The sequence below is a fragment of the Channa argus genome, chromosome 13 (genome assembly GCF_033026475.1).
Source record: "Channa argus isolate prfri chromosome 13, Channa argus male v1.0, whole genome shotgun sequence".
NCBI lineage: Eukaryota > Metazoa > Chordata > Actinopteri > Anabantiformes > Channidae > Channa > Channa argus.
This window is the reverse complement of record NC_090209.1, coordinates 4,291,846-4,580,203: the sequence shown is the minus strand read 5'-3', so window position 1 is coordinate 4,580,203 and position 288,358 is coordinate 4,291,846. Positions and strand designations below refer to the sequence as shown.

The following is a 288,358-nucleotide window of genomic DNA, read 5'->3' as shown; positions in this document are numbered from 1 at the left end:
CCAGATTAGATCAAACTCCAGGTTGGCTATTTCGATTCTAAAAGCAGCTGTACGGCACTTTGTTACCATGACAACATTCAGTCTGGTCTGCTGTCTGCGGGCATAAAAATAGACAGGGGTCTGTGGCTCAGTTCTGAGATGACAGTGGGCAGCAGACAATCCAGAGAGGGCGTGATTAGAGCACGGTCATTAGGCTGCTGGAGTATCTGGCACTGACTCTTAATCAGACTGTGATGATACTGCTATAACCTTTGAATGTGAAGTTTTCTGAGAGCCTGGTTTCATTCACACTTAAATTTTCTTTGATAATGGCTGAAACAGGGGCAGTAGGGCGACACAGGCGCATAAGAAAAAGGTACAAAGTAACTACAAGGAAACACAAATCACAGATTCATTTTGAAATTGTTTAAAGGAAATATTATATATTATATATTAAATACTAATAAATGCAAAAAATACCATTAATTGTATTTAATTATTTGCAAGAATGTTTTCGGTGTCTCAATTTAACATTTATAAATATTGTAGACATACTTAATAAAAAGTTTATAACAAACTATAAAAACAATTATAAATTAAAATACAGTCCGTTTGTTAGTAACTATAATTCTTTATTGAGGCATATTTTATATTACAATTGTCATTCATTCAAAATGTCTGTATATATCTGCTTAAAACTGAAGTAATACAATTATTGCTGCACATCCTCTTTCTTCATCTGTTGAGCCTTTCTCCAATTAATTAGATAATTCAATCATTTTATATGTGAACCGAACATTCATCCATGTATATTGATAAAAGTAGTGCACAGTTTGAAGAAAAAGGCAAACAAGAAACAAAAGAAAAAAAAAAACAGATTTCTTTGCAGCTGGCATGGCACATTAAACATATCAAAATGACAAATGTGCATCGTATATCATTTCATAATAGCTAAAATAAAAAGAAAAATTGCACGTACAAATTTAAGAGAGTTTGTATTTTTCTTTGATTCCCTTAAAATAGAGAGCTGCTATTAAATCCTCCTGCGAGACTCGTCCATTTCAATCAGACAAATTTAATTATTGCTGCTTTGTTGTGGAGCATTTGTATTTATTGTAATTCCCATGTGGTGACAACTTGAAGGTCAGAGTGTGCTGGAAATACTGTATCGGAGAAATGAGAGCGAGGGCTGGACGGAGCACAGTGGACTGATGTCAAGTCACAAACTGGCGCTGTCTTACTAAATTGCATAATGCAAAAAAAAGATGTATTAATTGTGCATGTCATATATTTAGAGCTACACCTATAGAGCTATGAAAAGTCGCATCTCTATGGAAGTTTTCACCTTTTATATTTTACATTGATACATAGTCTGCCTGTATAACACTGCATCCGAAGCTCTACAGTGTTGTTTCATGTTCACCTGCTCTCATACCTATGATGGCGGCAGCAGTGCTCATATGACCCACATGGAAGAAAACTACACAAGCAAATTCAAGCTGAGTCTTCTGATCATCAGCATCAGCTGTTAGTAATTGGTTGTTCTTACCTAAGTGGCAGCTGACAGCCAGTGTTGTTTCAACTGAACGAGTCTCCCTTCAAACGAGCATTTAGTTTTGTTTTTGTTCTGTTTGTGCTTTAATCCCTGCTTGCACAATCTAAGACAGTGTGTAGAACAACAAACAGACATGCACAGAGTGAGTGGAGCACATTCATTTTTATTTTTTTTTAGGACAGTGAGGGGGTAAGAGGCTCGAGGCTCCTCCCTGAGAGTTTGTGAAAACATTCCAGCAAAGTGAACGTGCTCAAAGAATTGGAAACTCTCCGAGCGGCCTCTGACTCTCTCTATCCTTCTCACCTCTTTTCATGGTTACAGTGTATACGTGTGTCTGAAGGTTGTGTGACGCTCTGAGGGCAGTTCTGCAGAGGAACACATCAAGGAGGAAAACCTGAACAATCCTCTAAAAGCCAGACAGACAAAGAAACTCAACTGTGCCAATTGATCATCTCACAATGAAAGCAGTATTGGTCCTACTTGTTTCCACAGCCTGGACTTTTACCGGAGCCCAGTATTACTACCAGGGGCTGATGGATTATCTGGAGAACAGATTGTTGGCTATAGAGGTAAGAAACGGTGCCTTTATAAGTGACTGGTAGTGTACATCTCTCTGAAGTAAGAGTGAAAAATGAAAGTAAACTGGCTCTTTAGTTTTTGGATTCCTGACACCTACTCCACGTCCTCTTGTTTGTGTAGAACTTCTTAACTAACGCAGTCCAATTATTGCAATCTCTGCCCAGCTCATCACCTTCGCAAAGAGCTCTGGGGGAATATCAGTTGATGCATGCAGAGCTCCTCTCATGCAGCACGAGGCGTTTGCCTGACAACATTACAATTTCCTCAGCACTTAGGACAATGACACACCGGTAATGAGTACAAGCTCAACCCTGGCAACCCATGGCATCAAACATCCCAACAACCAAAGAGCAAGATGTGTTCTGCAAAAGTAAATTAAAGCAGCATTTCAACAAAGTGCCTCGGGGAAGGAATGGAATTACACAGAGTGCAGTATTGGTTTTTAAGGGTTATAATGCCGTTTATGTGCAAAACAAAGTTTGTGTAAAGTACGACCTTTGTTGGCTTATGGTAAGTTTGGATTGCAAGAGAGATGATTACATGTCTGGTCACCTTACGAGGTAATTTAATTTACCTTTAATAATTCTATTAATTTGTACCTTTGGAGGGTTTTTTTCACCAACTGTGTGGCTGCACTGCAAAAATGACAACCCTGAAACTGTTATCCACACGAAATGAGTCATGTCCTGCTGACTTCAACTCCTCAGGGCATCCCCTCCTTCTCTGTTTCAATATGCCGCCTCTACCTCTGCATTGATATGAACATGGCAATTCATCAGCAAGTTTTGACTGAACTTTCATTTCCATTCGACCACAGGCCCAAAGCAAGCAAAAGGGAGAAAATGAAACTCAGGCAGCCGAGCAGTACGTTATTACATCTTGCGTTGAATAATTCACCTGTCACTCTAACTGTGTCAGTCACTCAGTGCTATATTCTATTTGCTGATGTTGATAACACTTTGATTCAAGCAGGCACATTTTACTATGTGAAGCATTTTTTTCTATGAGCCAGTAAGTTAAGATGAGGCGCAAACAGTTAAGGTTAAATCAACATATTAACATCCTCGTGATGAAAGTTATTTTGATGTTTAGCACATAAAAAGGTAATTCTGGCAAAATGTCTACAAGAATAACAATCCTTATTCTCTTTATCCTTCTCTCCTTAACTATACTCGTGATGTTCACAAACTGTACCAAGTAAGCCCTGGTTATGTATTTGTAGCAGTTAATTACAGAATGTGCCGTCACCATAATTAGAACACACCTTGAGGTTGGCCTTTGCAGAAGAAGTGTCTCCTAACCCATTTCTCTGCTTGTCTCACAGTGCTAGATGGCTAAGTTTTATGAAATCATCCCTGTGCCATAAATGTCAAAAACGTGTCGGGATAATATAGTGTTAAACTGATGGATCAATGACTGCCATACAGACAGAGAGCCACAGTACTTATGTGGCTCAGATGCTGAACAAAGTAAACATATTATTTTCCGTGAATATGCTTCTGTTGAAACTAGAAAATACACAATCGTGCAGAGCATTATAATGCGTGTTTTGCTTCGTCCATGTTTCGTAGGACCGAATGCAGTTTTGGCACGAACAGTCCCATCGGTACTACTCAGAGATGCAGGATTTCAAAAAGGTAACTGCTAAGGTCATGGGTGAGCTGAGGAATGAGCACAGCATGCTGTTCAAAGACTTGGAAGGAACTGCAGCCCGAGTGGACCGGACGGAGCGGGAGATGGACTACGTGGAAGCCCAGACGTCGCCTCGGGCTTGTGCAAAAAAGGCAGACAAGGTAGTGGAGCAGGGGCCCGGGGGGCTGGAGGAGAGCAGAGGAGAGGCAGAGGAGGAAGACTGGGAGGAGCTGCACTCTAGAGTCTCTGGTGAGCTGCAAGTGAAGCACATCAGCCCAGCTCTTTCTGCAGGATGAGTTCAGTTTCATCTTTCATTTTCATTCATGACAGAGCCTTGGAACAGTCACAACCTACAAAAGATAAAGAGTGTATGTACTATAGCTACATTTAGTGTGACACATCCCACCAGGCTGCAAACAAGCCCCTTTTTCCAAGTCTTAGGAAAGTCACGCTACTGGAAAATGGAAAACAAGTACAGTGCTGTTACAAGTCATTTAACGAAGTGCTTTGAGTCAGTGAGCAGTCATGTTTTCCAGGAGAAATGCAGCGTGATGCAACTCATTTATTTCAGCAGGGTTACTCCCTTGTGTTTGTGCTGCTTGAGCACAGCATTTGTCTTTATAAGCTTTAGATCCTGAGGCATGCTGCTACAAACTATACAGACCTATAAGTGCTGCCTGCCGATTCATTTATTCAGCTACTGAAGGGATTTACAACCATGTTAAAGCATGATGTGGAATCAGGGTTTAATCCACAAAACACAACAGACTTTAATTTGGCAGATTTCACTGGTTGTGGCATATTAAACAAAAGATCTATGCACCAATGGGTTCGAAAAGGTAAATCTCTGATGATTTATCGTTAGATTGCATTGGTAGCATTTCTATTATCTCTTTTTACAAAACAAATAAAGGAAATATTGATTTCTTTATTATTCACACAGACTAAATAAGACAATCAATAGCACATTAATTCAAGAAGCAACAAGAGCCGTAGAAATAGAAATTGCCGTATGTAGTGAAAGGAGATTTCACACAGTCCGGCTTTTAAACACACAGTGGATGATAGCACCAAGCAGACTACAAGCTTTTTCTATTAGTTTATGTGTGTAACATCCTCTGTGCAATCTGGAGCTGTTTCTCTGAAGAGAGGAGGGACAGGAAACTGCCCTGAGGTCAGTGGTGCTACTCTGCAAGCTCATGTTCGCAGGAATGAGCCCTGCACACAGTGATCCATTGTGAACGTGGGTGAAGTGACCCAAACCAACTTTACTTCATTGTATGGAGCCATTTCAGATTTGTGAGCACAATATTGCTCCAGGGGGAAATTTTTAGTGAAAGCACGGTATTAGTCTTCTCTTACATAAAGCACCTTAATGCTGTTTGTGCGCTACACTCATACTTCCTCTCATTACCAAGCTGTGTGTCCAATTTCCCCCCCGACTGGTTTGAATTTGCCTTAATTTGGAGAGGCAGATATTGACTGCTGGAGGCTGCTTGTTGTTTTCTAAACGTTAGGTTGCAAATACATATTTCAGCGGAGCGATGGCACATGCTAATGGAACTAATTGTGACAATTACTATAATTACATTAATGTCACATCTATTAAAGATTTCAGGGGCAAATGGATGCGGTCTTAAGCTGAATTCGATTACCGAACATATGCTTTACCCTTTTCCTTTTGTTTCCATTTAGAAACTCTAAAATACTTGGCACATGCGATCTACAAGTTCCGGGTGAAAAATTAATGCAATTCTGAAATTGGAAATAAATGCTGTGCATGAGCTCATCGAAACGATGCCATGGCAAATGCATGCTGCAATCAGAGCTAAGGGAGGTCCAACAGAGCATTAGAACGTGTGACTTTACGATCTTTACTCAGTGGGTTAAATGGGTTTGAACAACTTTTAAATGCACAACGTGAGTTTGTCATTATTAGTATGTGGACTTTCCTCATTAACACTCAGGAGTCTGCAGTTGTGTTTGAAAGCAACTGGTTTTACCATAATGTACAAAATAAACATTGAACCCGATCATTTAATTTTGTTCACGCCGGCGTGATCATACCCTCCTAAGGGTTAAGAGTCCAAATAAATAATGGAGTTGTACATGAATTCAAAATTTAAATAATGGATAAAACTGCGCACTTCTGCATGACCAACTACTGAGCTCACTACTTAATATAGAGAGTACTTACACCAACGAGCGTTATTTTACAGGAAAAAACATTAAAACAGTATTTGAATATCCAGCGCCTTCGGGAACATTGTGATGCCATCCTTTGTGAATTCTGCACAGCCTTGCAATTTTAAACATTATACAAAGCTGTCACAGAATCGGGCATTTTTAGGCTGCAACGATCTGCAAGAAGCATGTTCCTCATATTTTCCCCTCCCTGCTTGCAACAGGGCACTTAGTACAGTCCGGGCCCAGTAGAAAGTATTAAACGTTGCTGAGGGCCTCAATCCAATCTTTTGTTGGATGGTCAACACCCCCGGTTCCAGTAGAACGGTAACACAAGAAGAGAAATGTAATTAATACAGCTTAAATTGAACTAGCGTTGAAATGAAACATTGAAATGTAATATGCTGCTTCCTTTTAATAATGAAAATGTAAAGTATTTAATACTATTTACAAAATATACAATTTATATACAAAACCACGGCACAAAACCTAACAATTCAAAAATGCTAAATAAGGTTTGGAAGCCAAGAACAGCAAACAGGTGCTGCTGCCAGAAAAAGCCCCCCGCTGGCTGTTGGGAACCATACTTTTAAAACTCCAGGAAGTGTAGGATGGACCAATCAGCTTCCGGTACTGCCCCCCCAATCCGGCCAATCAGGCAGGGCACCTATAAGAACAACAAAATAAAAACAACGCATACGGCCAGGGCCGTAACACTTATTAATAGAAAGAAACTAAGCTTATAGTCAAATTAAAAGGTAAGTGAAAACCTTTCCAAGCAAATTTAGGGTGTGGCCGAGGCTGTGGTCCTCACAATGATCCTTCTAAAACCAGCTGAAGATGGAGCTAATGGTGCATTGCAATACAACTTTTGGGACTCAAGCTACTGTACCTGTAGCATAATACTTGAAATCAAATCATCCAGGGTTTCACATACTGACACTGTGTCATTGCCCATCGTGGATCCTTTTTTACATCAGTATAAGATGCCCTGGGTCTGACCTTCTCTGATTGGTAAGATGGATGAGCCTCAGTCAAAAACCTTTAGAAGGAAATATCTCAGTACTGTATCTAGTCTATTTTAAAAGTTAAATACTGTATTTTTAATGAATTACCCAGCTACTATCAATGATAATTAACTGTAAAGTTTTGAAATTGTAAAAGAAGCTGCCCATGGTTGCAGAAATAAGAGTTATGTTATGGATGCACACGTAAAAACGTTCTCCTTTTTTCCCCCCCGTCTGTCACTGTAGACTGTGTGGAAATTATATCTGGCATCAGATCAGTGAAGATCCTGAAAAGAGTGGGCAGTCCCAAAGGCATGTGGACCAGAGACCCAAGGTCATCCAAGGTTTACGTGTTCAATGGGACAAAAGGGGACAGCGTCCACCAGTTCGACTCCGTGCGCGACCTCTCTCGCTCTCCTGGACTCGCCCACAGCAGACGGATCAGTCTGCCCGATGAGTGGAGCGGTCCAGGCAGTGCTGTTTATAACGGCTACTTGTACTACATAAAGCAAGAGGCTGGGGTGGAGGTGCAAGTGGTCAAATATGATCTGCTGAGTGGCTCAGTGACAGACACCGCCATGTTCCCTGTGGACAGCCAGGCCGCTGTTTACAACCTCAACCCAGAGACTGTTGCAGACCTTGCTGCAGATGATGAGGGCCTCTGGCTCCTCTATGCCCCTGGTGACAGTGAACCAAACATTAACCTCGCAAAGATGGACCCTGCCACACTTGATATAGAACAAATCTGGGACACCAGATGCCCAAGGGAGAATGCAGAGGCGGCTTTCGTGGTCTGCGGGGCTGTCTACGTTGTTTACAACACCCGTTTGGCCAGCCGCTCCCGGGTTCAGTGTGTGTTTGACGTCAACGACATGGTGATCAGCGAGGAGGCTCCTCTGCTGTATTTCCCCAGGAGGTATGGAGCTCACACCAGTCTGAAATACAACCCCGAGGAGAAACAGCTCTATGGATGGGACGATGGCTATCAAATCATTTACAGACTGACCATGAAGAGGAAACTCCTGGTTTGACAGCAGCGGTCCAACTGTAAATTGCTGTAAGCAGGTAGGAAATAGCCAGGTTTGTTCCTGTGTTGCAAGTATTTGTGCTAAGCTAAGTCCAAAGCCAAAAAGGCACATTTCCAAAAGTGTCAAAATGTTTGCATGAAATGCAACAATGTGGACATATAACCCATTGTTTTTATTAGCCCCTTTAAAAGGCTTTGTTCCATTTTTCGCTTTTAGTCTTCAAAAAAAAAAAGCACAGATTCCTGCACATATAACGTGTAATGAACAACTTCAAGTCAGGACTATAATTCTGCCAAGGTATTCGGTTAAGAATGAGGCGGATGCCAAAGTCTTTTTCTAGCTTTGAATTGTGATAGTGTTTATGACATTATTATTTATTAGGCCTCTGGGTTGGTATTAATCATTAATCACTTGTTGCATTTAATATGTTTGTAATGAGTTTATTTGGGACTTACTTACTACCAAACTATAGCTTGTTTTTATAAATCATCCAGGGGCTTGATAATCCATCAAAAAAACCACAGTGTTATTTTTTGGACACTTTTGGAAAATTATAAAAGCAATAACTTGATGCTTTATGTAGTGCACAGGAGCTGTGCTATGACTTTGTGCCCGACAACAGTTAAAGTGAAATACATTTATTTATTAGGTTTGACAAAAACCAGCACACTATGCTGGTTTTTCTGCAAAGTGCAAAATGAACCCAGTTGCACTTATGTGATTATAATATACATACAAATATATGATTAAACTGTATGCGCATGTACAAAAGGAAACTTGTGCTTCCCAGCAGCAGGCTCTGGGAGGACGAGTCCTGGTAATAAATGGATGTAATGGCACTTCTCCTAAGTGCACACATTTGTAGAACAAAGACCCATGAGCCATCTTTATTAATAATTGGGTGTGTGTTGCTGTTGTTGCTGCTGCTGACTGTGGTGGGAGCACTGGGGTGTTACGTCTGACTGTGTGACAACTGCCCATTTTTCATGGCTCAGCCCCATTTGCACAATTCTGCTTAGGGTCACAGGATGTTCCCCCTCCAACAGGTGAAACATGGATGTGTGCGGGCAGTGGGATGTACAATGTGGACGCCAAAAGCTACAAGCCTTTCACTCTTTAACACAACACAACACATGAGGTCATTGAGGTTAGCAAGGACATTTCAGATCAGGTTTTTATTGATGTTGATGTGGCAGCACTTTGTTCATAATACAGTCTTGTTTACTGCATTAGCAACTAACAGTGTTTTTTCCAGTCATTACCTTTCCTCCTACGGTAGACAGACATAAACACAACATTATCTCACACCCTGCTTGTTCATGGTGGTCAGGTTAAGGCAGTTACCAGTGACATCACAAAAAAAATCTTTGAATTATAGTTATGTATGTGTATACAAAATGAATATACAAAAAAACGCAGCTTATTACAGGCTGTCTTAGTCTTAAGTCTGAATACTATGTTGTGTGTGTGTTTGTGTGTGTGTGTGTCCGCTTCTCAATTGATTTGACCATTCAGAATCAATCTCCTTTCCTTTTGTGGCCTTTCCTGCTTGTTAAGCCACTGGCTGCAGCTGAAATCATACAGTGCGTTTGCCATATACCAAACACAGCCGAGTCCATTTTGCAGAAGTCTCTTTAATGAATTAAGGGAAAATCATGTCACAGAACCGACAACACATCACACCCAATTGTAGAGAAAAATAAAACGACAACGATTTCTTTTCTGCTGCCGATTTTCAGACTTTCGGAAAAAAAATCATGACAAGTTGTGGCAGAAATACTGTGTGCTATTTCAGTTTACTATATTATACACTGGGTCACTCATATCTTGAGTCTAGATAATGATCTACCACCTAAAATAACTCATAATAGACTTTTACAACTGTTGATGTCAATCACCAGGAAAGTTTCTCAAACATTTCCAAATATTACAAATACAAAATGTTTAATAAAAAAATTGGAAATTCAGAACTGTCATAGTAGCTGCAAGGGAGATTGAACAAGAACGATTTCATATCAAGAAACATTACAATATTAGGCAAAGCTAGAAGGTCTTTGAACAGTCCATAAACCGAGGCAATTGATTTAACAGGTTTCTTCTACTATGAAAACACCACATTGTCAGAGAAATATATATGACCATAGTAAAGCACTTTCTTAGAAAATAAAATAGAAGAAGCTATGTTAATATTCACCCACTTTTGTTTGAACCTTTACATTGAACTAAGATAAATTTATGAAGACCAGAGAGGAAGTTCACCACCATCAAAACAACTGAGTGAACGAGAGCAAATGTCAAACTGTCACATGTGTGGAGGGGTGTTGATGCCATAATGGATTAAACAACGATGCACTGACTCACACTCGCTGTAACAAGTGCCAATTAGAGAAATGCCTCCGCTCTGTAGATGCTGACCTGTCCACCCATCAGCTGCCCCCACGCTGTCGTCTCAGGCTCCCACTCAGCCTCGCTCTGGGTGGCTACAGTGTAAGGAAATGGCTAAAACAGATGCTGTGGGGTCTGTTGGATGCATCTGCTCGTCCTGATGTCTGAGCCCTCACAGACTCTTGGATTTATAGCCTCTTCATAGTACAGTCATCTCCAACAGAGGACAGTCTAAGGTGTAGTATGACATCATACATATATGTCCTCTGTTGCTAATTGAGGCACCAGCAGTCTAGAGCAATCTAGGCCATGGCGAAGAACGTTTTTACATATCAGGTCGAAGTTGCCAGGGGCTGCCGCTGAAATCATACTGAGCTGAATGTTACTGAAAAGAAATTATCTGTACAACTACCACCCAATCGAATGTGTAAATATTTTTGATTTGTTTTTCTGCCTAATATTACATTAACTCTCTAACTTAACATTTTCATGCCTGAATGTAATGATTGTATCTGTGTTTTGGGTTTAAGTTTAATAGAAAACCCCGATTTCTTTGCTTCATTCTGCATTATAGAGACGGGCTTCCCATTATGATCAAGTGTCACGATAAAATATATATTTAAATTGTAGGTTATTCGCAATAAAGTAGCATTGTTTCAGCATTGTAATAAAACAAACAAATTTGGTGGAAAAAAAAGATTAAATAGCACAAACTGTTTTTATGCTTGGATGAGGTGGAAAAAACAGACTTAGTGAATAAATAATGATGCACACTCCCCTCCAGAAGTATTGAAATAAAAAAAATCAATCGCTGAACGCTGTCAACATTTGGGTTTAAGATCAAAAGATGGATATTAAATGAGAGAATTGCAGCTTTCATTTGATGGTATTCACACCTAGAAATGTTAAACAACAGAGCAAATACTTGTTTTAGATGACGAAACTTTCAAATCAGCTGAAGTATTGGAAAAGAAAGTTGTAATAAATCTAAGTATGTGTTGCACACTCATCGACTGCAGTAACGACATCAAGTGTGTGACTCACTGGCATCACCAAATTATTTTTGGGTATTGTCCCTTCAGTCTCCTGTTCAGCAGGTAAAATACATATTCATTTGTAATAAGGTCAGGCGATGGACTCGGTTGGAATAAAATGTTCTGCTTTTGCCTCTGATACAGTCGTTATTATTATTATCTCGCAGCACAATGAAGCTCCTCCAATTACATTTAATGCAATTATCTGTAAATGTTTCTGTACATGTCTGAAATGATTCTGCTGCTATCATCATAATCATTAGTAAAGATTAGTGAGACTGCTCCAGAAGCAGCCATGCAGGACATTTCCCTTTGTTCTGTTTTGTGTGTATGGTGCTCAGTGCACCAGTGATTTCTGTCTTCTTCCAAGCTGTTACATTGGCTCTGACTAATGTTTTTTATTTTGTTTCATTTCATTATTCTTTATGATTGCATTGTTATGCAGTAGCTTAGAATCATTAACCACAACAATGGTAGTGCAATGCCTTTTTTTCTGATCCAAAATAGTTTGCTTTTCTCTCACAGCATGCTGGTCTTCATCTTCACGATAACTGTCTTAAGAAGTAAAACCCCAAAATAAACCCAGAGTGGTCATTTGCAATTAAATGATCCACCACACGGGACACACATGGTTAACAACAAACACCAATCAGTCACATGTTCCAGTACTTTTGCTCCCTCAAAATGTGGGTCATCGGATACAAAAGGGGTCATGTTCATGTTGTTGATTGCAGTGCTGGATGACATACTCAAAAAAGTACAGTAAAGTAACAGTACAAATAAACAAACAATAATGTACTCTAGTAGAAGTAGAAGTACCCACTGAAATTTCTACTTAAGTTAAGGTAAGTAAGTATCAGATTTATATAGTATTAAAAGTAAAAGTACTTAACTATTTTTTTCTCTTTGTCTTTTTCTGTGGACCAATGTTGCTTCATGTTTGAGTGGACTTTAACTAGTTAAAGGTAATTAGCGATGGCTTGAACCTGCTTAACTATATGATCCCAGGGTAAACTACCCAGGTCAAGTGAGATTGAAAAGTACATAAGAGTAAAATTACGACTGAGTACTGCTATGATGGCAAATAAGTCTGTGAAATAAGACCATGGAAGGAGAAACTGACACTATGCCTGTTTCTCTAGTGATTCATTTTCAAAAAAGGTCAAAAGTCAAAGTACCTATGAATAAGTAAAGTACAGATACATGAAAAATGCACCTAAGAACAGTAAAAAAGTAGTTTCCACCACTGGTTGAATGAATTAAGGTGTGAATAGCATCAGCTGGAAGCTAGAATTATAAACCTAAAAAAAAAAAAAAAAAGTGAGGGGACTTTGCTCAATTAAAACATGGAAATACATAACATGTCAACATTTCCATCAAAATATTATTTTGTTTCCTTTGCGGGTTGACTGGCGCACTTTTAGCTACGTCTCTACTGTAATGGCTTCATGGCACCTGACTGAATAAATAGCACCGCTGACTATTGTTTCAATGTACTTAACTCTTTCATTTTATCACACTTTATATAAATGCAGCCCTATTTTAATAGTCTTTTACCTATTTTCCAGAAATTGCATTTAAAAATGTGTGCTAACTTTAGATGGAAACTTAAGTGATGCTAGTATTATTAAAACACACACACTTTACAGTTAGTTCATACATTTAAGGAAAAAGTACTTCGTTTCTGTCCTAAAACATCAACAGACAGCAGGAATTAAAAGAATACAACATTCAACTATGAAAATTTTAAAAGATAACGTTAGTATGAAGGAAGTTCCTGCTCTTTATCTGCTTCACAGAACCTCCCTTGTTGTAGATGTTACAGTGTATTAGAAATGTCATCATGTCCATCCTGCAGTTTACCATCAAAATCTACCAGACAGTGGATCAGGAAAGGAGACTCTACACATGTTAGGGATTTTCTTCCTCTGAAAAACTACAAGTGCAACAGTGTGATGCTTTTTATATCCAAAGTCCTCAGTCTGCCAGTTCTACTGTACAAGAAGATACAACGGTGATCCAACAGTGAAACTCTGCACACATGTCCAGCTTATCCCCCTAAACACCGCACAGAGCCTAACAATGTCGTGTCCATGCATTGCTTTTGCATTTTCTGCATTTTATGGCACAAAAATGAATCCTTATGAGCTCCCAGTCTTTTGGTTTGCACTTGTGTGCTAGTGCATTTCAAACTTCACAAAATCTTCACAGCCGAATGAAACGTCAACTACTGTATAAGAGAGAGAGCATAAGCTGAGAAAATAGGTCGACAGAAAGTTGTTTTATGTTCATCACGAAGCTTAATGGAATGGAACCTTTACAGAAAATGGAATCCTTTATAGAATATTTTGATTAAAAGCTATTATAATGTATTACTGCTTATCACATAAACATCTATAGAGATTTATATGGAATTTTGTGTATCTTTTATCTATGTACATTGTGTTATGTGTAAAGAGAGCAAATAATATAAGAGGACAATTGGAAGGAATTATACAGATGCAAAAAAGACCTGATATAACAGCAGCGCTGCAGCCATTTTCTTAATCACATCAAATTCATAGCCATCTTCAGAAATACTCCGTTTACCACGTGTTGCATCTGGCTGACAAATTTAAATACACTTTATCCCTGTACAATAATGTGATTAATGACAGGATAGACATCAAAAAAGTTGTTTTAAACAAGTAATGTGTTCACCTTTTTCTCAAGAGTTTTTATCAATCTTCACCACCAACAAAGCTACATATATTTTAAGTGTTTGTATTGTTATTTTTTTTCTTTCAACCATAATCATGTCGTTTGTCGTTTTCTGTTTGGAAAAAGTAACAGCTGTACATGAAACTACACACATCCACTAAAAGCCGTTGAGAAAACCGAACAAGACCCATGGAGTGTTTGTCTGAAGGAAAACACGAGTGTTTGTGTGAGTTTTCATTTGGAAGAAAGAGTGAGATTGTTCAAAAGCAAACAGCAAACAGAGACGGAGGTAAGGGTGTGTAAAGTGCGCTCGCAGTCACTCTGTTTACACAAAAAAAGCATCCAGAGCCCCCTCCTCAAAATCCCTTTTTTTTGTCTTTAAGGTTGTTGTTTTTTTTTTTTTGGGGTTGTAAAATCTACACTACATTTGTGCCAGTGACGGGTAAATTAACCTTCTACTTGTTGTGTGGGAAAGACTGTTCTGGAATTGACATCAGAAATATTACTGTGGCCAATTTGTTTTTCTGCGAATACCAATAATCCCGTTGCTGCATCGTCTCCGTCATTATGTAAAAGTGGTTGTCATGGCTGCTTGTGAAAACACACTAAAGTAGCAAATTGCCAAGTTGAAAAAGCTTTAGTTTGAGCCTGATCCAGCCTTTCCTCAATAAGCTGGAGATCATATAATTGCCTATGTTATTGATGAAAGGAGACATATATTGAACTCAGCTGGAGCTTAGAAATTCATTTTGGTTGTCTTTTTCATAAACAATAAAGCCTGATGGAGTGGTTCTTACATCTAATTGTGAAATGCTACAGTTCAGTATTGTTTTATGCTAATGCAGCTCTGTAAAATTCAAAGCGAGAGAAGCTGCAAGGTTTCAAAGGAGCTTCCTGTTTGATATGCTCCCTTTTTCAACCCTCATCCATGTCCTTAAGTTCCCTCTGTGAAAAGTCCACTGCTTTCTGGCAGCATTATGGAGCTTAGCCAGTCTCTGCAGGGGCAGGGCTGAATCTTCAGGGTTTGAAAAGCCTCCTGCGAGGACATGGAGAGCTGTCCAACCTTAGTCTCGTCATTATTAAATGTCTGCAGACTGGATGCTCAGCCAGTCTCTTCAGAGGACAATCAGGGCAGCTCTGGGCCGTCTTAATGCTCACGTTTCAAATCAGCCACCCTAAAGCTTTAACCTGCAAATGTGCACATCACATAACAAACGGACTGACAGTGGTCCTAGATCAGTTCTTACTCTGGGACTAGACTTGAGGAAAGGTGGGACACAGAGAAAGAAAGAGAGAGCGACAGTGGGGGTTGTGTTTCTCCTCGATCAGACAGACAGGAAGTGGATCAACCGGAGGGAGGAAGCCCCCCTTCTGGGCTGCTGGGTCACAGGTGGCTCTGCTCAGGGACTAGCAGGATGCCTGGGTGAGGGGCAGGAGCCTTGGCTGTCAAAGCTGGCTGTCCTGGCTTTCCACTACAGGATACACAGACACAAGGCAATCATTCATATGTTGCTTAATTTATTTAGTTATTTAAGTGCACTGTCACGCTCAGGTCACTTTTTCGGAGGATCACTATTCCAGCATTCCGGGAACGACTGCATTTAGCAAACGGAACACGAATCCAGTTGGTAATGCCAGACTCACGTACGGTCATTTTAAAACCACCATGATCTGTCCAAGTAGAAACTATATCATCAGTTAAAGTTTTGGAGCTACAGTTCCTCTAATGCAATTTTAAAATGTGTGTGTCACGTTTGTGTGCTCAGATTTGACTGAGTTATGACTCAGAGAAAGAATTTTGTACTGATGCAGTTTGACAGGATTGGAAAAGCCAGCCAGACTGAAAAGCAGACCGCTCCACAATAAGTAACTTTTCAGGGATTTATCAAAACAGCTGCGGGCGACCTTTAGCCTCACATGAACCTCAAGCGGTATTTTTGCTGCCAGGTGTCTCTCTCCACTTCTTCCCTTGCAGCTCTCCTCACCTTTCGAAAGCCCAGAGCAATGTTCCCTAAGTGGGCAGAGAATCAGCAGCGAAGCCCCCAAACGCTCATCCTAAAAGTCAAGCATGTTTCGATAAATCCCCAACAACGAGACTCCCTCCCCAAACTCACCTCCTTCTCAGACTTCTTGGATTCCAGCAGGGGGTGCCAGTGTGCAATTGGCTTGCGTGGATAAGCCAACATTTCATTCCAGTGGTCCCTGCCAAGTCCCTCGGCATTGCATCCAACTCGCATCACACCAATGATCTCATTATGACCTACCCTGTGGAGACACACACACACATAATGTATAAGTGCATCTGACTTAACCTGACAAGACAACTCATACATCAAACTGCTGTTTATAATTGCAAGAAGGGCATTCTGTACTCAAAGGAGGCCCAAATGTGAATGTGGGTGTCCTGTAAACTGATAGTGTGACTCGGCAGCTGATTGCCTCTGTGACACTAGCATTGACTCATCTCAGCATTTTTATTTTTTTTTACATAATCCCTAGATTATTAGAACGTGTAATTGAACCCTTGTATAATAGATGATTATTATAAAAACACAAAGGTGCTAGTTTCCCTATTTCGTGCATGATCTGCTTCTTTTATACTATGAACCCTAACAGACCACATCCATTTTGTTCAGTTTTTCTGTTTCTGTTTCGGCTACTAAACTTGTGCTGTAACAAAGTCCTGTAGTTTTATATACTGCACGAATATCATTCCGCAGAGTGAAGCTCAAACATTATTTATTGTCCTAATCTGGTGGTTTGTAGCATTTTCGGACTGATGCTAACCAGGTTGACGACGCTTATGTTGGGTTTAAGCAACGCAGTAAACAACACACTGCAATAAAATGTCCACTAGTAACGATACACAACTAAATCAGCCGAAAGCTGCACAGGTAAGGTTCAGTCAAAAACTTAAATGAGACTTATAGAGTTAACGATTTGCAGTAGAATAAAGATAAAAGCTAAGTGGATTATTTAGGAGGCTGGAACTAGGTGATATTTTGCATTTGGTTCACTGATTTGTCTTAAATAATTAGTAAAATCAATGCAGGCTCATTTTTATTCTTGTTTTTACTTTTATGATAAACTACCCGATTAATTGTTTTAGCTGTACTTTGTACATACAAATCGTAGTCCATGACAGAGATGTGCAGGCTGACATTGTCCATACTGTCTGGTGGGATGTCGAAGATGATGGCCTCGTTGTAGGTGGGATTCAGGGTGTTCTTTTTTATGCTCGTCTTCTTCTTTTTCAAGCGTCTTCCGTCACAAATGAGCGACACTTTTACATAGGGATCTAATTAGTGAGAGGAAAAGAGCAAGATCAACGACAGGAACGTCACTTTATATTTCAATGGCTTTGTTTTGTTTCATTTGCGCCTCTGTGTGTGTGTGTGTGTGTGGTTTCTGCCTAAGCAACCCTGTATAACCTGGCATCAGCGGTGTGCATAAAAAAATGAGTCAACGCCTTGTGTACACAAGGAGAATGGGGTGAAAATAGATGGGTTAAAGAGCACGACTGAGAAAGCTTCCTGACAAATGCTGATTTCAATCTTCATCCATCGCTTTCGTATGATCCATTATGCCACATTTTACTCCAATGCAAGCTCGGCTAAATCCATAAACAACAAACAAGAGTGCTCTCTACGCAATCCAATATGCTTGAAGGCACAATTTGATAGCGATGGCTTTATGATGTACAGATTGAAATAATGGCAGGCTAAACGTCTAAAACTTAGAGGATTTTGATGACTCGCATTAAAATCACGAAATGTCACTAAACATGGGAGGAATAAAGCCGCATTAACTCTGAATTAGACCTAAACTCTGGCATTTAATGCACAATAAATGTCACATTTTAGAAGTCATGTCAATATTTTTAGGGAACATGGAAAGTGAAACAAGAGACTATTAAAATAAATATGTCGCCTGCAACTATTTGCTGACAATGTCTTAATATTGCGAGTGTTGAATATTAACAACTGCTGAAATAAATAAGACTCAACAACAGAGCCGCGTCTGCATTGTTTGTTCATTTTATCTTACGTGGTTACTATTAGATCCTCAACACAGAATTTGTTCATTTTCAGTTATTGCAGCTGTGAGTCAAGTGCACAAACTTATACACATTCACACAAACACACATACACACACCTGAGTATCCAGTGATGTCCATGGCCTTGAGGTTCCTGCACTTGATGACAGTTAATGTGAGTCTTCCTGCAGTGGGCAGGTAACATAGTGAGAACATGATCTCACCAAGATCAACACTTTCCTGCAGAAAACACACAGACACACACACACACACGTAAGTTTCACATTGACACTGAGAAAAGATGCCTTCAGGCTGTATTTATTTATAGTCCTTACAAGTTAAATACTATCTTTAGCTCTCGTGAGGTTACCGGCTCCTTTGCCCCTTCCTGACTCCTAACCTGAAATTACAACGTGGTAAAATCAGCGGTTCTCTCTTGTTGCTGCTGAACTAATAGAGCCAGTTTTGGCATCCTGACACTAGCAAATGAGTTAATTAGAGCATAGATCAACCAGACCCAAGAGGCATTTTGCCAAAACATTGAAACCTTCCATGTGCGCGTTTGGCTTAAAACAGAAGTGCATCAGGATCCCTAACAGCCCCCTTTTAGATATGGAGCAGCAGTGTGTAAGAACAAACCTCTAGAATTCTAAGAATGACTTCCCATCACATACGACTCTGTAGGTAGGAAGAAGGAAAAATGACCAACATAGACGTGTTGTCATGGAGCAACATGCAGTGGCTAACTATGTACATTTAGTGCGTAAACCTGCATGGGCATAAGGACTGACAGGCTTTGTCCATTTACAAAAAAGCAAAAGATTGAAGGGGATTTAGTGAAGATGAAAAAAGTGTTGCCGTACAGTCACTAGCTCAATTCCTAAAGGGAGGCACTACATAAAAATGTTAGGGGTTGATTAAAAACGGAAACTGCCTTTTTGAAGTCGCGTCACGCGACTGTTGCAGCAACAACAAAACAACGTACGCTGTCTCACACTGGATTTGAATGCAACTCTCCATGTGGGACTACTGTGTTTTAAAACCCATCCGCAAGTCCACCCTCCTTCCTGATGAAGTTCGGAGACTCTAAATACTATGGGATGTCTGAACGTTTACTACAGCCTACAGCCAGTAATAGGTTTCTCTTTCTCCGCCTCACTTTTGGCGGCTTTTCCAAACAAGGTGCTTTATCGTATTTTACAGGAGGATAGTCTTAAAATTTTGGTGGATTTAGATCATTTAACTTACTATTAACGTGCCAACCCATAAACAAGTGCGGTGACCTGTGACACACTGTAAAACTTGCATCAATACTGTGTACAGACACAGTATTCAATGAATTTTTTTTAAAGTTGTAAGAAACAATTGCAAGGAAAAAGAAATGTTAAAGTAAAACTAACTGTAGAGAGCTGCGATATTCAATTCTATTATTCCTCAACTTTCTGCTTTGGTCCAATTGGGAAACTATCTTCCAAACGAATTAAATCATTTGCCAAACATCTAATTTTATTATTCTCATTGCACTTTTCATTACGTTACCAAAAAGCACAATTTTCAGTTATGTTTCCTAATTATCATTCGGAGTCAAGACATTAAACAAATGAAAAACACAGAGGACGTCACATTACTGATACTTCTGAGCAACATGGTTATAAGTCTGTTTTTATAGCTTGTATTGTAAATAATATAATAATATAACCACAATCTCTCATGGAACTATCGGAGGTAAAAAACATCTACCCACTCAAATATTAGTTTCATAGAGGCAGTCCTGTATGACCCCCCCCCCCCCCCCCCGTGCTAATGGTCTCAAGTCGAGTGACAGTCTTGTTATTTGTCCCATGTGAGTTCTTAGCCCCATCCAAGAATCAGCATTAATGTCACAGAGACCCCTGATCACAGTGAATGAGCTTGGTGAGAGCTGCAATGACTGGCAAATCCCGACACGTCTGCACTCTGTGGACTTAATGTCTCCTCACACGTACTGTACGGCTGTGATTTGGCTTTCTCTGCTGCGGAAATGAGGGATTTCATCGGAAGGGTGTGAAGTTTCAGCCGTAATGTGAGAGGACAGCAGATATGTCAAGTGTTGTAAAAGCATGAAGTGAAACTTTGATTGTCCATGTAGAAACACAGGCTTTTTTTGTGGCCAGTCAGAATCATCTGTGCTCTTTTAATTAGCCAGCAGCGTAGGCAGTGCGGCTCAGGGGACGGCAGCGGTGGTCAGTTAGTCAGTCCACCACAGTCCACCACCTCTCAAAGTTTCATTGTTATGAAACTTTGTGCAGACATCCATCATTGTGCAAGTCCTTGAATCTTACTGACCTTAGTGATCCCTCTGACTTTTCCTGTCGTGTCACCCCATTTTGACCTTAAGTGAAATATCTCATGAGCTAATGGATGCATTGCCACAAAATGTGATTCATCGATTCATCAGCTCCAGTGGACGAATCATTCGCTAAAAAAAACATCCTGACTGGTCATTTAGCACACGGCAGGTCAACATGTGCAACCTCTCCATAACCTAAAGCACACCTACCACTTTCAGCTGCAGCTGCAGGCACCAAAATTCAATTAAATAAATGAAAACTCTAAGATCAGATGACGAAAATGCCTGCTTTAAATATTATACAATTATTAGTATCTCCGTTTTAACTTCCCCGTGGCATAATTATTACTATTATTATCAATTATTAGAATGAACCAATTGTTGGCTTAATTTGGAGGATTTGTTGCTTTCAGTACTTGTTGTCCAATATTTTAATTGATGTGCTAATATTAGCAAAACTCTTTGTGTACTTTGTTTTTCCAATATACAAATATTAGCATAGTAACTAGAAGAAAAAGAAAAGGGGGAAAATGTTGGCATTGTCACTGTCTGCATTTCAACACTTTATACTTATTTATTTCACACTCTGGATGCCTCATCACAAAGAGCGATTACCTTTTGGTCCCTAGTCACTTCCACCTTTGACAAATAGTGGCCTCCATCCATACAACTGATTAGCATGTAAAAACCCTCCTCATACTCTGTTTAGATCATGAGAAATAGTCTGAAATCAATAAGAGAACTGGTCTCCTCCAGACTCTTTATCTTAGTAATGCTTGCAGGTTGGTGTTATTGATGAACACCCCTCCTTGATCTATGGACTGGGGAAAGCTGCTGGCTCTTTTCTTTCTTTGTTTTCTCTGTCTGTTCAATACTGTCGTCTTTTTCACTCATTAAGTTCCTTTTCAAAGCTGTGTCTTTCTCACCCAAGACTTTCATTGCATACTTCAATGCTTCACGTTCGTTTGCTTTTACCGATATCCCGCCATCTGCGCGTTCGTTATGTTGCCAATCTCAAATTTAACGCGAGTGAGGGATTTTGTCATGAAATCATTTGGTGGTTCAATAAAGTTTGTGTGCCAAGGAGAGGACCCCCTTTCCTTTTCGCCCTTCGAGCAATAACACAGAGATTATTGAGCAATTCTTGAAGAAGCTCAAGTTCAACAACTGGAGGGGGAAAGTGTCGGCTGTAAGGGCACAGAGCGGGTGAAAAAGTGATGAAGGCTCTGAGGTGCTGAACATGGTGTCAGAGACAAGGAACACTTCTTTGAAAATGGCCCCTGGACGTTAACACGTAATAAAAATATAAAAAAAAATTACTGTAATTGCATGTGGAAGCTGTGAGACAGATATATTCCTTTAGGATTGAGTTGAGTGACAATATTTTATGTAGAATTAAAAAGTGAGCAGTTTCCCATTACACCTGCTGTTTGATGTATTTCTAGAGCTTTCTGTCACATTACAGGGCCGCACCCGGGATTTAATTCCCTCAGTGGACTCACTTTAGCCTTAGAAAATCCTTACCAGGCAACAAGTCCTCTAATTGCTTTTTTACTGATTAGATTTTAATTCGTCAGTTCAATGATATTTATATTTTTGTCAATAATCATTATTATGTTTTGTTTGGTGAAACATTTTCTATGGCCGCACACACCCTTTTATTCATAATTGTAATTTATCTCACACTGTAAATGGTGCAGTGATCCATTTCATGAATTAGTTGCTGCAGGCCGATGCGAGGGAGAATCCATTCGCACTGCAAGGATCAGACGGCGATCAGAGCTTTAACATTAATGATTAATGTATTTTATGTTACTGCTGTGCTTTAGCTCCAGTATTCAGTTTTTGCTTGTTGATGAAACCATCACACTAGTATAGGTTGAGTATAGACAGGCGATTATGGCTCAATTCATTTGATTTGTTGCCTGTTAATATAAACGTCTGTGATCATTTTCCCTGACTGTCAGTGCTTTAAGTCGCCAAGCCAGTTCATCTTTGGTGCTCATCCATAGGAGCACTGGAGTGTTAACTTTGTTAAGCTACAGTTTCTCTGTGTGAGAGTCTAAATCGGTTTGACTCTGCTGAGAACTGTCAAGCCAGCAACCAGAGCTTTAAAATGTGTTTCCTTTTGGAGCAATGACAAACAACAAGAAGTCGAACGTTGGTATCACCGGCAAAATGTGTCGCTGGAATTCATGTGAGAAGGGTCTTGTCTGCTCATTGGTTAAACTGATTTGTGGGGGACACATGTAAGTAAACACATGAAGTAGGAGTGTTCTGTATTATTAAATATTCCTAGGAATGAAAAATTGCCATGCAACATGGAACAATTGCACAATTAGTATTTATTATTAACCAAGGCAAACACAGATTCTGGGTGTTAAACCAAGACCCCATCCAGTAAAGGGTCTTGTAAAAGCTGTTGTTTTGGTTCACAAGTGTGATTGCTGTGTTCAGACCTGACCAAACCACTTGGACCAAGGGGGAATATGAACCACAGTTCAAATTAATGAACGTAAGGTAGTTGTTAAAATGCCAGTTTCCACTAAAGTACCAACGACTCAACTTGCGTTGCCACATGTCAGTGAACGTCCCACTTGAACGTCCCACCGTGTTTGGACAAAGCACCAAATACATACAGTACAAGTCATGTGATATACGTGTAAACTTCTCTAAAAGAAACACAAAAAGCGATTCTTACACTGGTCGCATATTGGATCTCCCTCCATATGTTTGTCTCCCTGGAGAGATCTGATGTCTCACACAAGTTGTCCAGCACCACCTCACCGATCATATCATGCCGTGAAAAGCGGTCAAAGTCGAAGACGCTCATATGGAGCTTCCTGGCAGCCAGCTCGTTGTAAGGCACGGGAAACTGGAAGCTCTCATCGAACGTAGGGTTGAGTGTTTTCCGGTGGACACGAGTCTGGAACTTCTTGCGGTCGGGCAGTAGGTAGATTTTCACGTAAGGGTCAGATGTGCCACACAAGTCTTTGGCAGGCAAGTCTACTGCCTTGAGGATGTTGACTAGAAGGGCCTCGTTTTCATAGTCGTACTTGAGAGAGAAGTTAATCTTGCCACAGTTTTTGCTGCTCCCAATCTTGGAAGAATCCTCGGATTCCAAGGCCTTCTGTTGGTACAGCTCTGGCTGGATGCGACCAATGCTGGTGGGTTTTTCGTCTTTGTCCACCATATAGTCATTTCCCAGGTCGAGACTGCCTACCTGCATCTGCCTGGGCAAGTGTCTCTTAAATGAATTGTGCCTTCAGAGAGAGAGAAAAAGACAAGAAGAAAGAGAACGAGAAAGCATGAAGGGAAGACTTGTGGTTTGTGTTGAGGAGCTATAGCAAAGACAAGCAGGGGAAATGGAAAGCTTCCATTGATAGACCAGGGAAACACACAAGTGCTGAGGCACTTCCTGTAAGACGAAAACAGAATATGTTATTACTTATGTCTTATTAAACACTTTTTAACATGTTTGGCATTTTCTTGCTTTGCACTGTGATCCTCTAGCACCCTCTGAGGAACAGGGAAAGACAACACAGGTACAGGTACGGTGCAGGTGACACGGAAGGATAGAAGCCATGTCAAGATAAAGCTGCAGTAGATTTAAGACACGACAATAAAAGCACAGTGTTATTTTTGGGGCTGACTGATGCTTTGCCGTGTTAGGACCCTAAAAAGGAAAGTTTTCATTAGCGGACAAATTACTGTATTTTAAATCTACAATCAGCAGCATAATCATTAGCATGCAGCTCTGCTAGTGTTGCTACAGCAAATGTTGTTTTTCTCCAATATGTTTCATTACTTCTCACAAAGAAGCCATCACATATAATTAGCTTTACCATAATGACCCGCAAAGAGATGCCTCAGAGGCAGAGTGCACCATGATCTACTGTCCAGTATTTATTATAATTAACTTTGTGTATAGCAAACTGCCTGGATAGAAAATATCAACCTTCATTAGTGAAATGTTAAAGGTATTTGGGGACTGTTACAGTTTTCCCTTCATCTCATGTTGAATTCGTGTTGGGGATGTGTGTAGCATGTGACTGTGTCTCAAATGTGTATGTGTTCATGCATGCAAATCTACACTTCAATGACCAGATCACACACACATGTGTATGTGACTAACCTAGTGGAGGAAGCCGGCTCAGTGGTTTGTCGCTGCATGCGCTGTGTGCGGCGCAGGAAGTGCTCCCTCATGGACAGTTGAACATCGGTGGGGATGTCGGGAGATGTATGGCTTATCTTCACTGCTGCTTCCAGAAAACCCATCGAGCCCATGGGATCCTTCACCTTCTCCGTTGCCATAGTAACCAACGGCTGCTGGGGACTGGGCAGCAGGGGAGGCGGCTGGAGCGGGCAGTGCTCTGGGCCACGGGGCGGGGTGAGGGTTGGACTGGGGAAATGGGCCTTAGTCCGCCAAGGCAGCCAACACAGCTTCCAGGAGATGAATGTAAGAAGGCCTAGCAGAGCCAGGCCACAGACCACGAACACACTGAGCAGGAGGCCAAAAGTAGCGTCTGGTGGTGAACCACGGGTACCAGAAACAGGATAACACAATATGGACAAACAGATGGTGATTACAAGGGTGAGAGAGGAGAGAGAGGCAGACAATGTATTAGGACATGATTCTTTTAAACGGTCTGGTGCTTTATCTCTGGTTTTTATGTAAGACTAATGACACCATGGAGGGACCTTCATTTGTCTTTAGTTCAACGTAGCAGAGAAAAGCATCTAAGTGTGTGTATTTACTCATGTAGTCTAGCAAAACAATAAAATCTATTTTATCTTTTTCCCTCTTTGGGAGAAGACCCAAGGCATCAGTAATCTTCTTTGGGGATTTTCACTGTGAAACAGATAAAAGGAGCCGGGTGCAGCATATTTTGAATATGCTTCCCGGGGAACAAGCAGCATACAAAGACCTGGCGATGCACCAAGAATGCTGACAAGCACTTTGCAAGGATTCACGGGCACAGAGGGGGAAAAAAAGAGCAAATGCAGAAAACATACAGTGGATCTCTGGCTTTTGCCTTTGGGACACTTGCCAACGTCACTCCATTCTTGATTTGTAGTAATTACATTTTAACAGTTGATACTTTTCACACTTTCACACAAAATTCAATTCAATTCTCAATTTGCTGGAGTGTCCTTTTTCACGGAGACCCAACAGACTTATCTACAGTAAGTCATGTTGAGAAGTGTCTCTGTGGGCTCTCAGAAGATTCCCTGAACTCTCCCATCAACACACAACGCTCCAGAAATATCAAGATGCTGTTTCACACACTGAACAGTGAATTAGCTCTTTCTTTATATTTACTGGCATCATCCTCTTCTCACTGAAGTGAAATCTGATCATCCAAAGGCCTTGAACCCTACAGATGATGTTTCTTTTATTCAGACAACTTGTGGTCTTTGAATGCAATGAAGTAGCATTGAAATCGCTTACAGCAGTAGAAACCATTATGTCTGCAGGCAAATAAAATTCAAACACTAGAAAGAATTTTTTGAATATTTTGTACTAGTGCACAGTAGCAATGTGTAGTGAAGTACTACAGTTTTTCAGTTTCATACTATACAGTACTTCTACTCAAAGGAGATTTCTGGATGTACTGAGAGAGGACACTGGGTAGTTGGTGTGCGAGAACAGGATGCAGAGGACAGGGTCAGATGGAGGCACATGATTTACTGTGGAGACCCCTGAAAGAGAAGAGCCGAAGGGAAAAGAAGAAGAAGACAGTACTTCTACTCAACTACATTGCTGATTGAAATATTTTTCCTGTTTTACTCGACTAGACTTTGACTTTGGCAGCTCAGGCAAGTAAATTCCCTCAGTGGTTTTCAAATTCAAAATGACTCACTTATGTGAAAGTGTGAGTGTATGACTAACTTTAATGTAAAAAATATCCCTAAATGATGAGAAGGTTATAAAAAAAACCTTTTTCCACCTTATTTTGCACCAGTTTAGAGCTTTCATGTTTGAAATTCAAACTAAATGGAGTGTCCACTAAGGCGTATTTATAGCTTAGCCAGGATTTCAAGTCTGGAGGATTTATGCCTGAGGGGGATTTCTCAGCTGTCCACGGCCCCGGCCTCTCCATGTCATCGGAAATTTCACACAGCTCACCACAAAGCTTCATCTCGACTGGACTGTCGCTTGCAGAGTCTTCATCCACCGTCATGGCAAATAGGAGCTGACCCTGTGCGGTGCACTGAAATATGCCATGCGAACACCCGGTGTTGACAATCTCTTGCTACTAAATGCATTGACAGGTCCGAAATTTGATTTTGAGTATGTGACTCCAGCTTGTGTTACTTCTTCCAGCAGCAGCATCATTCAAAATAAAGCGTACCACAAGTCAAGCCTCGTTTATATCAATAGGATGATGGATTTATAGATTTATCATTCCAGGCATTAGTTATTTAAAGGACACTGAAATCATGCACCTTTGAAGAACAATATAATGCTTCTGGAAGTTATGCTGTAAAAACCTGCTGTATTTGTTTACAGTTTTGCAAACTGACATGTTGAAGTAGCTATTAGGAGTCTTGGGCTATGGATCAACACAAGTCAATTACTGAACTAAATGATACAGACAGAAACTTAAAAAGATTCTTGGGTTCCAAAGTAATAAAAAGAAAATTTTCAGACCTTTATTTATAATGTTTTTTCAGAACAAGGATAACATCAGAAAGTTTAAGCCACAGCGGATTTAAAAATATGTGCAATTTTTGCAGCTATTGTCATTGATTTTAACGACTTATACTTTATTGATGCAAATGGGGCAGTTGTTGTCATACAGGTGCACACATGTCAGAGGTTCAGTGTCTCATCCTGCAACGCTATGGTTCGTGGACAGTTGCTCTACTGATGGAGTCACAACCACCTCTCTAATGAGAACAGATAATCGGCCTTTCAAATAGCTTGATAATGTCCAAACCGGGTTTTAACGAACCTTGATAGCTTTTTTGGAGCTTCGGCAGCTCATTTACCTTGTTGGTAAATCTGCCAGACCACCAACCCAAGCTGCAGTAACTAATTTCAAGTTTATTTGGAAACATCTGCATGCACCTCACAGTGTAAAACACTTACATAGTCTTAGTCATACTTTGTATACTTTGTATGACTAAGACTATGAGTAATAAAGATATATTTGCTTTACGATTATGTGCTCTGTGGGAGCAGATGGATCAGAATCGTGCACCTGTCGTCAGTGCAGTTCAGTATAGATAAGCTTAATGAGCGAAAGTGCTGCGGTGCCTCCAGTACAATAAGTAATTTCTACCCCAAGTGCTGAAGCTAAACTGCTGCTAATTCCCTTTAAGTCTCTGGCTTCCAGGGATGAGAACATGACAAACAACATATGCAGTGGGCTAATGATGTGGTGGTTTGGAGACAGAAACAGAAGCAAGGCATGGGTGTAGGAGAAGTGGAGTGATAGCAAAAGCCATTGTTCTTCGTCTCCAGACAGATGGGTAATGGAGCAGAGCTGTGTGAACATATTCCTCCCTCACAACCTCCCCTGACAGCGTGAGACTTAGATTGACCTCGGGGCTTTGCATACCCTACTATTAACGATCGCACCCCCAGCACAGGGGAGTGGACTATCACTATGCTGCAGAAAATCTAAATAGAACTTTCAGGGGGTTTCTAGCAGAAAAAAATCCTTTCGTAGTCGATACTTGAGAGGGTGTATCCATCTCAAAGTAATTCACTACCCGGTGTGTTTTAGCGATGGTCCAGAGGACAACTGCGGTGTGATTTGAGTAAAAAAAAATTCCAATTTTCAGGTACTGACCTCCAAGCATGGAGAATGGCGTGACAGCTCTAGGGCTCTAAAAATGTTGTGGCACGCTTACCCTTTTCCACAAGCTGAGCTGCTCTGAGGTCTGCAGCGCGCAAGCGGTGGCCGCTCTCCCCCCGCTGCCACTTTGCATGTTTCAGCGAGCTTCGCTGTTTAAAGATCAGCAGCAAGCTGCTGTTTCATGCGGTGTCCCATCCAAACAGGGCTGGACTTAGATATTATCGGATGTTTCCGAGCGCGCGCCAATTTAATTGAGGTTTTGTTTTGAAGTGGAGCGAGGGAAGAGGGAAGCGAAACCTGGGGACCCGGCCTTTTTTAGGCCCAGTGCTTTCAAATCTAACCTGGTTTCCATAGTAACCAGGTCATTAGAGAGAATATGCACTCGCTCTGTTTGCTGTTATGAACCGACTCATCTTCAGCAGGAAACGTCCACTCCACTGAAGGTGATACACACAGGTCATAGTGACATTAAAAGGCTGTTTGTGTGAGTATGTTTACACAAGCTGCATGCAGTAGTTTGGGTGGCTTTGGTTTTATTTCAGCTTTTCTCTGAAGAATTGTAAAACATAATAAACAACCTCAAAAGCCTCTTCTTACTCATCGGTCAGCAGCTAACAGGGCTTATTAACCCCTTATTAATTTTAGCTTTGAATTCATCCTGACTTTATTTAGAAGGGAGCTGGATTTTCCCTTGATCCCTCTTTTGGTTAATGTGAACCACTTGAACAAAAGAACAAAATTGTTACAAATGGTATCGAGCTAGTTTTAACCTTATTAGAGCTACCTCATTATGTTCCATACGGTAAATAGTGTTTATATGAATTACATTAAATAATATTTTTTAAATTTCTTTATGCGGTAATTTAACACATTATGTTTTGTGTATTTTGGATTTTTGAGTCTACTGCCTGTTACACTGCATGCATGTTGGTCAGACTCCGATGCTGAAGAGAAATGCCAGTGTGTGTGTGTTTGTGTGTAGGTGTGAGTGTGTTTGTGTGTTTGAAGCAGGTAAAGTTGGAGTTTGTCCATAAAACACTATCTTTGAGGAAGCTAAGTGGCTTGTAGCTGAATAAAGGAGGATGCTCAGCAATTGGAAATGGCCCGAAAGGTTATATCCAATTTGTACTAAGTCAATTCAGTTAATTCACGATGAAGAAGAGTCTTATTAGCTTTGTAGGAGCTAATGCAGTTTGTACAGTAAATGAAGATGGTTTAGCGTCATACTTTTTTGAATAGGACACGTGAACTGTTTGGTTGCTGCTGTGAGACAATGGGAATAGGCCATGTGGCTATTTGATCTTAATTTATCAGCACGCTCTGCAAATAACGTAAAAAGTAACCTAGAAAGTAATTAGTTCCATCCTCAGGAGGGGATGTTGTAACTTTTTCATCTTGTGCCTTCAGGGTTCGCCACAGCGGAGCGTGTCACACATGTTTATTTGGCTTGTGTTTTTACGCCGGATGCTATTCCTGCCGCAGCCCTTCCATTTTTGTCCGGGCTCAGGACTTGCACCAAGGTTGTCTTTGAGGGCTGGGTGGGGCCGTACCGTCTGTATCCCAACCCAATGCTCTACCACTGAGCCACCAGGCCCCTGTTTTTAATAAACAGTAATATCTGATATTAATTTTAAACCTAACACTGGTAAAGTTTAAATTGGAAAAAAAAAAGTCAAAAAACTCCGCTGCATTGAGATGGAAATGCTAGAACCTAGTGTTTGCTCAAGTATTTTAATAATTCTACGCAGGGCCTGAAAAACATCAAATTCAACATCCACGCCATTTTTGTACAGTCCTTAACTACAATCAGTAATCATCAATGTTGGGTGTAATAGTTACAAAGTACATGACATGTGTCTGTACTGCAGTAATGCAGCTCATTACAGTGAAGCCCTGTAATGAGCAGCCCTGGCTCAGGAAGTATTGTGCTTGCAAACCTTAGTGCTTTGGGTGCTAATAAGGCAGAAAGGTACAATATAAAGTTTGACCATTTGCCGCTGAGAAGCCTTGAGGACACTGTTGACTAAAGAGTGGCGCGCTCACCCCATCATGATGAAGAGCAACGGCAGTGCTTAAAATACACGCACTCCTCCTTCAGCAGCAGTGAGGATAAATGACTTGATTTTAGATGTGGTGAATACAGCTTCAGTCTCAGTGAATAATTGGAGTCTAGGTGAGAGATGTAGCTCCTGAACCACTAGCCTACAATAAAGACTGTATCCTATGGCGTCAGAGGCTCTCTAGCCTGGGCAGCCTTGTGCTGATTCTGCGGAGGAACAGGTTGTCCGATCACTGATTGGAGATGACGATCAGTCCTGATGAGGTATAACCTCTGCTTCAACACATCAGATAATTTAGTGTTATGCTCATTTAAGGCAGTTCATCTGCCAAGAAAACCTGCATCTTCCTTTAAGCCAGTCATCATCGAATGGTGTCATCAACGTAGTTTCTTTGAGGCAATTCATATTTGTAACTTACCACGATAGGATGTCTTTGAAACAGATTTATATATTTATACATTATTTATTTAAGAGCATGTGTACATTACTGTTTTTAAGTAATGACCTTAACACTGGTGATCTTTTAGGTCTGAGGATGGTGGTGAGTGGTTGTGCCGCCCGTCCCCCGTAGACTACAATTATTCATCGTCTGCCTGTCACACATGGGCATGACATTTCATATTCCTGCTGGGAAAAGAGGAAAGCTGCAAAACCATGTGAATGCGGATGAGGCAAAACTTTTAAAAGTAAAATGTCTGTCTTTGAGATTTCAGTTTTATTCCAAATGACAAATTGTCTTCAGTGTTTCTGACACATCTATATTTTCCGAGACGTTTTTGCACCATGCACACTTCAACCTCACACACATGGTGCAGTGATGGTTCCATATAAATTGCAGTAGGTAATTTCAGCCCGGATATTAAGTGTAACCGGATCCTGTGACGTTGTCTTGATATTAATAGTTGTAATTTCCACAGAAAATTAAAGTGGTTTTGGGAAAAGTAAACTTTTACACAACAGGCAATGACATTTGGTAAAATTGGAAAAGTGCATTAAAGTTCTGACTGATTCCAGCAGAAACAGGCATTTGGAGTCTACTACAGCTCCTCAATTTGTATTTAAATGTTTCCCAAAAACATTTGTTTCAAAGCCGACAGTGGTTTCCCCTTTCTTCTTCGCCTAAGGGGGGGAAATAACACACTCTAATCTTGATGTGGGTGCCTCAGCCATTTTTGGATTTCTGTATCCTATGGTGTCTTTTTCAGAGCGACCAGAAAATCCCATAATCCTCCAGATCCCCAAAGCCTGAAGCCCCACAACATGCAAAGAGGACATTATACCCCAGCAGAGCAGCCAGAGGTGTAGAGAGGAAGCTGAGGCTGTGAAGAAAAATGATGCTTTCACACTTTAGCAAGATGGGAAATAGTGTTTATAAGAAAGCTCTCTAAATTACCTTCAACATGATTTTTTTCCTATTAACTATCCTTAATTAAAACACAAACAGACTTATTACTTGCTGCCTGCATTTACATTCACTTGTTTTTCAGCACTACTGCATTGAAAAGAGTAAACTTCCACTCAGAGTACCCAGCTGCAGTGGCAATAAAGATAAAAGGGGACAGAAGCTTTAAAGACACAATAGATAACTTTCTCCCATTATTTGAACTTAGCAGCCTTAAGCAAAAAAAGCTGAATATTGCATACTACGTCAAACGAAGCAGCACAGATAAAGGATTTGGGGGACGCACCTGCTCTGCAATATCCACTTAAATGTATTTGCCCTTGTTTGTATGCTCAATCATTCTGTCTAGTTGACAGTTTCCACCTGCAAGGCCAAGTGGAAATATGTTCAAATATTTTAGAGCTGTCTGTTAGAGGAGGCTGGTAGTTTTTTTGTTTTTTGTTTTTATCTCAGTTTGTCGAAATAGGGAACAGAGATGTCATGTGTAGGAAACTGAACTCAGCTGAAACTCAGTGACAGCTGAAGGAGGCAGAGGAGCTGGATGTGGATAGATTTTGCTGCTTTGCTAGTCGTCGTGTTTTCAAAACTATTTTTAATGTCTCTCGCTGTGGGTAAACATTTCAGTTGGGGCTGTAACTGTAGAAGTGATAATAAGGCCGTATAGCACTTTACCTTTAACGCCACTTTTTTCATGCAGCTTTTGTTATGATGTAATGTTGTTGTGCCACCTGTGCAGAGCTCGACAGTGCGAGTGACCCCGAGCAGAAATGCTGACCGCCTCTCAGTCCGCACTTGAAGCACTTGAAAAGCACACTGGGTGAGATTAGGGAATGTGAAGTTGTAGCTGTGGTGTTTCTGATGCAGTCTCTCTGTCTAACAGTGGGTGGGGCAGCTCCTGTACATGCGAATAGCACTTGTCAAACAGTGACAGATGAGAAATGGTAACGTCAGGCGTGCTCAAGGTGATCATGTATATTTGTTTTTTGTATTTTTTTATTTTGTGTAGTTAAAAGGGACATAATGTGAATTTTCACGTAACCTAACCAAGTGGTTTTTGTGTCTCAGTATAACTAAATTAATCAGCTAAATCATTGAAACTTAAATTAGGTCTGCTTCCATAACAATGATGGTCTGGCACATCAGTCAACATAGGAGCACTTTCCTATGGATCATGTGAGAGACTAGGGCCAAATTACTTACAGTATATGGTAGTTTAGGTTGGAGTACTTGGTGTCTAATAAATACTCGGGAAAAGTGCTTTTAAAATTCCACATGACCCAGGAAGTTTATCTTTCCTGGACATTTGCATTTTGCTAAAACTGACATTTCTAAATTGCAAAAGCAAATTATAGGCAACTTAGATGCAAATGATGCACTATAATGACAACTTGTTAATATTTACTAAAAAACAACAAGTTACAAATACATTAATATTGATCATACCAGTAAAAAAAAAAAACTATTGTCCATAAAAATATCGATCTGCCGGTGACTGCAGTGGTGTTAAACTACTTATTTTTTGTGTAGACCTCACAGCGCTTGGTTAAAACTAGGAAATAATGTGGTGTGGTTTAAAAAAAAATACAAGAACTTGATTGACTTTGTAACAGGGTTGCACATTTCCAACTATTAGTTTTGCAGATCCTGCAGTTTATGACACAGTGCAGCCAAGCATTATCTTATTAATGTTAATTTATCCCAAACTTTCTGTTGGTTGACAACATTATTGACATTGCTGGATTTTGAAGCATTTTTTTGTTGTTGTTGTTGTTGTATTTCTTAAGTGAGGACCTTTTAATCTCAAATATAACTCATAAAGACATATTCAACACTAATCATATTACATTTTTTAACTGGAGACATTGCAGAGTTAATCTTCATAACCCAAAAGGCTCATACTCTATGTAGTCATGTGTTCCTCAGTCTCACTACAGAAAGACTTGCGTTTGCTAATGGACTTCAGAGGGGTGGTCCAATGTGCCAGCCCTGACACTCAATAATCCACCCAAGAGAGACTCTCAGAAAGCTGTTATCTCCTCCATAAGTGTGAAGTTAATCAAAGTGCGGTCTCCCTTCTCCACGGCTCCTAATCCTCCAAACGCTTCAGAAAACTGTTGTCATCTATCTAGGGAAGTTCAAATATTAAACTCACTACAAAATTCAATCCCTTTTGATTTGAACTAATTTTTCATTCCAATGTTTTACAGTGCAGTGTCAAGTGTCATGTGATAGCTGTGTTTTGTGGCCGAGCCGGGGGGGGGGGGGACCCTCCCATGGGGCTCTGATTGTCGAGCTCAGTCCACTGTTAGCATCTGGACCTATCACACAATTAACCTGTTTGTTGACCACGAGCCCCTATCTCTGTCGCACAGCTTCCTGCCTGCCAGGTTCCTTTTACTCATGGGGGCTGTTTACTAATGTTGAAATAGGCTGCAGGGCTTCACAGGAAAGAAAAACGGAAGGAAGGGAAGAACCCAAGTAGTAGATATCTACCAAATTTACATTTGTTGTGAGAGACGGGCACTGGAAAATCAATCTATTACTCATTAACACTTTTGGCTTTTCTACACCAAGCAACAGATAAATATTGACTCACTACAAAGTTACTTAGCATCTGAGAAATGAAAATGTGTAAAACAAGAAGTTCAATACGTGAAGAATTGAAAACGTTGGAATGAAGAATGGATGTAGCTGTCAAATAAACTCAATGAAAGTGAGAGAAGTAAATTAATATAACATTTGATGAAAGGAAACCTTATATTACTGGTTACTAAAAACTAAAACACATTTTTCAAGCAACTGATTTTAGCTTGTCAAATGGGAAAATATGTATAATTTGGAAAATAAATATCAACACTACCTGAAGCTTTATAAAATTGGGATGTGCATATTTTTACATTATGGCAAGCAGATGAATAACCAATAAAATTCTCTTAAAATAATTTGTTTTGCATATCAGTACTAAAAGGTTCAAAATAAACCCAGTGTGGAAGTATGACTAATCGAAAAAAGACAAAATAATAATAATAAGAAAGATAAAAAATGTATATTTCCATTTACATAGAAGGAAAAAAAACTCATCTACAGAAATGTAGATGAAGTCTAAATTGAATAAAGTACTGACACAGTATTTCAGGCCGTGCCAAACGAGATGTCTGGAGATTTGTCTTGTTTACTCAAATGAAAATGCATCAGCTCCTGTATGTGACTGGTGGGAAATCATCTTCTGTACCCTCAGGAAGTTAAGGAAAAAGAAAACTTAAAGAAACTGGAATATTCATAAACTGTATTTATAAACGCAGTGGGAAGACTTTCAGTCCACAGAGCCTTGTGCTCAGTCATCCTTGGTAAACTGTCATCTATGGGTGGATCTGATCCAGTTTATTTGGGCCCGGAACTGATCCTTTACAATCTTCTTTTCCCGGTTTCTGCCAGTAACTAATATGATCCAATGCTCACTGTGTATTTAGCTGTTATACAGTAAATGTTGATTTTTGACCGTTTCAACTGACATATTGAAATATCAGCTGTATTACTTACTCAGGCACACCTTATTTGTCAGGAGCTACTTGATCCAAAGACTGATATGATGCGAGTGAAAGAATAACTGGGAGAATGTGACGTCTCTAATGGACATGGTTTTTAGCAGACCACTGGTTTCTACTGCACGTATGAGTGTATCAGTATTAAATATGGCACTAGAAGTGAAAGTGTCAGAAGTCAAATTGTTATTCTAAGCAAAGAGCAGCCTGTCCACTGTGAAATTATGACTAGATTGAAGTTTTGTAATTGGGCAGTGCACGGTGCTCTAACACACTCTGTGAAAAATGGATGAGTTTTATCTAAAGCGCATCAAGCGGAGCAGAAACGTGACCACACCATCAGAAGACCAATGCATCAAGCTGAGACAAAAGCAACTTCCCCACAGATACAGAAGCTGGGGAAGTTAAGAATGCAAGACTCCAGTCAGCAAAAGTACTGACAAAAGAAAGCTGTGAAGCAGTGGTCTCAGAGGACAGGTAGACAATTCAAAGGGGGAATAGGCCCAAATACTGAGGGTGGGTATTACGAGAAACCCAGTCCCATGAAACTTTAGTTAAAAGTGAAAAAGGAACCAGTGGTCAGAAATTAGCTATGAAATTAGAAATGAACTACAGGGTTCATTGAAGTCTGTGACAGATATAGAAATGCTACTAGTTTTATGTTTTAAAATAAAGCAAGGATCTATTCTGTGTACATAATCATCCGTCCACAAGTCATCTAAATTCCACTGTCTGTGTATCCCGGCCCACTGCAACATTTTATTACAACCTATCGACCTTAGTAGGGTTTTTTTTTTGTGACTCTGTCCTTGAAGTGAGCTGACCTATGTTTAGTATTGACAGCGTCTTTGCACACTGGTTTCTCTCTTGGTTTATTTAACAATGAAGCCAATTGAGGTGCAGATCTGCACTCGCACTGCATCTTCTGTCCTGACTGTCTCTGTACACTACAGTGTACACATTCAAATTTTATTTGACCATAATTATGAGCTAAACTATGCCTAAAATGAATCGTTTTTCATTTCTTGCATAAACATGACCTGACCTTACCTCACTGTTTTACTTAGCATTGGGCCAAATCTATCATCGCCCACAGCCTTGTCTCTCAGACTCACCTTCATTCCGTAGCTAATGAGTTTTACCATACAGAGAGTGATATATATATTAAATATGAGAGATCAAATAAAGAACAAGTCAGAAAATCTATGACATTACAAGTGTGAACAACCTTTTTTTTTATTTGACCCATGCTTCCTGTATGTCATATTGATGATTTAGTTTCCAGAGGCATTAAAATAAAACTGGCCCTGTAGAAATAGCAAATACTCATTTAAGTTTTAGAAATTTTCATCAGCAGGGATTTAAAATGGATGTGCTATTCTGTACATCCATTACAGTCAGAAGTTATAAGTGCCTGGAATTTTGTGATGAAAGCTTTTGCTTCAGTCAAAATGCTCCATTGCCCTGAAATATTGCATTGTTAATCTTGACAAATAAATATTACGAGCAGCTACCCTGTCATCTGTTTGGAGAGGAAGTGAATGATGTGGAGGAAATGGGAAGATGCTACACTATAGCCTCTTAATGCCTCTGATTAGGTTTAGAAAAATATGTGGGAGAAACATAATTGAAATGGTAATATGTTTTCGCACATTCAACGGAGCCTGTTAAAAATGTTTCTTGTTTACCAGAGGATGTGAGGGCGATGGAAATTTAATAGGGTTAAAAAGACAGAGCGCAGCAATAAATATGTGTACATGTATTATATTAATATCTAGTGTTGTTGTAGAAACATTTTTAAACTGTAACTTGACATTTGTGGAAATGCATTTAGGTGCATCATTTAGATTAGGTGGAACTAGTTATTGTTTAAGAACTAAATTCAGCCCAAACTTTGAAGACATTAGCTTAGCTTAGCATCAAATCTACAAAACGGGAAAAGGCCAGTGCGGCTTGGTCCAAACAACACATCCAAAGGTCACAAAGTCTGGCAGTTGGTTTGCCAGACTATGTCAAGCTGACAAAATGTATTTGGATGAATGTGTCTGAAAAGCAAAATATTAAAACAACAATTTTCAGTTTTACTAAATGTACCAGGTAGTGGTAGATTTCTTTTTTTGTTCAGCTTATCCTGTAAACTTGAGGTTGCCAAAGCAGATTATTGGTCCGCACGTTGATTTAGAATAGGTTTTTACAGCAGATGTCCTTTCTGACACAAGCCATCCCAATTTTACAGGCTTAGCACTGATATACACTGTACTATACTAACTGGGTCAATGCCAACCCCAAGATTATATCTATTGTTTATTTTTTTCAACTAATTTAACAGGAAGATTCCACCGAAGTTGGCAAACTCTATTTATATTGTTTTTTCTTTGATCTTAACAGCTTATGAACACATTTATCATATTTCTTTACGATCACAGCTTTAGGGACTGAACAGTTTGGGTGGGGCTGGTTCAGAGTGGGGAGGAGCAGCTGCACCAACCTATTTCTTGGCTAAGACAGTTGTTTCGGCTGGTTTTCTATTGTCCAGTATATAGTCTGTTCAACCTATGACTGTTAAATCTGCAACATGAATCAAAGGCTTTAGTAAGATTTAAAGGAGCTGGTGACTTACTGCATCAGCTTTTTCTTCGTTTCCCTCTTTACTAAGCCAATTTAACTATCTGACAACTGTCATATTTCCCAATTTTCATATTTTTTGCTTCCATCCCAAGTTTACTTTTCAAGGACACATGAAATATTCTTAGCAATGCCCCTCATAGGAGAAAATGCCAACACATCAGATTTCTCTAGGGGCAGTACCTTTGACCTGACCTTTGGCCTTATGGTGTTGAATAATGGCAGCCAAAAACAGGTCAGCATGAGGAAATGATGCATCCATCACTGCGAGTCTGTGGAATCAAGTGAGGCCTGACATTTGGGACCCGTGCGCTCAGAAGCCAGTTGATTCGTGATGTATTATAGCTTAGCTGATAACAAGAAAAATGGCAAGCACAAAGCCTTTTATCAGGATGGGAGCTTCATCGGGTTAAAAGGAACTCCAGCATTGCTCAGCAAGCCAGTTTACCTACAAGAGTATAGGAGCTAAATCCACTCATTTCTCATCTGCTTATCTATGTTGATCCAGGCCATTTTGATAAATGACTATTTATTGTACAATGCTTATAAGCCCAGAAGCTCTTTACATTGTATATGTATGAAGTAATTGTTACAGTGAAACGGCTTCAAAGCTAATTTACATTTACAAAGAAGGAGCAAATTAATCACTGATTGATACAATGTTTCCTGTGGAGCCACTTTATTTAGTGTAGCTCCACTACACATGCGCATGTGAAATGAAAAAGTAAAAATAAAAAATTCGGTTTGCAAATAGTTTGAAACCCTTTGTTGATTTTAAATAGTACAAAGGCAACGTCGGAAGTGAATATGAGAAAAAGTGATAGATTTTTGCAAACTATACAGTATGATCATTTTGAATTTGATGCCAGCAAAAGACACCGTTTCTCTCAAAGTAAGGATATAACAAGGGCAGAAAGATCAATAACTTATGAATAATCTATTATAATATGATAAATAGTTGAGGAATTTCATCATCTGCACTACCTTTATTTAACAATTTAGAAAACCCAGAGAATGTTATGTAGTCAAGGGACAAGCACCATAACCTCAGAAAGCAACAAATCCACAACTATTCCACACTGGAACACTTCTGAAGACCATCATCCGTGAACACAGTTCATCTCTGCATTTATAAGTTAAAACTCCACCAAGCAAAGAAACAGCCATATATAAACAAGATCTAGAAAACGCTGCCGTCTACTCTCTGAGTCTGCGCATGTTTGAAATGGACCGAGGTGAAGTGGAAGACTGTCCTGTGGTCTGACATGTCGAAATGTGAAATTCTTTTAGGAAATCATGGAAATCGAGGCTAAAGAGGAGAGGGACCATCTGACTGGTTAATCAGGACACAGTTTAAAAGCCAACTCCTGTGATGTGTGAGGGCACATTATTGCACACACCATGACTAATGAGGTTCTACTTTACCACTCAGCAAATGTCAGCTAATTCAATCCTTACATTTTTCTGTAAAGGTAACTGTACTTACAGTAACTTTATCTAATAGTGAATTATCAGCTATAATTGTTTCATCTTGATTTTGCCGTTGTCTCCCTGGTTTCAGGTCCTGCACCTCCTCCATTGCATACCCTGCCTGTCCTTTGTTCCACTCTGGCTCCATTGCCCCGATCACTCCCTGCTCACCTGTTCCTGATCTTCATCAGCCCAGTAGCTATACCCCCTCCATCCTTGATTGTCTGCATTCTCCGCACCCATCTCTTTGCTACCATGTGAGCTGGAATCTTTAAGATCCCTGCGTCTGGCCTATTGACTTGGTGACTGTCTTTTGTTTTTTTTGACTCTGCTTTTCTTGTTAGTTTTCTTGCTAACAGTAGTTTTTGGGAGAAGGCTGTGTTTTCCATTTGTTGTGCACCTCTTTGTTATTTTACTACTAACAATGAAAACCTGGCCAACATCTGTGATGTTTGAACCATCTTTCATTGCTTGTTAATAAATCTGCGCTGACCGCACAGTACCTGTATTTTGGTCTGCGTTTGAGTCCATCTGCCCCATCATTATGATTTTAACATAGATTATGTACAGCAAAATCCAAAGAATGACAGGTTAAAGGGAAATAATAAAGCCCAAATTAAAACCAGAAAAGCAAGACAATGCTAAGTTGATAACCCAAGTAAAAGCGTTATTACATTTTTCATCACAGATCTGTGACCTATTCCAAAAAATAAGTCCTAACCTGACTTCTATGAGGACTTCTGTTTTTGACAGCTGTGCCACAACATGACAAGTGCGAAAAAGAGACTAGCTCCTGTTTTTACAGGTCACCGGATACAGTGTAACACCACCAGCAGGCAGTATCTGTGCACTCGAGCTTAAGTTTTTAAAAATGCCACAAGTTCCTGCTTTACCATGCTGGACAGTGTATAAGAGACTTGTTTGTCATGGGTGCTCTCCTGCTGAGGCCGACTGCCATGTTCATTCTATCATGGTAATAACTGAGTCGCTGAGTTTGCACGTTGGCATGCAACATCATCATCAGCCAACATTTTGTCTCGGTGTCAGAAAGTGGCAACACAGATTTAAGAGTGATCGTGAATGAAAGATTCAATAAGGGATTCATTCAAATCCATGTTTATTAAAATGGATCCGACCCTCCGCACGCCAAACATCCATTTGCATTTCACTAGCAGTTCTTCCCTGCAGAGCTATTTCTCACAGTGGTAACATTTGGTCAACTCATGAAGACAAGTTTTTCCTCTCAGGCTCTTTATTTAACATGAGCTTTAGGTGCATCCACCGAAACAAGTGCGATCATTGTCATATCCTCTTGTTTACAAGAGCAATATTGTTTCCCCTCACACACAGTCAGGGTATTGATCCAGGCTACAGAGCTGTCAAAATATTGCCCCAAATTTATATTGTATTGAAACAAATTGCACCTACTGGGGCCCGTCAGAGAGCTCAGCAGTATCTCAGCCTACATTCCCAGTTGTGTGCTTTCCTGGCTTTATTACACCACGGTGCACTATTGTTCACACACTAAGCCACCATGCAGGGACATTTTACAGTCCACCCTTGATGAGTGTCATTTTAACAAGAAGTCATAAAATGTGTCACGGGAGAAAGGAGAGGAAGGACAAAACGCCAAGGAACCCTGAATCCGCTCACAGAGAAAAACCGACGGCCCCTGCGGCTACCCTGATCACACACAATCATGTCAGCGCTGCTCACTACACATTACTCACATGCATGCATGCACTCAGTCACAAGTGCTTTGTAGCCATGTACATCTGCACACGCGTCCACCACACGCACACGCGCGCAGCCTGCCCGGAAGGGCCACTGGGGCCCAGTCATGGCAGGAGCCAACAGAAAACTGATAAGCTTGGTTGGATTTGTTTAATTCAGCCTTTCTCCCAAAGCTACAGCTGCTGGTGGGGGAGAAGAAACATAACTGCACTGTTGGAACAGGTGACGGGAGGCAGGGGATCCAAACGAACCACAGAGATAAAGCTACGCAGGATTAACGCTCGGCTCCACATAACAGGTTGTACATTTTTGTAAGCGATATTTCCGAAGGGTACTTTCTGATAAATTCGAGATGGGAATCTTTGCTTCTATTACCTTGGAAGTACTTTAAACTTTGAGCGACAACGTGCCACACCGGGATCCGAATAAAACAATTTCCCCGCACTCAAGACTAACACGAGGCGCAGGGTGCCCTGCTGTATCTCCACCACTATTAGAACCAACAGATCTGGCGTTTAATCAACATGTCATGATGCACGTTGATCGAACCAAGCAGGAGGGAGGAGGGAGGGAAGGGGGCTTGGGGTGGGGGAGCAAAAGTGACATAAGCATGTGCAAACAGAAACAGACAGAGGCAAAAGTAGAAAACGTGCACTTCCACACAAAGCAAGCGACCTGACTCAAAATTTTACGCTATGCAGCTGAGTAAGTCCCTCCACCTCTTCTGCACAGGTGGAGATTTGACCATAGAGCATTATTTCAGTTGTTCAATAATTGATAAAAGCTGTAGAAAGAACAAGTCAATAGCTCATCAATTTCAGCAGCAATATCATGGGCAGAGGTGTGTAAGACGGAAAGTGCAGCCGCACACATCCACTCTAATCAAATATTAATATGGTGCTTCATAAAAGATAGAGAAGAGTATGATATAGCCCGGCTGCCAAAAAAAAAAAGAGAAGTACTTTATAGCAGCATGTATTATTCAAAAGTAAATACACACGGCGAAAAGCTTGCAAACGTAGAGGTTACAGCAGTATTTATGACTGATTAACAAATAGAGAGACAACGCTGCTCTGCATCTGCCTCTGCGAGCAGCGGAAAGCACCGTGCGTCTCTCACATCCCACAACAAACGGACAACCTGCAACCTGTTTCACGGCACCTCAGCTGCACTGAAACTAAGCCAGGGAAATCAATCGCCCAAAACACAGCACAAAGAGGAAGAAAAACAAGAAGCTCAAAGCATCAGATTGGAACCACTGATTCAATCTGCTGTGACAGCTATGTACTCACCGGTGACAGCGTCTCTCACTTTTCCTCTCTTGATCCCTCACTCTCTCTCTCTCTCTCTCCCTCCACTCAATCTCTCTCTGTCTCTCTCTCTGTTGGTGTCTCTTTTTTATTATCCCCTATCACCCTGTCCTCCCGATCCTCTCCCTTGCTTGCTCCTGAACAGACTGATCCTCCACTGCACTCAGGAACCCTGTTTCTATGGCAGTGTGAGCAAGCAAGCAAGTCAGCAGGATACTGTAGTGCAAATGTCTAGGGGCAGATCCCTCACTCAGCCCAGCGAACAGTCAGACAAGCTCAATAGCTTCTCACTTCAATCTTGTGCTAAAACACCCGCAAGCCACTTCAACTTCTGCTGTGAAAAGCCCTGTTGAGACTTTACAATGCAGTGAATGTGAAAAGCAAAAAGAGAAAGCCAGTAGGGAAATATTTGCCCTGCTCCCTGAAAATACAAGCAATGCAGCAAAAGAGAGGAAACACGGATAAGTTTTAGAGCATGAATATTGATAAGGGTGTCCTCATAAATATCAAAGCCTTTCTTTGAATAGATGTCCAGGTCACACATTTGTAACATACACAAGAGTTGTTTTATTTCTACCGAGCATTAAAGCAGGCACATGCATAATGTGGGATCAAAGAGGAGTCTTTTTGATCTGTTTGATGAGTAACACATGCGTTTGCTTTGTTCAGTGTTCAGCGCTGTGATGAACGCGTGTACATTTACGCACGGCTTCGAGAGGCACACGCCATTGATTTAATAAGCACGGGAGAAGCTGCACCTCAGTCTGCAGCTCTGACAGTGGCCATGCGACATATTGCAGCACAATCGCTACAATCTTCAACAGAAAGAGAGAGAGAGCGAGTGAGCGGGTGAGGGGGAAGAGTGGAGGGAAAAAGAAAGTCCCCCCCACCCACACCCACCTATTTGGTGTAGCATCAGTTCCTCAACAGCCTGTGGACCGCAGAGGATGCTTCTCTGACCAGGGGCTGCAACTGCGGTAACACCCCTGTAATCAATTAGATATGCAACATTAACTGCATTTGAAGAGCTGCACACATGTGTGAAGTGTTGCAGTTGGCGAGCTCTCAAAACTCCTGATCCTAGAAAGTTTGCTCTGGATAAGATGAACTGCATTTCTTGTTTAATGCATTATGCATCACGCCGAAAACTCTGGCACGATAAGTGCAAAATATTGGTTCGACCTTGATTCATAATTTATCTGTTATCTAAGAATTCAGGACAGGCCCAAGGTTTTGGTGCCATGCTACCAATAAGAAGAACAGCATCAGACAGGCTTACATTGAGGAGACAAAGCCCTGTGGCGCTGTGGTAATTATGTAGCAATGGAGGACGTCAGATGATGGTGTTATACCGTGGAACAACAATGTGGACAGAGGTGAACAAATGGGTCAATGACCAATATTATTAGTGTCAATAAATACAATTTGTTGACAAGTTATTTTTATTACAAGAGACAAAAATAAAGGAAATGTTTTGAATTTTTTTTTTTTTTTTTTTGAAGCAAACTTAAAATGACCTGCATGAATCTGTGGAATCACAAACTGTGGCCTAAAACTGTTCCCTCTGCTAAAACCAAAGCTCTAAATAACTACACTTGTTTTAGCCTTACCTGGCTTTACCTGGCTGACAGCATTTGTTGATAAAAAGGATAAATCAAAAGCCAAAAAAAAAAAAAAAGGCAAGGCTCTTTGAATCTGAGAAAAGAGGGAAAACAATCAAAGGCACTGTACAAACCTTGGGTGGTGTAACCACTGAGACTGAGATTAACTTCGGCTAAAGTGATGCCAAGGACAATATTTGGAGGAAAAACTGATTTTCTGCTGGCTGCAGCCCTTCTGTTATGAGTTTGCATGTTCTGCCCGTGTGACCTCCCACAGTCCAAAGAACTTCAAGTTAGATTAATTGGTGACTGTAATTTACCTGTAGGTGTGAATGGGAGGGTCAAAGGTTGTTTGTCTGTCTTTGTCTCTCTTTGTTGGCCCTGACATAGACTGGAGACCTGTCAGGATAAGTGGTTACAGATAATGGAAACATTTTGTCTACAAAATTCAAAGAGAAATGTCTCAAAACTAATTGTGAGGAGCTTAATGATGCAGCAAGACAATGATACAAATCGTGCTGCCAACTCAACAAAGCAGGAGAAAAAGGTGGAAGGCTGAGTTAATGGGCAGACTTTAACCAAACACGCTTGGACATGGTACTGATCACCTAATGTGAGTATTGCCTGAAATGTCACTGACAGAAATTAAATTAGTTTATCAAACTAAAGTTCCCAAAATAAGCTTTGCTATGGTAGAACATTGTTACTTTCCAAATCTAAGCCAATTATGGAATTATTTTTAAACACAATCATTTCAGAACCTTAAAGCTGCGACCACTGATGTTTTCGGCCACATGATGGCAGCAAAAACGACTTGTAAGCACAACACTGACCTACGGTTACTTTTTACAATGACGCAACATACATGTTAGCCAACATTTGCTTTGCTTGTTTCATTTTGAGTCAGGTTCATGAACATAATCTATTTGTTTTAGTCCTGCTTTTGGTCCAAACCAACACACCAGTACCTGCTAAATGTTACTCTGTGTTCGCCAGCTAGTCTATACCTGTGTCTGACTCCTTATGTGGTGCTGAGCATGTGGAGCAAGAAAACAACTGCTCGCTGCAGCAGAAAATGACATAACAACGAGATGAACTGAAAGAGTAAATGAATGCACCAAGAAAGTAAACCATGAGGTAAAACTTGCTCCACAGCTCAAGCGGAGTCGCCATTTCAGGTGGCAATTCTCTGTAGGTTCATCACCTTTAGACATTGTCACATTGTTTTCATGCTGAGTATGTCTGGATTAACTTACACCAACCGCTTCAACAACTACAGTATCATCATTTGATTTCTTTAACAATTACAATCAAATCAGGCTTGTGCAGATGAAAAATGAAATCAGAGAAACAGATGCATCCATAGTCCAGTGGTTCTGTAGTTGACCCCCATCTCTCAGAGTATCTTGTGATGTAGATGCTGTAAACAGCACACACCACAGCCTCCTTCAAACATTGTCTACGCGTGACAGATTGGTTTATAGGAAGCGAACAGCATGACAGTTGGTTGACGGCAGCCAGACGGGGATTTGATGGGGCATTAATGGGTACAAGCGAAGGGACAGTGCCTCAGCTAAAGGTAGATCGGTGTTGGCCGAGCTGAGCACAATGTGTGAGCTGGGACTGCCACATTCAAAGAAGTGCTGTCGCAGACAGATTCTTCCTTCTTTGGACACACATAATGGGTGAGAGTAATGTAATTAAGTCACCTTTTTATTCAGACATGACATCTCTGACGCAAGTGGACTACTTTTCCTCCGACTCTGAATTTGATAGTTGTGAATACAAATACACAATAAAAGTATCACTTGGATAATAATTACAGGCCACATTAAATCACATTGATTTGAGTAATTACAGTGGAGCAGTGCATGGTGCAAACATTAACCTCAGACTTCCCAGAGCAGTATTGATTTGTATTTTTGGATACGTTGGGAGCAGCAGAAACACCGACTACACTTTACAATATGATTTTTTTTAGAGGCTTGAGAGCAGTGAAAGTGCAGTAAACTAGTAAAGCTGCAGGCCATAAAAACCCAAACAATGAGTTAAAAGAAGCTGAAACTCTCTGCGCTGAGAAGTGCAGTAATTAACCGTCATGCTATAGAAAGCCACTAAAGATGATGACCTTTTTACCAGTGGTTAAATTAATAAGGTTTATGTTTTGGACATGGAAACTGCGTTGTTTCGTACCTTAGCATCGGAGGCTAACAGAATGTATTTACCACAGACTGTATATTGTACTGTTTGCTGAGATAAAACTGCGTTGAATGGTGCACTCAGTGCTGGAGCTCCACTGCTAAAAGCTACTGACTCTGGGTCAGTAATATTCATAGTTAAAGAGCTGTTTCCACATGTACTGAACACCTCTAACTTGTGAGCTCACAGTGCTCACGGTTAAATACAAGGGACTGCACCAGCACAAAACTGATTTAGGGCAAACATGGGATGAGAGAGGAAGCTCCCCATCCAGCTCGAAGTAATGAGGGTCATGGCCTGACTCCCGGGGTCTAAAGCAAAGCACATAATGTCCTTCTGGCTCTGAATCCATATGGTCCAAGTTAAGCTCTCGGCATGGTCTGTGCAGTGACTCATAAGGGTGTGTGTGCGCTGTCTATGACAATAAACACACATACAGCCCAAACGAATGTCTGTCATGCTCCCGTCCATGCAGGAGTTGTTATTGGTCTCAGACACAGTAGAGGACGCTATGGACAGATCTGGAGTAAGCACACAGGCAGGGAGACTGCTGGTGAAGAGGCAAGCAGGAAAACCGGATTTAAGCCGAATGCGATGGTTCTTTGTGAAAGCTTTTACAGTGACTCAGCGTCAGCGCTGGATGTTCTTTTTCATTCTTCATTCTTCGTGTTAATCATCCACAACAAGGTGTTTATGCATTAATTTTTAGTAATGTAATGTTTGAAGAGTCCAGTGCAAGAAGGACATAAAAACAGCCTTCATGGTTTTTCATCACTCCTGTTGATACTGCCTCAACAGCACTTCTAGAATTCTGCATTATGGACATTTAGTGCGGGCACTGACACAGCAGGCATTTGTTTGGGACTTCACCGGGAAAAAGTAGGTGAGGTGAACCAATTAACACACAAAACTGCATGCAGAGCAAGCTGCATGCAGCAAATTGTCCTACTGGGTGACGATGGCACTAAAGGCTGTCGCATTCTTTATCTCAGCTGGTTTAGCAGAGAAAAAGGGGGCCGTGGTCCCACTTTACATGCTCCGGCTACAAAACAGATCCCAGTATGATGAATAGATCATAAAGCGAAGTCACAACAGGATAAAGTACCTGAAGAACAGCAGCAATCGAAAACATAGCGGAGAGTTTGTCATGACACCCAGGTGGTTTGTAAGTCAGCCAACAAAAACACTCAGATACGAGATGGACGTCATTTAAATGAGGAACCAAATGAAAAGTGCAAGAACCAGAATGTACCTGAGGATAGAGAAATTAGTACTTTTGATACTTTTAAGTACATTCGTTTGATACTTACTTGAAAACTGTGTTTTCTTGCAGTTTTTACATGTAAATAATCTACACAAGTAACATATCTGAATACTTAGGTAACTGTGTGAATAATCACCACCTGCCCAGGCGACTTTTTGAAGCGTGTGACCTGTGATTCCCTGATGATACAGTCAAAATAGGGCATTATGTCCGAAATCAGAGCTATTGCTGTTAAAATCTCATTACCTGTGCATGTGTGAGTCCCTCTGATCTACTATTAATATTTTAATGTCTATTAATAGCCAACATTGCCTCCAGCAACTAAAAAGGAAGGAAAAGCATTTTGCTACCGAGAGCTTCGACCACTTTTTAAAACCTTTTTTTTTTTTACTTTGCACTAATTGCAAATGAGAAGTTCACTTTACAAACAGCTTCCTGACCTGTCTCTGATCTTTACTCCCATGATGTTTCACAGGATGTTCCCAGTATTTCCTTTGATACGGTTTCTGGGTAATACTCTCCTCAAACCTACAAAAGCCTACACTCGCTGACCTTTATCAACAGATTACACTTGTTGCTGAAGTTACAGGAAACCAAAAACTCTTTCAATCTGACTTAAATTAATGAGAATCACAGACAAAATATGATGAGCTGATTTCCATAGAATTAAATGGATTGAATTCACTGTCATGGAACACAGAAACCATGTTCAGGCTCTTTTTCCGGGGATTTTACTCATAACTATTCCACGCCTCTTGCACACGGACACACAGAAGGCTGAGTATTCTCTTGAGGGCGGCTCTTGTGGCTCATCGACTCTTTATCATTCTCTTCATCATGAAAATGTCAGAGTGTCATGGCACAGTGTGCTCTGCTTTTTAAGGGAAGGACAAAAGAGTGATTTCATGGGTCCTTTCTCGCCTATTTAAGCTGTAATCCTAATCTAACTCATGTTGCTCTTTTACAACAAAATTATTAAAAATTAAATAATGATATTACATAAAATTCAATATTTTTCAGCACCTCATGTGTGATTATAGTATAGGGGCTCGCGTTTGTTATAAAAGCAGAGCCCGGAATCCAGAGAGACCTAGTGGGAAGTATATATGGTAGGAAGAATTAAATGTGCTTAATTTAGAAAGTATTATCAATACAGTTACTGTACAATCCTATTTGGACTAGTAGGGATTATGAACATGAATTCGCATCCAAGGCTTTGACGCACAATTTGAGGCTCTTATGGCGTCAAACTGGGACACTTCCTTTGGTGTATCGTATCGGTCACTGGTACCCTTTGGCGTTACGATTGGACGCTTCAGGAGCACCACTATTTGACACCCTGGGAACAATGGCGTCTGGTATTGATGCTGTAGGTGCACTTTGGCGTTGGTGTTGGACGCTCCTCGAGCATCACTTTGTGACACCACAGCAAGGACCTGTGACATCGACACATAGCTTTACTATAGTAACCACATGCACCACATTGTGTTACGATCATCACTAATGTGCACGACATCTCGTGCTACAGTAGGACCCCATTTTCCTGTTGAATAGTCCTGTGTCCCGTTTGTGTACCATCCCCCGTCAGCCTCTCTATGAGACTTTTTCACTTCGTATTCCACATCGTTGCTTCAAGCATAAAATATTGAAGCTTGTTGGTTTCCATTTAACTACACTGACAGCTCTGAGCGTCAATCGCTGACGCGAGCGGGTAACCAAAGCGTCACCGTCTAACGCAGAAGTGATCGGACAGAGCGTTGCTTTTTGATGCCTCGGAAATGAGAACGGCTGGGATTATATGTAGGGTTTACTGCTTTGGTTCACGACATACTGTATCTGAGTAAACATTTCAGGCTTTTAAAAAGGGCTCACAGGGTTTATTGCTGCCCGGAAATGTGGAGAGACCAACGGATACCTAAGTAAAGCAAAATCTGTAGCACATCCAGGGTCAGTCTGGTTGGGCACTGAATGAAACACATCTTTTCTAATAATCTACACATCAGGGCCGTTTCTCCTTTTAGGGGTTTAACAACACCTTGGATCCGCTAATGGCAGAGGAACAACCAGAAAATGTAAGTGGAGTTCAAAGTGAACTGAGCTCAGGCTGGAGGACCTCATTCCTCAGGGACTGGTGCTTCAAAAATAAAAATTCTCTCAGGTGTTTGCCTGAGGAGATTTTAATACAGCTGCCAGAAATCCTTCCATGCAATCAGGAGGACTCACCTGGAAATGTGAGTTAACCCAGAAAGGCTGCTTAAAGGTTAGAGGAGAGGCTCCAGTAAGACACAGGCATTATAAGAGCTTTCTTAGGGGTTGGAGTTTTCTCTTCTTTAAAGAAGAAAGAGACTGAGTTAATGGCTCAGTAGCTGTTAATTAATTACGTCTTGTTTAAAATGCAAGAATAGAGGCTGATTAGTAGGTTTCTTCCGCGCTAAACCTTAAGCACAGGAACGTTTTATTGAGACACAGTGAGAAACATCAGTTCTTCATTAAGGCAGCCAGAGACCGGATATTACAGGACTTCTCCTTCCAGTCAGGGGAGAGTGTTTCCATTTCCCCTCTCAGGCTGAGCTGCTCTGCTCTGAATGCTCTGAAACACGGACACAGTCTCTCTTCAGCCTTGGCCAAATGGCACCGAGCTGTGGCTTCAGAGACACCTTGCTATTGAACGTGTTCTCCTTGGACAGCAGAGTATAGGGTGTTGAAGACAAACCCCATGTAGAATCTGTTAATAAACAGACCATGAAGGGTAATTTTAGACTAGACTTGGCCCTGCAGTGCATTGACATGGAGGAAAAAGTGTGGTGGTGCATTCGTGGCTGTAAAGCAGTCAACCGAAACATTTTCTACTTACTATTGATCATATGAATATATGTAAGCAGTCACTCACACTGACAAACCCACGGAGAATTATGGCTTATTGGCTCTGCTTAACTCCGCGAAGAATTTTTTTTGCATTTTTAAGGTCATCGTTTTAGTGTTACAGCCCACATTTTTAATATTTTAGTTCACTCCTCCTGTTCAACATTCAGCCAGACACATTTAGTGGCTAATGGATGATTTGTAACCTTCTGTGTCCTGTGTCTGCTAGACTTGTAAATGATGCCGGGAAGTGAAGCAATTTTGGTGAAATGGCCAAATCACCAAGATCTATCCCAGAATGCATGTTTTGTAAAGACAATCACGGCTGAATAAACTAAACCAACCCAGTGGAAAGACTTCAGTGTTTTTCCCACACATACAATATACTTGAGCAGGCTGCACAAGTATATCTGGCCACCAATATTTCTATCTGCCCCAAGACAATGATACCATCCAGGATGAAATAACTAGATTTCCCCTTACTCGACTGCTCCTGTGGACTACTTGTTTGCAGCTTAAATGTCAAAGAGCAGCACAGATCACTGGTCAGTGAGTCATCGATATGTTAAGTTTACTTGTTTCCGATGTGATCACGCCATTGAATTGCCTTTCTCAGTTGTCAGCACCTTATCGTCCAGTGGTTACCTGCTCCGCATGTACTTGGGCTCACTAGGTCCTTATCATTCATTGTTATGCGTTTGTTTTCTTATAAACAATACATGGTTTCGGTTGCATTTCAGTACAAGACAAGATGGATAAGGTTAGGGAAAGGTTGTGGTGTGGAGGTAAAACACATGAGATCCAAACATGGCACGAAATGTTGTCTTGTTGCCTTGACCTTAAACTTTAAAACTGAGAACACTGTAAAAGTAGAATTCATGGCAGAGCTGCTGCCTTGTAGAGGTTGTATCTAGTAAAGTGGCCAGTGACTGTATATTTTTTTTTATAATATCAATTATTCAAGCCTGTGTTGTTGCCATCAAATTCAAAATTATTCAAATTCAATTAGTCAGTTGCAACATTTGATATATGCAATCACAACTGTTTTTTTTTTGTTGTTGTTGTTGTTTTGCAGCTAATTGTGTTCTTATTTACATTTTTTTTATTTTAAATCGGGTGCATTAAGAAAAGGCGTCGCAAAAGAAATAACACAAACAAATGATTGAACACACGACAAAAAGCTGCAACACAACGGAAATGCCTCTGGGAGCAACAACAAACACATTTAAAAATTAGAATTGTCACCCAGAACGGTTGTAGCCAACGGCCAAAGCAACGTTTGCAGGGGAAACTAAAAAGCGAGGGACATTTAGATTTGTAAGTGTATTTTCGGATGCTCCCAGAACTATGTCTGTTGTGATGTAGCATTTTGCAGCACGTTTCTCAATTTGGTTGTGTTGTAGCTTTTTGCAGTGCGTTTCTTAATGCTGCATCTGTGTTGTCAAACTGATGAAGCTGTTTTTTTTTTTATTTGCCTGTGTTTTCTCTAATTTGCAGTGCCGTGAGCTCTCATCTACAGTATAAGCCACAAAAGAAAGGTAGATGTGACCCTGATGAACATAACATTGTACATGTAGCAGCAGAAGCAGTGGACTGCTGAGATTCTCAGTAACAATTCCTCAGGTGTGTGTGGCACTTCTGCAGCAGTGATGTGATTATATAGTGATATGAAATGAGTCCAGCAGTGCGACTGGAGGTTTCTCCCTGATACTTCAAACCTTGACTGTTTTAAAATATCTATGTTTTGCCACAGCCCAATGCTGATAAACCCTCTCATGCATGTGACATTTACATTTTGTGTCAGAGGTTGAATTTGACAACGATGCACCGTTTATCACTTACTAATGCATCTCCCCTCTGCTTCAATCCAAACCTGGCTCATCAAATTCATTGTAGACTGTGTTTGGTCAGTAACATTCAGTGATGACAGGTGATTTGTTGCGGCACTGATGGCTCAGACCACTGCTTCACTGTCATGTCACGCTTTGCATTCCCAGCATGCCCGACTCTGGTCTTAATTACACGCTTGGCTGGGAATTAGCTTGTCAAAGTGTGGGGGTGGGGGTGGGGGGGGGAGTCTATTATCTACGAAGGGATGAATTACCATCTCTAAAACTTATTTACATTGAGAGATTTCCATAAGTGACCCCCAGGTCATTACTTGTAGCTTGTAAATTAGGGTGGCTCATATCTGCCCTTCTCCCAACACACATCACCTGATGTACTGCTAATGCCACACAGAGTGGAAGACACGGAAGCACTGATATACCAGCACGTAGGACAGAAATTCTCTTGTAAGTGAAAATTATTAATATAGTTATAATCTAAGTCATAAAAATATCTGATCTTTTGATCATTTCTTGAATATATAGTAGGAGGAAATACACATTCTTGCATAAAGGATGTTTAAAAACTAGTTCAAGTTCTCAGACTTTTATTTAATAATTTTGGAGCTGAAAAACAGTTTTTACGGTTTTATGGTATTTTCCTGAGGGAACTACTATATTTAACCTATTCAATTTTCATTTATTATTAAAAAGATTATTTATTCTACACTGTATATGGGGGATTGTATCTTTTCCTCCTGACATTTAGTATTTTGTTCATATTCGCACTTTATGTCCGGTGGTGGGACAAATAATCATAACCTTAAGAAAGAGGGTGGAAGACCTAAATTCAAAATCTCCAAAACCTCATTTCCTCAAAAGGTGAGATGTTTCATAACATGTAAATTAAAAAAAAAAAAAAAAAGCAAAGATATGCAAATACTTTTTCGTGAAACGTTCAAAGACAACATATCAAATGTTGAAACTAAGCAACAGGTCACTATCAGCATTGGGTATAAAAACACATTTCACATTTAAGAAGGGATCAGTGAAAGTCTGTGTGGGCAAATAATTATACAGAGTAGCAATAACAATTTAAGAATGATGCAAAATTGTAAATAATGTTGGGATTTCACCATCTGTCTTTTTTTAACATCATTATAAGATGCAGAGAATCCAGAGAAATGTGTATGCAAGTGACGAAGCCAAAAAAGCGTGAGGACTTTATAGTGATGCCCCCACGGTCAGTGAACACAGGAGCAACATATGCACCAGGCTATCTAGTAAACATAATTATTCCAAGCAAGAGTCATGATTGATCAGACATATTAAATATAATTCATATAAGCAAAGAACAGCCGTACTAACTGGCTGAAACTTCTGACATGCATGAGCTAAACTGCCTCATAAAGACAACATATCTTTGAACGCTGCGTCCAGTCCTCATTAACATCCAGAAAGTTAAAGAGGTCAGTCCAATCTGAAAGCAGTGGGAATCAATGTAGAGAACATGAAGGAATTAGGGCATTTACAGTATGTTTGTGTCACGCAGTAATTGAAGGTTAAGGTTTGTCTCCTCATCAGAGCAAGAATTTCTGGCACAACTTCGCCTACTGCCAAAGCCGCATGCAGAAGAGAAAGGAATGTGAAAAGGTCACAATTCCAGCAACACTTGCAGTACATAAAGTACAGTTTTACTGCAAGTGTTGCAGGATTTTTCACTTTCACAGTCTCCTCATCGACAAATCTGCTGTTTTCTTTTGCTGATATCTTCTCTTCGTTTGAGTTTTAGTTGATGTTTGTGTACTGTGTACTGTATACTGTGTACTGTGTACTGTGTACTTACGCCATTTCTTTATTACGTCTTAGTCTATTGCACTTTTGCTGCATTTTTCTTTGTTTAATACATCAGGATAAAATAAAAACCTGCTGATTAATGCTTTTTAGTTTATTTCTGGCTTATGGAGGTTCATATTTCTGTACATCTGGCAGAAAATGTTAAAAGATGTAATACACAACCTGTGTATTGTGAATTTATTAGAATTTATTCCACTTGTACTATTTGCATTTCCTGGCATTGCTCATCACATTGTTTTCCGTGCAAAAACTTGAACCTCTGCCTCGGAATTAATGATTTCCAAGTACTTTTGTAGTAGAACACAATCTCTACTTGGATATCTATTCCTGCATCTACAGATAAATGAAATATGCAAATTTAATGCATGCGTCAGTTGATGAATAATGGAACAAGGGCCCCAGAGTTTATGTGGATGAGGTGATTATATCTATCTCTCTGGCTTTATGTCAAAAATGCAGAACAGTATATAGTTTTATAGTTTTTGTATTTACTATTAAGTCCTCTGATCTCCTGTGCCACAGTCAGTAAATGCTCCACTGATGTAATATGAGCGATAAAACTGCAACCTGCAACATAGACGCCGTTTTAACATCTCCAGCATTTCACAGTGAAACCACGTTGCGTTTTTCCACCGGTGGAAAAGCTGTAAGGTCATTCCATCAATTCTTGTCAGCTCAGGTAACGTCATTTCAGACCAGACAGTGCCTGTTTTGCAGAGGGCGCTAATATAATCACAGGATGAAATGTCACAACAAACCTCAAATTGCACCTCTATTTTCTCCATTGTGTGCAAAGAAGGAGAGAATAAATTGTAATTCTGTCCTTACTTTTAATGAAACATGATCACACTGATGTTCAAAAGCTTTGCGTTCTGCAACCTACTTACACACAAATACATATATTTACACACATATTGACAGGCTCACACATTTACATCGGTCCACACACACACACACACACACACACACATAGACATGTTTTTCTAAGCCTTCGAGTCTTTTGTCATGAGGTTGTTATTCAATTTGTCCTTCCCCGATCTCCCTGATTGTACTTCTTGTGGGTCCTGTTCCCTCGGGGGATTGTTAATGGCAGTATAAGTGGAAACACAAAATATAGGAAGCAGCAGAGATTCCAGGAAATGGGAATGATACAGTCCAAACTGATGGAGAGCCTTAGGCACCACATGTTCTAGGTGCTCTCTGACTAACAAAGGATTAATGGGCAGACACAAGAAAGTACTGTCAACAACCTTAAAAATAGACTAATTAATCTACTGATATATAAACGTCTTTTTGGCTAAACCTCAAAATAAATATGAGGAAGAACAACACTGTCATATTACATGGCAGCAGAATCCATGCCGTTGCATATATATTACACCCTTGGTTTGTCCTTTAAGAAAAGGTCTTTTTATTTCATTTAATCTGTCGTGCATGCAATGTCTCTATCTAATTAGTGAATAAAGTTTTAATATAGGAGACCTCCTCCTTATAATCTTGTTGTGCTCTGTGGGCGGTTACAGTTTTAGTTGAAGGAAAACATCCTGCAGGCATCCTGGAAATAAAGAATACACTAGACGACCACATGGGAGTCCAGCTGATCCGCACAAACCTTTGCTGCACACACCCAGCTATCTCTGCAAAGCGCATTCATCGGGCTAATCACACAGTGATAAATGAAGGTCAAAAATCTTTGAAGGCTAGAATTTAGAGTCGTGTTAATAGATTTTTTTTCACCAACTTGTGAATGTAACACAGACATATTACCAGTGTTAGCAAATGGTTGCATAACTACACATTGAGTAACCACAGTCCAAAATCAGCATTGTTCTCGAATCACCAAGTGCAACAGTTCTTATTTTAAGGTGATTACACGCTAGTAAAAGTATTATTATGAACATTATATTGTGTGTATGCTAATAGAGCCCTGTAAATCTTATACACTACCTCTTTTAAAATCCATTAAATAACCATGTTGTTGGAGACCATAAATGAGATTATTGTAAAACTGTTCTTCTACCGCCAGACACATTCATTGACCTCACTGACCTCCAATCTTGATCTTTCGGAAATGCAATAGTGACAAAGAACCTATGTTACCTGATGGAAAAGCTAATACATTTGATTATGACCGTTGACTCTGCACTTTGCAAGCAGCATTGTGTGCAAAGTGCAGTGGGGTACAAGTACAATGTTCTCCTCTAAACCTCACAGAGCAACAGAGTAAATGAATTTAGTTTTATTAAATTAAATATCTTTGGCACAGATGCATTACAGCATTTAAACATTTAGTCAGTCACAGTAGTTCTGTCCTTTGATCTTTGCAGGAACAATATCATATTTTTTGTGCTTACTATTTGGTGATATTGGGAACTGCACATGAATTTGTGTGATGTGAAGTTTACAGATGACATGTTTGATTCTGGACCCTCAGCTCTATGATTGTGACATGAGTGTTGGTCCCAGAGTCTCAGAGCTTTCACCATGACAAACAGCTCAACAGCCATTAGGACAAAACTGCTACACAAACCAAACGAGCCAGTGAAACTGTGAGACAGAGGGTGGGCTCCTGAAGAAAGACGGAGAACAAGAAGGTTGTTGATGGTTGTTGTCAGCGATGTGATGAAGTCAGATGGTTCCTTTCTTTGGTTCTTTTGCTGCGTGGTGAAGGGACCACCAGACGCCATTTGTTGGCAGACCACAGTGGGGGGGGGAGGGATTTTAAACCTGGATGAGAGAGTGATCGCTCAGTGGGTGAGAGTCAGAGCTTTGAACCTGATGTGGGCAGCTACAGGAAGCCAGGGCATGCGATGAGTGGAGTCACGTGTGTCCTTTTTGGCTGATCACACATGAGCCGTGCTGTTGCATTATGGATCATCTGGAGGGGTCTGACTGTGCCGTAGGTCGACTGCTGCAGGGTATTGCAGCAGTCGAGCTAAGAGATGACCAGTCCTTGAACAATGAGTTGGGTTTACAGCCCTCAGTTATTGGCATTCATAGTTTTAGTTGTAGTCTTTTAAAACAATTTGAAAGTCTCAGGTTTGCTACAGCTGCTATGTAATAAATGTGTGTTGGTTGTTTTTTCTGTATAAAGGACTCATCCAGTCCTATTTTGCAATTGGACAGTCTCACTTATTTACATATTAGTAGTTATCAAGCAACATTCATTCAATCATTTGGAATGATAGTTGTCACATAATAAGTAAAACTGTTAGGTGATATGGTTACACCTTTGTAACCAGCTGCCTGCTGCCTAAAATGATGCCATACGAAGGAAGCAAAGCAAACAAAAATCAGCTGAGAGGGGCTTATATGCTAATTTAGCAAATTATTACAAGATTAGGCTACTTGAAGATGCTTTTAGCAAATTTTTTCACAAAGCAACTAGCAATGTTTTAGGCAGCTTTTAACCTTTACCTTTTGATGCAGATTAAACTAATCGTGGCAGCTTCCAATTAAAAATTTTCATCAAATTCATAAGCCACGTAGGATTTATTATTGTTATGTTTAAAAAGTTATAAACTCTTATGCGTATTGTAACGTTATGCACTATAGAGCAACAACTTTTGAAGCAGGCTTCAGCTACTTTCTGTTGAAAATATTTAGTAGACTGTTACAGTTTCAGGTGATCACTCTCTTTAGATTCATCGCTATTAGCAGCTCGTATCACAATGTAACAGCATTTTCCAAATGCCTGAAAAGAGTTTTTTGGTTTCAAAAAATTCTTTTATCCTTAAATTATTTTGTCTCCATGATATGAACAAAGCAGGAAGTGGCATTTACTCTGTGTATATACATGTAGTATTGTTACTATGAATAATCATGATAGTCGTTTTTTTTATGTTGTCTGAATTAAAATGATGTATCACACAAATAAACCACTTAGACTAAATTACCTGTCCTGCAGGCAACTTTTGCATCACTCTTTTTATCCTCGTTTTGTGCCTTTACCTGTCCCAGGTGTATGTGCTCCTTCTTGTTTTTGCTTCATTAAAGACAAGGATTCATGCTTCTGTCCTTTTTCGTCCAATAAATTATCAGTATCCGTTTCTTCACATTTCTTCAAACTCACTTTTTCTTGAGTATAGCATCACCGAATTCAAGCTACTGCTTCAGTGTAAAAACATCTTTAGTTTGTCCATGCAGGGCTACTGTATAAACGTGGCCTCCATTATAGGGAACACGCTCCCTATGTAACTAAAGGCTCATTCTAATATTTTTAGGTGGTTCCACACCGATGAAAACATAACTATGGATACATAGGATACCCTCTAAAGCTCACACACTGCACCTTTAAATTCTCCCCATTGTGAAAAGGTTGACAGACAAAGCAAAACTGAATGATCAATTAGCTCTCATCTGTTTATCTGTAGCAATTTGTAGCATAAAGCTGTGCTTTAATGGGGAGATGGCAATAAATGAAGAAATTTCTCTTCCTCTGTGGTGTCTATCCTCCTCCTCTGAGGCTCTCATCGCTTTGCTCACTTGAGCCCTGATTCTTTAATCAATACTCCCAATATTATCCTTCAATGGCTCAGCAGAGGACTTGTCTGCTGCACTGGCCTGGGTAACACACAGCAGGTTTCCACATTACTCAGCCTTCTAACACTGTCGCATTTCGTAGAGAAAAGCAAACACTTTAAAATTCTCACGCAAAGTACAAGACAGCATAGTGTCGTTGGCGCTGCTAAGTCCACGAAAATGTATATGTATTTTCCATTCATGGAGATGGATTCACATTTACAATAGTGCCCCAGCTGCTCAGCTGACAAGCTGATAACATATCTAGAAATTAGCACCTGCGGGGAAATCCCAGTTGTCACTGAGCTTCAAAATGAAAATAAAAGAGGAAGAAACACCAGAGAAGACTTTAGAGAAAGAGACACTGGGAGTCCCATTCATAATGCTGTTCACAGATTGTCGACACAAAAGCTGTTTGCTATTCAGAGTCACTATTGTCTTTAGCACATTTTACTTAATTTGAATAAAAAAATGTGTTTGCTGGGCCTTAGTGAACCAGCTTATGATGTGTCATCAGCTTTGTCTCACATCAAAATGTACCATCCTTCTTTTCTATTCGCCTGCATCCACTTCATGTGACTAGTTTCTGGCATTGTTTAGGTGGAAAACACAATATTTAACATAATTTCAGCATGAAAAATTAACATATTGCCATAAGACAAGACCATTTCTGGTGAGAAATTTGCACTTTATTTCTTTAGTGTTCCTTCAGGTAATGTGTAAAATGGTTGGTTTATTAATTATTACACATTTTGTCCAGAAAAGTCTATCTATGGTTGTCCACATTGATGTCCTCAATACTCCTTCACAGAGACAGAAAAATTACAATCTCCTAATCATCGTAACTATGCAGCGTGTTAACACGTTTACTAAATGGAGCATCCATCAGTTTCAGGGAACAAATTGCTGTAAAGTGAAGTTGCTGGCGTTACCACGGTAGCAAGCAGGGGTCAACCCATGCCTCTGTGTCATACAACGATCTCTGCCTTCAACATTCTTCTACATAATGATCCAAAGTCTCCTCCATAATTTGTGCGGGCATCAGCTTACTTCTATCACTTCACGTTAATGAGAAATCGGTTGTTTTCCCAGTAATGATGGCGGCTGGCAGCGCCATGAGCTGCAGGGTGCTGCTATGGGTGCATTCAGTTTTTCCATTGAGCTGTTCAATGGGGCTGTGCTACATTGCATCTGAAATTGCGGCCGATGTCAGTCACCAACTAGGACCTCTGTTAATAAAACCTTATAGCCTGTGACTGTAAAAATGGAAAGTTGCTCATTTATTGTTTGGGTTTCTAATTTATAGGTGGTTGGGGATATTTAGTGAGAAATCATAGGATAATTTATAGCCCAAAGTTCCAAAACAGTCCTAATTGTACCCGGTCCAGGCCATATTAGAAGGATTAATGTGTAAATCTACAAAATGCAATATGCAATAGTGCAATTATTCAGCATGTGACAAAGTACTGCCCGGCTGAGTTCAGTTTATTTGCCCGTCAACGATGTCATATGATGATGTAATACATTTCCCATGGGTCTATTATTAATCCTATGATTAATAATACATAATAGTACATATACTGCTCATATTTACTTTCTTGATAGCTGCTCACTGATGATTCCATTTTCTTGATGACTTCTTTATGTATATTTAACTAGTCAGGTATGACACACTAAGGTGTTTAACTGTGAAGTCAACAATTCGGCATTAGCACAGCAGAACGGGGTGATGCCATATCTAAAGTAGGTAAAGTGTTTTATGCCTACAGCCTTCTGACAAAATGTTTATTATAACTAATTAACTAAACATCCTATACAATGAACAAGGATCATTTAAATACATTGCATATTTGTTGGTATAAATACTGTATCATCAAATCACACTTCGATTTTTTATTTAAATATACTTTTTAAATATACTTTTTCTAAAGTATATGGCGTTTTCCACCGAGCCAGAAAATTCCGTCCGTTTTCTTGTTTGTCCTTATTTTTTTTTAACCATTTTAAGTTGAGCCCCATCAAAACACCCTAATAATACATCATCTCACTTCGCCATGTATGTATAGGAGCTAAAGCTAAAGCTATATGAAAGCACACCTTTGCTCAGCGAATACTATTTTACCATTTTATTCTAATTATTACAGCAATTACGGCACGAGCTTTTGAGAACTGGCATTTGGTTTTTGTATGACAGCCGAGACAGATATTCTTTCTGCATGTTATCTCTCACAACAGGAACAGGCAGCAGCGTCTCCTGTGTTCCTTTGTGGTCCACAGTGAAATGTTGTATCAATAAAATACCAAGACAGTAGACAGTGGGTATGAATTATTGAAAGGCACAGTGGTTCGGATGGGGTTCTAATCTCTACAGTGCAGTTAATTTGATGTTCTTGTTTTTCTGTTTTGGATTCAGCCTGCAATGCACCAGCTGTCCCTGCAAATACCATGAACAAGGAAGAGCAGACCAGTGGGGAACGAAATGAATGATCCACTGATGTTAATGTCATCTGCCAGCCAAGGTCTTGGTTAATAAACTTCAAGATGAGATGGGCGTGCAAGAAATAATGTGATCAAAAATAAACCTTTTGAACTGAAGCCCACACACCTGATAAGCTGCAGCTGATAATGAAAGGGGGAATTTGTAATGAGGGTGAGTGTTTGTGTGTCAGGAAGAGAGGGGTGGGAGGTGGCTTGTAAGTGTGTGCCGCCATTCAGGGGATACAGGGGCTTAAAGGATATGTTTTGTAACCTGTATCAATGCCCTAGAGTGGATATCAATACCTAAGGCAGGCAATATGTTGGCTCAGCAGTGTGTGAGCTCTCATTTATTTCCCTGTAAAAGTCAGGAGCTGAAGGTTGGTCCAGCACGGTGACATATTCAGCCTTGATTGCTAAACAGCTCGCACATGCAAGATTCGACAAATTGTTCAATAAAGACAACAGGTTATTATGTCCCAGTTGCATCAGGACCGGGGAAATTGAAATCCCAGGCTTTCTAATTAGTCGTTCTTATTTTATCATAATCGATTTGAAACTGTGTGAGGGAATACTCAGCCAACAGCAGAGGGTTTGGGGGCGAAATTTGCTCTGGTAGAATGACTCAGGCTGCTGTGAGCCTGATAGCTGCGGATAAATGCAAGCAGCTGTATGTTCACAAACCTAACGTGCTTCTTGTCACAGAGCGGAAACCGGGGGGGAATCGAAATCCTGAGAAGAAACAGAAACAGTAAACCTGAACGTTGTATGTATGTAGATTTAAGAATGCACAAAGTGTCGGGTGTGTTTGGAAACTGATTGTATCAGCAAAAAGATCCCGATTTCCCAACATTTACGAGAGAATGTCAAATATTTTAGCAGTACAAATTGAAAGAAAATGCAAATCTGTGGTGTTTGAAGCAAAGTGTGGAACAAGCAATTTCAATTTTTGGAGTGTGTGTGAAATTTGAATCCTCCCTTCTTGTGTACGGAGATGTAAACTATAATGATATTTCAGCTATCATGCACATTTTTTGGTTAAGCCTTTGAGCCTCAGGGTGGGCAGTTTGCTGACATCTGAGAGCCATCGTTGCTAGGAGACATGCTTTCAACTTCAGTGGAGCTCAACTGACTACAGCTTGTCATACTCTCCAGCTTCTCAACATACATTTTCATTGGTTATCGACCGTTAGCTACCGTATTTCAGTCAGATGCTTCCGTACTACTTCTCTATACTTTCAATCGTTTGGAAGGACCCATCAGACTAGACAATGCAAATCTGTAACGGTGTGCTCAGACAGAAAATCAAGAGACTCACACACAGTTTGGCAGTAACAAATTACTTGGATAATAAAGGATTTGATGTATTTTACTTGCACCGCAGAAAGTAAACTTAGTTTATTTTATTATTATTATTTTTTTATCCTTTCGTCTTATCCCGTGAGTTCAGGGTCACCACAGCGGATCATAGTCCGCATGTTGATTGGGCACAGTTTTTACGCCGGACGCCCTTCCTGACGCAACCCTCCCCAGTTTCTACCGGGCTTGGACCGGGCACTGCACAGCTGGAGATGGGAAGGGGCTGCTGGGGGTTCGGTGTCTGCCCTAGAGATCCCTGAACCACGGACCACAGGGTTCCGTGGATGACTGCCTAACCAACTGAGCTACACCCTCCCACGCAGACAATAATCTTAGTAACATGCGATAAAATGACTACAAATCAATCTACTCTCCTCCACCCAGCCCTCGCTCTGCTACACTCTGCTACACTCCTACATATGTTAATGCATCAAAAATTACTAACAAAGCCGAAATAATTGGGTCTTCTCTGATTGGTTCGAGGGGTGAACCCTGTTCTTTAAAACTTTTACAAGCGAACATTTCCCAGTGCTGTTCTGTGGGTTTGAGTTATTGAAGCTTCCATGCAGCTTAAAGCTACTGTACCATATGCGTCTTTTGCTAATATTTTAGGAGAGATGTGCTCCATAACTTATCTTAATATGATGAGTTGCTGTAGGTGGCCCCTGTCTCCTCATGGTGGACAATCGCTTAATTCCCAATCACTTCTTATGATAGTTACAAGCATGAGATTCCAAACCAATCCACTCTCCTTGCTCTGCTACACTCTTCAAACATCTGCCGTGCTCTGCCACACTCTGCGCCGCATTAGTCGTTATCAAATTACAATAAAAACCTCCCAGCTGGAAAACCTCCCAGTGGAGCAGGAACTGCTGCCACTGCTGCTTAGTGAATCTGTTCTAAGACACCACCTCTTCACACTAGGACACGTATACATTTTGGAACATATATCTACTTAAAGAACAATAGAAAAAGGTTACATAATGTAGCTCCACTCTATTTTTTAGAGCTTATTTCTAGTAAATATATATATATATATATATATATTCACAATAAATAACAGTAATTATGTTTTCACATAACTCCTGAACATTAGCAGAACTACTGAATTCAGTCAGCCAGCAACTCGGCTTCACATTCCTCCCAGGCTCATCCCCTTATTCCTCTCATTTCTGCACATTTATGATGTAGATTCATGAAGCCCTGGAATAGCAACGCAATTTTTCACTCAAGTAGCATTTTTAACGTGTGCAGATGTGTCTTTGCATCACTTTATGCCACCACGGGCAACTCTGCTCCCAGCAGTGTTTTTCCATTGCCTTTGGATGCATTTGTCATGCTTTTGTTTTCTGTCTGAACACAGTTGCTCTCGCTTGCTACCATAAGCAATGGTTCCCACGACATGTCACTTTTCATTCATGTTATGTGAACACCTGCTGATTCATCTGCAACTCCTGCACAAACTGTCAAAACTCATATGAAAAAGTCTTTTAAGCTCAGCAGTCTATACATAATCCTGTAAGTCAAGGTGGCTCGTTTTCTGCACAGATACTGGAATTGCAGTGATGTTATAAACTGTTTTTAAGTTTCGCTCAGTTATTGGTCTCAGATTATAATGCGGATAAATGATTTAAACTAGAGAAGAAAATGCCGTTTTAAATATATTGTGCTGACAGTGCAGAAAAGCTAATATAAGTAAACCCCATTTCCAGAGAAATTCAGATGTTGTGTTAATTGAAAATTAAAAAAAAAAAAGCAATGATTTGAAACCTATTTTTTACATTCATCACTATGTGTAACTGCTTTTCCTCTGCAGGGTCGTGGGGGGCCGGAGCCTATTACAGGTGTCATTGGGTGACACGTGGGGTCCACCCTGATTAGGTCTCCAGTCTGTCTCAGGGCCAACACAGAGAGACATACACAGACGGACAACCATTCACACTCACATTCACTCCCACGGTGACATTTATGTCTTTGGACTGTGGGAGGAAACGTACGCAAGCAAATGGAGAAAACAAAACTGCAAAACTGCACACAGAAAGACTGCAGCTAGCAGGAGGATTTGGAACCGGCACCTTCTAGCTATGAGTTAACAGCACTAACCACTCCACCACCGTGCTGCCCTAATTTTAATTGTAAATAACTCAAATATAACATATCAAATATTGAAACTGAAAAATGTGATTTGTTTTTCCTTTTTAAACGTTTTTTCTATAAAAATTTCATTTAAAATTTCATCCTGGGGGATTTTGTCAATGTAAACAAGATCGAGAAACACTGCTGGGTCCAATCTCATTTAAAATGGACTGAGAAGAAGTTGAAAACTGTCCTATGGAGTGAGTCACAATATGAAACTCTTTTTTGGAAGTCATGCTGCATCCTGGATGCTAACAACAAGAGGGACCATGTGACTTGTTTGAAAGCCAGAATCTGTGATGGTGTGGGGAGGCATTAATGCAGTATGAGTAACCTATTTGTCCAGATGACATCTTTTTCAGAAAAGACCTTATTATACACCACATTCTGGACCTGTGCATGCTAAACTGGCCTGCCTGCAGTCCAGACCTGTAACCAGCTAACATTATTAACTGTTCAGCAGCTATGTTCAGCAAGACTCTAAAACTAATTGCTTTTAACACTAAGGCCGTTGGTATCTGCGTGATGCTACATAAACATAAGCCCCTTTCCTGAATTTAATAAGCAAATATTTGTCCAAAACAATGACATTTCTCAGTTTCAACATGTGATATGTTGTCATTGTAATATTTACAATCCGAAATAGGTTTCAAATCACTTGCAAATATTTGCACATTGTCTTATTTACATTGTACAAACCGTCCCAACTTTTCTGAAATTGTTCTTTGTATGTTCATCATTTCATACACCATTCTCCCATCTGCATTTATGAATATTTCTGATGGCTATAGGATGCTTATTCCCAGTTCTCTTCGTACGTTTGTTCTATATGAAGTACGTAACAATATTAATCAAATTGTATCACAAATGTATTTTTAGACATTATTATGCTAAGAATATAGTATGTTTGCTGTTATAAGAAATATGCTGACGTGTCCTTTACTTTAAACCTTTACTTTCAACTCCGCCCTCTATAAAAGGTCCTGCTCTCTGTGAGTACTATACATTAACCCAAAGAAAATACATACGTGGAGACATTTCCCATAACCCCCAACCTACACATCCTCCAACAAAATGAGAAACAGCTTGTGTTTAGTTTCCATGTGGCAGAAATAATTTGCATCAATGGCAACATAACATGCAATGGCATTTAATGTCCCCACAGCTCAGTAGTGAATGCCAGTGGCACTGTGATGTACGTTCAATTCCTCCACTGAGGATGATGTGAGGTGACAGTGGATTCGGTCAGGATTGGTGTGACGCGTAGTCTGAGAACAGAGACCCATCCTTCCAAAAGCAGCCACAAATGATATTTCTTTTTCTTTTCTGCTCACCTGCTGACAAAGTTAAAGCCTCGTTTTTTCTGTTTAACACCAACTCAGTGCTCAAACAACGAAGTCTTTGGATTAGCAGGTAATTATAGATTACATCTATTTTACATCAAGTCCCATAATTGGTGTGAAATATCTCATATTTTTTTTCTGTTTGGCTAAAGTTAAATTCCGCCTTTCTTATTTTTCACAGTAATAACTGATTATGGAGAGGGATTAAAAAGGGTTTGTCTTTGTACACAGGAACATTCTGCTGGTTTAATTCTCAGGGAAGCTTTAAATCCACAATTCTTCACACACCCTCTGGTCACATCTTGCATTGTGTCCAGTGCATTGCAACACTCAAACAATCGTAGTTTTCCTCTCACGAGCAACCCGTCCTGACAAATAGAATTCATCCAACTTAAACCATAACTTCTGCCTGTGCTCTGTTGTAGAGTTGGTCCATTAACAATGCACGTGAAGAGTGGGATGATTTCTTCGAACAAGGTAAAGCACACTACAAGTGCCAGAGCAACAGCTGCACAAGGATGCAACAGATGTGTAAATCACCCCTCACGAATAAGTCGAAAGTGCATTTTAGGATGTTCGCAACTTTGCAAATTACGTTAAACACGTCACTCCTTTTGCACTAGTTGTTGTTCATGTGTTGACAATAATAGCTCACATTCTTTTTAGATGTATAAAAAGGTTCTCGTGGTGTTTCTCATGTCCTTTTTTTTGTGCCTGAGCATCACAGCATCAGCTGACATTAGTCAGCCTCAAGGCTCATCTGTTAACTGTGTAGAAGCTCTGCTCTCATGAGCACACTGGAAAACCCATGTGAGTTTGTTTTACACACCTTTTTTGCTTCTGGTTTCCCTCAGGTCAAAAAAACACATTAAGAACGTATCAACAGCTTAAAACCGCCAGTCACAGCTCTGCATGAGCAAGCATCTGTGTCTGTACATGTGGTAAACAAAGAGACTAAAGCAAAGCTGCAAAAAAGAGCTGATTGTAGCCACCTGCGATGCACACTAAGTAAAGCATTGGTGTTTCTTTACGTTTTCTTTCAAATTAGCTTTCTTCTGAAGAGAAAAACTGAGAAGCACACCAGCAATGCTACTGGCTTACATCCAGTATAAATCAGGAGTTAATTATAGTCCTTACCCAGTTCTTTGTGGTCAGAGTTCGAGCTAGACAACAGGAAGAGGAAATCCTGACAGGTATCCTGATCCAAGAGCGTGCTGTTGTGGAGGCAGAGGTCAACAATTAGGGTCACAGCTTTCTGGCAGAACATGTCATACTCCTTTCGGTCAGAACTCATGCTCCCAGCTGCATCTTCAGCCGTGTGTGCTCATCCGAGGGGCTAACACACCCACACACAGCACAAGACAAATGCAACTTGTCTCCGTCCTCGGCAGATTTTTCTCCTTCTTCCAGAGTCTCTCAAGTCTGTTTACACACAAACAGACCTGAGTGAGTGTGTGTGTGTGTCTGTGTGTGTGTGTGTGTGTGTGTGTGATTCACTCTGTGTGAACACATAATGGGTGTTTGTAAGTAGTACCAACACCTTAAAGTGGGTGAACATGCTACATGTTTGTTATGCCATATAAGAGTTTACATATATGTGTGTGTGTGTGTGTGTGTGTGTGTGTGTGTGTGTGTGTGTGTGTGTGTGTGTGTGTGTTTTCTAGACCTAATGTCCCCATGTGTTTTAATGGCAGGATTATTGCATCACATCAATTTTAAAGAAGCAAGTGAAATGCAGCACAACAATCAAGGGATACACTCAATATGCCAACCAGTGCTGCAGCCTAATGACCCCCATCCTCCCTCTTCACCTCCACTGTTTCTTTCTCCCTCCATCTCCACCATCAGCACCAGCCACCACTAAAAAGCTGCCATATTGGCCACTGAGCTTGTTTTTCTCAGGTCGACTGACATGACTGATCCCTGCAGGTCAAGAGTCTCCCGTGATTAATTTCCCCTGAGCTGAGCCACCCGTTAGTGCCAGGTCTCACTGCACCCACCCGTTGAATCCCCTATCGCTCTGATCATGATCCCTGAGTGTTTACAACCTGTAATAATGAGGGTCATAATATGTGTGTATGCAAAGAGATAGAGAGGACAGTTTAGGGAGAAAGAGTACACAGAGTATACTGTGTACACAGTGAAAAACACGCACTTGCCAGGTTACTACGTATGAAAATAACACAGTCTAATTAAGTAAAAGGTCCTTCCTTCATGAAGGTGGTTGTAGTTTTTGTTGACACTATTGATTTAAATGTTGACCTAAATATCGAAAAATATATTAACTCGAATGCACTTAGGTGCTTTTGAGTCGTATCGGTTTACAATGACACGTGTTTCTATTATTTTGTCCAGAACATGTATAGCAGAGAGGTTGGTAACATGGTAACATGACAGAAACATTTTGTAACCTTTGAGTTCGAAATTCTCTTTGACATAATTGTGTATGTACAATTAATACATTGTACATATGTCAATGTTGTGGCTGTATTAAGTACGTCTGTGCAATTTATTACAACCCAATACAGCGGTTCTGCCAGGTGGTAGAGTCATAGTAGCACATAAGTGGTTCTAATAATGGTTAATAGAATTAATAAGAGTTAATAACAAAAGGTTTGTTGAATATGTGGGTATTTTTTGCTACTTGCTTCTAAACATGTAAACTAAGTTGTTCATCATTCTCCTGACTGGTTTGTGTCAATTTCCTGCCTTAAGTTGTGGATTGTGGCCGACTGTGACAGTGATAGTTAAGCTTCTCTGAGCACCAGAAGAGAAGGCAAACAGCGGACAACAAACAATGAATGACGAACCTCAAGACAAAGAAAGGAGACAGCCGTAGAGAACTGTCTTTTTTAATTATTATTTGTTGTTATTGTTTCAAAATTAATAAAAACTTCTGTTTTTCAGTTTAAATCTGTTTGTGATGAGTCTTTTGCTGAACTGTCACCAAAATGTCTTCTAATTAAGAACATATCACATTCAGCGATCAATACACTGCCTTTGATTATTAAAACAACATGATGCTGACTTCATTTTTTAAGCTTCACATCTCAAACATGTTCATTGAAGTTATGTTAATGCGGTGCAGTTAAAGAAAACCAACGACTACGTCCTGTAATACCTCAAATAAAAACTGAACTATTGATTTTGTGTATGACTACATTAGCCGCTGGATGTGTCCATTTTATGTATGATTCCCCAGCTGTGTAGAACTGTTTGTAGATGTAAACAAGTGTGAACTGGGATGAGAAATTACCTAATTTCCTTAATGTATCTGCTGGGACACGGTAGCTAATGAAGCTTGATAAAAGCAACTACATCTCTGATAGCTGATCCCTGGGCTGTTTCTCCATTAACCTTTGAGCATTCAATTCAAATGAATTCCTCATATCTTGCATCGTACTATTCAAATGCGTTTATTTAATGCTGGTTTAAAAAAAACTTTTTTGCTACATTATATTGACTATGTGAATTTGCTTGACCTTATCCTTTATTATTTTCCTACCAACTTAACTATTGATCAAAGTAATTTAATTTCAGGTTGTGACGCATCAGAAAAAGAAGGATTTTATGCCTATCCAATTAGAGAATTATATTGAGGTTAACCAGATCTTGGTTGACTCCCTTCCTTGATTGAGTTAAATCAGGGCGTAAAGACAGTACTGCGCTGTCTGTGTTGGTGAGCTATTATTTTGAAGCAGCTTAACTTGGAATTGGAAATGTGCTTCCTGTTACATTTCTTGAACAATCGTGATCACAGGCGAATAAACTGCTTGTTGTTTCAAATCTTCGAAAGAGTTCATTGTGTTCCCTGTATCTGCTGCAGCTGACGCCCGTTGATTTTTTTGCTCCACAGACTTATTAACGCACACTGGTTCTACTGCTACGTGCATTCACAAACTTATAGATGTCAAAGCAAAACGACGTCATCATTTCCTCCAGTGCTGCACACAACTACCAATTTACCAGCTTTAATGGCAGAAGAAAATAGACCTGGGGTGATGCAGTTCTTCCCTGTGCCATTACATTATTTAGAAGCTCTTGTCCGAGGATGCCCAGAACATCAGATAATGTTGCTGTGCCGCATTTAATGGCTCCTTGTTAACTTATATTGCATCATTTTGAGACAGCTGGGAAATAACCTGCCACTGAAAAAATAAGAACAGTGCCTTCCCCACTGCCCATATTATTAATATTCCTATTGGGGTAAACTTCACATCAATGCATTAAGTGCATAAAAGTACAGCGTAAACAATATCGTAGATGGATAATCCTCAGCAGAATAATATACAGAGATTATATTAAGTGAGACAGAGGCGGCTAATGCTATCAGCAGCACAATCAAATCGCAGAACACAAATTATCATCCCATTTTTCATTCAGGGCACAGCTAATAGTTAATGTGTTGAGATGACCACTCTCTGGAAGTTAAATGGACTAAAACATTGATTAAACGGCTCGGATTTAACTGTGCAGTACATTTTATGCTCTCTGGTTAATAATTCATGAAGGACTTTCGGAAAGAATACAAAATAATGTCTCCTATATAAAAGCGTTTCCATCCCTAAATAATTTAGATATTTCGCAAGCCACAAACTCGCCTTAAAGAAGACTAATAGAAGCTTTCTGTGAGCTAATGGTGGATTAATGCGCTGATCAAAACAAATGCTGAGAGAGCTGTGAATTCAGAATCTAAGCAAAGCTCATTTTATTTACATGGCACATTTCATTCCAGGGAAGATTCCGTATGCGTCACATTTAAAATAAACACAACATGAATATTCTGCAGTCCTTGAAAATCTTACGTGTACCTTAAGATTTTTCTCCATGCCTGCATATGTATATGACGTAAACGGTCACCAGATTGTCACGCCAGTCCCAAAACTAAATAAAGTAATCCCAAATAGAGCATGTTAATAGATTGATAGGACACCTTCACTGATTTTGAATGCACTTCTTCTGGATCTAGTTTGGGTAGCACATGTAAATGAATGCCATTAATCTTCCCTCTGTCGTCCCTATAAGAAAATCTCTCTCTTCTTCTATCAGAAAAATGCCTCCAGATGGCAGAACTTGGAGGAACCTTCCGTTCAGATTATGTCATCTTTTTTCTTAGACTATGGAGGTTGGAATTGTGGTCTACCTGCTTTTCCAGAGCATCATCAGCAGGATTTTTCAGCTAGAAGCAGATAAACATTTTAAAATAAAATGTAAATGTATCATTACTTTTTACTTTAATGCTGTGTTATTCTATGTTTTATATGTTTTTAGGCTTTACATGTTTATTATGTTTCATTCTAGGTCTTAATCCGCTTGTGTAGCACTGTGAGATTTGTTAGCAAATGTAAAGTGCTTTATAAATAAAATGAATTATTATTATTATTATTAAAGAAGGCAGGTTTAGTTTAAAAGCATTAATGTACATTTACACGCTAAACTAAAGCTATAGAAAGCAAGTTGAAAATTGTTGAAGTCGCCCATTAAAGTCACAACGTTGACTCACGTGCTTTAACCATATTTTTTTGTAGAGCAACTTGTGTGATTAGTTTTACTCCCCTGCTGCATGATCCCCTTCTGTTGAGCTTCAGTTCACAGATGGATTTCTTGACATCTCATACAACTCAGATATAGCTTCATCACTGATGGCAAGTCATCCTAGTCCGGAGGCATATATCATATCATCATACTGCCACCACGTTTTACAGATGGGATGTGGTCCTGATGCTGGAATACAGTGTCCGGCTGTCACCACTTGTTATTCAAGCCAAACATTTCTATTTCGGTCTTATCTGTTCACAGCATTTGTCCAAACACTCCTGCTTTAACCGAGTGGCTTTGAGCAAACTGTAGATTGAGAATAGTGGCTTCCTCCTTACAATTTATACACACCATTGTTATACATTCTTGGACGGTGGACTCATGAACACTATTAGCAACTATAGACCTTTGTCTATACACAAATATTTAATATTACATCGTTTTCTACAATAGATAAATGAACAAGCATAATTTGTAATAAGTAGGTCAGATACAGTATATATGGGGGGAGGCTGTTAGAAGATTTACAAAAGGATTACAAGAACTGACATTTAGCATTATATTAAAGTTATGAAACTTTTGCCAATGCAGAAATCTGTAGACAAGTGTGATGTGATCAATAGCAGCATGATCTTATAATTTCACATATTTAAAACATTTCTTTCTGCTGTCACTAGGGATTTTGCCTACCAGCTCCAAATAAATGAGGAAGGCTGTGATGGCAATATCGATAATTTTGTTGCAGGTGTGGGCACAGTTTTCCCAGCAAATGAGCGAAATGTGACACATGAGGTCTTTGGTTTGATATGCAAATCAACTTCATCCGTGGCAAATCTTTCTAAGGCAACAGCCCTGGTGGGTGTGAAGGTTGAACTTGATCGATTGCGCCAAACGCACGACAAAGGGTCGGCTCACTCAAAGCTCCGCTAAACCTAATCAGCACCTTCAAACTTTTCCTGAGCAGGTTTAGGGTTTAAATGCTGTAGTGGACCCTCTGTCCACTCAGCACGGGAACCTCTGTCTGACCGTTCACAGCCCCGTACGCAACAAGCTTTGGTGCATTGTGTGTTCTACAACCTGTTGATCGTAACCTGAAATTAATGTTTCACATGCTGACTTCTGTCCACCACAAATTTGAAACCATCAGGTGGTATCAGCGTTGTCGATTAAAACACAGTGGTTGTGCTTTGCTGAGTGTTTGTTTCATTGTCACAACGTGTTAATCAAAGATTCCCTTCTCAGCTTTGTGTGGTAAAGGAAAAAATATTTCTATTTTTATTCGTGGCTAAGCTCATTAGTAACAGTCTTAAATTGTGTAAGCAGGATTTGATGGATGATGCCCCATAGCTACGGTACCACAGATGAAGTGATGATCTGAGAACAAATAGATCTGCCAGTAAATATTACACACAAGAGTCGTAGGATTCACAATGAAAAACACACATGCTATTTCAGTCAGAAGCCCTCAAAAGAGCTTAAAATTCTTAAGGAGGCAACAATAGTTTTTAGCCGGGCTGTAAAGCGCAGTGATAAACAAGAATGACATTCCCCCTAGCATGGATATGGATCAGCATAATCATTCTGTATTGAGGTGAAGTGTACACAGAGAGGTATTGCATCCAAACATGTTCTGAATGTCACAGAGATGAGGTGTTTAATTGAGTTCCTGTCAGCACGGCCGATAAGAGTGATAGAGTCCAGAAAAGTCAATACTCCTGAGTTGCTGTAATGCATAGCAAACCTAATGCAACTTTTTCCTGTGCAGTATTTCCAGAATTGCTTTAGTGGTCAACAAAAGTCCAAAATTAGAAGCTGACACTTAATTAAGATAATTAAAGGGTGACTTTACCTATTTTGCACTGGTTTCTGTGGCTTTAGTTTATTGTGTAAATGTACATTAATTCTTCTTAACTTCCCTCTCACTTCCCTGGGTTGACAGCGCTGAAGTTGATTGAATTCCTCTGCTGATGAAGACAAAGGAAAAGTTCAACATTTTATTTGTGGTTTTAGAGAAAAGATATATGCCGCTCTCAAGTCAAGGTGTTCAAGACGGTGGTGAGACCAGCGATGTTGTTCGGCTTAGAGACAGTGGCACTGAAGAAAAGACAGGAGGCAGAGCTGGAGGTAGCAGAGCTTAAGATGTTGAGGTTCTGTTTGGGAGGGACGAGGATGGACAGGATCAGGAATGAGGACATCAGAGGGACAGCTCATGTTGGATGTGTTAGAGATAAAGTCAGAGAGGCCAGATTGAGGTGGTTTGGACATGTTCAGAGGAGAAACTGTGAATATGTCGGTAGAAGGATGCTGAGGTTGGAGCTGCCAGGCAGGAGGTCTAGAGTAAGAGCAAAGAGGAGATTTATGGATGTAGTGAGAGAGGACATGAAGTTAGTTGGTGTGAGAGAAGAGGATGCAGAGGATAGAGTTAGATGGAGACACATGATTCGCTGTGGAGACCCCTGAAAGGGAGCAGCCGAAAGGAAAAGAAGAAGATATATGGATTAAGCTAGAGCTCAGCTCAGCCTAAAACTGAGACTAGAAGTCGGAATAACAGACAGCCTCAACAATAACTTAAACCCACAGTTCTAAAGTTCATCGTTCCAAACTCAAACATACAGTAAATCAGTCCCTCCAGAAACAGTATCGTGAATTCAACCGATTCTCTGTGAATTCTGCACATCATGAAATCATTTTGCACTGTGCATTCTGTTTTCATGCCTTCATGCTGAAAACAAAAATAATTTCACCCACACAGCAGAACTAAAGTTCTTTCACTTGCTAGTGATGACTCATGGATGAATTGATTACGATGGGGTCTGGACAGACATGCATGTAAACCGCCACCTGGCAGAAGCATTCAGCCGCAAGGTGGTAATTCTAACTCCTTTATTGATCCCTGTGGGGAGATCGATGACACACTGATGAAGATTTACAGTTGGGTGCAAAACTTCAAGAGCCTTTCACATTTTAAAATGGCAAGAGTAAAACAAAAATTGTTTTTTTTTTAACATAATATTTTGTGCATATTGACCTAGTCCAAATATTATTTCATCAGAAATTATTCTGATTAGTTACATTTTTTTAATAATTTTTCAAGGTGGTTGCAGACCTTTGTAATGATGTAATTTTCATTATTTGACTTTCTTTTGATATATTCGTTTACCACTTTGTTGCTAAATCTGTATTGTTATTATGTCAGGGTTGGGATTAAGTTTGCATCCCCTTACATTGAACTGACAGCTTCTGCACCACGCTTTCAACGTGTCTGGATGGACCCTGCCCTCTGTCTTCCAGGCCTGTCCATGCATCAGATCCTTATCAGTGGCTCACTGATATGATCTGTGAACAGTGCAACCACACTCAGGGGAGACCTGGAGTCCACATTCAGAGCTGGAAGAGGGCCATTGTAAGAAGTGTCAGGAGAGGGGGGTTTTAGTACCAGTACAATTGGTGGAGGCATCAGGAGGGGGGGCGGCGGTGGTCGCTGATAGGTGTCAGGGGACTCAGGATTGATATTGCTCCACAGAACGAGTTTAACTCATTGACACTAGCTACAAAACCCTCAACTCCTCTGACAACTGCTCTGGAACATGTGATGGTCCTCATATCACTCCAGACCCCTCTGTTGTTCTGGAGTTTTCACTCCAGCTTTCTCCTTAAGCAGCCTTTAGCCTCACAGATCTTCACTTTCAAGTCCTGAGTACCCCTCAGCTTCTCGTTATTGCCCCCTCTAAAGGCCCTCTTCTTCTGATTTAGAACGTCTGCTCTCTTTAGTTAGCACTGTACGGTTCGTCCTGGGACAATGCTGACTACACAGAAATTGATGTAGTCTGTTATGCACACTGTTAGTCCATCAACCTCTGGGTTCATTCAAGTCGGTTGCCTTAAAACAACCCTGCAGTTGACCCTGCACATAACTGCCCCCTGACCATCTCCTCACTGTCCTGGTGACCACAGGTGGCCTTTTAACCAGAGGCACATAGCAGGGGCTGAGAAACACCCAGTTGTGATCAGATCTTTGGCACTTTGGGAGTGTTTTGTCCATGGAGACAAGAGTAAAGTCACCCGAGATTATAATGATGGACTCTGGAATCTGGGTGTCTTGTCTGCAGACTAGCTTTTGTAGTGGTGGAGTTAGCAGCCATCAGTAACCTCTAACAAAACAAAACCCCTACCCAAAAAATACAGTCCTGTCTTTAAAGTAAAGGCTGGGCAAGCTGCTCACACTAAATAACAGCTGCCCTGAAGTGTTCATGTTGTGAGCTTCCTTTATATAGTGGTCAGGTGTGTCATCTGCAGGCTGTGATTGGTAGGTGGATCCCATGCCAGTCCAATCAGGGAAAAGGGGAGGAACACAGGCTCTGGAAGCCAGACCAATTAAGAGTAAGGAGGATGGACCGAGGAGGGGGTGTGTGATCAGGTAGGAAAGCCATACCAATCAGGAACAGGGTAGGAGTGGCAGCAATGTAGGCACACAAACCAAGAAAAACACTGAAATACAGCTTCACACACACCCAAAATACATAATGGAGGAGAGGAAAAAAAGGCCAGAGGCCATAACACGGGGTGAGACCAACAGCTAATAGTTCAATGTCCGAACTACTACAACTCCTCGATTGTAATGTGACCAGAATTGCACCATCTGTTGTTAAAAAAAACAGCAAGCCCCTCTCCTTTGCGCTCACCACTCATCGTGCAGTCTCTGTCAGCCCGAACAGCCTGAAATCCCAGCTACCAGCATGCACAATCAAATCCTCCCAGATGATCCAAAACGCAGCACCATGGAGTCTCATCTGTGAACATCACCTTACTCTTCAATCATTGCAGTGGCTTCCAGTAGTTGCCTGCATCTGTTTCCAAGCTCTGACTCTCACCTGCAGAGTGGTCCACTCACCTTCACTTTCACACCTAAACGCCGCCGGAATCAAGGTCTACAATCTCCGTCAGCCACTGTGCTCCTCCAGTTCACAGCATCTGGTGGTCCCGTTACCACAAAGCAAAATGTCCCAATCAAAACCTTTCAGCTCCGTGTTCCCACGATGGAACAATACACCAAGCTCACTCCCAGTTTTCTCTTCCACAATTTCACATGCACATAAACTAAAATTAAAAAAAAAAAAATCTACCTATCTGTCTTAACTTTACTATCAGTGTCTTGCACAAGTTAACTTTGACATGAACAGGAGGAGCTGGTGTTTGGACTGTCCACCATGCAATTAGTGGAAAATCTTGTTACACAATTGGAAGAAGAAATATTAACATTTGACACAACAGTTGCTTTTACGACACCATATTATAATAAATACACGAATATTGACCAGTAACCAGTGACCCCTGACACTGCTGTCTTTTCACAATAAAAGCAAGCAAACACACACACTCCAAGGTGGAGTACACTAAATGCAGCAGCTCTGTGTCCAGTGGATTACTTGCAGCAGGGGGCTGCCCTTCAGATCTGAGAGCAAATGAAGGCGGAGAGGATCAATGCTGTCTTTGATCTATTCTTTAGGTTTTACAGAGGGGCGGACATAGAAGAGAGATTTTGCTTTTGGAGTTGCGACCTAAAAGCCAGTAAGGTGTTGAAGTAGCGTTTATGTTACGTTTTATGCTGCATGTGCTTTTTATGTTTTAATGTATTATGTAAAGCAGTTTGAATTGAATTTTAAATTGAACGTAATTTGCAAAAGAACCTCTCCACGTCTTTAACGCTTTTGGGAAAGTTCTGTCTTGTCTAACAAATTTATTTTTGACAATTTTGACAAGGACAATTTTAAGGGCTTCTAGTTACATGAATATAATTTTAGACACTTTAGTGTAAATCCTAAATCCTTTAGTGTTTATTTTTCTCATTTTCTATTTCCATCAATAACTTGTGTATCAGAAAAACATAGTTTATGCTGGGCCTCGCCAGTGGAGCGGTTACGAACTAGTACATTTAAGAACAAAGTCCACTTTATCCCGTCTTGGACTTAGTTAATAGCCACCATTTTCCCACTGCCAGTGCTGTGGTCGTGTTCCCACACAAAACTGGACCTGCAATGCAAATGTTTCTCTATGAACCACTTTGTTGTGCTGTACTTTGGAGAGCGGTTTAAATGGAAATGCTGATCCATCATATGCCTCCTTTGGACCGACTGCCTCCATGGAATTCTATACACACATTTATGAATGTGGTCTCCAGAGGATCTGATGCGGTAAAACTGAAGCCAGTTCCATCAGCTTGCATTTTAATTATTGGTTAGTGTTAACTACTGTAGCACATGTAATGCATAATACACAATCTACTAAGACTTTAAACATGGCAAAACATTAGACGTCTCAAGCATCGGCATCCTAACACTGACATGGTAAGCATCTTTTGCATATTTGAGCATTTTTTTAAGGCTTCCACAGCTTTTACTTATGTCCTGGGAAGGGAGAGACTCCTGAATATTTCATCGGGAATCAATCCTGAAAGGTCTGGTCAACTGCTTTCCCATCAGGTGGTGAGTTGGATCAAGTGGAAAAACTGCCAGGCAGATACTGTGCAAAAGCTCGTGAGTGCCTGGCCGAGCATTAATGGAATGGTTTAAACTTTGATATTGATGTATAACTGAGTGACAGGATGAATGAATGAATGAATAAATGGATGTGGTCTGTTGCTAAACCATTTTGATATGGACTTAAAGATCTCAACAACCATCCGAGGGACTGGTATAAATACTGATGGTTGCCGGAGAAGGAGTCTTACTTATATTGGTGATATTTTTATTTTCTTAGTGAAATTTTCTGACGCCTATTGGATAAATGACCATGAAATTATTTTGAACCATTATTTTTACATTCATGGTGCCCAGAGGATGACTCGTTTTGGCTTTGATGATCTCCTGATTTTATATTTATCTCCACCAGTTGGTCAGACCTCTATGTACTAACAAAGCATTTCATACATATATTTTAAAATAATGATGATGTAGAGTTTTTGCAGTTGTATTTGAGAACTATACAGTGAACAGCAATTTCCATCCAAAAACTAAATACTACAATATTGTCCTACACTTCATATGTAAAGCAATGTTCTATTTTGTAAACCTTTACGCTGTTTTACCATGAAACATTTCTAGTTTACCTGTAGGAGGTGCGAGGACATAAGCTTTAACACATGTAGTATTAATACAAGCATCAACATTTAAACATGTGGAAAACATTTTAATTCTAAGTGACTTACAATTACAATTGAGGCCCCGCTCACACACCAAAGGTGGAAGGAGGCAGCTGCCTTGACTAAGCAACTTGGGGTCCGGAGTTTTGTTTAATATGTGGACAAGAGGAGCTGAGTCTGCAATTAGTTTACCAATTTGGATGGTTTTTAAAATGTATGAATGTGTATTACTATGGTAATTATTCTATATTGTACCACAATACTAAATTATTCTATAGTCAATTACTAAAGTACAGTGGATCTCAAAATCGGTAGACCACTCCCTTCTCCACCCATTTCATCATCTCGAGAGCCCTCCTTCTGTCAGTTATGTGTAATGACCCAGCGCTTAGATAAGTCACAGTGTAAAATGTACTTCACAATGTACTGAGACAGAGCTGTAAGTCGCACACTGTAATCTAAGCCGTTACCAATATAGCTTCACTTGCACCTTCATCCTTAGCAAATGCCAACAAAGGTTGTTTCAGGGGCAGAGGAAGGACATAGTCAGTTACCTTGGTTAACTACACAAAGTTGATGTATCTATAGGTGCTTTGACTCTTGGCTACAAGTGTTCGCAGCAGACATAGCATCTTTTTGTTTCATTGCTCACTGCATCCTCACACTGGTGTGGAAGTGTCATTGCTTCATTTGTTGCTACTGTAACTGATTGTATTTAGATTTGCTTCACTCAAAGAGCTGAAATTAACTTTATCATGATTTAAAAAGAAGTGCATACTGCTGATGCACTGTTAGACTCCATAGCCTATCTAGAGGCTTCGTGAAGGCTCCACATAAGTTAAAGTGCAGTTTTACTCAGTCTTTCTTATATTAGTTAATAACAGTCAGCAAAGCCAGCAAAGTAATTTACTGAAGCATTTAATATACTATTTACATGATTATTTTGGGGAGGCCTTTCAATTAATAATGAAGAAAACAAACTTTTCTAAAGCACTATTTCAATATGAAGCAACTGTGTAAAAAAATTTCTTTTTTTTTTAAGCATTTCACACCAAAAATGCCAAAAATGGCTACATCTGCTGCCACTGTATTTCTTGAAAATGGGGGAAAGAAAATGAAAAAACTGTTCAGCAGAATGCAATAAAGTCTGGTCACTTATAAATAGACTGTGCAACTCTGAATGAGCAGAATGAGAAGCAGATCTGATGTTCAAAATCAGTTTTTTCGGGTGGTCACATGATTTTTCTCGCCACAATTTGTCTGCTTCCAAATCTTTATACCGTGCTGAGTAGTCTGCTTGAGCTTAACAGCACTACTTCTCTCAATAGCGCCACCTATCAGCTCACATATCTAAAGTACAAAACAACTGGGATGATTGAGTCGCTGGTCTTACTGGGACTGTCAATGTTTATGAGCCCTAAAAGACCCACCCCAATGATCTACAGCTCTGGGCTACCTATTTAGGGTCTGACCATACGCTTTAAGGGTCTAACAGACAGGCCTGTATCGAGCAGGTGCAGGAACACACACACTAGAGATGAGGAGCTAAATGAGCTTGTGCTCATTCCATAGGATCTAGTCACCACGGTAACTGAACCCAAGGGTGCAGGCAGGCATAACCCATTAAAAGGAAGAGGTTAGATTAGCGAGCGGAAAACATCCGAATTTAATTAGCAGTGTGCCAGCAACATCAGGTCCAACTGTGACATTCTGAAGGCATCCCAGAAAATAATAACGGTAAATTCGTGAACAGTAAATGGCTCATTTAGTTTAAAAATAAACACTTTTGTTGATATTCTTTTTATGAATCAGACGCCTGATTCTCTCAACTGTAACTGACTTACTGTAATGGGACTGTTCAACTTGTAAATGAGTGGATCAGATAGCTTGCGAATTCTTTCAAGCTTTACTAAGGCGCTGCATAAAACAATTTAGAGATTTGACAAACCTCTGAGCAGTAAAGAGACAAGACACCTGTAAAATGTGGGTAAAGCAAATCAGTGTGTCCGTGTTTACGTGGAAAGCACTCGAGCACCCAATGTTCGTACCGTCCCTTCTACCTGATATATTCTCCCTAACCTCAGCCTCCCCAAGCATGAAATCATTCAGGCAGAATGATGGGGTGGCTGGCTGTGGAGCGGTAGCTTGAGATACATTCCTGTGCAGATAAACACAGCCTTGACTGTTGTCTCAGCAATTCAGAACATTTTCCATTTCAATTTCAGTGTCCAAGGCAGAAAGTAGAGCAAACGGGTTCAGCAACTCATCTAACTTCCTTGGATGTACAGTATAACTTGTCGATCGAAAAGAGACATTCGAGAAAAGGTTTTTTTTTTCATCTTGCTCACAATCCATTTGCAATTATATGTTTTGTATTTGTGTTTTTTTTTTTTTTTTTATTAATACTTATTCCCTCTAACAGAATTCAGAGGTTTTGAGTCTTTTCCCTAAAACATCATCAGTCCTAAACCAAGTCTACATGTCAGCACCTGATGATACTCTGGGCAGAATCAGTGTTAATAAAAAAAAAAAACTAGGGCACAAAAATATGTTGATGACCAGTTTTTTTAGTAGTCATGCTTCAACGGGCAGCTGTAGCCCAGTAAGGCAGTCATCCACAGACCACGGAGTCTTTGATTCATGGTCCCTGCTGGCTATGTGTTGAAGTGTCCTTGGTCAAGATACTAAAACCCGAGTTGCTCCCGGTGGGTCAGGTGAGTTAGTGTGTGAGTGTATGTGTGAATGGGTGAATGAGTGTCCACACTTCTACAAAGTCTTAGTCACAAACCTGTAGCATCTGTGGATTCACATAAGCACAGGATTAAAATTAGACAACAAAAAAGTAGCAATGGTCTGTATAGATTTTTAGGACAGAAATTACCCTTTTACATTTTGAATGTGTGGTTAAACTATCAATATAATACCAACTTGCATTTGCACGAATGCTGCGAGAGCTGTGAGGACCCACCAGCCATCTAACTTTGAAGGCTCGTGCTTTGGCTCCCAACATGATCCGCCACTCGATAGCCACTAGTGTCCCAGGGGAAATCGTTTTCTAAAACTAACAAGCAATTTGTTAATTCAGTGCTGGCTCTGACATCCTCATGGTGTTTGATATCAAATATAATTGCTTCCAGAGATGCACAGGTTTGTCCCAATAAATGTGAATTAACAGAAGTTGTCCCGTCTTTATTGATCTTTTTAAGATTATTGTATAATAGTTCTATGGTTCTTTAAACGTAGAGACACACATTAGGTACGACTTTTATTAAGGAGAGCACCACCATGACTCGTGTGATGTTATATTTGCCTCTTATTCCATTCTGATTTTACACAACGGTCAATAAATTAATTGTGAAACTTAAGCGTGTATGTATATTCAAATATGTACAACATACAGGTCATATCTGTCATTCTAACAGAATGGATGTTTTGTCGCCAGGGTTTGAAGTGGATTCAGGACGGCACAAGGTCAATGTGTTGTTTTTCAGTGGAACAGAAACGACGCCCACTGGGCACGAACCCGCATTGTGTCAGGCGTGTTTTCGTGTGCACCTACAGGCAAATGTGTTTAAAATATCTTTATGCGCTGAGACTGGGTGTTAGGACTCCGTCTTTACACAGCACAAACTTAAGTGTTTTCTCTCCCAACTGTCAGCACCTTTCGAGCCAGACTGGCTCTGACCTGGTCCAACTAGTTGTCATAACCATTGACATTCATAATCGTCTCTGTCTTCGAATGTGTGCCTGTCTTGAAGGGTTCGCTGTAAGTCTCATCTTAAGTTTTGAGCGGCTCCTGAGGTAAAACAAACAAAAAAAAAAACAATGTCTTTCCTTTTTTACACTTTGCTTTAAAAGATTATTTTTAAGAGTGTTGGCCAAATCTGTTCAAGCAGCAATCCAGCAGGTCCCCCCCCCCCTTAACAAGCAGTTCTCTTTGTTTCCCTAATAATCAGTTGAGGTCGTCTTCTGCCCACCAACCCTCAGTAATCTCTTTCCATAATAACACAGCTGCCTCAGAAATGTGGCAGGAGGCAGGAGCTGACAATGTCAGCTCCTCTGGCGTGGTATAGCTGTTCTTTGGAACAGGCTGCAACAAACATAAGGCTCTCCGGCCCTCCCAGGGTTTAAGTGTCTTATTATTTCCCACAGACAGCCACAAAATGAACAGTTTTGTCAGCAGGGACGCTGCTGCGTTGCTGTCACTTCCGCTGTACACACACAGCGAGGGAGGCAGCAGCATCAGAAATGAGGCAAACTGGAGAAAAGTGCTTTTGTTTTTTGTTTTTTTTGTCATTAGCTGCTCATTTAGCTGGCATTTTATGTATATGTACAAATTATTTAGGAGCGTGCTGGTCCCATGCTCGGGATGAATTAAATAAGGTTCAGGATTGGAAAACACAAACACAGAGCCAAATATAGAATTATCCAATTATTGCGTTCAGTCGCCTTCCTAGTCGGGGAGTGTTAGCACATTTGTTCCTGTTCCTGTTGTGACACATTTTTGTGGTTAAGGGCAACGAGTCCCAGAGACCACATTAACTGCATGCAGTGAGTTCGCAGTTCCAATGAGTAGTCGGGATAAAGGTTTTATTCCACTGTATTCATTTAAGGAAGATTTGCACTCCTGCTTTTTTTTGGGGGGGGGGGGGGGGGGGGGGGGGGGGGGGGGTTTGGCTAGGCCCACTCAAAGAGCACGACATCTTTGAGAGCAGTGAATTGACTGATTACAGTGAGCATACTCCATCACTACAATGCTTAAAAATCGGCTTTTCCACACAAGAGAGCAGTTCACATCCTCCACTTTTTTTTTTTTTTTTGTCGCTGTGTCGCTCTGCGCCTGCCAACCCTGGGCCATGTAGCACTCGTGCATAGCTTCAACGACAGCGTGATTAATTGTATGGTGTTTGGGAGCAAACTGAACTAAAAGATAGATACAGTATGTTGAGAGTCCTCAGCGGTGGGGGGGGAGAGGTAACACTTAATTCCAAATGTGAAGCAGAATATAATGATAAATGAAGCCACAGGAACATTTTGCTGATGTCTTTGGAAAAGACTGTCTAGGAATCACCAAACAATATATTTCCCAGCACAATAAATGAGTCCTAATCTTCCGTTTAGGCGCTTTGATAGCCACTGTAATGACAGCACAAACCATCGCCATCAAATTCAATTTTAAAAAAACCGAGGAGGGACATCAGACAATTTTACTGCAAATGCCTAGAGAATAGTGAGGACTTTGCAAAAACTCCAAGTCTATTTCTTTTAGTGAGCACTCAGCAAATGCAAATGCACTGGCAGAAGTAACATCCACAAGTAGCACTCCATTAATCAGTGACTTATGATTGGATTAGACCGAAGATTATCATGTAGGCTGTGAGCACCATGCGAGCAGATCACCATGCCTTCAGAAATTATTAATCACAATAAGCCAGCACTGAAATTTTTTTCATCCCACTGTGAATACATTAGCTGCAAAACTACGAAAAACTCTCTTATATACACGGTGACTTTAATATGCAACTGCAAGCACAGCACAGCAAGGACTGATGACTGGGAGCTAAAATGTGTGTGGGTTTATCAGCTTCTTAGCCATACAGAGCAATTTATAAGCAAACACAAAAGCCTTTTCAGTCATCTGCATTTCAGTGCTGTCAGTTTTATGATCCTGCTTTGCTTTCTTTCTTTTTTTTTTTTTCCCGGAACAAAATTGCAGCCAGATTAATGCAATCTGATTGTCATGATCGTCATCTTGGACTTTGGTCTCCTCCGCCCACACGCACCAATTCCACTTCATTTTAATATACCCCATTTGTTTTCAAGTGTTTCCTTTAAAACAGAGTCATGAGGTGTGGTTGAAAGCTAAAAGGGTCCCCAGCAAAACACAGGGACACCTCGGAAACACTGCTTATTGGACTGGCTGTGGACTACAGTGTCTAATTCTGATTTTATTGTTTTGGAAATATACATAAAATATGAAACAGCATTAAACAATGTTAACTGTGTGGTTAACATAATTGTTATGGGCCAGGTAACAGAGAAATCCATTTAATCATAAACCTGGGTTTGGAGTCGATCTCTACATAACCTTAACACTTCGCCCACTTCTCCCCTTGCTGCTAAAGTGAATCGAGACCAATACACTTATCATGACTTTTTGATTTCCCAGTTTGAAATTTTCACTGGAATGCACCTCTGAAGCTGGATCTCTGACTCAGAAAGTTGGATAAACCTGAGCAACTCTGACCTCGATCCACTATGGCTGAACGGGGCCACACCGAGTGGGGCGAGATTTAATCCATGCCGACCCGATGCCCTACTCATGGAGCCACCAGGGTTTCACGTCAAAGTAACTCACTAGTTCTCATATCTATGTATTTTCCCTGCTGAGTGAAATCACTTTGTTTGTCTCTTACTATAGTTACTTAACTTGCTCGGCAGCTAGTTACTTTGCTTGGGATTTCTTCATCGCTCACCTGACTTGCCTTACCACTCCGTACTAAAATAAACAGCTCCCTGCGGTTTGCATCCGGGTCCAAAAGTCTAAAATGGAGACAGCACAGATGAATGAGCGCAGATGTGATGTTATCATTTTCCAGTTTGGTTGTAATCTCAGCAGGGCATGTCAACAGTGGTTTGATGAAAGGCCTTAAGAACGCAGATGCGTGGCCTCGATGTGTGGTTTGGCAGTAGTTGTGGAGTACTTGTGCGTCACGGAAATTACAGTGACAAGCGAACGATGGTGTTAGCGTTAAGGCACAACGCCGTGATTCCTGATTGAAAGGTGCTTATTAGGCTCTTGCATCACGGAACAGTAGACAAATTGTGGCTCATGTGGATCCCCTCTGAGAACCAGAGAGCCCAATACACCATGTCTCTTTTGCTACCTGATAGATATTATAGCAGCTACGAGACGCTGAGAGGTAAACACAAGCTCTGCTAAGGAATCTGTCAAATACACAGTAAATTGAGTTGTATATATTGTACTGTTAAGTTATGAAGCACTTATGAGAAGAACTGTTGTGATTTTGCCCTAAGAAAGACCAAGAGAAGTAATGTTGCTCTGTATCCATGGGATTCAATCTAATTACCATAGACAAATAAATTGGTGGTGTCCCAATCGAGCAACCTCTGAAACTACAACTGCCTGCTGAATACAAATACTCATTATCGTATACTGTAGCTGCCCTCCAGTGTATTCTCCACAAGCTTTAGATTTTATAAATAACACCACACGCACAAATGATAAAACAATTTTAATTTACCCATTGAACGATGAATAGTGACCAAGCCACAGCAGCACCCTGCCTCCCAACGTGGTACAGTTAAGGTACCGAGTACAAGAAAGATGAGTTGTTTAATATTTCATGCTGCTACCCAATGTTTTGCTTTCCCCTGACACCCAGATTCCCAAATAATGCACCTATTTATTCAACAAGCCCAGCGTGAATTATTATCTAGTGCTTCAAAGCCGTCACCAGGTAGGGAAGCAGCACTGTGTAACAGTGAATTTGGATTTCAATCTGCCCAAGCACATTGTGACCTCATATATTGTAACAACGGGAGAGGGTGGTTATACAGCTGTGTCCAGGTATGTGATGCCAAACGGACTGTGTGTTTCTAACTTACCCACCTCTCTTTGCTTCCCACGTTTTATGTCACTTGACTTGTCTAGAGTCGCCCTTTTGTTTCTATCGATCAAACTTCTTTCACTTTCTGTCTCCAGGGGGATGTATTGATATTCAGAGCTGCAGTCTGTCATATCAATAATTTACACAGTGACTGTGCTGTGCCCTTAAATATACTACACAAACAAAAAGCAAAAGTGAGCATGCTGACACCTAAAACCGACAGGGTCCCTTCCCCATCTGCCTCTTTTAGTTCTTTTTTTGTCCTTTTTCTGCTGAGTAGCAGAAGGGTCCCCACCTTTTTTTTGTTGTTGTTGTTGTTGTTGAGGCTGTCTGTAGTAATTGTACATTTGTTTTGGGAAGTGTTGCCCATTTTGGGAAGTTCGGTGCCTGTTTTTCTTCATTTAATATCTACTTTTGAATATTTCGTGTCTGTTTGTCTTTTTGTGAATGTTTGTAGTTGATTTGCACCTGATTTTGGTGTTTTTAGAGTTTTCTGTCGTTTTTTTTGTTTTACCGCTTTTGGACAGTTTGGACATTGTTTTTGGTGTTCGTTTTGTGTCCTCTAACTGAGCTCTTTTAATCCAGAAATATGGACAGTAACTCGGGCCACTGGGTTTGTAAATCACCCAGGCTCTTGGAACAATTGATTGTGTCCAGCATAGAGAATATCACAGAATCTAGAAATGAGAAAAAAACTAATTACCATAAAATCAGTCTCTTTGCAATTAAATAATCTTCATTAACCAATTAAAGTCAGCATAGCTCAATTTAATCAATCTTACAATCACTCACAAAGAGGTTTTCTTCTACCTGTCATTTATAGTTTTTTAATATAAGTTCTTTAGATTATTCCTGAGGTAAGACATATATGTCATGCTTGAAGGATCAGAATTGATAGTGTAGAAGCTGTAATATATTTGTAGTAGACAGGACAGGTGAGGTGGGACACCCACAATATACTTAAATCAGTTTACCGGTACTGATGTTGACTGTAGTAATTTCTCATACCTCGCTTTTGTGATAGACACTATGTTCTTCTTATTACACTCTGCAGACCACTAAGGAAAGTTACCATCATTCTCTCCTGAATTCTCTGACCTCCTCTCAGCCTGCCATTGTAATTTTAATAACATAAAAAATATCATTTTGAGGATAATATTATCCATATTAACAATAAAGCAAAATGGATTACATTTATAAATCTAGTTGACAATCAGGAGCTGACTCAGCATGTTTGGGCCACACATCACATGCTAATATATTAGAATTGGTTGTATCAAGAGAATCTGACACTAAAAAATTACTCCCCATTGTGGATTTTGGATCCATCCCAGCGATAACCACAAACTTCAGAGAACCTACTGTGAAGAAAAGGTTTTAAAACTCTCAACTCAGCTGAAGCTGAGTTGTCTGAACTTGCAATTTCATTAAATTAAATGTTTGATACTTTTGACCTAAGACTGATGGACATTTTTGGGATAATTTTAAGGTCAAAAGGAGATTCATGGCAAAACATCAACATTATTGAACTCATCTGTTAGCACAGCTTAGAGCAGCTAAAAGAAAATTAAAGTAGCATTTGTAAAGACAGCCTCACTGCCTGCTGTATATCAAGTGCTGCTCGAAGAATCTCTTTCTCCAGAATGATTGCAGAAAACTTTAAAGACTTCAGGATATTTTTAGTATTGACAATCTATTAAATCCTGCAACAGATTTTCACTGCAAGTGTTTGGAAGGGTTAGCAAGTGAAAGCACCTTCTTTCTAAAAAGTACACATGAAAGCATGAATGAGGTTTGCAAAACTGCATCCTGAGTTTAATTCTTAGTCTTAATGGTCTCTTTTGGTCTTGGTGTTTGAAGCTGTCTCATCAGCATCTGCTTAAGAACATTTTCCACATGTGGGTGTGGAAAAAATGAAAGCAACCAATCATATTCAAGTACATACAATCAACCAGTCACGAACTCTTATAAGTGTGTAAGTTGGCCATTCACTTTCTCAAACTAATGAAGAGCTGTGTCTGCTGATTGAGTCTATATTTGGTAAAGCGGTAAGAGAAGTGCATACAGGGTCCTGGTCCTAGTTAACCTCAGAGTACTGGTACATGTGGTGCCCTCCAAAAACATCTTACAAAGCACCAACCACTCTAAAGACAAGTAGCAAATTGCGGGGGAAAAAACTACAAAATCTGACTAAAAATAAATAAAAATACAAAAATTAAAATAGGAACACTATAAAACGCAACACAATCAATGCAACTGCAAGGGGGCACAACTCAGTGTCTTCTTGTGCCAGTCCCAAGTCTGGATAAATGCACAGGGTTTGTGTCAGGAAGGGCATCCGACGTAAAACACATGCCAAATTAAAAAATGCAAATCCAAGTGTAGCCCGACAACACAGGATGGTGGTGTGTAAAATGACTCTGGTGGTGAGGAAGATGAAGAGGACAAAGGCAGAGCAGAGGACAAAGCGGTGGAAGTTGAAAAAGGAAGAATGTTGTGTAGTTTTCAGGGAGGAGCTGAGACAGACTCTGGATGGTTTGGAGGTGCTTCCAGATGACTGGACCACTACAGCTAATGTATTCAGGGAGACAGGTAGGAGGGTACTTGGTGTGTCATCTGGAAAGACGATAGTGGACAAGGAGACTTGGTGGTGGAATGAGGAGTATCTCTGTGGCAACTACAGAGGAATAAAGCTGATGAGCCAAACAATGAAGTTGTGGGAAAGAGTAGTGGAAGCTCGGCTAAGGGCAGAGGTGAACATTTGTGAACAGCAATATGGTTTCATGCCTAGAAATAGTTCAACAGATGCAGTTTTTGCTTTGAGGATGCTGATGGAGAAGTACAGAGAGGGTCATAGGGAGTTGCATTGTGTCTTTGTAGATTTAGAGAAAGGGTATGACAGGGTGCAGAGAGAGGAGCTGTGGTATTGTATGAGGAAGTCTGGAGTGGCAATGTGGAGAGCAATGGTGAGTGTGGAAAAGAGGTGAAGAGGCGAGTGCACGCAGGTTGGAACCGGTGGAGAAAAGTGTCATGTGTGTTGTGTGATAAAAGAGTAACAGCGAGAATGAAAGGAAAGATGTTCAAGACGGTGGTGAGACCAGAGATGTTGTTCGGCTTATAGAGACAGTGGCACTGAAGAAAAGACGGAGGCAGAGCTGGAGGTAGCAGAGCTTAAGATGTTGAGGTTCTCTTTGGGAGGGACGAGGATGGACAGGATCAGGAATGAGGACATCTGAGGGACAGTTCATGTTAGATGTGTTGGAGATAAAGTCAGAGGCCAGATTGAGGTGGTTTGGACATGTTCAGAGGAGAAACTGTGAATATATCGGTAGAAGGATGCTGAGGTTGGAGATGCCAGGCAGGAGGTCTAGAGGAAGAACAAAGAGGAGATTTATGGATGTAGTGAGAGAGGATATGAAGTTAGTTGGTGTGAGTGAAGAGGATGCAGAGGACAGAGTTAGGTGGAGGCACATGATTCGCTGTGGTGACTCCTGAAAGGGAACAGCCCAAAGGAAAAGGAGAAGATAAAACACAATACAAACAAAAAGAGTATTTACATTCTCATAAAATCCATCAGTCATATCTGGCTTGTTGTTAACAGGCCATTAACAAACTCATAACAGTTAAATTTTGTGTTTTGCAGAGGGAGACTTTTCCTTACGTTCAGACATTCATTACAATACCAAGATCATCTGAGGGAGGTGGATATATTTATTTTTAAAAATTCCTTCAGTTTGCCCACAGCTGATCATTGGTTTGCATGTTGATATATATAAAACAAATTTTCTCAATTGCTAAGATGAGTTTAATGAAACTGGGATGCACTTGATCCTCATCATCACCTTCTTCCACTTCAGAAATCTTCTCTTCCAAAGTTCAGGTCAAAGATCAGTCAGAGCCTTATCCATCTTTATCCAGCTATAAAAATGCATAAAACATTTCAGCGTGATGTTGATGAGAACCTGAAGCCTAATTGACAGGAGCAAATGGACTAAATGTTAAATTCAGCGGATTTCGTGTTTTTGAATATTTTTGCCCCTTCTGATTTTTCTGCAATTTCACTTATGTCTGGAAAAAGAATGGAATCTGACACACTGCAGTAAAAACAAAAGTGAAGAAGGAATAAAATACAATTACTGTGTCACATCGAGTCTATAATTGGTCTAGTCTTTATGATCCCTGTAGCTTTTCCATGGCAAAGACATTTGAATGCAGGAAAACCTGCATGGAGAAATAAAAACTTTCTTAGGAAATCTCTTTTTTACAGTGTTTCAACGGGCCATCTCAAAAAGAGTAGAGTGTAGCAGGGGTTGTTATCTCCAATGAAATCACTATGGCATATTGGGATATTAATAGATATATTTTGAATTTTGTTGTCTACAAGTTCTGTTGTTTGAAGGAAAAATGAGCTTTTAATATTTTGTTGGTGTAAGAGCATTTTTATTTTGGCCAGTGAGCTCTTCTATCAGCCTGTGGGTTAAACGAATGTGAAAATGGGTCTTGAGAGTGGACACAAATGAGAAAAACCGTAACACTCTAACCTAAAAACTATGGCATGTCTCCATCTAGTGACCGGCCATGTTTATACCTTCAGTTTTCTTTCTAACCTCCTTTGTGTTTATCGCTCCTTTGGGTGTTCGTGGGGCACAGTAGCATAGATCTCACAAAGTTGTAGTTAAATCTTGGGCTGACAGTACATTTACTTGTCCGTGAATAGCCAATAAGATGTAGTCAGTAATGAGAATGACGGCTCTGGGCTGTAGGAAGAACCAAACACACTTATCTTTGCTTTTTTAACCTTAAAGCTGCAGTGATAAACACTGTAATAATACCTGTACACTTGATGTGTGTGTATGAAAAAATTCCTTTGCAGTGACGAAGCCACAGATAACTGGCTCTTATGGCGCCTTTCAGCTCAGTGTTCTAACACTACCACAAATGTGTTTATTGTTGTTCTAGTAAGTTCCAGAAAACCCCGCTGTGTGTTACCTGCATGCCCAATGAAAACAGGTGAAGCACTTCACACCCGACTCATTACCACTCGTGTGGAGATTGTTTTGCAAATAACGCTCAAGTATATAAAATGTCAGCATTAGACCCTCTGTCAGTACCTAATGTTTGTAATGTTACTGTGACCCCAGTGAAACATCGGTCAGTTCCCACGTTACAATGCCTGAGGGACACAATGAGGCCAGAGAAAGTTCACCAGCAGGTTCACTCCAATTTTACATTCACGGCAACCATCTCTTTTTTTGCTCCCCTCATTATCCCCTTCTGAGGGTTAAGCAGCAAAGGTAGATGAAAGCACATGTGTCGTTCATGGACTGAATTTTAATCCGTTTACTGAATTTAATATTGTGATGGCCTTGGAGAATATTCCTTGAGCGTTCTGCCGGTCAAAATCAGTTCAAAGTGACCAGGAAAATCTAACGGATGAATTTAAAAGTCTAATTTTATGTCAATTCTCACAATATAGTTTTAACAAGCTAAGGCACAACTTTCCATCACAGCCCCTAGATGACGTTTCAATTAAAAACTGAAATTTTAATTTCAAGGTGGTGCCAGAGGAAAAGTTAAGTTATCTCCAAAGTCGGTACAGTTTTTAATGAGCGCAGTTTATATACATTAAATGATGGCATATTTTGTGTCTACTCTTTTAAGCAAATGTTGATTTATCAAATTATTTGGTTAGATAGTGTTTGTCTGAGAGTTTATTTACATGTTGAAAATAATTTACTTTCCATTTCCTGCTATATGGTTTAATTTTACTAATACTTCAGCACAGACATGGTTCCGAGATGCCTGTTCGTCTACACCCCCATTCATCCTTCGAGCTAATGTCGAAAGTATCGGACAAAGATGGCGCCTGTGCCAGTCTTTTTAAAATGCCAAACATTCTGTAAGTTACACACCCCCACGGGAATTACATCAGTTATTGGAAGTAGCAAAAGGACAACTGGTGGCCCTGTCAGCAAATGGCTGAGTTTCACATGTTTGAATTGCTGGAACTAGATTACAGCACTAAATGCATCGGATCCAACCGGTAGAAGTGTGAATTCATCAGAAGGAAGAATAATTCATTAGGTTTGTGATGCTTCATTTTGTGTGTATAAAGATTAAGGTCAATGACGATGATGAGCTGTTTGTCCATTGAAAGTGTAAGGATTGTGTCCCCAACGTTTGAAAGGAAAAAACAAGCTGTTACATTTAGGTACTGTATAAATTTCAAGACCTTTTTGTTTTTAGGAGCTTAATGTTTTTCCTCTTTATAACAAATGTATTATAATAGGATACAGGTTGAGTCCTGCTAGGTTTACTGGGCTCTACCTGTCTTGTGTTGCCGGGATTTTTGTGGTGTCTTCCAGTCCAGCTCTGTCCAGATACTGTTCTAGTGCTAGTGGTTCATACAGTGCAGGGTTTTGTTCTTCTATGAGGATTCCTGCTCTTCCCTCTCTTGCCCCTCCTCTGTCCTTTGAGGTGTTCATTTAAGCAGGTCATCATTAGGGTCATCTTCTTGATGTATTCATGGATTAGGCCAGATACTGCAAAACCGAAAGGATGCTGATTCATATTGCAAATGAAACAATGACCCTGTCACGGCCGTGACTCGGATCTGTGTCGCCGCTGCTATCTCTCTACGTACCGCACCGTCTAAATAGTCTCACTGGTTTCACCTGTTGCCTCCCCTTCATTTATCCCGCTCCCCTGCCCCTCCGTGCCACAACGTCTTCCTGTTACACTCGAGTTGTGTGCAGCCTCTTCTCTGTCTCCTGTTTGTCCTGTGTTTTTTTGGCAATCAATTTCCGGGAGCAGGGAGACAGAGCAGGTGACCTGAATCTCTGCTCCTCCTCGTTTTAAATAACTTTTATTTTAATCATTGGAATATTATTTAAGAAGAGGATTTTGCGCAAGTCTATAGATTTTGTTTATTACATGGACCTTCTCCTAGTGGACGCTTTCAGTTGATACTTTGTGTTTGTTACTTTGCTCTCTCTGGCTTTTCTAACTACATGGAATTGTTCATTGTGGACACTTTTAGTTAGCCTGTATTGTTTTCTGGGTCCCCAGAAAAATATGAGGGACCCAGCCTGGGTGGCTGACACACCTAAGAGTTGTTTAACGTCAGGGTTGTGGGTTTGAGCCCCACATTGGGGGCACGTGACTTTGGCAGCCTGACGATTCAATGCGTAGAGCATCAGGCCGGGATGCAGAAGTGTGCAGTATCTAAGAAAATAAAGACAAGGAAGACTAGAAAAAAGCAAGAGGATGATGAATACAACAAAAAAAAAAGATAAATTGAAAAGGGATGAAAAGTAATAGGAGTACGAGAAAGAAAAAGGAGCAAACGATTTTAGGCCGCTAGCTTAAATCAATTGAAAAGAACCCAGATTTACTAAACTTTAATCACATACTCAGTCACCTAACATAGCAACACAAAGACACATTACCTCAAGGACACAGCAACAGACAAATTAAGCTGTTCTATAAAGAAAGTTTTTAATTTATCTTGAAAGAATTGGACTTTTTGGCTTTAAAAACACACTGTTATTAAATTTTGCAAATGTTTTTTCCACTTGTTTTGTTCAGTCTTTAACCAGCTACAATTATTATATATATATATATATATATATATATATATATATATATATATATATATATATATATATATATATATATATATATATATATATATATATATATATATAAAAAATGCACAGTTGAACCGAACCTGAGATACCACAAGGAGCACGGATTTGGTGTCCCACCCTAATATTTTCACTTGCCTCATTTGGCCACCCCATGAAAAGTTCCTGGGGGCACCACTGCTCTGATATGGGCTGTTTTTTCCGGGACCTCCGACAGGTAAGAAGCGTGGAAGGTGACTGAGCACAAGAGAAGACTGTAAGTAAACGGCAACAACAGGGATTTCCTGAATATTGTAGGCTAAAAAGGTGAGTCTCATAGGAAAATGCTGGGTAGCAGTGAATTACCAGAGATGAAACTAATGCAGGAGGATGTGATGTCCAAGTGGATGTGATGGGGGAAAGAGGTAAAATGGTGGTGCCCATGTTAAACACGTTGAGGCCCTAAGGAGAAGCAAATTTGATAAGAGACACAGTGGAAAGTAGCAGAAGTACTTAGAAGAAAAAGAGGTAGAGTCCAGGAGGGACGGGTGGTGAGGCAGCCAGGAGGGAGTGTGGGAATAGTTAATTAGGGAGCTGAAGAGTAAAGTGGAGCGGGAAGGTGCCTGTAAACAATGAAGTCAAGGTGGGGGTGACAGAAAATAACAAAGAAGACAAAAAAACTCCCCAAAAAAAACAATGAAAAAGAAGACAACGAAGAGGAAGACAAACAGGAGGGAGAGGAACAATAAAAAGTGGATGACAAAGAAGAAAACAAACAGTGAAAAAATAGAGGAGACATACGTACAAAAAAGCTTAAAATGAGGAAGACGAAGAAGAATAACTTTTATAATATAGATGAGGTAATTAAACTGCGTGAAGCAGATTGTTCAACAGCCAAAAGTATACTAAGTTATCGTTTGCTGGTTTGCCACAGATTGCATTTAGTTCTATATAAGACAGACGAATTATGAATATTTTTTATTGGACACAGTCTTATTTCTACAGAATCTGTCTATAAGAATAAGACTGTCAGTTCAGAGACGCATGCAAAGCCTTTTATTTTTAATAATTCATTTAAACTTGGAAGGTCTCAACTGAAGCATTTTTGGACCTTTACTGTTAAAGACAAACATACAGATTTCATAAATATTGATTTCCCTTTGGGGAACAGTTATTGTTAAGTGTTGAGACTTATTACATGATGTAGCTCAACTGGATAATAAAGTCTATGTCAGATTGAAGGATTAAATTATTTAATATTAAATACATATGCAGTGGAAGGTTTGTTGGTTAAAAACACTACAAAGTATATACAATAGATGAGATCTAATGAGAATTAACACAGACTCGATCACATTTAGTGCAGGACATTCAAGGTTTCAATAACAGTGAGCTCAATAGATGGCAGCAGTGTACCGAATGCAACTGCTTCTGAGGCTAAAGGAAAATGGGATAAATATAAATAATGATAAACATTTCAAATGTGTCATATAATTCTGTATATATAAGAGTATCTTAATTTCTGTGCTATGAACATTTATAAATATGAGAGAGGCCTCAGACAACAGTTCTGCTTCACTCTGAGATGTTGACCTGCTGAACTTGGACAGTTACATCCTCTCCTGTCTGTGTTTTCTTTGAAAACACGGCATCTTTTCCCCCCTGAACTTATCTACGAAATACCAACCTGAAAATTGTTAACCAGCCATCACATTGTTAAGAAGCGGAGGCTTTCAGGCCAGTGTGGGGCCTGTAGCTGGTACCAGCTTGATGCTGGCAATAGCAATGGCAGCAGGATACACTGCCTGCTGTATTTGACCAGCAGTGAATTTATTTCATAGACTGTTAAACTGCTAAATGGGACTTTGTGTATTAGAGAAAGGACTGAGGCCTTGTAAGAATTTAAACATTCTTACAAGGCCTCAGTTGTAAGTAATAGCAAAATGAGACGAACTGTTGTTGCGTTCACGTACATACATGCTATGGCTCTCTGTGCAACTAAAGGCATTGAGAGAAGTTTATTTCGTGCTTCTGCTGCAGCGTGAGGTGATAAAATATTTGACTAATTTAATAATCCCGTTTTAATTAATCATATACAAGTTGATAAAACCTAACCGCCAAGGAACAGAGGCTTTACAAGCGTCGTTTCTGATTTACTAATTCACTGTGGCCCAGAATACCCGTCTACGGGGTGTGGGTGTTCATTTTAACGAGGATTTTCCCGATAGATCGTGAAGGCAACATTTGCTACAGCGCAGGGTATCATGGCGCAGAGGAGGCCAGGCAGATTCGCGGCGTCAAACTTTAATTTCAGCCCGATTTCTATTGTGTATCTGCGCTATACTGTATTACACTATTAACGTTCGGCGAGGGCAAACACTGGTAAGTACAGAAAACCGTACTGACTTGTTTCTAACGTCGCAGTTTCTTCCAAGCCGCGGACAGACTGGTCGCAGTAACGTCACGTCCCATAAGAAAACAACGTTATGAGCTTCGTATATATGTCACACTACTTATAATAGTTTTGAAGGTGTGAAATAAATGCTGGCCACGGCTTCAGGATATTGTTTAGTATTAAACGCTACATTGGAACAACATGACTTTAGCGAGACATAAACCAGGCTTTGTGAAAGTCCTCGCACTGGGGCGAAAGTTATTAGCAAGGCAGCGGTTGCTACTCAATTTTCAACATACTGCGTTATTGTTGTTGTTATTAGCATATTAAGTAGCTCACTCCAGCTTTTAGGGACACAGCATCTGTGTTTGGCTTTAGGCCTGGAATTGTAAGCTGTGATATGGCCTCTAGCTCCTTAATTTGAATATTCCCATGGACCAAATATGGCATTGGATACTGAACGGTGACCAAAGCAGTTGAACGACTGAGGAGCGACTGTGCTCAATTCTGTAGACATCGATTGCTGCATAGCCCAAATGATGGGACTTCTAATAGTCCTGTTACAGGAGCACAGAATTACAGGAATGCACATAATGGAGCACATTCCTTTTTTTTTTTTTTAACATCATCCCTCAAGCCTGAGTCATACCATGAAACAAGTCTTCTGAGTGGCTCTAAAATGTATCATGCCCTGAATTCCCAATACATTCATGTACCGTGGATCAGACAGACTGTAAATGTATTTATGAAAACCTCCAGGGGTCTATGGACATCCTCAAGGCAACTTTAGCTTGTCTTCATAATCAGTTAACTGCTTATTTCAGTTCTAAGCAACATAATCAAACTGATTTCAGGTCATCAGATGCAGTTGCTGGTAAAAAAAAACAAACAAACAAAAAAGACTGAATATTGTTGGGTTTGGATAGATTTGGTTGCATCAGCATCAGTTTTCTCCTTATCTGAGGCTTGTTTATTCTAGTAGCCTCATACTGGCACTTCTCTGTTGGGAATAAGAACCCTTTTCCACCGGATGGTAAGATGAGTGTGTGGTGCAGTGAGTCTGGGTTTGCCTTTTTATGGCCAGGCTAGGCTCCGCTGTGGACAGTCTGGGGTGTATTGTTGCTCCACTTTGATGGCTGCCTCGGGCCCAGCAGCCTGTAGCGAGAGCGGAGAGTGCGTCTGCTTCAGTGTGACTGTGCGTCACACAAATCTGATTATTTCTGCAGAACGTGTTGCCATGTTGTTGATTGGATGTCTCTGTTACTGTAGAAAAAAAGAACTGTGTGGCATAAGTATTTGTTTATTAAGACAAGTATTTGTTTGAGCATGGTCTGTACACAGTACAGCTATGTACTGTTGATACTGAGAAGATAAAAATGCAAAATAGTGTTTTGCGTGTATGTAAATTGCTTTTTGTAAGTTTTCACCACCAAGGGTCAACGTTAGCAATGAGAACAAGAGCGAGTCTGTTTTGGGTCCACTGCTTTGGTCTGCACTCAAATAGCTACCAACTATTTGTAATTGTATTTAAAATGTTGTACAGATTACCCAGTTACCCAGACGACCTGTTCTTTTGTGATGCCCAAAGGACGCAGATAGTGAGAATGTTTTTTTTTTTTTATTTTAGTTTATCAAAGAACAAGTACAGAACCGTATCAGGAAACAAGCAAATACAACTTTGTTGGCCAGACAAAGTATTCTAACCGCTCAGAGTAAGAGTAAAGTGCCCAATGGGAAGATGGAAACAGTCATCAAACTGGAGAATCTTCAAACATCTGGAGAATTATATTGCAGTTCGACTGCAGGTTGTAAAAGCGTCTCCAAAAGAATTGTTACTCTCAGGGAAACGGAAGACTGAAGTTAGGGACCATCTCTAAAGTGCATGCAGTGTGGCCGACAGGGTTAATGAGTGTTTTTCTCATTACCTTCATTTCCCCCTTTCTTTGTGTTGTTTCCTAAATATTTCAAACCAACCTCATAATCATTTGAATCCACCCATTACATACTGATTTTTGGTTTTGGATTAAAATCATGTAACATGGACTTATAAGGTGTTACAGCATTTTTCCACCAATAGCTTCCTTATTTTTGACTGACAAAGTCCAAACGACTTTTATTGACATGCAAGCCTCCTCCCACTATATGCACAACCCTTAGATTTTTGAATACAAAACATAAATTCTGGCCAAATAAGTTATTATAGCTTGTTTTGTCTTAATAGTTTTGACATATTTCAAAACCTATCAAATGCACAACCCTTTAGATTTCTGATAAATGGCACACTACATGGCCCAGTGGACTGTTAAACCCTATTTTTAGACAATATCTGTGTAATAAAGACATAGATTGGAACGCAATTTTTGATTTCTAGATATTTCCGATTAACTTTAAATTTATTTGAGTCCACTCACTACAGGCATATGTCCTATTTTTGGAATAACTGCATGCAATATGTTTTATTCCAATAGGTTACTTAAATTTGTTGGACAGACTTCAAACCCCTTTTATTGACATCTGGGCCTCCATCCAAACAGCCTTTATGAACATTTCTAATCAAAATAATTCAAACTGAATTGAGGAGTGAATTGCCACTTGGTGAACTGAATTGCCAATTGCAAAAAGCATTTTCAAATTCCTTGATGACATTGCATATTGAAATGCTAATTGTAAAATGAATTTCCATTTGAATAAAGTCTACAAAAAAACAAGCAATATAAAATTCAATTGATTTAATTTTATCCAAATAATTTAAACTAAACTGAGAATTGAATTGCCACTTTGCATATTGAAGTGCCAATTGAAAAATGCGTTTTCAAATTGCGTGATCAAAATGAAAATTGAATTGCCAATTGAAATATGATTTGCCACTAGAATTATGAGCATGATGTGCTTCCATAAATTGGTCTAGAAGATATCTAATACTTATCTAACCAGATTATGCCTGATTTTGCTGTCTACAGTAATTCTGATGCTTCTAGTGCACAAGTAAAATTTTTCCAAAATACACAGACTCTCATCAACTCATTTAAGAAATTCTAATTAATATTTTCTACAGTTCTGCTCCTGACGTCCTCTGACCAGAATATAACTGGAGGTCATGAGTTCAGCTCCACAGACTTGCACTATTATAGCCTACATGATAAAAGAGAATGGAGATGCATTCACCCATATAGCCATAGCGTGAAGGTGGGTAGAGTCGACCTATGCTCCCTGTTGCACTTCTCTCTGTGCTGTTCAGTCATAGCAGAAAGGTTGTTTCCACACCTCCACTATTCCCTCCTCCTCACCATTCCTTTGAGAGGATACATTTCTGCCTGCTATTCTTGGAGCTGCTCGGTAAACACACTGATTGTAAGTTGCTCAATACCCCCGACTGTTTAGAGGAACATTTTGAGAAAACATCAGTTAATTAATTTGTAGGAAAACAAACATGTAACATCCAAAACATGTACATAAAGTTAAATTACTCTGCTTTGCTGAAGACATTTTTAACTCTTGTAAAAAAGAAAGCGGTGGGGGAAGGAAATCATATACAATAAAAAGCTTGCATGCAAGGAAATGTCATTATCCCATCTAACAAGATTAACTTACACTGACGTTAAAATACTTTTATTTTATTTATTTTTCCAGTGCAGGTCTGGGCTGTTAGGCACTGTCTGGTCTTCATGGGCCAGTTCTATGCCTCACAGAACTATGTGGGCTGCTGCATTGTTGAACTTTGGTGTGGAATGTACTCTGTAAGTCCTTTGGCCTGGAAACCAGGGGCTTTAATACAATCTTAAAAATATTACTGTAAGGAGATACTTTGGGTATTTTAAGAAGGAACGATCATCTCCAAATATTAACAGCAATCAATAGGCCATAAGTTCTTATAAAGTCAATAGAAACATCTGTATTTAAAAGACTTCAGTGTTAGAGATTTTTATGCTTATTCATTTTCTCATAGAGGTTTAACCAGAAAGATTAGCCTAAATTAAAAAGCCAAATACAATATCAAAAGCAGCTGGGGTTCACAGTAAGCAGACATGAATGTGTAAGATTATTGTTGTGTATATTTAAGTTTTTTGATGCTTTAAAAACAACCTTTTCTGAAACCAAGATATATTTGGTTATGGGCTTTAACTGGACTGATCTTCAGATTATTTTCTCAGTTAATGATCATTAGTGCATACATCTAAAATAAAAGATGTTTTAGATCTTTGTTACACTTAAATGTAACATTTTACACATATACCAAGACATACGCAGACAGACAACCATTCACACTCACATTCACACCTACAGGCAATTTTAGATTCACACCGTAAGGCCACGGCCGGCTGGGGCGTGAACCCGCGACCTTCTAGCTTGGTTGACATTAAAAAGCCATCTGTATGCACCTTGCTAATGCATTAGTAAATGGTTTCGGATTGATTTTTTTCCTAATGGACTAAGAGAGCTATCGGTGAATAAACAAAGGCGTTTCAGTTGATTCATTTGCAGTTTATAAAAGCAACAGCTGTTGTGGTGTCACTGTAGAAATAATAGACAGGCATAGCCTTGGAAAGCAGGCTAGCAATTGGAATTGGTTAGCGTATTCAGCATTTGCAGTCATTAAGGGTTTTCTTTAGAAGTAGTACTAGTTACAGTACTCCAAAAATGTAGCAGAACTCAGCCAATAAAGCACAAGGAGAGTGTGTAGTGAAGGAAGAGAACAAAACGAAACAAGTGAATGAGTCTCTGCTGACAAAAATAAATGTATTTAGACACGAGTGGTTTGTGGTGGTCCCCTTTGGTTTCCCACTACTGGCAATAACTAATACTTGTAACTTTAAGGGCAAAATTTTAAAGATACATAATGACAGCAACCAACTTAATCTTTTAAGATGTTTGTGGAAATGTGAGAGGAGCTGTACATTTCAGTTCGACAGAGATTACATGATGTTTTCCTTTCTTAATTTTGTCGCATATATTACTTAACATTAATGTGCTTTCTTAACGTTACAGCAGCCAACGAACCCACTTTTTGGCAGAAAGAATGGGTCAGAATTAGCCACTAACGTGATTATTATTTTGAATGTTTCGTCGGTTTCCAGCTCTTATAAGCTTGTGTCAGAGACAAATGTTTGTTTCTGACATCTGAGTTGTTCCTGCTACAGTTGGTCTGCTGTGATCAGAGTAGGTCTTTGACATTGTGATGCTTTACTAAGAAGATAGCAGATGATTATGACGGGAGGTTCTGTGTTTGCGTTAGCTGATGTGCTGACTGTGATGTGGAGGCCGGGGCTCAGCTGGTTCTCCTCTCAAAGTCGACTTACTAGCAGTGACTGACCACAAAGACATACCAGTGACTGTGTGTGTGTGTGTGTGTGTGTGTGTGGGGGGGGGGTAGTTTCCACGCAGCTTCAGCCCATGACATGTTAGGTGTTCTCCCCAAATTCCCCCACCCTCCCTGGAAATGGACTGCTGGTATATTTATAGCCCCCTGAGCACCACCAAGCTCTCTTTCCTAAACACGGGTAAGGAGCTACTCATATTCACCAGACTTGTGCTGAGCTTCTGCGTATATCCTAGACTGTTGGAAACTGTCGTTTTGCTGCCTGGAGAATCTCTTCAGGTAGGAGAGAGAACCTTTTGGGTTTTTATCACAAAGTTTTCCACTTATTTAAGTTTGTGCCCTGTTACATTGCTTGAACATTTGGCTGTAAAATTCGTAAAAGTTCATTCGAGCAAAATTAGAAGATGAAATTTAATTTGGCTTATTTGCCTCAGTTTGCAGCTGTTTTGATCATTATTTGATTTACCAAGCATATTAGCAGCTTTTCAGCTGTGAATATTTGCTGCTTGTTGTGGTGATTATGAACTGATTATGCTTGGATATGAAATGTTGGTCAGTAAAAACAAGCTAAGCGATATACTTGAGCTTTAGGAAACTGTTATGGGTACTTTTCACCAGTTTTTCACGTGATGGATCAAACAAGTGCTAATTTCATCAAGAAGATAATTAGCACATTAATCGTTAATAATCATTAGTTGCAGCCTTACATGGCAGCATTGGTTTGGAATTTTATATATGTTTATATATGTTTTTATATCTGTTTTAGATGAAAACAGCACTGTGAGCACAACTACCAGAGAGACCGCCAAACAGAGTAGCGATGGAAAAGCCAGTGTTGCAGTCACAACCATCCACCCTGCCTTTTTTCGACACAGCTCACGCGTTCAACCTGCTGAGGGGAATCCATGAACTCCGAGCTGAGAGAAAGTTTTTCGACGTGACATTATGCGCCGAAGGCCGGGAGTTCCACTGTCATCGCACGGTGTTAGCTGCTGCCAGCACCTACTTCCGGGCTATGTTCGCAGGAACGCTGAGGGAGAGCGTTATGGACCGGGTAGTTCTACATGAGGTTTCAGCAGAGCTTTTAGGCTTGCTGGTGGACTTCTGCTACACAGGAAGGGTGACAGTCACTCAGGATAATGTGGACCTCCTGCTGAAGACAGCAGATCTGTTTCAGTTTCCCTCAGTCAAAGAGGCCTGCTGTGCTTTTCTGGAGCAGCGCCTGGATGTTTCCAACTGCTTAGAGATCCAGGACTTTGCAGAGGCATTTGCCTGCAGAGAGCTGGCGACTAGTGCTCGTCGCTTTGTCCTCAAAAACATAATGGAGCTGGCCAAAGGGACTGACTTTGAGCGATTACCCTGGAAGCGGCTGCTTGAGTTTATGTCAGATGATGAGCTTTGTGTGGACAAGGAGGAGACGGTTTATCAAATTGCAGTGCGCTGGGTCAAGGCTGATTTCCAGCGGCGACTGCATTACTGGCCTGAGCTGCTCCAGCAGGTACGACTCCCCTTTGTCAGGAGGTTTTTCCTGTTGGCCCATGTGGAGAGCGATCCACTCGTCTACCTTTCCCCCACCTGCCTTCGCATGGTCAACGAAGCTCGTAGATTCCAGTCCTGTGAGTACGACCGCCACGACAGGCCGTGCCACCGCATGCGGCCACGGCCCTCCACGGGGTTAGCAGAGATCCTGGTGGTGGTGGGAGGCTGTGACCAGGATTGTGATGAGCTGGTCACAGTGGATTGTTACAACCCCCAGACTGGACAGTGGCGCTACCTGGCTGAATTCCCTGACCACCTTGGCGGAGGCTATAGCATAGCTGCTCTCGGAAACGACATGTACGTCACAGGTAAGTCATTAAACAACAATCTAGGAACCTTATTACAAAGTTCTGTAACATATTGCACAGAGGACCCCAGCTCCTCATACAGAACACATTGGTCATTAGTTACCATGTGTAATAGATTCACTGTTGTCAGTAAATTTATATTTGTATTCTTTGTTCTTATGAAATGGCCATCAGGCAGTGCTTAAAAATAAACTACAGGCTCTGTGGCTAGTAGCTGTGTGTAAACAAGACAAAGTGAGACAGGACATGATGTGCAGCCAAGACATCAGTGGCGTTGTCATCGTTATCGTAACTGGTGATGTATCTGAAAAGAAGGCCTTGTTTGTCTCTTTGACAAATCATCCTAGACATTCACTCATCATAGTGGCTTATAAAATTAGCAGCGCCGTCTCACTGACTGCATGACAGAAATAGCAGAAATGTATCATTGCATCATGTTGACAGATTTAGTTTTTAAAACCTTGGATATAGTGCTTTAATAAAATATGATGCTTATATATTTCAGAGAAAATGTGACTGCAATAGAAACTTTCACAGGGCACGTTGACAGGACAGAAATGCCAGATTAAGTTTGTTGGTCTACTGTGGAACTGGACTGTTTTTATTAGCCCTGTTCTCATTATTCACTTTTGAGCTTCCGTTAACTTGCTCTTTACTCTGACTTATCTGTGTCCAGTTTTACATGCTGTGTTTTTACATGCTACGTTTCTTTCATCCACAATCTTCAGCATTTTCAAATTTAAAGTGGAACCAAATGGAAGTTGAACACAAACGCATTCATTTTGTATTTTGATTATTCATTGTAATTGTTTGGATGTTATATGTTTTGAATATCTATTTTGGAAAAATATGTATATTATCTACCTCATACTTACTATTGGTCCTCTTCTACAAAGTAAATGACTCAACAAGCTAAAATGTCTTTTTAACTAAAAAAACTGATTTCAAACTGCTGCTGGAACCCGAATAGAAAGCGTGCGTGATACTAAGCAGCAACAAATGGAAATCTTTTATGCGTGCTCACTGGTGAAACTGTACGTTTGCGTCCTTTAGGTGGTTCTGATGGCTCCCGCCTGTATGACGGTGTGTGGCGCTACAGGTCCAGTGTCAATGAGTGGACAGAGGTGTCTCCCATGCTAAAGGCCCGTGAGTACCATAGCTCTTGCGTGCTGAAAGGTCAGCTCTATGTGGTGGCATCCGACAGCACAGAGCGGTATGATCATGCATTGGACTGCTGGGAAGCCCTACCAGCCATGCTACACCCTATGGACAACTGCTCCACCACCACATGCAACGAACGCCTGTATGCTATAGGCTGCCTGACTGGGGAGGACACTATGGCCGTCCAAAGCTATAATGCAGACACCAACTGCTGGGCCATGGTTAACTGTGGACAGCTGCCCCCGTGGTCCTTCACACCAAAAACTGTCACCCTCAATGGACACATTTACTTTGTCAGGTTAGGAGAAAACACCTTTCTGTTACACTTGTAGCTATTTTTACTATAAACCTTCCTTTAAAAGTTTTTAAAATGTACCATGATATTTCTGAGAATTGGAAAGAAAATTTGCACTTTAGTGCTAATAATGAGAAAAATGGATAAAGTTGGTATTGTTGATAGATGGAAATTCCATTGGTTATTATCAGTTTGTCAACAGATTTTCACTCATTCATAACATAATTTTACATTTTTTAGGGTTGTAAAATTTAACATATGAATTGCATTTGAATGCAAATTCCTTTTAACGCCACAGATTTTTTTTAAGAGCCATTACTGCAGGTTCTGATATAATCAGCCCTTTGTGTCACCGGTAGCTTAGCAATAATAGCACAAACTGGGGTCGCACCTAACAAAGAAGAATGGATAAGCTAAAGGGTTTTTTGAATGGTAGGTTCATTTTACCTGCTCCCTAGTGAAAACCTACACAAACACGGGGAGAACATGCAAACTCCACACCGAAAGGCCCTGTCTGGTCCAGGGGTTGAACCTGGGACCTTCTTGCTGTGAGGCAAGAGTAAAGTTCTGTCGGGTGGATCTATCGGCACGACTAAAGTTATTTGTGAGTGGTTAATGATCAACAGAAATACCACTGCAGGTCATCTAGTTTGCTAGAACAAAGACAAGTGTGCAGCTTATACACTTTATTTTTTATTTTTTCCGCTTATCGCGTGAGTTCAGGGTCGCCACAGCGGATCATTGTCCGCTTGTTGATTTGGCACAGTTTTTATGCGGGATGCCCTTCCTGACGCAACCCTCCCCAATTTCTACCGGGCTTGGACCGGGCACTGCACAGCGCGGGGATCGAACCACTCACCCTGTGGTCCGTGGACGGCTGCCTTTACCAACTGAGCTATATAGCTGCCCCTTGTGCAGCTTATACACTAATACAGTAATAATAATATGCTAATACATGTAGCCTTGTTAGCAGCATGTTCAACACCAATAGTACCTGAGCCTCTTAATACTACTATGTGTACACTCGCAGTACTCAGAGTACAATATGTAAAAAAGAATGGTAACACTTGAAAAATGTCTCTCTTCTGTCTCTTTCTAGATACAACTTGTGTGATTAATCTGCAATCAACTGCGATTAAATAAGCAGCGCACGTTAATGACACTTTCTCCATTAGCAATTACTACTTAATTACACATGCAACTTAGTGTGATACTGAGATATCACATTGATTTACAGATAAATACGAGGTACTTTTTATGACACAATGAGGAAAGCTTGTTTGACACTGATTGGTTACTTGCTTGTGGCACTAAGCAACAGAGAACATTTAATCCAGTAATGTAATTATGAACAATTTAGAAGTAATTGTGTTTTCTCAGTATTTTAATTTTATGCTACTTTACACTTGTTGACTACATTACAGTGCAAAATATACTTTTCACTCTTTTTACTAGTGTATTTATTTGACAGCTGTTATTAGTAACTTGACAAGCAATAAAATGCAACACATTGCTAAACATTAAACCAGTGATTCCCAAATGTTTTGGTTTGTTTGCCCTTTCGGTAAATCAGTCCATTTGTTTGATCTTAAAGAACCATACAGCTGTCAACATGAATTTATTTCACCATTGATATGGGTGGTTATACATATTTATTTAGGACATGATTTAGCATTTCAAAGGTCGGAAAAGAACATTGGTTATTAATACACGAAGCAATGTTGATTGCCGTGGTTTGACTTAGCTGTGTTTCTATTTGTAGGGATGACTCAGCTGAGGTGGATGTGTACAATCCTCAAAAGAACGTATGGGACAAAATTAGTCCGATGAACCAGGTTCGTATTTCAGATGCGACTCCTTGTCTCCTAACATGGTTGATTAGCAGTTCTGTGTTACCAGTCAGTCGAAAAAAATATCGTATTATAACTGTCTAGTTATTATATGTTTTTGGTTCTGGCACAAATTGTTTCATTTATTTATTCAACATAATTGATCAGTTTTCCTTATGCTTTGCTACGGTAATTAGATACCCGTGTATTTAAGGACAGTACCTTTACATTTTGAAAAACGTTTTTGTCTTTTACCAGGTTCATGTTGGAGGCAGCGTTGCAGCCCTGGGCGGTAAATTATATGTGTCTGGTGGTTACGACAATACGTTTGAGCTGTCCGATGTGGTGGAAGCCTACGACCCGACCACACACAAGTGGTCTCTCGCTGGAAGACTCCCTCAGCCGACCTTCTGGCACGGCAGCGTCAGCATATTCCGGCAGTTCATGCCTATGGTGTCAACTGCATTTGAACCTACTGACACACCGGAGTCAAATGCCATTCACTTGCATCGGCACCAGCACCACCAAGCGCTCCACAATCTCAACAACAATCTCAACCAGAACCACGATGTGAATCCAGCACACTGAGTTTGGGGCTAGAAATCTCTGCAACACATGCTCAGTCCTTTCTCGTTCATTTTGCTATCAGTAGTTTACTGTGAATTTACCTCATCACAAAGCTGTTTAAGGCTGAAGAGGAGGCTGAGCGTGTTTATACTAATAATCCACTTGGCTGCGAAGTTGTCACACTGAGAATTACTAAGGTGTGTTGACTGCATGAATTGCAAAAAGGCTTCATGTTAACCTTTTTTTGTGGAAGACATGATTCTCAAAAGAAAACTTGTTGCTACTTGTTTGGAGGTGAGGAATTTAACCATATTCCTTTGGCTCACTTAACAGAGTTTTTTGATAATTTATCATTTCTTTAATTTTTTTTCTAGCAAAAATGACTAAAAGTCAATGGTTCAGCTTCTTAGTTTCAGGGTTTACCTGTTTTTATATCGCAGTAATCAGAACACCTTACTTGGACTGTTGGTTGTATAAAACTGGCCATTAGAAGTGTCATTTTTTTACTTTAGGGAATTGTGACCGACGTTTTTCTCGGTTTTCAGAGATTACGTATTCCAAACAGTTCTTCTAATATTATACAGTATAAAATATGTTATATAAAGCCCCGATATAAATCTCACCTTTGTTTTGCTGGTCACATTTCTTTAGACATGAAATTCATCACATGCAACTCCACTGATTTTAGACTTTAAAATCTGTTTAGAGGTCTAGAAGAGAACTATTGCATTTGTGTGAAAAAAAAAAAAAAAAAAAATTGAATGAAGTGTTTTGTGGTGCAAATTTGGACACCTCCTCAAAGCACTTGTGGACTAAGGACTTCTCATCTCTGCATGAAGCTAGTGGTTCAAGGCTTTCATTAGCCACTGCTAGCATTAGTCACCAGTGTGTTGAATGGAAAAAAAGATTGCTGCATTGATTTTCATGCTCAAGTATTGTGGGTGAAATAGCAATAATGTGTTTACATTCCTAAAATGAAGGCAATCACAATTGATATGGAGCACTAACTACACACAGGCGGTTTTAACAGGGGAAATGCTTTGTACCAGAAGGTGTGTTGAGTCATTTGTCATCATCGTAGAACTTTAGGATGGTTGCATGTGATGTTAACGTGTACCAGGTTAGTTCGCCTTTATAACCACCAGTCAAATGTGCATGAAGCATTTTCACAGAGAATTGTATTTATGGATGTTTTTAATGTTTGTGTGTTTATTTATGGATATACTATATTTGTGCTACGGTTGCTTAAGGTGCCCCCGCCATTGCAGCAAGAGAAATATGGAAAATGTGGAATATGATGGAAGCGAAAGGTCAGCAGTGTCAACTGGAAGTGCAAAAGAATCTCAGTTTGCTCTCATGTCGAATTTTCTGCTTTTAAGGAAAATGTATTTTTGCCTGTTTTTGAAGGTTTTGTTTAATGCATCATTTTCTTAGTTTTCATACAAGTTTGTGATGTTGAATTAGTTTTGTAAAGACATTATATTCTTAACATGTACTGTGCTTGTGTAAAGTTTACAGTGTGTTACTATGAATTAAACTGCAGGCAGGTCTAAGAGCTTATTCTGGTGAGTCACATTTAATGAGCTGGTTTTTAAATTTCACATATTTCTGTGTTAAATGATTGGAGTTTTATATTAATAGCAAGCTAACACGTTCCATTATAAAGCTGTATATTTTAACTGAAAATCATAAACCTGTGAAGCATCTGAATTCCAAGTACAGATATTCTGACTCATGTGACCTGTGTTTACTAAGGATTTCATCTGTTAAATACGCTGTAGTTTTGCAGCCAGTGCAGAAGACAGGTGGATTTTTTTTCACCCAACTATCATCACCTCTAACGCTCAGTATGTAGAGTGATAGACTTTGTTTAAGAGAAACCAAATGTAAAAGTTATTCTTGACAAAAACTCCTAAGATGAAGCAAAGAAACCTTTTAGACATGTAACCTTTCATAAAGAGACAGTTGGCATTTAAACTCTAAATATTTTGTACAGATTAAACACCAGAAATCTCAAACTATTCCTTTAATACCTTCAGTAATAAATCATAACAACTGTTGATTCATTGATGATCTTCCAGAGTTCAAATGCAGTAGTCACATCAATAAAATGGCTTAATCAAACATTCCCAAAAATCATTTCTTAATCAAGCGTCTTCGTAAGCTTACAGTTCTCTTAAACTGCTGAAAGGGAGAAACAAGTGCTGTTGAAGTGCAGCCGACTTGTTGCAGTTGCTTGATTATTTTTTTTTTCATGTGCCAAAAGCCCAATGTTTCCGCCTTCAGTAGTATTCCCAGTTCATTTCAGGTCCGGTCCTCAGCTCTTACTCTTTGATATGTTCTCCACAATTCCCTCCATATCCATTGTAGACTCATAGGCCTCAGACACCAGCTGCGTTTGCTGCAGGACCTGTGGGACAGAAAAACCATCCACTGCCGCAGCATTTCCTAGGTTCTGGCTGGACACCACTTCCTCAACCGCCCCCTCGCTCGACTCGATCACCACCCTCATGATGCAGCTAGAACTGAGGTCCGTCGAGTCGGTCTCTGGGTTTGTGCATTCCTGGGTATCAGGAGTTTCTGGGGTGTAGTCCGTTTCATCAGAGATCAGTGTTGCTTCTGACATTTTGGTTGCTTTGTTCTCGCCGGGACCTCCATCCACATCCTGCACTATCACGTTCCTCAGCTTCCTCTGCCGGGGGTTGTAGTTCTCAGTGCGTTTGTGGATTTGAATATGACGTCGCAGGTGTGCCTGGAATAGAATCGTAGAGATGTGAGGGTTGTGGGGACACTTCTCAAATTCAATTTACCTTATCCAGCTCAAAACCTGCCATAAGAACAATGTCACATTGTATTATATTACCCAGTCCTCAGAAGCTACGTAGGAAAAAAAACACCTTAAGGTTTTAGCCATGAGTAACGTAGATGTTACTTCTCCTGTTGGTCTGTTGGCAGATGGATTGAAACTATGTCAACTATTAAAACTATGATCAACTGTAACAGGCACTATCTTTTATTTTAGGCACAACCAAATAATTCAGTTAATTAAACAAGCAATAGGTGGATTAATGTACAATGAAAAGAAGTTGCAGCCCAATAGTGAACTTACCTGTCGAGTAAACTTATAGCCGCAGTCTATACACTCGAATTTCCTCATGCCTTTGTGGCGACGCAGATGAACACGAAGTTGCTCCCGGGCTGGAAATTACAAAAAGCCCAAAGAGAATCACATTAGTGAGGCCAAATGAATTTTATTTATTATGGAAGTTAAACTCAGCCCGTGTATTGAATAATCGGGACGGCGTATCTTACCTTTGAAAGTTTTGCCACATATGTGACAACAGTGAGGACGGCCTTCCTCGTGCTTGCTGGCCTTGTGGCGGACGAGGGCGCCTTTCTCGGTGAAACGCTGCTCACACACATCACAGCTGAAGGGACGCTCACCAGTGTGTGTGCGGTGGTGTTTATCTAGGCTGGCTGGTACAAAAACGCAAAAACATGCTCGGAGTTCTTGGATCAATTTATGTAAGAAATTATTTAAATGCTAAATAATCTGACTAACGGTGTCCTACTCCCTCCCCACTTGTGGAAATTTCTGAGGCTTAATAACAGTGGAAAATTGAAACCACTAAAATTATGCAAAATTAAATATTAGCAGTTTGCTAATATTTACACACGGGGATGACTTGATCACTGTTATACTGAAGAAAAGTTCTAAACATGGCAGAATTGACTAAGTGATGACTTGCAGCCTTTTGTGCTGCTGCTGACTAACCCAAAGCAGATACAGGAACTAAAATATAATAACTAACGTCCACCTGCTTTCTCTATTGTCTCTCTCACCTTCACACAATTTCTTTGCCTTACATCTTTCCCTCTCTGGGCCTGTGGCCTCATCTACCGTAGTGACAGTACGTTCCCATTAAGCAAGAGAACAGCAGAGCAGGAAGGGTCGGCCGTTACCTTGTGTCCTGAAGGTTTTGCCACAGAGGTGACACTGGTATGGCTTCTCGCCACTGTGTATGCGCAGATGCATCTTGAGGTTGTTCTTCTGGGAGAACGCGTGACCACATAAGTTACAGACAAAAGGGCGCTCGTTTCTGTGCAGCCAAGGAAAGAAAATAAAGAGTCAGACAATCAAATTTACTGACATAAACAAACAAACAAACAAACACATTTCCCGTACCTGTGAATGGCTTTGATATGCATCTGCAGGCCATTCCGACTGGACGCACGGTGGCCACACTCTTCACACACAAATGGCTTTTCGCCTCGATGCTTGGATGCTTCGTGGATGCGCAGTTCTGTCCGAGTTAAGAAGGCTTTGGGGCACTGGGAACACTAAAAATGAAATCACGAAATGAACCATGACTTGAATTTGAAAGTGAAAACACACAAGCAACTGTGCGAAACATAAGGTTCTTCAACACATGTTAAGTCACACGACTACTGTTTACTGTACAGCAGGTCTTACGGCTACGTTCTCGTGGTGGTACAGTAGTCTCTAAAGAAAAAACAAAACAAAAAACCTACTGCATGTGGTTTGGGATAACCATGAGCCTTCATCATGTGAAGTGTTAAGTTCTTCTTGTGCATAAATTGTTCAGTACAGGTTGAACACTGAAAAAAAGAAAAGAAATCATTGCAATCAATGAAGCACCTTTAGCTTTGACTTAAGAAGTTACTGACATTAACACGAAGAAGTTGAGGGCTGTACCTTGTGGGGCATATCTCCTGTGTGGGAGATAACATGCAATCGTAGCTCTTCTTTGCCATTAAATGTCGAGGAACAAGTCAGGCAGCTGTACGTCTGGAATTATATCAGGACACACACACTCACTAGTGTTTTCGAGTCTCTTTCTCATCACGCCATCTTAACGCCTTGTCTTTCTTACTCACCTGAATTCTGGAACAGTCTCGGATCTCGTGCAACAGCAGATTCTCCTTCCTGAAGTACCTCTTTCCACATTTGAGGCAACTAAAGGGTCTCTCCCCTGTATGCCGCCTGTGAAAAAAGAAACATTAGTGGCTATTCTTTCAGTTTATTTCGACGAGAAGATGCTGAATACCTGTTGTGGACTTTGAGGTAGTATTTGCTCTTGAAGGATTTGCTGCAAGTGGGACATTGCACAGAGTCTTTGTTGAAGTCTTCTTCCTCGGCCTCACTGGCCTCATTTTTGTCTGTTTTTATCGTGGCCTTGCTTTTCCACGCCGATGACGTGGACGTGGCCGAGACACCGGGCTCAGCAAGGGGCACATACTCGTCATCCGAACCTTCAGTGATACCCTCAAAATCCCCCACATCATCATCCTCATCTTCTACTTCCCCGAGTCCCTGGCTGACACCACTGTCATTTATGTCAATCTGCAACTTAGTTAACTGAAAATAACACAAGGTAGAGTGATGATAAACACTGCATTCGTTATCAAGTCAATGGCAGTTCATGATTACCAATTTCTTTAATACAAATCCCGTTTCCTGAAAAGTTTTTATGTTTTGTAAAATGTAAATATAAAGAATGCAATGATTAACGTATTAAATGAGCCGTGCTTTTGTAATATGTGCAGAATGGGGTTTGGAATTATGTTGCTCAAATATATGAGACCTGTTTCAGTGAACTCTTCCAGCTCAGACATCATCTGGATGGCAGCATGTGCTGCTCAAAACCCTGTGTGTCCAAAGTTTCTAATTATTCGCAAAGCATTGCATTTGCTTTTTATTTACATTTTCCCAAATTTTTAAACCTATCTGTAAATGGGTTTGTACTTTCTCATGTCTATGCTCATGTGTTCTACCTCAGCTTCACCAGGTGGTGGATCTGGGTTTGGATTATCCACAAACACATCATCTGTTTCTTTCTCCACAGAGATATTACAAGGCCTCTTGCTGATTTTTTCTTTGACTGTAAAATCACTGGCATGGTTCTCATCGGTCATCAGTCGCCTGGGGCCCTTCACTACTCGACCAGAACGGGTGGTAGTAGTGCTGGAGGTAGTGGCAGCCATACATAAGCTGGTTGTAGCACTATCAAAGCTGGACTCAGATTTTGTGACTGTTAGCAAATTCTCTTCTTTGACTGAACAATGAGTGCTTGTATCTGAGGATTTTCTAGGTCTGCCCCTTTTACGCTTGAAAGGCCCGGGAACCAAAGAGGATTCCTTAAACTGCTGACAGAGTGCAAGTGCTTCTGGCACACACAGGCTGGCTGCTGCATGCTGCACCTTGTCCAGGTTATCACAATCCAGCTTCAGCTCTCCAGTGTAGACAAAGTTAAGGAGCAGCTCTAGCCCATCGTTGGGACACTCCTGTAGTCCGAATTCCATGCACGGTGCCGGTGGCATCTCGGACTGCTGGAAGAGTTCACTGAAACAGGCGAGGACGTTGCGATGGGCAAGGTAGACCACCCCACCTCCCACATTCAACACCGCATCACAAAACCTCCCTACGGCCCTCTGCTGGTTCAGGGAGGACAGGACACGCTGTGCATGGTTGCTCACTTCTACTGCAAGAGACACACATAAATCACAAAAATTATTTGTATATGAAGTCAAAATGTTCAGCTCAAATATAGAGGCCGCACATTAATGCCCAGTGGTGTTTTTAGCCATCTTATGCATACGTAACCTCCTGAAGCTGCAATTATATTAGCCAATTAATCGTTTAGAAAATTAATCTGCAGTTATTTTGTTTTTTCCGATTAAGTTATTTCAGGAACAAATGGCTACAAAAATGCTTGTCTCCGCATCTCAAAAATAAAGACTTGCAGCTGTTATTTGATTAATGTTATAGTAAACGAAATTTCTTTGACAAAACCTGCAATTTGAAGATGCCACACTGGGCCACTAAAGTATTTTACTTAAGTATAAATCTGGGGTACTTGTACTTGACTTGAGATTTTTTTTTAATGCAACTTTAAACTTCTACTTTGCTGCATTTCAGAAGGAAATATATTCTTTCCTTTTTGGATATTAAAGTATGACAACTTCAGTAACAAAATATATTAAATATATTAATACACATATATTTATGCATTTGAAATATATATAAAAATACATTAGCTACTTTTAATGATAATCATCAAAAGCAATTTTGCAGGAAAAATTTAAAAATTGTATCCATTAATGTATTAGTCTTCTGAAAATCTGAAAATCTCTTGCTTTTCCTTTTGACCTTTTTACTGGAAAATGTGATAGCTATGGATATTTAAGAAAATCATCAGTAGATTATTCAAACTAAAATATTATATCTATAAAAACTGCAGTGTCCTGGTTAAATTGGGTAAGATTCCACACAATCAAAAATACTGTGTACAAATACAGAAATACAGAATTACTGCAGTGTTAAGCAAATCAAACAAAATAATCTTTAAATAATATTTAGAATATACATTTCATCAAATGCACCATGTTCATAGTCAAAGAATGACTGAATGATAATCAAAAAGCACAATAACACCTTGATAGGCGAAATTTAACCTTTAAATTTTTTGCTGGGGGAAGTGAATTTAATGTTTATGAACAATGTAGGACCCGAAGATACTCTGTAAATATCACTTGATCAAATTAGGTGATTCAAGTATCCCACTTAATGAAACATATGTAGTTATCCTACTTATTATACTGACTGTTAAGAGCCTGTCTATTTTCCCGGAATAATCATATTTCTACAGCTGAGACAGTTTTCTTAAAATGATCACAAACCCTTAGCTACTGTACCTGCGCCCACGTTTATCTTCTAGCACATATTTTAAGACGCTCCCTTACTGCGCCACTCACCTGACAGCTGCATTTGGAGACGCCCATGTGGAGTGATGGTGAAAACTGATTATTTACTCTTATGTCTTGAAAAGTTGTTTCAGAATCGTGTTTTGCAAGCACAAAAAACCAAACCAAAACAGGAAAGCGAGGCTTCATGTAGCTTGTTTTCGTTTCTTGTAGGCCCCTAAAACCGCACAAGGAAGAGGATGTGACGCTGTTTATGCGACTGAACTCCGGGAAAGATTTTTGTTGCCCGAAATTACAACAACGTTCTAAAGAATAAATTAATTCACGCAAATGTATTATGTGTGTGTAAATAAATTCACGGCTTTTCACATATGTCATTCGTGTTAAAGCAAAAAAATCGGTTTACAAATGTTGTATGACTACAATGTTGTAGTTCTCCGGGTAAAATCATTATCGACCATCTCGGCGCCGCGTTTGTTTGTGGCTCACACATGTAGTTTAGCCAAGTTAGCGCGTTAGCGCCGCTGTAGTAACAGCTGGCCAACTCCTCACTTCAGTGAATTCTAAGTCTTGTCCACTTAGTAAAACTGTTAAGGTTCATTTCTTCAGCTCTGCATTGTTTAATGCCCAAGCAGGGTAAGTTTTCTCAAACTGAATGCAACAGTGTTTAGCGCAGTAGCTAGCTAGTGCTAGTTTCTTTAAAGGCTGAAGCTAATTGGTAACATTTGCCTATCAAACTATCGCTAAGTTTAAAAATTCACGTTACACTGTTGTTGGACATGTAGTTGGTCTACGATTGATTATGTGTTTATTACTAATCATCGCATGTCGATAAGGTAAGAGTATGGGAAATATGACTGCCAAGTTGGCTCAGCTCTTGTTTTAAAAGGGCTAGCTTAACGTTAGCTTTCAATTGTCTGGATACCAGATCAAAACAGCTGTGGCAAATAAACAGCGTAGTCCAGCAATAATCATTTACTTCATTATCGAATACTATGGCAAGTATTTTTTTCCCGTTAATCGATTAACTATGGAAACGATTATCGTTAACGTAAAACCTGAAGAGAGAATGAAGATTTCACTAATTTGAAATCTTTGACCACAGCCTTGATTTTCCCATTTACGAGAAATCCCCCCACCCCCCAAATAATTGAAGCAACAACCAATCAGTTAGTACTTGCAGCCCTAAGTGCAAATTTTCTTTTATTTTTCTTTGCAGGCATCCCCTCTGTTTCTCATCGGCCTCCTCCTAAGAATTGTTGATCATAGAATCATGAAGGTGAACAAACCCACAAAGGTTAAGGGCCAGGCTACATCTCACAAGTGGAAAGATGTCAGAGGGAAACGGCTGAGACCTCCCATCAGCTCTTCGGATTTCAGCAATTCCCCAGTCATGGCCAAGATTGTAAAGGAGCACCAGGTATCTTTAAAGAAGCCCAACGTCAAGAGATTGAAAAAAAAAGCCAAGTCTGTCCCTGACTCCAAGAAAAGTGCTCCTCAGTCTGGATGTAATAAATCTTACACTCAGGCTAATGGAAGCTCAGCTTTTACAATGGACAATGACTCGCAGGACTGGAAGGAGTATTCCCAGTCTATTCGTGGGAATGGTGTGGAAACCTCAGTCGACGTGGAGGACTCGCGGCCTGGCAGACTGGATGGAGAGGCTCTTCGTTTTTGTGCAGAGAGAGGTGATCAGCAAAACCATGCAGTGCTTGTTATGCAGAAGGATCAGGTATGTTTTGAGATTTTTTTTTTTGCCCAAGAATAGGAGACATATTTTTTTTGTGACTAAGGATTACGTTACTTTCCTGCAGACTCTGTGTTTCCGAGGGAAGTGCTTTTTGACGTGCCTGTATGGCCGGGTAGAAGTGATGGGATTTACAATTGAAGAAGGCCAGCAGTCATATCCTCTCTTCTCCCCAGCCTCACATTGTCCGCTTACCATTAGAGCACTGGAAAACTCTGATGACACCAGAGATGACCGAACAGAAGCTTCACCCCTCCTCCGAAAGCATCTGACAGCAGGTGAATTCTCATAAGACAGTGATTGTACATACATATAGGATTAATTATTGTTTGGAAGTCATTACAGAGGCATGTACGAGGTAAAAGATTTGACTGAGATTGGATTACGTCATACACAATTTTTTGAATAAAATTGATTTTTCAATGTGCTTTTTGCAGCATCACGGAAGAAGTTGCTCAAAAGGGTCACGTCACACTCCTCGATCATCCTATTAGAACCCATGGAGACACCTCTGACACGGTTTCTGTCGAGCTTCACAGAGCTCAGTGAATTGTTCAGCCCTCCCATGGTAACTTGACTGACACAGTATATTCACTTTTTAGCTGCTGTCAATACTCACAACGGCCTCAAACTGTTTATTTGGGGAAATATTGGAATTAGAAGTCAGTTTCATTCATATCTAAAAGACGCTTTTCCTCATTGCTCATGTACAGAATGAACTCATGTCTGCCATCCTCGACACTCCAATCAACGGTCTGGGCGTGATTCCACTGGTCAGTAGTGTTGAGGGTCTGAAAATGTCGAGGAGCTACAGAGATGCTCTTCACACAGTGGTCAGTGCCTGCAGAGGTAAGCTCCTGTCGGCCATCGAATGTCCTCCGTAAAGTTGTTGTAGATGTGATGTTTTCCCCTTAACAGAAAAAAAGACATAATCACATGAAGTATTTTACAATTGCACCAGTCCATCCTGAACAAAACTCCACAATCTCTACATTTTTTTACAAAGCAGAAACCCTCATGATTCCAATTTAAGATTAAAGCACCACAGCAAAAACAGTTTCTCAAAAAATACCACTCAACGAGACTGTAAATCTTACCTTTTACGATGTTTTAGGGGGAACGGGGTTATTGAATCCTCAAGTGCTTTACACTGTTCTCTCCGTACGGATCCAAAGATTAAAATGATATCAAGCTTTATGAAGAAAAGCCTTAAAATTGCCGTTCTTCACTAATCAGTCTTTGCTAAAAATGTTTACTAATCTCTGTCTCCCCAGTTGTTTGAACTGCATATAAAAAGTAAAACCCTGCAACGGGCATAATTTTAAAACTGGCCAGCATTCTGGATCAAAACAAGCCCGCATCTACGACAAGGATTGGGCCTTCAGTGAGCCTGTAAACCAGTCAAAGCCCTTGGTGGTGAACGCTTCTCGGCCGTTAAAGCCAACTGATGGTGTGCACTCCCTGTGATGAGGCAGTGACCTAGTAGCCAGTGAAATATCTAGGGATGTTTAGTTTGCGTGCACTCTGTAAGTGGGAGTTGTGCCTATTTCACTCCGTATATGGGGCAGCACGCTCACAAGGTGCACGCAATACACACAATATTCCAGATTCCAGATACTGCTATCTTATTTACGGAGCGTTGTCGCACGTTACATCCGTCGACATATTTATATTATCGATTACGTCGAAGCGTCACCCCACCCCTACTTATGTTATACAATAGGCAGCATGATCCAGTATCTTGTATTGTGGACACCTGTCTTTTATACCTAGGGGACATAGATGGTTGTGCTGTTATCCTTGTGTGTGGGACCAAGAATGTGGGCAAGTCAACATTTATCCGCACCCTCATCAACACCTTACTTAATCAGTAAGTATTCTTTACATTCTTATAATCATGATATAGCTGATGTCAAAGTTGGTCAATAGTTAATATGTCATATGTTACTAAGATACCTAAAGAGGTCTTTACAGTTCTAAACACATCAAAGTCAGTGTGACACATGAGATGAAAATGGTGTCTAATGTTTTTCCATGCGAGCTAAATGTGTGTGGCTGTCTGTGTTTCTCTAGCACTACTAGTGTAGATTATTTGGAAGGTGATCTAGGTCAAACAGAATTCACCCCAGCTGGTTGCCTTTCTTTGTTGGCTGTCAGAGAACCACTTCTGGGTAGGTTTTTATCCTTGGTACTTAACATCTCTGTGCACATCATTTTGATTTCATACTTGATTTCATACTGTGTTTTTTTTAATTTTTTTTTTATTTTTTGCACGGCTTGTGCATGCAATACTTTTTATGCTATATTAAATATAGAAGATTGACCATTTTATTTAAGTGGGTACTTAAAGATACAATATGTAAAAAATGTTTTTATCTTTTAGTAGAAATATGGGGAAAATGTGCAGAGGTGCCTTTAATGCCTCGTGTGACACAGACTCACTGATCATCACTAGCTATGCAGAAATATTCTATTCCAAACGTTTTTGAGCCAGGCCTGGCTTTATAGCCAGTCAGAGAGTTAGAATTTACTAGTATTACTAGTGCCTTTACTTATTTACTAATTTGCTAGTAATAAGAGATTACTGATACCATGTCGTTAGGCAAAATAGTTAGCTCAACAAAGAAGATGGAACATCTTAGTGGTTTAGAGGTTCCATCGGTTTCCAGTCTTAATACTAAGCTAAGGGAGTCTCTTGGCTGGAGTTTAATATTTGTTGTATACACATGTATTATGGATCTTCAATTGGCAAGCAGGTAAAAGCATTTATCCTAAAACATGTGTCCGTACAGTGTCTTTCATGTGTTTACTCTGTACCATTTTTGTAAATATTAGTAAACTTTTATTGAGATTTTGTTTTTCTTTTTCTTTTTTTTTTTTAGGTCCTCCTTTCACACATCAGCAGACACCAGAGCACATGATTTATTATGGTCGGTCATCGTGCGAGTCGGACTTAGACCGCTACCTGGAATCCCTGAAGTCTTTGTGGCGTAGACGCTCACAAACCAGAGAGACTCCTGTCATTATTAACACCATGGGCTGGGTTAAAGGTCAGCATTGACAGCACACTTAAAATCCACAATTAATAAACCTGGGTCTGAACTTGCGCTCATCTTCGCTGTCCACAGGATTTGGGTTCCAACTGCTTGTGGACATAATCCGCTTGTTACCAGTTTCGCATGTCATCCAGCTCGGTCATGGCGGCTCCACCCAGTGTCCTGCCCTCACTCCAGACTTTCTGAGGACGGCACATGGCTGCCAGACGCACCCGCCTGCCCAGACTGCTCTGGATGAGTTCACAGAGAGCCACACTCCCTCCAAAAGCTACACTCACCTGATTGTCCAGTCGGAGTTTCAAGGAGTGGGATGCCAAGGAACAGCGTGAGTAAACCACTGTCAGTCATTGTCTGCACTAACATAGTAGAGCTTTTATTACTCCAATCCACTTCCTTTATTGTCTATTGTATTTTATAGGAAACATCAGCGCTCTAATGAGCACAGGGAGCTGTCACTGCTGGGCTACCTGAGTAAACTGCAATCTCCTGATCCTGGGCCAGTTAGACCCCTGCACAGCCTTACTCCATACCAGGTACATGAGAAAACTTTTGATGCATTTTGTATTCTTGCAAGGATTGGCCTTTTTTTTTTTTTGGTTTGTTTGTTTTTTATCATTACTTCAAAAAGCAAATGTCATTTGGAGTCCTAAAAGAGCAGGTCCATCAAGACTAAGACCTTGGTAGTCTGAGCAGTTAGATAACCTGAACAACTTACAAGCACTACAACTTTACTAGGTACAGCACCTAAGAAGAAGATCCACAATATAACTCCCCATAAATCCTCAAACAAATGTGCTAATTAGTACCAAACATTCTTTCTTTAAACCCGTAGGTCCCCCATACAGCTGTGGCTTTAGGTGTAACCCATTGTGAGGTGGTGCCCAGTCACATGTTTTACGCTGCCAATGGCAGCTTGGTAGGACTCTGCTGCCTGGGAGAGAAAGTAACTAGCAAGGGAGGTCCAGTCCTGCTCTCTCAGGCTCCCATCTGTCCGTGTGTGGGCTTTGGTAAGTATTCTTTCTGACTTTATTTGTGATTGGTCAGTTAACTTCTTCTGGAGTCACATTTCTCAGAAACTGTGCTAGAAATGTAGACTTAAAATGTAGTTCACAACTAATTCAGGGAGTCAATATAGGCAAGTTACATAATCTGCTTACATCCCACTAATAATTGTGCAAACTGTAGTTTTTTTGGTTGGTTTGTTTTTCCTTTTTTGAGCCATCAGTAGTTTTGTCTTAATGTGTTTCTACACCTGGCAGAAAGATTCTGTCCATTAATGTACATGTATCGACTTTCACTGAAATCCTGTGAATATACAAACAAACGTACTTTGTTTGAATTAAAAATAATCTTTTGGATCAGAGCTGTCTTGGCTGCTGTTTTGGACCCACACAACATCAGGCACATGGTTTGAATGTTGTGGCTGATGAGCTCACTGAGCGTGTGTAAGCTGTGCTAAAAATATGAAGAGGAATCTTTCTTGTCGTCACTGAGCGCACATACATAACGCACACACACGTTACAATGAAATTCTTTCTCGGCATTTAACCCCCTCCCCTCAGGGGAGCAGCCATGGTGCTCTACCCCCTGAGCTACCAGGCTGGGAGTATAGATATAGTCCATTCATGGCTGGGATATTCTGGGACATCTATTGCAACCAAAAGAACATGAAATCAAGCCTGAAATAAATATGTACGGCAAAAGTCAGCATATTGTTCATGTTTCCGTGTTACAGGTGTGCTGCGAGGTATTGACATGGCGCGAGGTCTGTACTTCTTGCTGACGCCCGTAGATCCCTCCATCCTTCGTAACGTCAACTGTCTTTTACTGGGAGCCATATCGCTGCCTTCCTGCATCCTCACAACTCAGGTCAGATTCTACTTTAATTCAAGTCACATTTTATCTTTTAATTTTTAGCCACCAGACATGACGAATTTCCATCAAGAGCTGATGTGGAATGGGGAAAAAAAAGACAGCACTGTTCAAAACATACCTTCTTATATTTGGCGCCTCTGTTCACAGCTTTTTGTGTGACTCATTATGTTTTTTTTTAATTTCTGTTTCAGCCTGGCTTTGAGGGAGAACTTCCATACGTCACCACCAACTACAGTTTTGATCTCACAGGTGCAGGAAAGCTGCGAGTCTTCAAAGGACTGATGAGGCCCAGTCAATTAGGGATGTAATGACGTTATCTACGTCGCCTCAGTTTATTCATTTTTCCACTTTTGACTGATGTCTCATGCAAAACAGCCAGCTTCACCGTTTGAATGCCCAGAGCTAAGGATGATTCAATCTGACAGAGCTGCGAGGTTTATAGACTCTGCAGGATCTAACCGCAGCTTTCTTGTTGTCGGACTTCCTCCTTTTCTCGGATGTTCTCACCATGCCATACATCCCACTGCTGTATATACATTTCATAGCTTTGTAAAGGAGTTTCTGTGTTTTCTGTCACATGGAAAATAATTTCATATTTTGTAGTTAAAGCTCTCATTCTTTGTAGGTGACATTCTCAAACTGAGAACATGAACATGTCAGATATTAAAGGAGCAACAACTTTTCTTCATATTTTGTACCTTTGTCGCTTTCAAGTGATTTTTTTAGACCAGTGTCACCATTTTGTCATGGTTGAGTTTATATTTTTTCAGTAGATTCCAACAAACTGGCCATTTAACCAGTCCATCCCAGAATGCAACATCTTTCAAATCTTTCATCCGACGCTCGAGACATTGCAATGCAGAGGAACAGGGGGATCTCTCACATGGAAATCTGTCATTATTTTATTGCTGAGTAAATATATTCCAAATATATTAAGGAGCCATTTTTCAGGTGCTGGCGTTTGTGCCACAAGAGGGCAGCAAACATGTTTGGATTCTGCTCTAAACAACAGCAGATGGGCTCTGACAAAAAAGTATTAAGGGCAGGAAAACTGCAATGAAACTCTTCTGAGGTACAATCTCATAATGGGGAATGACTTAATTGTTTCACAATGGTTTTAGATGCAAATAAATTCAAAAGGAAATTATTGTCACGGCATGTAGGCTGACCTTTACATTATCGGACTTGTAGAACTGAAAGACTTGGGAAAACTGAGTCTACTCAGGCAGTAGAGAGTCGATCAGTTGTTAAGTGGGCTGTTTCAAACGTCCCTTCTCTGCCCCCTTTCCTTTGTTTGCTGTTCTCCACCTTTTCATTGAGGGTGGGGAGCAGACAAACAGTGCAGCCACATTTTGGCAGAGTCACTGTTTTGTCTTTTTTTAGTCAGGTCAGATGTTTTCCCTTCACTTTCCACTTCACACAAACTGTAGCAAAAGCCTGTAGTAGAGGTGTCACATGAAGCTGAATGATCATAAATAACAGCACACATATGAGGAATGTATTAAAATGCTTTTTTTATTTTACATTTAGAAGTAATAAAGCCCATATGTTTTACATACAATTTGGATCTATATGATGCAACCATGAAATAAATGCTTATATTAAATTAGTGCTGGTAAAAACATGGAAGAGGATCAGGGCCACAATACAACGTTAAAGTGCTGCCAGTTATTTGCAGAAATTTGAATTATTTTCAGCTCTAAACCAAGAAATTGGATGTAAAAGTCAGAACGTTACTACCATTCGTACAGTCATAATTTAAGCAACAAAGTTGTGCTGTGTGTGTGTCTTTCTATGGAGCTTCATTTATCATGTCTTTGTGATTTATGTATGTTGTATTTTTCTCTTTTCTCAGAATTTAAACCAAAAAATCCTTCTAATTCTGACGTCACAGATTATCATTAAGTGTAACATACATTATTAAGTTAAGTGTTTTGGGACAGGAACATCCACTTCTAGTAACATGGTAACCATGGTTACTCTAACATGGTTGGGGAGGGGGGGTTACACTCAGTTTATAGGAAAATCAAATTAGATTTGGATTCTGTTTTCTAACAGGTGGCAGATACATTCGAAACGTGCTCGCATCTTCTACAATACAGGAGACTGATTGTAAGAAAACGGACTTTTAGTACTTGTAATAAACTAAAAATAAATTTTTTTAACAGTTTAATTTTAAGCAAAGAGTAGAATGGCCACGCTGAAATGTTATGGAGCCACGCAAATCCCTTTAAAGTGAACCGCTGGCTGGAAGGTGAGTCATGTAGCATTAAGCTAGTGATAGTTAGCTCACACTGACGTCAGCTGGCTAGTGTTTACAATACAACCTGCTCATAAATTCAGCAACAAATTTATTTACAACATATGAAAATTCGGACTCTTTGTGGTTATTTCTTTTTTCTATTTTTTTTTTTAGGTTGTTTTGGGTGTGTTTGGTTATTTTCCTGTCTTTGTGGTGGTTTGAGTCGGTTTCATTTTGTCTTGCTGTGGTTCCTTTCTGTCTCCTAACTGAACTCTAGGACCCTTTCAAACAAAACGTGTCTCACTTTTCATGCAGAGGTTCTGGCCTGGCACTTGGGCCTGTGCGCCCACCCATCCACGTCTGAACGCCCCTGGAACAACATCCTAAAAACACACTGCACCGTCTGGGCGCTGATGGATGGATACGTCGTTGACGGCGTCTCTGGCGCCTCTAGCTGCGACATTGCGCCATTTTCAGAGAGAAACCGCATCGGAGTCTTTTGTGGCGTCCAGGTTGTCTGAATGAATGGAGAAGAGCCGATGGTTGATCGGAGAGGACGGCGAAACGAAGCGGGGGACGGCGTGTTTTTCAACTTCACTGGCCTGATGTACAAAGTTGCTAGAACGAAATCCATTTACTGACTCGCTGTACTGACCGAGCTTCAGCAACAAACGCTCTGCTGGACGTGGAGGACATTTCTTTTTCTGAGCAGTAAGCAACAAGTTATTAGCAGCTTAGCACGGTCTCCTGCTTGCAGCTGCACCTCGGTGGTTATTACATATGGCTTAACTTTCCGTCGTAGGAACCGAGGGATGCTTTTTTCTTTTTTTTTTTTTTTTTTCTCAGGCCACTCTTTTTCAGCGTGCTGCAGCTTTGTGATCGCCACCGAGCCGATCCTCCAGCCGGAGCGCAGAGCATTGTAAAGGGGGGAAGGCGCTGCAGCAGCAACGAAGAGATTATGAAAATGCCATAGAGAAGACTGTAATTAAACACTGCCCGGGTGATTAGCGCTGAGACTGCCACGCCGAAATTCAGACCTGCGAGAATCGGGTGCCGGGGTCGGAGATTTTTCCAAGAAGGATTGCATGTGTGGACATGGTGCCAAACAAGTGGACCATGAATTCAGTTCTGCACAAATCGCCACCACGGAGCTGGCTTAATCTTCGTCTACGAATCAGTAAGTAAAAATCCATTAAGTCAGCTAATGAATACCCGCCCTACAATAATACTACCATCTCAAGATTACTTTAACTAACTGTCAATCAGCATCTTGAGATGAGTCACCTGAAGGCTTTGTTGCACCTTGTCAGTCTGTGCACATAAGTTGCCCTCTACAGAAGTCAGACAGACAGGCAGCAAGAACCAGATCTTGGTTTCATGGCTTCCTCCAGTCATCAAAGTTAATTGGCTGAATTTGGCAAGTGACCTGAACAATTATCCCAGCTGGAGGCAGACATATTTACTTCAGAGAGGACTGTCCTCTCTGGTCTGATGTCCTCTTCTTGATGAATGGTCTTGGGACAACAAAGTAAACACAGCTAACACAATTTGCTGTATTTTTGCCCCAGACGTGTCATCTCTTCTCTTTTTCCCAGCTCATAATTTGGATCAAAATCAAACTATAATAACTAGACTTGACTATTTGTATAACTGATTAAAAGTGTGAAAATGTGTGCTGCCCTTTTCCAGAGCTTAGGTTGACGTTTTGACCAAAAACTCTTTGTAAAACCGTTTCAGTTGTTGCCCAACCTCACACTTTGTTCTGTACAAAAGCACAATTGAATGTGCACGTAAAGCTAAAATGATGCTTAAGCAGTCTGATTTAAATTAGGTTGATACCGTCCAAATTTAGAATTAGTTGTGTAAGTTTGACTCCGTTTGTTGTCTTTGGATAAATATTTTAATATTTCTGCACTGATGGCGGACTGTGAATTTCCTCCCATAACTTTATATGGGAAGGATCCGTTTGTTTTGTCTCATCTGGAGGGAGCATCATGATTTGAGGCGACTTTGCTGCCTCTACACTTGGACAGCAGATCACATTTTATGACCAGTTTCTGCAGAAAACTAGAAAATTGCAAACAGTGACATTACTTTTTTGTAACTGTGTAAATCATTTATTTAGATTGTTGGAAATCAATATATCATCAGTCCGCTGACTCATTATTGCAGTTTTGGACTTTTCACCAAAGCAGCCGCGTGTTTTTTTTTTTTTTTGCTCTGTCGTGAGCTTTACATGTGTGATGAATGCAGTGTTGGCAGTTCACGAGTTCATACAGTGAGCGAAGTAAGCATAGAGTTAAATTTTAGCTGCCTTAATTGGTTGAGTCTGGAACCCTTCAGTGTTCCAGGCCACTGGAGTCTTAAGCTTGTCTTAAACACACTGGTCTAATCTGGGAGCAGATGTCTTGTCTGGTCTCTGTCCACCACAGAAAAACAAAAACACAGACTAGAAATCTCAGCTCTTTACTCGTTGATTCACTGTTGTGGTGTTAAAGTGTCAGTCCTCATAAATTAGGACATCTGTAGAAAGGCACATGGACTTAAACCAAGAGGGTTAGTTTAGTCCATCTCCGAAAAGTTTGGTAATTTGATCAACTTACATGTGTTGTTATTGTAATTGGTTGCATTTATCATGCAGTTATTAGTATGACTGCAGTTACGCCGCAGATTAATGACAGTCAGATCAGCTACATAATTTGGGTCTTTAATCTTGAAACTAATTATTCTTTATCAGTTGATTTGCAGATTATTTGGGTGAGTGATTAGTCCATTTTTCCGTACTTACTGAATCTTTATAGAAAAAAGGAATTAAAGTGAGGTTCTCCAACGTCCTGTCTGGTCAGACCAACAGTCCAAAACCAAAACATGTTCAGTTTACAGTTATATCAAAGAAAAGAAAAGGCAAAAGCTTTAATATATGATTAAGGAACTAATTCATAACCAGTTCATTAGCTGTTGGAAGGTAATGGAATCGCTGATGCTTGAAACTTCAATGTTTCTTAGCTTGTGAAAGCTTTCTCGTCCATTTAAAGCTGATGAATAAAGTTATGGAGCTCAGTCTCACCACATGGTTTATTAAGCAGCTTTCAACTATATCATGTCATCATCTTTAGCAGATGGAGTTAAGATTTAGCATAAAGCTGTTGAGAAGAGAGAAATATTACCTCAAGGTCTATCTGGAAACTCTGCTGGTGCTTTAAATCATGTCAGATGATCTCCATCATTAGACAACGTTTGTATGGAGCTGTGGATGTTCAAAGTTCTGGGATGTCTGGTACTGGCACTTTAGAAATGAGTTTTAAATTTCATTTTGAAACAGTGCTGTTGGGAAAAAAGTCTTGTTGAAAGTTCACGACATCCATTTAGTTGCGTTTCTGGATCTTCCGGCAGAAGATGTAGCATGAATAAAGGAAAATTTGGTCCTTGCACTGAGGATTTCTTGTCCATTTGATCTTATTTTGAGGAGCAGTTGGGGAAAAAAGGCTCACAGAACGGTCCATGTAATAGCTGCTTTGCAGTTTTGTTTTTTTTTTTAATTTGTAAGTGTTCCAATTGCCACAGAGCATCTACACTTTACACCAATTAGGCAGAATTCATCCACCGATTAAATCATGTGATGTGGTTGAAAGCTTCACCAACCGAATGGACCTTGAGTTGAGTCGGGTTGCTTTCGCAGTGCTACGGGATTTGGATGTAAAAAAGCTGCAGAGCTCTGAAAAAAAAATATTTGAGTGTTTAGTCTTTCTGCTGCGTAATCAAGCCAGACGTCGAGCGGCATCATCTGGGTGTATACAGTATGGTGCTGAGTTCAGTTTGTGTGTTTGTGTGTCTGTGATTTTTGGCCTGACTCGTGGCTTGTTACAGTTCAACCTTCCTTCTTCAAAATGTTTTTCCATTGATCCACTTTTTTTCTGCCAGTAATTCCCCTTCTGCATTTCTGCCTTTTCCCGATGAGCCTCTACTTCCCAGTTTGTTCTCATTAATGATTTTTCTCTCTCGTCTTCAATAGTTCAAGAATAATTACCTCCGCTTCATGCTCATCGCTAAAATATTTTTGCACGACAACCATTCTTGTTTTGACTCTGGTGACAGAGTGATATCAAATTTTTCATCATACTCAAAAGTAAACAAGGTAATTTTCTAAATTGTAATACTACTTCTTTAAGCTGCAGCTCATTAAGCGGGTGAATATGATGTTACATGACAGGTGGAGTGACCTGCTAGTGTTGGTTTTGCTGTTTTCAGTCCGAGATGAAGTCATTCTCATAAATGTGCCAACAGTAGAGGGCTTATTTTCCTTTCCCATCATAATTTTCTTGTACAAATGATTCCCAGAATACCAGGAGATGGAGGATGGTGTAAAGAAGCATGGTAATATTCTACTGGTGCTCTTACATCTTTGGCACGTGTTACCCTCATTGTCAACACTTTGCATAGCTGTTAATTTTGTGTGACATTGCTCAGTATTTTTCTTGGATTCAATTTTTTTTATAATCTTTTTGCCCTTGTGCAAGTCAGACATCATTGATACAACTGTTGGGCTCTGTAATCGATATTCCTTTAATTTCCATGTTGAGTCAGCTTCACCTTAACCTAACAGGTATTTGGTCATTGATTAGTGTTATTATTTACACTGTGACTAAAGTCTTGTTACATTTTCAAATGCCACAAATTTAGACAACTAATATGATCAAAAACCAATCAGGGCCTTGGTGTGCAAAAAATAAAACCAACACTATGCATCTCTTCAGTGTGCAGTTGATAGTTAAAGGGGATATCCTAAGACACACACACACACACACACACCTTCTCTAACTCCTGAAACATAACTGCATATGTTTATCTCCAAATGTATCCTTGCACACTTATAACCTCCACCCCAGCTAAATAACTGTTTATGCATATTGCAGTCTTCCACAGGACAATAACTGTACTTTTATGAAATAAGTGTTTTTGATTCCCTGTTGACTCTGTTATTGGCTTTTCAGCAGCAGCCCCCACTGCAATTTTAACCAGATTGTTTCAATTATGGGATTATTCCTATCAACAATATGAAGAGTGGTTGGTGTGCCCCACTGAATTGCTGGTTTAAAGACGGACTGTTAAATCACACGATGTCTCGGGGTACAAAACTCAGTGCAGCACACCCTCGTCTCTCAGCAGGTTCTGATTGTCGATATATCAGCGCAGACTATGTACCAATATAATACCTGTGTTGAAACTATGGTAAACCTTTTGATGTTGTATTTCAAATTTGGACATCCATTCCCCTCTTCAGAATTACCTGCGTAAAATCTTATCCGGTTATAGCGTGGTTTTTGGTGTACCGCATATTTGTGGAGCTTTGACATGAAATGGGCACAGCCAATAATTGTCGGTAACTGCTCAAACAGATTAAAGAAAAAGCAAAGCAAATTGCACGTGTGCTTCCAATTTAGCAAATTGTACAACAGCCAATGAACTTCATATTAGCACCAAACAAAGACAACTCCTATTTCATTAGGAGAACATCCGCATGCAAATGCATTCACCCACATTGATTAAAAAAAAACACGGTTCAGTAATAGATAGTTGACACTAGTCACAAGTCTTAAAAGTATTCCTAGTCTTATTTTGCTGGCGAAGGGTTAACCTCGGCCTGTTTGATGGGCCACCTTGCTAAATATAACCCCAAACCTCCTCCACATGGGCACGCACAAGCCTTCAACTGCACTCCTTCTGTCAACACTTTAGCTCACACACTTTTTCCCCTACAGTACACACACTAAAGCAAGCTCGTTTACTGTCCTGTCGTACTACGGCTGCTCACACACTCATTTCTCAACACGCCATTAATACTTAAGTGAGTGTGATTCTGTAAAGAAGCCAGCTCGCTTAGACTCGGCACACCAGGAGGGTTTGTCTGAAATTTCTACCTCACACTAAAACTAATTAGAGCTAGTTGCGCCAACATCAATTAACACCGATGCTCAGAGTAATTCATATACAGATATAGTTATTGATTTCAAATGTCTACTAAACCATTTTGAAGGTATAGTTTAACACTTTGGACAATATGCAGTACAAGTGTGAAACATCTTTTTAAATGATCTTAAATATGACACTACCACCAGAAAAGCTGAGCTTAAGGTGCCAACCAGCACCTACTGGATTTTGTTTCTCTATTAGTTTTATATACTGCTTTTTTGCCAACTTCATGGCCCCAAACTATTGTAATACTTCAGAAGAAAGCAGATAAAATTATAGTAGAGTTGATCAATTCATTTGTCTTTGATAAAACAGGAAAGCTTTTTCAATCAAATAATTATACTGACAAAATATTGTTCTGCTTCTTTCATCATCTTCAAGGACTGGTGGATACTATTGATCCAAGATGATAGTCTTATAATGTAGTTATTACCTAATGTTTTACTAATGTTAATGCATAATAAATATGTAGTTATTCTTTAATTATGTTTTCATTTTTAGGTAAATCATAACATCAGTAATAGTCATTTAGTCATTAACAAAAAAGGGACTTATTTTACAGATTAACTTCACTTCTCTCATCATGAGGACTGTAAATCAGGAAAGTCTTTTTAATATAATATTATGTTAACCAAAACAACAATATTATTTTGAGTCAGATCAAATGAAAAAAATGCACAAGAGTAGTGCTTTTATGGGGCTGGTACTTTCTGACCTGACCTTAAAAACAGTGTCTTTTTTTGAATTTCTTTCTTTATTTTGGTAATTAAAGGATGATCTAATGGATGATGGAGTGAGACTGTCTAATATGTCTTCTGGTTCCCTTTTGTTTCTGCAGTAGGTGGAAATTGGCCTTTGTATTTGCAGTCCAGTTCTCATGCAACGCGACTGCTCTCTTCATTAAAAGAGAAGCCGCATGCTCAAAGCTGCTTCCGATTATTACCATATGTCTGCAAAGCCCAGAGCTGAGCAGCAAACCGGCTCCCATCCTACCCTGTAATTTCTTATCCCAAAATTGGACATGTGGGTCGTTGTGTGTGACAACGTCCCTCCCTTCCCCCGGCCGGCAAAGTACATTCTCACAGTATTTCTTCTCCCATTTTAGATGCATAATAGCAGTGCATCAGCCGTCAGGCAACAGTGGGGAAAATATTATGCCTTGACTTCAAATATCTTTCTGTATGTTGTTCTGACCCTTCAGCTGTTCAAAGACATTGAGAATTGGAACACACTGTCTCAGCTAAACATCTTGGCATTGGACTCCTCTTGCTGATTTTCTCATCTTTAAGAGCCTATTGTGTGCATTATATCTCCACAATAATAACTGAGCTCATTGACCAAAGGGCTTTTGCAGTCATAAAAACGAATAAAGACATCTTTTGGGGGACATGAAGAGCGAGGGCACTAATTAATGCAGAAAAATGTCAGCATTTTATAGTTTTGCGCAAAACATAAAGAGTGTCCACTCTGGATGTAGGAGGAGGTTTAAAAGAGATCTTTGTGTCACCCAGTCCAAAACCCATTGGCCCACATTGCCTGTCCCAGCATGCAACTCACTTTTGCATGAATACAACACTTGTCTGATGGAGTGGGCAAAAAGCCCCCCTATTGCCAGGAGATCCTACACAGGACTTTAACATGAGCAGCTCGCCTCGCACACAAGTTTGGCACAGTTTGAAAAACTTGCCACAGTTAAAATCGAGGCTCGGCAAAGGCAAAAGCAGAGGATGTTTTACTTGCTGCTGGGAACAAGTTTGCAACACCTTTTTAGATGTTGGACATCTGTAATTTAGTGATAAACAGCTGTGTTAAATGGATTAGAAAGTGCAGCATTTGGTGCTTGACAGCTCTTGGCTTTCAGCGGATAACTAGTGGAGGACGGAGAAATCTACAGAATCAACAGGACGAGGCATCAAAGAGTGTTCTGAGACAACTGTAGACAATGGATTAATGAGACATGAGACATGAAACAATAGTCACGTAGGCTTTGGTTTTTAGACAGAAGTGAGGTCAATTGATAATACTTGCTACCTACTTAATACCTAAGACTGGTAAAATCTGGATGACAGCACTGAGGCTTATTCCAGGTTTAGAACCAATAATATGGACCCCTGGAGATGGAAAGGATTGTGCTTGGGGAAAATCTCCTTGCTCCCTTGGAACGCCCTTGAAGTAGACTAAGACTTGGACAGAAAGTTCAAAGGGTTTTGTGGTTTAGCTGGATGAGGTAATTGTGCAGGTGGAGATTTCAAATGAACATATTGGCAATTGGCAGGGATTATAGAATTGCTGGCAGGTTTTATGTTGTAAAGATGGTTAATGCGTATATTGTTTGTCTGCAGAGGTCTTCACAGGGTCAGGCGCTGCTTGGTTTAGTTCAACAAGTGAGACTGTGAGATGACTCACATCCAAACATTTGTTTTATAGCCATGGTTTGAATATATTATATTAAATATAAAACTTGCTGGTTGGTTTGCAAAGCAGCAATGTTCCTATACTGGAAGAAGCGTGGAGCATATGAGCTGGAGTCACTGCCATCGTCTCTCACTGAAGTGGGAATAGAGCGCTTCTCCTGGTCCTCATCGCTGGATGTCATCCATGATCTTTGTGGTAAGCTGGGGTTTGAGCTGGATCACCTGACTAAGCGGTGGAATTATGTTTGTGTGTGAGTTTTTCTCAGTGAATCATGAAGATGGTTGGTGGATTGGTTTGCCTCCATCTGGCCACCTTATTTTTCAATGCCTGCATTCAGCACTTTTGGTATTGAAATATTTTAATCTGTCCAATACAACCTATTTGCTTAATTGACATTTTCGTCAATCTCCAAGTATAAAGACCTGCATCTCCAGATAGGTGTAGCACATCCAAACAGTTGGGGCAAGTAGCAACAAATGGGAGGCACCGCCGAAGAGAAGTTCTTTCTAGCATAATCATTAGTTACATTAAATTTACACTGAAATTGAGAGGTGGTATTTCAGAACGACACAAAATATGTGGAGGTTTAGTTACTAAGAAGGTTTTAAATCAAGTGTAGCTTAATTTGCTCTCCCCTCAAAGCTGACTATACATGCAAGTAAAATGGATACTTCTTTCATACACTGTATTTACAGTATGTACTGTTTATTTCTCATCCTTGGTCCTGTTTTTGCTAAATGCTAGCACATTCCGTTTTCTTTTTTTGGACTTTTTCATTGTGCTCTGCCCAATATTAATCAAATTAGCTGTCAGAGGTTGCCAACTATTTGCTAGTACGCATGTGTAAAACTTGCACACGCATACCCTCAAGTATAAAAGGAATTGAAAAACATCTGCGTTCTGCAGGGCAAGCAAAACCATGAAATAGGCCTTAGCCCCCACACACCTCCACCGCCTATGTTATTAGATCAGGAGGAGGTCAAAGAGAGCCTATGTCCGCATTCTTTGCTTTGCAGAGATATACTAGATTATTTACTCAATAACTGCAATATGAGTCATCGAAAGTATCTCTGTTGATTACGGTGAACATAAACATTACACCTGCTTAACATGAACATGTTCACATTGTCATTGTGAGCATGTTAGGTTGGTGATGTTAGCTTTTAGGCTGATGCACCACTTTAAACAGTACAGCCTCAATAAGCTGCTTGCATGGTTCAAGTCTTTTTTACATGGTCAGGAAGGAGTATCAAGCTATACATTTTCATCTTTAATATATGCTGGAAATGCCTTTAGTTTTAACAACATTATTTGGGATAATGGAAAACATTAATAGAAAAACTTTCTTCAGTAAGTCTCCCCATCATTCAGCATATCATGGATGATACTTTGTAGTTTGTTTGTTTTTTTTTTTACATGGATCAGGATTACTTCACAATGATTTGGCTGACTGGCATTTAAGTAAGAATTTAAGCCCTGTCACGGAAAAAAAAAAAATTCTATTTCCATTGCTCTGTTCTTCCGTGGAAAGCACTCAGTGACCTGGCATGAAAACAACCTCACATGAGTGAGAAGAGAGGGAAAGGAGGGATGAGACCAGCTCCACAAATGAAATATTTATCACTGAAGAAGTGCATAGCTGAACTAAAATGCCTACCTGTCTTCTCTCAGGGCTTCTCTGACGTGGCACAGGGGCACTTGCTTTCCACTGTGCCACCCAATTTATGCCATTAGTGAAGAGGAAGTGATCCCACAGGGCTGAGGAAGAATGTTCTTTATCCTTTACTCTCACTGCCAGCAAGCCTCATGGAAATCTAGCTACTTTCTGGTCAGTTTAGGGATGGTGCAAGCTGAGGCAGACCTGTTTGGCACAGACCACAAAGAGGAATGCTACAGAGGGAACAGTAAAGCTTTGATCCTTACCTTTTCACCATCTCTGTAATTAAGTCCTAAGCTTTTACTGAAAACATTTTACAGTTGTGTCGCACTGAGCCTTTGGAAAGTGTCCTGTCTTCATAGCAAAACCCAATACACAGTTCTTCTGGTATAACGTCCCATAACCCTTTTGTGTCGTCAATCAAACATGTGAAGTAAGAATACAAAACCAAATGGATGTCGCTCTCGTCATTAACTTTAGATTGATGCTGAATCAAAGGTGGCAACTGTGACGTATTATCACCAGGCTCCCCAAGAACCCCTCTAAGCTCCAAGGAGTTTCTGTACAAATTCTACATTATGTTAAGTGAGCCAGTCTTTGTTATCCTCCGTGTACAAGTACACTTGGCATCCGTCGGGTCATACTCAGCCACTCAGCCAGAGTTCCAGTAATAGCAGGAGATGTCTTTAATTTGCTTGAAGTTTAGCACAATAAAGCCCATAAAAGAAGAGCTTGACTTAAAAGGGCACACGATTATACAATAATCCAGTTGTACTGACCAATTACTGTAATTTCTAACATAAATGACCTAAAAAAATCCAAGCCGTGCAATAATCCTTGTCATGACTCCTGTTTAACAGCCTTAGAAGTTTATTTTTTACCAGTCTTCTACAGTAATAGTTGTATAGACTCCATATTTGCTTAGAGAGACTGGAGATGCCGAATATGTTAACTGTCATTAAATTATGTCCACATATTAGCCACCAGAGAAAATCAGAAATTGTTTTTCCCATCTTATAAATTGAAAATGGTCGACGGCTCCTCCACCCCTCTCTGGAACAGTTTACACTTGTTGTTCTGTGGTTTTCAGTTTTATAAATCGGGACTTTGGGTTGACTCAGATGTGGTGGAGGAGAGGGAAAGATGGAGGATGGGGGAAGGAGAGTGTGTGATGCACATGTGTGTGATTTAACCACTATGGGGGTAAAACAACATTAAGCAGTAGGGCTGCGTCCTGCCCCCGCTGCCACTGAACCATCAGCATTAGAAACAGCTGCAGCATGCAGCTCACCAGGCCCCAAGTCATTCACCTGTTGAGGACTGTGGAGGGGTTTTAATTTGAATTAGTTCTATTGAACCAGGGCAGACTGATAAGTTTAATATTCCTTCCTGCTTTTCCTTTTCTAGTTCCTCAATTTCTTGTGAACTTATTCTATGTTCCTCTATCCCGAAGGCTTCTGTCTATCTGCTGCCTTACATGTGCTGATCCCTTTGCCAGCTTTCCCTGTCCGTATGCCATCCCGCCTGCCTGCCATCTGTGTTGGTCTCCCAGGAGCCTTTTCATAACGATCTTCTGGCAAGAAGGTGTATGTTACATTACTTGCGGGAGTAGGGGGTGGTTTGAGGCTCTCAAAAACTTTTTTAAATGACGGTTGCAACTTTTTTTTTGTTTGTTTTCATTAATAACCAGTCTTATTTCAGTCAATTATTAATGTATTCTCTAGGTGAAGGATCGCAAAAACTGACATAACTAGTGTTATAGTTTAAAAAAAAAAATGATAATGGAGATTGACAAGTGGGAACATTTAGTGCATCTTTGTTGTGTGCATCATTTCCAGCTTGCTCCCACTTCTCCGGCTTATCTATCTGTGCCTATTGGGCCTTTGCCCCAGGCAGTGTCTTTCTGTGGTGAGCAAGCCTGCAGAGAGCTGTGTAGAGAGGACGTTCCACTGTCTCTTTTGCTGTGGAAGCTTATTGTCTGCTGTCCCGTGTGTTGGTGCATAGCGTGTGCTTGTGTTTGCTTTTGGCTTAATCAGCAGTATTGAGTTCAGGAATTCCAATTCGCCATCACAGAGAGAAAGTGGTGGAGTCAGCAAAATAGGAACAAGTAGGAGAAAAGATGAAGGTTCAATAGGTGAAAAAACGATTATGCAGTGAAGATTGGTGAAGTAGTGAAAGTGCAGGCTAAGAGGTTAGTGGGCTAAGGAGTCCCCGTTAACCCGTTAACCTAAATATGTCCATAATTCTAAATTAATGAAACATAACATGTAATGCATATAGCCACGTTCTTCTGGCTCATTAGCATGACAAGCTACATAAGATAGCTGGACATAGTGCTTTGCAGTTGTATGCTACCATTAACCAGCTAAGCTGCAGTTTATTCATGACCTTGAGTTCAAGTGGACATTTGTGCTATATTTTTAGAAATTCCTATAAGATAGTATGTTCATGAACAACAGATGGCCAGATGAGTGACAGATGAATAACCTGAGAACAGAGCCTTAGATTACAGCTGATGCTGGCAATGAGGTATAAAAAAACAGTTATATTAGAATAATATATTAGAATAATGTTAAGACATTTATTCAGAGCATTGGAAGTGAGCGACACAGCAAAAGTTAAAATGCAGCAAAGAAATATACATTTTACTGGAAATGTAAAACTTTTTTTTCCAGAAATCGATTAAATAAATATTCACTGAGATTTGAGAAAGTGTGAAGTAAAAAGTAGGGAATAATGGACCTGTAAAATGCTTAACAAAATGATCAAAACAGATATCATATCAAGTTTGAAAAAAAACATTTTCATAGTTTGCTTTTTAGCTGTGAATCTAGACAGTGAAACTAAATATATATTTACTTCTAGGAACAAAAGTCCTTGCATTTTAGTTCTTTAATGTGTGGCAGTGGAAATGTGAGAATGTTACAGGAGTCATGTGTCTATCTGATTAATTTAGGTGCAGTTTCAGTCTCAGTCTCCTTTTCCTCTCTCTACTGCTCTTGAGGGAAATTCTCTCGAGCTGCTCAATGCACTGATTGGAGCAGCGAGACTGAATCATATCTATGAAGATGTGGGCTGGAAAACCAAGCTATTTGTATTTTTACACACAAAGGTCACACGGATTTAGGCCAACGTAACATTTGTCTATTGGAAAAAATGAGTAGTAGTCTTGTTGTGGTAAAGAAGGTTCTGTTCATTTGAGAAATGCTGCATAAAAGCTGGAGGCTCCCTCTGCAGTCTCTTGCTTGTAAACCCTGAGGGAGCCCTAAGGACTTCTGGCAAAGGCCACAGACAGAGCTGAGACTACGTCTCGGTCTGCTCCCAGCATAACAGAGACACATAAAAGTCTCTTTTTTTCTCTTTTCTTTCAAGGTAGAGGAAGTTTGATAAAAGTACACTTTGCCTCAGTGGGATTGTTGAGGATGCTCCGAGGGGCTGGTGGCATTGCTCTAAATAGGTGCCAATGTTGATTAGTCTGTTAAGTAAATTTGTGGAATATATCAACAACTAGAGACTGGATTCAGATGAAATCTTTTTGGTGATAATTTCTGGTTCCCAGATGATAAATCGACCTGCCTGAGCTTTTGAATTTTGCTGAAGAGAATCATCTGATGGATTTTCTTTGTGTCTCAGACCGTAAAAAATGCTCAGGCTGCCAGTTGGTGAATAATCTAGTGGTTGCCTGCTAAATAAACACCAAGTTTACCTTCTCTCATGTAATTCTCACTATCAAATGTCACATAAAGGCAAAATGGCAAAAAAAAACAAACAAATAAATATATAAAAAACATATTAAACCGGGTGATAATGGCGAAAAAGTTTAATACCCAATTTTTCCAGAGATCTGGATGATTCATGATTTCAATAAATGTTTTACTACTAAGATAAAAGGTAATTTTAAAAAATGTAATTTTTTGATACTATATGCAGTTTTGCAGCATCTAGGGCCTTATGTGCCAGAAAAAAAAAATCCATCCATCCATTAACTTAACCACTTGTCCTGTTAGCGATCGTGTTATTGCTGGAGCCGATCGTAGCTGTTATTGGGTGACTGGAGATGCTGAATATGTTAACTGTCATTAAATTATGTCCACATATTAGCCACCAGAGACCAGCCACACTCACATTCACACGTATGGGCCGGTACAATTTAACCCAACGTGCATGTCTTTGTACTGCGGGAGTAAAGCCATGCAAGCACAGGAAGAACATGCAAACCCCAGGAGCAGCTGTGCTATAATAACGAAATGTATCAGCAACCAAATTTATTTATCTGACCTACACTCTGAATTATCCGTATCCATGCACAGAGGGTGGATGTTAAAAGCAGGTGGCCATAGCTATGATTTCTGCGTAGATGCATTGTTAGCATCTGAAAGTGAAGCTGGCACACAAAAGGACAGTGATAGGAAGAGGAGGAGGGATGATTACTACATTTCCACATCACCTTTCTTTGAAAGCTTTTGGTTCTGTGGCCGCTATTTCTCCAGCTTGTTGACCGGTCAGAATAAATGCTGACACCAGACATAGTAACTGCCATATCTCCAGAGAACTGCTGCCACTAGTGTATGAGGAACAGCAACAAAAAAAAAACTATTCTTGATGCGGTTTGCAGTTTAAGTTTTGCAGTTTTTAAAAAATAAAAAAAATATAAATAAATGGAATTAATTCAATATATCATCTAAGATGATGAACATGGTAAACATTAGACTTGCTTACGATCATGTTACCATGTTGTCATTGTGACCATGTTGGCATCTCACGGCACCATTGTGGCTCCAGTCACACAGAACCACTGTCATATACGTATAGTGTTGCTTTTACTCCCATTGAGCAAATTTACTGTAGACAGGTTGACCCTTCCCTCCCCAGCGGGAAAACCATAGGCTTCGTGGTATGCACCAATTAGGGGGTTTCCCTCATTCCTACAAGCACCTTTTACCTGCAATTGTAGCTGTAGCCAAGTCAGTGACTCAAGGTAACTTGTTTTACGTACACGAGCACAGAGCAGGGTCTCGGCTGTTTTAGCATTTCTTTCACTGTGACAAATGATTGTTTGAAATTGGCCTTTAAAGTTTAGCCACTAAGTGACTTTTTCTAGCAGATTAGTGATAATCTAGTAATGATATTTCATTAATGACCATAGGGAGAGGTAACATTTCAATGAACTGGTTATCTGAGCTTGTTGAAAGGCTTTTGCAACATGCCTGGAAACTAGATATGCGTGTTGTTTTTTTTCCAGCAAGCACCTTTACTGTTTGCCCTCCACCCCTCCTCCAGCTCTTTTTGGTTCCCTTTCCCCTGTCTTAGTTTCCCTTTCCCGTGTGTGTATTCACTGGTATTCTCATTATACCGACAGATAAATATTGTTGCGCTCCTCTGTTTTGATATCTTTATCGTGTGTGTACATGTAGCGGTAGAAGATGTAAACACTGCCTTTTATCATACACTCGATACAGCGGGGGCCAAGTAGTCTAATAGATTTTGGAGGTTTATTTGGGAATGGCGATTTGTCATTGTGAAGGGGAGTACAAAGAGCTTAGCCCCTTTTAGAGTGCACTTTTGTACGGAAAATCGGAATCAGGACCTTCCTTTCATTTGCTCTACTTTCCTCCAGTCTATTTGGTCGTTATTCATTTCTCTCTGATCTTCTCCCAACAATACACCCCACCCTTTCCCTCTGTTGACCTTTACTTCAAGAAATCCCTTTAAGCAAAGTTAATTTTCATTTTATGACATAGCATCTTGGCCCGTTACCATGTGTGAGTGTTTCTTGCACTTGTAGTCAATCTCCGTCCCTCGTCTTTGCTCCATCCTTAAATAAACACAGGCCGTGACTTCAGTCTTGGTGTCTACATTATGTTTTTACAGCTTTACCAAGAAAGGTGTGTTAATGGATGTGTTGCTGGCTCTGTGGTGGGTTGGAGTTTTTAGCGATTAAAAAGTGCTGTCAAGTTGACCTGTGTGTTCTGTTTCAGATGACAAGTCCTCTCAAGAGGAAAATTGGGTGGTGTGCCAGCACCCTGAGTGTCCTGAGCACCGAAGGGCTTCTAAGGTAAGACCCTGAAACCTGAACTAAGGTGTGTGTGTGTGTAGGAATTTATTTTACTTTACTTTACTATTTCACATTTTTCCCTTTTTGGATTTCTTTTCATTACAGCTTAAACTGTCTTGATGATGCAAGTTGATGTTAAACAATGACCAAGTTGCAAAATATTAGCTGAACAAATGTAGAAGAAATCAGACCAAAAAAACTGCTCTGCCATATGTGTCTCTGTGTTTTAGAGGCTTCCAGAGACTTTCGCTTCCCAACAGTCTTACATACAAACGTGACAATCATTTCAGACCATATTGTGTCTGCACGCCTACAAAGTACACAGTCGTGGCAACGCTCTCTCTTATTTGATACATGGCCTAGGTCAGCTAAGACGTATTTTCACTGCTCTGCCTATCCCAGAGACAGGTTTCCACAAGCTCTCCAATCAGAAGTGAGTGAGCTTGGGGTGAGAAGGGTCTTAAAGAGACAGAAGATAAGTTAACAATTACATTTGAATTGTAACTTGTCAAACTTATTTAGAAGAGCCCAAGAAAAAAAAAAAGACATATAAACCTGAAATTATGCATAATGAAGCTTCTCTAAGTCCAGACAATGCATGAAAATTCTCACTTGAAGGAGTAGTTCGACATTTTGCTGTATTGCGCTTATTCCCACTCTCTCAAGAGGTTACCACATAGTCTGGAAAGTTCTTATTTACCTAATTTCGATGAGAAGATTGACACAACCAGGAAAGCTTAGCTTTGCCTTTCTCTGTCCAAGGGTCCTAAGGGTAAAATTATACCTCGACATCAGTACACATTGCTGTATTTTTCTCCAAGGCTGACTGTAGCTTCATATAATACAGATTGGTATGAAAAGCTTTTCATTTTTCAGTAAGGACGAGAACAATCCGATTCCATAAAATGTCACACTAGTATTTTAAAATGACAGTCAACATTTGGTTTCTTGGAAATAAATCCGATCAATCACACAGACCCGAAATACCGACTTTAGCATAATGCTGTAAGCTCCATTTTTATTTATTGTTAAACAGGTTTTCTATGTCTTGGTTAAATGTGAGCAAAGAGGTGGTTTTTAAATTTTTCCTCACGAAAGTTTGCCCTGATTAGAGAGAACAGTACAGAGATAAGAGTAAGTGGAAAAAGAGAGATGAGGAAGGCAGTCTCAAAACTTGGGGTTCCTGCATGTAGAAAGGACATCATGAGTCATTTCAGCTAAGGTCCAAACACAACATTTGGTTTATGTTCAAGAAATGTCTGTTAGGAGAAGAAGGAAAGCATAGTGCAACGTAGTCATAAACCTACATTGCTTGCAGAAGGAAGTGGTCGGGATGAATGGACGGCTTTCAAAAAAGTGTAATTGTGACAGGGCAGACTGCTATGTTTCATATTCAACCATGATGATGATGAAGGTCCCCTGACATTAACGAAATAGTCATTTCAACCACCACTAGATTTCCCTAACTTCAACAACCACTTATTTCAACCCAAACCAGGATCTGTCCTTAACCCTGACCAAGTAACCAAACTCCAAACCTTGTCATTTGTACGAAGTCTGGATGTAACAGACAAATGATGTCATGTCCCTGATAGAGGCATTAGATCACAAATCACATTTTGAGAACATTTAAAGACTATGTACCAGCTTAAAAAGTGCACGGTCAGCACCGGAAACTCCGCAACCAGCAGCAGAATCTTTTGTCACTTAAAAAGAAACTGAGAATGAAATTGCTTTGAAATGAAGATAACATTGTCCCTCTAAGCTTGTGATCCTGGGTGTAGCCAGAGGTCATTGCCTCTCTCTCTTGTGTTGCACTGTAACACATTAAAGGTGAAGCAGAGTGGCAAAGCTGATTTTCTTCTGTTAGGTGTTAAAGAGGGGCGTCTCTGTGTATGTCCACCAGACTGTGAAATGAATTATTCCTTTGAAGCCACTGGTGTTTGAAAATGGGAGTCTGGCCAGAAGACCGAGGGGAAACCAACACACTGACTGTCAGATTTGCTGGTCGGTCTCTGTTGTTTTGGTTTGTCAGCTCTGCCCCGAAGCTTCACGTAACGTATTTTCCCCTTGAATCTACATGTCGTCTCCTGCTGTCCTCAGTGAAAACAACGGAAAGGGAAAATGACAGAGAGAAAAGTTGTTTTTATATGTATATATATAGAGAGAGAGAGAGAGAAGGAGAGAGAGAGAGAGAGTTTTTTTCTCCATGGCAACTAAGGATGATAAAGTGGGGGAAGACGAGAGGGTCAAAAAGCTTAACCTGAACTGTCCTTAATACCTCTTTCACTGCTACTTACATTATTGCATCTCCCTCTTGTGCTTCTTTAAAGACAAAAGCACTTTAAACTATTTGGTCCCTCCCGTGTGACAAAGTCCCTCTCGTTTTACGCATTTGTTCACGGACTTGTGACTGAGTCGCTCATGTGCCATATTATATAAGTATGTGTATTGTATGCATTTGTGATCAAATGCTTTGGAACAGAGGGGAGGCAGTGTGTAAGAGTATGCGTTACACCACCGGTCTCCTTGGACAGGGTCAGGCTTGATGCTATTATGTAAGGGGAATTAGTGAGAGACTGGGATAGACAGATGAACAACGACGAACGAGCGCAGATTTTTCAGCTGACAGTGACTAACTAAAAAAAAGTCAGAGAACTAGTGAGAATCACACAGAATACGCATTACATTTTCTCACCATCTCAACCAGCACAGTATAGTCTGCACCCACAAACACTGTTTAGAATCCGGATACTTTGTATCGGAAAACACCAGGTAGCAGATCCATCTTTCCGAAACTGGTATTGTTATATCTTTAAAAGATAACCGGTTAACAAGATTTTAAAAATTTAGATCTTGAAAATGTAGATATTGAAATAGATTCATATTCAGATGTCAGCACCTTAGTTTAGTGTTTCTGTTGGTTTATATAACTAACTAGTATTTTATATTGCTCTGTTGACAAGGCACATTAAAAGACAGGTTTACAATTTCACAAATCTACCTTAATACAACAGTCAGGGTCCCAAATAAACACAAAAAAGTTTTGCTTGCTGCTAATTATTCCTCCTGTTGATATAGGGCTTAATGAGATCCCACCCAAACATAGTTAAAATGTACATTATTAGGTACCATTACTTTATTGAAAAGGGCTTTAGGAAGCCTGTCCAATTAAACACATTACAGCAAGTATAACTTGTCTCAGTGTTCTTCTGGATACAACATATGGATAACTTTCACAAAAAATTGGGAACCTCTGCTTTAAACCTATTGTCTATCAGTATTATGACACAGTAAAACAGTAGTAAGTGGTGTGAATATGTCCGATTAAAGACACTAGACGCACTAGAGTTTAAAAGACAAGTTCTTACAATTTTTAATTTCAGACAGTGAGTTATGACTAGTTTGTATGTCCATAGGTTGGCTTTCAGACTGTAACATGTTACATCAAGATGCAACATTTGGTTTGTTTTGCACTTGTTCTTTTTTTAACCCAACAACGTTTGTAATGAAGGCGGGATATCCCAAGATGTCACAGTTCTTAATATTTCCGCTTATTTAAGTGCTTTAAGGTGTGATGCGAGAACAGTGAGAAAGTGAGTCATGTCAGTTTCTTTTCGATCCTGCAAAACGAATTCCTTGAACAGTGTAATCATTTCTCACACTGTGTTTCTCATGCAACACAATGTCATGACTGTTGCTCAATGGCTACATGGGCATGTGCCGCTTGTAACAAGCTTTAAACAGCAGGGGGCAATATGATGGCAACTGTGACCTACAATGCTCTGCTGCTCACTTGTCAAGCAAAGTCAGAGACAAATTCATTCCACTCCAACCTCTAAACGGACGTGGGTACATCAAAAAATAACACAAACAACTTTTATATTCTACTTCAGGAGTTTTTGAATGTACCCTCAATAGTGGCTTTCATATGCGGGTGGCCACAGGACACTGAATGGTCAATGTTCTGCACTTATATAGTACTTTTCTACATGGTGGCACTCAAAGCTCACCGGGAGCAAATAAGTTGGGGTTCAGTGTCTTGCACAAACAGACTGAAACAGAGAAACTCAGACTGGTTCTGCATTGCATTTCAGCTATTTTGTTCTCAGACAGACTTGCTTTGAGTCTCCTTCCACCATATATCAACTCCCGACGAGGGCTGCGCCTCTTCTAGTCGCAGCATGACTGGCCTGGAAGCGAGTGAGGTCACCTGCACCACAATAACTGATCTCACACCAGGTGTTACTCTCTCAACGTCTACTGTTGTAGCTCGGGTCTGTCACCACATTACACAACGGCACTGTGAGGTTATTATAAGGCTTATAGATGGCTCGACACGTCTGTTTCCAACGGAGATTTCTGAGTGTTTTGGATACTTTGCTGTGGGCTCTCAGTAAATCAGCAGGGTTTAGATTCCGCCTGCAGGTATGCAGCTGGAAGATGATGTTCAGTCCAGAGTTAGTTCTTGGCTGAGTTGGAGAGATTAATTCTGGGTTATGCTGGTTAAGGCTCCGTGCTAGTCTGAGCCTGCTTCCCCGGATCCACACTACTGCATTGAAGAGGTTTTTATCCACGATCACCACTACCCCTCCACCCCTTCCTCTTTACTTCTATCCTGTCTCTTTCATTTCCCTCGCTGCCTCCCTCACCTTTGACAAGACAGGACCAGACAAGACAACTTGGAAGGTGTGGGCTGCCTTAGCAACAGACCCCTCCCAATCCAAACAGCTGGAGGCACAGCGATAATGTGAAGAGAGTCAGTGTTTGACAGAAACTTTGACTCTTTGTCTCTCTGTCTCTCTTTCTCTCCTTGTAAATTAAACCACCTGTATTTTAAGCACAGTTTCAGTTTGTATGTTTAATAACTCAAAGTGGGAACAGTGGAAATTAAAAATGTAAAGTAATTTGCAAAAACATTTTGGTATGCTGAGGTGGATAAATTGTTTTGATAAAACCAGTTTGACAAAGTGCGATAGGAACTGTTTTGTTACTATCAGGGTAAAACATTTTTTGACTTTTAGGAAATTAAGTTAAAATCTGTCGTCACTTGCTGCTTGATCTCACTCCCATTGTTTCCCATCGGTTTCCCATCTTTTTTTCTTTTTTTTTCCTCCTCTGCTGTGTCTTTATTCAGTCACATTATGAGTAATCCTTTGCTGATGTTTTAGGGGCGTTACAGTATATCATTAGTCAGACTACCACAGACACACCCTTGTGACGTGCCCCATAAAGAATAACATTATTACAAAGTGACTGAATCATTAAACCCTTAGCAGTATAGTTGTCTAACTTCATTTTCAAATAGCTGGTTAATAAACTATATCTACTGATTTAATGTTGCTTTTTATTTTACTGATCAGCTCGGGGTAAAATCTCAGCTGCTATGTAAACACTTCCTTTTTGCTGGATGCCCACTCTCTGTCTGTATATGTCAAGGGACAGTAGGATACATTGTATTACCTTCTCTACCAGCTCTTTCCTGGTAGAGATTCCTTATGTTCTAGGTGTCATGTAGTTTCAGTAAGACTAGGGGTTCAAGGGATCAGCAATTGGATAATTTCTGGGAGGTTTTCAGATTAGCGTTCAAGTTTAAAATAAAATACCAAATGTGCAGATGCTTAAACTGCAATGTGAGGCATGCTATGAATTTTCAGTTTTTTATACTTTGCCTTCTTCTTTTGAACGAATGAAAGAAGTGGTAGCTTTAACTTTTAATGCTTTTTCAAAAAGCTTTGTAGTATTCTTATTTGTTTCTATAGAGTAACAACCCAACAACATTGAAGCAAGGGGATAAGTGTCCTTAGTGATTAAAATTGTCTTGGACAGGTCACTAGCTGTGAGGGTGTTTGTGGGTGTGTTTAAGGGGTTGCATTTATAAGCTCGGGGGGGGGGGGACTTTTCGGCCACCCACTGAACCTGAAGCGGACACTTCTGTACCTCTTTCCAGATGGAAAACATGCCATGAAAAGAATATGAGTTGATCATGGAGGTTGCTCTGCAGCACTGTTGGTAGGTCTGCTTCAGGAAGTGGAAAGGGGCACCGATGACTCTGCTGGCTGTCTTCACAATACTTTTTAGCTGCCAGTGTTCATCGGCCTTGCAGATCCTAAACTAGGAAGTGAGGGTATAAGTCAAGATCATTTTAATGGTGCCACTGTAGGTGGTGAGGTGAGGTAATATGTGGACTGTAGAATGATTTCAAACTGTCTTTTTACTTTTAATTATCCAAGTAATTAAGTATCTCCTTATCTGTCTTGCTCTGTCTTTTAAGGAATCTTCTTGGTTGAAAAGGTTTTTAAGGTAATTTCATGATTTCTATCAATGGGTTTGTACCTTCATATGTTTTCAGTCTTTGCCCTTTTCTCTCTGTACAGGTCTTTAAAATTAAGCTGCCAAATTTATTTCAGACCACTAAAATATAGAACGTTTATGTGTTTTGCTTCATTGCTAATCACATCTAGGTTACTTCTCACAGATTGTATTGTATTTTAGTAACTTGACTCACTGCAGATTAGTTTCATTAAATTGGCTTTCTGGGAAAAATCATACAAAATGTGACCTCAGCTGTATCTGGGACTTCTTGGAAAGTTTACTCTATGAAGTAATGCAAGTCCATTAATGGACATGGTGGTCTGTTCTCTGACTCTAGAGCTATTTGGACATTAGGGAAGCTGAGTTACCTAGTCACTTTTTGGCATCAAACTGGCTGTTGAGAAAATTTGGTGTTTATTTGTCCATTAATATTTCATTTCCTGTTTCTCATGTACAGATATACACATTCATATCAGCAAATCCAATGCACAGCTGTGAGTTTACCTGCACATTGTCTTCTGTACTGATTTCAAAACATTGCCTATGATCTATTTATACAGAACTTAAAGACTTAAAACATACATGTAGGTACATCTTTTACTGGGAAATTAATGACAACACAATTATGAAAAGGGTCAGACTAAAAGAGAGCCTAGATTGCAACATAGCAACCGTAAATCACAATATGTTTCAAAAAAGCTGCCATGAATTCAGGCATTTCAGAACAATGTCAAACAAACACGAGTCAGGGAATGTACACAAGAACAATTCTTAATTATTAAATATCTCTTGGAGTACACTAAATTAACCATTTAGAAATGGAAGGAATAGGAATAAATCTGCCTAAATACGAAGTGACCATGCCAGAATGAAAGTAGAGCAACTTTAAACCGGCCAAATAAAGAGATATCAAAAAGGAACCTCATTGTACAAATAGTTTGTCATTTCGGGATGTTGCCATATTGTTTGGCTTTCAAATCCAGTTTATAGATCCGACCTGAATGACGTAATAACAATGATATGTGAAACAAGTATGTGCCTGTGAAGTGGGCAGCAACGCCATTCTTAGGAATATCCCAGTCAGGAAGTAGCATCACAAAAAAAAGGAGGAATAACAGGAAGAGGGTACCTGACCGATGCTCCGATGGAAACAGCCTTGTATGGACCTACCAATATAGCCAGGGTTCAAAGACTCAAGAGAAGGCCCCCAATGAGGCCTGAGAAAACAACCTTTGTAAATCCCTCACATGGGAAAAGTCTCTCTTTGTGGCAAACCCCACTAATTGCCAGTTTGCTCGAAGTGTTATGAGAATGTAAACAACCGCTGTTTAATGCAGTGCCCTGAGAATGATGCTGTGCACAGCTTAGTTAGAGAGGCGATAATAAGCTTTGAAATGTCTTCAGTCCAGAACATGTTATTATGGCCATGGAAGCATGTAAAACGTGGTCCCTAAATCACTCCTAACTGAAGCCAGCCCCAAAACCGTGGAATTTCCAGCAGCATCATAGGTGAAATATTTGGCTTTAATCCCATCTTCCACAGGTCTTTCTCTCCAGTTTGCTCATAGTTATCTTTATGCTCACATTTCTTTTTGTTTTTCCCCCTGAAGACTCCAAAGAATTTGGAGCTTATGGTTACTGAGGGCTTAATGCCAAGGTCAGGCATCAAGGAAAGGTCGCCTATGTTCAGGGGTCTAATGCTTTAAGGTAACTGCATCGCTACTATCTGCTCTTTTAAATATACCCTTCCCTAATTAAGCCTGACAGTTGGGGGTGGTGGGGCAGACATAATATGAAGACACAAGACAAGGAGAAATGTTGTTTAACAATTAAGACCTACCAGCTTCTATATCCAGTTCACCTTCCCCCTTCCCTTATTCTAACATGTTGCCCCCAGGCTCGGGGGTTTGACTAGTGTTTCTGAGCTGGTTAATTGTGGGGGATTTTAAAACTGTTCATCTCTGATTAACCTAAATGACAAAAGAGTCGAGAGGAGTGGGCTGAGTGTGGACATTTAGGCCATAAATCATACTAGCTCTAGCACCACATACACACACGCTATGCACTCAGAGCTGTAACAAAGTAACAGAAATAATCACGTACTGGGTACGTCTTAAGTAAGGAATTCTTTCTAAGACAATGTCTCAACGTTTTTTGGTTTCAGCATCTCGGTGGTTAATATTTTTAGGTTTCCTTTGATTTCTAAAATTGTGAACTTGGGGTGTTAATCAGACAAAACAAGTCTATTTAAGACATCATCGTGGGCTTTGTGATATTGGGAAAACATTTTTTTATGATTAACAATAATAACTAGTTTCAATCAATTTGTGTGATGACAGCCATAATGACCTTAAACTAAGGCTGCAAATGACATTACATATAGCTTCATGTTATTGCCGTTGTTACCCAGTTGACAGGGAAGTTAATAGCAAATTTTTTGGTTGTAAGTTGATTTAAAAATGACTGTTAATGAGAACCAATAATGGATTTCTACCATTCCCTGACATGTCTTGACTCGACTGCTACAACATGAGCCACAGCTTGGGTCCATGAGTTGTAAATGAGTTTGTACTGACGATTCATGGATACCGTGATGTCATATCAGGGTCATTTTGTCAGAACTGGAGAAGCCATAAAAGACAGTGTTCAATTGTTTTTACTGACTGTTATTTAAAATAATCAGATGAATAATAGATTATTACAATAGATGTTAATTGAATGACCAATTTATTGATCATTTTCAACCATACAATCAACCATACAAGTCAATAAATGTGAATTTATTGATTAGCAAAGTAGTAGAAGAAAGGTGTCACTGCTCTTCTTTTTTTTTTTTACCCCAATTGGACACATTGAAATTGTTATTAGAAATGTGCGTGTGGTAATGTTGGTTGTGTGTGTGTGTATTGTGTTTATAAAAGATTGACTTACCTCCATTGCTTTGGTCAGCATATGTATGTAAAAGAAGATGAACTCTATGATTTGACCTTCTGTCTCTTTGGGGTCAGAGGTTAAATGAAGAACTAAATCAAGCTGGAGAGTTCAGCACATACCTAAATAAAAGGGGGGGGGGGGGATAAATTCCTGGATCAGTTACATCTGGATCAGCTGAAACATCAAAGAAATGCTTGTCACATGGAAACTTTTTAAGGAGAAGAGAGATGAGTTTCAGTGGGAGTTTAAATGAGTCAGCCAGGATGTGTGTGAGCTTGTGGGAGTGTGATTGAGATGAAGATAGGCGGGGCTCATGCGTCTGTGTGTCCCACTTGACTGCTGTAGTAAACAGTTTGATTTTTTTCAGCCTATGTCACGTTCTTTCGCTCCCGACGTTCATTAGATTAGGGCCAGTGTTCTCCCTGGAGCTTGGGATTATTTTTTTCTCTGCAAGACTTAAGAACAAGTTCGATTTCAGACTGGGACTAAAACTACCTGCTGTATATTGACCCTTGGAGATGTGAATCAGTTCTTCTTCTGAAACTCCAAACTTATCCCTCAGAGGTGGAGATTTTCGTTAAATAGTAGGTAAGTAAAATAATGCCAAGAACAGACTTTGTCCTGCATGAAGGTATTTTTAATGAAGGAAATATGATGTGAAATAAAGTCAGGTTTGCTTAGCTGTGAGTGTATTGCCAGCTTCGCATTAACATGTATTGTAGTTCTCATTCATTCTCTAATGAAAGCTTTAAGGATTGTAGAACTAAACCACAGCTGCAGCTGGTCATTTTGGTTATCGGTTAAACTGTCATTAAGTTTGTATATTAATTTATTTATAATTTTCATAAAAAATCTGAAAATATTGAGAACTAATGCGTTTGATGTTCTAGGGCTCAACTGGACTTGGGCCCAAGTGTAGCAGATTCTCCTATTAGAGGCTGAGTGACGGTCTCATGTTGTTATTATGGCTTGGAAAATGTCAAATTAGATTAGTTTTTCACTGAATCGACATTGTTGCGAGGCTGATTTAAACACTTAGTAGTACACAGGGCCTGTGTGAGGAGGCTGTAAAAGTAGCACACATCCACATCTGTGGAGATGAACACTTTTATCTCAGATTTTCTTCCTATGGCTGCATATTTCACATCTGCTTCTTATAGTAACAGATCAGTGTACGCACTGGCACCCATCACTCCTATCCCTACTCCTTATAACAAAGTGGAAGTGTAGTTTCCGAAAAGTCACTTCCCATGTCATATTTGGACCAACTTGTGTCCAAATTTGCATTCAGTCGAAAGTTCTAATTTAACTTTGAATAACCGGTTCTTTTGTTTTTCCCCCTCACTTCCTCCTTTTTTGGTCTTGTTCACCGCCTTCCTGTCTATCTCTCCTTCTTCTCCTTCCCTGAAGCTATGGATAGGAAGGCTGGTTGCATCACAGTCCAGCCAGCATTGCCTGAGACAGCAGTCAGTACACTTGACTTTGTTAGAGCAGAAAGAGACCAGCTGCCGGTGAGTGGAGCTTTTCTTGTCGTCGTCGCATTGATCACTCTGAAGTCGGTAGTGTTAAGCCTGGCTGCGTTTAGTCCTTTACATCTGAGAGGATTTAATGGTCTTTCTCTCCTTGAGAGGCAGATTCAGCATGTTGTTTTTCTCTGTGACGACACTGTGACAGTGGCATGTGTCATTTGGGTGTCATGTAAACATTAGACTGCGCTGCAGGGGGTTGAACTCAGTCGTGTTTCGGTTGAAGTAAATTTGAAAACACTAAAAAAAAACACATTCAAATCTCTTTAGGTTTGGCTTTAAAAAGTATCCAGTCATCCAATAGGAACATGGGTTGTGAAAAATGAGGAGGTAATATTTTTCTTGGGCAAACGTTGGTGCATGTTGAAACATACCTTTCACTGGAATGCATACACTACTTTCAAAGTGAGTTACAGTATATCCTGTAAGCAAGTTTGTTCCTGAGTGTATTCATTTAGTGGCAAATACACAAACCTGGAGTGTCTGTGTTTTCTCAGATGGACCTTTGGCACTGTCAGGTTTCACCTTTAGATTGTTTATTTGGTATGTGATAATGTCAGGGAGGAAAGATAAAGTTGTGACACAGGTTGTAAATGGATGGACACTCAGGATGTGTGTTTACTGAAACATTAATGAATAGTTGCAGACAAAACAGCGTCCATGCACCAAAAAGTGACATAAAAACAACCATAAAGCGAAATGATTACAAAGGTGACCACAAAGAAACACAAAACTACCCGAAAGAGATGCAAGACAACCACAGAGAGACAAAAAAAGAGACACGTGTCATTACGAAATGGTAAGAAATTATCCTAGAAACTAGGGCTGCACCATAAAATGCAGCATCATGTTTCTCATCGCAGGATGTGCGACGTCACTAAGGCCAATCGATTCAGACATGTCATTCTACATGTTTGGTTCTGCTTGATACAAAATAAAAACTGTTCTTATTTTCTCTGACTAACCCACTTGAAGAAATTCTCTGACATAACGCTTTCAAGGGTTCTCTGATAAAACGTGCAAGCTCTGAAACAGAAACGGAAAGAATGATGTTGTTAAGAGCACTTTTTATGGTAATTTCTCCCTGTTTGATCAGAAGAGTAGTCACACTAACAACCTACCTACATGTTTGGTGGGCGGAAATCAGTTGCCACTATTGTGAATGGATGCCATATGAAGAGCTGTTCACTAAATGTGCTCGTTTTGTTTGGTGAACTTTGGATCCGTTTGCCAAACTAAAGAAATGTGAATGTGATTATGGTTAAGACACAGGGTCAATGTGAGCGACAAAGACTTGTTTATTCTCTGTGTCCCTAAACTCTCCGGTTAAGCCACAAGCTCATCCTCATCTTACTTCCATAGTGAGGTGCTCAAGGAACCTGCACAGTGTGTGTTTTCCTCAGTTTGTTGTTTCGACTGCAAACAACGTGCAAGTCAGTCTCGAATGATCAAATCTTTCCAAATGGAACTATTCGAGTCACCGGTATGTATTACGGTATTTTTCATATTGCAACATATATACAGAAGCAAATATCTCAGTGTAGTTCTAATAGAGACACGGAGCTCCCAAAAAGAGGAACCAAACAACCATAAAGAGACACACAATCCCTAAAAAGAAAGACACATGATTAGAAAGACACTGAGACAGAAAATATGACACTCAAAATAACTACAGAGTTGCAGAGGTGTGTTGTATTATGAATATGAATATGATGTCAGTGTGCAGTAACAAAAGATGGGCTTGTTTCTCGTAGTTGTGTAAATTCTGGAAAAACCATTCTCCTCCACAATGCGTCAGTGTGCAGAGGAGGGGTAACATTATGAAATGCTGTTTATAGTTGCACAGTCTGCTGGTTATCTTATGTCCAAATGTTATCACACAAGCAAATGAGGCACACAAACTGACTCCTTTATTCAGTCATATGTACTGGATCTGAGATGTCTAGTGGAGTCACTCAAATTCAAATTTTCACTTTATCACCGCTGGATACTATTTTTCAATTGTAAACTGTACTAATAATAATGGTAATAACTAAATAAAACTGGTAATAATAATGTTCTCTCATCAACGTGATTGCAAAGAGACAAGCTTGATAAACAAGAAACTTAAGACGTTATCGTATACATTGTTTTGGAAGCACAGACTAAAGGGAATGTCAAAATTATTACTTCACCTCAAGTACTTACTTTAATTACTTTACTTCAAGTAATTCAATAAATACCGTGGTTTGAGAAATTACATGTCAATGTTAAAAAGAGCCAAGGGCTCAACATTAACACTTACCAACCCATCAAATGCAGGTGGATTTCACCAATGGCGGGTAACACAGTCATTCCCACTATACATTATGTTGGGTCTAATTTTTTTTATTTCCAAATTATTATTTTTTTTGTTGTAGTTTTAAAAGCCATCTGAAATATCTGCAGTGTGACACTTTGACACTGCAACTCCCATCAACACTACGTGCACACAGTGTTTTACCTGCACACATTGGTTCCAGGGTTGTGACTAACGGCACGCGACACTGCGAACAAGATATCCGTGTGGAGATGTGAAGGAGACATGTGGTGACAGCTAAAAGTTGTAACAAAACCAGGAGATAGGCCAGTCACAATAATTACATTATAGATTATATATGGACATGTCTTTGACAGTTGACAGTTTTTCTTCTTTCTTGATATTGCTTTTGTAGAGCACCCTAGGCTGATTGCTATGTGACAGATGATATTTCGCAAGCTAATGAAAGAGCTGATTGAATATGTCTCTTTTCCTTAAAAACACAATGGTAGTTACAGTGGACAATTTTACCTTTCTTGTTGTGACTGGATTGTAACTGGATCCATTACCCGTTGTGCATGGCACTTACAAAGTATTTGGAAATCGTGGCCCGGTGAGCAAGTCCTGGAAAAAAAATCCAAATTCCAGCCTGACACCTTTTCTGTGTGGGAGCAAAGATGCCACTATATAAGACTGTAGAGTACCAGCTCTATCCTGCTCTCTATTCCATTACTAGGATGCTCATGTTGGAGCTCGGCCATGTAGCATTAGTGTCACACCGTGTCATTTTAGCAATGACAGTTCTGCTGCTTTGACTAGTTCTACACTCGTCATGCTCAGGTACTACAGGGTTAAGGTTATCCTTATTTTGGAAGTACTCAGGGCTCACATACACAGTAAATGTGGTTACACGGAATATGTGTGATGTATAATATATGTGGCCAAAAGCTCCTTCAGCGTAACATTTCAGACTTAACGCACATTAGGATTTCTTATGTGAGAATTAATCTGGTGGAAAATTACTAACTCAATACCCGAGTTTTCTGACTGAGTGGGCTTGCTGCTAACTACTTAGCTAGTCACCGTCGTCATTTCTGCCAACAAAACTGACCCTTATCAGCTGGAAATAACCGCTGGTAGCTGCTTTTTTTTTTTTTATTTGGTCAACATTCACATATGCTTTATTTAAAAATTACGAGTCATTACAATATAAATGGTACTGTTATTCGTGTGAAAGGCATAGATGATATCGTAGAATGCCTGACAGCAGGGGGGCCTTAGCAAATAATAGATTGGAATATGATGAAATTATGTTAAAATGATCAGTTACAGATGTTCAGAGGTAAAGTGTACAGTTTACCCTACAGGGATTAGTACATCCACCTGGTCTCCATTGTTTTATGTTCACATGCACATATTGGCTTTGACATGACATCATCTCTTGTTAAACACGCTTCCTCATTCTACATTTGATGTCTGCTAGTGAATGATCACGAAATTTACCACAGCGGTTTCTCTTAAGAACATAATTAATGCGTTTGAGTAACACACACATACATGAAACAAGTGCCTCTGTTTGAGTGAATCCATATGTGTGCAAGGCGTCAGGACAGTACTGTACCAGAATGTGGAAGATTGGCTAATGGGAAACAGGCAACTTAGTCTTGTTACATAAGGGCAGCAGTAAGAAGGCCAGGTTCTGGCTTTCCTTCTTCGCCTCCTCAACCGGCCAGCGGACAGATGGCGGCAGAAGAAAGCAATGAGGCCGCAGCAGCTCCCTCTATGCCACTCCTTAACAGATGCATTGTTTATTTATTGGGAAAAGAATCAGAGCTCGGCCAGGCCTGCCCAGACTCCCCCTTTGATCTCCTGCAAGCCTTGCAGTGCTCACAGCCCTGTTTTCAATCCCACCTACTGGGCCACAGCTAATGACAATTATGCTTCGTAATTACAAAACGGACCCTCTCCAGAGTCCATAGTGAGCACGTATGGGGTCAAGTGCTCTGCTCCTAAGAGGACAGTAAAAGTTGGCTCTTGAGATGATTTTGGAAAAAGGTAACGTGTCAAACGTAGTTTGATTTGCCTCAGTCTCTCGTCAGCTCAGCTTGATGAAAAGCATGCTTGCTCAGCACACAGTCAGGTCCTCAAACGTTTTTCGCTGGCAATCCATCAAGTTTTATGCAGTAGCTAATATTCTAGTTTTAGTTTGCAGTTAAGAACTGATCGGTTGGCTGAGAGTAGCTGCGTACAGAATTGTGTGTGTGTCTGGAGATAAAATTACTGCTGGTAATGAATTTGCACGTTGAGAGAATGAAAAAGTGCGATAGACTTTTTGGAATTGAATGCATTTGAAATAGTGAAAGGTTGTGAAAGCTGGAAATGCAACTACACTAAGTTTTCTTAACTAAAATTGTTTACAAATATTTGACATTTTGGATAGCTTCACCACATTAATAATTATCAAATGCTAGAATTATTAGTGGATTAATTAATGAGTTAAAACAGTTACAATAACTCATAATTTTAATTCAAGTAAAAATGCAAAACATTTGTTGCCAGCTTTTTCTTATCTCACCTAAATTACTGTTTTAAGTGTTGAAATCTAAAATACAATAAACAAAAAAAAATTATTAGTCGACAAAAGAATTATTAATTTTTAAGAATAATAATTAGTTTTTGCCCTAGAACACTTTTATTGTCTTTAAAAGATGAAGTGACATTTCATTTTGTTAGTATAGCTCAACATTGCTCAGCCCTAACATTGTTCTTGTTTAAATAAAATTGTTTGGCATTGCAGTCAAATTCAAACTCTCTATTAGGATTTCTGGTTTTCCTCAGATAACATCCTTTCTATGATGAACATCTTTAGCTTTGGATCCATTTTTACAAAGGCGAATGATATCTGGAGATGACCGTGCTTACAATTCAATAAGCTTCCAGTCAGTAGGGAAATGTTTTCATCTTATTTGCATTAGATACAGGTCACCTGTGTTTGCTGAGACTTTGCTCTATACTGTATTGACGTATGCACAGAGGTCAAAGGTCAGCTCATTAGTGTAACTGACTCGGAAAATTCGACTGTGCTCGTCTTTTCTTCAGTCGCTGACTATGAACCACTGGTGATGTGTCTCTAACTTCAGGTTATATGTGATTTGCTGTGGTGTTGTGGGCTGTATGAGCTGGTCAGAGCAAAGCCTGTCTGGATGTTTGACTGACTTCACTGCAGTTGTACTATTTAAACAAGACCGTGCATGACTCTGACTCCTCTGTCTGCAATCATTTGTATGCGTAGGTGTGTTTATTGTGATGCACTTGAGCGTTTTTTTTTTTTTTTTTGTGTAAAACAAAATGATAGAGAAATGATAACGCCAAGGTTGGTTTTTTTGACGTAACCAAAAAAAGAGGGTGAGGAGTTTGACGTGAACCCACAAGAGCCGACTCCTCCCGCTCCTGATGACTGATGAGCAGCGGTGTTAATACTAACATAACTTACTGCTGAGGAGACTGTCGTCCAATTGCCAAATCACTGATGACTTGCATGTTAGGACAAGACCTTAAAGAAGCACTTTGTGGGAGTGCAGTGATGGAAAGCATTAATGTTGGCCTGTGTAATTAAACACAGTGTACCTGGATGTCACCCGCAGTCTCAACAAAGACTCAACAGAAAGTTGGACGCAAACAATACAGTTTGTGCTCAACTTAACCAAAGAACATTATCCATTGTCCCCAATATGAAACCGTTGTGTTCTTTGTTGACTCAGGATAGCTTTGATTTCATAGTTTCTATAGTGTGTGTGTGTGTGTGTGTGTGTGTATAGAGGTTAACGATGGCTGCTTGCAACAATGGCAAGGAATTGACTGTAGTTTGCTCTATGGGTGGGGATTCATACTTACATCCTGATCCATACACACACTGTACATAGCAAAAATAAAATATTTCCCAATTCAACTGCCCACCTCTGCCTGTGTATGAGCCAATCAGGGGTCCCTCTGTTTTTTGTTTGTGTTGTGTACTGTAAGGTTAATTGGACTAAGAGGTATACTATAGGTGTACTGATGATGATATGGCTTTTTTAGGTAACTTAACTTAAAATAAATCAGTTGTCAAGGAAACAACGTATAACACAGGGTTTTTTAAAATAGAGTTCACTGACTACAAGGCTGTGGGGAGAGCAACGACGTAGAAGTGAAGGGTTCAGTGCGTAGCTGTGGACGCACACGGTTTCTCACCGGGTTCTGTGGGTTTGGCCATACTTTGATAAACTTGTTTGATGAAACTGTTTGTGAACGTGTTTGGGAGATTACTGTTCTTAAACTTGTATGTACAATTAGTCGGTTATTGTTTATGTTGAGAAACAAATACAGTCAAATGTTCAATGTTTGTCATATAACAATCTCCGGAGTGAAGTACTTTTTGGACCATCAGATACGAGTACGATCACCTCTACAGCCTGTTATTGCTTATCATTAGTTACATTTTATTGGCTGATTACCATTATTTCTCTATCCTTAGGGCTTCATTTTGTCATACAAGGCTCTCTCTGTAGTCCCCAGTGTGTTTTAAAGTGCCCCTTTTTGAACCAGGCAAAGGCAAAAGTACTTATATAACGCTTTTCTGCCTTGAGTACCATTGGTACTCAAAGCGATTTACACTGCTTCTTATTCACACTCACAATCACAAACACACACACCAATGGGGGGAGCTGCCATGCATCTGGCCAACACTCACCCGGAGCAGCTCCGTTGGGGTTCGGTGTCTTGCTCAAGAAGACTTTGACATGTGACCGGAGGAACCGGGGATCAAACAAGCCACTGGGGGATTTGTGGATGACTGCTCTACCTCCTGCTTCACAGTCGCCCCAAAAGTCTGCTTAGTAAATTGGTTGTGTGCTACTATTTGACTGAGCCGGGTTGGTTAACTAGACCTACGTTTCCAAACCACCTAGTGTGTGTGCTCATCGATAAACCTTTTCTCTTGTAAAAGTCTGCTTAAACTGTATTATTCTGGAGCTTTTCTATGGAAATCCCACAAAAATGATTCGATTATCATTTCATAATTTATATGGAAATATTCAATTAGTAATGCCAGTAACCCTCAGTGACCTGTGTATTTCTAGCCCTGTGAGAATGTAATTAACATTTACATTAATTCTGTTTCAGTTGTTTATTCAGTATTTTACATTTGGCGATGCACATTTTCTCTAAGCCACATACTGAATTGTAGTGTTTATCAACTAACAAATAAGATACTAGATCTACTGTAAATTAATTCTTTAAGTTTTTGTTATTTACCACTACTGTAGTTAGTTAAAAACTGAACCCTAATTAGTTTTGGGATTCAGATAATAAAATGTTATCTATCTCTATGTAAACCATGAAACACTACATGAAAACTACTTTCTAAAGACACAATTTAGCATATTATGTAGGAAACTTTAGCCTCCAGTTCCATTAAACTCTTACAGCTACATAAACATGTCCCTATTAGTAGGATGAATACAAGTACCTCCACATAAGTAGTGCACATCCATTCAAAGGCAAGCTGATGTTATGGCCTTCGGTTTTGCAATCAGACAGTAAGTTTAATCCAGTACTTGAGTTTTACAAAACCAAGTAGGTGCAACACTGTACAGATAAAATCTCGGTACAGCCCTGTGATGGATGAGCCTTGTATCACATTGAGTCAGATCTGTAATCTACTTGTGGCCTTTCCCTCAATGCATCATATAATTGCATACAAAAAGACTGATTACCCGTGGATTTTCCAGCTTGCCAGGATGTGGCCAACCATCCTAACCTATTTGGGAGCCCAAATTGTCATAGTGGTGAGGACCAAGTTGAACTCTTAAGGGAGCTGATGTAAGCCCTCAAGGTTATCTGTAAATTATGTTTAAGCTGTTTAATTAATAATCCATTTTAGCATTGGCTGTGTGAAATAGCCTTTCTTGTTGTGTTAGTGCTGAAATACTGTCAATCTAAGTTGTAAGTGCATGCTGGTAGGTAAAGCTTTCATATGTCACATGTCCGGTTTTTAAGATTAAGTGTTAAGGGAATTATCCTGATTAACCTTAAAAGACTTGTTACTCCTTTAAACAAGAATGGCTTTATTACAGCAGAGCAACTGGTGTGCTGTTCGATGATACAGCCTTGGATTGAGCATGCCCATGTTTGTAAGACCCCGTGTGTGTGTGTGTGTGTGTGTGTGTGTGTGTGTGTGTGTGTGTGTGTGTGTGTGTGTGTGTGTGTGTGTGTGTGTGTGTGTGTGTGTGTGTGTGTGTGTGTGTGTGTGTGTGTGTGTGTGTGTGTGTGTGTGTGTGTTTACAAGATGTGTAAAAACAAGGGTGCGTAAGCAGGTGCCATGTGCCACTCGATGTGCTAATCTGAGAAGCGGGTTGCTCAGGGGCCGCTGTGTGTTCTCAGCTGTTGGGGAGGGGTGTGTGTGTGTGTGTGTGTGTGTGTGTGTGAGTGCACACCATTTCATCTACAGTCACTCATACTCCCCTGAATCTCAGCACTATTCCAGGCAGATCTGAAAGCAGGCACACGCAACACATAACACATGTTGTCTCCCACACATTTATGCTCTGGCAGTATGAGGTATGTGTGGCTTCCTATCAGCTGTCCCACACTGTCACCTTCTTTCAGAGTCAGCTTCACCAACAAACCCGCCTCATGTTGTGTTGGGAAAACTGATCCACATTCAGACCCAGAAAAGGTCAGATAATGAAAGTCAGGTCGCTCTCGTATCAACCATCCCTTTCATTTACAGGAATGTTTATGATTGCAGACATCTCAGCTGCACAGTGATTTGGTGTAAGGTGTATATCTTCAGGTATCTGTCATGTTAAGATTACAGCCTTTTCCAGGTTTCCCTTTAATGTTTTTCCCCATTTCCTACTTCCTGATCCACTCGCGGAGCCTTTTCTTCATCTTGTGATGCACTCGTTTGTCTTGGCTAAAGCATGAGATGTTTTCAGCTGCTTTAGCTGCAGCAGGAATGTGAACGCCCAAGTTAGTCTTCACACCTCAAGGTGAACATAGCACCTCTGTGGGATGCTGCATTCGACTCTGGCACATGTGTGCACATGCATTGATGTTGGCTTCAGAAAACTTGGATTGTTGTCATGACGCTGTCTCTGTACGTCAAATACAGAGTCTGTCAAAGGTGAGATACGTCACTCAACCGTGCAGGCAACCTGTTGAATGTCATCAAATGTGATTGAGAAATCTCTTTAACTCAGTTTTCAGACTAGTCACAGTTATCCACCGTAGCCGCCAGACAGCACAAGACTGAACACGATGGCTACATTGTTAGCATTTAGCAAAAAATCCTCCTGTGCCTAAGTACCATTAAACAAAGGTGATAGCAAGGCTTAGTTTAGTTACCATGATAATTACTGTATATTCTCTAAATATTATGAAAAGTCATATTTATTTCTATCTGTTAAATTACCCTCATCAGAGTATTTTAGCATTGTTCAGATCAAAAATGTTTGGATTAATGACTATTTTCTCAGTATCAGACAGAAATACTGTACTTAGCAACTAGTTAAAGAGCCAGATATTTAGAATTTTGCATGGAGCAAAGGTAAAGCAAAAAGATGATGACCACTTTACTTCTTTTTTAATTATTATAAATAAATAATTTTTTTAAATCTAAGTGGCCACTTATAGGGCTCTTTTTTATCCAAAGTGCTTTACAATGTTGTTTATCATTCACCCATTCACACACCCACCGATGGCGGCGGCTGCCATGCAAGGTGCTCACCTGACCCACCCAGTGTTGCCCAAGAACACAGATACGGGACCAGGGATCGTACCACTGAACCTGTGGTCCATGGACAACTGCCTTACTATCTGAGCTCCAGCTGCTGAGCTACATTGTCACCTCTTCGTGTGACCTATTTTGAATGCAAGGAGCCATGTGATCCATTATTCATATTAGAAAGTTGGTAATTGCTGCTCTAAAGGGTAAAACTGGTTTCTTACAGTTGATCTCTTTTATGTTGATGTGCCACCTCATTATAGTGGCGTCACACTGTTACCAGATTTTAAGTAATTACTGTAATAAATGCATGAATAATGTAACTTTTAGAAAAGGCAAAACAAATGAAAATATAATCTAAGTAATTATCAACTGCATTTATTTGGAATTACCATGGTTGTACTCGCTGTAGTAGAGGGGGGCATGTCATGTTTACTGCAGTAGATGAGGCCATCCTTGCCTCAGAGATCACTCATAGACTGTCTCTGTCTATTTAAAACCTGTCTCTGGTTGGGGCTCTGCCTGGGTGTAGTGACCCTGACTGGGTGTATGAGAGGAAGGAAGGAGCTGGTGGTGGCAAAGGACAAAGAAGAAAGGGAGAGAGAGTGAGAGGGAGGCAAAAGAAGAGCTTTGGCTCTGGCTTGCAACGCTCAGAACAGGGCTGTTTAACGTTTCCAGGACTGTCAGATGGCTTTGACAGAATACAGGCCCAATTAGGCAGCAAGATTATGGGGTTTGTACTTTTGAAAAGCTTCTGCATGGACCTTTTTTCCTTCCTTCCTGCCTTGGGTTTATATCTTTAGTGGGACTCCTTACCCTCCCTCCCTTCCTCAACCCCCCCCGTCCCCCCCCCCCCCCCCCCCCCCCCCCCCCCCCGTCCCCCTCCAGCCCTGCGACATAGTACTTAAAATCTGTGATTATACCTGGCTAGACATCGAGAGGAGTGGATTAATAAGGCAGCTTGTTAGTGTGGCTGGACGGTGGCACATTGCAAAGCCAGTTAGCAGACCAACGAGGTGGAGAGTTGGATATTTATTGGGGTCCTGGGTGCCTGCTGGCATGGATATGGCAACAGCTTCCACAGACTCGAGCTCCCAGCTGAACATGACGGTAGAGTACCAGGGGTGGGGAGAAAGAGGCTAACCTAATAAACCTTGAGTGACTTTAGAGCTTGACCGTGTAATGGTATGCAGCAGGAAATGCTTTGTGTTAAATATAGTTATCTATAGCAGTTGCGTTTACATTAACACTAGACTGTCTTGTTCGAGCTCCCTTGTTGTGCACATGCACACATATTTGCACACCCATGCACTGACACTGCTCCTCGTGAGTACACACAAACAATGACAGGAAGTACATTAGCAGGACTTCCATTGTATCTCCCCATACATCCTCACTTCCTGAGCCGGGTGCGGGTGATGGCAAGTGGGGGACACAGGGTGGGGTGAGGAGATGTAAAAGATCCCCCCTGGTGCTTCCCAGCTCACTGCTTAGATAAAGGAAAGAGCGGGCAGGGGGGGGGGGGGTTGGCGAGGTCATCTGTCTGGCCTGAGGCTCAAAGATCCTTAATCCTGCAGCCTTCTGCCACCCGTCATAGCTCCGCAGCCTGGAAGTCTCCTAGTTTCTGACCTGTGGTCAGTTTCATTGTTTCACTTCTCGGAATAGAATGTGGATCGCATAAGGTGAAGCTGTTCCCAAATCTGTGCGCAAACGAAGAAAACTGATTCTTAAGTCAATTAGTTGTCATCCCACAGAGAGGGACAGATGGTGGGAAGGTGGGAGTCACCAAAACTCAGGAATGCCGATGGCAGTTTCAGTGGTCATTTAAGTATGTCCTCAACTTTAATCAGGGTGCTAAATGTGTGTGACTGTTTAAGTGTGTTTCACTTAGGAACACGTACAATTTTCAATGGAATTAAATGTGTGTTTCACCCATTGCCCTTTAGCCCAGTCTTTTAAATGTTTTATATATTTTAATACAGAGTTCATGTCTTGATTTAACTTGGTCTTGTCTTTTTTTGTGTGTGTGTATCTGTTTCTTTGTCTAGGTTTGCCACCACCCTGACTGCCAAGATCTAAATAGCAAAAGCCCGCTTCACCTGTGTGAGTCATGTGACTCACGCTGCCATTCAGAGAACTCAGAAAACATGCACTTTGACCGGCACCCTCGATTTGACGTGCAACCCCAAGGTAGACTTTCGGTATTTCTTTCAATGGCATTTCTTCTCTCACATGCGATGTCATATTCAGTGCCTCACTACAGGATGTCAGTGTGTGACACCTCTTTTCGAGCAGCAAAAAAGGTGCTACTTCTTGGCCGGAGTCAGTTCAAAATGGTTCTTCTTCTTGGAACTGGTTTGCATAACAAGCACTACATCTCTTTACAAGTATTATTTCTGACTTTATGAACCTGCACTGGCTCCAAACATGATGGGTCCTTTATCATCATGCTTTTTTTGTTTGCTGTGGACAGTGATTACTGTACATTTGATAGGAAATCTAATCATATACATGTTTTGGTTCATACTAACACTGAACGTAAGATGGTCTTTGTTTGCCTAAGCCTTTAGCTAGCTACGTAAAATCACCTACGCTGGTATCAATCACATTGTACTGTAGTTAAACTGATCCAATGAGTGACACACACTAATTTAATTCTTTACAACAAAGCTTTAGTTGATTATGTTAGTCATGATATTCCAGCTCCCAGACTCTAATGTGATCCGTTATCTGTTCTAGACCAGTGGTGCCACTCTGGAACCAGTTGTCATCTAAAATGCAAAGAACTCATTTGATATTAGACACTGGCACCGAAACCGCCTTTGAAGATGCTTAGTAAAAATCACAGTAACCCTGTATGTCTAAATGAGGCATAAATCTGAAAGAAACGTGCAAGTTGATATTATTCAGTTTATGTCTAGAAAGTGTCTCTTTGTTAAAGGGCTAGTTCCTCAAAATCACAAAAAATATCACTTACTATTTTATCACTTACCGTAATCTAAGAAAATTGCCATTTTGTTTCACTTTCACAATGTAGCCTGACACTGTGATCACAGTAGGGAAATACTTTTTGAGAGGTGTGAGATGTTACATTTTTCCCCTTCATTTAACAACAAGAGATCTATCTATTCCACCAACATTGTTTTCAGAAGACATGTAAGCCATGGTAGCAATGGCAAAGAGCAGTTAGCTTTACAACTTTTGGTGTAATACAGTAATTATATTAAAGTTTAATCACCTTCATTCTGCGATATCCATAACTGAGATTTCTGCCTTCTCTCAACACAGTGAAGATAAACTGAATTTTCTTTGTTGTGCTCGCAGCATTAAGAAAAATGTTTTTCTGTAAACAGTATTTAAGTTAATGTGGATAATCTCCAACATACTGTAAACATTATTATGTTGAAGCTACTTTCTCCTGACAAAGTACTCCCAATAAAAAGTGATCCAGAGCAGGTCATTTCAAAGTCTGTTGACATAACTCTAATAGCAATTCCTACTTCCTACAGTGTGTCCATGAATAGACAGGACAAGTATTACTTGATTGCTTTTACACTAAAGAAATGTTAAAAAATGTAATGATTCTTAAAGTTTGTGACATATATATAAATCCTGGTTTTATTAGAAGCGTCTTTGTAACCTTGCAGTTTAAAAATGACTAGTTTTCATTTCACGTCATGGACACTTTGGTAGAACCTTTGCCCAGAAGATTGCCGAGTTAAGAAGCATCATAACTCCATTAATTTATGCTGGTGCTTGTAAATAAAAACCCTGTATGTGCCCCTTCTTGTTCGAAATTACTCTATAGCTTACACTGTGAGAGCATTTTAACTTTTATCCCATGGTTAGAAACGAAATTTAATTTAAAAAAAGAATTTATTATAAATGAAGACTGAAAAATGTTCCTATATACAGTGATCATTTATTTTATCCACTGGGAAAGGCCATTGATGGATGTTATATGTAGGCAGAACATCTCTGAGACAAACATAGGAAAGCCAGAAAAATCTGCATGGCTGGATGTCACACGTTTGTCATTAGGATGAATTGACTCTTTGAAACTTGTTCCTAAAAGTTGCTGCTGTCCGTTCTCAACCTTCAGCCTCCATCCTGGCTCGGAACGTGTCAACACGCTCCTGTCCCCCACGCACCAGTCCCCAATCTGACCTCGAGGAAGAGGATGAAGGGAGCACTGACCGCGGGTCTGTAAACCCCATTTTTTTTACTCATTGCTTCCACGAACCATGTACTTTATGTTAAAACTGCTTTTAAGTCTTGCGATCCACATGTACGGGGAAAAACCTGCATATGGGAAGGTGTGATAATTTGATAGCAACTTTTTTGCAGGGATCGTAAAACTGGGGGACTGAAGCTGGTGAAAAAGAAGCCACGGAGACGCCACACTGACGTAAGTAAGCACAACAGCTACATATTCATGACCATAAGCAGCCACCACGATTCTCTGCAGCAATGATATATGATACTTTCTGCCTGGCTAAGTCAAGATGTATACTGAAAATGAGCCCCCCTTAGAGCACACAGAAAGCACAAGCCCACCTGTGTAAACGAACAGTGTCTGTTCTCCCTGCAGGACCCCAGTAAGGAGTGCTTCAGCCTGAAGTTTGATCTCAACGTGGACATAAACACAGAAATTGTACCTGCAATGAAAAAGAAAACGCTGAGGTATGAGGAGACTGGGAGTAGCCACACAAAGTGTCCTAGAAGAGTTGAAACCATAGCTTAACAACTTGTATGTGGCCTTTAATTTGCTTTCATGTGTTACTAGAGAGGTTCTAGGGCCAGTGTTTGAGAGAAATGGCATTGAGCTGTCAAGGGTCGACTTGTTCCTGGATCAGTCCAACACACCTTTATCCCTCAACTTCGAGGCTTACCGTTTTGGAGGACACTACCTCAAAGTCAAAGGTAAACAGACAGCACAGATTCAAGCCCAGCTAGCGTTCGGGGGGGGGGCAATGGGGTCTTGAGCCCTTTTAAGGATTAAAAATAGTTTGGAGTTTGTGTAAGATAAATAAAAACACAATGAAATGATTTGCAAATCTCATATTTTATTCACAATAGAACATAAACAACATATCAGATGTTGAAACTGATACATTTCTCCATTTCATGGAAACTATTAGCTCATTTTGAATTTGATGGCAGCAACACATCTCAACAAAGTTGGAACAGGGTGACATTTACCATTGAGTAGCAGCCCCTCTTCATTTAACAACGGTCTGTAAATATCTGGGAAGTGAAGAGTTTTAGGAGAGGAATGTTGTCCCATTCTTGTCTGATGCAGGATTCTAGCTGCTCAACAGTTCTGGGCCTTTGTTGCCGTGTTTTACGTTTTAAAGTGGCCCAAAAGTTTTCTTCTTTGCATGATACAGCTTTACCTTACACTTGTGAATTGCAGTGATTTTTTTTTTTGTCCCTTGTACACAGAGATTCCTCGTGATTCTCTGAATCTTTTTGATATTTTATACTGTAGATGGTGGCATCTTCAAAGCAATTTTACATTGAGGAACATTTCTCTAAAATTGTCCCACAATATTTAGACACAGTTTGTCGGAGATTAGTGAAGCGCTGCCTATCTTTACATTTCGAGAGGCTCCTCCTCGTATGAGCCAACCAGGGTTTCCTCTATTTTTGTTCACGTTGTGTGACGTGTATGTATAAGTGTACTGGTTATGTCATAGATGACATCACACGGCTGACTTTGAAGTGTTTGGCTTTGAAGTTTACCTTTGAGTTTGCCTAACCAGTTGTCAAGGAATCGATGTTTTGTTGACGGTACAGGGATTGAAGGAACGGACTACAAGCTAGGTGTAGCAGAGGAGAGTTGTGTACCTGTGGAGGTACATGGCCTCTTAACTCCTTCTTTGGAATTGATTTGAGAAACTTGTTCTGTGGAATTATCTCAAAAACGTTTTGTGTGAAATTACTTTCTTATTCGCTCTATTGGAACGTGGGACTTGTTCAGTGTTTGTCATACAGCAATCTCTGGAGTCGATAATGTTTGAACCAACGGACACAAGTAAGCCTGCTTCTACATTTTTATACCCAGTCATGTTACTGACCTGTTGCCAATTAACCTAATTAGTTGTCAGATGTTCCTTCATTTGTTTTTTATTTGCAGCAATTATTTTTCCAGCCTTTTGTTGCCAGTTCCAACTTTTTTGAGATGTATTGCTGCCATCAAATTGAAAATGAGCTCAAATTTCCCATTAAATTTCCCACTGAATGGTAAAAGGTTTTATTTTTGTAAAATAAAATAACATGTTTTTAATTCACGACCTGTCCAAGGTGTGTACTCTTGCCCAATGACAGCTGGAATAGGCTCCAGCCCCCTCACATCCCTACACGGGATAAGCAGTTAGAGATAATTGATGGATGGATGGATGTTTTCTAATTCATTAATGATAATAGAAGATAGAAGAATCACATTGATTTGAGTTTGAGTTCATTTCTAAAATGCTACGCAACTTAAGTCAGTTGAACAGCAACATAAATAAGTACAAAATGTCCTTTTTTAGCCTTGTTCATAAAAAGATTAAAGACTACTCACTGTTGTGTACTCACCATTTTTTAACTGAGTTGGGCCGATGATGTTGGCCACTTCCCCTTCCAGCCTGTTTTCTGATTTAAAGGAAAAAGGAGTGGACCATATCCCGAAAAGTAATCAGAAGCACATCTGGAAATCTGTTACTCATCTACTCTATATTGTTCCAGAGGTGTTATTAAAATTTGCACGAATTTTAATAGAGCCTTAGAAGTGGGTCGATATAATGACTCTGCCAGCTTCTATTCTGATATTGTTGTTACTCACACAACAGACTGCAATGTGAAGTTACTTACAGGTAGACAAACAAAGGTCGGAGACAGAGGGTCTACAGCTGTTCAGTCACAGGAAGAACTACAATCTATGTTCTGCTGTACTCACAAAACCTTTAATCCAATTATTTTTTCTTAGATTTAAAAAAATATTAAAGCAGCTATAATCAACACTTTATAACAGATGACATGACAAACTGCTAGTGTCTTTTCTGCAAAGTCTACATGAGTCTGTTATTGGGTTTAATTTAAGTGGAAGAAATGAACACAAGAAAAGAAAACATGAATAAATTTGGAATTTCTAGATATTATGGCCATAGTAGCATTGGAATTGCATTGCATCTCAATTGATAAAATGGATAAATCCTAACGTAAGCAGTACACACTTTTAACAGGATTACCCTTCACAGACTGCTGAAATGTCTTTGTTTTTTGTTTTAGCTCGACCAGGTGATGAACTTAAGGTGGAGCAGGGTGTGAAGGACTCGCGGTCGCTTAGCCTGCCCAACATGAAGCCCTCTGAAGGTCAGAGCCCCTACATCGTCACCCCGGACAGCGAGAGGGTGGAGCATGGATCTCTGGGACGCAAAGAAAGCATAGATCTGTTGGTGAGCATCTCGCTGAGTAGGACAGCTGTATCATCTAACAGCAGCTATTTTTCATGTGACGCTCCAACTCGCAACATATTAAACTGTCTCTGAGACATATTAAACCCAGACTTTAAACCGCACACTGCAGACAGAAACACCCTGTGACTCTTTCTGTTTTGCCACACCCTTAACCATTTAGATTCACCTTCTCCTCCTCAAGTCCCATGGTGCCCTGGCCAATGTAGTATTTGACAGTAATCCTATCATGACCTCACCCTCTGCTATTACCTTTATTTACCAAGCACAAACCTGGGAATGTATTACTGGATTTCCTTTTCAGTGTGATGCGTTGTTTCTTTGTGTGCACCCTCATGCATGTGCATGCCAGATTTACGATGATGAGTTCATTCAGGAACACACTGTGCCACTCCAGCGCTTCCTGCAGCTACAGGAAGCGGCTGTTTTGTTACCATTGAGACATGTTGAGAGGATGACTGAGGCCTTGCAGGGTCCTGATCCATTCAGCTGCAGACATGGGGGCTGCACAGTCATTAAGTTTTGTGTTGTTTAGTCTGCTGATCTTATACATTGCAGCAACAAAGAAGCGTTCTGATCATGTCTAGATCAGAAGTCTGAATGTGTAGATTTATGATATTGAACTTAAAGGACTAAGAGCACCAACAGTCTGATCGACCACTAATTACTTAGCAATGCCGAATTATATAAGTGGGCTGAGAAGATGTTTTTTTTGTAATGTGTGTCATAGTGATAAATCCGATTCAAAACCAGCAAAGTAAAATTATTTGTTGTAGTGACTGTGAGGAATGAAAATATTTACTACTTGCATCCGCATGCTATTAAGCATCAGAGGTCTTAAAAGATTTTCCCATAACTGACTGGAACACAGAAAGGTAGCTGCACTATATGTATGACATTTAATACTGAATGTGACTTTGTGTCAAATATTGTCCTGTTTAGTCTGATCTGACCTAACTTGAACTTACTATACAATGCAGTCAAGGTGTCACATGTTTGTTCAAAACAAATATTGAATAAACAACATTAGATTATTTTCCAAATTCTGCTGCACTTAAAAACGAGTCATATGTCATGCTCTTGAAAAATTATTTCGGTTCTGTTCTGTTCCAACATCTGGAATATAGGCTATTGTCAATGAGAGAAAGTTTTCCTACTTCTGGAACAGAAAGTTTTAATTTGGCTCTGTGTAAAGAGAAGCTGAAAGATAAAAGCAGAAATAAAACAAACAAGTAAGAGGGCAACATCTGATCAATAACATTCTCCAGAAACTAAACTCTAAACATCAGAATTCTGGCTAATGCTGTGTTCACGTCATGTTGGCAGAATGGAATAAATGAAAGTTAACACAGTTTACACAAAAGTCCAGGGGGGTGGTTGTCCACTATGTCCTTGCTAATAAAGTAGCCTAACTTAACCTAGCTTAGCTAACAAGCTTTGCCAGCGTATAGGTTTAGCTATATAGTAATGATTGTTACAATATAATGTACATGCAGTGTTATTTTATCCCTTTTGGGCTGCCTAGATTAAATAGTTGATGTATTTAGCAAAACGTATGCTGCCTTGAGTAACAGAAGCTGAACTGCAAACCTGCCAAAGACCAGGTCATAGCTGCTGATGCTAACCTAAACCTTGATAAGCTTAAAGGCTGATGTACTGGTCCGGGCAAGAGCCGAGTTATAGTGGTATAGGTATAACCAGAAGAGAAGAGGGGCCAGCTAAGCTTAGGTCAGCTCTTCCTTCTAACTAAGAATCTAAAACTCATATTATTAAAAAAAACAACAACAACACCTAATTCTTATTTTTCTCGAAGTGGAAGCTGCAAATGTTTTTTAAGTTTGACAAATTATATAGACAATTTAAGTTCGTTATGGTCACGGGAGGAACTAACAAAGCAGTTGCTTAGCAACTTCTTCTCTAGTATGAGCAGGGATTTATGTTGAGCACAATAATATTTACGTAAACATTACGTAAGTAATATACCGCCACTGATGTGTATTGATGCCAGATGTTTTATAGTTGCTCAGACTTTGAGCTCATGTTTTTTGTCTCTATGACATAAACTGCGTTTTTTATAGTCTTCATCGTGTGTGTAGCCAGCAAGTATTCACTCAGGTTTGGGCCGTTGATTTGCAGTGACTAGTTCTCCTTCGTGCTCAATTCTTGTTAAACATCCTCTCAAGGCAAGTCTAAACCTACATACCAGTGAGTAAGATTATGTATGTACACACTGTAAACAGACTAGTCCTGATGTTGTCATTGTTTTTGGCGGCAGAAACAGGTAGAGGCTCAGTTTAAGCATTTAATTCCATCTGTCATGCTAAGTAACTAAGTGTAGTCATCAAGCAGAGACATAACACTGGAGGTTGCGACAGAAAGTGCTTTAGTCATAAAGTGGGATTGTTGTGCATTGGTTTGTTTGCACCATCTGCTTCCGACAGATTAATTTCTTGGAAGGAATTTTACACGAGACTTTCAAAGAAATATATATATATATATATATATATATATATATATATATATATATATATATATATATATATATATATATATATATTGATTGATTGATTGATTGCTTGTCAGTTCATTTAATTGTCAATGTGGCAACAATAATGTGAGATTAATATGATTAAAAACAAGTCTAGTGTTGTCCTCAGGGGGGCAATAATGTGCTGTTTATGATTCTGTGATAAAAGCTAATGAGATATGGCAGAAAACACTGAACTTGTGATTGTCACGTTGTTGGTGCTGTTGTACTCTGCCGTCCAGCTTTTACAGAATTCATTTCTCTAGAGCTGAAACAATCAACCGATTAACAAATTCGGCAATGTAATTTTTTTAAACTCTCACACACGGGGCAGAATCATGTGCAGAGATCAACACTAGAAAGCTGTTTTCAAACTTATTTGATGAAGGGAAAAAGTTGTTGTGATTTGTTATGGATGTGTATTTTTTTCTTCATTTGTTTAAATACTAGTTCTGGTTTTAATAACTTTGATTGCAGTGTTTGAATCTTTTTATGGACCAATTAGCTGTTTCTTAAAAGTGAACATTTGTTGATTGTCTCATCTTATAATTTACGCAATTGCAAGATAAGGGAGGATGGAAGAAGGGACGACATCGAATTATTCCTAATCACAATATATAATCAGAACATTTGACAATAGAAATTACTCCTAGTTGCAGGTCTGATCTTCCTTAAATCTTTCTCTATGTGAGACAATTTGATAAAGTAGTAATAAATAAACAAAGTCTGCCTTGTCTCAAATAAGACTCAAGAACTCAAGTTCAGCAGTGTCTATTGAAACTTCAGTCTTTTACAGGCTCAGCATCAGAAACACTGATCCTTGTTGGGATCTAGCCCATATTTTATTAACGCTATTAGGAGGACAGTGTCTCTTCTTGGACATGTAAGCATTGAGTGGAGCCATGAGTTTCTATGGCAACATTAAATGTGCATACCAGCTTTTTATGGAATCAAGGGATTTGCTCAAAGAAAAGTAGGTATTCGACTAGTGACAGGATTAATAGCTTGGCATTACGATGACTTATTTAAGAAAAGCAGCCAAATTCTTTTCTTTTCTGTAGAGACAGTCTTTTGTTGGAATTGGGACTTTAAAATGTATTGTTGCATGCATGTTACATTTTATAGTCTCTGGCAGAACTGCGATAGGCTGCAGAGACCTTTGATGATCGGGATTGATTATTTTACGACGGGGAGCCTCAGCCAAGCTCTCTGATTGGTCAAAAAGTCATTCCTACCCTGCTGATAGTTCCCATAAAGCGTCGCCACCCGTCTGTGCCCTGTACTTATTGCAATATCAACAAATAATGCATCCTTTTACACCCTTAGAGTAGCAGCAGTGTATTAAATCACCTTTGATACACACTGACCTAAGGCTGGTTTTGAGCTGCATGACTCTGCGTGAGACTTTAAACACATCCAAGAAAAAAAATATAGAAATGTGCAGTATATTTAGCTCCACTCCATCCAATTGCTCACGTTCTGCGGCAGGGGTCACCTGTCTTGTATTCAGTGTAGTAGCTGCGATTCATTTTGCCTGTTTGCTAAGTTGAAGTCATTAATTCCCAGGGTCAGGCCTCAGGAACCTTTGCTGCACAACAAATGACCTAACTTTATAGAGTTTCCACACATTGGTGTTTCTGTTCCTGTGTAACAGCAGCCTATGACAGTACAACAGTAAAGTGGCCGGCCAACCCAGCAGCTGTGCCACAGAATCAAGTTGAAAACATTAAAGCCATAAAACAGAATAAAGCCTGTTTAATTGCAGCAACATTATTTGATCCATTTTTTATTTTGTTTTTATTTAACCTTTATTTAACTAAGTTCCTGGTAGATTATACAGGAAATGTATTCTGCAAGGGAGACGTGGCCAAGATGGGCACAATAATAGACTAACACAAAATAGTTCTTACTAGTCGCTTATCAAAAAAGACAACATAAAAATAAGCAAGAACAGATCATTGTGTGTGGCGCAGTTGCTAAGTAAGAGTATTTGTCCTTTAACCCCAGGGTTTGTAGTTTGATTGTTGGACAAATATCGAAGCGTCTTGGACATGTCACTAACACTGCCGTAGCAGTGCCACCATAATGTGCATCTGTCCAACAATTTTCTATGTCAATCAATAAAATGCAGTATTATATTTGGAAAAAATAAAGAGTCAGGAAACAGACAACTAGAATCTTAAATCTAGCCAAAGAAACCAAACAAATCCTGAAAATATAGGTTAAATTAATCATTTATCATCAATTGTGTTTTTTCAAGCAGAAATGCTTATTATCTTTGTCTTATCTGATAGATAAAATGTTTTTCTTTTTGTACTTTGGACAGACAAATCTAGATGTTTGAATGTTAACTTAAATTCTGGTAAACAGAGGCCTTTTCCATATTTTATGACATATTATGTGCCTAACTGTTATTGAATAAGTCAAGAACATTTAAAATACATTATTTCGGCCAAACAATCAATCGAATTAAGAAAACAAATAAGCTAATTCATTTCTAAGTTTATGGAACTGATAATTCTGCCTCTGCTTTAAGAATGGAAATGTTTGTTATGTATTAGACAGGAGACAGATAGTGCATTTCCATAGTAGACAAGGGCTCAGTGCATAATCGAAAAGAAATCCCTTCAGCCTTCAGGGCTTGAAGACACATGTCTACACAATACATACACAACCATACATTTCAACAGTGACAGTAAAGGGAGGGGCAAGTCAAGGCAGTTCATTCAGTACGGGTCTGTGTGAGGAAAGACATTATTCCTCTTTTTTAAAACTGGGTCATGCATTTCTACATTTTGCGTTGAACAACTGCAGATGGCTTAGTCTCTCCACCCCTCAGGTTTCGTCAGCCGGACTGACACATCCAACAGGCCCCTCTTCTCTCACTATCTGACCCCCTCTGATAGTTCACAATGGAGGCGAGTGCCAGGGAACACAGAGCCACTTTGAATGACAATATATCAGCAGCAGTCACATGGGTCTTCATTTTTCTGTTTGATTTGTGTTGCACAACACTCAGTAAAGTTACACAGTCAATTCAAAAACGGAAAAGTTGCTTTGCAGTGTGCATGGAGTTTAATTTCACCCCTGACATCAGTACTAATTTATAAAACAATGTATTTACATGAGTTTATAACAGATGTCCAATTAGGTTTGTTGGCCCCAACTGAATCCTTAAAAGCTGGAAAATGACTCAATGACCATGTCCAATTCCAGTCTATTACACACAAATATATATGTGATACATTTATATAACAGCTCTATTCTTCTTAATGTTATACGCCTTCAATTGCCAAAGCTACTGTTTAGTAAATACAGCATTATATCTTTAAAACAATCTGTCTATAGGAGATCAGTACAATATATTTTATGCACATTTTGACTTACAAAAACTACTAAATACTTAAATTTGTGTTACAAAAGTTAAGTTTACACTATAGCAAGATTACTATAGAAGATAACTCCCTTCCCTTTACTGAATTCAGCTGGTCTAGTGTGTGTGTGTGTGTGTGTGTGTGCACGTGCATGTGTGTGTAAGAAAGAGACAGACAATGTCTCGTAGCACACTTTCTAATTGAAGCTGTTCTATCGGTCTCTACTCCACATATGGCAGGGGAGGAGTTATAAGCTGAGTAGACTAAAGGGGCAGGTTTGTGCTGGGAAGACAAGAAAAACGTCCCGATGCGTAAAGGTGGAGATTACTGCAGCTGAATTATTGTTATTTGTGTGACTGATGGCAATAAACAGTGTCTGCAGGATCAGTTGTGCTCACAGAGAAAGTAACTGGCATGCTTCACTGTAGTCTGCCCTTTAGTTTGGATTGTGATTTCCTGGAAATGGATTCTTCCTGACTGTTGGAAGTATCTCTGTGCTTTTTTGATTTGCTAAACCTTTTGCTGTTTTTTTTATTTTTTTGGTTGGGTTTTTTTTTCTCTCTCTGTGGAAAATGGTTCGTTTTGGCCATCTTTCATCCTGGCGTAGCTGGGACCTGTTGCATGTAGACTCAGAGGTTGCTGAGCCACCTTCCCCTGATATGAGACCAACACCAACTGACTCTCAGGTGAGAGCTGACACATCTGTGTGCATCGCTAGAACTTATGGTACAGTGTTGAAATAAAATGTCTTTGTACATCTGTTGGCATTACCAGGAATGTCTTTGTGAAATGCTCTTTTTAATTACTTTTTACATTTTTTATAATGAAAATTTGCTCATTTATTTCATTTAATAAGCTCTGGCTTCTGAAGATTGTGTGTATATATAAATATATAAACACAGGAAAATGAAATTCCAAAATGAAAATTCAGTCTTCTTTAAAACTGTTTCAACACAAAACTTGAAAATGAAGCCATGGCAGGACTGTTGGCTAATAAACTGGTAACTGAATGATTTTTGCCTCATTTAAAGTCATCACCTTGGCAATATTGTAAAGCCACTTTTTTCACCGTAGTCCATAATGGAGAACATGATTATCGGTTATGTAAGGGACAGGTATAAAAAGCTCATCAGGACTTGATGATTGAAACTAAAATGGATTATGCAGCATGTGTTGACCACTAGGAGTTTCTTTTACTTTCTGTTTCCTGGTTATACACGTGTGTGTGTGTGTGTGTGTGTGTGTGTGTGTGTGTGCGCGCATATCCAGGCTTTTAAAGAATGTTAGTGTCACGCTGTTCTCCCATCGTTAATCAACCCACCTGATCAAGGGGACCTGCTATCAGTAACAAAGGCAGAGGGGATCACCTTCTTTTGTCACCACTTCAATGATACAATCCCGTCCTATTTCAAGATTTTTTTTTTTTCCTTTCCAGGACAAGGTTAATAACACAAACCATGGGATAAGATAAGGCTGTGAGTGGACACAATGTTTGATATCATTAACCTGACCCCCACCCCCACCCCCATTTCAACCTACTGCACGAGCTGCAGTTCCCGGAGCAAGTAGCTTTGAAACAAAGACATCTTTCTGCCCTCTGTCTAGACTGACAGGTTTACACATGAGATAAAGGCAAACCTTATAAACCTTATTTGTTAGGCAGACATGACTCACGTGGCTTAGTGTTCACTGCCTAGGCTTAATATTTTTAATTATGATTTACTCTAGAATTATAAGGTGCTAAGATTAGTCTAATGATGTAGGCTGATATGCAACGCATTAAAACAAAGCAAGGTGCTATGCTGGTGTAAAACCCATTGTGTTCAGTTAAAAGTTGTGCTTAAAAGTTGTTATTCCACAAAACCAAGTGGTTCAGTACATTTGTAATAGGGGTTGTACATCTCTAGAAAGTTATGTCTCAAAGTCGATCAACAGCAATCAACACTTTTCCGCACATTGATTTGGCATGAGTTTTTTCGGCTCCCATTTTTTTATCGGGACCGGCACCTAGGTGGCCCTTGGTGGCTGGGCAGGGCTGCTCCTGGTGGCGTGGGATTCAACCCTGCGGACATCTGCATCCCAACCCAAAGCTCTACCACTGATCCAGCAGGCCCCACTGTTGTGACAGTCAGTAAAAAGTAAAGAGCAGAAATGTGGGACAGCACACTTCCCTCGTTCAAATGAAGGCCCCTTAGATTTTCCACATAAAGTCAAGTTCTATGAAAACACAGCCCAAAGTACTAACAATTATTACATTATAACACATATTCAGTGTATAACAATGTAAATCAGGACATTAAAAAAAGCTGGAAATGAATAACCTTTTTTTTTTTTCAGCTTGCGAAACTTTGCAGACTGTTATTCCTGAAAGTGGTGGCGTGTGCTTGTTTGTGGTTATCTGCTCGCCATAAGCACTCTATTAAATGTGGTGAAACAAGCAAGTAAACAAAGGGAATTTCCCGTTGGGCCATTATCGGGGCATTTCTTTCCTTGTTTTGACCAAGTAGCATGGCATTGTTCAAAGGTCACCAGGCAAAACAGCGATTAAAGATAAGAAAAAAGAATAGTGGTCTAGCTGCCACATAAGAATAAAGAATGAAGCGCCCCATCCGTTTACAGCCACCATGAAATTTTGAGCTGCCATGTATGTTAAACCAGGGAATTCCTGTAATCGCCCTGACTCCTCCTCCAGATATTTAGATCAGCCTGCTTCTTCTTTTTTTTTTTTTTTGAGGCCTGGCCCTGCCTCCTTTTTCCTGCCGAACACAATGAGACAGGATCCTCCTAGTTGCTATGACTTCAAACCAGTGTCTGTATGAAATGCAAGAAGACTGGGTGCCTCAATTACAGGGTCTCACCACTGACTCTTTAGACAGCAGGACAGGACACAGATACGTCCTAGTTCAAAGAGAAGAAAGGGTCAAGCTCAGCAGGACGTGGCAGCCAGACAAGCTTGCTCGGTGACCAACCCAGACCCTGTCACCTGGAACCAGGACCCTTCAAGACCGAATGAAGTTAAGCGCAAGTCTCTCGGTGGGAAAAGGTGGCAGTGTCCCAACTGCTGTTTAGCCTCTTGGACTGACTCCGAACGACAAGGACAGTGTGGATGTGCTTGTTTCACAGTGGAGAGAGAGGGGACACTAGAAGTTGACAGAGAGCAGCAGCTGGCTCCAGAATGGGCTGCTATCCATGAATCCAACTGAAGGATTAGGATGGTTTTTGTTACTTTTGACATGCCTCTGGCTTCAATGGTGAGCACTGCTGATGTGGTGGTAAACTCTTGGTGGCTTCACTCCATTTAGTGTCTAGAATTTCAACTTCCTGGCAGATTCAAACCTGAATCTGAACTGCAGTGCATTTAGTTTTAAGGTTGCCAGTCATTTTCTTCATTTGTGATCTTTGTCTTAGATTAGCTTTTTTGCATTTATCATCACAGTTTTGAATTCAAAAAGCCTGCGCTGACATACTCACCTATGTCGAACGAATCATACACACAGACTTCACTAGGTTTCCGTGCTGTCAGTAGCACAGGCTCCAGACTTGGACCCTGTTTGTCCACGGAGACTGAACACTTCCTGAAACCTGTGTCTTTTTTCCAGCTGGCCCAGATTTTTTAAATTAATTAATTTATCTTATCCAGCGAGTTCAGGGTCGCCACAGCAGATCATTTCGTCGCATGCCGATTTGGCACAGTTTTTTGTGCCGCAGCCCAATTTCTACCAGGCTCGGGACCGGTATTGCGCGTATCATACACACAGACCGGTATTGCACGGCTGGAGATTGGGGTGGGCTGTTGGCGTTTAGGGGTCTTGCCCAGGGACAGTTGAACATGTGGTTGGGAAAAGCGCGGGGGGGGGGGGGGGGGGGGCAAACCTCCGACCCCCTGGGTCAGTAGGCGGCCAATGCCACCCCACCAGCTTGCCCAAATATTCCTACTAAAGAATTTCCTAAATTAGTCCAAACCAGTTTCCTTTGACTACCGTTTCCCCCGCTCCCTCTTGCTGTCTGGTTTTTGTTTCACAGTCAGTGTGTATTTGCAGTTAAGTCACTCTCCTCATTGGTAATCATTTATAAAAGATAAAAGCACTAAGAGCTCTTTGAAAACCTGTAGGACCACCCCTCAACTCAGATTTACTATCTTGTTTTGCCACTTGTGTGCCTTTTACTCTAGTTAAGTGGTTCCACAGATGTCTGACATGTTTTGTTTTGGAGATGCAGAGCAATTGGAGCTCATCTGGCTACATAAACATGAAAAAGTTTGATATGTGTTTATCAGTAGTATTCCTCAAAATTGTCATGCAGTACGTTTTTATATGCACAACTGTCCTATTACTTTATTTACTAAAAGTGTTTGTAGTGTATAGTGTAAGACATTTTCTGCCCACCCTCTATAACTCATATGATGATAAACAAAAATCTATAACATGTTGATATGCTCATTATCTGCCTAGTTAATACAATTTGCTGACAGAAGTTATTTAAGCTTAATAAGCAACAGCACTAGCTTTGCACACACTCTTTGCTCTAGGATCGCTGTCACATCACAGATTCATCACAGGCTGTTCACAGGTGTAGAAGGGCTTTTGTAGATTCTGCGAAGAGAGTGGATACCCAAACCAAAACCGATGGGAACTGTCAGGTAACGATGTTCAGGCCGGGTTCACGCAGGAATTTAGACCGTATGTTTGGGTAGGGTTTGATCACAACCCGTAGACTGAAATTCATCGGAAGCTGTCTAACGTTGGATCACATTGGTTGAGTCTGAGTTGTGCTTAGCATTAGTACATTAGACATTTTAAACGAACACACTTACAGAACCGTTTGTGGTCGAGTTGCATTGTAGATAATATATGGAAAAGACTATTGCTGGTTCTGCTGCATCCATTGTGTCTCTGGAGAAGTGGGTTGTTTTTATTGAATTGTGATGGGGGGAGGTTAATGAGTGAAAGAATGTCATTGGAATGGCAACAGAAACAGTGTCAGTTTCCTGGAATGTAAGCTCCTTGTCACTGTGTTTGAGTAAAGAGGTGGGGGTTTCACACCAGCTCCCCAAGCAGCAGATTCCTCAGCACTGACACTAAACTCAAAAACAACTGCTTCCTCAGATATTGAGGTGGCCCCTGTTTGTTTACTTGGCTGCGGCTCGTAAAGTGGACAGAGATTGCATGGGTGAGGGTGCATGGCCGGGCCTGCTGACAGGGTAACAATGAAGGGGGAACAATGGCCAGACTCGGCCCTCTGTTCTTATGGAACAACCTCTGGCTTGCTCCTTGTGATGTAATGAGTATTCACAGCGAGGAAGTGGCAGTCCTTCCCTCTCCTGTTTGTGTCTAACTATTAGGACAGCTTTAAGCATTCTGCTGATGTCATCCCTTACAAAGAATTCCCCTCTGACTTCCTGTTTATCCTGTCCTTGTATATTTCTCTTGGTCCGTAATTGTCTCACTCCATCCGTCTAACTGGAAACTTTTGTATTTCCTGTTGAGATGACAAAATCACTTGTACCAGCCTGTCTTCTTTCATTTTCTGTTATGTCTCCTGTCATCGTTTCTTTTACACTGTGTAAAATTTACCCTGTGTCCCTCTGCCTTGTAGGGTCAGGCGCGGCGGAGGAAGAACATGACAGAGTTCCTGGGGGAGACTAATATTCCAACCCAGGATGTTCTGGGACAGATGGGTGGCTCTCTGCCCAGCGTTGGGGTCGGATCTGAACGATGGAAAAACCGTGCTGCCAGCCGCTTCAGCGGCTTCTTTAGCTCCAACGCTGGAGCGGGGCCCTTCGGCAAGGTAACACACTGATCAGGCAGGAGGTGATCATACAAAAGTGTGTGTAAGTTCGAGCACGGCGGTGCGTTTTTCTCATAGCAAAAAAAAAAAAAAAATGTAAAAGCTTCAGGGGGCGTGGTTTGTTGCCCAGACGTGTCTCAGATTAAAAAAACATTAAAAAAACAAACACAACAGTAGCAAGAAACCAGTGGGAGGAGGTCGGAAGGCCATATCCCCCGAGTCCTGGTGAGCTAATTTCCCTTCAGAGTGTCCTGACTTGTTGGCTCACACACTTTCCTCCCAGCAGCTTCGGAAATTAGTCAGTAGAAGGAAAAAGTTTATGTGCGTTTACAAATAAAGCACAAATGGTTAAAGACTTGTGGAACTGCACCAATTTGCTTTCTTGCCTAATTGAGAAGATGGATTACACTTTCAGGTCAACAGCTAAGTGTGAAAAAACAGGAATAAAACGGCTTGCTTGGTAACAAAGCATCCCTCCTCGCTCACTAAAGATCTCTAATTAACGAGGAGGAAAATCCCAAAGTGTCAGTCCTTTCCTCTAATTGTGTAGCTAAGGTTTTCAACAATAGTAATCAGCTTTTATTGTAATGAGGCAAACACCCACTCACACATGCTCCCATTGTTACTTCCCTCCTGAGGTCACATGTGGCACCGTAGCAGATGTCAGATAGAGACAGTATCTGTCAGTCATCTGTCCACACTAGGCTCATCTGTTTCACCTTGTTCCTTCCCTTTAACCCCTCTAGGGCCAGAAATCTTTCACTGGGACCTGCATCTCTTTCCCCTTCTATACTATATGGTTAAATGACTTCCAGTGTCTCCTGATTTTAAATTATCCTGTATTGTTAAAACGGTCTCAGGGCACAGAGCTAATTTTCATAACTATATGACCTGCCAGCTTGAACAAGGACCTGAATAGCAGCTACTGTTCAATTCAAGGAATTACGGTTGCCAGCAAAGAAAGGATTTATATGCTAATGTGTGGACTCGTCTTTACTTACAGTTTAAATTTAATAAACTGTTAGACAAAGGGCACAAATGAAAGCTTACTTTCACATCTCTCACCAGTTATAGGCTTGTTTTTTTACCTGCCCTTCTGTTTTACAGGAGGTGGACCGTCTGGAGCAGCTTCAGAGCAAGCTCCACTCTTACGCAGCTTTTGGGTTGCCCAAAGTGCCACGGCAGCTCTCTTTCCACCAGGACTCCTGGGAGGAGGAGGAGGAGGAGGTGACCAACCTTGCCTTGGAGGACACCTGGCAGACACTACTGGACAGCTCAGGGGTAGTTAGACATTATTACAGTCAAACACTCATGCTTTTAGTCTAATCTAGTGTTTACACAAACTGAACTAACCCAAATAAATAAGTGACTCCTACTCGCTTATCATTTCTCTTTGCTACGTTTGCATGATGCCTGTTTTCCCAGAATGATGCTTACAAAGCACTTAACTGTTGTGCAACTGTCACAACCCCTACGTTCCTGTGCAGTTGCTGGCTTCCACTTAATGTGTACGTAATTGTCCAGTAATCAGGACGGTCATGTAAATTACAGGAACATGTCAGAACTTTGCCAGCAAGCTATTCAAATTTGTAAGCATATCTTTTAATAAAAGTATTTATGATAAGACTGGCATTGGATGTAATAACTGTAAACCTATCTTTAGTCTAAAAAGATAATCGTTTTTCATCACAGTGTTACAAGTTGCTTTATAAAAACTGAAATAAAATACATAAAATAAAAGATAATGCAAGAAAATTAGTGTTACTTTTAAATTAGTGTTGCTTTTTGTTGCTATAACAAGAATAGTGTGTTAGCACAGTAGGAGAGCACTGAATAGGAATGCATCAGGTTGTATGACTTCTGTTAAGACTTTCAATAACTGCAATCATTTGATAAATGTTATTATATAATAAAGTTAATTTGTAGTGTACAAGTTTTTAATTCCTGACAGAAGAGGATTGACTATTAGAAGTTGACAAATTAGTCCACCAGATATAGGTTCAGGTGCTATAGACTTATATGTAACACATGAGGAATACTATATAAGTAATACTGTATATTTATTTAAATGATGTGTGTGTCTATTTGTGTGTATACGTGCAGACATTGACAACGCGACAGTCCAATCAGCAGGAGGCAATATGGGAGCTGCTGCACACAGAGGCTACCTACATAAAAAAACTCAGTGTCATCACTGATGTAAGTGCAAACTGGTCTGCTGACACAAACACAGATAGCAGACTGATACAGATCTGTCTGTTGTGTCAGATGAAGTGCTGTCTGTACTGTGATGCACAGACAAAACATGAACCTGTTTCTGAGGTTTATAAAAGACTCAGATGTCTTCAGTCTCTTTTATTCCGAAGCTTTGTCCCCTATAGAAGCTCATATTCTTTTGCATCAACCTTTCCAGCTGTTCCTGTGTGGGCTCCTGAACCTACAGGAGAGTGGCCTGCTAACAGATGTGGAGCCCACCAAGCTGTTCAGTAACATCCAGGAGATTGTTCGCCTCCACACATCCCTCTGGAACCAGGTCATGCTACCGGTCCTGGATAAGGCCAGACAGGCCCGGGCTCTGCTCGACCCCACTGACCTCCACCAGGGCTTCATGACGGTTAGTTGTCGCTAGACATTTAAATAATAAACTATATATTCAGACTCACACTGACATCACCAAAAAGTTTATCATGAAAGGTTATCACAGCCCTGTCAGCAGCCCCACACTGAGATCCAAAATGCAGATGACTTTCTGTCCTTGTTAGTCAGCTATTCCGACTCAGGTAACAACATCCTTTAAACAGTCATCCACCAATCCCCTAGTTGCTAGTTCAATCCCAGGCTCCTCCGGTCACATGTCCAAGTGTCCTTGAGTTGCGCCCGGTGAGCATTGGCCAGCTGCATAGCAGCTTCCCCATCTGTGTGTGTGTGTGCGCGCGTGTGTGAGTGTGAATGGGTGAATAAGAAGCAGTGGTAAAGGGTTTTGAGTACAAATAGGTAGAAAAGCCCTATATATATAGATATAGAGATATCTATATCTATATATATAGATAGATAGATAGATAGATAGATAGATAGATAGATAGATAGATAGATAGATAGAGATATAGAGATAGAGATATATAGATATATATAAGTGAAGAAAATTTACCATTTAAACACCTGACTGATTGATAAAAAGGTTATGCAGTGAACAGTATACTGTCTTATTAGTTACAACCCCAATTCCAAAAATGTAAACTCAAATAAAAACAGAATGCAATTATTTTCAAATCTCATCAACCCACATTTTATTCACAATAGAACATGCATTTATAGAACATATAGAACATAAACATACATTTTACTATTTCATGGAAAATATTAGCTCATTTTGAATTTGATAGCAGCAACACATCTCAACAGAGTTTTCATTTAACAACTGTCTGTAAACATCTGGGAGGCGAGGGGAGCAGTTGATAGTTTTAGGAGAGGAGTGTTCCTTCGTGAAAGAGATGTCTGGATGGGAGCATATGTTGCTCTAAAACCTCTATGCACTTTTCAGCATCGATGGTGCTTTTCCAGATGTGCAAGCTGCCCACAGCATAGGCACTAATGCAGCCCCATACCGTCAAAGATGCAGCCTGTTAGACTGTCTGCTGATAACAAGCAGGATGGTCCCTGTCCTCTTTAGTCCACAGAACAGGGCGTCCTTGGATTCTAAAAAGAATTTCAAATTTTGATTAATCTGACCACTTAATCAAACCTATTTTCCATTTTGCCACGGACCATTTAAAATGAGCTTTGGCCAGAGAACAGGCCACGTTTTCTGAATCATGTTCATATGGCTTCTTCTTTGCATGATACAGCTTTAACTTACATTTGTGTATTGCATGGATTGCAGTGGATTGCTCCTTTTATACCCAGTCATGTTACTGACCTGTTGCCAATTAACTTAATTAGTTGTCAAATTATCCTCCATTTGTTTTTGATTTGTGGCAATTATTATTCCCGCCGTTTGTTGCCCCTGACCCAACATTTTTGAGATGTGTTGGTGCCATCAAATTCACAATAAGCTAATATTTCCCATGATATGGTAAAATGTATCAACATGTTTCAACATGTTTCTCTTCTGTTGTGAATATAATATGGGTTGATGAGATTTGCAAAATATTGCATTCTGTGTTTATTTTCTTTTTACACATCCTCACAACTTTTTTGGAATTAGGGTCGTATTCTTTACACAGAGCTGTTTTTATAGCAAAGGCCCGTTGTAGCCAGCTGAAAACTGCTCAGTGTGCTAGTGATAGCACAGGAAAACTGAAAATGTAGTGAGTTAAATAGAAATGAGTTGTCCCTTAGTTTGATATTTTGAGAATGGACTCATACACCTGTACAGAATATCAACTTTAATAATATCAAGTCTGAGATGTTATTATGAAAATAGTTTTTGCAGAGTATGTCTGCACAGTCACATACTGAGCCCAACTACAAAGCAAAAATATCTGATTGTAGTTGAATTTGTTTGCGTATAATTGTTTACATATTATGTTTTCTATATTATATAATGTATATTATATATACATGTGTGTGTATTATATATCTATATCTATACATTATATTTTGAAAGTGCCAATAATGTTGGCAATTAAAAGAACTTTAACGTTAATTTAACTGTGTACACATATTAAAATGTATCCAAAAGCCAAAGTTATGTACACAACAGTAGAAAAATGACAGCGTAGATATTATACAACCTTAATATAGTGTTGGCCACGGACTGAGGCTGAGGTTTTTCCTCATGTCCGTGTAGTAATATCTCTGAATGATGACTTTGCGCTGTGTGTTCAGTTTGGCTCCAGGTTCCAGCCCTACATTCGTTACTGCATGGAGGAGGAGAGCTGCATGGAGTACATGCGCACACTTCTCAGGGACAACGAGCTCTTCAGGACCTACATCACGGTCAGTTCTCCCTTCTCCCTCCCTGAGCTTTAGAGTACACCCTGTACTCTAACACCCCTCGTTAGGTTATTTCTAACGACTTTGACTCATATTATTTCCTGTCTTTGTTTGTCTCAATTTAGTGGGCAGAGACCCATAAACAGTGCAACCGTCTGAAACTGACTGACATGTTGGCAAAGCCTCACCAGAGACTGACCAAGTATCCACTCCTACTGAAGAGCATTCTCAAGAAAACAGATGAGCCATCAGCCCGCGACTCTGTCAGCAGCATGGTAAAGATGATGGCAGATCCATACAATATGCAGCTTTTGGAGCTGACACTGAAACATCAATATCTTTTGTAGCCACTTCTGTAAGAACTAAATATAAAGGTACTGGCGTGCTTTTCTTTTTCAAGGTTGCTACAGTAGAGGGATTCATCAATAGCGTTGACTCTCAGATGCGACAGCGTCAGGACCAACAGAAGCTGACCACCATTTCTGCTCGTATAGATTCATACGAGCCTGTAGAGGGCAGCAGTGAGGAAGTGGAGAAGGTGAGGAGGATTTATGGGCCTTCACAGTTCTTGAAAAAGCTTCAGTTTCCGAGAAACCTTGGGCTTCATGCTTTGTTTTTTGTTTTTCCCCTTTCAGATTCTCAAGGAGTACAACCACTTCGACCTTATGACTCCCATGAGGGGAATATCGCCGGAGGAAACTCGACAGCTGCATTTAGAGGGAGCACTGAGGATGAAAGAGGGCAAAGACTGTAGGGTACGACTGACTCATGTGATACACTCTTTACGTTTGTGCTCAACCTCTAAACCTGGTTTCTCGTGTTGGATTTACAGTCACCTTAGATTTTACACAAAAGGGTTATGCTCTAAAAACACTACATGTGTTACTGTTGTTGAAATGACTTCATGTCTCCTACAGATGGATGTCTACTGTTTCCTGTTCACTGATCTGTTGCTAATTACTAAGCCGGTGAAAAGACTGGAAAAAGTCAAAATCGTCCGACAGCCTCTGCTTATTCACAATGTCGTCTGTAAGGAGCTCAAAGACCCCGGTGAGTGCTTAGATGAGTAGCAAGGAGAATATTAATGAAAATAATAATCACATGATCCTTTTCTTATCAAAAAATATATGTAGTTTGCTATATGACAATATAATAAGCTAGAATCAGCAAATACGTAAGAATCTACCTAAAGATTTTATAACTAATTGTTTCAGCTCAAGCTGTCTAAATAATTATAAGCTTAAACAGAGATGAACTGTGTTTGACTTTTTCTTGAGCTGAGTCTGACATCAGTGCTTTGTCTCTGTAGGCTCTTTCGTCCTCATCTACCTCAATGAGTTCAAAAGCACAGTGGCAGCCTTCACTTTCCAAGCCAATAGCGCCACCCAGGGGCGAAGCTGGATTGATGCTATCTGCAATGTCCAGGTTGGAGAGCCACTTCACATAAAACCAGATTTTTAACGCACATGATCGGGAGATTTGATGAGAGAATAACTTCATTTATAAGGTTTATGCTGAAAACCAGCTGCTGTGGTTTTTACTTAATGTGTGATGTGACGAATTATTCTGCAGAACCAGCTCCAGAAACTTCGCTCTGAGGAGGTTGTCAGGCAGCAGAACAGTCTGAAGACCTGTACAGAGGGCGGGGAAGAGGAGGAGGAGGAAGATGAGAGCAGCAACTCTACTACAAGTTCCCCTTGTCTGAGACACAAAGACCAGCAGAACTTGAGGTATTACAGCTCATAACTCCGATAATGACTTAAAAAGTGAAACCACACTCACTTGATTTTAGTTCAAAATGTATTCTAATGGTTCACTTGAATAACTGGGGGTTTTTTTTCTGTAGTACTACAGCTAGCAATTAGCTTAGCATAAAACTGGAAACTGCTAGTGAAGATTTTTTGGATATGGGCAGGATTATTCATGTTCTGTTATTCACACTTTAGTAGTGAGAATTAGTTCACCTTTGGGCAGAGCCGGACTCGCTGTTTCCCCTGCATTAAGGCTTTATGCTAAGCTAAGTAAAATGCTCTAAGCTCTAGTTTAATGGACAGATATGATATTATCTTATCTAACTCCCTGCATAAATGTGTGTTTCTTTTGGAAAATTTCTTGAAAATGACATACGATTGCAACCCCAGTTTAGTAGAGTGTGCTTTCTTGTCAACTTTTCATTTTTGTTAAGTTTTTAACCTAAATTATCAAGTTATGAACTATGAAACTAACCGACCAAACTTCTCTTGTCAGTCAATCTGATGGTTCCACGGAGACCCTGTCAGTGATGGAAGTTGATGAGCTAGGAGAACACCAAGAGCCTCCTGGCCCTAACATGAATTTTGTGGAAACCACTAAAAAGCACTCTGATTTGGCTCCCCGGAGTGAAAGCAGTGGAATCGACCCTCAGTGTCGATCTCTTTCCATGGACAGTGCCTATGGTACCCTCTCCCCTGAATACCTCCTAAGAGAACTTCAGCCACAGCCTTGTCAAAGTGAAGGAGAGGAGACAGAGGAGGAAGAAGAAGACAGGGGGGACCTGGAGGTGGAACAGGAAGAGGCAGAAGCAGAGATGGCGAAAGAAGAAGAAGAAGAAGAGGTGAATGAAGATGCGGTAGGGGAGGAAGAGGAAGAAGAGGAGGAAGAGGAGAACGCCTCATTGGGGTCCCAGGTGTCAGTACTCCAGTCTTCTAAACCTCGCCGACGGCCCCATGTTCAGTCACGACTCCCCTGCCTCCAGAGGCTGTCCACTCTGACCTTATCCCGTTCTGAGGACAACCTCCTTCAGCGCTTTCACGGCAAAACCTCAGTAACCCTCACACATTCACGCAGCTCTGTGGAGCAGGACCAGTCACAGTGTCGAAACGTAGACACATCACCATTGGCACACAGTAAGAGCCTCTCTGAGCTGGGCCCAAACTGCATTGAGCTGCCCTCCAGTGACCTCAACCAGTCTGATGAATGCTTGAGCGCGAGCATGCCATCGGACCAACTCTGCGCCAACCTGAGAAGGGCGGAGGCCAGGCACAGCCACATGGTGCCCCCAGGACAATGTCAATCCCATAGCAGCGGCTCAGATGGGGAAATGGCTCCTTGTGCCTCTGTAGATAGCACAAATGAGTCGCTGGCTGCGAGTCATTCAGGTGAAGTGTCACCAAAAAAGAGAAAATCTCCAGCCCAGCAGCACAAGAAGCTGACACTAGCTCAGCTATACAGGATTCGCACCACTCTTGTCCTCAATTCCACACTCACTGCATCGTAAGTCATTACTCCTGTAATAATTTATGTTTTTGCTAAATTAAAGGAACAATTTGAAGTATTGAGATTAAAGTCGAAACAGTATCACTAATTGGTCCACAGGCCAGTTAGTTTAGCTTAACGAGATGGTTGCGTCTGAGGTTCATTAGATTTAATTCCAGCATCTCTTATGCTCAATGCTCGAGCTTGTGTTTGTTTAATCGAGGAATCCAGCAGCTCACAGCCAAGAAATACTCCAGCAAAAAGAACAAAAGAACAATTTGATGATTTTAAATTAGTTTGTGGTAATTATTGAGGTGTAGAGGTGCTGGTTGGTAATATGTAAAAAACCTTAGTTATCTAGTTATGTGCTAAGCAAGCTAGCATCTTGTTAAAGCTAATGTTTACATTAGGCTTGTGTTATGCAGCTTTACATATTTTGTGTTTTTAATTTGAAAGAAATTTTACAAAATTTTGTTCCATATCTTTTGTTTTATTTACTGAGAAATCCTTTTTTGTCTTTTGCAGGGAGGTTTAACCACTTTTCCAAATCGCTGATCAGTGGCATGTGGACGTGGAGGAGCAACAGGTTTTGTGTGGATGGACTGTATTTCTTGAGACACAGATGCACTCTCACTCTCTTGATGCCCTCCCTTCCCGTTGCGTATTGGACAATGACTTAATATTTTTTACATTTTAACAATAACAATCCTTTTTGTGTTGTTTTTTGCTGTTGCGTTGGTTTCTGAACTTTGCTAGTTGAAGGGAGCGGCAGAGAGACATTAACCGCTTGCACTTTGCAATGAAAGTAGCATTATGGGGGCTGGAACCTTAAGATAGACAAGTGTGCAGGGGGTGGACGTGCTGCCCCTGCAAAAGAGAGGAGGACATCCAGACGGAGGTCTCCAAAACTTATCACTGCACTCTGCGCTGGAGTGGAGGTGGAGCTGAATAGTGCGTGTTCTCCGTCAAGAAGGAGAGTTTTTGAAAATGCCCTCAGTACCTGGCAATGCTCTCAACACCTAAGACGAGAGATGTCCTCCTGATATTTGTACTACTCCAGATTTGCTTCAGCAAAAAAACTGAAAATTGCACAGTTTGTTAGGTAGAAGAATCACTTCAAGGAGTGAATTTACAGTCACACAATAAAATGGAATACATTGTTTGCTGTTGTTTGTGTACGGATATGTGTGTGTGTGTGTGTGTGTGTGTGTGTGTGTGTGTGTGTGTGTGTGTGTGAGTGAATGTGGCTGTGTGCAAATGATATATACACCCCTTGAATCTTGACTGAACCAAAACAGTTTAGCATCTCCTGTGAATACGCTAGAACAGCCAAAGAGAAATAGCCATTAGACTCCCAAAGGAAAAAGTTCCAGTACAACCAATTATTAAAGAGCTACATTTCCAGAGCGACAAACTTCTTTGTTACTGTTGTTAATCTCTTGGTTGAATTAAAGCCATTTGGCATTTATCAAACGTAAGAAGTTGATTTTGTAAAACAATGACTGAATGTGGTTGACTAAAGCTGTTTTAAGAACTTTGCATGCACTATGTTTGCTACGTTAATAGCTTGAGTGTGCACTTAAGTGTTTATTAAAAACACCTCCACAAGTGTACAACAAGATCGGGGTTATAGGAAAAAGACCACACACACACACAAAAAAAAAAAAAAAAGATTCTACACCTGCCTGTGTTGGAGCACATTTGTCTGAAATATTTCATTTGTTGTGTTTCTGGATGTTCTCTAATGAATGAATCTGCAGCGGTGGATTTTTCCAGGAGATAAAAATAGAGTTTACACTGATGTTCAGTTTGTCACATCAGTGATTTAACCTTGTTTTAAACTTTGCCCAAACCAAATAGGTTAACTCTGTTCACTGTTTTTTTTGTTGTTGTTGTTGTTGTTGTTTGTTTGTTTGTGTTATATTTATTATGCCTGCTATGTTTATATAAAAGATATTGTTTTTATTGTTTGCCTCTATGATTTGTAATTTTTTGTTGTTGATGTAGTCTTAATTTTTTTTCCTCGCGAAGCATGAATGTGCTATGTTCCAAAATCATGTGTTTCCTCTTTCAGGAATGACTTTAAAGTGTCTTACAGAATAAAAAAAAAAAAAAACGCTAAAATACTTTACAATCCCTGCTTTAATGATTTAATCCGTAGTAATGGAGTGATTTGGAGGAGAAAGGTTGAATGTGACGTCACGGTTAAACAACATTAACCACCAATGCTGCTCTCATCTCTCATGTTTTTAAGGTTCTGTGACCCCTGTGTTACAGTAACTCACTGCTTTTAAATACGTACCTGTTGCAAATAATTGAGTGTAGAAGGCCAGTTATCAGCAAAACCTGCACTGGAAAAAGTGGATGGGGAAGAAAAATTGATATCATAGTTACCAGTTACCAGTTTTAGCTAAAGCAACATTGTGCACATTGTTTCCAAATTTTATTTAGTTTCTAAACATCTCTTAAAGTGGACGGGTGCTGATTGATTAGTAAGTTTCGGAGTATTTTATAATTCCCCAAAATACAAAAAATTATTGCAATTACTAAGTGAAATAATTTTTCATGCTATTTGCTACGACTTTAGTATTTGTTCAAAAAGCAAAATGTACATAAAACTCCAAAAGTAACAAAATCGGGTGGCAGAATTAAGCCTCCAAAGCTCCTTGACTGTTGCTTATTACTGGAGCATTACTGCATAATGCATAATATTAGCTGTGTACTTATAAACATATAGCTTTATTATAATCAAGTTTAATGTATTAATTCAAAATGTAAACAACTTGTAAAACAGGAGAATGGTTGAACTTAGTTTGATTTAAAATATGTAATTAATCCCCGAAGGCAGTGGTTTCCAACCCTGGACCTGAAGGACCCTAATTGTTTTCGATTGGGCAACTTCAGCGGTGACTGTGGTGCAGGAAGGTTGAGCGGTTGTCCACCAATCTCACAGTTGTTGGTTCAATCCCCGGTCACATGTCAAAGTGTCCTTGAGCAAGACACTGCATAGCAGCTCCCCCATCTGTGTGTGTGTGTGTGATTGTGAGTGTGAATGGGTGAGTAAGAAGCAGTGTAAAGTGCTTTGAGTGGCAATAAGTAGGAAAGTGCTATATAAGTGCAGAACATTTACCATTTATTGAAAAGTTTCAGTTTTGTCCTTGAACCATCACTATCCAACTAGTGCCCTAACCTGCTGATTACATGGATTGGGTCAATCCGAATGTGGAAGATCCCAGTTTGCTTTGTCTTCTCTCCCCCCACCCTAATCTCAAGATGAAACCTTTCAGCGTTTGATTGACTGAACACACCTGATGCAGGTAATCAGTGGAATGGCACTAGTTGGGTTGGGATAGTGCAAATTCAGGCAGTTTAATAAATGTACACTCAAAACCTATTGGAGCAGAAGTATTAAAGTACCTTTAAAAGAAGAAGAAGAGGAGTATGAAGAGAGGAAGAGTGATAGTTGTAAGAAAATGTATTAATAAACACATGTCTGAATATCTCCTTATGATTGCAATTGAGTTTATTATAAACTATTTATTAAATGTGTATATGCTGCTCATAAGTGCTAAATCGGGTAATTTAGTGCAGCAGCACTCATCTCATGCGGTTTGTTTCTGGGAACTCATTCAGGTCACACATCGAGTACAGCTGTCTGTCTGGTCCAGCTGTCTGCTTCTGGTTCCCATAATGTTCAGATGAGTCAAATCTGAGCCATCTCAGCAGCCGAGCCTGAAAGCACACGTGTGACAGCAGAGCAGAGAGCCCAGGAGCCCAGCGTAACCTCATGGCCAAGGTGTATTTACAGGTAATTATATCAGCTAATCGGTGGATTACAGCATGTTACATCCACACAAACCCCTAAGCTGCAGAGAAAAAGACAGTGTGCTCCTGTGGGATTTTTGATTTAATCTGGTCCCAGGAAGCAGCGGCCCCTCCCGTTCTCACATCTGTCCCGTCTGGATTTACGGTTGTAATCCCTGATTTTAAAACAATTTTATGATGCTTCGCTGCTGATCAACTGGACTTTAATTATTAAAATGCAGCTTTCCATTTTAGCAATGAAGTAATTACACGTTACGTTCTATTAGCCTCAGCTAAGTCAGTGATGAGGCTGTAGCTCCATGCTGGCTCCATCCTGTGTGGGACTGTCAAGTATGTGATGACATACACAAAGTTATATGATATGGTACAAAGATTTGATCCCTCTTTGCTCTTCCCCCCCCCAAATTATAAAAAAAAAGTGCACTTAAACCAGTTTTTTGTTTGTTTGTTTGTGAATATGGTTTATATTTTTTTTAAATGCTTTTTAATGTGGAAAAAAAGCCTTTTTACACACACTGTGCTCTGGGCTAACGGAAGGGTTAACATCACTTGCTGTGGCAGATGTCAAACACCATGCTGTAAAAAATGTCCGATTAACACAAAGGGGCACTTTGGCAAATCCTGATTATAGGAGCACTTTCATTTATTAAACTCTGCCAATCCCCTGTACTCTTGAGCAGGGATTAAAACCAGGTAGACACCATTGTCTATCGAAACAATCCCTCTTTAAGCTCTGGCTTTTTCCTGGTGCCCTGGACGGGCCCGCCTGTAATCTCAGTATGAGCTTATAGGTCACTACTACCACTGCACATTCCCCCCCTCATCCACATCATCCCCCTTTGGAGGGACTAGGTTATTGGATTTGGGACATGTTTTACAGGGGCAGAAAAAAAAAAAGAACAGCAAACTAAAGCATGTTTACAAGTGCCGTGCTGTTAAAAGGCCCACGGACGAGTGGCAGCCATATGGAATGGATGACCCTGTGAACAGCTGCGCTCGATCGGTACCACGCACTGCCGTTAGGCTGGTGGCTGTGACCTTCACATCCTGCACAAGAACATCTGGCCCTATTCTGCTCTCAGGGACCCCTGGAAACACTATTTCACAGAAACGTAGCTGCAGACAAGTCCACCGTTTATGTGTGGCGGACAAAATCAGGGCTCTGTTCACTCAACTACATGTTCAGATGACAAAATACTGTAAATCCATCCATTAAACTGTTACAGCAATTGACATGTTCATATGATCTTTATAGGAAGAAAATCAACACAAAAATACAAAAGAGTGTTTATGGATTACTGGTTAAACAGTGTTGAATTAAGAAACTGACATGACCATGAGGTTTGATTTACATTTGTAGGTTATTATATATTAAGATACTGTACTTTTTTCCCGCATTTTATAATAAAATGTTTTGCTTTTATCTTCACTGCACTTTTCTTAATTAAAGAATAAACATAGAAACATAGAAAGCCTATATATTGTTATGGGATGTTAAACCCAATCTTTTTCGCTTTGATGTTTCACATGTCTTGTTACAATTTTGGCTAAAGACAGAGTTGACCTCTAAACATCCGGCAGGGGCTTATTAGATTCTCAAAGGGATACATTAGCAATAGTTCACAAAAAAACAAGCACTTCAGAAAAGTTGAAGAAAATGATACAGACTTCAACAGAAAGTGACTTATCAGATTTACAGTATGTTGTGACTTTTTGTAGGAACCTGACACTTATGCTGGGACCAGTGGAAAAAACCCCACCTAGCTGAATCCCACACAATTTCTCTTCACCATCAGTATTAACAATCCACTGTGACTTCTAAGGTTCTAAGGTTGTCAACTGCTCCTCCAGATGACATCACCTAAACTGAAAAACTCCTCCAGATTCAGTTTTCCGGCTACAGATATTTTAAGACAAAGAAGGGACAATTAAGACAACTTAATAAATGTACTCACAAAGTAGGAAGTAAAAAAATGTGAAGTTGCCCTTTAAATGAACACTTTGTTTGAATTGGTAAATTTTAGTACACACATAACCTAATAAATAAAGTGCATTGTTTTCCCCATAATGGGATGTGTGTGTGTGTGTGTGTGTGTGTGTGTGTGTGTGTGTGTGTGTGTGTGTGTGTGTGTGTGTGTGTGTGTGTGTGTGTGTGAAATGCAAATAAACACAGAATGCAATGATTTGCAAATCTCATCAACCCATATTTTATTCACCATAGAACATAAACAACATATCAGTTGTTGAAACTGAGAAATTTTAACATTTCATGTAAAATATTAGCCCATTTTGAATTTGATGGCAGCAACACATCTCAAAAAAGTTGGAACAGGGCCAACAAAAGGCTGGAAAAGTAATTGCTGCATATCAAAAATGAATGGAGGATCATTTGACAAGTAAAGTAAGACTGAAGGTCAAACCTGGATGCACACGAGCTTCAGGCAGGATTCTCTACTGGACATCACTGCATGGGCTAAAGAAAATCGCTGACTAAGTTTACAGACAGTTCCTTCCATGTGCAATCCACAAGTGTAAGTTAAAGGTGAATCAAGCAAAGAAGAAGCCCATATGAATACGATCCACAAACATCGGCGTGTTCTCTGGTCTGAGGCCAAATGCAAAACGTCTGTGGTCAGATGAATCAAAATTTCTTTCAAAAAATTCTTTTTGAAAACCATGGACGCCGTGTCCTGCAGACTAAAGAGGAGAGGGACCATCCAGCTTGTTCTCAGGGCCTGAGTTAGTGCCTATGGCGTGGGAGGCTTACACATGTGGAAAGGCATCATCCATGCTGAAAAGTAGATAGAGGTTTTAAAAAACAGTAAGTAAAATAATCACAATAATAATCTTGTGTAAATCTCCAGTCTGTTTTGATTTCTTGGTACAATAAATCATGACTGGTCTACCTTTGTTCATCATTACATTATTTCTAGCAACACCATCCCGGCAGCAGTAGTAAAGTGATGAAGGTTGTTTCCAGCTGCTCTTTGACATAAATTCTTTCCACAAAGATGTGACATATGCCAGAGGATCAAATGTCTTTATCCTTGTAAAAGTTGTGTTGTTTTCTAAATTGAAAGAGCATAAGGTCCCACTTTCACCGACAATGTAAACTCCTCACCTCAATAATTGTATCAGCTGATAAGAAGCTTACTGTAATTACAATATTGTCTTCGTGGGGCAGCAGCCTGAAACATGAAATACAAATCACTCATTCCTAAATTAAATGGAAGCTGTAGTAGAGGAGGACAGAGGGATTAACATGTAAGTCCGGCACATTTAATATTTACAATGCAATCACACAATTAATCTGACAGTGTGTTTAGTGTCTAATACCTGAACGCACGGGCCCCTTCATCGTTATCAGGGGGTGGGAGAAGCAGGATTGGTGGTGGTGAAGTGCGAAGGGGAGGGTCATGGGGACTGTTGACAAGTTTGCAACCCATGACCCAAATCCAACCCACCAAATATCTACACATCAACCACAATCCGTTTTAAACTGCTCCAGCACCCCCCTAAGGGTCAGGAGGACCCTCTTTCACGCCCCACACTTTAGCTGTGTTCTACTACTTCAGTGGGGTTTGGGGGGACTGTTTCCAAGAGTGTTTATTTATTCATATATTTTCTCATTATTACTGTTTTGAATATTTGTTTCACCTTCTGTTCCCATCCCATTTCCCCTCCCCCCCCCCCTTCATGCCCTTTTTATTTTCTCATCCGACCCTGTTCCCAAACTTTGTGTACGCACACCTGAATACCTGCATGTTCACACTAACACCAACATCCTAGCGTAAACCTACTGTATACACACACACACACACACACACACACACACGAATGTTAACATTTCAATCAACAAATTGTAATGATTTAATCACTGGACCGGTATGAAGAGAGTATGATCCAGTCTAACGCTCTGAAATACCGTAAGGGACTAAATTGACGTGGAGTCGAGTTGTTTCTAAGGTCAAGAATAACTATCACGTTTAACATTTTTTTTAAATTTTCATTTTAAACTTAAAGTTCTTAAAACAACAATCAGCTTTCAAGTTGTGTCTCTTCATGTTTATCTCAGTGCTGATTTGCAGTTTAAAGCAAATTCACATCATCGTTCATCTTCCACTTCGCACTTCCCTTATTCCCTCTTTAGTAGTTATGCAGTACGACGCAAATATTAACTTGTAAAACATGATTTTTGCCATTTTTGACAACATCCATTTGATAGAGTCCATACTTACCCAACTAGATATAAAAAATATAAATATAACAAAGAGAACTAAAAAAAAAAAAATCTTTTGCCTAATTTCTTTTATTATCCTAACTGTGGAACAAATAACTGCTCCTTAAACTGACAGGGGGTTTGAAATACCCCCTTACTTACTCTTTATCTCTTTCAAAAAACATATTACAATCAATCCAATTTCTATAATTTTTTAAATTAGCAGCTAAATTTCAACAAAATAAAAGTGTCTTACCATTGTATCAAATGCATTTTATTACACTTAGATATAAGACAGTAGAAGTAATGCAATATACAGAGCTCTTATCTTTCCATATCCTTTTAACTCCGTGCACAAAATAAGCCCACTAGAACAATTAAATAATATTTTTGTAACACTGCATTAATGTGTAGGAGACATGTGGTAACTGTTAAAGGTGGAGGATAATATTACCTATTTTTTATTTCCTAAATATTCTATATAGTTCTAATAAAAATAATGATAAATGTTATACATATTTAATTTTTAATGAAACACACCTTCTAATTACAAATGTAAAATAAATATAATGGAATAAAAAAATATATTTTTTCTATAATATGTAACTACTGCAGTACTGAGTAGGATATCGAAAATACACTGAATTAAAGTACTTGATTAGATGTAAGCTACTCAGTTATTTTCCACTGATGAGAACGTTTTGGAAAAATGCTACAGTTAATTGTTGGTAACGTACCATAAGAAAAAGGGAAAAAGAAAAAACTCCTTCTTTTTCTGAAAGAACTTGAAAGTAAGTAGGCTATTTTAAAAAAAGAAAGAGAAATCTGACCTTTTGATGAGTGATTTAACAAATATATTTAAAATCTACAGATTTTGTAGAATAAATCATAGATAATAGGATTATAGTTATATTTATATATAGTGTTTCTTGTTATTTACATCACACACGTTTAACCTGTTTTGATGAGAAAAAAAAGTAGTGACTCTGTTGTTAAATAAACAAATAAATGAATTAAAATCAATTTCAGTTATTAGTTTGAAGTTATTTCCGAGCAAACTGCAGGCACGTGTTTTATGCTGTGCACATAAACAGGCCCACTAGCAGGACATGATACTGTATGATGCGTTCACGAGCACTTTCAATAACTGCTGAATGAATCAAACATGCAGGCGCCTCGTGCAGGCGCGTGCGTTTTCCCAGCACCACCCGTGACAAGTAGCACAGAGAGGGAGAGAAAGCAAGGTGCTAAAGAAAACCTCCACCCTGGGGCGGAGGCTGACGCGTGTAGAAGGGAAGATGCTGACGGTGTGGAAAGGGTTAACGGGCGGAGGCGCAAGCAGCGGTCAGCTCGTCTGGGTGGAGTGAACTTTAGACAAATTAGCCAGGCGGAGCACGTTATGGCCGAATGAAGGTGCAGCCGGAGACGTGAACCAGCCGCGGGAAGATGAGGGATGTGAGCGAAGAGTCGCTGCTGGACTATTTCTACTCCACCGGAGGCAGCTCGGGCCGAGTCAGAAACGCAGACATACTGAAGACATTTAAGCCTTTTATTGGCCACAGTGACGCGCAGCTCCGTGGTAAGTAGCGAGGCGCCGCATGAATTCTGCTGCAACGGAGAGACGTGATGTGGTCGCTGCTTGTGCGGGATGACACAAAAACCCACTGACCCTCGTGTTCTTATGATAGTTCCCCCCCCTCGGCCCCCCAAAAGTCCACCGTTGTGCCAAGAGACTTTTGCGTGTGTCCTCTCACTGTTCTCTGCGGAGACGCATCTGGTTAGTGTTAAAAAGCCCTCGAAACATCTCGAGTTTCAGCAGGAATTGTGTCATTTCCTCCCTGACAAGCAGCCTGGCATATGGCACCATGTAGGGTCACATGAAGGCCCTGTGGCTCCTATTATCATTTCACTGCTTTAGCCGAGAAACTCTGTATTTATTGTAAAGATATTTGACAGTTCTTTTTGGTCTTTTTGCTCTTCTCCACCCACTTTTTGTCCAAATGCTTATGCAACTCTTCCTGACTCACTGCTAACATCAGCATTCTTCTCATATTTCTGCTGGCACATGTTTCTGTCTGCACCTTCTTTAACAGGCACAACTCGCTCCAACCAGCTGGTCCAATGCTACATCCATGCTACAGTGTTGCAGCTGAGGCCTTGGAAGGACCTGCCAATGACCATCACACTGCACCAAACAAAGTCATTTAGCCTCTGTTGGTGGTCAATTAGCATCCATCTGTAGTCATTGTCTGTCTCTTTGTTGTTGTGCAGCATCTCTCTGTAGTCGCTATCTCAGTGTGTTGTTTTTATCTTTGTAGGAACTGTAGGAATGTAGCATCTTTTTGTAGCAATTTCGAGACACTTCTGCAACCATTTTGTGACTCTTGGTAGTCGTTCTTATCCCGAACCAACATTTCCGGCACCGTAATGCTAGTTGCACTGTTTTGTAATATTAGTTAACATCCACCACCAAAATTAACTTATCAGAAACAAAGAAAGTTGTAGCAGAGTTTATTACCTGTAGCATTTCCACGATACTATATGTGAGAGAACATTTTAGTTTTTGTTGTTCATTCAAAACACAAATGGTCCATTAATTACAGAATACCTGCAGTTTAATAGCAACATTTTTCGACAAAAGAAACAAATATTAAACTTGACAGCGTTTTCACCTCTGACATCAAACCAAATGATTACTCAAAGTGACCTTGTCTTCCAGTCGCCAGATGCTATGTCAGCGCTGCAGTTGTTTGCAGAGGTTTAGAAATCTGCCATCTGACATGGCTGTCCAATTAGAGAAGTGCCTCTCGCACATGTAAAGTACGCCGTAGCATGTGGTGGCAGCTTTAATTGTGATGATAGCGCTCTAATCATAATTAAGTCCACATGCATGACATAGATGTAGAACTCCAGAGGCCTCCGCCTTTTCATCCGATCGGAAAAGTAGGGCGTGTTGGAACGTTTAGGGGTGCTGGGTGCTGGGGGCTGGGGAGGCAACAGGAGGTCATGCACACGTGCGCATTCGTGTTGCTTGTTTGTGTGGCCCTATTAAACTACAATGCTCGCTGTTCTAAGCGAAGAGCTCCTTTGTTGACCTAGACGTAAAAGTGTCCGCTTCCTTTGAATTTCCTGTTGTTGGGAATGTGAACTGGGCAACTGTCTGTGCAGAGCAGGAAAAGGAAACACTTCGATTGTCCTATGAATCCGTGCCCATGTACGCATAGGAATACACCAAACACATTCGCCTGGAAAAAGTTGTGCATCGTTTGGTGGCTTCTGGATAACCAGGGGGGGGCTACTGCAGTGAGAGGCAGCTTCTAATCAAACAGTCTGCACACGTCTGTGTATCTTCTCAATGGTGTAAACAAAGGCTGGTAGCTTTATCTGATGAGCACTATCAGCTCGCCAGCTGTAGTTGGTTTGGTTCCCACAGGAAAGACTTACTCTAGATCTGCAGTGACCAAGGTTTTGTCGTTGGGATGGGCTGTGATCTGTTATCTCCTTTACTCATGCTGAGGTGGAACCTTTTTCTTATGTCACGTAAGCTCATCTTGCAGCGGCTTTATTCCCCCTGAAGCAGCCATGTTTTCACAGTGTGAACAGGCCTTGTTTTATCTTACTGCCCCACTTCACCTCAGGAAAAAGACACAGGTGACTCATCCGGCAACACTGTCTCCAAACCGCAAACCTGTTGTAAACTGGCCGCATTCCATTCTGTTTTAGAGTTGATCAAACAGAATTCGATTTTCCTCCTGGTCCAATTCTGTCACCAAGCTAAAAAAGTTGAGCATGTTGAGGTTCTTATCCCCTCAGATGAAAGCGTTGGATGTTAAAACTATACAGTGTATGACATATAAGTATTGTTATTTTGAGTTCTTCAAGTCAAATATTTTCTCCTGCAGCTAAATACAGAGAGGAATTCAAGCTCATTATTGATCGCATCGCTGTGGTGAAGTCTGAGAATGTAAGTACACCAGTCAAATGTTTTGACCTTATGTGGAAGAAGCTTCACTCTCATGTGTTCTTTATTTGTATGAACTGTTTCACAATGAGCCGTCACTGCTCCAGTGAAACTTTCGTAACATACTTAGTAGTAGAGTAGTTTGTGCAATGTGCTCCTTTTTTTTTTTTTTTTTTCTTTTCTACAGAACTGTTTTTACCCACTGGTTTTCCCCAAGAGACTGCAGCTGCAGTTTCCGGTTTACTAATGAAATATTTTCCCAAATTGGTGCTAGAATGTTGTCACAAAACAAATCACAAAAGCTATTAGATATGGACTGATTTTAATTTTGGAATAGTTATAATCTGTACTTCTCCACTATTATTATTCCACTCTCATACTTTTAAATATAAGGTAACAGCTCGGACATCATTTTTGTAATTCTTGCACAAATACTTGTCCAAAGTTATCAAAAAAAAAATCCCACCCAAATTTGTAAGGCTCCACGTGGGATTTTTGTCAATAAAGACAAACTAAAATTGAAAAAACAAACAAACAGGGGTTTTACAGTGGGGTTATGTGCTGTAACTGTTTCTTGGTTGAGTGAACCTACAGCATGTAACGCTTCATAAAACCACAACTGCTTGTTTTGTGACAAGTGTTAGGTGCTGGTGCTGGTGTTTTTCAATGACAGAGCCAGACTCATCTTGTCAGTTTTGATGAATTAAGCTAAACTAAAAGCTAATGTTTTATTTCTTTAGCATAATTACTTTATGTGAATTATATTTTTAAAAGACATATATAGTTGAATATAATCACGTGCAAACACACAACAGCTATTTTGCCTTTGCTTCTACATCGTAAAACTTTGTACAGAACATTTGTGAACTAAACTAAACTAAAAGTTAACTAAAAGTTAAACTGACAAACGTTTTAATTTCAAACCATTTTAGAAGTTGAGTTGAGGTCTGAAAGTTCATTTAACTAATCTAAAGACATTTTTAGGGAAACAAAATCACCTGATTTCCCCACGTGCCAAACTGTTTTTTGTAGTGATTATAGGATTGTTCTGTTTCCAATAAATATATTTTTTATATTTGTAATCATAAAAAATAGAAAACATGCTAAGCATGCTGAAGTTAGTGTTAGTGTAATACAGTTTCTAGTCACAGACATTTATTTAATCATTTACTAAAGTCACGAGGATCAGCCTCAGGTCCCCACTTTGACCTAATAAAAAGACTTTTTCTAAAGACAACAAAATTCAAGCATGACTGTGACTTGGCTTTTTTCAAACTTTCAATGTAATTGTGTCCATTTTTGCTGTCTGTCGCAGGGTGAGAAGTACCTCATCTTAAAGAAGAAGTACAGGCAGCTCCTCCATGAGCAAGACACTAAACCTCATGGGACAGACGGGGATGGACAGCAACTTCAGAAACTGGCTCGAACAACAGTTACTGCACAATGGGATGCAAGCGATGCTTCAAATTCTTCTGCTCAGGAAAAGCAGCACCAGGATGAGCCAATGTCATGTGGAGAGCCAGACACCACTGCAGAGGTGAATTTAAAATCTGCTCATTTTTCTGCTCTGGGTGTAAGAAGCACGTGAAACACAGAAGACGATCTGTGATGGTTCTGCAGCGACACTGAATGCTACTGTTTACTCTTCATGTGAATGATACATTTATTTCAAGGCAAACAAACAAGGCTATGTTTGTTTGTGCCTCCTCTCTTCGGGCATGTGTCAGCATGCGGTGATGGCCCTGTAGGGCGGGCGTTTACGTTAAGGGACTCTGCAGCAAATCTCTGCAGAGAAAAGCAAGGTCAAAAGGTTTATGTCTCAGTCTCATGGTTGTAGCTGTTACACACTACTATATAGAAGCATTTGACTGAGCAGTGTTGCTTTAATGCACAGAACAGCTCTGGTAGTACTTTTACATACTTTGTGTAACATGCATGAGCATTTAATCCTTGATTTGGAAGGTTTGATGTATTTTATTGTGTTGGTTGAATATTCAGGCACATATTCCATCCAAACAGGAACTTACCACTGTCCACACCCATGTGCTTAAGGGCGGTAAACAAAAGCAAGGTCAAGTGATGGTTGATAACCACAGAATGACACACTTGTGAACACTTGTTTACATACACTGAAGTAGCCATTTTACAGTCGGTTTTCTCTGGAAAGCTGGTTTCTTAACTGTCATGTCACAGTAAAGCTGGTTTCTATGTCAGGCTAGAGGATTAAGTGAACCCGATTTCCCCAGCTATATATTATCAGTTGTTTCTCGCCTGACTCTTTTCATCTCTCCCCTTTCTCTGAGTAACATCGTTACTTGCTACTGAGATCACACCACTGGATCAGAGACGGTTTACAGTGGATTATGTCTGTACACCTGTAGGAGCAGCAGATTCTACTGCAACCTGTTTTCATCCAAATGCAGGAAACCTCAGAGCAAAGAAATGGAGACGAAGAGCTGGACAAAGATTTGGGGTCCAAGGTGACACTTTTGTTGCCTTGTCGGAATTGTCTGAATATCACTCAGTTTAGAGTTGAAACGTGTTGATTACAGTTTTTCTGACTTGGTTTTGTTCATTTCTCAAATTACCATCAATATTGCAGAGGTAATAACGATAACTACCCTTAAAGCATTCTATAGGAAAAAACAGACATAACGTATGTACATGATCATTTGCAATTTGTTCAAAGGAATAAGAAAATGAGGAATGATGATAGTCACATGAGTGACTACATGATGTGGTTGAACAAGTTGTTTTGATCCTTTCATTTATGATCTGAGAAATGTGCTAAAGTGACTGAGAATAACTGTATTGCAACTGCCAGAAAGGTAAAGGTGAAATTCTTGAATTCGTTGTCATGAAATTACAGTAAATGAAATGACCCAAGGCTTCCACAGCTCCTCTCCACATTAAGAAGACGAAATGATAAAAGAAAATAGGACAAAATACTGTTGCACATTCTCTCGGTTTCCAATAATTCTCAGTAAAGACATGAACTGTGTAGAAATAGGCTGATTTCAATTCAGGTCATATCTAAAAGATTTTGGTGTCTACAGCATTTCATGAGCCTGTGGCTTTGTTTTTACAGCTGAAATAATGAGTTATGTGCTCAATATATGTTGAACCTTTATTGTTTGGAAACGATGAACTCGTCATAATTTGTTCTTTTTTAAAGTAGCGTGAGGAGGGTCAGGATCAATTGTTTTAAAACTTGAATCACATTTCACTGTACTTAGTCAGAGGAAGAATGAAATGCTTTTAAATCCACTATAGCCACTATTTTTCATCATTTTAAATTACCATTTACCTCCCAGCTTTGGAATAATACAACAAAATATAATCAACAAATGACTGAGATTTTAGGAAACCATCAAAGCCACAACATGAAAGTAATGTACACATTAGTACCTCAGTAATTATAATTCAGCAGCATAGGTGAGGTTATAAGGTTATTCAGCTAAACTGTTTTTACAACCAAGCTTGTCACAAATAGTCACATTTTCTTTTTAAAATAAGTGATTTCATAGTAAACTGAATATGTTTCCATTGTGAAACATGAAGAAAGTTCAATTCCCACGGTTTTTCATTTGTTATAGAACAGATTAAATAAACTAAAATGCTGAAGAATTGATTATAAAAAGTAGCTGCAGCCTTAAACACATTGTTACTTCATTCTGAAATGGACCATTGTGCATAATGAATACAGGAAGTACGTCCACCACAAAGCTCCGGATCAGTACGTCCACTCCAGAGTTTCCTCCAGTACCCACCAGATGGTGCTAAGTAAATTACCTGGATTTGTATCTTGAAGTGTGGTGAATTTGAGTGTGAGGAGAACCAGTTGTGGGAGGAGGGGGCAGAGTCTGCAGTTAAATTAAGCTCGCTGTTATTATGTTAAGCAGCAACATGTTGGAACTCATTAGAACGATAATAGTCATTCATGCCCATTAAAGAGACTGAGATTCAGCCTAGAGACAGACACGTATGTGGCTTTCACTGATGGCCTGAACAATAGACAGATGAAATATAACAAAGTGTGTTTATACAGCACTGCAATCTGATTAGGTGTGTTTGATTAAGGTATCAGTCACACCTTTGTGTTTAGGGCACAATTTGTTTCACATTCCAGAAGCGACCGGGCTACCGGGCTCACGCCTCCGTCTGTAAAACAGGAAAATGTTCATTTTAACGTCATGCTGCCAAATGCAGGATGGTTATCTGGAAGAGATACATCCACATTTGTTGAAGTTGAAATCAGCAGGGGATCTGCAGTCTGTAAAAGAGGAGAGACGCTACGCTCTGACTCGATTGATGCCGATTAAACTAGAACTAGAACTAGACACAGAAGGCTGATATATCAGCAACAAAGTACATTAATGTCTCATAGCTTTTCAAATATAATTTTGGAATTAAAGTGTCTTGCTTACAGTTTCAACTCTTTAAAAGTCCATCTACAAAAAAATTAATTTGCCACTGTTTTAGTTTCTACAAACACAAAAAACAAAAAACCCCAGAGGTCCTAGATTAGATTGTAATCTATGAGCAGTTCCAGTTACCACCTTTTAAACAAAACAAAAAGTGCTGAGGGGGTTTTTACTGGAATTCCTTTAATTTCTCCATCTTTCCCTTAGGGCCCATTACAGTACTTAAAAAAAAGAAGATGTGTCACAGGCTGAATAAATACAATCCCTCCACTTTTCATTGTTGGCAGGCTGACGTGTGGCTGTGACGTGAAACCGCTGATTGTTTAAAGATCGTGCTGCTGTATGATCTGAGAACAATTTACAGTCAAGTCCTCTTAGAAGAGTCATAACACCAAAAAAAAAAAATTAAAAAACGGTTCCCTCTCACATAAATCAGCCAAAGGGACACTTTGACACACAGCTACAAACTTTTCCTCCTGACCCTTTTAGACTAAAGTGGTGAGAAAAACACGTGGCCTAATGACACTGTAGGTGTGTTGTTTTTTTCGTTAATTGTTAATTGGATTGATATTCATTAACCCTAATGTGTGAAACTGTCACCTCTGACTCGTTGCCCGTCTACCTGTCTGCCACCCTTTGGTCACATTGGAATACATCACAGCGGTGTGACAGTGGGTGTATGTACAGCCTGTGATGCGCAAGCGTCATGACTGATAACATATTACAGTCAGCTTTGGATCACAGTTGGGCTTGTTGAGTAAGTGTCTTCCGTCTTCTTTGTTTCAGTCCGAGTGGGAGCAAGACGAGGAAAGTATGGGCAGCGTGGGCTCCGCTGCTGTGGCTGTAAGTCAAGGTCATATCTTTTCCTGTCGCTTTAGAGGAAGTATAAGAAACAAGAAGAGAAACTAATAACAGAAGTTAAAGCACAAACGCCAACGTCATCTTGGACGTCTCCCACTATGTGTCAGCTGGCTGTGACACAGTGTGTTGTAGGAAATGGATTTGAGGTTTGCAGCCTCAACACTATCAACAGGATGTGGATAGTAGGGTGTGTGTACGTGTCTGAATTCTCCCCTCCCTCTTTCTGTGCAAGCTGGATCCTATAGAGAAGGAGTGGATCTATTCTGCGGCTGGGGCTCGAGTGCCTGACCTCTCTCAGCTGCTCAGACAGGACCCCTCGCTGGCAAACAAGAAGGTAGCGCCGCCCCTCTCCTCTGCCTCTTAAAAGATAATGGCACTTTGTTAAAAATGGCTTTTTATTGACATATTTTTTAGTACAAACTAACCCCCGGGTTAGTGTAAATAAAGCAGAATGAAGAAAATACAGTCAGAAACTCTCTGCGTGGGATCAAGTAAACAGTTTGTGTTGAACGTTATATTACCACCATGAACAAAAAAATATATCATTTAACATGAGTAAAACCGTAACGTTTGTATTGCTCAAGCACGTGTCTCTTTTGCACATCAGACACGCGGCGGAGTTAATTTACTGCGTGGGGTCTACGGTCTCGACATTCCGCTATGCGAAAGAGCGCTTCACTGACATGTCGGGTACATTTATTTTTTCACCTTTAGACAAAGCGGTTCAGCTGCAGAAGATGGTGTATAAGCTCCTTAGCAGGTTAGTGTAGGGCCCCGCTCTTGTTGGCGTCGCTGCTCAGTGGACCAGTCAGCACACAACTCCTGGCCTGGGAAGACTCCCTAGCCTGGGGGGGTGGGGGGGGGGGGGGTTGAACGTTGGTGAAACTTGTAACGTACTCAGTTGCACTCACTTTAAATAAGAGGACATCAGTAAAAGAGAATCTGGAAAGGCAATGGAGAGAAGAAGCCAGTTTTCATAACCAGTAAAAATAATTGCCAAAATTTATTCAACCGAGACCAGAACAACAATGATAGCAATAATCAAAATCTATGTGTCACTAATTTCTGTGTTTCTGTTTCTTTTTTGTTTGGGGGGGTCAAACCAGGACTTCACCTCAGTGAGTATTTAAAATGGCACTAAAATCTGCTACAGTCTGTAAATAACATACATGTTACATGTTATAGCCACTGTGTTGCAAAATGTTCAACGTTTATTAGCGTTTTCTTTTTTCATTGTCACACACCGTGCCCACCGACTGTGACCATGACCATTCTTCTCAGGGGGTAAGTTTCACCATTCACACTTCTCACTATCCGAGCCCATAACACTAACCTATTAGAAGAGAAGTTTATTTACAACTTGCAGCAAACCCACTATATTTCAGTAGTCAGTTCTCGCTCTCGGGCTGCTGTTTTGCCTCTGTAACTTTCACAGGCACATTGTGCTGGGATTTTCCCTCTAATAGTATTCCGAGGTCCCTGTGTTAAAACATCCAGATCATGCATTTCAAAGGTCCACTATCAAAAGGATTATGAAAGATAGCTTTTTAGCTCCTGTGCCCCCTGACAACCCAAATCCTTTTATTTGTCTCCCTGTTCGCTTAAGAGATTTGAGCTCATGTTTGTTGTCCCTCCCCTGTGTCACAGTTCTCACACTGTCCTGTGGCCATGGCAGACCACCTTCTAAGAGTAGTCTTAAGCCTCTGCCATCCCCACCCGGACAAGATAGCATGGCCGCCATTGAAATGCAAGGAGATGGAGGAGGAGGGGGATTAAGGAGAGTCTTAATGCCCCACAAAGACTTCACCCACTTAAAGATAATCTGAAAGTAATAGAGCAGGCTGGGATTAATTGTAGAACAATGCTGGTTGTGTCCCTGTGAAGGTGCTAAGTCCCCCTCAGGCCTCTTTGATGTTCCCTTTAGCCTTCGGCCTCTCCGTGTTCAGCAGAGGTGGACGGCTTGACCAGAGATAATGTGCAGGGATATGCCGAATCAGAAAAGGCACAGGATCCACGAAAGTCCTCGAAACCTGAATTTGTCATAGGTGATCTGCATTTTGTCATGTTCCTGCTGTGCTCAAATGAAGTTTAGCTAAGTGCAGCGCATACCAGGCTTGAAATCACATGTGTGACCAGCATTGAAGGGATTACTCTTCATCCTGGGAGGACTTAAGTTCCTTTTTCTGGCCAAATGTTTGTTGGGATCAAGTGTTCTTATAGGTGTGCACTTCAAGCAGTGGTTTAAAGGTGAAGTTGCTTAAAAGTGAAGGTCAGAACACCCAGACCCTACCCCACTACTCACTTTCCTGCTTCTCTTCTCTTCCTGATCTTCGCGTGATGGGGGTCTCCGCTCCTGCTGTGACGTACTTCCTCTGCCGCGCAGTTTGTAAGTACACTATTTTCCCATCACTCCTCTCTGCTTTCCTCCACGTGAGTGTCGGGCCCACTGGCCTTTGTGTCTCCTGTTGATGTGTAGCCGCTCTTTAGCCACCACTTCCCTCACTTGGGGAGTGTTTGGCAGGCGACAGAGCCAGGCTTGAGTGATCTGACAAGCGGGGGGTCACCATGGTAGGTAGGAACAGAAACGAGAGGAGCAGGAATGGAGGGCGCTGCATCCTGTTCAGCCTCGTCCATCACTCCTGCTCACAGGGAGACCTGTGGAGCTGCCAATCACACAGCCACATGGCCAATCTGTCTTAGGTTCTGACAAGGGACAGACAAAAGAGATGGGGACACTTGAGCCGGACAGCATCTATCACAAGCTGTCTACCAGACGCCTGACACAGAAAGATGTAGCTGCACATCACTGCTTCATTCCCTGTAGTGGTTACAAGCGGGACTTTTCTGTTTTAGCAGTTGTGCTATAATCAGCACGATTAGCCGTGAAGCTTTCACCTCCCTCCAAATGGACACATGACACCTGATATGTGATTCCTCTCTTAAATTGCTAGAAATGTCACAATGTACAATTCATTTCCACAATCCACAAAACTCCTCTCACCATCTGGTTGGAAGCACCTTCTTTCTCGTAGATAATTATAATGATCTTGTGCAGTACTGTGGATATGTTTCAGTCACCACATGTACTATAGATCCATTACCATCAGGGAGCTCAAACATACAACTGTCAGTCACAAATAAGCATCTTCAACTATCTTCAGAGACAAGAACAAGAGGGAGTCGTGCAACACTGGCCTGATCTCAACATCCACAACACTGACAAGTAATACTGATAAACAGTGTTGTTGTTTTTTTTGCATTAGTTCATATTGTTCAGATAAAGATGTCATTTTTGGCAGACAAAGAGATTTGTCTCCTCAAATATTGCACTGTATAGTCAAACAGTGACCAACCCTTATTGAAATGTTTAAAAAGACAGTTGTAAAGCTGACTGCTCGTTGCATATTTCCGCTGGCATCTCAGCTAGCGGTCAAAACTTTGGGATTTGCCGGCAAAAAATAAGCAAAGACTAAACATCAAACATCACAATTCTCTTAAATGCTAGGATGCGTTCTCTGCAGCCACGTCTCCTCGTGCCAAAACACAGGCCGGCCAACGCTAACACGCCAGCGTATAGTGTCCAACTGATAAGCTACAGTTCCCCCGTGTTTACAGGAACCCACTCACTCTCTTGTGAGTAACAGGCGACTCTGCAGGAAAAACATTGGTAAACTTATTGCGTGAAATGGTTTCTGGAAGCGGCCAAGAGAAGTCCAGAGGAAGGACGTCAATTTTGAAAGAAGCTGTGTGTCGAGAAGTGAGCTTAGCTGCCCTGCTGACCAATCAAATGAGCCAGATGCCCACAAATATAAAGATGACTTTTCTATCACACGTTGCATGAAAATGTTTTAAAAAGTAGTCCAACTTCCAATTTGACATTGATATGATAAAAAAAGACACAGGTTTAGAAACTGAAATTCAGTTTTCCCCTATTCTATTTTTTTATTTTATAAATAGAAAAGTAATCGGACAAGTGTTTCCCCCTGAGGTTATAAAGTTTCTTCTGTTCACTGTTGTACTAAAGATGGATGTGGTTAGTCGACATCTGCGCACACGCTCTGCTTTCACCTGTTGGTAGGCCGTAATTACACAGCTTAAAGTGTGTAGGACAGAGGAGATCACAGCTGTACTTAAACAGGTGGGTGTGGTTTGTGTGTGTGTGTGTGTGTGTGTGCTGTGAGTTTTCTGGCTTCACCCTCTGAGTATCTTCGCATGTGGACATGTGCATGTACATATCTCCACGGTGTGTGGTGGTGTGCGGGGGCCCGTGTTTCCCTCCTTGACATGTTCTGACAGTAGTGTGGTGATGTCTGGGTGGGTCTCCCCTCTGCGGGTCACACTAACATCATCAATCTTCCCCCTGGTGACAGGCAGCAGGGCCCCCCAACTGTGGGCACAGTGCTGTGTTGTTTTGTAATTAGGCTACGTTGGATGGCAGGAAACCATCTCTCAATTTCTCTATCCCTCCATCTTTCCATCCCTCCATCTGTCCACTCCCCACTGTGCGCAGCTGGGGCCCCCGTGCCCTCAGCAACTTGTAATGATGTTACAGCAGTTACCACCTGATCATAGCACTGAACATTGCAGCGGAGAAGTAAACGCTATGAATAACCCTTTTTCCTCGTTCACACAGACGGCTCTGCATTGGGCTGCCAAGCATGGCAACAAGGACATGGCCACTCTGGTGGCTAACGCTGGGGCTGATGTCAACACCAAATCAGTGAGTGCAGAGTCTGGATTTTGTTTTTATTCCTACGAGGGGCACTCCACTCATTTTTGTTGTACATTGATTGGAAGGTAATAAGGCGAAACCCACTGGTTTCGGTTGTTTTTCGGCAGCAGACACTAGAGACGTCCTGACGTTCAGTTCCCAATTTCCCACAATACAATTCCGTAGCATGTTTTAGAAATAGAATAGAATAGAAATAAGTTCACCCATCACATGTTGAGTGGAGATTTGTTGGTTAGTAAATTAACGTCAGCTAGTGACAGCTGATCGTACCCAATGAAACTGGAAGGTTTTAGGTTATACCAGGCTTCAGTAGCAGCTGATCATTCAAGTCTTTAACAGCTGACATTAAAGACAATCTAACACCAGCAGAGATGTGGCAGAAGAGTCACTGTGTAACATTTTACCAAAACTGATGCAGGAAAGACCCTGTAACAGACTGGCTTCTCATTTTCCTACAACAAATCAGGAAGTTCTGGAAGTTAGTTGCCCCCATGTTAAACACCTGCTAAATGCCATCTAATACCCAAGTATCAAATCTTCTATGTAGCACTCCTCGCATGAACTCAATGAGCTTCAGATATAAAATTTGTGGAGTGTCTCTTTAACCATTTGGTGCATAGCATTTCATTTTTTTTTGCACAATCACTGATGTTGTTCTTCTTTCTTACAGCATGTGAGTAACCAAGTTTTGACAGTGAGTTGGATCTGAATGGATAACAACAGGACAACAACATGTGCTTGCGCCTCCTTCTTCGGTCCCCATCAGTGATGCAATGCTCCCTAACTGATCTCTGTGAAGATCCAGCTGTGCAAATGTAGCACAGCAGCACGTGTTGTCGGGCTGCGCCAGTGCACCGCTAATAAATCACGTCATGTCATGTTAATTGTTTCCCCAAAACAGTGCCCCTTATGTGCCAGCGTGCACGACTCCCAAACTATGCAATTTTCAGTGAATTACCAGGCAATTATGTTTTTACCATTATCTGGTGTTTCTATAACCTTTGCTAATTTGTGTATTTTCTTCCATGCTATTTTCATTGGCTGCGTTTGGGCCTGGGAAACTCTAGGGGGTAAGTACCCAACCCTTTTTAGCACATTTGTTCTTTTTTTTTTTTTTATTCCAACTCCACACAAGGTAAAATGTCCATTTTAAACTGCAACAGCCCCTTTATGTGTCAGTAAAGTACGTGTTAATGATGTTTGCACATCAGATAGCGCCACCTGTCCCTGAAAAACCAAATACTTAATATTTACTACTCCTGAACTACTTATGACCTGATCATATTAGTTTCTTTATGCATGTTTTTTTCTTTGTTTTCCTTATTTTTTGTTCTACAGGGCTACACAGCTTTACACATTGCAGCGTTACATGGTCACCGGCATATTCTAGACCTGCTCGTAGAGACATATGGTAAAAACAGACTCCACTCAACATTGCTTGCAAGGACAACACTGCCATAAATACATAATAGTGAAACTGTTAAGCTCATAAGCCCCCATCAGTATCAGTGTCCTTAACATATTAGTTACAGAAAACCTAAAAAACATAGCTGGAAAAAAATACATTGGTTTATCTCCACTGAACATGATGCCAAATTTTAGGCTTTTTCACACAAAATTATATGGTTGTTGACACCAGTTCATGTTTTCTTTAAGTACCTTGCGTTTTCATCAATTCATTCATTTTCTCCATATTTTTACATGATAAAACCTCAAATGCTTCTAGGAGCCAAATCAGGTTTTAATGACATGTAAAGTTTTCTAACCTTTGGATCTGGGGTCTTCTCTTAAAGATGATGGTGCAAGGTGTGAAGACTAGTCTCAGTTTTCAGAGAGGTTTTTATTTTTAACAGGGGCTAAAGCCAACTTAAGGGACTACAGTGGCCATCTTGCCTCCCATTACCTCCACATCAAGGAGCCAGAGGGTCCAGAGGAAGACTGCGAGCTGCGTGAGTGCTTCATACTTACGCTGCTAAATTACAAATTCTTTAATGTAGAGTAGTCATCAACTGTTTTAATGATACTGTTATAACTTATTCATGTGGTGGTTTTATGTTGTTGTGATGGTATATTGGTTTTATTTCTTTCACCTCGGGCATTACATGAATTTCTTGCATGGTATTTGCACTTTGTAATTCTAGATTTCAAGCAACTGACTCGTTAAAGTTATTTGAAGACAGACTTTTACACGTTATTTGGAAAGTGCTCACAGCTTGCGTAATGAATTAGAAGTATTCTGTGAAATGTGTTAGTGACATTGAGTTTTTAAACGTAGTGTGAAGTGCACGTGCACGTTCAGTATTTGGGGAAATACACCTATCTAGTTTCTTTAGGACAGATAAGAAGATTGAAGTCACTCTTTTATCTGTTCGTTAAATACAAAGGAAGAGTCTGTTTAATACACCACCAGGAGCAGATTATCTTGCTGAAACAAGAAGAAACAGGTAGCCAGGATCTGTCCCGAGGTTTCTAAATTCACCTACCAGGACCTTTAAAAACAGTGTTAAACACATTATAATATAACATAATATATGTTATAACGATAAATAACATTCACATTTACATTTAATAACACTTACCTGAAGCTGCAGGAAAACACTGGACCCGACCAAGGAGCAGTCCAGCACAAACACCATTGTCAAACTGTATTGGAATCACGATTTCTCCCCAAAGAATAAACTAAAACCACTTGATTTCAGAGTTTCAAGTCACTCAGGCCAGAGAGCGGAACAAGAACAGAAAACTTGCATCGCTGTTCCACTCTAAGAAGAAGTGGGGCTCAGCAGAAGAGCTGGCTCCGATAGAGGAGGAGAGGACGGCATCACATCAGCTCAGCGTTCCTCCTTTCAGAACCAGAAAATTCTCTCGCTGAGGATCAACAGCTTCGTTCGTGACTGTTGGCGTTACTGCATGCACCCACTTGTATCATTATAATGACACACACACACACACACACAGTGTAAACCTACATGTGCACACTACAGAAGTATTATTAGTGTATGTGTGTATTTATGATGTGCACACACAGTTTTGACAGATGTGATGTTGCAGAAGATGCTGGCTTTCATACACATACCACACAAATATTTTTCTTTAAGCCTTTGAATTTAAATGAATATTGCTGAATGTTACTAACGCCTCACGTTTTTAAATGAGCACGTTCCACATGTCTAAGCCTTCGTGTGTCTGATTCTGACAGCTAGAAAACAATGGACTGATACAACAATCTGTTGTCTCTCAGTACCTTTTTTTAATAACCCGGACTCTCGATACCATGAGGTGAATCTTTATCAACAAGCCGCTATCTCATTCTTTCAAAAGTTCATAAAGCAGGACTAAATAACAATAATAAGCTAAGTCATCAGGTTCATATTTTAAGCGATCATTACAGGTGGCTTTGCATATTGGGGCCTGTTAAAAGAATCATACTGCGTAGACTACATGCTGACCCTGTTCCCCCCAAAAGTCACCAAGACTGACTGCAGTTGTCGCTGCACTTTGCAGTGATAATTTTAGTGTAATTATATGTTAAATTGATTATATTAAAGCAAAATTACTCTGTCGCGTGCTGCTCTGAACAGTTCGAAAAGCCTTGTGATCAACTGTGAGTGGGAACCTGACATTTGAGGTTTGACAATGCAGCTACTTCACACCAAACACCCACAAACAGAATTAGTTTTCACTTAGTTTGTGTGCAGCTGCTTTTCTTTCCTGTAATTGACAGAATGTTGTGACTCTCAGACTGTGGTGCAGGAGGTAGAGCGGTCGTCCACCAATCCCACACTTGTCCTCGAGCAAGACACTGAACCCCAACTTAGTTGCTCCCGGTGAGTGTTGGCCCAGCTGCACAGCAGCTCCCCCATCAGTGTGTGAGTCATTGTCAGTGTGAATGGGTGAATGAGAAGCAGTGTAAAGAGCATTTCTATTCATTTATAAGTATAGTTAAAGCAAACGCGTGACTTATACGTAATAATCTCCTTGTTTTACTGACAGAAATGAAAGAAAATCAGCTTTAAAAGTTCAATTATGCTTTGAAAAGAAAAGTGTTAAAAGACAAATGTTTTATCGATATTTAGCTAACGGGCTTCAACATACTAAAGCATCTGTGGTTTCTTTGATGAGATATTCTAATGAGCAAAAATGTTTTTATGACCATTTCTAACATTATTACGGCGCAGTTGTTTGGTTCATGCCAGGTTCACGGTTGGAGGTTGTTGCCTTGGACACGTTAGGTCGAATATCTGTTGCTTTGAAAACTAACATGTCAAAGTTGCTGACTGTACTTTGTTTTGTCCACTGTGCATCCAGGTGTTATTTGACCATTTGCACTGTTACATTAACACATTACATTGACAGTTGTTGTTTTTTTAAAGGCCTTTTTCTGTGTTGTTCATTATTTCCTCTGGCAGATGCTTAATGTAATTAATTGTTTACAGTTTGGTGCCATTGTAAAAGTTACAGTTACGTTCAAGTGTATTGTATAATTCATCTAAACATTCACAACTTTTTTGCACACTATTTATATTTGGAAGATATTTTGGTATTAAACTGTATTTTATATCAAAGTGTAACTTGTGTGTGTGTGTGTGTGTGTGTTTTTACACTTGCGGCTCCCTCGTCTCTGGACTGAGTGACCTGCCTGCTCACACTTCAACTTCTCCAACTTGTGATAATGCTTTTTTTTCCCCCCCCTCTCTATACAATAACCCTGTTTTTGCTTTAAGCTGCCTTTGATCTTACTTTAACTACCTGACTTTGTGCACTACAGATGGAGTAAATATGGGCCCTGCTAACTCTCCATACGGCTTTAGACCTTAATTCCTGATTAGCTGAAAAGGGCAGCACTTGCTTTTAGGTCTTGGATATCAGACGACGCAGAGGGGAACAGAGGCAAGTGCCTTTGTGCTTCATTCTTGAAGTGGGGATGTTAGTGGGGGGATAAGAGGGAGTTTCTGTAATAGATACTTATCTTACTGCCCTCAAGCCCCTCAAACAAAGTCCACCTCTGAAGAGATTATAACCCAGGGAGGGCACATTAACTCTAATCCGATGCTTTGAGGCCTCACACCCCCCCCATACCACCCTCTGCCCCACTTATTTCAACCCTTCTGTTGTTGGGGTGGGGGCCACCTTGTATCTAGTGCATGTATGAGGCTACACACAAGGGTTGTGTGTGTGCGTGTGTGTGTTTGTGTGTGAGTCAGGGGGGTGTAGTGACATGCTGACTCTAATGAAAAGCATTGAGGGCTGCATACTGCTGTGTAACTGATTCCTCTCTCTGAAGAGATTAGGCGCTACATTGTTGGTTCGGTTGCTCATTTCCATGAGAGCACAGCCTCCCACCAGCGCCTGCTTGGCTTTGTTATCTCAAGTTGGAAAACACAGAGCCCAATGTCCCCGGCTTCCTTGTTACCATTGTTTCACAAATAGGCCAAAAATGTAGATGTCATGTCACAGATGCCCAATAACCTCATTAACTGCTCCCCGTGAGGCTACGGGGAGAAAATAATGGATGGACTTCAGTTTGTTCCGCTTCTGCGCTAAATGAGGACGATGCTACCTGTAAAAGCCTGTGTTTCACCGGAAATATTGCAACGTTAATGACATTTTAGGAAAATGTAAAGAAACCAAATGAAAGTTTTTAATTAAAGTGCTTTTTTTTTTTTTTGGCCAACCAGAAATCACCGTGTCTTATGGAGGAATATTAAATCTCTGTTTATGCTTCACAGGGAGAACAAGCTTAGAGCTGAGGTGGAGAAGCAGGATGCACCTAGATAAGAAAAAAACAAACAAATTTTACTCATATTTAGCACTTAACAATGTTTACTTGATTACTTTCTAATTTCTAGTTACTTTGACGTCAGCCCAATAAAACTAAATCCAGCATAATCATAACACTTTATTGATTCCCGATTTAAAACTCTCGAACCAATTAGCAGTATGTAAAGCAATCCACAGTGTAATTATTAGATTCAAAACCGAATATCTGGCTGTTAAAATCAGCTCCATCATTGCCTGCAGCATCATTAAAGTGAGCAGCACAGTGCTGAATAGACCATTATCATTCGATAATTACATGTTAATGGATATGAAAAGAGCCATTTTACATATAGAGTATTTTTACTTAGGAAGTACTTTCAATCAAGTAAATGTTTGGCTGCAGGACTAACAGAATATTTGTACACGGTGGTACTGATAACTTCACAATGAAACGTGCAAACATGGGATTGAGAAAGAGTGAGAATTAACACTCAAAGCCGATGCAAACTGAATTAGGAAGGTACATGCAACAGATGTTCAATACACCCTTTTGTTCTTGATGAAAACAGTCCCTATTTGCTCTGCTTATGCTCAAACAGTCCTACACACCAGCATCCTGAGCAGGAAAATAGCAGGAAGCTTGTGTGCTTAGGAAACTTTCAAAGGAGGTGGAAGAACAGGGTTCATCATGATAACGCTAACAGGGTAAAAACATCGTTTTTTTTTTCCCATGTAGCCCAAATCCCAAATAAGCCCCGAAAGTTTTTACAATCAAATGAAACCTTCTGGCCTTAAGCCATTGATTGACCTGGATCAGTACAGCTCCACAAAAAAAAAACCCACGTAAAGACACACAGTCGGTGTGTGTACAGAATGGCCCAATGGAAAAGCTGCTGTAAGTCCCAGGAACAAACCACACAGGATGCTGCAGGTGCACTTCATACAGAAGAACTGAGCCCAAAGTGAGGCCAGCTAACAAGCTGATCCGCTACGACGAGCCCACCGGGGACTGTGCCAGGCCTCTAGCTGAGGGATCCTGGGGGCCCTGACACGGGGGGACACCAGCAGCAGCAGCAGCAGCTGTCAAACAGGCCATCAGTGCCCAACCAACGCTGCCTGTCACTCACCCAGCGGAGGGCCATCAATCAGGCTGCACCCAGGAGGGAGCTGGGGGGCCGGGCCACTGCCCGGCCCTAAACAAAGACATACTTAAATTTGCAAGCGGTTTCAGCGCCGCCACTATTTTGGAAGAATGATGGAATGGACCTGATAAGAGTAATGACAAAGGCCGAGGAGTGGAAGGGGGTCTGGGAAGAGGGGCTCAGATAGCGAAGAGGTGGGAGAGGTTGATAACATTCACACTTTGCTTACATCTCCCCATTTGTGTTGGTGCCCCAGGAAAATCTCATTAGGGGGGAAAATTGGAGCTTTGCTTGGAATCAGCTGACTCTGCTTTTCACAGAGTGGATCCTTCTTCTTCTATCTCAACTGTGCTGGGAGCTTTAAGTGCGGTTTGATTTGAATACAAAATGTTTCATTTGCAACCTTATTTAAGCTCTTTTCACACAGTGATACTCGCCCTCACCGGGCTCAACGTCTGACTCTGTCCTCTCTCTCTTTTCACTAAGTAGAGCTGTGAAAACACACTAACAAGCAGGACTCCGTGGATTCTCTTTAGGCTTCTCTTGTCTCGTTCACACCCACCTATGAGCAAATCGAATTGCATGTGTAGTCTCTTGGTCAGCCAGTGGGTTGGGGGAGAGCCTGTAATCGAGGTCAAAACCAAACCTATTGTCCTGACCTGCTCATTAGCTCCTTCCACTGTCGCTCTGCATTTTTCTCCCAAGGGACTTTCGAAGCCATCGGCCTGTTTGGTGAGCTGTAGTGTGGAACAGGCAGACGATTTGGAGATAACGGAGAATATAAAGTCCCGTTTTAATACAGAGGACTCAGCGTGAGCACAGATAAGCACCACTTTTTCTTTGCAGCTGAGGACAATCATCTTCCATTTGGTGACTTGTCTCTCCTGTAAACAACCGACATCCTCACAGCAAACAGCGTAAACTCGACCTGACGGAGCAGGAGCGACGCCCGCATTGTGGCCGAGCTGCCAAAAGAGGAAGAGAATGGAAAGACGTTCTTCAAGAAGGACAAAGGCTGATGCCCTGAGCTGTTTGTGTTGGGAGATGTGTACCACAGATGGAATAAGCCTTTTTCTCTTTGCGCTGCAGTCGGCCCATTGTTGCACTTGTACAAATTTGCTTTAGGCTCTGAGGTCCCCCCCCCCAAATACATTCCTCCTTTCCCTCCAGCCTCGGCACTTCGTATCTACCCCCAGCTGCTCTCTCGCTCTCCTCACATGATCATACTAAAAGTGACACTTACTGGTGTAATAGAATATTAGACGTCCCGTCTTGTGGTATTAAAAAAGTAACTCAAGAAAATTATTTTAACGTATTTTATTTCACTACTCATCTGACAGCTTCACATTACAGATATGCATTTTGAATACAGAACATTAAGAAATGATGTATTATTATGAATTTATAACCTGTCCGTGGTTAAAATCAGCTCCACCTTGACCTGCTAATGTTGTTGTTCCGCATCAAGTTTCTATAGCAACACATTCTCATGTATTTATTAATCGCTACAAATGTTTATTTTCCATATTTATTCCTTTCCGCAAAGTAATTGAACAAAAGTTAATTATTTGAGTGTGAAGTGCTGCAAGTTGAATAAAGAACTGGAAGTGATGCTTTTGCTTTTGATGACGTATGTTTTGGGCAACTATTTGTTGACTTCTACAAACTATTGTAATGTGATTTATCAGTGTATCTTTCAAAAAATGCTAATAACAATTTCACAGAGTCTAAAATTGCGTTTAGTTTGACCAAAAGCCAAAGTTAGGTTTTTATAGTTATTGTGTTTATTACTACACATGACAAACAAAGGTTATTTGAGAATCTGAAATCAGAGAATAAAAAGCTTTGCTGCGTTTTCACTCATTTTTGCATGAAAGACTAACAACTGAAATTAGAAATGGAAAATCAAATGAGCTGTTCCTTCCATTTCTGTGGATTATGGACGAGCAGTTTCAGCTCAGCACTAATTCCTCCAGCATCACGCACAAATACAAATAGAAATGACTCTACATTTGCATTAATATTGCTTTAAATAAGCACATACAGGTGATCAATTGTCACATGTTGCATTCAGGGTCCCTGTACCTGACAACTTTAACTCAGTTTTAGTGCAGACACTGAAGTGGTCTTCTAGCACTTTCCTGTGTCTCATTCACCATTCTCACATGGAGTCAGATTAAAGTGCACTGATGGAGCCTGTGTGTGGATTTCACAGTTCAACAGCTCCACAAACGACCGGCGTCATCATCATCAAGCTGATGGAGTTTCAGCGACGGAGTGTGAATTAATAAATGAACAAAATAGTGAGCAGAAATATGCTGCAACAAGGAAATCAGAACATCAATTTTCATAGCTGACCTTTGTTTTCAAGATCAAATTATCCCGAATCTTTATGCACAATCAGCTTTAGAGAAATCACACTTTAGAATGTGAACAATGTGTTTGTTCCTACATATGTGAGGCCTGGATTTTTAGAAATGAATTAGATAATTTACCTGTAAATGCAGACAGCAGTAACACTGAGGGGCATTTACATTTCTAAAAACATCACACTTCCAGTTACATTTTAAACCTGCAAGGGGAAGAGAGTCTTTTTCATGAGCCCCTTTAGGTATCAGCCATGGAAGCAACACTCCAATCACCACCAGCGCTGCACATCTTGACACCGTTCATATAATAAGCACAATTATGCAAGATGGGAGAAACACAAACACTTAGTTTAGCTGTGGCTCTTTTGAAGGCCAGGGATGGGGGGGGGGGGGGGGGGGGGGCAGTGGAATAAGAAGTGTAATCTCTTATCTCTGATAACCCCCCCCCACCCCCATACACACACACACACACACACACACACACACACACACACACACATTAGCATCTGTTATCTCACAATTATCATATACATTAGTCAACACCTGTTTCACTTAACCTCGTTTAATTAGGGCCGTCGAAACAAAACCACCGGACATGTCAAAGGGCGGTTTGTTGTGGTTCACTCAGTAAATTAACAACTAAAAAACGGAACCTGAATGACGGCTATTATGGACTTGACACGTTTTTCTCGATTATATAATAATAATAATAATAAAGTATTTCGGGACAATCCAACTAATCTCACCAACACTTTTACACGTACGTAAAATAGTCTTTTCATTGTTTACTGGGGTCATTTAATGCGTTTGAGGGACTTAAAGTCAGTTCACAGAACCACAGATCTGTGGGTGATGAAGAGTCAGGAGAGACTGACAGGAAGCTGTTAACTGAATTCAGCTTGTTTTCTGGCCTGTGAGATGTGTTAAAACCATCACATCAAGCTTGTAGACGCCTTTGTAGTGGAATCAAACACAATGCGAAAGCTTTAATCTTTATTCTTTTAATTTAGCCTTTATAATATTGTTAAATACAAATGTGTCGTTTTTTTTTTGTACTGTATCCAAAATAAACGAATAGTGCAGCGACACAAACCCACAGACCCGCACAGAAATATGCTTGTTACTGATTGTAAAATGATTCGCGTTTTCCGTGACTTCTCCAAAGAAAACGTTGCATTTGAATGGAAACTTCAGTTCAGATAAGCAGCACATCTTCCACGAAAACGCTAAAAGGAACAGCAGAGCGCTTTCTTTGATGGGATTTGTTGTCAGCAAGAGCTGAAGGTCTTTTGAACGTAGCTGTCAGTCAATACCAGTGGGGACCCCCGACACCCCCCCCCCCCCCCCCCTAACGCCTCAAACACACACACTGCAGGCTGTGTATAAATAGATCCAGGACGCTGGGTCTCCACTCAAACCAGAACACAGCTGGGACGCAGGAGAGATGCCCGCATCACAAACTGGATTTGGCAACTTCTTCTTGGAGCGGAACATGAGCGTTCCGACTGGATATCAGATCCCGGTGGTGGCATGTCCACCGGGCGTGCAGCAGCACCAGGCTCAGCATTTGGCGGCGATGGCAGCTGGAGTTCCCATAACATACTCAGGACTGCAGGGATACAACTTTCTCCCCTTTCCGCACCACAGGCACGTCGCACACATGGTGAGTTTAGTTCAACGATTCATTTGGTTAAAAAAAAAAAGCCATCCTCCTCAAGGATTTGAGTTCTAAACATAGTAATTGAAACCTTAAACGAATCAACCCCTCACTGACTCGTGCGTTCGCTCTGTGCGTAAATACGCACAACCAGCCTCGTTTCCTCGGTTCTTACGTTCCTTCTCTTTATTTTCCAGAACAACGGTTTCGACTTGAAGGTCGCCTCCCCCTACCATCACGCGCTTCTGGCTCGCGGAGGAGCTTTCTACCCACCCTACCGCCCGGGAGCAGTAGAGGATCCCGGCAGAGTCGCCAAGGTGGCCACGCGTGAGAGCACCGGGGCGCTCAAGGCGTGGCTGAACGAGCACCTGAAGAACCCGTATCCGACCAAAGGCGAGAAAATCATGCTCGCCATCATCACCAAGATGAGCCTCACGCAGGTCTCTACCTGGTTCGCCAATGCAAGGCGGCGCCTGAAGAAGGAGAACAGGGTCAGCTGGGCATCTAAAGGCAAATCAGACGAGGAAGAGGATGAGGAGCAGGAGGGAGAGAGCGACGAAGACGAGGGTTCCCTGCAGAATGACACGGAGCCTCGAGCTGAGGGTGCAGACACAGGCGAGCAAGTGCGGAGCGCGCTGGAAAGCTCGGCACCTGTGGATGCGCGTTTGGGGATGGGACAGCAGCGACGCGGGGAGCACGAGCGCACAGACGTTACACTTGTCAAGAAAGTTGAAAGGAAGGATTCGGATAACACACCAGCCGCTTTGGAAAGTAAAGAAGACGTGAGTCTGAAACCCAAAATCTGGTCTCTGGCAGAGACCGCCACCTCAGAGACCGTGAGAAAACCTCTGGAGCACGTTCACTGCCCCGCGGGGAAACTGTGGGCTGAGTGGGCTTCGAGAAACGCACTGTTTGTCCCATCATGTTTTCCCGCTCCTGAAACAGTGTGAGCGGCTGTTCAGACCCAATCTACAGACTTTCGGACTCATCTTTTGCACTTTAATCTGTCAGACCTCAGGGACGTGAGCGCGAATTCCTGAAGTTTGCAATAGAATGAACATTTCTTCCGAGACCAAAGACTAAACATGTGGTGTTGCTGTAAATATATGTAGATGTATTTTTCCACCATAGACCTGTAAATTATCTTTCCTTTTGTCTAATCATTAAGAAATATTTTTGCTTAAATAAAGTCCAGCTTTAAGTGATTTTATGTCTGTTCTGTATTTGGCACAAAATCAATGTGGGTGAAATCCAAGTCATGAACCTTCATAGATTTGCTTCAACATAGTAGAAAGTAGAATTTTTCATCTGTTAATAGACTGTAACAGCACAAAGCGCCTTAAATCCCTTTGCACTGGTTTTGGCCCTAAATTTGAAATGTTCAGATTCTTCATAAATTGTGAACTATTCGAGGTTCCTGCAGTTGAACAAAAGATATTGAAATGTTTTATCCAAACAGATAAAGCGCATTTTCTATTTTTTATTTTTTTTATTTCAGGTGGGCTTCTGTCAGCCCAAAGCCCCCAGCAGCGGGACACTGCTGAACTCTCACTGGTTTAACGTGTCAGTTGCGCCTCCGTGTGGGACTTACGCGTAACTACAACTCGACACTAAGAGCTTTTCAAACCGTGGGTATTAAAAGTCACCCATTGTTAATAATACTAACATCTATAAGCAATATATAAAAATGAACTCCTTGTAGGTAACTCTGCATATTGGGTATTACATATATTTGAACATTTGCCCAAACAGAAACATCCACTAAAGCTTCATGGGAATTGTTACGACGTATTTTTTTATTTTTCAGTTTTATATACATTTACATACATTTTAAAACAAATGCTTTATATTTACATGCTGGAGCGGTTGAAGTACACACATGTACATTGTCCACATACTTCGATTGCCTACTGTTTACAACAAACACACAGTGAAAACACCTCAACTCACAAAATGCTACTAACTAATGCACTGAAGTCACATAGTATTGTGCACAATCTTCTAACGATGACTGTGTCAGCTCGATTTGAATTTAATACTTGGGGAAAATGTAGTTAGATGTGTCCGTTAAGAGGAAAATGGAGAAGACAGTCACGTTCACGTAGTTGTGAAAAATGAGCCTGTAAATGTCGGTGTCTGTGTTTGGGATTCTTGTCGGGAGAGGACTTCGGACTTTCCTCTCTCCTGTGTCACAAAGTTTCCATTTTCAGTGCGAGGATATGACGACTGCTCCAGGCTTTCTTCATCCAAGTTCTCCTCTGGTGTCATTCCATGTCCTTCCTGTGTGCTACCTTCTTCTTGTGTGGAAAACTGCTCAACGAATTTGTGCTCTGGTTCATGCATATCGGCGATTGGTATGTATATTTCTCTTGGTGTCTCAGTTTGTTCTTCTCCACGACACGATTCAACACAGCCCTGCAAAAGCAGAAATATAGAATATTAAAGTTTCAACTTTGGTAACAGAAGCTTTTTTTTTTTAATTTATTTAAAGCAACAGTAAATTTTAGTTTAGTGGTTCTCAATCCTGGTTATCAAGGACCCCCCGTCTTTTTGTTTTCCAACCAACCCTGCACTGCCAAGGATCAGGTGTCAATAGGAAACTGGAAGATACCATCTCAAATATGGGTGGAGTGGGGTGGGACAAAGTGAATTGGTATCTTCCAGTTTCTAAAGACCCAGGGGGTAGTCAGCTGAAAAACAGGTAGACCACCTTTGACAACCAATGGTTTAGGCTACGTTGTTTTATATACACTGTAGTTATTAGAGCGAACGAAGAGGAGGCCAATGTGCATCTGCACTCAAAGATAAACTTGTGAATCCTGCTGATGTTTACTTTTTAACCTTATTGATCATAATCTGGAATGTCTGAGTTAATATAGCACATTTCCTTTCATTGCTCATATTTATAATTGATTTATTCATTTTAAGACTTTTAAAGGCTTTGTAACATCTGCAGAGTCACTACAAATGAACATTTCTCCAACTCTGGTACATTTACACAAACAATTATTTATGAAAATCACTCTAATTGGGAAACTTTGAGAAATAAAGAATAAGGACACAGAGAACCCAAAATGCTAGATACTATGCTTTGTAGACCCTTTTAAAAGGTTTTTTTAGTTCAAGTAACAGTTCGACAGATTGACAGTTAGATGAGGAGATCAATATTAATCTAATGTCATATAGCAAAAAGACAAAGAAAAAATAATACAAAAATTTACACTACATAAAAAATTCCAGAAAATGTCTTTGAGTGTAAATGTAAACATTAGTTGCAATAATGCACAGAGTTTCCATAGTGCTCTGTGCATAGCAGTCACAAAGAAAGAGAGAAGAACCACAAAACCACACATACCTTTACGCTGTCTTTTACATTTCCTGGTTTACCGAACAAAAAAGAAGAGAAGAAGAGACACGAGTGATGTGGATTATTGAGAGTTTTCAGCATTTCAACATTCCACACGTTTAAAATAGATGAATTTAACGTACCTTTGCACCAACAGTAGAAAAGTCCAGCTATTAAAAGGAAAATGCCTAAAAATATAACACAGATCACGGCTACGTGTATCCGCTCGGATTTCTCTGCAAGAAAAGAAAAAGAGAGGAACATGAGCCACAGATTTGACGTTTAACGTATCATCTCCAGTAATAAATGACAACTAGAGCAGACTAGGAGCGTTTATTATAAATGGGTTTATTTATTATTAGCTGCGCATCTCTGAATGAAGTAACCTTCATGTCTGTCACATATTTGCATTTTAGCAGAGGAAGTAAGAATGTGTAGAAATGAGGAAGCTGTTATTCAGCCCATAAATATTTTTCAATTCTTAAAAAAAAGAAAAAGGTTAATTTGTAGCCATAAAAAGCAATGTGCCGTGTAGATACAGTATGTAGGTGAAACCTGACAAAACCACAGACCAACATAGATTTATGAATTGTATGATGTTGTCGCTTTGGTGGTTTCGTTTTGAACAAGACATCAGAAAGTTTTCTGAGAACGTTTGTCTGCCTACACAGAACTCACCACAGATGATGTCAGATTGAGCGGTTCCTTCTTTCACAATGTAGTATCCAATCCCACACCTGCAATACAGTTCACAGGGTTAAAGGAGAATTCCGGCTTTCTCATGGGATCAAATGAGATCAGGTGGTCAGGTGATTATTTTATCACGGGTCATCATTTTGCTTTACACAGACTATTAGTTTAAAGGATCTCTGACATGGAAACTATGAACTCTGTTCACCCAAAACCTTATTTTCCTTCATTTGTTGTTTTGAATATAGTGAACATGTCATTGCAAACATCCCATAATAGTTCGGTTCATGCACTTTTGCAGTGAGAAAGCTGCCGTTCAAAGCACATGTGAGATGTGATCCACGCAGTCTGTGTACCAGTCACAGTGCTTAGCAGCATATCTTCGCTTTGGCTAATTTAATGGAGATGCGAAGCGATGAGGAGGAAGAGAAGGGATCATTTCAGAGACTAATAAGGATGATTACGTGAAAGTGGCCTTTTCAGAATCCCCACAGAAAGAACAGCCTCCAGCTCAAAAACAGAAAAGCAGAGGATCCTCACAAGATGGTGCCTGCATCCCCCAGGACACTTAACACAGCATGTGTCCACTTCACATTACCCCCCCCCCATCATGTATGTAAATACATTAGATGTCCAATACGTACTTTGTCCATTTCTGACAGACAACGCTGTTGTTGGAAAATGTGCCTTCGGGACATTTCCTACACACCGTGTCATATGTGTGATTGCCTGAAAGTCAAGAGTGGTGGAGAAAACAAAAGTGATAAGCTGATGTTTTCTTATATTCTCTGTGAAATGATGTTCCATCGCATCAAAAAGACGTGTCTTACCTTTGGACACCACTTCGTGTCCTGGTCCACATTCTGTGTGTTGTACACAGGTTATACAAGCCTCACTGGAGCAGTGGAATCCCGTTCTACATAGGCAGGTGCTTTGTACTTTCTTACTGAGATGAGTGGTAACCTCAAAGTTTTTATCTGAAGACAGAGAAGGGAAACCAGTTGGAAGTTGTGACAGACCAAACAAAGGTCTCTCTCTCTCTCTCTCTCTCTGCTTTTGTGTAATTTGTCACAAGAGCTTACTTGGATCACAGTACGGCTGACGCAGACACTTCGGCTCTTGTGTGTATTTGTCCTGATATTCGTTCTCCTCACAGTCTTTGCACTGAGGATTGGAACAAGTGCCGGACGGTAACATGCTTGTCCCTGCAAATCAAGAGCGTCTCATTAGAAAAACAAATACAGCAGATGTCTAAAGAATGTGTGGCATCCGATTTAAGGGTAAGTTTAGCTTGGTATCCTGGATGCAGGGGCGAACACTCATTTATTACAACATTATTCTGGTCTGTTTTTATGAAGTGTTCTCATTTTGGAGTTTATTGACACATTATCTGAGCTCATCAAGACGTTATCATCAAACCATTCAAAGGATAATTCTTAGCAGCTGAGAATTATAACCTAGACCCAATAGGTTCATTAGGTTCTAAGCAGGTGCTATGGTGATTACTATTGATGTTGTGATCCAACCGTTCACAAAAAAGGTTCTAAGTACATCTGTGTCCAGTACAATGGACAAAAGTGAAACAGAATATAATAAAGAAAAAGAGGGATGGAAACTGAAAGTGAACTGTGTGTGAGACTGGGAACCAAAGCCCCCTGGGTGAAAACAGAAAGGCCACGTTGCCCGAGCGCAACATGAAAAACATAAAGCGTTAATGTACCTGGACCACACATCATGCAGCAGGCTCCGCCACTTTCATATTGAGTTTCTGGGTCACAACTTGGCTGAGCAGCAGCCACCACCTGCAAAAAATAAGTCCGACACTGACTGTTATTAAGAGTGTGTGTGTGTGTGTGTGTGTGTGTGTGTTTCCTCCCCCCCCCCCCCGTGTGAGGGGGGTTTGTTACGACGGTTAGCCTCACTTCCTTTACACAAAACCAAGACACGATGGGCGGAAAGTCCCAAATATTCATTAAGCTGCCAAATGTGAAACCTGATGGCAGCAGGTGCACATCTGTCCCTCGTGGACGCTTTATGCGGCAAATATCACCGTTTTTGCGATTTCAGTCACACAAATCAACGCCCTTTTTAACTAAAACGAAAGTGAAAGTGCGCGTTCAGGGTGTGACCTTAAAATAACACGCACAATTTCGTCCATGTTTATCGCATTAAAGCAATAAACATTTGTGGCAGCGTGAACGAGACAATAACATAAATCGGACGCCAACAATCGGTCAGTTTGCACGAGTTCACCCTCGGCGATTTACGTGTTGTCGCCGGTCACCGTCAAACCCCCAAACCTCAAGAAAGCCCACCGTATATCGTCGTACTCACCAGAAATGCCCACCATGCTGTGGCTAATAACAGCATTTTGACCAGCCAAGGGAAAAGTCGTCACGCTCGTGCCTCCGCTTAACACACGCACTGTAGCCGCTCGTCTCTGCCGCGACACTTTAATCACAGTGCGGGGAGGAGGGGCTGCGAGCTGACGGGGAGTTTCCCCCTGTAGTTTTTTTTTTTTTTTTTTTTTTTAACTTGACCATTTCCTGTAAATTCGAGGCCGAAGCAAAATACCCTGTAAGAAACATAAAAAAAAAAAACAGCTCAGCTGCAACATATAAACCAGAATTTCAACAGTTGTGAGAAAAATAACACTGCATCTGTTATTACTGCAGCTTGAACGTGTGCAGACATGTCTGCTGGCGTCTGGAGTGAATCCAAGGAACAAGCTGCAAAACACATATAGTGCAGGGAAATATCGATTAGTGCTACTGATTAGCCATCATTTGGGGGGGGGGGGGGGGGGGGGGGGGGGGGGGGGGGGGGCGACTGTGGCTCAGGACCTTATCCCAGGGGTCGTTGGTTCGATCCCCAACTCCCACACTGAACCTCAACTTAGTTGCTCACTGATGAGTGAAGGCCACAGGGGCTCAGGGTGTGTGACTCCACAACTATTGCATGTTGGAGGGATAATACAATGTCATCACATCTATTTAGGTTATGGATTTATGTTTAAGCTTTGTTCCCCGCCCCCCCCCCACAGTATAAAAACACAGGCTGCCTGTTACAGTATGTGCTGTAACTCTTTCGCTTCCCAGGAATCTTATAACAGGATGACATTTGTTGTCTCCATTGCTTTCAGCCACACTTTCATGCTACAAACCCCCCACCAATGTTAAGGGATTCCCCATAAAGTTTTTCATCTAGGGGATTTTCCACAAGGTAACAATGGTGAAACATGCTCCTGTGCTGTGTGTGTTTTATGGTAAGCAGACAGTCACTTTGTTCTGTTAAGCTTGTCCTGACCGTTCCACATGTCCAGGCTGAGCGGAGTTTTGCCAGCTTGTGCCCCATTGTTTGCTTAAACCGAAAATAAAAAACCACGAAACTTAAATGTTCTTGCGCTTGTATTCCTGCCATTGAGGTACAAACACTGGGTGCAGCCCCGCAGATTGATGCTGCCAAATTTCTTGGCTGGAATTTCCATTGATTCCTGTTAAACACACTTTCTGTGGCCATAAAAAAAAAAAAAAAAAAAAAAATGATGCCATACCTTTGTATTTTTTGTGGATCATGAGCACTGTGCTGCCTATGTTTTCCTCAGACGTGTTATATTTTCTGTAATAATGTTTTTACTGCAATGAAATATTGTACTCTAGTCTGTACTCAGAATGTTTCTTTGTGGTTTGTAAAAATGCTGCTTCCTTGGGATCATTTGTTGCATTTTACAGATCATAGAGCATTTGTACAGAAATGCAGCTTATTGTTGTTAATCATCAGCAACTTCTCCTTCATGTTAATCCAGGCTGTGAGTCAAATAGAAGCACATGATGTGTTTGTTAAAGGTCACACTGGGAGCTGGAAACCTGATTTTTCTTCTTACAATTGCATGTTACTTACCTTTTTCTCTACTTCTGTCCTAACTTTTGCGAAAATATTTTGTCATTTGTTCAACAACAAGCAAGATTTCCTGCATGTTCTTATGTGTTACATGAATTATCTTCTCCTATTACTTTTTATGTTTATGTATGTTTTTTTTAAATGTACCACTGGAAATTTCTCATAAAAGGGTTAAGTTAGTTAATTCTAATATAGTGGAAACCAATGCTGATGTTGGTAATAATACTTTGGGTGAATTCCAAACGTGTGACAGTGTTACAGTGATCATAATGGCACAGAAATGCTCTTATGCACTAGAATATGTTTGGCTGAGACCAAACCTCATGCAGCAGTCGGCTGTCACACAGAATCAGCTCCTTCCTGCTTTTGTCACTTCTGGTAAATAAGACACAATCTAAACTGTCCACTTGAACACATGTCCCATCAGCTGTATTTTCTATCTATTTTCTATATAATGCAGCAAACTAAACCACAAAGTACAGTAATCTGCAGCCTCCAGTTTAAAAAAAAAAAAAAAAACCGTTTCAACAAAAACTGATTGTTCTTGTGTACAGTATGATGTCACATTTCATTTGAGTTGACTAATTTTGAGGGGAAATCCTTGAGTAATCTCAACAAAGCTACAACTGTATAACTGTAAATCTTAAACTGTGTGTAACTGTATTGTATTGTTATAGGTATTTTATTTTATTTTTTTACATTTTACATTCAGGACACAATGATGATAAGGAAGCAGTAATTGAAGAAGCCGGTGCACCTTCTGTCTCTTTGTCCAACAAAATGTCAACATGAGCCTCTGAGCCTGCAGTGAGTAGACGATCATGCTCTCACAGCGCTCTCTTCTGGATAAAAGAGCGTGAGCATTGGATAAGGAACTGTGTAATGCAGGTGGAGACATGTAAAGTGACTGGGATTATTTGCAGAGAGGTGTGTTTCCGTGGGTGTGGCTCAGCCGCCGCTGACTTTACCTGGAATGAAATGTAACCTGAGCTGAAAGAGGGCAGTGGAAGAATGAGTGACACAAATCACAGCAATTTCCCTTTTCCCTGTCAGAGAAGCTGATCTTTGTTGAGGGTTTGTAGAACACACACAACAAGAACATCTTTTACGTTGTTGCTGTGTGAGAGGAGCAACGTGCATGGAGTTTCGTGGGGAAAACTAAATCATCAGGATGCCAAGTTTAGGATCAAAGAAGAAAGACAATTCGTCCAGAATGGAAAGAAATACTAAAAATGTGCCAAAGGTGAGTTTTTGTTTTTTTTTTCAGTTGTGCCAGACGTGTTTTGTAAAACACAGGTGTCAGGCTCTAATGCACTGTGTTTATGAAAGCTGAAATAATTGCTTTCACAGATGAGTCACTAATTATCAGAGCTCTTACAGTATTCTTGGTTCCAGATAACGCAGCCCTGTTGCTTTCACTATTGCCAGGGCTGCCCAGCGAGGTGAGACTACATTTTGGTACATTTTACAGTACGGGAGTCTCTAGAGCATTGTCTTACTTCCTCAGTTCAACCTGACTTCCTTGGTGATAGTAGTTCCCCAGTGCAGAACCACTAGTTTACCCAGAAATATGACAGACAGTGACAGTGATTGATTTAAGGAAGGCGGTGTGTTCCTGAAACAGCATGTGTTAAACAGATGCAGATGCTGATTAGCAATGCAATGGTTCCTCTTTGCGCTTCCAGTGAAGCTGGGACAGTTTTTGCAGAGCAAATCAGTGTTGCCTTTCCCTACGGTCGACCATCAAGCACATCTAAAAGAACACTTGAGTAGGTAAATGGATGCAGCTGAAAATATATTAGCAGCAATCTATTTTGCTCTATATTTAGTCACCTGTAGTCATAGCCATACATATTTGGGGAAGTACAAATAACAGCTGTTTACATAAAGCCAGACGTAGCTCACAACCAGGTTTAACTTTAAGAAGCTCCATCATATGAATTATTTTTCTTTCTTAATCCACTGTGTTGTTGTGATTTCAGCTGAGCAATGAGATGCAGCTGAGCATCATGAACAAAGTGAAAACGGGAGAGTTGTCCATTGAGGATGCTCTGAGTCTGGCCAGGAAGGATCAGCTGCTCAAACAGCAGAGTCCCGCTGAAGAGGTACAACATTTGAACTAAGCTCTCAGCATTTTTGTAGGTCGGGAATCACAAAATATTTTAAATATTATTTATATATATATAAGTGTTTTTTTTTTATTATTATTACACATGAATCGGGGAAACCTTGCTTGGTGCTTATTTGCTTTCTTTGTCTGAAAGATGAACCTTTAAAGCACATTCTCATGTTTGCGTGTTACCTGTTAGTGTGCAGTGTCTTGATTTGTTTAATCTGTACACAAACAAAAATATGGTGGCGTAATTGCTCAGAGTCTAGGGTGCGGGCCTGGGTGGAGTTGCTGTGGCTGCAGATCTTGGGGGTGGTAGATGAGAAAAATGTCTTTGAGCCTCCGAAGGCTCCGAAGTTAGAAGCTGTGTCTGGTAAAAATACTGCAGCCTGTAGTAGCAAGAGAGTCTGATATTTCTCTCAGGACGTCGGGACAAAAAACTAGAACTAAAAGCAGACAAATTACAGTAGTGAACACCGCTTTTTCTTTGTGTCTGGTGGATGTGCAAATGAGCAACTGGTCATTAACATGTTTGACATATCAACTTGAATATGAGTCACTTTTACTTTAGGAGAGAGCCCGGATAGATGGTTCCCCCACTTTCATACTGCACAAACAGACTTGACATAAGTCCTCATCTAACTAACTGCTTATTGTTAAGGAGGAAACCTTTTTTTTTAAAATGTGTGTCCTTATCATGTTCATTTGCGGCTCAGCCTGCTCGGTTGGTTTTAAAATAAATCTGTCTCTGACCAGTTTGATTTGCCCAGAGCTGCACTTATGGAAGAATGTCAAGGGTAGCTATTGTTCTGTGCCGCATCAGGAAACAGTCGAAGAAAAAACAAACTCTCCGTAAAACTACTGTTTTAATTTGCATTGTTACAATACATACTGGGTATTATTCACTGTTTTCATCTCGGACTTTTGCTTCGTCTGTTATTGCAGGAGCAACAGTACAACTTCAGCATTTATAAGCACAGCCACTACAGATGGCAGAAGCGTGTTCTTCAGGTGAGTTAAAAAAAACATATCTATTTGCGATGTAATAATGGTCTAACAGAGCTGAAGCCAAGCTAGAAGATGTGTGCAGCCACGGTGATGCTTCCTGGACCAGTATGTAAACACCCTCACTGAAAGACAATACTAACATGATGAACCCACAGATCACTGGGCAATTGAAAACTATTGTGTGGTGTTGGATGGATGGTTTGTGTATGATGTCTAAGGGCAAAGTTTGATTTGGATGTAACAAAATTGGTTTGGACATGGAAATTTGGGAAAATGGTTGTAGAGTTTGGGGAAAAGAAGCATCATTTCATAAAATGATGTCTGAGCAATCAAGAAAAACCTGTATTACATGTGATAACCACTGTCATCATGATCCTCCAGATTGATTTCAAAACCAGCATGGTGTGCAGCATAGAGAAAGGCATCATCAGGCGACAACTTCCCTTCGCCATTGTCAAGAGTTGTGATGATGGAGTCGGTTCCAGGTTCTCCATTTCTTTCAAAGGACGTCATGATTATGAATTGGAGGCCACTTCGGTGGAGGACAAACACAAGGTGATTTTCTGGTTTTTGTGATCATAATAATGTTTTGTTTTCTGTAGCAGGCTTGATTGGTAAAAAGAAGCGTGAAAAACAACCGCGATGAGAAAAGACGTGTTTGCGTTTCTTTGTGAACGCTTGTCCTTGACTCGGTTTTGTCTTTTGGGAACAGATAATGCAGCTCGTCAATCAGATCATTTATCGGAACATATACAGTGACCCCGAAGAGAGAAACTCAGATGCTCTTCAGCAACCACAGACATCAAAGAGCATTCGAGAAGGCACCTTGTTACTGCACAGAGGGGGCCTGGCATCATTCAAATGGGTGAAGTACGTCTGTGTCTTTAAACCCACAAATGTGCAGCATAGTTGGCACATTCAGACCCACAATCAATCAATCAATAGTGTGATTTAACGTCAGATTTTAAAAAGGCAACAATACTGGACACGAAATCTAATTGGGTTCTGAGCATGCACTGTGCTTACACTGCAAACCTGACAAATGAATAATCATCTCTAGACATTTATTTTGAAGGCGTCTAATATCGAATTCTTCACATGGAATTTGATTAAATAGATGAAGAATCTTAAATTTACGTCTTCCCCTTGACTGTACTTCTCATTCTGCACTGTAAAACTCAAACATCCAAGTGACGTGACAGTAAGAAAGGCAATGTTTTTAATGGTAGGACACTAGAAAATCTATATAGTTATGAAAACTGCATCATACAATAGGAGAATAGTAGAAGTATGCTTATGTGGTTTCTTGCTGAACGTTGATAGCGTTAATAGCACTGTCTCATGTGTGTAAAATAAATATACATAAAACCCGGCAGAGCTTAGCACAAAGAATGGACGCAGAAGAAACAGCTAGTACAGTAGTACAGCTCTGTACATACACTCATAAATTAATATTAATAAATATGACCACATTAAAATTTTTAAAAATTTTTTTAAATTAACTTTAAAAATGTGCACAAAAACTCAAATATAAACAGTCACTGCACCCGACCAAGGAATGTTAACGACTGTGCGACTGTGGTGCAGGAAGGTAGAGCGGTTGTCCACCAATCTCACAGTTGTTGGTTCGATCCCCACCTCCTCCGGTCACATGTCAAAGTGTCCTTGAGCAAAACACTGAACCCCAACTTAGTTCCTGTTGGCCAGCTGCATAGCAGCCTCATACACCATTGGTGTGTGTGCGTGTGTGAGTGTGAATGGGTGAATAAGAAGCAGTTTAAAGCGCTTTGAGTGCCAAAAGGTAGAAAAGTGCTATATAACTGCAAACCACTTACCATTTACCATTAAACCATGAACAAATCAGATCAATCTGCATTGACCACAGTTGTTTCTAGTTGACCAGCTTATCTCTACCTGCACCTGTATTTGTATCTGTACCTGTAAACCTGTTCTCAACCATTCTTTCAAGTCCCTCTCAGTGAAACCTGTTCCTGCTTGGAATGCTGTGTCTCAGTCTTTTCCCCTGGTTCCTTGTACTGTAAACTGTGTCACATGTTGATCAGTGTTGAACAGTGATCATCATGTTTTGAAGTACAGTTTTAAAATTTATACAAAAACTAGGAAGGAACCTCTGAAGAGTTCTAAGCGTTAAACAACGCATCCTGGTACTAACAGCCCCAACGAAGCACACATCCCAAAAGGTCCTTATACTGGGAAAACATTTGTTTCCTTTTTGTTAAGATGAACTGACAGTCGATTTAATAATAAAAGTTTGACACACGTCAATTAGAGCTGTTGTAACTGCAAAAACAGAAAAACTTAGTAGCGAAACTTAGTAGAGCCCAGCACCATGTAGTATTAGTACACTATCCCGTTGTTGTGTGTCTATTACCTTTTCCTATTTTGTTCCAGGTACGAGGCCCAGCTCCACCCTGGACAGTTAACTCTGGTCCCCTGCAGAGCCGATGATGGAGAGGCACCATCCTCGGTGCTGGATTCCTTTGTCATTCACCTGTCAGACGGGGACACTAGTGTACGGAAACCTCAAGCCTCAGACACTTTCACCCTCATCACCCACAAAAACGAGTACCAGTGAGTGAGGAGTACTAATTTGTGGAAATATACCTGCAAGCAGTTAATGAATTCTATCATTCACATATGCTTTTTTTGCCTCATTAATGCACCGCATTGTATTAGCATCTAATTTCTCTATTTTTTATTGTCGCAATTATGACGGTGACAAAGTGTTATTTACAAGGCTTGTTTCACCTAATAAGAGAAAAATGATTAACGTTCCTGATTTACTGCAGATTTAAGGTGCCCTCAGTAGATGAAACAAGTGGGCCAGGAGCTGTCCAGAGGGAACGGGATGCTTGGGTCCAGGCCGTTGACAAACTGTGTGTAGACTGGAAGAGGAAGTCCATGGGCGAACACATGTTTGTGGGAAAAAAGCTGCTACGAAATCAAAGCATAGCTGAAGAAACAGAGAACAACAACACAGATCTCGAGTCAAATTGTGGATTTAAAGCTGGAAGTGTGACTACGATTTATCCTCCGGCTGATTATGCAAATGCAAAGCCTACTTCTGGTGGTGGAGATCATTTATCAGCTGGTGACATGAGTCAAAGTCCTCCCTCAGCCAATTATACAAAGCCCATTCCCAAGCCTCGCAGGAATGGGAAGACTGAAAATACTGGACCTGATGTTTTGCCTCCCACCCCATCACCATCCTCTCCCAGTGTTCTTCCATTATCGTCATCCACCTCCCCTCCACCGTCACCCTCCCAAACTGCCCTGACATCTGTTTCCACAGTCCCAGAATCTCTTTCCAATGAATCAGGCTCATCAGCTGTAATGGTGCCTCCACCCCCTCGTGCCCCACCGCCCCCACCTTTACCTTTAAAATTGAACACTATTTCAAGAAAAACACGCACCAAGGCTTTTCACTGGGACCAGATCACCTCAGAGAAGGTAACACCTGAATTTCATTCATCAGAAGACACCACATTACTATGTTGTCCCATTTATGTCTTAGGCTAATTTGTTCCTAATGAATCAGGGTAAATTATTCATATTTAAATGCAGTGTTTTATCATTTTGACAAACACACAAAGGTCAGATTCATCTTAAATTCACTTCATTATCCCTCATATTGCATCACAGTTGGGAATCATTCTTTGTTTTGTCTGCCCGTAATTGCTTCCCCAGTGTTGTTCCTTTGTAATTTTACAATTGATTTCCTCATGAAATGTAGTTGTCGCGGTACTGAATTAATTTGTTTCTTGGCAGATTGCAAAATCATTTTGGATACAAGAAAACATTGGGAGGACTGAAATCGACACATCGCGCTTGTGCGAGCAATTTACTGTTAAAGAGCTGGGGAAGTTTGGTGGTGCGGCTGAGGTGACTAATACCCAGAATATTATGCTCAACCAGAAGATTGCACACAACTTCAGTGAGTGGCTCAACAATAAATATGTTGTTTTGAATATTGTCTGCTGCAACAGATCTTTTTCAGCGTTCTAGGAAGGAGATTAGATTTTTTTCTCAGCAAAATAATAATAGGTACAATTTCCATGTTGTAATGAAAAGCCATTCTTCCGGATTTACTCAAATAAAGGAGCTTATTTTTTTTCAGTGAATCAGAAGTTAGAAGGTGTGAAATAAATCCAGCCACCACCAGAGGGAAGCATCACATAGAATGTGCGTGCAGGATGTCTGCAGTTGCGGTGTTAATGTCAGAGTCTTTAATTTTTCATACAATAGATTTTAGCAATTAAAAGGAAGCTATGGAGGGCTGGGAGGATATAAATTCACTTCCTTCTAAAAGGATGGTTAAGACTTTGTCACGGCGACTGAAAAACACATCCATGGAATCCACGCATGTGTCTGCAGGGGGCAGTATGTCACCAATACAGCAGGGCTAAAACTGCCCATGCAAAATGCAGGTTGTGCTATTGTGAAGTGGGACACATTCTATTTCTTGTCTAATGGCTTTTCACTTTTGATTAACTGAGCATATGCGGCTTGTATAGTTCAAGGTCCAAGCCAGAGGAGAACATCTCCAAAGCTCCCCTCTCTCAGGTCCTCCACAAGGCACAGACGCTGTGAAACGATACAGATGTGGTGGTGGTGGTGGTGGTGCTGTTAAATGGAATCAGTGTGAGTGTGCAGACTGGCAACATAATTAGAGTTCACATGTTCATAAATTATAAATAGGCAATGCGAGCAACAACGACAGCCATTTCATGTCTTGATACAGAATACTACAGGATGTGGAGTTTGTGCTTCTCCCTGACCTGAAAACTTTCGGTTGTGTCAGGTGCAGGAGTGGAGTGATGAGAGCCTGCAGGCAACCTGAGGCCATGCATCTTTCTGCTGCAAGCTAAAGAAAATAATAGACATTTGAAGAGCAAAGGAAACTCTGATGTGCTGTCTCTCCTGCTTTGGTACCAATAACACTAATATTGAAAGTGACATCAGCAGTGCGGGAGGAAGTAGTCAGGACCTTTACATAAGAAAAAGTAGCAATACATAGACTCTATTGCAAGTAAAAGCCCTGCACTGGAATCTCTAGTAAAATAGGTAATAAAAGGTATTAACAAGCCAAAAATGTTAAACATTTGAAATACTTTTTATATTATGATCACTGATTTTGTTAAACAGTATTATGTGGTCATAATTGGTCAAAATGAAGCTTATTTAGCAATTTATACTTTGGAGGCTACGAACCCTGACGCCTAAAAAGTTAGTACTTTTCACTAAATCAATAAAAAAATCATCTGTTATTTATTAATTTATTTAAAACTTAATTTACTAAAGGAAACATTTTAATGGGTTTTCATTGAACAGCTGAATTTCATTCGTAAATCGAAGCAATTTTCAAGTTTCATTCCTGCAACACGCTCAGTAACATTTTGGGGAGAGGTTGAATAAGTAACACTGTCCTGGATGATTGAAAAATTAGGTTAATTGGTAGCAGGTACCCTAATTGGGTACAAAAGGGGCATCAAGCAATGATTCAGGTCCACCTGTGTACAGTACCAGCTCCACCATCAACAGTCCATAATACTGTGGAAAATTCAGGGACTGTGGGAAATCTCAGTGCGTTAAGGGTAAAGGTGGGAACCGCTGCAGAAAGAAAAAAACACTCCCTAGTTCTCAGGGCCCAAACTCACATGGAGCATAAGAGAGTGGAAACATGTTGTATGACCAGACAAAACCGTGGTTCAGCTTTGAGGAAAAACATCAACACCAGGTTCTCCATGCAAACGGAAAAAAAAAAAAAAGACCTTCCACACTGTTATCAGCAAAAGGTGCAAAAACCAGCATCTGTGACGGAGTGGGTGTGCATCACTGCCCACAGCAGGGGAGACGTGCATATGTGTGAAGGTGGCAATGACACAGAGGCGCATATTGGCATTTTAAAGAGAACCATGCGGCCATCAAGGCATCGTCTTTTCGCAGGAAGTTAGTCAATGAAAGTTAGTGAATATTGTTCTTATGGTTCAACAGTGTGTCCTCGTAGATGCGGTGCATATGTGCGGTGGACTGGCCTGTCTGCAGCACAGATCTGTCTCCTATTGAAAATGTATGAAGCATCTTAAAGAGGAGACTCAGACTACAGCAAACATTGACTATTCAGCAGCTGCAGTCTTCAGTGTCTAGAATGGACAGAAAGGGCAAATATACCATTTGCAAAACTGCAAAAATTACTGTCCTCGATTCCCAAATGAATAAAACATGTGATTAAAAGGAAAGGTGATGTAGCATAGAGGTAAACATGCTTCTGTCCCAACGTTTTGGAGTGTGTTGCAATAATCCAACTCTTAATTTGCTTACGTTCACAAATTACAATTAAGTTGGTCAGCGAAAACACTGAAAACTGTATCAACAAGAGCCTTTTTTGTAACACAAACGGACCACAATTAAACGTAGGTACTTCCTCAGTTTTCACTGGAGCCAAATATAAAAATGTGTTTTTAATAGTGCTTCTCTTTCTCCGTCTCGTTCTTGGCATCCCTCGTACAGACACTCACACACATGCCATCCCTGTGCTTGTTTGCATGTTTATCACCACAATGCTGCCTAAATTTGTGCTGTTTATTCTGCTCATGTCTCATTCTTTGCCACACTATTTATTCATCGGATGCCGTTGCACTGCATGCAAAATCTCGCATTGTTTTCACGAAGATAGCAACAGCTCAGGTGACAGTCGGGTTCCACCTCCATCAGATAATCTCACATATACGTATCGAGTATGCGATCAATAATTAACGAAGAAACTCAGAGCTGATAATTAGCATCAGGTATAAAGCTGGCACTCGTACTATACCCAGAGTGACTTTTAAAAAGCATTACGTTATCTGCAGTTACATGCTGAGGCAGACGGAATTAAGAAGCTTGAGCAGGTGGTTGTTGCCCTGTTGTTTTGAGTGGTTTCCTCTCAACGTGATCCTTGTGGGCAAACAAGAACATCAGCTGCCTCAAGAGTCCGTAGGACAGTGCTGTAATGATCCGTGTAGGTATTAATAGCACTTTAAGTGGTCTACAAGATTCCAAAAGACCTTTGACAACAAGATTGCAGCTTCCACTGATTTCTTTCATTGTTTGCTCTGCAGCTTCTGTATTATGTTAAGCAATCATCACCTTTAATATGATCATCAATGAGAGAAGTATCCAGTGGTGCTCATGAGATTGTAAACCCTTTGAAATTGTATTTGAGTGATTAATAGAACTTTAAACGTCCTAAAACTAGAAAAAGGGAACCAATTTAATCAAATGACACAAAAATTACAGGTTAAAGGATCAAATTTTACTGTTTATATTGGGGCAAAACTATGTGAACATGTAGAATTTCTTTGAAAGGGAAATAAATGACAATGTGATGACAATCGGGTATGAGCTTGTGAGGGCCCCTGCTTTAATTGGATTAGATGCCTTAGATGGTATCTTCCAATTTCTGATTGACTCACTGCACCCGATCCAGGTAATCGGCGGTGAGTAAGGCAGGGATAGTTGGAAAACAGGAAGGCCAGTGGCACTTGAGGACCAGGGTTGTTTGTTGTTAAGAGTTTTCCATTACGAAAAAAATATCTGAATTCAAAAAGTGGGGAAGTAAAACAGCTCCCTGTTATAAGGGTTGGACCTCTTCAAAAAGGTGGCAAAATTAATCTGAGGGCCTGTGAGATGATTAATAGAGTCAGAAAGAACAAAGCACATTTCTGCTGCGCATATTTGATTTGTGTGCGTGTGTTTGTATTTCAACTGAATTCTATGAAAGAATGTGTGACTGAAAAGGTAAATATGGTTATTTACCTTTAGAGCCCTGGTGCATGCTGCCTATTTAATGACTGGAAATGTCGCACTGCTAATTAAAAGTACACCTGTGGCTTTCTGCACCCAGTGGGATACACTCTCCATCTCCATACTCTAATTTGCCAGGGCAATGCCCAGTTTGTCTGAGTGCCAATCAACAAAGGGCTTGATGTGTATGTGTGTGTGTGTGTGTGTGTTCTTTTGGTGGCCTAAACCTTAGTTTCGAGGACTCTAGTAGTACTCAGCGTTGTTTCTGATGTCCTGATTCGTCATTTGAAAAAGTGACACAGAAGCTTTGGTTGATCCTTGAAGGGAAAGTGTTGTTTAAGGTCTTCAATGTCAAGGATTTAGAGACATGTTGATTAAAGCTTTGTTCATCCAAAATGCTTCTCATTTAGCTGAATAACTTTATTCAGTCATTATTGGTCTGGCTCCTTCCCAACATAGTAAAATGTGCCGATCAGCACCTCGAAAGCTGTCTAGTTAACACTGTATATCCTGCTTTACTTTTGTCGGAAACTGATGTGTAAACAAGTTGTGGGTTTACATGGGGTTGCATGCTGGAACAGTAATTGTTAGCCAGTCCAGTGCATTTATCAAACAACATCTTAATTAATGAGCTGTAGAGGTGCTGGCAGGCTTATTTTAGTTTAACTTTAGACAGAGCTAGGTTGTCTCCAGTCTTTATGCAGCTGCTGTAACTAGCTGTTGACTATAAGCCTTATATTTACCATATTCATGAGTTGTATCAATCTTCTCTTCAAACTCCAGAGAAGGAAGAAAGTGCAGGAATTTTTTTTGCGCTTGTTGGCTTAAGACTGTGATTAAAGAGAAGTACATGACAGAACAATTGATGAGGAGAATTCATGAGCTTCACTTAAGGAAAAAGTTTCAGTCGCAAGTTGGTTGACAATTGTGCAACGAATGAAAGCTGGATGTGAAGTTTCCGAGGAAAAAGACGATCGCGTCAAAGCAATCAGTGTCTCAACTCTGTTTTGTAAAACTCCAAATGTATTTTACATACATGTCTAAAATTCCTGAAAATAAAATTCTGAGGCATTTTTCTGTAAAACAAAAATAATAATAAAACCAAAATCACATCAGCCTCGACTTGAGAGAATGCAAATTTGTGCATTTCCCTCAGGCATTTGGAGGAAAGTAATTAAGCAAAGGACCCTTTGTCTTCACAATGCGCTTTGAGTCATTTCATCGCAGGATAAGAAGACTATCTGTCAAGAGGAAAGCTTTCATGTACCATTGAGTTTGTTGACTTTTTTTTTTTCTAATCTATTGTTCTTCTAGACATTTTCCTCAAAAGTTTTCCGGTGCAGCCGGGAGAGCTGAAGGACAAGCTGTTCATCATTAATGAGGAAGATGGAGGCCTGTCTGATGAGCACATCACCTCTCTGAGGAGGTATGACTTTGTGCCAAAAAAAACAAAAAAACCCCCAAAACACTGCTTTGTATTCAATCCATATAATGTCACAGCCAAAGCTGAGAGGTGAGTGACTTTTCGTGCCAAGGTCCTTAAGATGTTGTGGCTTGTTTTGCTTTTCAGAGATAAAAATCCTTTGGAAACTTTAACAGCTTAAAAAAAAAAAAAAACGGCAACAAGGAAGGACAGGACAGTTAGAATGACATGAAACGGGAAAACCTCAGCCAGCTCATGTGAGGAGGACGCGCAGTTTGCACAGCAGCATTGTAATACTAAAGTGCAGATGCCAGAACCTTTTACAACAGCAGCTCACTAATAAAAGTTTTATCTCACGTTATTAATGGAAATGGAATCTATTGACATGCCCTCAGGAATATAACACTGAAAGTGGGTAAAATACTTCCTGATTCTTACCTGCCATTTACTCAGTGACTCTGGATGCTGACCTCCTGGAAGGTTACCGATCTGAGATGCTATGTGGAGGACTTTATTTATTCTATGAAAATGTAATATATATTTTAAAATGCTGTGGCATAGGCTTGAGGAATACAATCTCGGAAGATCCACTCTCAACAGGTTCTGCAATATTAATGACCGGTGCAACTCCAGTGGCACATAGCCTGGCTCATGAAAAAGTGAATGGCTTTGGTTGGTTTTAAGGTCAGATTGAACAGAAATGACAGAAGCAGGAAGTCGGAGTTCAACTTCAGTGCAAGCGAGTAAATGGCTGTTCTCATTGGCATCTCGCTGCTTTATGGAAGCCGACGAAGACCATCAGCGCTGCTTGGCTTTTAATCACTTGCATTTCTACAGAACACTGGAACTCGGTGTAAAGGCATCGGTCTGAGGAAGGGAGCTTGAAAACCTGTAATGGGGTAAAGGGGCAAAGGTTAAAATGGAAAATTATGTGTGACAGAAAGAGAAACATCAGCAATTATCACATAAATTCTTAATGTGAATTTAAAGCTCTGTAGCCATCCATCCTTTAGCTGCAGTACCTGCATATACTTTTGGGCTGCAGCTGGGCTGGAGCCAGTCAAAAGTTTACGTTTGGGCTCTCAGAGAGCCGCATAGGTACCAGAATATCCATATCAATTTGGAGACATGGTGTGAAATTAAAAGAGATTGCCACGACTTGCAAGTCATTTAAAAACCTACATGTTCAGTATGTGATTCTAAATAGTACAAATTTCCAAAATTGGGAAAACCAGGGACAAAAAAAACAAACAAATATTTGCCCATGTAAAAAAGATAAATGATCTATTCAACTACAGTATAGTACGTAATGTCATTAAAAGATTTAGAGAATCCAGAAAAATCTCTGTAAACCAACTTAATGGAGCCGATCTTTGGGCCTTCAGGCAGCATTGTCTTAAAACAGATCTGATTCCGTAGCGAAAGTCACTGCATGGTCTCAGGGACACCTATGAAAACCATTAGGTTTACACCCAGTTTGTCGATACATCCATAAATGTAACTTAACCTGCTGTCTTCTCTGAGCCTGTGGACTAAGGGGCAATAGAAAACTGGCCTGTGGTCTGACAAGTCCAAATGTGAAAATCATGATTGCTGTGACCTCCATGCTGAAGAGTAGAGGAACCATCTGACTTGTTATGAGTGTACAGTGATAGATCTTCCATCTTCTGGTGTGGGATCTACATCTAACACGTAATATTGTTGTCTTTTACGTTCAAGGTATGTCCCCACCATAGATGATGTGGAAATGTACAAATCCTACAAAGGCCCTGTGACTGACCTGCACACTGTGGACCAGTACATGATGGCGGTATAGTATAGTCTTACTCTGTTTAAAAAACATGAATTACCACATTTGAAATTGATTTACTGGATCTAACGTATGACTCCATGACCCAAAGCAGAACCTAAATGCAGCTTTAAAAGCTCTTATTGCATCTTCAATCACCTGCCTCCTCATTCACACTCTGTGGATGTCATAACAAGCTATTACCATTCATCTGGTTATCACCTCCCAGCATGCCTGGCAGTCATCTGACCCATGTGTGTTTGGCTCAAGGCTGTGAGAAGGGGTAATAGATGAACAGCAGGATCAGCCCACAGAACATCTTAGGAATATTTAACACCAGACACAAGGGAATGTATATATATATATAAGAGACAGGATGTCACGGCCTTGGGCCATGAAAACTCATGTTATTCCGGAGACACATGCTTTTTGTGGCCGTCAGCCTGAATGCTGCTAAATACACAACGTAATGCACTGCGTCCAACTAAAGCAGGTATTTAATAGAAGCGGAAAAACTAGACAGTTGGAACCTGTTCACTCTTTGTTTGACTCTTTGACGTTTGTGTCCCGCAAAATCTAATGTTCAGCAATTTTCATTCAATTCACAAATTTTCCCCTTCAAACTCATTAAATTATTAAAGACAAAGGAAGGGCTGACAATAATGGTAATGCTGAACTCAGGTCCATGACTTTGGTCCAGACTCAAATATCTTAAGACAGTGTAATGCAATTTCCACACACATTTCTGGTCCTTGGAGAGTGAAGCCTACTGATTTAGCCGATTTAAGCATCATCAGTCGTTATCAGCCCATAGTTTTTGATTTGAAACCCACCTAATGGCATCATCATTATGAGCAAGATGTGTGGAAATTTGCAACATTGAGCAGCTGTTCTAAGTACTGCAGATACCAGAGTTCTATTTGGTAACAGAATTCAGAGTCTGCAAAGTCTTTGCAGGGTAGGTGGGTGACAAAGCAAAGCTATGTTGTTCCCTTTGTTCAGTTTGTCCCTGTTTCCCCCAGCTTCACTTCCTGTTCAGAGCTTTTATTTTGTAGCCCCTTAGACTACATCCTCTCTTTCAGTTCTTTCTTTTTTGTTAACATTGTGTTGCATGCCTCTGGGCAGCATCCCCTCGGATTTCTCCCCTATTTCGACTCCTGTTTCTCTGTTCTGCCTGTTCCTGTTTGGTCTGAGGTTTGGTTATGTGTTGGTCACTGTTTATCTGCCTCTGTTTTAGACTCTGTTTAATTATTAGTTTATCCTTATTTCTCCCTTTACTGTTCGTCCGCTCCCTGTATGTGTGCACCTCTCTTGGTTTAGTGTGTTCATATGTATGTAGGTTTGCGTCCCGTGTCCTTCGTTCTGCAGCTCCTGTATTTAGATTTATGTTCTGACTCTTTGGTTTAGCTCTCACCTTTTTACCGCTCGTGCTTTCTCTCCCAATTCCCCACAATAAACCCCTGTGGTTTGAAATCTCCTTTTGCCGTCTCCTTAATTGGGTTTTAAGTTTGTTTTTTTTTTGTTACGAAATAGGTGTATATGTCCATGGCCATAAGCAGGCTTTTAGAAATATTCAGATACAAACTTGAAGCTTCTGTGTGTGTTGGGGGTAAAACAAACAAATAAATAATTAAAATTTTCATACGTACTTTTTGGGGGGGCAAATATTGTACTACACTCTGTAGTTCTCCTTTCTTTTTGCCTCCATGTCGCTGCCAGCTGTGGCTGGAGGCATTATGTTTTCAGCCTGTCCATCTGTCCGTCCATCTGTCCGCCCATCCGTCCCATTATCACAGAGCCAATGTCTCGGGAAGGCCTTGAGAGGAATTGTCTCAAATCTGGCACAAACATCCACTTGAATTTCAGGATGAACTCAATAGATTATGGTTCTGGACAAATATGTATGTTAAGTTTAATGTGACTGGTTAGTGGAGACATACAACCTCAAAGTGGCAAATCTAGTTTTCTAGTTTACTGTAGCCTATAGTACACTTGTGGCACTTGTGAATGTGAACAGCTGAGTACATGAATGACAGCTAGATGTTACCTTTACCCCCAAAATGTGCTCATTTAGACTGACCATAAATCATACAACGAATTAAGGAAAAGTACCTACTCTGTCACTCTGCAGTATTTTAACCCACACACCAAATAATTTTAATAATCCCACTAACAACCAATGCAAAAATGAACAATAAAATTGGAAATATGTTGCTCTTGAATGATAGGAGAGACTGAGTAAAATAAAAAAAGTGATTCCAAACTTATTGTAAACTCCATATCTTTGGGTTTTAGACTGTTGGTCAGACAAAACAAGATATTTAAAAACTGGAAAACTGTGACAGGCATTTTTACTTGTTTCTAAGTTTTTACGATTAATTGAAAGTATTGCAAATAAAATTGATAGAGTAATGCTAACATTCTAAATTATGATAATGAGCATGTTAAACATTGTACCTGTATAACATAAATGGGTCTAAATGGGCCTCATAAAGCCACTAGTGTGGTTATAAGCCCACTGTGTCTGAAATAACACTTGTTCATTTACTTACTACTCCAGTATAAATAGACACTCAATAATCAACAGAATAGTGAACATTACATTAAGATTTCGGTCACTTATTAATCAGCATCATTCTTCATCATTGCCATCACCTGCAGACTTGAACAACTGCAATTATGTGATTCTTAGTTGAAGTTCATTCCATTCCGAAAACGTTGAGGACAATTTAGTGGATAAATCTGTACATTTAGAATAAAGATTCTTTCTGCAGTAGCAAAAAAAAAAAAAACAAGTGTAGTGCATAACATAGGTAATAGGAGGTGATTGGAAATAATCTGATTACGTCTATTAAAGTTCTGACTAATCACTTAACTGTTGGGATGCAGAGGACAGAAGAACATACTGCCCAGTGTGGATTTCTTTCCGCCACATTGGATATGATTTTGAAACCAAACAATCAGAATGTACTTTAACTGTAGACTGTCAGGATAGTTCAAAGATCTGATATAAATATTTTATCAACAGTTAGAAATTACAATCATTTCCATACCCAGATTTCAGAAGTTTTAACATAACTTTATCATAAATGAAATTGTTAATTTGTGGTCAAGCCGAAACTGAAGACAGGCAGAAAAAAGGCCTGGCAGACCATCGCTAGGAAGGAACCAGCATCTTAGTGATAACTGTGAGCTCTGGACTTGAAGTCATTGACTGCAAATGACTTATGGACCTAACTATATTAGGGTTGATGCTCAATTCCCAAATTTGATGAGTTTGGAGAAGGTTTACCTGACGATGTGATTACTCACTGACTAATGTGTGAACACAATTTTAGCCCGAGAGGAATTGAATTACAGCAACGTTGCCATGGCACGGAATCAGTGTGATCTGTTAACCTCTTATCAGAAATTTAGGATGTGTCAGGAAATGTGGCAAGACGAGAAGCACGGTGCTCGAAAGTGTTGAGGATGACGCAGTGTGTCACACTTTTTTTAAAGAAATAGCCAAATCAATGCATTTTCTGAATCTCTAACACAATTCCTAATATCTTTCTTTAACTATCCATCAGACCACCTGCCCTTTGGCTTTGGGGAGACTGTGCCTGACTGTTAGCGAGATGGTCTGACAATGTGGAGTGATTTATTAGAGGTTAGCATCGACACAAAGGTCGAATAGGCCGCTCAGCCAATCGTTTCAAGGTGTCAAGCCTTCAGTTTCTATGTTAAATCAGGCAGTCGACACCCCCCCCCCCCCCCGGCGCTCCACTCTCGCCTGAGGTAATCTCACCAAAGAGCTTGATTCTGTGAGAACAACTGCAACCATTGAATGCCCGTACCTCCCCACAGCACTACTTTTCACATAATTCTGAATAATCACATGGAAATGGGTTGTGTGATGATGTGGTAATTGCCCTCTCATCTGAATATACACACAGCTTCTTATTACTCGTGTTTTTTTCCCTTGCTACAGATGTGCAGCATCCCCATCCTGAGCACACAACTCAACCTACTGCTGACTCTGAGAGAGCTCCCCATCAGCATGAACGACCTGCAGCCTGTGAGTTTACTCTGTCACCTACAGAGTCAAATCAAAGGTCAAATCACATGTCAAGCGGGTTGAATGTCGGTCCCACCTCTGCAAACTGAAAGCAAACTGCTAAAACCAACAGCCTCCATAGTACTTGATAAAAGATGAACATGCAAATTTATTTCATAATGCAAATGCTAATGTTCAGATGCATCTTGGCTTCGGACATAAATGAAAGGAACATCTTTATTAATACATAAAAGCTTTTTTCCCCCTCCATCCAGTTTGAGTTTTATGTTTCAAGTGATAGGGAAAGTGGGTTCTGTTCTATTTGATGGATGGTTAAGAGTCTTGAAATCAGGAAGGCACGGGAAGCACTTTAAGACACCTCTCTTCAGTTTAATAGAGAAGAAAAGATGGATATTAATCAAATCAAGTTCCATTTTTTCTGTAGGTGGTATAAAAATAAGACAAAGTTTTATCTATCAGAAACAAAAATCCAATTTTTTTTTTAACAAGAGAGTGATGTGGAGAAAAAAAAATCATAAATAAAAATTAATGAATTTAGCTTAATTCTGCGACACTCTGAACTCTCTTCAAAGCTAAAGTAAAGGTACAATTTAAATATACATGATTTTTTTTCAGCTTACTTTAAGCCCAGCACACTCAGCCAAATGCTAGAGACCAGTGAAGTGCAAGTACATGCCAAATTCATCATTAGTCGGACAAATCATTAACACTCTTACAGAGGATTGCTGTTTATTGGCACTGGGGACTGCAGGGGGCAAAGATATTGCAGTCAGACAAGAATACCTCCGAGCTCTTCAGTAGTTTAGTTTTTTTGCGGTTCTCTCAAGCTCCTGTTTCTTTCAGCATCAGTGCTTCAGCTCTAATCTCTTGTCTGCTGACTGTCTGAAAATGAAGAGAAACAATGGGTAAGAATGATGGCACTGTAATGTGTTGACTGTGACAGTAATTTTTCTCTGTCTGGCTGGGAAGATAAGTCAAAAAAGAAAGATTAGCAATATCATTGTTTCAATTTAGTTTTTAGCCCTTGCTGTCTGATGATGTTTCTCTTTCTAACGCGTTAGATTTATTACAAAAAACAGTTTTCCATCAAACTTTGGTATTTGGATGCAAGTGTTCTGCAACAAAATCTCTTTACGTTACACTCCACAGTATAATGTGCCACTGTCTCCCGTTCAAACGGAGGTCTTCTCTGTTGCAGAGTATTCTATATCCTTCCATTCTCTGCCAGGACAGATTTCTTCAAGCTTGAACATTAGGGAGGATTATTACACGCCAATTGATAGACAGGGCTTGAGCAGAGAAAATGGAGAAGTCAGCACCTGGGGGATGGTTCTCACCTACCATGTGCTTGTTGCTGCCCAGTTTCACTGCCAGAATGACAGGTTCGCATTATGGACCTGGCTCCTTCTTTAAACAGTGTGATATGATCTGTGTGCAGAACCAAAGCCAGCTCTGGACGAAAGTTGTCCCCTGAAGCTGTGATGTACTGGATGCAGACTAAAATGTTTTATCATGCATTTTAGATACTTTTATTAATGTCACCTTCCTTTGAATTCCAATTACTGTCACAATAAAACAGAAGTTAGAGCATCTTTAGCTCCTTTAATGTGACATATTTCCATAGTGCAATAATAAAGAGATGTATTTATGCAGCCTGTGCATGTTTGGCAGCCTGTGCACAGGGACTACAGATAAAAATGAGCTTTTAGCTCTATTTGGTACAATAATTGTATTCTGCATTGTCCTTGTAAATAAATAACCTCTATTATGGAGCAGTGCAAAGGCACTTCCCCGAGCTTTTCTCTGGAAACCGTCCAGCATTGGCCAAGAGGGTCCCAAATGGGGCTAGCCTTCATCCACATCTCTCTCACCTATCTTGCTAGATCAGGAGGCTGAGTTTGAGAAACGAGCAAATTAGAGCACAACCATGTTCTGTCAACTGATATTTGTTGCACATGCACTAATTTTTCTTAGGATAACCTCAAGCTCACGGTTTGGTTTCACAGTCAAATTAAAAAGGACAAAATCATCGTAAAAGACAAGTGTTGTAGAGGGAGGAGAAAGAGGGAAACTTTAATATAGAGCAGAAAAATGATCAGGACACATGGTTACACTTATCAACCCTTGTGTGGTACAATGTATATTCTAAATAGTTGAGCTTACTTAAAAAAGGAAAACAAACAATTGAATTTAAATATCAAACTGTATAGTGTACTTAATTACCTGTAAATATACTCCCCATCTAGTATAGAGCACTGACACTTCTAACAACTATATCGGTGTGTGTGTGTGTTTGTGTGTGTGTATTCCACACAACCCATTTGTTTCGGTTGGGCTAACCAATGTAAAATGTCCTGCAACTTCAAATTTGCAAGTTGTGCTGAATAATTTAGGTGTTAAAACCACACGAATCCATTGCCCTAAAAAGTCCGAGTAATTATTACCTGTTTAACTTAAGTGCTTCAAACATCCATTATACATGGATGCAGTGGATTTTTGTTTTATTCACATTCCCTTCAGTCGTGGTTTGCAGGCCGAAACTAAAAGGTAATTGGTTTTGGTTTTTCAACCGCATTTGGTCGAATAGGCTCCGCGTTTAAATGGCACCCGGACGCTTGTACACCGCTTATAGTTTCTTGCAAGTGTTTCTAGCAGACTAGGCAGGGTTTAGTGTGTTGCTGCCTCCCACTGGTGCTGTAAAATCATTGCTTCCTTAGTTTCTACTTGACGGGTTGAAGCTAGCGTCAATTAGCTCTAACTAAATATAGATGAGTAAAAAGTGTCTATTGTGGATAAATCAGGTTAACTTATGTAAGTTATAGTACCAATTACAATGTACAGTTTCCGTGAAATCAATGAAATTTATGCATTTCATAAATATCATGGTTTAAATAGGTTCTATATTAATTGCACATGTATGTATTGTGAAATATGCATGACCAAAGTTTACCCACTAAAATCTGGGCTGGACTGTTTCATTTATGTTTCATACAAACTACAATAGGTTGCCATGATGGTGCAGATGGTCCGGTGCAAAGCCAGTTGATATAATATAGCTGGATATCTGCTTCCTAATTTGTAATTTCACTGTCCCACTGGAAGGTGTTGGGATGTTATTCTTAAAACTGAAGCATATGGTGGGAGTGTTGTTGCTGGCTGGCATGGACCTCATTTGGAACAGCTAACTCTTTGTCAAGGACTTTGATTCCCATAACATCAACTTCTTTCTCCTCCAACACACTACTGGCAAAACCTAAAACCCCACTTTCCTTTCCTTTCCCCTTTTTCGGAGGATTTCTATCCATATTCAGCAGGATCTTTTCAGAGCTGGTTAAGCAGGAAAATTAGGCAATATTCTTGAGGGATATTTGCACTTGACACAATTGCATACCAAATAATAATCTTGCCAAACAACAAGGCCCTAATTATTCATTTTATGAGGTCAAATGAGGTGCCGTGTGAGATGGTTGTTTATCTTTATAATGTGAAATGCTGAAGCCCCGAGTTATTTTTGTCTGCACTTTGCCAGCGCAGAAAGCCCCCAAAACGAGCTTCAGCCTTATTCCACTTGAATTTCACAAACTTGTTGTGTGGAGAAATGAATGTAATAACCTATATGTGGTTGGATTACAGAACAAAATGCCTGTGCTGTGTGTCCCTCTGTTTGTCTTTCAGCTGATTAATCAGAAGATCCGAATGTGCACGCAGCTGTACAACTGCAGGTCATTTGTTTCTGTGCTGAAGTACCTCCTCACCATTGGCAATTACCTCAACGAGAACGCCGGAAAGGAAAAGGCCAAGGGATTCCGCCTCTCCTCCTTAACTAAAGTATGGCTCCATCACTATAGCCTGACCTTTGATTGAGTTGCAGCGCTAGGCTAATAAGACTACTCATTGATATACACGGCAGGGCTTCTGTGTATCTTCTTTCAATTTTCTTTCTGTTGTGGTTGTCGAGGTTCACTGAGGTCTTTGACGCAGTAATTCTGACAGTTGTCCGATTTAGCTGTCTTCACGGGAGAAATGAAACTTTGCACAAAGTGTGACCACAAGTGGCGGAATTTCTTAGAAGTGAACCATCATTATTCTGCAGTCAATCACAGTCGGAGAGTCTGTATTTCTGTTTAATTTAAAGATGTAGTTTGACATTTTGGGAAATATGCTTAAAGCTTGTAGATGATTTATAATAGATCGGTAAGACTGTAGCCCTTGTCTGACAAGTGCAAACCCATTATGAGGAATGGGCTCCTGGGCATTGGGAGGTAAAGGCACCCACCACCCCACCTTTACTGTATCCTTGTGTAAAAGAGTTAGAAAATTGTCATGTAGTTTGTGGGTAATTTGGGTTATTTTTATACAGTTTGGCTCATTTATGGTTATTTTTGTCTCTTCTTGGTTGCTTCCTTTGTCTCTTTGTGTTTGGGTTGTTTTTTTTTTTTAGTCTGTTTTGTTTTTAGTTTTGCCTGTTTGTAGTCATTTTTCAACTGTTTGTGGTAATTTTCCATCTTTTTGTGGTCATTTTTTGGGCTCTGTGCCTGGTGGGCCTGTTTGGCAATTCATTCCATGCGAAAAAAAACAGGTTATGTCCCGAAGTAACAAAAGTTACCTTCCTTCACACTGGAAATGTTCATCTCTTTTCATTAATCAGTATGAAAATAAAAGCGTAAAAAGACATCTTCAGAATGTCAATAACACAAGACAACCTGTCCTCCCTCCTTAACACCCATGCAGCCAGCTGAGACAGATTGTTAATTATTATCTCCATAACACCACAATGTCTCAGTATCAGACTGTAGATTTAAAAGAACACAATATAATATTTGATGAAATGAGCTTCAGAGCTGCTGGTGCTAAGCTAAACTTTGATTTGATAGTGGTATCAACTGTGTTTACCAAAATGAAGGATCAGTCGTTGATAGATGTATATATTTATATGTATATATATATTTTTTACCATTAGCTGGGGTTTGTGAGAGTATTTTCTGCCTTCCCCTGAATTTAGTTAGAACCACTCTTTTATGTGCAAGTCCCCTACTGGGAGGTTTTAAGGGGCAGTGCTCTTGGCACAGAAGTAAAAAGTCCTCTGCTCCATTTAATGAAGCCAAGGCCTTGTGTTCCCTCAGAGGTGTTTCCAGGTCTAATTGAGAAGAGTAAACTGTTGCTGCTCGAGACAGACTCTCATCAAATTAATGGCTGGCTGCCTCCGACAAAAATGGACCGAGGTTATCTCAGATCTCAGTTTCTGGCTTCTTTTTGTTGCTGTTTTTTTTTTACTCGTGAGCATCCATTCTTTTTTATGTAGTACTCAAAGTCTTGTCTCGACCTTAAATCGGTAAACAACATAACCTAGAGAAAGACTATGAGTGGCCGATCACAGGCTTAGAAAGGTCTGTCTCGCATTTCAATTATGTGGCACCATCACATGCAAGATGACTCGAATTTTAGAGTCATCGTTAGCATTTTCTGCAAACGTAGCAAACTTTAAAAGCAATCACAGCTACTGCTGGTACTTCTCCTCCTCGTCTGTTCACTACTAAGCTAAACAATAAAAATCGATCGGTTCAGTAAGGAAGCTGTATTTCTACAGGTTTACAGTACATATATGCAATAATTGTGCTGTCACGTGGGAAACTTTTGTTTTATACAATCCCTGCCATGTGTGTTTTCCCCATCGCCAGCTCTCCCAGCTCCGTGGGAGAGACAAGAAGTTCACCTTGCTGAATGCCCTTGTGGAGCAGATCATGTTGCATGAACCGTGCCTGGCCACTTTTACCCAAGACTTGGCAGAATTTGAAACGGTCCCTGGAGGTATTTGCTAATCAAGATTTGATCGAAGCTGAAAAAAATCTCGGCTGTACTTTTCAACGGAGGTCTTTTAAGTGAAACGTGGATTTTTCTCTGTGTGTGTTTGTAACAGTTTTTTTTTTATGTCTTTCTTTTGAGTAGCTTCCATCAAGGGCCTGACCGCAGAAGTAGATGGTGAGTGGATCACATTTTACTACTGTCTCCAAAGACTGGTGATGTTTAATATGCTGAAATGGCTGTAACACTGACCTTCTCTCTTTGTGCCGATGCAAGTTATTTGGGCAAAAACTGTGATAGTAACATTTACTAGATCTTACTGTGTAATTTCAGTAGACTTTGTTAAAATATCCTGTCATTGCTTGGAGACTATATGGGCCCAAGCCAATATAGTGTCTTCAGTATATGATGACATACAAACAGTTGCCACAAGCAGAAAAAAATACAGCACTTTACAGGATCACACAGGAGACAGCATGTGATTTAAAGCAGCGATTTGCTTCAGTGGTGAAATATGATGGACGGTAACAAAGGTGTGTGTCTGTGTGTGTGTGTGTGTGTGTGTGTTTTGCTTCAGTCCTGAAGAATGAACTGCAGAAAGTCATTCAGTACAGAAAAAATATCAAGAAGAGAAATACTGGAGCTCATCCACCAAACTTCACCAAAGACCTGAAGGTGAGATAAAAAAAAAAAAAACCCTTAGCTTATTAATATTTAAGTATTAAATTAAAGGCACAATTGTTTAAGATAATTATGATAATATGTTTGACAAAATTACTTTATAAACTTTATAAATTGTGTAAATTTGAGGGACAGCATAGAGTTCTTGAGTACGTATTGTAGAAATGAAGACTCACATCTGACATGCAGAGGTGGATCTTTACCCGAAAGCCACAACTTAAGCTACTGCAAGCCGCTACTGCTAGCATGACACTGGAATCACTGCTAGCCGCTACTGCTAGCATGACACTGGAATCACTGCTAGCCGCTACTGCTAGCATGATACTGGAATCACTGCTAGCCGCTACTGCTAGCCGTTGCACACAGTCAGTGGTGTACATACAGTAGTTTAACTTTTGTCAGCCCCCTACTGGGCTGGAAAGGCAGGAAGCTGCTCTGACAGTAGCATAGGTGTCACATCCCGCTAACTGTTGGGTTGCTGGTTGCAGACTATGTTTGGAGTTTTTGTGGGGACTCTGAAAAGCGACACCAGGAAAGGTCAGTGCGACTGGCTTGGTGAAAGTACAAGTCCAGCACTGCTGGAAAACTGTGTATGCTGGTTATTGGGATTTACTGCACATGCAAATATACTTGTCTCCTTTGATTGTAATTCTAATCTAAATTTGCAATGTAGCTATTTACCAGCTGTCAAATAAATACAACGATATTGCAATACTGCAATATTTATTTTATTTATTTATTGTCCTTTCGGCTTATCCCGTGAGTTCAGGGTCGCTGCAGCGGATCATTGTCTGCATGTTGATTTGGCACAGTTTTTACGCCGGATGCCCTTCCTGACGCAACCCTCCACACTTCTACCAGGCTTGGACCGGCACTGCACAGCTGGGGATGGGAATGAACTGTTAGGGGTTCAGTTGGACATATAGCCGGGGCCGGGGATCGAACCACTGACCCTGTGGTCCATGGACGACTGCCTTCTTTACCAATTGAGCCACAACTGCAATTTGTCTTTCTGAAATTCCTTGGAGTAAGCGTCAATAAGTAAAGTTGTTTTTAGTTAGATAATTGATGTCAATTTAACATTGTTTTACTATTAACATCAGGATTTATCTGAACAGGGAGAGAGAGTTTTGAGAGAGATGCTGTGACGGAGACTCCAATAAACATCACGGGCAGCTGAGCGGAAATATTTGCTTCCGAAGGTTTTTGAGGGATGCTTGCCCTTATAACCACTAAGACAATTCCAACTAATTATTCCATCAGTTGTAAATTGGCAGCATTCTTGTTTACTTTTATTTCGATTCATATTGATGATTACTTGAGGTGATGGGGACAGTGTAGCAGAGGAAAGCAGAGAAAGAACGGTAGGGTGGGAGAGAGGAGGGGATTGATTGCATAGCTTTGGTCATTTGCTTTTGTGCTTTGGCTGCTCAACTGTGCGGCCGCAAAATTTCCGGTTGAGTTGTGGCGATCCACATCACTTATTTGTCGACTATGTGTTTAAGGAATGAAGAAATATGTCACCCAGTTGAGCACAAAGCTTTTCTTGCCTAAGCTTAACCACACATGGGAGTCACATGGAGGCATAAATCTGTTCAATCACAGCACATCTACTGGTTAAAAGCTGTAAAAAGTGTAGTTAAAAAAATGCAATTTAATGCAAAATAATTGTTTCTAACAAGAGTTTGAAGTTCTTGCTTCTTTGTCTTGCACCCAGTTTTAATGTTAATCTAAACTAATCAACTCCTGCCTCTAGCTGGAGATTTGAAAAGTGCACAGATAAGTGCTATCAACTTTCTTGCCTTGCTCTCAGCAGGAAAACAAGTAGGGCAAAAATGTCAAACTGATACTTTAAACTACTCTGGGATTGTACTTTACAAAAGATTGAAAATCAGCACACAAGTCACGCAAAATGGACTTTTATTGTTAACTTGTAAAATCAAATGCAGCCTTTTTAGGCAAAAAGAATAAGTGATCTTTTATTTCTCTGAGCAATCGTTTAAAGTCCATGTCTTTCTCCATGGCAACTCAAAAACAAGTGTGGAAAAAGACAACACAAATGTCACCCTTAGTGTGTTCTCTCTCTCTTATTCCTTAGATGGCCATTGAAAAATACAACACGGATCTCTCTGCGCTGACCAAGACATGTGAGGAGATGAAGAAACTCTACTCTGTCGTGCTGGTAATTCTTGAGTTATTATTTCAATATCTCTTTTGTACAGCTTCAGAGACGAATGGTCCACTGTTCCCATACTGTCTAGATGGCCCTCTTCAATTATTCGTCATCTTGTCCCCCCCACCCTACACATATTTTAGTAGAGTCACCAAGGTTACTTGTTTTGAACCAGGTGTCCTTGAGGACTTACGTGAGCATACAGTGAATCCGATATGAGATGTTCAGCATTGGCCTCCACATCACTTAGCAGCAAGCACCAATGAGTTGCAGCTTTGACATATGGTATACAGTACTTACTCCTCGGGGTAATTCCTTCAGGATTAGCGAACAATTGCAGCCAGAAAGTGTTAGAGACAAGTTCACCCTGACCCTTAATGTGTAATGTCATATCCATAAATAGTATACAAAAGCTTAAAAATGGGAAGGTGTAAGAGCATCTTTCTAGGGGGTTTATGAGCTTAAAAATACATGTTTTGGGTTTATTTTTTCCCAATTTCTTTCACTTAGTGACAGCTCGTTATGAATATATCCGCAAAATATTAATGCAGTCATACATTCAATGATATGTAGGAATGAAGTGCTCTCTAAAATTGACTGGACTTTGTGAAAAACAATAGTGTTTTGTGGAGGAATTTCTCACAGCATCAGATCCCTCATGATGAAAACTCCTCCGTCACACACATCATCAGATTTAGTAGAGCCACTGGTCTCTGTAAATTCTGTTATCTCATTGTCTGTAAATGGGGGGAGATCTTCTTTGTGCACTAACCCAGTTAGATTAGGTTTATAGAGCTCAACCCTATTTTTGACATTTTAACAGGTGCTATGTCTTTTTTACAGAGTCTCCACCAAAAACAATCAATACAAAATGCAGTGCCCATTTTCTCACTTTTCTTTTATGTCTATAGACAATCCATCATCATAGAGAGTCCACTTACCCTTCCTGCTGCGATTGAGCGCAGAAATATAATAGCATGAGCTGTGGGCTTCAGGCCTGGTAGGAAATTGTGTTATACCACTGTAGAGCCACAGTTAAATTCTTGTGCACTGCAAACTTTCTGAACAAGAAAAAGCGGAGAGTGCTGAACACAGTCACCATTCTGTTCAGCAAGATAATAGATCTGATCCTCCTTTACAATCCAGTTTTAGCATCATCTACCTTTCCGTGTCTCAGACTTTGTGACTGGTGTAGATTTAAGAAGAGATGTCAACAAGCTGTCACTTTTAAGTTCAGACTATAGGAATAATTTTGGTAAATATGCTTATTTGCTTCCTCGGAAGTTCATTTCCACTCATACTGTAAAATATAAAACTCCAGCCATCACATGATAAACTAAATTAAAGACAGTGTGGTTGTTGGCTAGTCTGGCTGAACTCCCTGGCCAAGAAATACTTCTACTACACCCCAAAACATTTTAAAGCTTAATAGGTGCTTGCGGATTTTGTTACCTGGGCTAGTGAGATAACACGAGTGGGGTTCCAGGTTGGCCAATTTTCAGCACTACCATTTTATAAGAACGCATTGTTATCTTTTGTTAGAAATACTGTAGCAGCATTTCCACATATAAATTGATAAGTTGGACAGTGATTTGTTTACCGCTGTTTTAATATACAATATTACTACACTTTTCACTACGGTGGATGTGCAGAACAGAGGTTCCAACTTTCCGAGTTGGAAATCGGAGTTCAGCATTGTCTTTAGCTCAGACATCACTTTCCTGTGCTCACTTGCTCCAGTTTGGAAATAAAGTAGGAGGTTTTACTAAATAGACCAAATAATCTCAATCGAAACTCAGTCGCCAATGGCCCAATTTTACTACACATGACACATAATGTGTGTGATATTTGTCATGGAGGTCAGCATCTTTTCCAGCTCCCTAAGAGGGGACATCAGGAGGGTTAGGGAGTCATGCAAAGGTGTACTTTTGGACCAGCCTCCTATTGCTGGATCTGCTGTTTTGTTAAGTTACCTTGGCTTAACATGGCTGGATCAAAAGCTCAAACACTGGGCCAAAGTTCCTTTAAAACTACAATCGTAGAGTATGAGCTATTATCCAGTAAAAAAAAAGGGGCTTGTAATTTAACCTTCGCATCTCTTTGGCTCGCAGCAAGAAAGCAAATAAGCACATTTCCCAAAATGCCAAAGTGCAATATTCTCTCAAATATTATTCTTTATTCTTAACATAAATCATTGCTGGATGTTGGTAGCAGCGAAAAGGATCTGGAGGTATAGTAGTTGTGACCTTTTAAAGTTTTACAAGCTGGCCTTTAACTGTACTGTCCCCTTCAGGCCAGGACTTATATTTTAATCACCAGACAGCACTGCCAAAATGCACCATCATCTTCTCGTGTTTCATCAAAGTTCGACCAGTTACATTTTAAAAGTACACTCACTGGCCACTTTATTAGGTACACATGTACAGCCTGATGCAATCCAGTACAGCAGCTCTGCTGTGAATTCTACTTATATCGGAAGAGGTGGTTCTAAAGTTTTGGCCCCCTCCTTTATTTAAAATCCACTAGTTGTTCTAACTTACAATATTTAGATAATTTTACTCAATTATCAACATTATCACTACTAGTTTTCATCAAGTTAAAATGAATTGCAAGGCAAACTAACCCATTTACCGTTTTGTTTTTTGTTTTTTTTAGACAAGCTAACATAAAACAACAAGTGAGTCAATGACGCTACTACACCAATGGGCAATTCACAAACACGTGCTTGGTCTGCTGGGAAAACTTGTAGCCAAGTATTAACCACGCTGCAATTCATCAACCCAGTGTAGTTTACCATTGAGCTTTGTTAGCCCTTGCAGCACCCTCTGCTGGTATTTGCAGCAGAAGTAGGACTTACAGAAGCAGGACTGCATTACTGAAGTAGGAGTGCACTGCTGCAAGTAAAGGTATATTTCAGGTAGTACACTACAGTGTGACATACCTTTTACACTATGGTAGGACTGATCTGAGCACTGGCTAAATGCAGATGATCAACACGACAAATGGAGTAGATGGGGGATCTGCAAATTACAAGAGCCACCTTAGTAATACAGGGTTGTTTCAAATACCAATACTGACTCTATACTGCGTTAGGTAAACTTTCAAGTACTGTTTTTAGTTGTGTAAACTACAGTAAAGTCGTAAGTGTAGTACACTTAATAAGCATTTGTAATTACAAATACAATTCCTATTGCACTTGTTTTATGTAAGGTTAACTAATCATTTACAGTGTAAGGTGGGTAAAACATTAGAACCACCTTATAATTTAATACACTCCCAGACCTTCTTACAGTTTCAACTTAGAAAGGGAGAAATTGTAAAAGTAGAATTCATAGCAGGGCGGCTGTATTTGATTGCATTAGATTGCACAGATATACCTAATAAAGTTGCCAGTGAGTGTATATGTAGTGTGATTTGTCTTATCTGATTTGGTTTAAAATGGGATTTTGTTCGTTGTAGCATTCCCGTCATGCCTTTCCATGACTTTTGTAAATACTAGAACACAGTGCCATCAAGCATCATTCCTCCATGTTTAACCACAGACAGGTGACATTTGAGGATGGACACAACCTAAATCCCTTGACCCACCTGTATCCCTGTCTTCCTCTGATTTCTCTCTGTGGGTGTATGGGAACCCTGTTCTACCTCATGAATATACAACACAACAGGACCTACAAGAGTTTTGGAGATAATAATTGAGCCTGGCTGGGATGTGGTGTTGTGCAAGGGCGCAGCAGGTTGGGGGAAAGGCATCATATTTAGTCACATCTTGTTAGAGAGGAGGAGAATTCACAATGATGCCCTTGAATAGCCAACATGCAAATTTATTAAACATAAAAGACGCTCATGAAATTTTTGGGTGGTTGAATTTGAAGGTCTTTTTTTTTTTTGTAGTTGTTGCTCTGGAGGCATGAATTTAAAAACGTATTAAATAGAAGGAGACATTTTATGTAACATGCTTTGCAGTAACACATCTAATTTCTCATAATTGATTAATTTTACCAACAAGTCTAACATGTTGCACACCTTTTTATAGGAGAAGCACTAAAAGCTCACAGCCACATCACATTACCAACTTCTCTATTCATTATATACATATCTTTTAAACTCTGTATCTGTCACAATGCAACAAAACTAATTTCACCTTAGCGACTGAAGATAGAAGTTCTTTTAATTTCCATCTGGCAGATTAAAGATTATGCTACTGCTTGGTTTTGACAGCAGGTATTTTCACTTTTATAACACTCTTGATAGTACCTATACTTTCTAGGCATCATATGAACCTTTAAATGTTTGACAATGCAGAATAACATAAGCAGACATCATTTGCAAATATTAATATTGTATATTAGCAATTCTGATGTTGCTGGATTTATTTATGATCAATCGTGCATTTCTGGTGCCATCTTGGACGTACAGTAAAGGATGTTCCAAATGCTTCACTTACTTTAGTAGCACCCTGGTTCAGTGCACAAACAACCTATGCAACCAGCAGTGAATATCATCATTCTCCCTTTTCTCACTTCTTTATTTGGAATCACATTTCTGTCTATAACATTTTTCCTAGTTTTTTGGTTGTAGACAGAAAGTGTTAGAAGTACCTGCAAAAACAACAAGGCTGATCAAGAAGCAGGCTGTGCAGAGGATTACTGCACTTAACCTGAACCTCAATTAATATGTAATTTTAGACTGGAAGCCCATATATATATATATATATATATATATATATATATATATATATATATATATATATATATATATATATATATATATATATATATATATATATATATATACAGAGAGAGAGAGAGAGAGAGAGAGAGAGAGAGAGAGAGAGAGACTATTTGCTCACTTTTCTCCCAAATAGACTCATTTGCACAATGATGCAGGATGTAATATATTGTAGAACAGGTGTTAATAATCACCTGACATCACTCTCACGCTATCAGGGACTCTGCTGTCTTACACCTGTTTGCAGTAAACCTTTCAAAAATGTCAAAACACACAAACACAAACAAAGTCACTGTCAGCAATTATACTGGAAGCTTCTGGAGGAGCTGAAGCCTGTCTCACAGCCGGTCTAGGTGCTACTCCACCAGTGTAATAATCATTCAGTGAATAAATATTATTAATGAATGAAAACATATACATTTACGGTGTGAAAATAATGTTACATTTTTTTGAGATTACCTTTTTCTATGATACTCCTAATTTCTATGTACCTGTGAACTGCTCCTCCAAGTTCTCAGTATAGCCTACTTTTACACAGTGCCAAGCACACTGACAGCATACAGTACTAACCACTAAGCAACACAGGAAGTAAGAATGATTGTGGAACAGCTAGAGCCTAACTACAGGGGCAGGTAACAGAGAGCTGGTAATAAATTACATGGCACAAAGTCAATGTTCTTATCTTGGTCAACCAGTTCACCTGAAAACCTGGGGAAAAAAACAAGCGTATACAGCACTTAATGATATTTAAAACCTGCAAAACATAGAGTAAAAAAAAAAAAACAACAACTATGAGGAGAGTGACTACAGCAGCTTGAGCGTGAACTTCAACCTGCACAGCCAACAGCATGCAATAAGCCAGTTAGTGCACTTAGCCCCTGTCACCCTTTCTGATCAAATTTGACTTGGGAATGACTAACGTTGTTACGCCAGCCACCCTTAGCTGCCTTGGTTTAAGTATTAATTCAGCACTACATGTCTATCTCATCATATAAATGCTCTTAAGGAATTGATTGCATGCTGAGGCAGCATATGAGGCAATTATATTAAAAGACTATTGTTAAGAATTATCTGCACGACCCAGGCACCAATTTGCTGATTAAAGTGATTGCAGTTGTTAAGTGGGATATTTCTTTGTCAGCCCAAAGATCTCATAGAGCTTACAAATGCTGTCAGATTAAGGTTCTGTTAAATTTCTTAATCGTTTATCTATTTTTTTTTTATTTTTTTATTTTTTTTTTTTTGTCCAGGTTAAATTTGGAGAACTACCTGACCAAGACTCGCAGGAGCTCTTTGGTGTCATCTATCAGTTTGTCCACGACTTCAGGCGGGCACATGCTGAAATCCAATGAGTTATACTGCAAATTAGTAACCACTGGGACTGTAGTGAGGCTTTCAAAATACACCAAAATATATTTTGCATTGATTTTGTATTTTTTCCATGTTTTTTGTACTTATATTATTGTATAAAGGTGACCGGATGTGATGACCTACAATACCAATGTGCATGTGTGTGCGCTCATGTGGTGAATGACACGGTGACCAGGGGATTTGAAATCAATTTTGTGAATATAAAGCAGATCTTGGTGACATTATTTCATGTCAGAGGTTGGCCTGACTTCATGTTTTCTGACATTTGTTGCCAGTCAAATCACTAATGAAGGATTTAGAACCCCTTGGTTGAAAGAAACTCTCAGACGCTGGAGTGTGCCGCTAATACCCCAGCTCTCTTGGCAAAGGAACAAAACAGACAACACTTCAGAGGCCAGCTGAGGCTGCTGTACTTCAGGTGGGTGTACATGCTGTGGTTGGGGACGTTTCCTCTCCCAGCACTCCAGGAGGAGCATCAAGGCTGCCCTTGACTCAGGACCACATCTGCACTGTGGCAATTATGTTATAAGCAACACAAAATAGCCCTTCAAAAGGTAAAAATGTCTTCTCTGCACTTCTTAGAACAGATTCATATGTTGTGTGTGTCTGACATTTTAATCAGTTCGCAGTACAAACACTGTCTGTATTGTAGTGAGTTTTTGTAGTGAACCATAATGAACTAGACCCCTCACTGAGAAAGACAAGTTGCACATTTTCGTGTACAAGGCAAAAGCTGCTGATTTTAATTAAATGGTTGCATCGGCAGAAACTGGTGATTCATTAGCAGGAAACATGCATAACTTTTTCATTAAATGTTTTCTTCACAAAGCTTTATCATAGTTTTTCTTTTAATTTGTCAGAATTGTAGCTGGATGGATCATCGAGGCTTTTTGCTCTTGACATACTGTAATGTCTTTGTAGCGCTGCAGAAATTAAAAAGAGATAATAGGCTTGGCATTGAGCATGTACACCATTTGAATGCTAATGCTTTTAGCTTGGAATCAATTGTACTTTTAAAGAGAAGCACACACACACCTAAATATAACTGTGTATTTTCTACCCTGTGTTTCATATATTGCAATCTGCTCAATTTTTTATTTTTAACTAACAGGTTCTGTACATAAAAAAAGACACGCATCAGATTTCCTGTCTGCTCATTCACATCATCTAACACCTTTAAGAGCGGTGATGCAAGTATTTATTATACCAGAAGCTTAAATCCTGGTCTTTGACACCTATCACTTATGTGTTCTTGTGGAGAGGGTTTCATTAGCCATCACCTGGAGAAGAAAGATGCTACTATAAGGTGTTCTGGTTCATTATTATTATTATTATTCCTACTTTGAGAACAAAAATTGGCAGCAGGAAAAAGAAAAAATAGCTTCATATACAACCACCTATAGTGATTGAATATCTGTAACTGGGCTACAAATATGTGTGCCTGAATAAATTGTATTCCGACATCATTATCATCATTGTACTATTTACACCTGCACTTTTCTTAACGGAACATGTCAACGTGACTTCTGTGAAAACGTTTAATTGTTGTAGAATCTTGCTTACTGGGCTACAGCTATTGCTTTAATATTTGTGAAGCCCAGTAAAACTTAATCTTGTGCATTTTTTTGTCAAAAGAACATAGAAGCACACTAAATGTAAATCTCTCATGCCACGTTGGACTTCATTCCTCCTTGGGCAAGTGTTTTATTTTATTGGGCAAGTGTTCTGGCTGCTTAACTGGCAGCAAAGGCAATGCAACAATCATATTAAACAGAAGCAAGAAGCTTTGCAGGCTGCCTGTTACTGTAAAGCTGCTCTCATCAACACTTTTTAATCAAGTTACAATAAATTAGTTAGAAGATGTTTGCTTGTTTTCAATAACCCCACTGAGAAAAATAAAGCTTCAGATCTATGTAGACATTTAGTGTCTTTATGCTAATTGTTTTGGTTTCCAGGCCATAAATGTTGTTGTTCACTGCCACTGCTCTGGTCAACCTTGTTCCCAGCAACTCGAATAGATAGAGATATAACTCTAATAACCTCAACTCAGCAAGCACTAGCCAAAGTTGGCAATTAGCGGGCGAACACACAGTGGAACATTTAGCACCTGGAGAGGCTGCTGTTTTTCTCCTGAGTTTATGGAGATCAAATAAAAGGAAAGAAAGAACAGACAGTAGGGGAGAACACCTCCCTTTGAGTTGGAGCGTCAGAAACTTTGTGGTTGTTTGTGCTTGATCTGTCAAACTCTGACACACAGTACTCGTATTTGTGTACTACAAATACAACCACTAAAACGTTAGATAATTACAATCTACAGTGTGTTAACTAGACTTCTGGAATGAATGTGTCACATAAATGTTCAGTTCAGTTGTAGCTGTCTCTCGGTACAATGGGCCCAGAACTGACAATGTACAGCACAACCTAATCCACACAATTCTTTTGTTGTGACATTTTTATGAACTGTACCGCAGCCCAAGCAGCCATCACAAAGCCAAATGTTTCAGCATGTATGTGGGTTTGAAGAAAAGATTAAATATTATGCAACATAAACTACTGTATTCACAATTAATGTTTTCTCACATGAAAATCTGCTCTTGGGTGACAAAAGCCACCATGTGGCCTGCAGACACACGCCATTTCTTCTGCCAGATAAAAAAAGGAAATGGGAGTGTATGTGTTATTGTTGTAATATTGTCCCATCGCTGTTTTTAAATTGTGTCAAAGTGACACGTTACAACCAGAGTCATAGAAGAGTCATGATGAGGGGTCAAAATAATCACGGTCACATGACTCATGAAGAGGGAGTGATATAAACGTAATTTTTCTCTTGCATCAAATGAATACTTCTGATGAAGAGCTTTGCAAAATAATTATCTGTAATGTAAATCAAGGACTGATTGTTTGAATTATTATTCATATCTATTATTATGATTACCATTAACATTAAATATTTTTAGTATTAAATTATTAATCGTAGAAGAAATGTATTGGGCTTAAAATGATCATAGTCTACTCTTCCTTACATCTTATCAGATCCTGTTCCTGACTTTGTATTACACGTATTATTACTGAATTATTCTTTCATTCCTTTCATGTTAAATGAAGCAGTTAATGTTTGGGTTAATATGAACAGCCACAGAATTTGTTATTTTGTATCTTGAGCTAAGATATAAAAAGTCTCATAGTTAGGTGGATAGTAAAACAAGACACCGGACTTTTATACAGGAGACCAGGGTTCGACCATGACTGATGTTGTCTCTTAATGTAACCTTACCCTGAAGTTGTTTTTCCCTAATCCTAACGCAGTTATGAGTGTATATAACGTTGTTCCCATGGCGTCAAATTGTGGGGCTCCTGGGGGGTCCAACAGTAACACCAAAGGGTACATGTGACATCAACGATATAAGGACGTAAACAGTGGTGCAATTTGTTGCCGTTGGAAGCGTCACTATCTGATGCTGTGGAATGAGAATGAGTTGGAAAAAAACGTCAATCTCTAGTTTGTTTAGATGTAAGGTTATGTTAAAGTCTTTTAGTCCCCGGTCTCTAGTGGGCTTCCAACTTCACAGTGTGACAATTCGTCAAGTTTATAGGTTATTGCTTTGCTGACAAAGTGGCTGAAAAAATCCATTATGAAAGGCACAAATGTCTACTATGATTAAGGTGCCAGTGTCATTAGTGGTGAAGGTTTTGCTCAGTGAAAGAGCCGGAGACAACCTCTCTGATGTGCACAAACCTAAACAGATGTCAACTAATGAGATCAATGAAGTTGTGTTGGGGGATTGAGAAAGAAGCTGTAAGCTGATTCATATTTCGAGTGCCTGGAATATACCGAGCATACAGATCGACGGCCGAGCAGGAGATTATGCTGCAGAGAGGTTTAAGGAAGGGTTTGATAATTTTCTTTCTGCTTTTGTTCTGTTGTAACCGCTGTGAATTCAGGCTGATCCCAGCCTCTAATCTCCATGAAGGAGCAATCCACCAATATTTTGCGGCTACCTTTTAGCCTCACAGGGTTTAGGATTCAAAAATAAATTGAATAGTGAGTCTGGGAGATATTGATTTGGATACTTCTAAATTGTTGAACCAAACTCAGAATATCTCTCCTCGGACAAATTGTTAAAATATCCCTGTGAAGGAGAGCAGGTTCCTCAGCCAGTGACTGACAGGTCTGATTACTTTTACCCTCTTGCTTTTGAAAAGTGGTACATGTACTACTTTATATTATTTATGATTTATGTTTATTAGTTCAAAAACATAAACAATCGCGTTAAAATGAGCCTGCCCCTCAATATATGCATCAGGACTGACATCCTGTGTGTGTTAGACTTTATCCAGACTCTCCTTGTGACAGCTAATTAAATTCCTTAGAGACACATTTGTTTTATCAAGACCCAGTGGTGGGCCATCATTTTTTCTTTCTTCTTATTTGTCCTTCGCTGATGGTAAAACGCTCTGAATTTGCTTAAAAGAAAACTATTGCTGGAAGCCAAAGGAAAAACATTAACACGATTTGTTTCCTATCAGAGCAGAATTTTTTTTTAAGTGTTTTTAGACACAACTTCTCACCTGGATGGGTGGTTTGGTACAGTAGATGGATGAAAGGATTCCTGCTTTGACTGGATTTCTAATCACCTAATTACTGAGTGATGCTGTGACACACAAGGGGCTGACATGATGTTATGTGTGCTCCATGGGGAAGTCGTTTTCAGAGCCTCGCTCTCACTATCATTGAGGAGGACAAGGTCATGTCCAAGGTATTTTCAAATCCGACAGAAGATCGACACTCGAAGCTAATTCTTAAATCAAAATAACAAATTACAGCGAATGAAAACATTCCATAGACTCTTGACCTTGGAGTTTCTAATTATGCTGCTCCCATTGACTGAAAAAGGGACTTTTACTGGGATTCCAGCGAAGCAGGAATTTATATTCTTAGTAATCAACTTACAAATCATCTCAGTGAGAAAGCCAATGAAAAAATAGGACAGTAACCATTTGACTTCAGTCCTGCCACTATCACTATTTTGTACTGCACACATACAGTAGCTGCATCCAATGCGGAGTCAGTGACACAGATGCAAATAAGACTCAGTGGGAGTTGTGTCTGTTTAAAAATGTGTTTGAGAGCTTATTCACACAATGGAAGATTGAATTTACTAGTGTAAGAGTGGCAGTGAAATAGCCTTATGTTCAAAGTCTTACTTTTACTAAGAAATAGCTTCACATTTCTTTTCCTTTGGGCTGTTCCCTTTCAGGGGTCTCCACAGCGAATCACGTGCCTCCATCTAACCCTGTCCTCAGCATCCTCTTCTCTCACACCAACTAACTTCATGTCCTCTCTCACTACATCCATAAATCTCCTCTTTGCTCTTCCTCTACACCTCCTGCCTGGCAGCTCCAACCTCAGCATCCTTCTACCGATATATTCACAGTTTCTCGTCTGAACATGTCGAAACCACCTCAATCTGGCCTCTCTGACTTTATCTCCGAAGCTTCACATTTCCCCTATGTTAAATAAAAAGATGAGTACCAGTCAATCTGCTTATAAATATGAAGCACTGTAAGGTTGCCAAGCAAAATGTAGTTCAGTATAATCCCCATTAATAACCTGTTCACATCAACAAGTAACATGGATAAATGTTTGTGTCAAAGGCCAGAGACTCTGAAAGAGAGGAAACCATTGTAGCTTGTTAGCTATGTCTCACCAAAGCCTTTTGTTCAATCTCCTCAGTCTAAAACTGAGGAGGTTTTCAGATAGCTATGAGGTGATAGCACAAAAACTACGTGTGTTTTAAAGTAACAGTGTCAACTTCCTGTTCCAATAGAGGATGTGCAGTTGATGTTACGCCATGTTGAATTTTTTTTCTCTTGTGCATGATTCTGAAATACATCCCCACCGTACAATAGGTCAGTGCTGCTGCTGCAATGGGTCAATTTAAACAGTTTGTAACCTAATAAAGTACTTGTAACTTATTGTAACCACTGTAGCAGGCTGAGTGCAAACCTCACAAGATGGCGCCTCCATCTAACAACAGTTAACACGGCGTGACGGAACTTGGCATTCATGGCAAATAAGCTCACAAGCACAGCTAGATCATTAGCACAGAAAGCTTTTATCCTAATAAGCTTTCACTGAATAAAATGATTAACAATCCAGAATAAACCACTGAGTGGAATAAACCAAACAGAGAGAGTAAAAGAACTATGGCTCGCACCGTTATGTGCTTGGACGGCTGGCATGTTTCGTTCATTACTAGCCTTGTGAATTGTCAATATTGTTTCAAGTTATATTTTTCATCAGCTTTTCTCACATCTGCACTGTGATCCTGATCTTCTCCAGACTTTACCTGGAGAAATGCTCAAAGTTTATCCTGTGAACCCCAAATACAAAATCTGAATTATATGTGTGAACCTGTGTATGGATACATCACACTGCTACTGTTCTGATCTGTTTTGGGGGGTTTTAGCTTCAATGTGCTGCAAACAAAACAGTTTCCTGCGAAAAACTTTTGCTATCATGTATCATGACCCACCGAAATTAAAATTATACCTTTAAGTACAGACACACGAACAACATTTACTTTAAATATCAGATGTAAAAGTACTCAGTTGGTGCCTTTAATTTTATTACAAATGATGTAGAGCAAGCATCATTTTAATGTTGTACAGGACTTGACTGTGACTGTAAAGCTATATTTAGCTTTAAATCATTGGTTACGACAAAGTTTAATTTTAGAAAATAATTTGGCCAAATAAAGTACGTAGATAAATGTAGCAGGGTATAATAGTATCATATTTCCTCCAAAGTGCGAGGACATCTGAATACATACAAAATGAAATATTTTTTAAAATTAACTTTTAAAAGAAAAGTCTAGACATTGCAATTGATCAAAAAGTGTTTGCGCCTAGTTGCTCTCTTCACAATTTGGGGCTCATTTTCCAATCGTTTTCCTTTAAAGGGTTTTGGAATCAGTCCTCTTCATTTGAAATTAGTAACTTTGTTTCTATGAGCAAAAATTTCCAAACAAAGCGGTTCTTGGCACAGTTACAAGTCGTCACCTTTCTGCGCAGAAAACTCTATTGCCATGGAAACATATTGAGATGCACGACATTAGGCACTGAAGCATTTGTCAGAGCTGGATGATGACACAAATCTCAAAAAATGGAAGCTGTTTGGGTTACGGTGGTGGTATCTTGAGCTTGCTTTCTATTTACAGATGGATTGTTGCCAAAAAACAACAGAGTGTCTGACTACAAGTCAGATTTGTGTATTCAATTATGTAAAAATATTAAATCCAAATGGCAAAATGCCTTTTGGACGATAGATACAACAGTTAGAAAAAAAAAAAAAACGAGAATGAGACTGAATCCTGAAAAGCACAGTCGCTTTTTGGGATTAATTTCTTTTCTCATTAAATCCATTTTTATGAGTTCAGCTTTTTGATCTTTGCATTCAAATAACAAAGAGTAGTAAATTCATTGTTGTGCTAAAAGCAAAAAGGCAACAACCACATAGAGATGAACTCCGATACAATCAGCCTGTGCTGATAAACCACAAAACGTGATCACAGGGAGAACAGACAATCAGGTACCTGTTGCCATCAACAGATCTGAGGTGCTATTCTGTGCATGATAAAAACTGAAAATTATTACCGTTGTTAAATATTGTGAGTGACTTCTAAACTATGTGGGAAGAAAATAGAAAAAAGTCAGTTTCATAGTCTACAAAGTTTTTTAAAGACAAAGTAAAGTTGTAACTATTGTAGCAGTCTGTCTATCAATTATGATTTTTAAACTCTAGATAAAAAAACGGAGGGATGGAGTCAGAACAGGTTGCAGAGGAAAGTCAGTGGAAGGACATTAGCATTGATCTGCAGTTTTATGGGGAGCCTGTAGTGACACAAGGACAGAGCCAATGTATTTACATCTCTAATCTCTTGTCAATATTCTCACAGGAGGACACTTTGGATGACTTGGTGATTTATTTCTGCACCGGGCGACAGAAGTGCATTTTAGAGCTGTTGATGAATGCACAAGCCCAACATCCCGTTACAATAACATTATAGTATCTGCAGCGTCGATATTTATTTTTTCCAGATCATCAGGCAAATTATATGGGAGATTAATGAATTTGAAGTGAAGGTTTTTGCCATATATATTCAGCAAGACAAGCCAGTGACAAGTAGAGTAAAGAAAGATGGTGTTGCCATGACAGTCATTTAAAGAATAAAGGTCCCCATCAATGACCTCTGCGGAACACCACAGCGTGGAAGTGGAGACACACTTGAATTTTCAGCTCACCTGTACAGTGACATTGTGATGAGTGACTGCACCACCATGAACCCTACAGCTAGAGTGACTAAAGTCAAAAGAAAAAAAAAACACACTCTCGCTTTGAGGGGAGATTCAATTCTATATGTCGGAATTACAGAGTTACTGAAAAATGGAAAATCCTCAAAAATGTGTTTGAAGATAATTATCTTTTGGTTTAACTCCTGGATCTCACAAATTGATAGTCTGAAGTGTCAGATTGTATGTGCAACGCTACCTTTCATATCATTAAGACAACTGATGAATGTAGACTTTGGTTGGAGGCTGGCTTAAAGAGAATTAGAGGGATGTAAGATTTTGGCAAATTACGCAGAGATGGTTAATTATAACTTCTAGTACATGTGTGTGCGTAAAGTGGATGGCTGGGCGCGCACACAAGCAAGCACATCACTGCGGGGAACAGCTGCTGTCAGGCGCGTTATTCGGAGTGGGAGTGAGGTTTTATGGGCGATCTATCAACTGATTCACTTTATTTTCCGACCGGAATCTCTTTATCTTAAACATTTCACATGGTCTAGTTTCTGTTTCCTCGACGGGCTTTACATAAAGTCTGCCTGAAAATGAGACTCGTCGTCAACAGTCGGTGATCTCATTGTTGCACGGTTGATTTCAAAAGAAGCTTTGGACTTGATAAGGATCCTTTTTTTTTTATTATTATTTGTTGGTGCTGTTGGTGTTTTACTCGGATATGGCAAATCTCTGGATCCAATAAAAGAATTTCACATCGCCAGACGCGTCTGCGGCGGGAGAGACCAGGGAAGGGACTCAGAAACTTGTGTGGTGCGGGGAGACGGTCTCTCTTTTCGAATCGGCGCTCCCACAGCTGTCACCGATTGAGAGAGATAGAGAGAGAGAGAGAGAGAGAGAGAGAGAGAGAGAGCGCCATGGTGAACCCCCTCATACTGATACTCAGCTGGACTGTGATCTCCGAGGTGGCGAGAGCGCAGAATGATACGGAGCCGATCGTCCTGGAAGGCAAATGCCTCGTGGTCTGCGACTCCAACCCGACCACGGACTGGAAGGCTTCGTCCTCTCCGCTTGGCATCTCAGTGCGCGCCGCCAACTCCAAGGTGGCTTTCTCTGCAGTCCGGAGCAACAACCACGAGCCGTCAGAGATGAGCAACAAAACAAGAATAATCTACTTCGACCAGGTTAAGACCATTTTTAAGAACAGTACTGATGCCAAAAGTGTCTAAGTTAGCTTTTAATATCACTTTGCAGATGTGCCAAAACCAGACCCTTGTGTTAAATGAATCCTAGTTTGTCTTTTTTTTTTTTTTGTGATAAAGCTTTGCTGAGGAGTTAATGGTGAAGTGTCATCGCAGTTTTAAAACGTAGCTGCTGCCCAAGAGTTTAGTTTGACGCTGGTTGCAGCTGGCATGTGCTTAAACGGTACAAGCGCAAAAATATCACACGCAAGCAGGGACTGGATGATGTGTGAGGGCGGGCATCCTGCGGAGCCTGCACGCGCACTCGTCTGTCCGCCTGCCTCGAGCTACCCTCATACCACAGACGCACACGCGCGCACACCCCTCACCTACATAACACACCCAAACAAACGTGATTAGTCATACAGCGGTGGGCAGTGGAAGGTGTTTTGGAGCCACATCACTCAGCTGATCCTCTGCCGTCTCATTTCAATTGCATAACAGCAGCGTTTGCCGTCATGAGACACAGCAAGTGGTCTGATTGCCTGTTGTTGCTGTATGAAAGGTCCTGGCGGAGTCTGTAGGGATGTCTTGCACGGGTGGGATTCAAACATTTGAGACCCTTGCAGGTAGTGAGAGGAGCTTCTGCTGCTTGCATCAAGCACGAGCCAAAGAAGTTGTACACAAGGTGCTTAAATCCTCCAGTGATACTCAAGAACCTTACATGCTCTGCACAGCTCTGACCCTGTATAGTTTCTACCATGTAGGGACAAGTTTGTGTTTTTTTTTTTCAATTTACATTTCCAATAATCAACGTGCCACTTATGAAGCAGATTATGTCCATGTTTCTGTCAACCTTGTCTTGTCTTGCGTCCTGTGGATTAAATGCTGGGTCCACTGAGGAGAAAGGTTTTCGAAGTGTGCACCACTTGGTTTGTGTCTGCAAAGGGAGGAAGCGTTGCAGTCACAGCAGCGAATACTGTGTGCATGGCTAGTTTCTTATTTACATATTTAATCCTAAACCCCATTGAAATGAAAGCCTTTGTTGAAGTGCTGCATATATATATAAACACCTTTATCACAATGTGCTTTTTCTCCCTCTCTCAGGTTCTTGTGAATGTAGGAAACTACTTCACATTTGAATCAGTGTTTTTGTCCCCGAGAAAAGGAGTCTACAGTTTTAACTTCCATGTCATTAAAGTGTACCAGAGTCAAACCATACAGGTAGATGGTTTTTGTTTTTGCTTCACAGAACTGTTAAGGATTCTGTTTTAAGCACATTTTAATGTTCGGACTAGGAGAGAATGTCTGTTCTTTAGGGACTGTCAGAAAATTACTGCTGTGGAGAGGGTTGAACTGTCTGGACTGTTAAAAAGAAAATGTTTAATATTTTACCTCACTTTAACATTTATCTTTATAAACAGCAAAATAAAACAATGTGAAAGTTACAACTCTGTACACAGTTAATAACAAGTAAGACCTTAGATATGGATATACATATAAAAATAACATTTACAATTTTCAGAGCCTTCCAGTTAATTCAGTTCAATTAAACCTTATTTATATAGCACCAATTCAAAACCTAGTCATCTCAAGCCACTTTACATAATAAAAGTTATGCTATTACATAATTAAAAGAAATTGATGGGGCACATGCCAGTGACCAGACACCGTGTGAATACTTGTTTGAAGTATGTTTTAGACCTAAGATTGCATAAGCTTAATATGTTAATAGATTATACTATGATACTACTAGTACTGCTAAAATAAGCAATGAAAATCATGTCAATGGAAAATTGATGATTTCAAAATATGGGGATTTTAACTTTTCTTATGAATTATCTACAAATTTAAAAAGCCAGTGACCTTTTGTAACCTTTTGACACTATTTTGTGCTATATAAATTAAAATTAGTATTAACTGTTAATTTAAAATATAAACTTAGTATAAACTAATATGTCCCCTTTTTTTCTCAGGAACTTCCTGTCTTACCTCTCTCGCTAATCATTTCTGTACAGTCCCTTAGTATGAACTTCTACAGGTCCAGATTCCCTCCCTGGCCTTTCTTTACTGTTGCTAATTGTTATTTCTGTTGAATTGTCCAGGTGAACTTGATGTTAAATGGGAAACCAGTCATCTCTGCCTTTGCGGGCGACAAAGATGTAACTCGTGAGGCAGCCACAAATGGAGTTCTTCTCTATCTAGAAAAGGAGGACAAAGTCTACCTAAAGCTGGAGAAGGGAAACTTAGTTGGTGGATGGCAATACTCAACATTTTCTGGCTTTCTTGTATTCCCTCTGTAAAAAAGAAAAAAAAAAAAAGAAAAGAAAAGACAATTGTAAACTCACTGACTTCTTCATAATGTGTTGTCACTGTATAATCAAAACATTGCTGCTGCATTTGTTGGACCTTGCCAAAAAGTAGGAAATTGATAGGGGGAAATGGATTTACAACAGAGAGAGGAAATAAGTCTTTGGAAATCATTCATATTCTCTGGAAGTGCTGAGTCCCCGTCCAGAAGAAAGAGACTTTCCCTATCGTGACTCGATGTTCCTGTCACTCAAGAAGCCTCAGAGAGGAACGCTAAAACATCTCTAAAGTACTTTTCAAACTTTGACTTGCCGGAATATGTTTAGCATACAGATTTTTTTTTTCATTCAAGTTACTGTTACATTGAAGTAAATCTGCCTTTTGGGTGTAAAGTTGCATACGCCTGTGTAACTTGTGTGAGTTGTCAACACCAAGTATGTCCATTGTTAAATATTTGGAGGGTATTTTGGATATGGTTTGATAAGATTGATGATAATCAAGATCAATGTTTCTTGAAGTTGCTTACTGGAACCAATGTATTAGAATTTAACAGAAAAGGAGATGATTTCTTAGCGTAAAGTGTGTTTAGTTATCAGAACCATGAATGGATTGTGGGATGTTCCAGCAGTCCAAAAGGTCAAGGACCCCTGGACCTCACCTGCAAAGGTTACTGGAAGAAATACAAAAAATGCCCACAAAAAAGATGCATAACAACTACAGAGCAACACCCTCGACTGCAAAGAGACACAAATAAGTAAAATAAAGTAAAAATAAAAACAGCAAAGAGCTGGACAACGGAAAGAAAGAAAGATCAGAGAACCACAAAGACACACAAAACAACGGCAAAGAGATGGAGACTGATTACCAAAATTCATCATATGAATACAAAGACACAAAACAACCACAAAGACACAAAACGCTGAGATGCCAATCAATCACAAAGAGATACAAACTGACTTTGTGGTTGTTTTGTGTATCTTGTCTGGATGTCTTGTGGGGGGTCCTTTACATGTCAGTGCCCCTGCACCCATTGTGTCATACAAAGTCTATGATCAGAGGCCAGATTTCATCATATTTTAGGCTCCCTGCTGATACTGATACGTTGCTTTTGAATTAATTATAATGGTCAGTTTACCTCGCTTCTCAATCCTGTCTCCTAGAAATCCCATCCTAGAAAATGTGTTTTGCCAAATACAGTTTTAGGGGAAAGAATAATTCTAGCCTGGATTTTGTTCACTGCTTTCAATTTTAAGTTGTGTTGGACTGTGTGAAGTATATGTCTCACATCACATTAAGATCCATGTGGTTATGTGAAGCAACACAAGTATTTGGTTGAAGCAGCTTTTAGCAATTTTTGCTTGTAGTTATTCATCTGAAGCCATACAGCTCCTCTCAGCTCATTGTACTGTCTTTCAGCTAAATCATGTGGCTTCAAAGCTTGCAGCTTTACTGTTCACATGCACAGCAGAGCTAAAAGAAGCTAACAGCTAAAAGAGTGAATGGTGGGCTTAAGTTCATTAGGTGGCCAGAAACACAACCTAAAGTGAATTTGAACATTGCTCTGATCAGTGTGTGTAAATTGTAACTGTTTGCCAACCAGTTAGGCAAAGCAACTTAACAGGTATCATACAGTAATTATCATCGGTGTGAAGCATAATTGCAGATTAAGTTTAGAGAACCATGGTGAAATTGTACTTCAAGTCAATGTACAGCAGATACTGTATTGACTGTAAGACATAAGGAACAAATAAAATATGTTAGTAAAAATGTGAAAGCTGACACACATTCATTAAAGCCACGTTTATTCAGAAACAAATTTTCACACGTCTCCTAATACCGGCCAAGTATATAAATGTAATTTCAACTTATTTATATCTAACTGATCTTGTACAAGTCAACTCAAGGTTTGCGGAGCTTAATAAAGTTAAAGAGGCATCTGAGAACCTTAATTAGTTAACATGTTGATAATAAATCGATTCCTGTCACAGCTGGTGCGCATAAACCGGACAGTCTGGGATAACTGATGAATTAATAAACTCCTTAATTGTTGCTCTTAAGCTCAGATTGCTCTTACAGTATGTGTGTGCTGCTGGTGCAGTGTGCAGCTGCATTGTTAAGATCAACCTAGAAGCTTGCAGAGGTTTTTTTTTTTTTTTTTTTTTTTTAGATCTTATTTTAAATTACTATCCCTGAATCATCAATAATACTTGACACCAATAGTAGCTTTCGATTTTGAATGTGATTGACCAGTTGCCGTTTTCATTGCAGTATTTAACCAAGCAAATGTTTGAGGGACGTGACTTTTCTATTTTGAAGTGAACAAGAGGAAAAGGTAGAAAGAGTGAACAGCTCAACCTGCCTCCTCTGGATTTACAGCTAGACCTCTGTTCCACCTTACGCCAAGAGCTGCTCAAGGAAACAGAGCTGCGTATTTACCCAGGGATATTAATATTGCAAACATATTAATTAAGCAGCTCTATTTGAATTTGAATTGCAAGAATATGGCCATTGGCCCAGTCTGCTATTTTTACTACAGTGCATATTTACTTTGCTAAACTGAAAATATATTTATGTTTCAACATTATGTTTCTACAACATGCAAAATCATTCAAAGTTGAATCATTAACGCCATTAAATTATTATAACCGTCTTTTACAAATCATTAATAAATTGCATAATTTAATCATCTCATTAATTGATATTTAAATGCATAAATAAAATCATTACAGGGATGGAAAAAATCTAATATTAGTCAAAAGGTTTCCTTTAAAACACTCTTCAGCTGCCATTCAAAGGTTGCAAAGACTGGTCACTGACGTTGTTAACAGTTTTGTAAATTATTTTATATATACAGTAGTAGTAATACTGTATGTCATGTAAGGAACCACTGTCAGCTTATGTGATTGAATGTCTTTTTTCTTTACTGACACCATTGAAAACAAACATTTAACTATTTAGAATAGAAAAAAAAATGTATAACTCAAAAACTTTAAGATACTATCTACGCACAGTTTCACTTGTAACAGACTAGCTGTCTTTAAAGAGTAACCAACTAACAGTGACTAACGTAAGACATTTCACATATCTGATGATTAGACATTAAACAAAATGCGTAAAATGTATTCATACGTTGCTTATGGAGTAACTATTTTTCGGCATTTGTCTTTGCATATTCAAATATTCCATAATCAAGCCTGGGTTTTGTGTTTCTAGTTTAGATATCAGGACAAGTGGAATTATTTTTATTTACAAACCGTGGCACTTTCGTGTTGCTTTCCAATCAAATAAAGCAAACCTCGCAGAATTCACTGACAGAATATTCCAGATTCATGTGTACTTATTTTATTTACAGACTTCTGTTTTAAACATGCATCCTTAAATATGAGCCTAGTTGTTTGGGTATAAGTATAAAGTGAACAATAAACATTTACATCTGCATGTTATAATTCCCAAATGATGTGGACATTCAGTTTTGTAAAGAACAATAATGATAATTATAAAAAAAAAACAACAACTTTGTAAACAAATTTTGACACCCGCCCACACACATGCACAAAAGCTGAAACCGCTTTCAAAGTCAAGAGGACGAGTTCTTGGTAAACAGGCTGATAAAACAGCTGTTTGCTGGTTAACCACGAAATTGCATTACCGCTGTTGAAACTAATAACTATATCAAAAAATCTTTCTATAATAATATTCTAAGAATGTTAGAGCTCAGCACTTTGGCATGTATCAGCCTTTATAATTGTCTACCAGTCGTGTGAATTGGTGATGGATATACTGTGGCGCTACACTTCAATAAAAACAAAAAACAAATACAGTATGTCAAATATTTTAAAATAAAAAAAGCAATGCTATCCATGTCGTTAGTAATTGTTACATGGTACCATTAACGAATGAACAGAGGTTTTAATGGCCTTGTCTCTAACTTGTTGTATTTCTTTGGAATTAAAGTGTTGGTAAATGTGTGGAGTCTTGTTTCCTCACGTCATGTTATGTCTCGAAAAGCAGTGATACCCTCTGTTAATGGATCTGATAGTAAAATCATTTCCTGGGAGATTATCTGCCACTAGAGCTTGATTTGTTTCCGGGTGTGTTCAGGGCTGTCAGATTGACTGTTTGCAAGATAAGAAAGATCCTGCCACAAAGTCATTTTAAGTAAACTGCATATCTCTCCACTTTACATGAATTTCATTAGGCAGCAAACAGAAGGTCATCTGGAGAACTTTAACACTCTGTGATTTTTATGGTTGCGTAGCTGCGGAAAAGAGGATTTAAGCAACATGAGGGCCCGCTGTCGTCAAAGCTATATAGTGACAGGCAGGTGGGCTGAGTTGAATTTCAAACGTAATTCTGACCTTTTCTTTTGGCATTTCAGAGGACAATATTGAGGTATGATTGAATATTTTGTCTCTAAACAGCGCAGCACTTCACGCAAATTGTTTCCACTACTTGGTTGGAGATATGCAGAGCACTATTCGCTTTGATTGCTTCCGGGGGGACACATAACCCCTGAACTGAATTATAACTCTGCATTAATCTAAGTAAAATAAAACATCAGCCTTCTCTAAACCGAAAGAAAAACCCTCCCTGGTGGTCATGTGTGACCACAATGCCCATATTAAAACGAATTTCTTTTTTCTTTTTTGTCGTGGCCATATGCTGTTGTATCTTAGGGATTTGCACCACTTCGTGAGAAATGCAGCAGAGCAGCTCCACTTTACACAACACCAAAATGTTCTGTACATCAAATCTAAAACATTTATGTTAGCAAAAAAGCATCAAGTAAAAAGTGCAGTAGGTTTCCAATCGCAGCTGTCAGGACAGGCTGTCCAATTTTTACCAGGTGGTATAGAATTAGGAGCAGAGTATTTTTTTTTTTTAGCCATGTTTAAAACACAGTGGCAGTAGAAAACACGATAACCTGTAAATGTACACGCTTTAATGTAAACTGAAAACCCTGAGGTGCTGGTCAATTCGCTTAGTGGCTGGAGCCAGTCCACAGCTAAAAGCTGCCTCTGGTTAGGATGCTGACCTTTTGCCTTGCTGCATGTACTGTGGCTTTAAGCCTCTTTCACATTCTACACAAGCGACGTATACGCGAACACTTCCAGCCATGTGAGGTTTTGATGTGTGAGGTCATAAATGTGACACGAGCACAATTGTTTCACAAATTCAGCGAACAATCATTGAACTGCTGATGAGTCATTGTGACCCATCCATAAAATAACACACTGTATTTTATTGACAGTAATATTTTATTAATTAGAAATGCAGCATGTTAGGCTTCTCTGTTTTTAATCATTTCTATAGACAAATCTAACCAGAACAGAACCATAAAGCATATTCACGTGTTATAGTTAAGGGACTTTCAGAAAGCTTTCAGAAAGTTTTGTTAGGTTCCCTACACTTACACGACTTGCAACCTGGAACAAAGCAATACAACGTGACCCTTTTGTTAAACCTCCTTAGTGTGACATGCTTCAATTACTGCTTCCCTCGTTGGACGAGTGGTGTATTGTAGTGCAAACCGAAAATCTCAAAAAAAAAAGGAAAAAAACACCTGTATTCATATTCTTGCCTAACTAGTCTCTGACACATGTTCTCACTCTGATCACACACAGTCCCTTCTCCTTCGCCGTCTCTGAATACGAGTGGTCCTCATCCCATGGTCGTTCAGTGAAAATTGCCTCTGCAGTTTCATCACGTATTATGGGTTGCACATTAACCATCGCTGCTCTGCGGTAAAACTGAGACGGCACCACCCACATTAAAGCTACCATCAATGAAAGAGACTCCTTCACCTACCATCATCTGCGAATGGCTTACTCTCTTTCAGAAGATCACGTCACAATAAATCCATCATGTTTAAGTTATTTTTCAGTGGCCTTTTAAAGACTTTGATCCTTTCAGCACCACAGAGGTGTGGGGAGCTTAGTATGGAACAGGTAACCTTACTCAAACTGAATTTGCTTTCTGTATTGGGAAACAAGTGCATACAAAGTATTCATACAGTAAAGAAATATTCCTTTATTAACTTTTTGTATAGTGGAATATTAAAGTGTGGATCCCATAGCCCACTAAGTGTGTCTTGGCATTAGCAGTAGCTACAGCTGCGAAAAATTGCAAATAAATGTCAATTTAACTCACAGCGAGTTCACTGACGCCGTGTAGAAATAAGAAATCTGCTTTTGTTTTTGGGTCCAATTATTATGGAATGGTAAGGGTCCTCTGTCTATATGGCTTATCGTGGGTGGGACAGCCTTAAAGTGATGGTCACTGTAGGCTACATCTTCAAGTACTGCAACCGAATCCAAAAAGGACAATGCCTACAGTGTTTTTTTTTTTGTTTGTTTTTTTTTAAGTGTTAATTCCTCATAATCTCCTCTTCTGTATGACTGGAGGCATCAGTTGGTTCTTGAATGAGTAAACAACTTTGCAGATAACAGCTACGTGCCTCAGGTAGTAGAAGATGAGGATGAGAGTAACATGACTGATGAGCAGGATGTGAGGTTTTCCATCCACTCTGACTTGGGATGGACACATATAAACGTCCTCTGTAGTATGTAACAGTAGCAACAATACCTGTCACCACCTCACCTGTTCACTGTCCGACTTTTAATATTGAGCATATTCAGACGTTCAGTAATTATGACCCGTTTTTAATGAAAAGCTGTTGTTTTTGTCTGTGACAAACATTCAGCTGATGGCAACCAGTCCTGTCTTTGTTCATTGCTAGAGAAGGTGCCAGGCTGCTTGTGAGATCTGAAACCCGTGATGTCCTCCTTAAAAAATCACACTGCCACACAGTTGTTGTTGTTGTTGTTGTTGTTGTTACGGCCTCAACCTTTAGAATCCCTTACCGGAGAGAAGAGGCTTTATTACTCCAGAGACAAACAGAATTCAATAAATTGGGAGGATAATTATAGTTTTATCCTGAATACGTCCTGACTTCATTCTGTTCTGAAAAAGAATTTTTTAGTAGCAGTGCAGCTGCATAATATTAATAAAGCACTTAAAGGATAACATTTAGTATAACAACAAATTACTAATGCCAAAGATGAGTCAGCCAGATTTAATGCCGCTATAACCAATGTTTCTATATTAACAACGAATGTTACAATGGATAATATGATTTCTTACAGTGCTGGGAAAGAATAATAGACTCCTTCATGATTTCTTCTCTTTATGTCTTCATCTCATAGATACATTTCAGATCCATAAACGGAATCTTACACAAAACAAACACAAAATGAAAGTTTTAAATAGTAAAGTAATTGCCTTCTGGATTTAATAACTACTTTAGATTAGGATTCAGTCCTAAAACCTTTATTGACTTGCTACATAAGCCAGTTGCAAATGCATCCCCTCACCATCACACTACCACTACCATGCTTGACCATACTGTAAGGTACAGTATGGAGGATAAAATGGGAGCCCTGTCTTCCAAACAGTTCAACAGTTGGACTCATTTTAAAAGGGAGACCACTTCACGAAAGGGTCAGTGTTCCAAGCTTAAACAGCTTTGTTACCCTTTCCAGACTGACGGATTTCACTTTCATAGTTTTTGGAAAGTAGGCACCAAAGGGGCAGATCCTTTATTTCACCGGACTTCCCTACTTCACTTTTGCCTTAACAAATAAAATTATTAAAAACTTAGCTTAAGCTTAAAGCTTAAGATAACAAAAAGACAAAAATAGATACCAAATAACCACAGTGAAACAAAATGACCGTAAAAAACAAACAAAAAATGCCAAAAGAAATAGAAAAAAGGAAGGAATAACCACAACGGTATAAAACAATGACCACAAAAAGAAAAAAATCAAATTAGACACAACTTGAACACAAATAGACACAGAAACAACCACAAAGACACAAACGACAACAGTTGAGTCTGTTAAAGTATGAATTTAATGGCGTTTCATTTTCCAGACAACTCTGATCAGCTGTGCTATACTTGGTCTTTAAAGCCAGTGCATTATACATCAGCCAGATCAAAGCATTGGTCATGAAATAATAACTTGTTTTGCTTCATAGAAAAACCAGACAAGATATGCATGAAAGCATGTATGCATCTTCAACTAAATCTGAGCTACACTGAACGTGCTAAGAAACAAACAGGGCAGCTGTCAAATCTGTACTTTTACACAGACTGAATATCTGAGTACTGTATGCAAATAAGCTTGCAACACAATTGCTGATTTGTTGAGCTTAAGGATTGCAAAGCCACATTTGCATGCAGTGCACTTCTTCAGAGCACCTCTGTACCTACAACATGCCTCATTCTGATTTCTGAATAGTAAATGAAAAGCTCATTTGGCGAGGCTCAGAGGCTGGGGTTAGGGTCAGGGGAGGGGCTGCTCAGGGAAACTCAAAAGTTGTTCTATATGATGAGATTTCTGTTGGTTCTCACATTGCTACCTTTCAGGCAGCTGTCAGTATCCAGAGGGACTGAGTGCTAGGGAGTGGAAGCTGGATATTTTTGGCAAAGCAATTCTCAGGAAGAAAATAACACGAATAGAAGAGCTAAATCACAATATGTCCATCAAATCCTCTCGGAGGTTACAAGCATTTGTTTGTGTCTCTTGGAGTAAAGTCTGTAGGATAATAGTGGGATTTACATGGTCAGTGAGCGCAGCGTATGCAGAGCATTGTAGTATGCATATAATTATATCCTCTATTATTATTCATGCTTCATCTTTACTGTGTGTCAGTAGACTGACACATGGGACATGTTGCACTTGTGTCATCAGACTCATTCCATCAAAAATGGGACAGAAAAGTACATATGAAACACACACGTCTTGAATATCAATAGATAAATAGATAGACGTGTCCTTAAAACACATCGAAATTCCAGGTTGTGTACTGTGCTGGCACTCAGTTGGCATCTGAAATAGAGTGGGAGTAGAGCAAGTCACAGGAGGTTTCCCCCCCCGACAGAATAAATCCATATTCTATGCTGTATTATTACATTTGCACCCGAGAAATAAACTCATAGCATATAGACTTCACTGCTTCATATATAGAGATTATTTTAAATCAGAGTTCTGTTTTTGTAAGTCGTTTTAGTAGGAATAGCAGGCAATTCCATATTAAACACTACCAGCCCAATCAGCTTCCACATGACTCGTCCTCATTGTCGAGATGATACTAACCACAAATGACACACCTAGCTCTCAGGATATTGTACTTTTCCTCTGACTGCATTTGTGAGTGTGACAAGCTGCATAATGTAAGGAAAAGAGCTGCACGTTAATGGTAATGCGAAAAGCACGATGAAGATGAATTACCATTGTCTCATCGTCTGTCTACTGTGAAACCCAAAGGCAAGGAAAAGAAGGGTTGGGGAGGGACTACTTAGTGGCATGGGAGCTCAAGAATGACTCAAATCAAAAGTGCATTAGTGGCTTTGATGGACAATAGGACTGGAAGTTGGGAAGGGGGATGAATATATGAAGTACGGCCTCGGCAGAAAAGACAGACCAAGATGGAAGATGGATATACGAGCAAATAGAAATAGTATCAGCCAATCAACCACTGACCTTTAGGACTTTTCCTGAAGCTAAACATGATGAAGCTGAGCACATATAGAGTTGTTCTCCAACACCACCATATCATTTTTTAAACATACATACCGAGGTGGAGGTTTGACAACTGATTGACAACTGAAGGAGCTTTTATCCTCAAACGTGGCACTTTCTCACCCTACAAGTGCCTTCAGCATGGTGCCTATGATCTAATTGCAGTGTGTTGACTTGTGACTGCCACAGGTTCTTGACATGATGAGCTTACAGAGTACTGGCATGTTCAGCACGTTGCCAACACTTACAGCACTGGTTCAACTTCAGTTGATTGCAGTGATCAAATTTGAAGTAACTGTATAATTCATACATATCACAAGTTGTATTTTTGTGCTGTAAGAACAAAAGAACGTACCGATAAGTGACACTGTTAGTGGTCTAAGAATTACTACACAAACCTCTGAGAGTTGTGTATGATGCACGGTAGTGTGGTGATGTTACAACAAAAACAGGTACATTTAGAATCCGAGCCTGCATTGGCACTTTTAGTGCCAATGCAGAAAGCAGTGTGTTTCACATGTGGAGAGGTGGAAAGTGTTTTTGTCAAGCATTGTTTACAAGAATAGCAATTCTGTTTCCAGCTAAATCTAATTGTGTAATTGATTCTAGGAAGCCAAGTTGGATTTAGCAGTTTGTGGTTTTCCGTGGGAAAACATTCATCATATTAAAATGATCACACAATGTTATTTTCAGCAACCCAAACAATTGAAACCGCACCAGCCATTCAATGAAACCCTTTGGTACCCAAGGGATTGGTTCCGTTTCAGACAGAGATTCAGACGTGAAATGCAATTTGCTTGTAGAATTTAGGTCTGGTTCAGACAGAAATGTGCATTCAAATCCATACTCTAAGCCAGACCCGGTTCTCCAGAGAGTGACATTTTTCTTTATTGCAAAACACTTGCTCAGGCAATTTACAAAATAATAATAAAAAAAACTAAAATGCTCTGAATCACTATGATTTCTTGCACATGCACAGTTGACTTTTGCTCCCTTGAGTAAAGAGTTATGGCAAATCAGAGCATTTGGGGTCGGCTTTTTCAAAATGTATTTCTTGACCACGGGTTCTGAAATGAATAAGCATTTGTCAATCAGTGAAGCAGTTTGCCTGACTGATGTGCGAATCATAATAATTAAAGTTTTGGACAACAATAGAGTTCTGCAGCGTGGACAAATAATAGCTAAGATGGGCAGCAGATTGACGTTACTCAAATGAGTGGGGACTGTTAATAAAACAATTTATTTAGAAAAAAATGTTGATCTTTAACTCATAACCCTCATGTTTGTAGCATAAAGAAACCTGTTGATGAAATCAGCTGGACAAACTGGCACAGTGTCTTCGCAGCAAATCATAACCATATTTAATTTTTTAAACTTAACCAAAGACATGAAAATGATCTGAGATTTTGCAGAATAGTCAATTACCAACGTTCTTGTCGGAAGACAGCATATGGTTAAATACGTTCCAATACTTTTGCATCAAATTAATGAGACATCTAATGTATGTGCTCGTAATCTCAAACTAGTATTTACTTGAAATCACATAACTTCTATTCTATCACTGTAAACTCAACATATCAGAACTGTTCTGTCATTTCAGACATTTGGTTGTGGCCATTTCTCCACAATCAGAAAGGAATCAGTTCACAATCACCAGAAAACCTGTCCTCTCTCATGTCCTGTGGAGACCCCTTTAGCCAATGTACATGCTTTGTGTGCAACCAGGTCTCCTGCAAATGCATGCTACTAATGTGCAGCATAATAAAGAAACACAAATTAATGTATCTGCCAAGTTTTAAAATATTCAAATATTAGATATCTGCAAAATATAATGATGAAATCATTAATTTCCTCCGCAAAATCAGCCACTGAAGTACCGCTGTGGCCAATAAAGCATGAAATTGTTTTTTTTGGGGGGGTTGTGATTAGGCACCCAATGACTTGGTTAATAAAGAATGTGGTTTAACATTGGAAAAGTCAGCAGTGACTTAAAATATGAGACTGGATGTGTTCACCTAAATAATATTTAAAGAAACCATATTATGTTTTTTGTATTTTTAGTTTAGATAGTGGAGGAGTAATTTGAGGAAAGCTTTTTACTTGTATTCCAATTTTGCCTTGATGTTGTAAGAGAAACTTGAACGTCTGTCTTTCTGTCTGACTGTGGCCTGGTGCTCACAGATCAGATCAGTGAGTCAGGGTCTAGGGGGTGAGGCATGGTGGAGAAGGCATGTTGTGGGAGTAGGACTTTAGAGACCAAGGTGGTAAAATGCTCAGGATTGGGAGGCTTGAGGTTGTGGAAGAAAGTGATAAATGGAGTGGGATTATGGGAGTATGTGATTTAAGCTCTTAGGACAAAGACGCTGAGCTGAATGACGAAGTGATCTGATTGGAGACTGAGACGTTGTCCGTTGTGGTCTGGGGGTGGCCGTGTTCGGTTGGGTTACTCAGCTTTCTGTAAATTGCCAGAAATGAACAGTACGTTTGTGATCAAGGATGTCAGTATAAAAATGGTGCCAATGTTCCTAAGTATGAGCTTAGTATGTAAAACAAGTCTGTCTCCTTCATACAGCATTAGTCCATAAACAGATTTTCATTGTGGGCCCAAACACCCACAACCTACATGGTCGTGCTCTTGTATTACATCCACGGCTCTATTTTGCTTGGCCCACAGGCCAGAGCATTTAGGTGATGTTTCTATGGAACTTGACAGACATCAACGTCATCTGTACCAAATTCATGGATTCCTTTACAAGCTAATTATTCATCTTGGCTTTGATGAAACCAAACCTGAAAATTTTCAGGTCAACCTCAAGTGAATTTCCTTCTAAGTGGAGCAAAAGACGTTGAATAGATTTTTGTGGTGTCACATATCACTTGCTGTATAGAAGATACAAAACTGATCCCTTGTGATATCAGTATAGCCTTATGTTATCTTATCTTAAATTATTTGACTTTCAAATATTGAAAAATTGCATCTAAACTGTTAAAATCTTCACTCCAGTTTGAAGATGGTTGCCTAATCTAAAGGGGGGGGGGGGAAAAAACCCTTTTGATTTGAATAGATTACTCATTCTCATGTGCTTGTGTTTGAGAGCTCAAAGTGCTTGTTAATCACTCCGAAAATCAAGGAAAAGAACTGAGGTTCAGTTCGAGCCATTTGATCAGTTTAAGTGTTTAGAAAATTAACACTGCTTTCGTTTTTCTGTTTCAGCTCACCGTGTGTTTTCACATCTGTTTTCAATGGAATAGAATAAAAGCCCTTTTGTAAATGGCTTTAAGTTGCTGATTTTTATTTATTTGTCAGTCTTGGGGGAAATCTCCGTGGCTCATTAACAGGAATCATCAATCAGCCTATGAAAACAGCTCTGCTTTAACAGTCCAGTGTTGGTGCTCACACAGCAGTGTCTCCTGACTGTTCTGAAAAAAGTTGAGCTTGAAAATTGAAATTTGTTCTCTTTTGGAAGAAGGAAGTACAAGTACATTTATTTATTATGCATTTTTCCCCCCTGTTTTAAAAGAGGATAAAACAGTTTATGGATATTTAGCAGCAATTAGCATTTAAGGTTTAAGCCAATTGCATACATGACATCTGAGTAGCAGTCTTATTAAACACGCTGTCAGCTTCTGTGGGCTGCTACTCAATGAAGCATTTTCAGTCCTGTATGGGTTACAAACCCAAATACAAGACAGTTCCCACTTTTCAACAAGTCCACAGAGTGTTGGCTATTTCCCGTTTCAGCTGCCTTGTCACTTTACATGACTTCTATTAGAATTGTCATTTTGTGAAAAATTAGAAACAGCGGGTTTTAGCTGGATTGGGTTGGTAGTGGGCTCCTCCTATGATGTAAAATTACACAATTAAAGAAAGTTATTATACATTCTGAATGCCTGTAATGTTGGGTCTCAATAATGGGTCTGCAGTGATTGTCCCCACTAAGTCAACCAGAAATCTGGGGGTCATCATCAACAAGCTTCACGGGCCACATCTCCTCTGTCTGGATGGACTTGCAGATTTGCCTCTACAACATCAGAAAGATCAGACCCTACCTCTCGGAAAATACAACAGAAGTTATATATCGTCTCAATTACTGCGTTGCCCTGTTGAAGGGGGTTACCGGAAGGCACAATGAAACATTTCCACATGATTCAAAATGTAGATAAACGTCTCATTTTTAATCAGCCAAAAAGGTCCCACCACTCTTCAGATCTCTGCACTGGCTTCCTGTACATGCCCACATCAGGCTCAAAGCTCTGTCTCTTGCCTACAGGGGGATCGACTCCTGCTTACCTCAACTCATCCTGTTCACTGTGCTCTGCCAATGAAAGACGTCCGGCGGTCCCAGCGCCACGCAGAAGACAACAAGCAAAATCTCTTCCACACCTTCCTATGCACCTAAACCTCTGTTCTTCAGCTCTGCGTGAAGCTGATTGGCCGGTTTGTGAAAGCCTGCCGGTGGGCCGAGCACACCAGTGAGCCAATGATCAAACACAAGTACGAGAGCAGTTGGAGGAGACGGTGCACTTTGTGGGTATGTGAACCTAAAACAATGGTCTGTTTATGAACTGATGGTTCAGAAAAAGACTTTTGTATAATTTCTTCTACAAAGTACATGCAGTCAGGCCACGCTTGGAGCTTTGGCATAGTTTAATATGGACCCTCATCACTTAGGTTTCAATTAAATACAAAAAAAACTTTTAAACAGATTACAGAATGACATAGTGCCACTTACTGTAATTGGAAAATATGCATCTTTTGTAAACTAACACATGAAATAACAGTAATCGCTATTAGTGTAAGTGCTAAACCTTATTTCAAAAACTTCTTGCTGAGCTGTTTATGTGCTTCACTTTGAGAAGGATTTGTACTAAGAGAGTTAATGTACAATTTCTCCTAACAATTATCCTCATAAATAGGGTGTTAACCTGCTGTATAATGAAATGTAGGGTGCACTATATGGCAGATGTAATGTTAAAGATTGCTGCTTCAGATTTAAATGGAATATTGTATAATTTGAATCGAATGCTTTTTAAATTAATAGGATTATAATGTTCATACTTGACTATTGTAAAATGCTCT

At 40.1% G+C, this 288,358-nt stretch overlaps 11 protein-coding genes across 20 annotated transcripts; 8 read left to right on the top strand and 3 right to left on the bottom strand.

The window, feature by feature from the left end:
* Positions 1-665: 665 nt before the first annotated feature.
* Positions 666-42,373, top strand: olfml3a (olfactomedin-like 3a). The gene is made up of 4 exons (XM_067527869.1): positions 666-2,103; positions 3,685-3,994; positions 7,183-8,001; positions 39,447-42,373. Exons 1-3 carry the CDS (start codon positions 1,993-1,995, stop codon positions 7,965-7,967), a joined length of 1,206 nt encoding a protein of 401 aa, XP_067383970.1. The 5' UTR covers positions 666-1,992; the 3' UTR covers positions 7,968-8,001; positions 39,447-42,373.
* Positions 9,121-67,154, bottom strand: syt6a (synaptotagmin VIa). The gene is made up of 7 exons (XM_067527868.1): positions 66,980-67,154; positions 24,584-24,974; positions 23,150-23,711; positions 18,239-18,359; positions 17,210-17,381; positions 16,198-16,348; positions 9,121-15,555 (listed from the first exon to the last, which is right to left on the bottom strand). The coding sequence occupies exons 1-7, from the start codon at positions 67,134-67,136 to the stop codon at positions 15,484-15,486; spliced, it is 1,626 nt and encodes a 541-aa protein (XP_067383969.1). The 5' UTR covers positions 67,137-67,154; the 3' UTR covers positions 9,121-15,483.
* A 28,843-nt stretch (positions 67,155-95,997) lies between these two features.
* klhl21 (kelch-like family member 21) lies at positions 95,998-108,740 on the top strand. 2 transcript variants are annotated; one of them, XM_067528588.1, is made up of 6 exons: positions 95,998-96,156; positions 101,541-101,765; positions 102,253-103,333; positions 104,387-104,792; positions 106,552-106,624; positions 106,877-108,740. In XM_067528588.1, exons 3-6 carry the CDS (start codon positions 102,307-102,309, stop codon positions 107,204-107,206), a joined length of 1,836 nt encoding a protein of 611 aa, XP_067384689.1. In that variant the 5' UTR covers positions 95,998-96,156; positions 101,541-101,765; positions 102,253-102,306; the 3' UTR covers positions 107,207-108,740. The 2 variants fall into 2 exon arrangements, with proteins under 2 accessions (XP_067384689.1, XP_067384688.1); XM_067528587.1 differs by lacking the exon at positions 101,541-101,765.
* A 456-nt stretch (positions 108,741-109,196) lies between these two features.
* Positions 109,197-115,152, bottom strand: zbtb48 (zinc finger and BTB domain containing 48). Of its 3 annotated transcripts, none has more exons than XM_067528583.1 (11): positions 114,962-115,152; positions 112,982-113,688; positions 112,255-112,565; positions 112,085-112,190; positions 111,903-111,995; positions 111,719-111,805; positions 111,372-111,526; positions 111,149-111,285; positions 110,498-110,662; positions 110,295-110,383; positions 109,197-109,937 (listed from the first exon to the last, which is right to left on the bottom strand). In XM_067528583.1, exons 1-11 carry the CDS (start codon positions 114,972-114,974, stop codon positions 109,503-109,505), a joined length of 2,298 nt encoding a protein of 765 aa, XP_067384684.1. In that variant the 5' UTR covers positions 114,975-115,152; the 3' UTR covers positions 109,197-109,502. The 3 variants fall into 3 exon arrangements, with proteins under 3 accessions (XP_067384684.1, XP_067384685.1, XP_067384686.1); XM_067528584.1 differs by having other exon boundaries at positions 112,982-113,685; XM_067528585.1 differs by lacking the exon at positions 109,197-109,937 and adding an exon at positions 109,948-110,130.
* Positions 115,153-115,288: 136 nt separating this feature from the next.
* Positions 115,289-122,278, top strand: nol9 (nucleolar protein 9). The gene is made up of 13 exons (XM_067528586.1): positions 115,289-115,546; positions 116,130-116,642; positions 116,725-116,935; positions 117,095-117,225; positions 117,371-117,506; positions 118,431-118,527; positions 118,731-118,828; positions 119,540-119,707; positions 119,786-120,038; positions 120,132-120,246; positions 120,546-120,720; positions 121,449-121,582; positions 121,780-122,278. The coding sequence occupies exons 2-13, from the start codon at positions 116,184-116,186 to the stop codon at positions 121,894-121,896; spliced, it is 2,094 nt and encodes a 697-aa protein (XP_067384687.1). The 5' UTR covers positions 115,289-115,546; positions 116,130-116,183; the 3' UTR covers positions 121,897-122,278.
* A 2,025-nt stretch (positions 122,279-124,303) lies between these two features.
* On the top strand, positions 124,304-191,566 carry plekhg5b (pleckstrin homology domain containing, family G (with RhoGef domain) member 5b). 4 transcript variants are annotated; one of them, XM_067528579.1, is made up of 21 exons: positions 124,304-125,007; positions 139,851-139,927; positions 162,794-162,935; positions 164,848-164,947; positions 165,093-165,153; positions 165,337-165,428; positions 165,532-165,668; positions 168,021-168,187; positions 179,702-179,893; positions 181,001-181,174; positions 181,997-182,092; positions 182,307-182,507; positions 184,721-184,831; positions 184,954-185,103; positions 185,229-185,366; positions 185,464-185,583; positions 185,746-185,878; positions 186,138-186,253; positions 186,401-186,558; positions 187,076-188,080; positions 188,588-191,566. In XM_067528579.1, the coding sequence occupies exons 1-21, from the start codon at positions 124,926-124,928 to the stop codon at positions 188,595-188,597; spliced, it is 3,462 nt and encodes a 1,153-aa protein (XP_067384680.1). In that variant the 5' UTR covers positions 124,304-124,925; the 3' UTR covers positions 188,598-191,566. The 4 variants fall into 4 exon arrangements, with proteins under 4 accessions (XP_067384680.1, XP_067384681.1, XP_067384683.1 ...); XM_067528580.1 differs by lacking the exons at positions 124,304-125,007; positions 139,851-139,927 and adding exons at positions 149,544-149,764; positions 150,587-150,687; XM_067528582.1 differs by lacking the exons at positions 124,304-125,007; positions 139,851-139,927 and adding an exon at positions 149,545-149,764.
* A 5,694-nt stretch (positions 191,567-197,260) lies between these two features.
* Positions 197,261-214,655, top strand: LOC137139587 (ankyrin repeat domain-containing protein SOWAHA). Of its 4 annotated transcripts, none has more exons than XR_010916359.1 (11): positions 197,272-197,685; positions 198,146-198,319; positions 200,009-200,070; positions 201,383-201,604; positions 205,278-205,334; positions 205,585-205,686; positions 206,459-206,470; positions 209,986-210,072; positions 210,755-211,154; positions 211,423-211,495; positions 211,938-212,005. XR_010916359.1 is itself a non-coding variant. In XM_067527042.1 (11 exons), the coding sequence occupies exons 1-11, from the start codon at positions 197,553-197,555 to the stop codon at positions 212,954-212,956; spliced, it is 1,026 nt and encodes a 341-aa protein (XP_067383143.1). In that variant the 5' UTR covers positions 197,292-197,552; the 3' UTR covers positions 212,957-214,655. The 4 variants fall into 4 exon arrangements, 1 of the variants encoding a protein (XP_067383143.1); XR_010916360.1 differs by having other exon boundaries at positions 197,274-197,685; positions 198,200-198,319; XM_067527042.1 differs by lacking the exons at positions 198,146-198,319; positions 210,755-211,154 and adding exons at positions 207,736-207,738; positions 212,784-214,655 and having other exon boundaries at positions 197,292-197,685; positions 209,986-210,078; positions 211,938-212,033.
* A 6,071-nt stretch (positions 214,656-220,726) lies between these two features.
* On the top strand, positions 220,727-222,203 carry irx7 (iroquois homeobox 7). Its single transcript, XM_067528577.1, has 2 exons — positions 220,727-221,018; positions 221,210-222,203. Exons 1-2 carry the CDS (start codon positions 220,800-220,802, stop codon positions 221,960-221,962), a joined length of 972 nt encoding a protein of 323 aa, XP_067384678.1. The 5' UTR covers positions 220,727-220,799; the 3' UTR covers positions 221,963-222,203.
* A 585-nt stretch (positions 222,204-222,788) lies between these two features.
* Positions 222,789-227,539, bottom strand: cd40 (CD40 molecule, TNF receptor superfamily member 5). Its single transcript, XM_067528219.1, has 9 exons — positions 227,383-227,539; positions 226,769-226,850; positions 226,131-226,253; positions 225,879-226,025; positions 225,693-225,777; positions 225,037-225,095; positions 224,502-224,594; positions 224,368-224,390; positions 222,789-223,427 (listed from the first exon to the last, which is right to left on the bottom strand). Exons 1-9 carry the CDS (start codon positions 227,416-227,418, stop codon positions 223,110-223,112), a joined length of 966 nt encoding a protein of 321 aa, XP_067384320.1. The 5' UTR covers positions 227,419-227,539; the 3' UTR covers positions 222,789-223,109.
* Positions 227,540-229,935: 2,396 nt separating this feature from the next.
* On the top strand, positions 229,936-263,368 carry LOC137140043 (uncharacterized). The gene is made up of 17 exons (XM_067528090.1): positions 229,936-230,191; positions 230,931-231,053; positions 232,004-232,069; positions 232,448-232,621; positions 232,779-232,936; positions 234,479-234,658; positions 234,877-235,537; positions 235,856-236,021; positions 241,187-241,298; positions 243,015-243,105; positions 247,058-247,144; positions 250,820-250,972; positions 252,823-252,952; positions 253,091-253,123; positions 253,524-253,621; positions 255,726-255,809; positions 261,782-263,368. Exons 1-17 carry the CDS (start codon positions 230,120-230,122, stop codon positions 261,881-261,883), a joined length of 2,490 nt encoding a protein of 829 aa, XP_067384191.1. The 5' UTR covers positions 229,936-230,119; the 3' UTR covers positions 261,884-263,368.
* Positions 263,369-270,606: 7,238 nt separating this feature from the next.
* Positions 270,607-277,607, top strand: cbln4 (cerebellin 4 precursor). The gene is made up of 3 exons (XM_067528091.1): positions 270,607-271,387; positions 272,492-272,608; positions 273,490-277,607. The coding sequence occupies exons 1-3, from the start codon at positions 271,121-271,123 to the stop codon at positions 273,685-273,687; spliced, it is 582 nt and encodes a 193-aa protein (XP_067384192.1). The 5' UTR covers positions 270,607-271,120; the 3' UTR covers positions 273,688-277,607.
* Positions 277,608-288,358: the final 10,751 nt, after the last annotated feature.

Bases quoted from the DNA above. Each gene is read 5' to 3' on its own strand.
- olfml3a (XM_067527869.1), top strand. From the start codon at position 1,993: ATGAAAGCAGTATTGGTCCTACTTGTTTCCACAGCCTGGACTTTTACC. The intron at 2,104-3,684 runs GTAAGAAACGGT...CATGTTTCGTAG, and splicing joins ACAGATTGTTGGCTATAGAG to GACCGAATGCAGTTTTGGCA. The intron at 3,995-7,182 runs GTGAGCTGCAAG...CTGTCACTGTAG, and splicing joins GCTGCACTCTAGAGTCTCTG to ACTGTGTGGAAATTATATCT.
- syt6a (XM_067527868.1), bottom strand. From the start codon at position 67,136: ATGAGTTCTGACCGAAAGGAGTATGACATGTTCTGCCAGAAAGCTGTG. The intron at 18,360-23,149 runs GTAAGAATCGCT...TGTTTTCTGCAG, and splicing joins AGATCCAATATGCGACCAGT to GAAAGTGTTGATCTTGGTGA. The intron at 16,349-17,209 runs GTATGTACAAAG...GTGTCTCCACAG, and splicing joins TCTGTCATGGACTACGATTT to GGTAGGTCATAATGAGATCA.
- klhl21 (XM_067528587.1), top strand. From the start codon at position 102,307: ATGGAAAAGCCAGTGTTGCAGTCACAACCATCCACCCTGCCTTTTTTC. The intron at 103,334-104,386 runs GTAAGTCATTAA...TGCGTCCTTTAG, and splicing joins AAACGACATGTACGTCACAG to GTGGTTCTGATGGCTCCCGC. The intron at 106,625-106,876 runs GTTCGTATTTCA...GTCTTTTACCAG, and splicing joins AAATTAGTCCGATGAACCAG to GTTCATGTTGGAGGCAGCGT.
- zbtb48 (XM_067528583.1), bottom strand. The intron at 111,996-112,084 runs GTGAGTAAGAAA...ATATAATTCCAG, and splicing joins GAGACTGTTCCAGAATTCAG to ACGTACAGCTGCCTGACTTG. The intron at 111,286-111,371 runs GTACGGGAAATG...TTGGCTGCACAG, and splicing joins CATATCAAAGCCATTCACAG to AAACGAGCGCCCTTTTGTCT.
- nol9 (XM_067528586.1), top strand. From the start codon at position 116,184: ATGAAGGTGAACAAACCCACAAAGGTTAAGGGCCAGGCTACATCTCAC. The intron at 119,708-119,785 runs GTCAGCATTGAC...CGCTGTCCACAG, and splicing joins CACCATGGGCTGGGTTAAAG to GATTTGGGTTCCAACTGCTT. The intron at 121,583-121,779 runs GTCAGATTCTAC...TTTCTGTTTCAG, and splicing joins CCTGCATCCTCACAACTCAG to CCTGGCTTTGAGGGAGAACT.
- plekhg5b (XM_067528579.1), top strand. From the start codon at position 124,926: ATGGTGCCAAACAAGTGGACCATGAATTCAGTTCTGCACAAATCGCCA. The intron at 182,508-184,720 runs GTTAGTTGTCGC...CTGTGTGTTCAG, and splicing joins TCCACCAGGGCTTCATGACG to TTTGGCTCCAGGTTCCAGCC. The intron at 185,104-185,228 runs GTAAAGATGATG...TTCTTTTTCAAG, and splicing joins GCGACTCTGTCAGCAGCATG to GTTGCTACAGTAGAGGGATT.
- LOC137139587 (XM_067527042.1), top strand. From the start codon at position 197,553: ATGAGGGATGTGAGCGAAGAGTCGCTGCTGGACTATTTCTACTCCACC. The intron at 201,605-205,277 runs GTGAATTTAAAA...TCTTTGTTTCAG, and splicing joins AGCCAGACACCACTGCAGAG to TCCGAGTGGGAGCAAGACGA. The intron at 205,335-205,584 runs GTAAGTCAAGGT...TTTCTGTGCAAG, and splicing joins TGGGCTCCGCTGCTGTGGCT to CTGGATCCTATAGAGAAGGA.
- irx7 (XM_067528577.1), top strand. From the start codon at position 220,800: ATGCCCGCATCACAAACTGGATTTGGCAACTTCTTCTTGGAGCGGAAC. The intron at 221,019-221,209 runs GTGAGTTTAGTT...TTTATTTTCCAG, and splicing joins ACAGGCACGTCGCACACATG to AACAACGGTTTCGACTTGAA.
- cd40 (XM_067528219.1), bottom strand. From the start codon at position 227,418: ATGCTGTTATTAGCCACAGCATGGTGGGCATTTCTG. The intron at 226,026-226,130 runs GTAAGCTCTTGT...CTCTGTCTTCAG, and splicing joins TCAGCCGTACTGTGATCCAA to ATAAAAACTTTGAGGTTACC. The intron at 224,595-225,036 runs GTGAGTTCTGTG...CTTTTCTTGCAG, and splicing joins TCAATCTGACATCATCTGTG to AGAAATCCGAGCGGATACAC.
- LOC137140043 (XM_067528090.1), top strand. From the start codon at position 230,120: ATGCCAAGTTTAGGATCAAAGAAGAAAGACAATTCGTCCAGAATGGAA. The intron at 232,622-232,778 runs GTGATTTTCTGG...TTTTGGGAACAG, and splicing joins CGGTGGAGGACAAACACAAG to ATAATGCAGCTCGTCAATCA. The intron at 253,124-253,523 runs GTGAGTGGATCA...GTTTTGCTTCAG, and splicing joins CCTGACCGCAGAAGTAGATG to TCCTGAAGAATGAACTGCAG.
- cbln4 (XM_067528091.1), top strand. From the start codon at position 271,121: ATGGTGAACCCCCTCATACTGATACTCAGCTGGACTGTGATCTCCGAG. The intron at 271,388-272,491 runs GTTAAGACCATT...TCCCTCTCTCAG, and splicing joins GAATAATCTACTTCGACCAG to GTTCTTGTGAATGTAGGAAA. The intron at 272,609-273,489 runs GTAGATGGTTTT...TGAATTGTCCAG, and splicing joins ACCAGAGTCAAACCATACAG to GTGAACTTGATGTTAAATGG.